General features: G+C 36.5%; 27 protein-coding genes across 38 annotated transcripts in view; 12 read left to right on the top strand and 15 right to left on the bottom strand.

Moving 5' to 3' along the window:
* The window catches only part of LOC131803805 (rootletin-like), a gene marked incomplete at its 5' end in the record, with an annotated part of 13,439 nt that extends 6,119 nt beyond the window's left edge, over positions 1–7,320 (top strand). Inside the window, 5 exons of the mRNA XM_059125520.1 lie at positions 1,384–1,567; positions 1,643–1,818; positions 1,885–4,364; positions 6,389–6,564; positions 6,625–7,320. Coding sequence (XP_058981503.1) covers positions 1,384–1,567; positions 1,643–1,818; positions 1,885–4,364; positions 6,389–6,564; positions 6,625–6,688 — 3,080 coding nt within the window. The remainder of the gene's footprint in view (positions 1–1,383; positions 1,568–1,642; positions 1,819–1,884; positions 4,365–6,388; positions 6,565–6,624) is intronic.
* Positions 7,321–7,340: 20 nt separating this feature from the next.
* On the bottom strand, positions 7,341–9,450 carry LOC131803733 (glutamyl-tRNA(Gln) amidotransferase subunit B, mitochondrial-like). Its single transcript, XM_059125369.1, has 6 exons — positions 9,187–9,450; positions 8,873–9,131; positions 8,068–8,817; positions 7,868–8,004; positions 7,670–7,793; positions 7,341–7,602 (listed from the first exon to the last, which is right to left on the bottom strand). The coding sequence occupies exons 1-6, from the start codon at positions 9,270–9,272 to the stop codon at positions 7,369–7,371; spliced, it is 1,590 nt and encodes a 529-aa protein (XP_058981352.1). The 5' UTR covers positions 9,273–9,450; the 3' UTR covers positions 7,341–7,368.
* A 2,079-nt stretch (positions 9,451–11,529) lies between these two features.
* Positions 11,530–20,098, top strand: LOC101894607 (hamartin). Its single transcript, XM_005187175.4, has 7 exons — positions 11,530–12,114; positions 14,742–15,328; positions 15,384–15,649; positions 15,710–18,299; positions 18,365–18,522; positions 18,595–18,724; positions 18,792–20,098. Exons 2-7 carry the CDS (start codon positions 15,235–15,237, stop codon positions 19,274–19,276), a joined length of 3,723 nt encoding a protein of 1,240 aa, XP_005187232.2. The 5' UTR covers positions 11,530–12,114; positions 14,742–15,234; the 3' UTR covers positions 19,277–20,098.
* A 2,570-nt stretch (positions 20,099–22,668) lies between these two features.
* LOC101894445 (transmembrane protein 179) lies at positions 22,669–24,231 on the bottom strand. Its single transcript, XM_005187174.4, has 3 exons — positions 23,984–24,231; positions 23,484–23,871; positions 22,669–23,409 (listed from the first exon to the last, which is right to left on the bottom strand). The coding sequence occupies exons 1-3, from the start codon at positions 24,091–24,093 to the stop codon at positions 23,206–23,208; spliced, it is 702 nt and encodes a 233-aa protein (XP_005187231.1). The 5' UTR covers positions 24,094–24,231; the 3' UTR covers positions 22,669–23,205.
* Positions 24,232–26,349: 2,118 nt separating this feature from the next.
* On the top strand, positions 26,350–34,700 carry LOC101896087 (exocyst complex component 5). Its single transcript, XM_059125445.1, has 6 exons — positions 26,350–26,523; positions 26,593–27,539; positions 30,005–30,601; positions 30,661–30,850; positions 33,838–34,155; positions 34,356–34,700. Exons 1-6 carry the CDS (start codon positions 26,491–26,493, stop codon positions 34,452–34,454), a joined length of 2,184 nt encoding a protein of 727 aa, XP_058981428.1. The 5' UTR covers positions 26,350–26,490; the 3' UTR covers positions 34,455–34,700.
* Positions 34,701–42,155: 7,455 nt separating this feature from the next.
* LOC101895135 (uncharacterized) lies at positions 42,156–54,229 on the top strand. The gene is made up of 4 exons (XM_005180918.4): positions 42,156–42,716; positions 53,665–53,772; positions 53,842–54,011; positions 54,081–54,229. Exons 1-4 carry the CDS (start codon positions 42,572–42,574, stop codon positions 54,171–54,173), a joined length of 516 nt encoding a protein of 171 aa, XP_005180975.2. The 5' UTR covers positions 42,156–42,571; the 3' UTR covers positions 54,174–54,229.
* Positions 54,230–115,520: 61,291 nt separating this feature from the next.
* On the top strand, positions 115,521–122,569 carry LOC101899440 (anosmin-1). Its single transcript, XM_005190198.4, has 6 exons — positions 115,521–116,360; positions 116,454–116,572; positions 118,020–118,213; positions 118,283–118,776; positions 121,930–121,996; positions 122,312–122,569. The coding sequence occupies exons 1-6, from the start codon at positions 115,651–115,653 to the stop codon at positions 122,474–122,476; spliced, it is 1,749 nt and encodes a 582-aa protein (XP_005190255.2). The 5' UTR covers positions 115,521–115,650; the 3' UTR covers positions 122,477–122,569.
* A 25-nt stretch (positions 122,570–122,594) lies between these two features.
* LOC131803766 (serine--tRNA synthetase-like protein Slimp) lies at positions 122,595–124,193 on the bottom strand. Its single transcript, XM_059125443.1, has one exon. It carries the CDS (start codon positions 124,103–124,105, stop codon positions 122,636–122,638), a length of 1,470 nt encoding a protein of 489 aa, XP_058981426.1. The 5' UTR covers positions 124,106–124,193; the 3' UTR covers positions 122,595–122,635.
* A 1,870-nt stretch (positions 124,194–126,063) lies between these two features.
* On the top strand, positions 126,064–127,785 carry LOC101899890 (evolutionarily conserved signaling intermediate in Toll pathway, mitochondrial). Its single transcript, XM_020039155.2, has 3 exons — positions 126,064–126,198; positions 126,256–127,239; positions 127,387–127,785. Exons 2-3 carry the CDS (start codon positions 126,261–126,263, stop codon positions 127,713–127,715), a joined length of 1,308 nt encoding a protein of 435 aa, XP_019894714.2. The 5' UTR covers positions 126,064–126,198; positions 126,256–126,260; the 3' UTR covers positions 127,716–127,785.
* A 672-nt stretch (positions 127,786–128,457) lies between these two features.
* LOC101899259 (GTP-binding protein 2) lies at positions 128,458–141,390 on the bottom strand. Of its 5 annotated transcripts, none has more exons than XM_005190197.4 (3): positions 141,065–141,390; positions 130,382–131,938; positions 128,458–128,748 (listed from the first exon to the last, which is right to left on the bottom strand). In XM_005190197.4, the coding sequence occupies exons 2-3, from the start codon at positions 131,930–131,932 to the stop codon at positions 128,473–128,475; spliced, it is 1,827 nt and encodes a 608-aa protein (XP_005190254.1). In that variant the 5' UTR covers positions 131,933–131,938; positions 141,065–141,390; the 3' UTR covers positions 128,458–128,472. The 5 variants fall into 5 exon arrangements, with proteins under 5 accessions (XP_005190254.1, XP_011295246.1, XP_011295245.1 ...); XM_011296944.3 differs by lacking the exon at positions 141,065–141,390 and adding an exon at positions 140,894–140,918; XM_011296943.3 differs by lacking the exon at positions 141,065–141,390 and adding an exon at positions 134,971–135,091.
* A 3,101-nt stretch (positions 141,391–144,491) lies between these two features.
* Positions 144,492–147,864, bottom strand: LOC131803775 (protein VAC14 homolog). Its single transcript, XM_059125457.1, has 9 exons — positions 147,635–147,864; positions 146,839–147,562; positions 146,453–146,779; positions 145,992–146,115; positions 145,574–145,682; positions 145,214–145,510; positions 145,073–145,152; positions 144,846–145,008; positions 144,492–144,771 (listed from the first exon to the last, which is right to left on the bottom strand). Exons 1-9 carry the CDS (start codon positions 147,730–147,732, stop codon positions 144,633–144,635), a joined length of 2,061 nt encoding a protein of 686 aa, XP_058981440.1. The 5' UTR covers positions 147,733–147,864; the 3' UTR covers positions 144,492–144,632.
* Positions 147,865–150,303: 2,439 nt separating this feature from the next.
* LOC101900057 (uncharacterized protein DDB_G0284459) lies at positions 150,304–159,387 on the bottom strand. 2 transcript variants are annotated; one of them, XM_005190202.4, is made up of 3 exons: positions 158,516–159,387; positions 153,012–156,223; positions 150,304–151,033 (listed from the first exon to the last, which is right to left on the bottom strand). In XM_005190202.4, exons 1-3 carry the CDS (start codon positions 159,165–159,167, stop codon positions 150,722–150,724), a joined length of 4,176 nt encoding a protein of 1,391 aa, XP_005190259.2. In that variant the 5' UTR covers positions 159,168–159,387; the 3' UTR covers positions 150,304–150,721. The 2 variants fall into 2 exon arrangements, with proteins under 2 accessions (XP_005190259.2, XP_011295241.2); XM_011296939.3 differs by having other exon boundaries at positions 159,101–159,382.
* A 1,063-nt stretch (positions 159,388–160,450) lies between these two features.
* LOC101898908 (protein dispatched) lies at positions 160,451–227,240 on the top strand. Of its 2 annotated transcripts, XM_059125526.1 has the most exons (11): positions 160,451–161,039; positions 161,249–162,082; positions 162,136–162,315; positions 162,383–162,474; positions 163,270–163,547; positions 163,613–163,865; positions 163,929–164,158; positions 164,222–164,376; positions 164,601–164,854; positions 166,612–168,056; positions 227,126–227,240. In XM_059125526.1, exons 1-10 carry the CDS (start codon positions 160,908–160,910, stop codon positions 168,047–168,049), a joined length of 3,846 nt encoding a protein of 1,281 aa, XP_058981509.1. In that variant the 5' UTR covers positions 160,451–160,907; the 3' UTR covers positions 168,050–168,056; positions 227,126–227,240. The 2 variants fall into 2 exon arrangements, with proteins under 2 accessions (XP_058981509.1, XP_005190252.2); XM_005190195.4 differs by lacking the exon at positions 227,126–227,240 and having other exon boundaries at positions 166,612–168,300.
* Positions 162,317–163,254, bottom strand: LOC109613963 (uncharacterized). The gene has a single exon (XM_020039156.2). It carries the CDS (start codon positions 163,160–163,162, stop codon positions 162,497–162,499), a length of 666 nt encoding a protein of 221 aa, XP_019894715.1. The 5' UTR covers positions 163,163–163,254; the 3' UTR covers positions 162,317–162,496.
* Positions 205,846–224,776, bottom strand: LOC101901494 (gamma-aminobutyric acid type B receptor subunit 2). Of its 2 annotated transcripts, none has more exons than XM_059125527.1 (15): positions 224,624–224,776; positions 221,968–222,245; positions 219,790–220,271; positions 219,557–219,737; positions 219,280–219,498; positions 219,077–219,217; positions 217,228–217,382; positions 216,799–217,162; positions 216,627–216,737; positions 216,324–216,560; positions 209,453–209,825; positions 207,953–208,058; positions 207,550–207,895; positions 207,318–207,483; positions 205,846–206,764 (listed from the first exon to the last, which is right to left on the bottom strand). In XM_059125527.1, the coding sequence occupies exons 2-15, from the start codon at positions 222,211–222,213 to the stop codon at positions 206,124–206,126; spliced, it is 3,768 nt and encodes a 1,255-aa protein (XP_058981510.1). In that variant the 5' UTR covers positions 222,214–222,245; positions 224,624–224,776; the 3' UTR covers positions 205,846–206,123. The 2 variants fall into 2 exon arrangements, with proteins under 2 accessions (XP_058981510.1, XP_058981511.1); XM_059125528.1 differs by having other exon boundaries at positions 216,336–216,560.
* LOC101897590 (cyclin-dependent kinase 20) lies at positions 226,618–228,294 on the top strand. Its single transcript, XM_005186932.3, has 6 exons — positions 226,618–226,883; positions 227,126–227,314; positions 227,383–227,622; positions 227,840–227,946; positions 228,004–228,127; positions 228,188–228,294. The coding sequence occupies exons 1-6, from the start codon at positions 226,683–226,685 to the stop codon at positions 228,215–228,217; spliced, it is 891 nt and encodes a 296-aa protein (XP_005186989.1). The 5' UTR covers positions 226,618–226,682; the 3' UTR covers positions 228,218–228,294.
* A 36-nt stretch (positions 228,295–228,330) lies between these two features.
* LOC101897763 (non-structural maintenance of chromosomes element 1 homolog) lies at positions 228,331–229,717 on the bottom strand. The gene is made up of 3 exons (XM_005186933.4): positions 229,087–229,717; positions 228,540–229,024; positions 228,331–228,480 (listed from the first exon to the last, which is right to left on the bottom strand). The coding sequence occupies exons 1-3, from the start codon at positions 229,184–229,186 to the stop codon at positions 228,349–228,351; spliced, it is 717 nt and encodes a 238-aa protein (XP_005186990.2). The 5' UTR covers positions 229,187–229,717; the 3' UTR covers positions 228,331–228,348.
* A 3,662-nt stretch (positions 229,718–233,379) lies between these two features.
* Positions 233,380–233,975, bottom strand: LOC101896359 (DNA-directed RNA polymerase I subunit RPA12). Its single transcript, XM_005186925.4, has 3 exons — positions 233,800–233,975; positions 233,527–233,743; positions 233,380–233,456 (listed from the first exon to the last, which is right to left on the bottom strand). The coding sequence occupies exons 1-3, from the start codon at positions 233,915–233,917 to the stop codon at positions 233,432–233,434; spliced, it is 360 nt and encodes a 119-aa protein (XP_005186982.1). The 5' UTR covers positions 233,918–233,975; the 3' UTR covers positions 233,380–233,431.
* A 926-nt stretch (positions 233,976–234,901) lies between these two features.
* LOC101896183 (zinc finger protein 330 homolog) lies at positions 234,902–236,172 on the bottom strand. Its single transcript, XM_005186924.4, has one exon. It carries the CDS (start codon positions 236,068–236,070, stop codon positions 235,108–235,110), a length of 963 nt encoding a protein of 320 aa, XP_005186981.1. The 5' UTR covers positions 236,071–236,172; the 3' UTR covers positions 234,902–235,107.
* Positions 236,173–237,534: 1,362 nt separating this feature from the next.
* Positions 237,535–238,048, bottom strand: LOC101897925 (protein chibby homolog 1). Its single transcript, XM_005186934.3, has one exon. The coding sequence runs from the start codon at positions 237,948–237,950 to the stop codon at positions 237,621–237,623; it is 330 nt and encodes a 109-aa protein (XP_005186991.1). The 5' UTR covers positions 237,951–238,048; the 3' UTR covers positions 237,535–237,620.
* Positions 238,049–238,131: 83 nt separating this feature from the next.
* Positions 238,132–241,506, top strand: LOC101898093 (cingulin-like protein 1). Its single transcript, XM_005186935.4, has 10 exons — positions 238,132–238,286; positions 238,344–238,416; positions 238,493–238,678; positions 238,748–238,861; positions 239,122–239,278; positions 239,339–239,721; positions 240,472–240,612; positions 240,903–240,970; positions 241,035–241,103; positions 241,225–241,506. Exons 1-10 carry the CDS (start codon positions 238,246–238,248, stop codon positions 241,352–241,354), a joined length of 1,362 nt encoding a protein of 453 aa, XP_005186992.2. The 5' UTR covers positions 238,132–238,245; the 3' UTR covers positions 241,355–241,506.
* LOC101896538 (vacuolar-sorting protein SNF8) lies at positions 241,384–242,806 on the bottom strand. The gene is made up of 4 exons (XM_005186926.4): positions 242,342–242,806; positions 242,147–242,276; positions 241,742–241,888; positions 241,384–241,672 (listed from the first exon to the last, which is right to left on the bottom strand). The coding sequence occupies exons 1-4, from the start codon at positions 242,679–242,681 to the stop codon at positions 241,534–241,536; spliced, it is 756 nt and encodes a 251-aa protein (XP_005186983.1). The 5' UTR covers positions 242,682–242,806; the 3' UTR covers positions 241,384–241,533.
* A 1,006-nt stretch (positions 242,807–243,812) lies between these two features.
* LOC101896719 (serine-arginine protein 55) lies at positions 243,813–251,288 on the bottom strand. Of its 5 annotated transcripts, XM_020038019.2 has the most exons (10): positions 251,131–251,288; positions 250,729–250,902; positions 250,588–250,658; positions 250,414–250,521; positions 249,724–249,823; positions 246,279–246,352; positions 245,912–246,211; positions 245,685–245,846; positions 245,114–245,144; positions 244,310–244,546 (listed from the first exon to the last, which is right to left on the bottom strand). In XM_020038019.2, exons 2-9 carry the CDS (start codon positions 250,852–250,854, stop codon positions 245,138–245,140), a joined length of 948 nt encoding a protein of 315 aa, XP_019893578.1. In that variant the 5' UTR covers positions 250,855–250,902; positions 251,131–251,288; the 3' UTR covers positions 244,310–244,546; positions 245,114–245,137. The 5 variants fall into 5 exon arrangements, with proteins under 5 accessions (XP_011293954.1, XP_011293952.1, XP_011293953.1 ...); XM_011295652.3 differs by lacking the exon at positions 245,114–245,144 and having other exon boundaries at positions 243,813–244,513; XM_011295650.3 differs by lacking the exon at positions 245,114–245,144 and having other exon boundaries at positions 243,813–244,546; positions 251,131–251,287.
* A 2,011-nt stretch (positions 251,289–253,299) lies between these two features.
* LOC101896895 (heterogeneous nuclear ribonucleoprotein 87F) lies at positions 253,300–257,197 on the top strand. Its single transcript, XM_005186928.4, has 4 exons — positions 253,300–253,529; positions 253,961–254,933; positions 255,010–255,131; positions 255,680–257,197. The coding sequence occupies exons 1-3, from the start codon at positions 253,488–253,490 to the stop codon at positions 255,123–255,125; spliced, it is 1,131 nt and encodes a 376-aa protein (XP_005186985.2). The 5' UTR covers positions 253,300–253,487; the 3' UTR covers positions 255,126–255,131; positions 255,680–257,197.
* Positions 257,198–265,739: 8,542 nt separating this feature from the next.
* Positions 265,740–268,418, top strand: LOC101896604 (choline transporter-like 2). The gene has a single exon (XM_005190254.2). It carries the CDS (start codon positions 265,818–265,820, stop codon positions 268,305–268,307), a length of 2,490 nt encoding a protein of 829 aa, XP_005190311.2. The 5' UTR covers positions 265,740–265,817; the 3' UTR covers positions 268,308–268,418.
* An 8,745-nt stretch (positions 268,419–277,163) lies between these two features.
* Positions 277,164–278,144, bottom strand: LOC131803760 (uncharacterized). The gene has a single exon (XM_059125431.1). It carries the CDS (start codon positions 277,953–277,955, stop codon positions 277,251–277,253), a length of 705 nt encoding a protein of 234 aa, XP_058981414.1. The 5' UTR covers positions 277,956–278,144; the 3' UTR covers positions 277,164–277,250.
* A 3,201-nt stretch (positions 278,145–281,345) lies between these two features.
* Positions 281,346–282,488, top strand: LOC105262529 (protein tfg-1). The gene is made up of 2 exons (XM_011297804.3): positions 281,346–281,941; positions 282,000–282,488. The coding sequence occupies exons 1-2, from the start codon at positions 281,437–281,439 to the stop codon at positions 282,419–282,421; spliced, it is 927 nt and encodes a 308-aa protein (XP_011296106.2). The 5' UTR covers positions 281,346–281,436; the 3' UTR covers positions 282,422–282,488.
* The last annotated feature ends 4,213 nt before the right edge of the window (positions 282,489–286,701 follow it).

Raw genomic sequence — 286,701 nt, 5'->3', positions numbered from 1 at the left:
ATTCACCTGTATTGTTTTAAGTTTCGTATTTGAATGACAAAAGTTCCCTACGCAGGTCCATGTCTTCGTATAGACCCCAATATTGCGTCTATTTTCGGTGTTGTTAAGATTTTTACAGAATCTTTAACGGATTTTATTTTTTTAAAAGATTTCCAAATTTGTTCCCAATGTTGGAGATTATTGAAAGTTCGGACCGGCCGAACTTACAGCTTTTTTGCTTGTTTTATTTAGTCCTTGAATATTATTGTCAAGAAGATCGTCAAAAAGAATGTCAGCTACTGTGGGTGAAAGAAGGTTTCCCATTGATGTTCTTCCCCTGGGACGACTTTTCTTATCATGTCTAATAAGGTGTAGCTTCCATCGAGATAGCATGACATACATATTTGTGAACCTATTTCATATAAAGCCGATAAAATGCAATCCAATGTTCGAACATTAACTCTGAGTCATTAACCAGATCCGCGAATGCTTATATAAAATTGAAGCGCATGACGATTGCCGATTTTCCCTATCAATGATATCAAAAAAAAAAAATGCAAAACTAGTAGATTCTTGCCGGCTTTTCAACAGAGCTAACAATAATAATATTTGGCTATTCCCCAATTTACTAAGGTTGACCACCACGGATGCACAATCCCTGGCCAAGCCTTCTATCATCAACGAATTTCCTTTGAAACTATTTTAATTTGCCGTCTATGATTATAGCAGACTTCTTTCTCAGTTGTTAATAAACAACTAAAACTTCTTACCCGTGATGCATCAACTGCATTTCTCTAAGATAGGGGTAATTGATCGTTTCCCAATCGTTTGTTATACTTGTTCCAAGAGCAATATTCTCCAATATATAAATGACACGGACAAGATTTTAAATCAACAGCATAATCTAGCACCAATAATTATTCGCGCTTTTCCTCGGGTAATAATCCAATTATCTTTATTTTACTATGGCTCCGCAAACATGTTATTCGAAAAGAAAGACTTTTTTCTTTTTAACCTATGAAGATTCCTTTATGGTTGCAAAAATGGAATGACACATTTATTTATGTATTTCTCACACTGATGCTTCTTACTATACTGGTTTTTTATCTCAAATTCTATTACTTTTTAAAGTTCATGACTCTCTTTCTCTCTCTCTCTTTTATGGGATTGTTGTTGTTCTTGATCTAATCATATTTATGCTTGTGACAACGGTATTGCTACAAATAACATAACAAGAGAAAGAGAGCAACAAAGGGGGGAAGAATCACAAGTAACAGTGTTTATGTGGGGTATGTTCAGTTAAAGCTACAGTGATGCTGATGTAGCGTTTCTAACATAAATAAATAATATTTTTTACATATTCCTGAAGAGGCGTCCAATCAAAATTCTCCAACTTCTTTACAGCTCATCGTGACAAACAGGCAGTGCAAGAAAAATTGGAAGCCGTGGCACGTGAACTGAAAACCGAACAAGATGCCTTAGAGAGAGCCAAGCGGGAACATAATGCCCGAGATGAGAAGCAACGCAATGCCATTGCCCAACTAAAGGATGAATTGGTGGCATTAAGGACACGAGAAGAAGAACAAAAGTAACCATCACGAAATTTTTCCGCACAAATTCATAAGGTACTTATTGTTTTTCTACTTTTTTCATTTTATTGCAGGATAAAACTTGAAGAATGCATACGCAAACAAGAAATACAAATGAATGCCCTCAAAGAGGAACGCGATAACTTACAACGCCTAAGTGATGAATTGAAAATGGATATCCGCTTGAAAGATGATAAAATGGAATCGTTGAGCAATGAGCTGCAGGATACCATGCGCAAGGCTAAGGAGAGTAAGTCATGTGCTTTGCCTCTCATCTTCCACACACTCTAATTATTCCACTCCATTCCACTTACAGATGAAGGTTATATCGAAAGTATGCGCAAAGATCTAACCGATACCAGACGCCAACTGGCCGACAGCAACATTGAGCGGGACAAGTATTCGACTAGCAACAAAGAACTACGTGATCACGTCAAGCGTGTTGAAGGAGCCAAACGGGAACAAGCCCGTGCCATTGAAGAAGCCCTGCAAAAGATAAGCAATCTGGAAGAGAGTAAAAACACCTTGGAAATTGATCGCACCCGCATCTCGACGATACTCAAGGAGACGGAGAATAACCTGCAAAAGACTAGCCAGGAATTGAATACCACCAAAAATACCTTGCAAAAGACCCAAATGGAATTCGCCCAAAAGGATGAAGGAGGCAAGGAGTTGCAAAATAAATTGGCCGCCGAAACGGAGCTAAAGGAACGTGCCACCCAGGAATTGAATCAGGTGAAAAAACAATTGGCCGATTTGGAGGCCAACTTGTGTGCCACACGTCAAGAGCTGGGACGTGCCCGTTGCCATGCCAATCAGGAGGAACATCGTTTCCATAATCGTGAACAGGAACTGTTGGCACGTTTGGAAGAGGCGAGGGGTCGTGAAAAGCGGCTGGAAGATCAAAAACATAACTTGGAGGTGTGTCTGGCCGATGCCACACAACAGATCCAAGAACACAAAGCCCGGCTGGGTGGCGCTGAGGGACGAATTCGGGCCCTGGATGAACAGTTGGCCTGTGTGGAACAGCACAAACGGGAGAATGAACATAAACTAAGTTCCGTCATCCACACCCTACGTCGCATAGCCGGTATACAAATAGATGGCAGTGTAAATCTCTCACATCGCCTGGTCAGCCCTTCAAGACGTTTCAGTCCGGTGCGCAGTGTCTCGGGCGGGGTGGCGCCCAGTTGCCATGATTTCGATCAACGTAGCACCTCCCATTGTGCTGATGGACCAGCCCTTGATGTCGACCCTGATCTAATACGCAAGGGTGTACGTTGCCTCATGCACCAAGTGGCTCAAATCGAACGCGAGAAAGACGATTTCAAGATGCAATTGATGAGTACCAGGAAACAGCTGCAAGACGCTGCCGATCAACAAATGAAATGCGATGCCAAAGTCTCGAAGCTACAACAAATGATAAGACATCTGCAACAGGAGAAGAGTAATCTGGACACTGAGCGTAGCATGAAAGTTTCTGCTTTGAATGCTCTCGAAGAGAAATTCCAAAAGAAGGCCGATGAATGCCAACAGCTAAGGGAGAAGTTGGCCCAAACAGAAATGCAATTGAATTCCTGCAGCGAGGAGAACTCGCAAAACGAAGAACGTCTGGAGAAGTGTCGGCAACATGGTGCCAAGTTGGAGAACGAAAAACGCCACTTGCAGGAGGAACTGGCCAAGATCGAGGGACGGGCAACTAAATTGGATTTGCAACGTGTGGCCTTGGAGGGAGATATTACACGCCTACAAATGGCCATGCAGGAGAAGGATTGTCACATACGGGCAGCCCAGGAACGTTTGGACAATCAAAATAGGTCCATGGCCCAACTGGAGGATAGATGTGCCTCACTCAAGACCTCGCTGGATCAAATGAAAGAAAGGCTACAAAAGGCCGCCGTTGTTGAGGCTGAGCTAAGGGGAGAACTTAAGACAGCCAGCAAGGAAATTTCCGAACAAGGCCATTGCTCCCAGGCCAATGAAGATAAATTGAAATTACTGCAGAAATCCCTGCAAACAGCTGAAAATGAAAAACGCATTCTGAGCGAGCGTTTGGAAAAGGCCCAGTCATCCATTAACGACTTGCGACGTGGCCAGCAGGCCCAACTCGACAGTGCCCAACGTTTACAGGATCAAGTCAATGATTTGGAGGTGAAAAACTCTGCCCTGGAATCACAACTACGCATAGCTAAATGGAATCAAGAGTCGGGTGATAAGAATTCCAGTTCAAGTAATCACCTCGGCGAAGAGGATGAACTAAGTCGCCAATTGAAGTCTTCACAAAGAGAAAAATCCGAACTGCGCAGCAAATTGCAAGTACTGCAGGATAAGGTGAAACAATTGGAATCGGAACGAAAGAGCAAGTTTGCCGGTGATAGTGTTTTCGATCGGTCGGAAAAATCGGCAATGGGCGGAGGCGGAGGTGGCCAAAGTTCTTATTACGATGGCAACTATGATTCGAACCGCTTGGAGAACAACACGGCCGCCAACAATAATTATCAACGTAAAAGCTCGGCGGCAGCTGGTGGTGGTGGTGGTAGTTTCAACTGTGGCCTAGATCATGCTGTCATTGAGCAAGAAAATCGTGATCTACGTTTGAAGGTGCGCCGTTTGGAAACTCTTTTGGCCGAGAAGGAATCCGAACTGGCCCGTTGCAAGGCACGCATTCATGACAGTGCCAAATGTATGGATGGCATGGATACAGAACGTTATCGCAGCGCCCAAATGCATGCCGAGAAGCTATTGGATGCCCGTGAGCAGAGTCATCGCCAACAAGTTTTGCGGCTGGAGAATCAGGTATGTTGCGAACTTTAAGACTGTGTTTTTGTGTGGGGAGGGGAGGGTAAGAAATGTATTTATTACGACTTCAGGCTTAGTGGGGAAGGCAGTATAATTAATGCATTTATTACGAACGTAACCTTAAGGGCTGTAGATGTTGTATATGCAGCTTAATCATGAATATTCCTCTGCTTTTGGGTAAGCAGGGTTATACATCGTGCCTGATATCTCTGCAGGTCATGTTGAACCACCGTGAGAATATAAAATTTTCAATATACCCGTTGAAACAGCTTTCGACCCTAGGTCTCTTTGGACCAAACCCGTTTCAGGACATTTGGAGTCGATCTAGCGATGTCCGTCCGTCCGTCTGGTTGGCTGGTTCGCACGATAGCTCAATCAATATCGGATAACAAAGGCGATATCGGATTTGATCCAAACTTGGTACATCGAAATATTATTATTAAACATATATCGATTTCAGAGATAGGCAATATCAGCCCACTCCTTCTGGTACCTACTCCACAAAAGGTGAAAATTTTCAAAAAAATATTTTTTTCCGCAGAAGGAGGATGGGTAATCCGATTTTGCTCCAACTTTGCAACTCTTAATATTTGCATTAATACTAGGTCAGGTGCGAAAATGGACAATATCGGTCTACTCCATCAAGTACCTCCTCAAAATTTTGAATAATTATAAGTCTTATAAAATGTGATGTAAGAGTCTGATTTTCTTTAAATTAAACACATCACAATATTTTTATTAACTCAAGGTCTGGTGTGAATATGGAATATATTGGTCCACTCCTTCTGGTACCTCCCCCACAAAGGTTTACAATTATAATTATCCTTGAAGTTCATAAAACGCGAAAGTAACATCCGATTCCATTTAGACTTGACACATCTCAATATTTCTATCAACACAAGATATGTTATAAAGACGGTAGAGGTCGCACCATTCCTTCTGGTACCTCCGCCACAAAGGGTCAAAGTTTTGAATTACAAATGAGATTATAAAATCCGAAATAAGCATCCGGTTCTCTTCATATTTCACATAGCCCATTATTTCTACTAACATAAGATCTGCTGTGAAAAGGGAATATATCAGTCCACTCATTCTGGTACCTTCCCCACAAAGGGTCAAAATTTTGAATATTTATGAAGCTCATAAAACGCGAAATTAACATCGGATTCCGTTCAGACTTGGCACATCTCAATATTTCTATCAACGCAAGATCTGTTATGAAGATGATAGAGATCGGACCATTGCTTCTGGTACCTCCCTCACCAAGAGTCAAAATTTTGAATATCCATGGAGCTCATAAAACGTGAAATAAACATCCGATTCCATTTAGACTAGGCACATCTCAATATTTCTAACAACACAAGATCTTTTATGAAGATGAAGAATATCGGACCATTTCTTCTGATATTTGCCCCACAAAGGGTCAAAGTTTTGAATAACCAATACGAGTACAAAATCCGACGTAAGCACCCAATTCTCTTCATATCTCACATAGCCCATTATTTTTACTAACACAAGATCTGCTGTGAAAATTGAATATATCAGTCCACTCATTCTGGTACCTCCCCCATAAAGGCTACCAACTCCACATAGGGTTCAAGATTTTGAAAAACAAAACGCTCAAAGAAAGCGAAATAAGCATTCAAATATCTTCAAATTTCAAACATACAGACACATTTTCTAACACAAGATCTGTAGTGAAGATAATATATATGTGTGAACCTCTTCTGGTACCACAACCAGAAAGGGTCACAATTTTCAATACTTTTATTTGCCATAACTTGCAAAAGAAATCAGCGATTCTTTACAACTTGCTATATCTAAATATTTCTCTCAACTATTGTGGAATTTATGATTTCGCATAAAATTGTATATAAATGTTCGATTCGGGTGCAAAAAATTGTGTATAGGTCCCTCAATGTTCACTCCAGGGTTCGCTATTGTTGCCAGATTTTATGGAAACATGATACTACGACTTCCATAGACTAAAGCAATATTTGATATTTTGTTTTCTTTTTTAGATCTCCATGTTACGTGAACAATTGGCCCAGGAAGCCAAACGGCGTCAGCAGTACATTTTACGTAGTTCCAAGGCAAATCGAGAAATGCAACATTTACGTAGTACCCTAGGAGACTCATTGCGACATGTTTCACAGCATCCTTTGGATCCTAATCTATTGGAGAGTGAATCCAGGAGGTAAAGATCATAATTTGTTATTAAAATGAAATACTGATCTGTGTTTTCTTTTCCCAACAGATTGGACAATGCCGTATCGATGAGTCTACCGCCATCAACCTGTCGTGATTATGAACGCGATTAAAAGGGGAAAATATGGAACTGTCCTAACAAACACTACCTAATGCATTTATTTTGTTTTTTTAAACCAAAGAAAATTAGAGAAATAATGCCACACACATTTTTTATAGGCATCCTGTGCACTCATACATATCTACATATTTAGAATAAGTTAGATGAATACTACCAATACACCATACAAACACAGAAATCATTTTACATAATCGAAAAGTCAAAAAGATTCAATAAATCCCATAACAAAAAAAAAAATAACACATCAACTCATTAATTTTTTATGGACAACAAGAAGACCAAAAATTGTTGCAGAGAAGTAGCTTATCATTGTCTGCCTAGGAAGACAATTGAATATAGTGTGTTCAATATATGTAGAGAGAGAAAAATCAAGTTTGGACATGATCACTCATTTAGCTGGCAGCAAAAATAAAAAGGATATTTATGTGACACGGTTACTGTTCTCCTGTTTTAAAGAAAGAGAACAGTCAACATACAAAACACTTTTTTTAGTTTAAAAAGCAAAGAGTAAGTAATGGTAGATTAAACATTTTAAATTTCGCATTTACACATTCATCATAACAACCAACCAACCTACAAACAGACTCACTCACACTCAAACATGTTACTAATATTTGATATATGAAAAAAATAATAAAAAAATATTTACCAAATGTTTCTTTTGTATTTCATTTATTTCTTGGGTTTTGCTTCCTTTAACAGGTCTTCTAAACATTTAACAACAATTTTCATATTTGCTTTTTGCTCCGACAATTTGGCTACCTCACCAACAATGGCAAACAGAGCTTTTGTCTTGCCACTTTGGTATTGTTTAACAGCTTTGCTGTGTTTTTCAATTGCTTGTTGGCAATATTCGTTGATGGTTTTAATGTCGGAAATTTGTTCGAGGTTATGGGTTTTTATAAGCTGAAATTGAAAAGGGGATCGGTCATTATTTTTATTAAAAATGTGTTTGTTTTATTTCAACATTCACCTCATTGACCTCGGCAGTGTGGTATTCATGCAGTAATTCAATTAATGTTCTTGCAGCTTGTAAATTGATTTCTTCGGCATGCAAAGCTTTTAATATGTCCTTCAAGTGGTTATAGGTTAAGTGGCTAAAAAATATGGAGAAGGATTAAGAATAATCGCTATTAAGATTTTCAAACCAAAAATGAAAATACTGGCTTACCATTCCTCGATATCGATATTAACTTTATTGCAATAGGTGAGTAGATCATTCATCAGGAAATTTGTAACAGTTTTGGTGGGAATTGCCGGTAAATTACTTATGATTTGTAGAAAATAGTCAAGAAGAATTGGCTCATTCTTGAAATAAAAATTTATAATATTCTATTATTTGCTTAATTTATGCATACGACTTTTACCTACCACCAATATAATGGCTACTTCCTGATTCAGCTTATAATGTTCCTCTAAATGTTTGCGTGTTGCTTCGGGCAACTCTGGCAATTGCTTTGCTATGGCTGGTACTGAAACTAATGATGAGGGATCTGTTTCATCGCACTTATCATCGGACACATTTAAATGTAATGCGGGAAGATTCGGCTCTGGCATAAAACGATAATCTTGTACAACTTCCTTGTCACGCATTGCCACCGTGCATCGTTTCTCAGCATCCCAAGAGCGAGTCTCGTTTATGACGGTACCACCTTGTGATACAACTTCATATTGACGTTGTATTTCATAGCTAACAGCTTGGGATATGCTACGCACGGAACCAATATTTTTCACTTCGGTACGTACGCCATAGGGTTCGCCTTCTTGGTGTATGGAAATATTGGCATCAACACGCAGGGCACCTTCCTCCATTTTACACGAACAGGTCTTTAAACGACGCAGTATAAGGATAAGTTCTTTAATTAAAGAGGCAGCCTCTTCGCCGGTCTCCAAATCGGGGGCAAATACCAATTCCATAAGTGGTAAACCGGCACGATTAAGATCAACTAAACTTCTACGCATTTCATGGTCATGCAATGATTTGCCACTGTCCTGTTCCAATTGGAGTTGCAATAATTGTACAGTCTTGTAATAGATTTTCTTGCCGGGTACAATAACTGGAAATGTCATTCTACCATTATTGGCCAAGGCATTTCTTTGTTGGGTGATTTGATAGCCAGCCTGAAATAAAGAAACACTACTTGCCGCCAATATATATATACTTGATTTCACTTACCGGCATATCAGCGTAAAAATAATGTTTGCGATCAAACATGGAAATCTGATTGACTTGACAGCCCAAAGCCAGAGCTGTTTTTACACCCAACTCAACACATTTGCGATTGAGTACCGGCAAAGTACCCGGTATGGAAGCATCAAAATAGGAAACAGCTGAATTCAATGGTGCCCCAAATCCTGCAGCAGCTCCCGAGAACAATTTCGATTCACTAGATATTTGTGCATGCACTTCCAGGCCTACCACACTTCTCCATTTGCTGCAAATATATTTTATTATTCATTGAAGTTATCGCCATGCTCCTTTATATTTACCCCTTCAAAGGTTTGGGTGCTATGGCCTGTGCAGAATACAGCCTTTTGGACCAACTTCCATTCAGAAAAACGAAGTTTTTTAACATTTTGTTGCAAATGTTATGAAATGCGGGCAACAGGCATAAGGAGGTATAAGGCTAGTTCAGAAATTGCCAATAATATTGGACCATCAAATATTTTGCTTTGGGTTTAATTCACACCAATGACTTCTTCATCTAGTAATATATTAATCAATGGTTTAATTTATTATATTAAAATAATATAATAAATACTCTATAAGTTTTTAAATATTTTGACGTTTCTTTGGTAATTGGGATTTGTAAACACATTATAATCCGTTGGTAGGGATCTATAACTCGTTTGTGGACTATGTAGTTGGGACATAAAAACAATTAATAACGCATTTACATAAGTTTTGCACATTTCGTAAACCAAAGATTTCAAAATATTCACTTCTTTAAACAAAAATGACGCTCTCTTCTACTATTTGTATATTTTTTAGAAAGTTTTATACCAGAAATTTGGGCGAACAAACGTGGAAAATGTACCAGGCAGAGAATTAGACATTTCATTAAATTCATTTTTTTTTCAATTTAGATCGACTAAAAATTTCATGTTCAAATTTTGCTTATTTATTGTTCACCCTTTATTGCATGGTACAATGAAATCAAAGTAACCTCCATGGTACAATAAGGAGGTAGAACAGCTACGTAAAACTATAGAAATACTTCCAGTCAAAATTTACATTTAACAAGTTGATTTCATTTATTCGATATTTTTCCTCATGTTGAAAATGACTTGAATGCCGCGGAAATGATTGAAATGCCTGAATTTTCTTTCTAAAATATGATCTAAACTATTCGATCTTTCGATTATTTTGTTTTTGTTTTTTCAAAACAATAAATATATACATAAAATTGGCAGAAGTCGGACACACTTAGTAAAAATTGTAATCAGGTGGTAGCTCTACCTTAGCTTTTTATTGTACCATGGCAACTTCATTTCAAATAAGCATTCGTCGAATTTAATTGCATAGGTTGTTTTCAAAATGCTTATTGCATCGACAAAATTTACAATTTTTGTAGCACAATAAACTTAATGTGGCGTTTCCACTGCACTTGATTCGCTCTCTATTCGTTGTTTGACCCTTAACTATGAAAAAACTACCTAATTCTTCACACAAAATTTTCTGAGCGAACACTCATATTTGTACGTTGTTCAAATCAAATCACTCTCAGAACAACGAAAAAATATGTCCCATCCCTAACAAATGAGAGCATTTATCGAAAAAATAAATTATGACATTTAAAAATTAAAAATAGAAAAATTTAATGAAATTTTAAAAATTTTTGGGAAGACTGAAAATTATGAATGAAAACTACAATGTTGAATGGCGTATGTACATTCAAACGAAAGTAAATTTTGTTTTCTCTCTCATTCGAGGTACGCATTTGGTCCACGAGTTGAAATTTCAACAGAAAACTGCAAACAAAAGAGGCAATATTTTCAAAATGTTTCTATCGGCAGAAAAAATGTTTCACAAGTGTCTCTCCAGCAGAATTTAAAAATGGAAAAAACACAAAAATATGTTCAAAATGTCAACATTTACAAAAAAAGTTGAAAACGTGAATGAAAATTGTAAAATTAATGATATAATAAATCTTTGGGAGGAAAACAATAATTTCTTCTATTCGTATTAGTGAGAATTTCATGTATTTTCGTATAAATTTCCATTAAAATCAACAAACAAAATTTTTGAGAAAAGGAGTTATTTTACTATGAATTACGAATCGTGCCGTATGAACGGGTTAATTCGTGTACGTAATTCTGAGAGCGAACAACGTTGTTCGGTTTTCAATGGAAACATGCTATAAGAGATATATAGAACATGATTTTGAAACGAAATTGTGCACAGATATATAGAACATGATTTTGAAACGAAATTGTGCACTTTCATTCAGTTTTCGCGGCTTTCAATAATATATTCGAAACCAATAATTCCGACATTACAAGCCAAACAGGTAGATCTCTATACTTGTTATTTTTCCAAAGATAGCCTACCTTGTCCTCATTGTAAAAAAAATAGACAAATGTGTGATATCAAGAATTATACTTCATAAGTAAAATGACAATTTTGACATACACACGGAAATTCACATGGATAATAAAAGTGACAGCATATATGTAAAACCCTTATGGTCAGATAACAACAGGAAATCTTCTAAATCAACTTATGCAGAAGTAGCGAATAACCCGAAAAAGAAAAGAACTAGAATAACCAAGAAGTATAAAATCGTTCCGATAGTTCCTGCCAGTGAATAGTTCCTTTGAACCCTTCCGTTCCAGAACGACACAACTCTAGAAACCAGCAACCAGCAATAAAAGAAATAAAGGAAAAAGCAAAGAAAATGAAAAATATTGGATGTAGTTTTTGATAGTCTTACGGGCAAAAATACGCTTTAAAACAACAACGAAGAGAAGGTCGGTCGGTCTGATGGTCAGTTGGTCGGCCAGGGAACACAAAACTCATTCGCATGCAAGGTATTGTGGATTTCGATGCTAAATGTGCTGTTTTCAACGTCGAAAGATATTTGCTGCTCCCGTGCTGAATTCCACTTCGGCATAAACTTTGTAAAAATTCTGGGCTTGACAGAATTTTGCAATTTTCAATCATCATCACTAGTGCTATCGGAAAAACGGCAGACACCACGTCAAGCTGGCAGCGAGAATTTCGCAAAGAAAAACCAAAACAAGAAAGGATCAAATTTCACACACACAAAATTCACTCTGCACTATTGCTGCTGCTGCTGCTGCTGCCACTACTGTTGAAAGGAAGGAAGGAAGAAGGAGTCCGTTGAAAAGTGAAAGAAAGGCAACCGGCTGGAGGACACGACGAACAATAGAAATAAAACAATGAAACAAGAGAAGGTAGGTGGCGTTGATGACGATGGAAGTTGGCTACGGCAAGAGTTGGGTAGATTCGTTTCGAGTTTTAATGCTTTCGAGATAACCTGGCTATCTTTAGTATGGCTGGCATGCCACCCAACCATATTGATGGTTGCATTTTTAGCTTCTTCTTCAAAATAAACACATATTTTGGAAATGTTTGGTTGCTACACTCATCATCATCATCATAAACACCCTTCTATTTGCATGTTCGACAAACAAGTGTTTTTGCAAAATCTGAGGTTAAATGGTCTGCAAAATAGCATGACAATCTTACACCACTACTTGTTTGTCCATTGTTTACCTATGACGTATGTAGATGAGATGTTTGCTGCCACCTTTATTGATTTAGAATAGAATCGTTTGGAACGAGAATGCCTAAGCTAACAGAGCTGAATTTGTGGCACACAATTTGTAGCTTAGTCATGCTGAGATTCTAACGTGTGTGGAATCTTTTGAACTTTGAACACTTTGAGTTCCGTGTTCCTGGCAGAGATTTCATGACTCGTAACAAACCCCATCAAGAAGGTGTAGCAACCCATAGAGGTGGCTTTATGATTGATAACGATTTATAATAATTAGACCCCAAGATTTCTTGAGTATTTAGTATCTTTTTTAAAGTTGAAAGCCTTTAATAATGGAATCCTGAAGGCTCTAAAGAGATAGATTTTTAAATCTAGATAATGTACTGGGAAAGCCTCCATATTCTGTCAGCGCAATGACGTATTAACGTAGATATGAGTCAGGCCAGTTTGACGATGGCTTATCGCTTCCGAACAATGTCTGAACATAGAACTATAGCAGGTCCATGCAACTTAAGAGCAAAGACTTGCAATCCCAACGATGTTCATTTTTGAAACCGAAGAGGGGATTGAGTAGCGGTTAGGCGGTTAGACCCTCGGTCTCTTGGGACCAAATCCGTCTCAGGACATTTGGAGTCGATCTAGCGATGTCCGTCCGTCTGGCTGGTAGGCAAGATAACTCTCGAAGGGAGTATCCGATTTGATCCAAACTTGGTACATAATAATATTTTTGGCCATATCGGTCCACTCCTTCTGGTAACTCCCCCACAAAATGCCAACGTTTTCAAAGAAAATATTTTACTGCACCCAAAGAGAATAGATGATGAATAGATTTGTGGGGAAGGAACTCGATGGAATGAACCGATATTGTCCATTTTCGTGACCTAGCACTGATGCAAATATTAGGAGCGAAAATGGGCAATATCGGTTCATTCCATTGAGTTCCTCCTCCACAAAAGGTCAAAATTTTGAATAATTAAAACTCTTAAGAAATGTAATATAAGAGTCCAATTGTCTTCAGATTTCACACATCACAATATATTCATTAAACCAAAGTTTTGTTTTGAAAATGGGTTATATCGGTCCACTCCTTCTGGTACCTCCCCCACAAAGGGTAAAAATTTTTAATATTCATGAAACTCATAAAACACGAAATAAACATCCGATTCCATTCAGACTTGGCACATCTCAATATTTCCATCAACACAGTATATATTACAAAGATGCTAGAGATCGGACCATTCCTTCTGGTACCTGGCCCACAAATTGTCTAAGTTTTGAATAACCAACACGTTTATAAAATACGAAATAAGCATCAGGTTCTCTTCAAATTACACACATCACAATTTTTGTATTAACCCAAGGTCTGGTGTGAAGATGGGATATATAGGTCCACTCCTTCTGGTACCTCCCCCACTAAAGGTTCAAAATTGTGAGTTTCCATGAAGCTCATTAAACACGAAATTAACATCCGATTCCATTCAGGCTTGCTACATCTCAATATTTTCAAAAAATAAGATCTGTTATGAAAATGGTAGAGATCGGACCATTCCTTCTTGTACCTGCCCCACAAAGTGTCTAAGTTTTGAATAACCAATATGTTTATAAAATCCGAAATAAGCATCAAGTTCTCTTCAAATTACACACATCACAATTTTTGTGAAGATGGGATATATGGGTCCACTCCTTCTGGCACCTCCCCCACAAAGATTCAACATTTTGAGTACCCATGAAGCTCATAAAACACGGAATTAACATCCGATTCCATTCAGACTTGGCACATCTCAATATTTCTATTAACGCAAGATCTGTTATAAAGGTGGTAGAGATCGGACCATTTCTTCTGCTACCTGCCCACATAGGGGTCAATATTTTGGAAAACAAAAAGCTGAAACAATTAGAAATTACGCCTCCAAATCTCTTCTAATTTTACACACACAAAGGTATTTGCTAACCCAAGATCTGTTGTGAAGATGATATATATCTGCCAACCCCTCCTGGAACCTCACCCAAAAAGTGTTACAATTTCCAATACTTATATCTGTCATAACTTGCGAAACAAATCGGCGATTATCTACAACTTGCTATACCTAAATATTATCTCTTAACCAGAAATCTGATATGAATATGTAATTTATCGAAATTTATGATTTCGCATAAAATTGTAACTCAAGGCAGCGGGGTATACATCTGCCGGCAAAACCGACTGATTCTATTTTACTTCTTTTTAACCTAACTTTTGGGATATTGCTCGGCTTATATTTGCTTTTTTCATTTGTATCGAAATTCTTCTCTTTTCATTTGCAGACTAGAGACCAAACTGAAGCAGAAAAAGACGAAGACGTAGCATTAATAGCAACTATAAAATCTGAAATCAACAACTACAACTTCAAACATTACCCCGCCAATAGCATTCAATTTAAACTGAAACCAACCCATAGAACGGCAGTCGGCAGACGTTACCATAACAAACCCAAACAGCTGGAACAAGCACTAAACGATATACAACAACAAAAGCAACAACAAATCTATAAACATCACAATTGCAATAGACAATACAACTGCAACTCCAACTCCTCCACTACTCTAACTCATAACATTGTTCAATATCAGCACACTTGTCTTCTAACATAGATTCCCTCCTCCCACTTGGCTTGGCTGTATTCTTCGATAACACAAACTATACACACTCTTATACAGACAGACAGAATAACAACAAACACCCAATCAACAACCGACATTGTTTTCTTTTGCTTGTCTTGGGATTTTTTTGAAGTTGTGATAGATTTGAAGGGCAATAATGGATTTGGATAGATTATTCCACGACTTGGAGTCCAATCAAAATTATGAATGTGAAGAAGCCAAAAGGAAACTGGCGGAACATTTTACCCAGAGTGAGTATCTCCAGAATAATGGTTTATCAGTTTCTCACTTCCCTTTTCATTTCAGTCAAGGATCAATGGCTGGTTCATAATTTAATGGAATATTATTTGAAGACTGGTTCCGTCCGTATTATTGAGGTATTGATAAAAGCTCAAGCACCACACGATGGTTATATCTTTGATCGTTTGGCCGACTGGCTGAAGACCCCAGCACAGCGTGTTAATGCCTTGAATCTATTCTGTTTTGTGGTGCGCCGGCATCCGACCTGGTTGTTTAAAGTGGAAAAACATCGTTTGATAAAGGACATGCTGCATTGGTTGAAACAATTGGAGGTAGGCCCCTACTCCATTCCACACAAAGTAGAGCAAACTAACATATTTTTTTTCCTGCAGATTGAAAAAGAAATTGTACCTTTAATGAGTGCTCTATTGGCCATTATTACCCTATTACCGATCATACCCAATTTAGTACCGAATTTCCTCAACGATTTGTTTGCCGTCTTTGCCCACCTGGCCTCGTGGAACAGTCAACATCCTAGTCGTTTGTCCGAAGACAAGCTGGTCCATCTTCAGCTGGGTCTGCAAATGTTATTCCATCGTTTGTATGGCATGTTCCCGTGTAATTTTATGGCATTCCTCACGGATTTTATACGCCGCGAAAAGGGTGCCATATTTCAGCATACCATAAAGCCGCTGCTGGAGACAGTACGTTTACATCCGATGCTGGTGACGGCCACCGTTGATTCGGAAATAAATTCCGAACGATGGAAAGAAATCCAGCCGCATGATGTTGTGGTGGAGTGTATGCGTCTATCGTTGCCTATGAAATTCCAGGATTTAACATCGGATGTGGCCGCCACCACAACAACAGCTGTGCTATCCTCATTGTCAAGCTCCTCAAGTACAACAACAGCAACAAGTACATTTCAACAACTAACCGCCTCGGCAACTACCTCATCAATGGGACGCCATCATTATGCCCTAAAGGATCATCAGCATCGTCTGGGTTCAGTGGGTGGTGGTGGCGCCCAATCTGGTATTTGGAGTCCTTATTATGAAATTGTAAATTCTTCACATACCCCCTTGACACCGACACCATATATGATGGCGCCGTCTACGTTAAATCAAGGCTCTTTGGGTGTTAGTGGCTGTTCTCCACCCGAAGCGGCGGTGGAGGCTACACCGGAAACCACGCCTTTGAAAGACAACCGAGAGTTGAAAAGACCTTCAATTGGCGGTGGCGGTGCCTCCGGTGTGGTTAATCCTCTAGCGGTGAGGGCCATATTTACCAATAGTCAACCCTCATCACCACATCGGGGCAAAGATCAGCATCAGCCTCCAACGCAACACCACTATCAACAGCAACACTTTAATTTCCCTGATGTTAGCTCCTCAGGAGGTACCAGCAGCACCAGTACCACCACCTACGTTGAACAGGAACTCAATACAAGGGTCATTACCCGAGTCACCCGCTACGATCATAAGGTACAACAAATGGTGCACGATCGCAACAAATCCCAAAGCCCCTTTCAGACAATAGAAGCCCAGACGGCAAAAATGGGATTTCAAACCCCAACCGAATTTTGTCGTACGCCGGACGTGGATACTCACAGCACTGGGACGGGTGGTAGTGGTGCCCGTTACTACCAATCGAATTCGATTACACCCCTCTCGGCCCTCAACAATGACCCATGCTGTGCTGTGGCCGTGTCCTCGGCGGCTATGGACATACCCATAACCAAAGTATGTGATGAATGCAATGAAACTGATCAAACCCTGTGTACCGAAGGTGGCCTTCAAATGCCCACTAGTCATTCGATGCATCTACTGGCCAAAGGCATAAAGCGACGCAATCGCATGACTAGCTATTGTTACAATGAGAAGAGTTGTGAAAAAATCGGTGTCAATGGCAACAATTGTTCCGGAGATTCGTACAAAACGCTTCACAAGGTTCGTAGAACCAAATCCCTATCGTCGTTGTATTTGGTTTCATCGAAAACCTCACAGAGTTCCGGTGATCTATCGGATACCAATGAAGATGATGGTCTGCCATCACTGGGAATGGCAACGGCCACAACAATGCCGAATAGCGAAAGACCATTGCAAAAATGTCCCAAGATGTTGGCCATTGATTCGGTGCTGAAAAATTCAATGCAAATGAAGGCGGCGGTGACGGCGTCTGCGACGGCGCCGTGCGAAGATAAGTCGGTGCAAACGTTGGAAGCCGTACCATTGCCCAATCACGAGAATTCCTTGCTGCAAATGCTGATGGAAACCAACGAATTTCGTAACGCCTATGAGGCCAAGCGACAAACACCCAATGAAATTCTCGAACAATTCATTGCTCGCGGTCTGCGCAACAATAGCATGGACAGCTTGGACAAGGAACAATTTCAGTTGCTCTATCTACAGCTGCAGTACGAACGTTATCGTCGTGAAATACACGCTGAGCGTAATCGTCGTTTAATGGGCCGTTCACGCGACAAACGTTCCCTGGAAATGGAACGTGAACGTCTGAAGGAACAGCTGAAGGATTTCGAAATGAAAAACAAAGAGCTTAGCTCGCAATTGGACAAAACGAAAAAGGCCACCAACGAGCGGGAACGGGAATACCAAGAAGAGTTGTCCGCCCTAAAGACAAAGTATCAAAATGAATTGGAGCAGAATCGTTGCCTGCGTCAGGCCAATGAAAATCTCCAAACCAAATTGACCGATGAATTGTCGCAGCGCAAAGACATAAACTACGAAGTGGAAGCTTTACGGGGTCAGGTATTTAGTTTGACAACAGAATTGCAACATGCTCAGCAACAGGCTGAGGTGGGTATGCAGTGTCGCCAGGAATTGGCGCGACTCGAGGCCGATTTCATAGTCATGGGTGAGGTTCAAATCCGGTGTCGCGACAAGCTGGCTGAAATCGATAACTATCGATCGCGCGACGAAGAGCTGCAAGTTCTGCAAGAGGCCTATAATTTGGAGCTGAAGGGTGAGAGAGTGGACAGCCACCACAATGTCGTAATCTAAGCTAATATAATTCCGCTCTCTTTACAGAAATAAAACACAGCCTGGACGATAAAACCTCTCAATTAGATAGCGCCCGTCATAAAATTCAGGAATTACATTCGCAATTGTTAAACAGTGAAAAAGTGATAACTGAACAAAAGCGCCTTTTAAGAGCTGTTAAAGATGAATACCAGGAGAAATTTGAGGTGGGTGGACAGCATTCAAAATTTGCAAATTTTAATTGGAAATTAATTCCGATTCATCTCTCATCATTACAGGCCTTAAATAAAAAATATGAAATACAAAAAACAATCATGATGCAATTGGAAGAACAGTTCAGGATGACCGTGCACAAGCCACCATCCACAGCGCCAGCACCATCTTATTCGCCGGATACAGATAAAACAGGTGGGCAAGATGGGGTTGTGATTCCGTTTAAAATAAATTTTACATTTTATGTTTTGCTTTCTTTTAGACATTGCCTCCTCGGTGGAGCGCAACTCTCCGCTGTCCACATCATTGGCGTCTAGCGAAAGTCTATCGACAAGTCTGCGTTCCTCGGAGTTGCGAAACCTACAACCGCTATTGGAAAATCCCATAGCTGAGGTAACAAGTGGCATCAAAATTGTCGATGGCCAGCGTTTGCCGCCCCAAACCTTAGATTTGGCCTCATCGGCTAACACGGCCACCAGTTTGCTAAACGATCCAAAGGAACTAAATTCACCTGAAATGATGGTGACATCAGGCGTGGGCGGCAGCAGCTCTCACACTCGTTCTATAACCATGACGCACATGCATCCACATCAACATTTGCAGCAGCAACAGTCGTCATCGTCGATGTCTTTGTCAAAAACGATACAAACACAAGCAACGAAAGCAACAACTTCATCAGCATCATCATCAGCCTCAATAGCAGCCGCAGCAGGGAATCAGGAAAAAACACAGCAGCAAAATCGTTGATCATTGCCACACCAATAGTTTTCACACACAAACACACACACGCACTTGGAGAGTGAAATGTGTTGCCTTTTAAGTTCTGTCTTTGTTGTAGACGTACACACACACTCGAAAAAATCACAAGTTAAGCTGCCCTCTGAAGTTTGGCAAACATTATGCTCCCTTTTCTTTGCTTCTTACAAATTTTGTAATAAACGATAATAATGCCAAGCAAAACGCCCATAACGAATCTTCTCTTGTAATAACAAAACAAACAACAAAGTCGAAATGTTAGACACAACAAGGACAACAACGATCTACTGACACTGGTGGTCAAGGTTTTAAAACTCAGCAAACATTTTTTTTACACAACAACACTGCTAGCAGACGAAATGACAGCATCCAAAACGAGAGGGAAAGAGAGAGAAGAAACTCCCCGGCTTCTACACAACCCCCCTTCATCACTACTACTCCCCACCCCCCTGCCCCTATTCACAAATTGCTTTAATTAGTTCTATATACCTCTTATTTAAATTAATATGTGTTTATGTTTCGGTATCTTAGAAATAATAAGCCTAATTTACAATAGTACAGCAACAACAAAAATGTCCCAGAAAACAAATCACACTTCTAAGACAAACTTAAACCCCACAACAACAACTACAAACACCACCACCCACTCACTTATCTATCTACCATAACAATAATAACAAAATGTTATGAAACTAACCCAAAACTAAGAAGGAAGAAGGATCAATAACAGAAATCCATCTACAAACTATTATTATAAATAAACAAACAACAACAACAAAAAAATCGAAAAATATCAACAACAACAAAAGAAAACAATAAAGCAAATCAAAAATCTATTAATGTTGTGTTTTTTTTTTGGCGCTCAATGGTACTCTAGTATCACAAGAAGTAGGAAACCTGAGGAGAGACGTGTTGTAGCTCATTCTCAGCATGGGAGTTTCAAAGAAAGCTCTAAAAACCCTCTACCATATTAAACCTTCACTTGTGGCCAAATCGACTACCCTCAATGGTATTAAATGTTGTTGCAAGGAACTAATTCACCCACAAAGAACCCAGAGTATCAACCCAGCATATGCTGTAGTATCCTTTACGAACTTCAAATACCAAATTTGAAGCAATTCCGGCGAATAATGCAGCATAAATCATCAAAATACCGAAAATAGGGAGTTACCATTATATGGGGGCTATACGAAGACTTGAACCTGCAGCGACAATATTCTCTCATAGGCTGTAGTATCCATTACGACCTTCAAATACGAAATTTGAAACCATTCCCGTGAATAATGTCGTTAAAATCATCAAAACACCGAATATCGGGAGGTACCATTATATGGGGGCTATACGTAGACGTGGACGTGCAGAGACAATTTTCTGTCATAGGCTGTAGTATCCATTATGAATTTCAAATAATGAATAATGTCGCTTAAATCATCAAAATACCGAATATCGGAAGGAACCGTTATATGGGGCCTATACGAAGACGTGGACCTGCAGAGACAATTTTCTGTCTTAGGTAGTATCCATTACGAACTTCAAATACCAAATTTGAAAATTTGAACATTTTATCAATCTACTTCATTTCGTTCGGAAGCTAGAGTGATGTCCACAAGCGGACGGACATCGCTAAATCGACATAGAATTTTATGCTGACCAGGAATATGTATGTACTTTGTGGGGTCTAAAATGTATATTTCGAGGTGTTACAAACGGAATGACAAACTTAATATACCCTTCATACTATGGTGGAGGGTATAAAAATTCCTCCGACTAATTGGCAGAATGTTGTCAGACAAGTTGGAAAAAACTTCAGACATTTAGCCGACGTCCGACAATTGCTTCAGCTTTCAAAATACAGTTATGTTGTTGTAGGATCTCGTACTGTGGTGTTCGTTCTGATATCTCTTCTAATCTGGTCCTGCTTCTAACTCCAAGTTCTAAAAGAAAGCTACCTGTCTTGTTTGGGTCCAAAGGGAGACGGGACTTAGGTGAGTAGTTTTGGCTGGCCAGTTAAATAGGTGCAGCGTGTCATGCGTCAATTCGAGCCCCATATGAATTTAGGCGTTTGCACCATCCAAATCTTCAGCTGCAATGGAAGACGGATAATCTTCGAGTATGGTATTCACTTTGTATTCTGCCATAATTCCTGTGACCGCCGAAGAGTGAATTTTATTCTATCCTGTTTGATAGGCCTGTTGATCTAGAAGTTCTATCTTAAATATCTGTGCATCTCTCTCTCTCTCTTTTATATCTATGTACCTCTCTCACTATAGATCATGAAGTTCTCTCCTTACTTGCCTGGACGAAAGTTGCCTATCCACCAGATGGTGTGTGGGATGGTTGTGTTTATAACACCCAAGCAAGTATTGGATAAGGAGGCATCCTGTTGCGGTTCTTAGGACGGCGTTATGGCGGTACTGAGTGTGTTTCGCGTTGTAAGAGGAGGAGGACAACTCTCCGATCAGGGGCCGTCAACCCTGCAACTACATGACACCGCTATGTGGGGGCTTTATATTTAAAAAAGGGACTAACTTTATATAATTTTTGTTAGGACTAAAACTACTCGCTGAGAACCCGGAATATCTAATTATAGCCAATTCGGTTGGAGATTGTGACCAAAACTTTCGAAATACTGAAAATAAGAAGTTGCTTTATGTGGGAGTTTTGCCAAAACAGTTGATCTACGCTAAGAATTTTTTGGTAGGACATAGACCAATTGGTGACCCAATATGTACCATTTTCAAGGATGTTTATCCCTTCAATGTCCCTGCTACATTTCTTCAGTAGTACGAGCCCTGTCGTTATGTCAAGTTTTAGTTTTCCCCGAAGAACGGACGAAAAAAATTCAATAATCTCTTTATTGTATGGTAGAGGTTGGAGATATTATGGCCTTTAATTTTCTTGTTGCAGATGAGCTTCAGTGGCCTATCAAGAGTAGATTTGGTTGACATTTTATGAGGTAAATTGTTTTTCAGCACCGCTGCTAAAACGCAAGGCGATGAAGTTTGACTCGAAACCTCTAAACTTACATACAAACATGTCAGTTTGCCTCTGATCTAAAAGACATTAAAATATACCAATAAACAGCTGTGGCCGAAAACTGGTTTCAATTAAAATTTGAAGTCGTTCTAAGGTGATGAATTGTCTGGAAAAAATTATTTTTTCGAATGAAAAAGAATTTGACAAATTTGCATGTAAAGGCTCAGAAGCTCTCTGAGAGGGTTTCTCAACTGAAACATTATGTTTCTTACTTCTTGCTTAATAACTATTCACAACTCTTCTATATCAAAATAGCAATGGATCAAAAATCGGTCTACGGATGAAGGGGATTCCATTCATGAATCAGGATTAAAATGCTTATGGAGTTCCCAACCAAAATTCGCATATTTATGTTGTTTCAATTTCTCCTTCGATAACTCCATCTTTATTTAATCATCTTTCGCACATTTTGTGAGTATACATTCCACACTGTTTATTGGGAATTGGCATAATATTTGAATAATATTTTTAAGCCCTACAATTTTTTTCTTGGACAAGAATATTGTCTTTTGCTAGAGATTTTATATAGTTATGAATATTATTGACAATGTTTGGAAAACAGGGGACAAGGATATTTTACTAGATGACTTAATTAAATGAAATTATTTTAAATTATACAATTATGGTGTGTGTGCCAGTAATTACATTCTTATTTGGCAAACATTTATAAATTGATAATTAACTTATATATAACTTGTTCACTGCCTGGAATCAGTTTCAAACATAATAACTACAATAAAATGAGATAATAAAAGTAGTAGAAAACATATGCATACAATAAAAAATATTAATACAATTTCGTCTTCGAGCACGATGCGATCGGTGTGGTGATGTTGCCCAGCACATTGAGAACGCTTACAATGACATTGCTTTGAATAGCTCAACTATTTTGCTTGTTCCGAATCGCTGGAGGACATTGCAGGTGGTGTAGAACGACCGTCTTGCTGTACTTGATGTTGGTTTACTAAACGTTGACGTTCCAAGTACATGGAAACCTTTATGTTGCGCACTTGATGGTTGTTGATCAGTTTAAGGAGGGCAATTACACCAATGCCCACATTAATGGCAAATGCACCCCAGGCACCAAACTATGGAATACAAAAAGGGATAACATTAAGAATTAATGAAGAATATTTTCGGGTACTGTACTTTCTCGCCATACCTGTGCCGTTCCCATTTCAATATAAAACCTGGAATTATCAATATTATCCGTATTGGCATGTATGATATTTTGTCCAGCTGTAATTTCACACGTTGGAAAACGTTCAGTCATGCCATCGCACCAGACAATGAAACCCAATGTTATCATTATCGATGAGATAATGGACATTGCCAGCATCCAAATGCTTAGGACCACATCAACAAACAGAGCCAAAAATGATTCCTCATCCTTCATGCGGGCATAGCGATAGATTTGCGTCGATGATATGATGAACATGAAAATGCCTGTGACCAATGGGAAATTACAGAAATCTGATGAGGCCCATTTGGGATCAAACATGCCGTCCTCTTCACGCCATTTTCCCGTCGTAAAGAGCAAACAATGGCCACTAGTCAAGGAGTAACAACGAATCGTATTAAATTAGTCATTGTTTTTGTTTGTTATCATTTCGATGAATGAATGAATGGAATCGAAATACATATATATGTTTGTGTACTTACCAAAAGTCATGTATATTAAAGCTTAAGGGCACCACCACACAAAGGGCCAAAATCAGAATAATTACATGCCCTGTTATTTGACTTAATAGCAAAACATTGGCAAGAGCCATTTCGTGATTGGGTCTTTAAGATATTTGCCAGGGAAAATTCAACAATTTCTTTAGAAAGTCACAACAAAAACAAACAATTGCTCGAGAAAAATTGCAGTGAAACAACGCAGTTGCATGCAGAGTACAATGTTAATACAATGTTGTGGACGACGCCGTTAAATTTCCTATTCAAAAGTGTTTTTATCGAACAGCTGTTGATTTAGGGTTACCCAATCTATGGGAATGTTAGTGAAATGAACTCTTAAAATCGCTCTGAGACTAATTTACCAGATGTCCACACAAGTCAATTATTGTTAAAATAAATGGTCCGTTCTAGAACCTACAAGAATCTACTAGTTTTGCAATTTTTTCGATATCATAAAGGAGAAGTCGGAATCGTAGTAAACATTTTTAAATTCCTGCTGTTCTAGAACAGACCATTTTTTTTAAATTGAAAAATGAAGCCTTCTGGCTTTTTTCGCGTTTATTGAATAGAATAGTTCTTCGTTTTTTACATAACCATGGCGGGAATAGACTAAAAGAATCTTAGGAGATCACTTTATCGATAACAGATGTGATTCTGCCATCTATTACTTTAATTTATAATTAGATTTTATGGTATAAAGAGCCCATGGTATAATTAAGAAAGTAAAATCATGAAATCATATTTTTGCATTTTTTTTTTAAATTATACATTTGATCACATCTCAGTGTCAAAGTTTATATTTATAAATCCATTGTATAGACAGAAATCAGAGATGGGAACCGGTTTTTTATTCAGTAAAATTTGACAAGGTAAATTACAAAAAATGCAGATGGATAGTCTTATTTGAAATGACTTAACTTTATGCAGATTGATAGTCTTATTTAACTGTATCTTCTTAATTTTACCATGGAAGAGCTCATGGTATAATGAAATAACGGTAACGTTTGCCAGGTCTTCTGTATGCTCTGAACACTTCGACATTGCTCATGTGGTGAAATCTGGAAGAGAATATTATCGCGAAAATATTCTGGAGGGTGTATGGGCTAGCTAACATTTTGGCCGCAGACCTTGGACATTCCCACAGGACTCAGCACCGTAGCACTCACCACGCGCCACTCAAGAATGGTTACATAATGAGGTTCCTCGTTCTATTTCCAGCGCCATCAAATGGCCACCAAAATCTCCGGATACCAATACGTTGGACTATTGTGTCTGGAGTATTTTGGAAAGCAAGGTTGGCACTAAAAAATACCAAAGTGTCGATCACTTCAAGCAAGCGCTTCGCCTAGAATGGACCAAAAATACCGCAGAGCAACATTCGGGCAGCTTATGACGGTTTTATTGGCCGTTTGAAGGCCATAATTCGTGCCAAACCTGATCAATTCTAACAAATCTAAACTTATTCTAAAATTTGATGCTATTTCCGTAATTTTTTGCTTTCATTTAATAAAATTTAAAAAAAAAAAAAATTGGCGATTTGGCTGAGAAAATTTAGATCAAGTTTGTAGATAAGCAGTATTGGTCCAATCCTAAAAAAAGGTCAGCAATTTCAAAGAAAATAATTTACCTAATACGACAAAAACCATAACCAATAACCATATCAGTGTTGGGACGATATCAGTCTGCTCTCTCAAGTACCTCGCTCACTAAGGGTCAACATTTTGAATAATTTTATCTCTCATAAAATGCATAATAATCATGCCTCCCACACAAAAGTAGACATTCTGATACATGACGTTTTCCTTTTGGTTTTGTTTTTCTTTGTTGGCAATTACGAATTTGTCGTGATTATTAGATGTTAGGGCGAAGCAATTTTTAGGCGAAAAACTAAAAACAAAAAATTGACAGAAAAATTTAAAGACAGAGCTGTATTTTTTAACAATTCGCTTCCTGGCCGACCTTATATATGCCTTGGTTTAGACTTTTCACTCACAATAGTTCATTTTAGTTTTACAAATTTTTGGAAATAACTCAAAAAATGTGTTAACGCATCTCTTTCTATAATTATATTTATTATCATGCTTCTATTATGGGCAGTGTCTCTATTTATAAATAATAAATTCACATAAATACTTATTCCAAAACACATTCTGTCTTGTCTTTACAATTTCCAGCATTTATCTTTGTTTAACGCAGGCTTACCGTTATGAAGATCTTGTGTGTAAACACTACGTAAACGCGTGTCCCTGTGGCAATTGACGTACGTCTTCATGTAAAGGTACCACGTTTGCAACAGCTGTTTTTCCCTATGCTTCTGCATTTTCATTCTAAACACCGACGTTTTGCTTTGATCAGGCATTCGTAACAAATGGATTTTTGCTTTCAACACATCTTTATTGGATATTTTTTTCTGTTCTCACTTTCGTATTGAAACGCCTTCAAATTAAGAGATTACTAATATTTTGCTTGTTAGAGTCTAATAAGTTTTCAAAATGCTTTCCCAATATATGGAAGAGTTCGAACAGGTATGGAATCGAAATATGTTGTATATCTTGTATTGAATATCAATTACATTAAAAAAATACGTTTTTCAGGAGCCCTTTGAGGTCAGTGGTTTTATTGAAAGATTAACCTGGCGTACAAACAATGAATGCGACAATACCAGCGGTAAACAGTCCCAATTGGATGGTATTATTGGTGCAGGCATCAAAGATTTCAATCCCACCGCCTTGCATGACACTTTCATACAAACCATCAAAGATTTGAAAATTTTACAGGAGAGACAACAGGCCAAATGCGAACGTCTTGAGGAGGCACTGAAGCAGGAACAGGAGGCCCATGCTAAAAATATTATTAAATTGCAGGAACGCCATCAACTGGCCTCCGATGTATTTTGGCAATTGGATGAGAAAATCAATTCAGTGGCTGGGAAAATAATCCACCTGGGCGAACAATTGGAAAATGTCAATACGCCACGTAGTCGCACAGTGGAAGCCCAAACGCTGCTAAATTATATGACGGAATTTCTTATTTCCGGACCGGTGGTAAATGATATTTTCACTGATGCCACACGTCTGTACGAAGCGGCGGATGTCATACAAAAGTTGTACGCCATTGCCCAGGATTTGCCGCCAGAGAAATTTGTCGATTCAAAGAGAAAAATCGAAAAGAAATACGATGAGGTTGAGCGGCGTCTAATCGAAGATTTCGCCACAGCGCAGAAAAGTGAAGATATTGAAAAAATGAAGCGTTTGGCACAGATCCTATCACAATTTAAGGGCTATGCCCAATGCATAGATGTCTATATTGAGCAGAGTCAAATGACACCATATGGCGGCAAGGATATATTCATTGGCATTGTACCAATGTGTAAACATCATTATGAGATTATCAAGAAGGTTTTCTCCAATCCGCAGCAAGTGATGTCGAAATTTATTCTGAACATATATCAATTGAAGCTACATCAATATGCCATGACCAAGTTAGATGATAAACGTGACGAGGAGAAATATCTGAAGACGCTGTATGAGTTGTACTCTCGGTGAGTTGGAGAGAGGGGGTGATATGGAATGAATGGGGGTGATATGGAATGAATGGGGGTGATATGATATGGTTGTTCTGTGGAATCGAAAGAAAACCAAAGTTTCAATTCAAAGATAGGACTTTTTTAAAGGAGTCATTTGTAAAAGAAAAGCTCAAAATTCAAAGGATATAGTGGAAGAGAAAAAGGGGCGATCGACAAATGTGGAAGGTTCTTGGTAATGAGAGCCTCTAGATCAACAGGCCTATCAAGCAGGGCTGAATAGTATTCACATTGACGCGGTCACAGCAGTTATAGCTGAATGCAGAGTGATTACCATACTCGGATCATCCGTTTCCCATTGCAACTGAAGAACGAGAGTTGCCGCGACAAATCAGAGTAGTTTTTAATAGTTTTGTCTCTATGACTAGAGAGCGTATATATCATTTGGTACGGTCTCTTTGGGACAAATCCGTTTCAGGACATTTGGAGTCGATCTAGCGATGTACGTCCATCCGTCTGCCTGTCTGGCTGGTGCGCACGATAACTCTCTAAGGAAGTATCCGATTTGATCCAAACTTGGAACATCGTGATATTATTGTTAGAACCTAGATAGAGTTCGGAGATTGGCAATGTCGGTCCACTTCTTCTGGTACCTTCCCCACAAAATGTTAATATTTTCCAAGAAAATAATTTACTGCACAGAAAGAGATAGGATAATCCGATTTTGCTCCAACTTTGCAAATTCCAATATTTGACAATGGACAATATTGTTCCAATGAATCAAGTACCTCCCCACAAAAGGTTAAAATTTTGAATAATTATAACTCTTCCATTGTTTCAAATTACACGCATTACAATATTTTTATTAATCCAGAGTCTGGTGTGAAGATGGAATACATCGGGTCACTCCTACTGGTACCTCCCCCACAAAGGATCAACATTTCGAGTATAAATGAAGCTGATAAAACGTGAAATTAACATCCGATTCCATTCAGACTTGGCACATCTCAATATTTTTATCAACTCAAGATCTGTTCTAAAGATAGTAGATATAGGACCATACCTTCTGGTACCTCCCCCACAAAGGGTCAAAGTTCTGAATAGCCAAAACGATCATAAAAACCGAAATAAGCATCCGGATTTCTTCAAATTACACACATCACAATAATTTTATTAACCCAAGGTCTGGTGTGAAGATGGGACATATCGGTGCACTCCTTCTGGTACCTCCCCCATAGAGGGTCAAATTTTTGAATAACCAAAACGATCATAAAATCCGAAATAAGCATTCGGTTCTCTTCAAATTACACACATCACAATATTTTTATTAATCCAAGGTCTGGTGTGAAGATGGGATATATCGGTCTCCTCCTTTTGGTACCTTCCCCCACAAAGGGTCACAATTTCGAGTATCCATGAAGCTCATAAGACGCGAAATTAACAACCAATTCCATTCAGACTTGGTACATCTCAATATTTCCATCAACAAAAGATCTGCTATAAAGATGGTGGAGATCGGATCATTTCTTCTAGTACCTCCCCCACATAGGGTCCGAGGTTTTGAAAAACAAAATTCCCAAAGAAAGCGAAATAAACATCCAATACTCTTCAAATTTCTCACATCCAGATATTTTTGCTAAAGCATGAACGAATTGGTCAATATTGGGCAACTGCTTCGGAACCTCCCCCATAAAAAAGTTAATAGTTTGAATAATCATAACTAATCATAACTCAAGGCTGGGGGTATCCCTCTGTCGGATAACCCGACTGATACCATTTTACTTGTTTAACTTGGAATTAGAAGCAGAGCCAGATTAGAGAATATATCATAACGAACACAGCAGTACAAGTTGCTACAACAACAACAACGACCTAGAGAGAGGTCCAACGCTAGCACAGAGGGGGTAGCTAAATTCTTGAGCTTTGATTTGGAACCACAAACATGTATTTATGTTACAACAAAAAACTTGAAAGGATTAAATTGCAAAACATTGGGCTCGGGCGGAACCGCAGAGGTAATGTAAAAATAAGCTGGAGGAATCTGGAAACTCGCTACCTTACCTAAAACCTCAACTAGTGAAAATAGCAATTCTCTGCTACACTTATTTAACTTCTTTATCGCTTGTATGGGGTCACAGTAACCTGGAAAGCCAGAGCTATCAACGGACAATGTCCTTAATATGACCTTGGGTTGTTCTTTTATAAAAAAATACTTCGGCCGACGAGTGAAAGGTTTTAGATCAAATAGTCAGATAAAGCCTCTTGAAGACCAAGATACCTTGTTGGTCTTTTATAAATCGATATTTCGGACTTAGAGAGAGAGAGAGAGAGAGAGCCTTAAGAAAAACATGTCTTTCAGATTTCTTAGATAGAGATAAGTCTTGTCTCACAGGTCCTATAGATCCAATAAGGTTTCATTTTTTTCTTGCCAATAAAAATCTATTCAATTGTATAATATAATATATTTTTTTTTTTACTTTCAGCACCCTCAAATTATCGACTGACCTTCAACACTATATGTCAGCAATGGATGACGATTTACTCAACAAGCTGACACAGCAGATTTTCCAAAAACATTTGGCCACCTATGTGGAAATTGAATCTCAATTCCTGACAAGGAAGTGTGCCAGCGAATTGGAGAAATTCTATGCCAGTAAAAATCATCAAAAGAAACCGGCCGAACGTTTTCAAGAATTAAAACGTGATATGCAGGAGTTGATACGTACCAAGGCTAACATAAACATTGCCCAAGTTGAAGATTACGGTGGAGAGACATTCCTTTCCGAAGAATTGGCCATTAAGATGTTGCAAGATGCAAATGCCTCACTCAAACGTTGTCGTGTCCTGTCCAATGAAACGGAATTGCCCAGTAATATTATAAAACTAAATGATATTCTGCTCAAGTATCTAATGCATGAACATGCAACCTATGCCTTGGGTTTGGGTCTGAATATCATACCCATTGCCGATACGGGGAGGCAATTTCCACACTTGTACTTTTTCGATGTGGTGCAAAAGACCAATATTATTGTTCACTTGCTGGAGGATCAGTGCAATACCTCGGTGGTGCCATGTGTAGTGTAAGTGTTGTAATATTTCAATGAATTTTTTTATTGGATTTTTTTGTATTTTTCTTTAGCAATACTCCCAAATATTCGGAATATATTTTCAAGAAACGCACATTGATGGAGCAAATCGAAGCCAAACTTGATCAGGGTCTAGATCGTACATTGAATGCGGTTATCGGTTGGGTTAAGCTGTACCTAACCAATGAGCAGAAGAAAACGGATTATAATAAACCAGATTCTGATTTTACCTTAACTTCGGCGGTAAGTAAGAATTTCCTGAATATAGATTTGAAGATTTTTTATTGCCCCTTTTGGGGTAGCTAACTTGTCGAAAAACAAGTAAAATAGCAGCAGTCGGGTTTGCCGACAGATGTATACCCCCCAGCCTTGAGTTATGATTATTCAAACTGTTCACTCTTTATAGAGGAGGTTCCGAAGCAGTTGGCCAATATTGCAAAATTCGTATCTGACCTAAGACTGATACAAATATTACAACGTGCTAGATTTGGACAATATCGGCTACTCCCTATTCTTTATAGGAGATATGTGCAAATTTTTGGAAAATTTCATATCAGATTTCTGGTTAAGACTTGTTTCAAAAGTTATGATAGACATATGTATCGAAAATTGTGATCCTTTCTGGGTGAGGTACCAGAACCGGTCTTGTGTTAGCAAAAATGTTTGCATGCGTGAAAATTGAAGGGAGTTGGATGCTTATTTCGCTTTCTTTGAGCGTTTTGCTTTTCAAAATCTTGAACCCTATGTGGGGGAGGTACCAGAAGTAGTGGTCCGATATATCCGATCTTCACAGCAGATCTTGTGTTAATAAAAATAATGGGGTTTGTAAAATATGAAGAGAATCGACTGCTTATTTCGGATTTTATGATCGTTTTGGTTATTCAAAATTTTGATCCTTCGTGGGGGAGGTGCCAGAAGGAATGGTCCGATCTCTATCAACTTCTTAACAGGTCTTGGGTTGATAGAAATATCGAGATTTTCCTAATCTGAATGGAATCGGATGTTAATTTTGCGTTTTATGAGCTTCTTGGATATTCAAAATTTTGAAACTTTTGTGGGGGAGGAACCAGAAAAAGTGGATCGATATATCCCATTTTCACAGCAGACCTTGGGTTAGTAGAAATATTGGGATGTGTGAAATATGAGGAGAACCGGATGCTTATTTCGGTTTTAATAAGCGTTTAAGTTATTCGAAACATTGACCCTTTGTGGGAGAGGTACCAGAAGGAATGGTCTGATCTCTACCATCTTTATAGCAGATCTTGTGTTGATAGAAATATTGAGATGTACCAAGCCTGAATGGAATCGGACGTTATTTGCGCGTTTTATGAGCTTCATGGTTATTCAAAATTTCGACCCTTTGTGTGGAAGGTACCAGAAGGAGTGGACCGATATATTTCATCTTCGCACCAGACCTTGGGTTAGTAAACATATTGTAATGTATGAAATATGAAGAGAACCGGATGCTTTTTTTCGAATTTTATAATCGATTTGGTTATTCATAACTTTGACGCTTTGTGGGGGAGGTGTCAGAAGAAATGGGCCGATCTCTGCCATCTTTGTAAAAGATCTTATGTTGATAGAAATATTGAGATGTGCCAAGTCTGAATGGAATCGGATGTTAATTTCGTGTTTTATGAGCTTTATGGTTATTCAAAATTTTGACTCTTTGTGGGGGAGGTACCAGAAGGAATGATCCGATATCTACCACATTTTTAACAGATCTTGTGTGTATGGAAATATTAAGATGTGCCAAGTCTGAATGGTATCGGATGTTATTTTGGCGTTTTATGAGCTTAATGGTTATTCAAAATTTTGACCCTTTGTGTGGGAGGTATCAGAAGGAGTGCACCGATATGTCCCATCTTCACACCAGACCTTGGGTTAATAAAAATATTGTGATGTGTGAAATATGAAGAGAACCAGATGCTTATTTCGGATTTTATAAGCGTTTAGGTTATTCGAAACTTTGACTCTTTGTGGGGGAGGTACCAGAAGGAATGGTCCGATCCATACCATCTTTATAACAGATTATGTGTTGATGAAAATACTGAGATGTACCAAGTCTAAATGGAATCGGATGTTAGTTTCGTGTTTTATGAGCTTCATGGATATTCAAAATTTTTAACCCTTTGTGTGGGAGGTACCAGAAGGAGTGGACCGATATATCCTATTTACACATCAGACCTTGGGTTAGTAAAAATATAGTGATGTGAGTAATTTGAAGAGAACCGGATGCTTATTTCGGATTTAATAAACATTTTGATTATTTGAAACTTTAACCCTTTGTGGGGGAGCTACCAGAAAGAATGGTCCGATCTGTGTCATCTTTATAACATACCTTGTGTTTATGGAATTATTGAGATGTGCCAAGTTTGAATGGCATCGGACGTTATTTTCGCGTTTTATGAACTTCATGGGTATCTAAAATTTTAAACATTTTGTGGGGGAGGTACCAGAAGGAGTGTACCGATATATTTCATCTTCACACCAGGCCTTGGGTTAGTAAAAATATAGTGATGTGTGCAATTTGAAGACAATCGGACCCTTACATCTCATTTTATAAGAGCTATAGTTATTCCAAATTTTGATCCTTTGTGGGGGAGTTACTTGATGGAGTGGACCGATATTGTAAATTTTCGCACTTGACATAGCATTGATGCAAATATTAGGATGTGTAAAGTTGGAGTAAAATCGGATTATCCTTTCTCTTTCTGTGCACTAAATTATTTTTTTAAACATTGCGATATTTTGTGGGGGAGGTACCAGAAGAAGTGGACCGATATTGCTCATATCCGAATTCTATCTGAGTTTGACAATAATATTACGATGTCTCAAGTTTGGATCAAATCGGATACTCCCTTCGAGAGTTATCGTGCGCACCAGCCAGACAGACGGACGGACGGAAATCGCAACTTCGACTTCAAATGTCCTGAAACGGATTTGGTCCAAAGAGACCTAGGGACTAAATCCGTTATTTCGACTAGGCACGCTTTGGCCGTGTCATATGATATATACCCTTCACTCTAGCCATATGGCTGATGATATAAAAAAATTCAAAAAATCTTGCAGGTTTTGGAACAGACTCGATATAAATAAATTATATGTCCCGCAAAATTGTAAATATTCAGATATATTTTGCAATTTAATTTTGTTATTTTTTTAATTTAATTTGCGAATTTGTCTAATTAAAAAATCTGTTTTTTTTTCCTCTTCTCCTTTTTTTGCAGGCCTGTTCGCATGTCGTTCAAAACATTCACCCCGTCATCAGGCAAATTAAAAAATGTCTCGACGGTGAAAATCAAAAACAGATACTAAATGAATTCGGTGTACGATTGCATCGTGTCATCTACGATCATTTGCAGACAATGTCATTCAATACGGCGGGAGCAATGTGCGCCATATGTGACGTGAATGAGTATCGTAAGTGTATACGTGAGCTGGATAGTCCGCTGGTAACACAACTCTTCGATATACTCCATGCTTTGTGCAATTTGTTGTTGGTGAAACCGGAGAATTTACTAGAAGTGTGTACGGGCGAAACTTTGGTAAGTAATGGAGTATTTTGAATTATTACGCCTGGGCAAAAAAAAATTTGAATGACTACAAATCACTTGTCCGGTATTAAAGAAATTCCCCTCAAATTTGCCCAGGTGTCCATTTTAACCGTCATAATCTAATTTGCAAGTAATGCTATTAATTGGGATTTTCCATTGTTTTGTTGTTATTGTTATTTTTTTTCTTTCAGAATTATTTGGACAAATCCGTTGTGCGTCAATTCATACAACTACGTTCTGATTTTCGCGACATTAAAAATACCAATAACCTTAAAGGTATTATCGAATAATACCGCAGAAATATCGTCGCTGGCAGACTGACAGGGGTTTAGAACAACACCCATCAATCATCACGTAGGTAACGTGAGCGTTACCCAGCAAAACAAGTGGAAACGATCCTATCTATCTGATAAAGTATTTTATTTATTTAAAATTTTTTCTGATTTGTATTGTGTAGTTTTAAAAACAAAATTTCAGTTTTGAAAATAAAATGCATTCCTAGAACTATGTCATTGTAAATATGTGACTAATGGAAATTATTTTTCTTTTACTATTTAGACAATTTATACAGAAATACCAAGACCCCTACCTACATACGGAAATAGAAGAAGGAGGGTTGTACAATTGTTCCACAAAATAGTTTGCAAACTCTCAGTGAAAGAACTGCCAAAATCTCTCTCCAATCGCTCTCTTTTACAAAAATTTTGTGTTAAAAGACGACTTCCAGTAAAAATTTGCAACAATCATGGCACAACTATAAGGGCCCAATTCACGCCAGCCGACTACCTCAAATTTAATGTCAAAAATGATAACAATGTTTAAGGGTAACCAGACATGCCTACAACCAGCAATTAACAGATGTTTAAGAGGGTGAAATAAAAAAAACTGCAAAAAAGTTTTAAGTTTTTTTTTAAATGTCGGAAATAGCATCAAATTTTAGAATAAGTTTAGATTTATTCGAATTAGTCACCTTTGGCACAAATTATGCCCTTCAAACGGCCAATGAAACCGTCACACTCTGCCCGAATGTTGCTCTGCGGTATTTTGGCCCATTTGGCCCGGCGAAACGCTTGCTTGAGGTGATCGACACTTTGATATTTTTTAGTGCCAAGTGCTTTCCAAAATACTCCAGACACAATAGTTCAACGAATTGGTATCCGGAGATTTTGGTGGCCATTGGGCGCTGAAAATGAAGCGAGGACCCTCAATTTGTAACCAATCTTGCGTGGCGAATGCTGAGGGCGATGGTGCTGAGTCTCGTTGGAATGTCCAAGATCTGCGGCCAAAATGTTTGCGTGCCCTAGGCATTAATATGTACACCCTCCAGAAAATATTCTCGCGATAATATTCAGCATTTATTCTGATACCACAGTCGATTACTACGAGCGGAGAGCGACCATCGGCTGTTATGGCGGCCCACACAATCACCATGGCCGGCGCTTGAGTTCTGATGGCCAACTGAAGGTGCACATTTTCAGATGAGCTCTTTGGCAAGTAAACACGATCATTTTGTTTGTTTAGAAACTGCTGGACAACGAATGTTCTCCTTTTCTCATCGGAGAAAATCAAATTCGGCAGTTAACCACTTTCGGCCAAGCGAAGCAACTCTTTAGCTCTTTTAAGTCACTGCGACGCGTGTTTCGATCAAGTCGCTTCTTTACTTTTCGAACCATTTCTGCTGATGTTGCTGTTTTCTTCCGTCCACTTCTTTGGACCAAATGCGTTTCAGGACATTTGGAGTCTATATAACGATGTCCATCTGTCTGTCTGGCTGGTGCGCACAATAACTCTCGAAGGGAATATTCGATTTGGTCCAAACTTGGTACATCATAATATTATTATCAAATTTATATCGAGTTCGGAGATAGGCAATATCGGTCCACTCCTTCTAGTACCTCCAACAAAAAAGGTAGAAATTTTCAAAAAAAAAAAAAAAATTTTCCCAAACAGAAAGAGAAAGGATAATACGATTTTGCTCCAACTTTGCAAATCCTAATATTTGCATTATTGCTAGGTCAGGTGCGAAAATGGACAATATTGGTTCACTGCATCAAGTACCTTCCCCACAAAGGATCAACATTTTGCATAATTATTAGTCTTATAGAATGTGATGTAAGAGTCCGATTACCTTCAAATTACACACATCACAATATATTTATTAACCGAAGGTCTGGTGTGAAGATGGGATATATCGCTTCACTCCTTCTGACACTTCCCCAATAAGGGTAAAAATTTTGAATAACCATACCGATTATAAAATCCAAAATAAGCACTCGATTCTCTTCATATTTCTCACATCAAATTATTTCTACTTAAAGAAGATCTGCTGTGAATATGGAAGGTATGTCCTCTCCTTCTGGTACCTTCCTCATTTTAAACATTCATAGAGCTCATAAGACTTGAAATTAAAATCCGATTCCATTCAGACTTAGGACATCTGAATATTTCTATCTACACATGATGTGTTATAAAGATGGTAGAGTTTGGACCATTCCTTCTGGTACATCCGCCACATAGGGTTAAATATTTTGAAAAGCTAAACGCTCAAAGAAAACGAAATAAGCATCCAACTCTATTCAAATTTCACACACACAAACATATTGGTAACACAAGATCTGTTGTGAATATCTGCGAACCCCTTCTGGTACTACACCCACATAGGGTCACCGTTTTTCAATACTTTCATCTGTCATAACTTGCGAAACAAGTCAGCGATTCTTTACAACTCGCTGTATCTAAATATTTTTCTCAACCAGAAAACTAACATGAAAGTGTTTATGATTTCGCATAAAATTGAATATAAATGTTCGATTTTCTTGTAATTTTTTCAATACCAATATTTTTTATCTGTATTGGATGAGGTGGGAAAATTTAATATTTCGGTCGACTATATCTGGTATCTGGAAAAAGTAAAGGAATTAGTTGATATAGTCCAAACCTGGCACGTCGCAATATTTATGTCATATTTATTTGAGTCTGATACGAAATGGACAATATTATCCCATTCCTTGGTCATCAATTGGAATAATCAGAACAGAAATCAAAATATATTTAAATAATCGAACATTGGCCTAGGGTATACAACTGTCGGCAAAACCGACTGATACTTTTTAACTTGTTTTAAGTTTTGTTCGAATTATTTGACTATCAACAATTAACAGATGTTTAAAATGCATTGCGATAAAAAATTCTTTTCGATATATGTACCTATCATTTCGGATCACTTACCTCATTTTTTCTCTGTTATTGGTGAACTTTGTTATGTCATAAAGTTCGTGTGGTTATCAGGGATATAAATCGTTAAAATGCATATCCAAGATAAGATCGTTGTTATTTGTTTGCTGTGATTTGCTTTTATCCGCTCGCATATTGACGTATTTATGACGATTATGTGCGGTCATAAACTAATTGTTTATATCCGATATCGTTGTTTTGGTTAACAGCGTGAAGGAGCCTTACCCCTTTTTCACACCAATAAATAGTACAACTATTGGGTGCATTTTCTGGATGTTAAAATTACATTTTTGGCGGTATTGTGAGGGCATTATTGGCAGAAGAAGAACATTTGGTAATAGACATGGTGGAAGAAAACAGGTTTGGTAACATTGATATGTCAAAATTATTAAAATGCTTTGTCAATAATTAGTAGATTTTTATATGTGTTGTTATGCGACGCAAATCGGAGGTTGTTCTTAAAAGCATTTTTCAATCATTTTTACAAATTTCAACATTTTACAATTTCCAAAATCGGGTTGACAGTCATTGTTCTTCTACCATGGTTTAAGCCCAAGAACAGATAAATAAACATGGTCTTTCTGGGATATGGAACGAATAACTGTTCTTACGTGCGAAGAACGCCAAAAATGAGAGATTATTCATTATTTTTATAAAATCTGCCACTCGACATGCGTAAATATTTTAGATACGAAAACAAATTACCAGATCGAGTTTGCCAGAAAAGGGTTGCCATATTATAATTAGCAAATGAGTCTAGCCTCTATTGCTTTGCCATGGTTCTCATTTATCTATTCACAATATTGAATAAATAATTATTTTCATTTACAATAGAAGTCCCTGTTTTGATCCCCGATTTTCCTCACCGCCCAAATCCCCCAAATTTTACTTCCGCCAAATTTTGATAGGGATTTTATTGGTCCAAAAATCGGAAATCTCGTAAATGGATTTTTTCTAACTGCGGTAAATGTCCTAACTTGGAAGAGTGTTGTTTTTATACCCTCCACCATTCTAGGAAGACTGGAGAACCACAAGTGGCTATCGTTAGAGCACTCCAGCATTTAAATGTGAATAAATCTTTTGTGTCTCGTACCATCGCTCGTTACCGTGATACTGGTGGTAGCGTAGCCCGACGTCAAGGAAGTGGGCGGAAGAAAACAGCAACATCAGCAGAAATGTTTCGAAAATGTTTCGCAGAGGCCGAAAATGGCTGCACATATCGCAATATTCCATTCGGCAAATATTGGAAAATGAGGTCGGGGCAAGGCCATTGAAATTCCAAAAAGTGGAAGAACTTACACCGCAACAGAAAGAAAATAGACTCAAAAGAGCTAAAAAGTTGCTTCGCTTGGCCGAAAGTGGTGAACTGCCGAATTTGGTTTTCTCCGCTCCGATGAGAAAACATTCGTTGTCCAGCAGTTTGTAAACACACAAAATGATCGTGTTTTCTTGCCAAAGAGGTAAGCTGGAAATGTGCACCTTGCACGATTGGCCACCAGAACTCAAGCGCCGGCCATAGTGATGGTGTGTGCCGGGCCGCCATAACAGCCGATGGTCGCTCTCCGCTCGTATAAATCGACCGTGGCATCAGAATAAATGCCACGGTGTATTAAAGCCTTGGGCACGCAAACATTTTGGCCGCAGACCTTGGACATTCCAACAGGACTCAGCACAATCGCCCTCAGCATACGCCACCCAAGAATGGTTACAAAATGAGGTTCCCCGCATCATTTCCAGCGCACAATGGCCACCAAAATCTCCGGATACCAATCCGTTGGACTATTGTGTCTGGAGTATTTTGGAAAGTAAGGTTGGCACTAAAAAATACCAAAGTGTCGATCACCTCAAGCAAGCGCTTTGCCGGGAATGGGCCAAAATACCGCAGAGCAACATTCGGGCAGCTTGTGACGGTTTCATTGGCCGTTTGAAGGCCATTTTTCATGCCAAAGATGACCATTTCGAACAAATCTAAACTTATTCTAAAATTTGATGCTATTTCCGACATTTTTATACCTTCCACCACAGTATGGAGGGTATATTAAGTTTGTCCGTCTGTCTATCCGTCCGTGGAAATCACTCTAGCTTCCGAACGAAATGAAGTAGGTTGATAAAATTTTACTCAAATATGTATTATGTCTGCAGGATTTTGTCCACGTCTACGTATAGCCCCCATGTAACGATACCTCCAGATTTTCGGTATTTTGATGATTTAAGCCGCATTATTTACCGGAATTGTTTCAAATTTGGTATTTGAAGTTCGTAATGGATGCTACAGCATGAGGGAGAAAATTGTCTGTACAGGTCCACGTCTTCGTATAGCCCCTATATTCCTCCCGATATTCGGTATTTTGATGATTTTAGCGACATTATTCACCGGAATTATTTCAAATTTGGTATTTGAAGTTCAAAATGGATACTGCAGTCTATGGCAGAAAATTGTATGTGCAGGTTTACGCCTTCCTATAGACCTCATATAACGATACCTCCCCATATTCGGTATTTTGACGATTTTAGCGACATTATTCATCGGAATTGTTTCAAATTTCGTAATCGAAGTTCGTAATTTATACTTCGGCCTAAGACAGAAAATTGTCTATGCAGGTCCACGTCTTCGTGTAGACCCCATATAACGATACCTCCCGATATTCGGTATTTCAATAATTTTAGCGGTATTATCCAACAGAATTGTTTCAAATTTCGTTACTTGAAGTTCGTAATGGATACCTCAGCCTATGACAGAAAATTGTTTGTGCCGGTCCACGTTTTTGTATAGCCCCCATATAACGATGCCTCCCGATATTCGGTATTTTAATCATTTTAGCGGTATTATTCACCGGAATTGTTTCAAAATTGGTAATCGAAGTTCGTAATTGATACTTCAGCTTAAGACAGAAAATTGTCTGTGCAGTTCCACGACTTCGTATAGACCCACGGTACCTCCCGATATTCAGTATTTTGATGATTTTAGCGGTATTATGCACCAGAACTGTTTCAAATTTGGTATTTGAAGTTCGTAATTGATACTTCAGCCTAAGACAGAAAATTGTCTGTGCAGGTCCACGTCTTCGTATAGCCCCCATATAACGATAGTTTCCGATATTCGGTTTTATTCACCAGAGTTGTTTCAAATTTCGCATTTGAAGTTCGTAATGGGCACTACGGCCTATGACAAAAAAGTGACTGTGCAAGTCCCCGTCTTCGTATAGCTCCCATATAACAATATTTCCCGATATTCAGTATTTTGATTATTTTAGCGGAATTATTCACCAGAACTGTTTCAAATTTGGTATTTGTAGCTCGTAATGGGTACTACAGCCTATGACAGAAAATTGTTTATGCAGGTCCTCGTCTTCGTATAGCTCCCATATAACAATATTTCCCGATATTCAGTATTTTGATTATTTTAGCGGAATTATTCACCGGAATTGTTTCAAAATTGGTAATCGAAGTTCGTAATTGATACTTCAGCTTAAGACAGAAAATTGTCTGTACAGGTCCACGTTTTGCTATAGCCCCCATATAGTGGTACCTTCCGATATTAGGTATTTTGATGATTTTAGCGGTATTATTTACCAGAATTGTTTCAAATTTCTTAATCGAAGTTCGTAATTGATACTTCAGCCTAAGACAGAAAATTGTCTGTGCAGGTCCACGTTTTCGTATAGCCCCCATATAACGATACCTCCCGATATTCGGTATTTCGATAATTTTAGCGGTATTATGCACCAGAACTCTTTCAATTTTTCGCAATCGAAGTTCATAATGGGTACTAGAAAGTATGACAAAAAAGTGTCTCTGCAGGTCCTCGTCTTCTTATAGCCCCCATATAATTGTATCTCCTTCCATATAATGGTACCGACATTTTTTCAAGTTTCGCATTTAAATATTGTAATGGCTTATGACAGAAGTTGCCTATGCAGGTCCACGTCGTCGTATAGATCCCAATATAACGGCTACATTGGTTATTTTTAAGATTTTAACAGAATTTTTAACGAATTTTTTTTTTTTTTTTTTTTTGAAAATTCCCAAATTCGTTCCAAATGGTGGAGGATATTCAAAGTTCGGCCCGGCCGATTTTAAAGCTTTTTTACTCATTCTTTTTTCTATTTGCAATTTCTTTTGGCCCACAATTTTTCAGCCCATATTTTATTCGGCATGTTATTGCCGGCGACACATTGACTAAGCACCCAAAATTAGTGGCTACCTGACCGGCGGTATTAGGTGCAAAAATTTTCCAAAATAACACACACCATTTTTTTTTTGTTTTAAATCACGAAGGATAGATGGATGTTTTGCGTGACTTTGGACAACAAATGCAATTTTATAATTGATCATGTCGCTGAGGTTCGGCGGTATCTTTCGGCAGAATGGCGGAGGTACTTAAGTGGCTGTTGGTTATCAATAAAGTCAAATGATGGAAGAGTCAGTTAGAAATAGAGGTGGGAATAGCGACGATAAGACGGCAAGGGGGGGGGGGGTGTTAGGTAAGTAAACAAAAGCTGTGACCGAACTCGAGACATTCCAGGGAAAACAACAAAATCTGCCAATCAGTGTTTGGGGGGCGATTAGGGGGAAATGGTGACGTCGTGTGATACCACGCGACTAAATGACATAGCTTCGTTCGGCAGCAAAACAAAAAAAAAAAAACAAAAACTCTGTACTAAATCTATAAAGGGGTGGGTATGGAGGGTGGGGTATTGGTCCCCTTAGCCCAATAAGCCACCCGAAGCATTTGTTTCTTTTTTGGGCCATATCAGTATTGAATGTTAAGCCAATTGATTCGCGACCATTCTGGTTAAGTAGCGCAGTATTTCTATATTTAAAAAGAAAGAAGAAGAAGAAGCAAACGAAGAACGAAAAAAATACGTTGAACAAAACAAAAAAAGATTGGCATTCAATTATTTGCAAAGTTGTTTAAATACAAGTCCAAAAAAAGAAAAGAAAAATAAAATATTTGAAAAAAAAATAAAAAATAAATACCAGCGGAAATTTAAAGAATTCATAAATCAGCTGTTGCTCTAATCAATTGTTTTGTATAACAAAAAAAAAAAACAAAAAAACAAATAGAAAAAGAGATTCCCCTATAAATTTGAAAACTTCCAACGCCACAGCACGGATTTGCCGGACAAGTCTTTATGAAAGCTAACCATCATCGCCACCAACCCTGACGAGCATGAAAGCCGTTTATTATTTGAACATTTTGTTGTTACTTCTCTGTTGGAGTTTCAACCTGGTATTGGCCGGAACTATAAGCCGATACGCCGATAGCGTCTACAAGAGATATTTAATGTCCCGCTCATTGCCCTTTGAAGATTGTGGTAAGTTGCGAAAGCAAAATATCGAAACTATCAATTTCAAAATAAAAAAGAAAATAAATATTTGTTATTGTTAGTTTTGTAAACATTAAAAAAAAAAAAAAAAATTAAAAAAAAAATCAAAAATCAAATCCCCCTCGGTTTTGATAAGCCGGGAGTTACTGTTTGCTTGCTGGTCGTCTGGTAGCCAAAAGTCATTAAAATTATTAATTGCTTGGCAATAAAAAAATAGCTGCGTTGCTTGCTTTTTTTTATTGACCAAATTGTTATTGTGCTGAAATATTTTCGTGTTCGCTTTTATTGTTGTTTTGTGTTAGTTACGATCACAATCTCGGGAAGGAGTTATTTTTGTATTTAAAAATAAATAATAAATATCAGTGCCGGGTGATTGATTTCTTTTCCCCCTGCCGTGGGAATTTTGTGGATTTTTTTTATCGTAAATTTGGGTAATGATAAAAGGCAGTAATTAAAAAAATACAAAGTGTAGAGTAACAGAATTTTCCGAAATTCTGGTCGCATGTCATGCCGGCTAGGTCGTATTATAACTCATACAAATAAATGAGATATAGAGAACTTTCGGTACAAGTTGCGGAGTATTTTTTTTTTTTTTTTTTTTTGCGAAATTTATTTTATGCTCCTATTGGACCATGGTCCAAAGGGTCCAGTAGGAGTATAAAATAACTTTCGACAAAAAAAAAAATAAATAAATAAAATACTCCGCAACTCGTACCGAAGTTTCTCTATCTGAGAACATCGAATCGACATTTTTAATTAATTCCTTATTATAAAAAAATAACAAGTAAAAAAGCAGTAAGTTCGGCCGGGACGAATTTTGAATATCCTCCACCATTTGGAACGATTTTGGAAATTTTCAAAAAAAAAAAAAAAAAAAAAAAAACTAAAATTTGTTAAAAATTATGTTAAAATAAAAATTCCGAATATAGCCGTTTGGGGTCTATTCGAAGACGTGGACCTGCATAGGCAACTTTTGTCCTAGGTCATTACAATATTCAAATACGAATCATGGAAAAAATCTGGTGAATATGGGACCTAAAATCGTCAAAATACCGAGCATAGGGAGGAACCGTTACATGGGGGCTATGCGAAGATCTGAACCCTAAGCAAGTGCAATATTTTGTCATAGACTGTAGTTCCCATAACGAACTATAAATACGAAATTTCAAACAATTTTGGTAAATGTTGCACCTAAAATCGTCAAAATATCGAATATCGTTAGGTACCGTTATATGAGAACTATACGTGGACCTGCATAGACAATTTTCTTTCACAGGCTTTAGTATCCATTACGAACTTCAAATACCAAATTTGAAACAATTTCGGTGAATAATGTTGTTAACATTAGCAAAATACCGCATATAGGGAGGTATTGTTATATGGGGGCTATGGGAAGACCTGGACCTGCATAGACAATTTTCTGTCACAGGCTGTAGTTCCCGTTAGGAACTTGAAATACGAAATATGAAACCAATCCGGTGAATATTGTACATAATATTAGTCAAAATGCCGAAAACAGGGAGGTAAAGTTATATGGGGGCTATAGGAAGATCTGAACCGGCATAAGCAATTTTCTGTCACAGGTTGTAGTACCTATTATGAAGTTCAAATGCAAAATATCAAACAATTCCGGTGAATATTGTACCTAAAATCAGTCAAAATGTAGAAAATAGGGAGGTAAAGTTATATGGGGGCCATAGGAAGATCTGAACCGACATAAGTAATTTTCTGTCACAGGCTGTAGTGTCCGTTGCGAAGTTCAAATGCGAAATTTGAAAGAATTCCGGTGAAAATGTCGCTTAAATCATCCAAATAGCAAATATAGGGAGGTACTGTTATATGGGGGCTATGCGAAGACCTTAACCTTCAAGGACAATATTTTGTCATAGACTGTAGTTCCCATAACGAACTTTAAATACGAAATATCAAACAATTTTGGTAAATGTTGCACCTAAAATCGACAAAATACCGAATATCGTTAGGTACCGTTATATGAGAACTATACGAAGACGTGGACCTGCATATACAATTTTCTGTCATAGGCTGTAGTATCCATTACAAACTTCAAATACCAAATTTAAAACCATTACGGTGAATAATGTAGCCAAAATCATCAAAATACGAAATATAAGGAGGTACTGATATATGGGGGCTATACGAAGACCAGGACATGCACAAGCAATTTTCTGGCACAGGCTGTAGTGTCCGTTACGAAGTGCAAATACGAAATTTGAAACAAATTTGGTGAAAAATGTCCCTAAAGTAATCAAAATTCCGAATATCGGGAGGTACTGTTATATGGAGGCAATTCGAAGACCTGGACCTACATGGACAATTTTCTGTCATAGGTTGTAATATCCAATACGAACTTCAAATCCCAAATTTGAAACAGTTCCGTACATCGAAAATAGGGAGGTAGAGTTATATGGGGTTTATAGGACGATCTGAACTGGCATAAGCAATTTTCTGTCATAGGCTGTAGTACCCATTACGAAGTGCATATACGAAATTTGAAACAATTCCGGTTAAAAATGTGGCTAAAATCAGAAAAAAAAACCAATGAATGAAAGCAAAAAATATCGGAAATATCAAATTTTAGAATTAGTTTAGATTTGTTCGAATTGGTCACCTTTGGCACGAATTATGGCCTTCAAACGTTCAATGAAACCTTCACACGCTACCCGAATGTTGATCTGCGATATTTTGGCCCATTTCCGGCGAAGCGCTTGCTTGAGGTAATCCATACTTTGGTATTTTTTAGTGCCAACCTTGCTTTCCAAAATACTCCAGACACAATGGTCCAATGGATTGGTATCCGGAGATTTTTGTGACCATTGTGCGCGGAAAAATAAAGCAAAGATTGATTTTTCCTAAAATTTTTGGAAAAATTGAATTTTGTCGCTCAGTGTTATATATCAACAATGTATTTAAATATTCCACTTGGCTTCTTGTTCGTCTTCGTAATATACACTCACAGTCATGTGAATGACGCACCCCATGGCGTATAATTTATGTTCGCCATACCATGAAGTATACGCTCAAACCCCTCCAATAAATTCTGAAAAAAAAACGATAATCAAAAATTGCCTGTAGTCGAATTGAAGACGTTTTCAACAACAATTATTGTTCGTTTCGATGACTAGTAATTCTAAACGAGAAATACAAATAAAATTTAGGAGCGGGACTGAGACTGATAGTATAGAGGAAGAGAAAAAGTGGTAGCAAATCAAACATTTTCTCAAGAAGTAGGGGTAAACTCTCGACTAAAAGAATGAATTTGAAATTTGAAAAAATTCAATCAAATAAAAATAAAAAATAAATATTTTCCTTTTTAATATGAAATGTTCCATTTGAATCTTTATCCTTTGAATTTTTTATTTCCAATATTTGAATCACTCTATTTATCATTCGAAACACTCCATTTCAAAATGTCAAATTCGAAAATTAATCAAATTTATAGTCGATTTATGTTTGACGAAAAAATTGCGATATGAAAATCGGATGATTCCTACAGAAAGTCAGACGAATAGACATGGCTAAATCGACTCCTGATATCGATTCCATCCAAGGAGACACGGTATCTAAAATCGTAGCCCTAAGACTGAGGATATAACAATTATTGTACAGATTTGATCGTTTTCACTGGGGAGTGAAACTTGTTCGCGAGCAGGATTGCTCGAAGAGTGAAAGATTTTTACGGAGTCTACCCGTCACTCTTTAGTTTTGCGCTTCCGAGTCATTGTGTGTGCGTATGTGTAATAGAAAACCGTGTTGCTGTGAACTGCAGAAGATGGGGGGAGTATAGTAGAAGAGCGAAGAGAGGATAAGAAGGGGGGGGGAAGAAGGAAGAAGAGGGGAGAGCAAGGAGGCAGAGAGGGGAGACGAAGGAAGAAAAGGGGAGAAAAATGAAGAAGATAGGGAGAAGAAGAAAGAAGAGAGAGTAGAAGAGGGGGAAGAATAGAGGGTAGAAGAGGGGGAATTATAGATGGGAGAAGAGGGGGAAGAATAGTGGGAAGAGGGGGAAGAATAGTGGGAAGAGGGGGAAGAATAGAGGAAGAAGGGGAAGAATGGATGGGAGAAAAGGGGGAAGAATGGATGGGAGAAAAGGGGGAAGAATGGATGGGAGAAGAGGGGGGAGAATAGATGGGAGAAGAGGGGGAAGAATAGATGGAAGAAAGGATTGAAGAAGAGGTAGAAGAAAGGATTGAAGAAGAGGTAGAAGAAAGGATTGAAGAAAAGGTAGAAGAAAGGATTGAAGAAGAGGCAGAATAAAGGATGGGAGAAGAGGCAGACGAAAGGATTGGAGAAGAGGCAGATGAAAGGATTGGAGAAGAGGCAGATGAAAGGATTGGAGAAGAGGCATATGAAAGGATGGGGGAAGAAATGATGGAGGAAGAGGGGGAAGAAATGATGGGGAAGAGTGGGAAGAAAGGATGGGAGAAGAGGCAGAAGAAAGGATTGGAGAAGAGGCAGATAGAAGGATGGGGGAAGAGGGGGAAGAAAGGATGGGAGAAGAGGGGAAGAAAGGATGGGAGAAGAGGCTAAAGAAAGGATTGGAGAAGAGGCAGAAGAAAGGATGGGAGAAGAGGGGAAGAAAGGATGGAAGAAGAGGCAGAAGAAAGGATGGGAGAAGAGGCAGACGAAAGGATGGGAGAAGAGGCAGACGAAAGGATGGAGGAAGAGGGGGAAGAAAGGATGGGAGAAGAGGCAAAAGAAAGAATTGGAGAAGAGGCAGAAGAAAGGATGGGAGAAGAAGGGGAAGAAAGGATTGAAGAAGAGACAGAAGAGAGGATGGGGAAGAAAGGATGGTAGAAGGGTGAGAAGAGGGGAAAATAGAAGGGTGAAGAAGGGCGAATAAGGGGGAGGAGGGATGTGATCGTGTACAGAAAAAAAGCAGATACATGGAAATACCACAACGACATGGCAACAACTAAAAGAGTGTTTGGCAAGAGGAGAATCTGCTCGATTTCGGACGAATTTTGCTGCCACTCTAAAACGTGAAAAAAAATGCTCACTCCTATTCGAGCTACATCCAAAATTGAGTTTGCTCTATATTTTTCCTGCTCCCAGTGGCGCTCCCACTCGAAACCGAGTGAGTTTCACTGTTTGTAAAAATTCGATCGAATATTTCGGATTCGATCGAATATAAAAACCGTATATCTTATATCGTTTTTGGTTTACATCAAGCAATGATCCATTCTGAAAGATAGACTATTCCTGCCAACTTCTTTTTAACCTTTGTGTCTCTTTTTGGTCCACATTTCGCTCTTCTTTCTTTTCCTATCAAACTGCGATCTAATTTGAAGATAGACTGTATTGGCTACAACGCTACAAAGTTTTGATAACATTTAAACCATATCAAGTTCACCTTTCTGAAAAATGTCCTTGAGCGGATACAATAGCTACTTGCACTTAAAATTGCACTTTTTTTCCAAATTCCTAATCTATTGCTGTTGTTGTCATTGTTTGCTTCTTCTTTTTTTAAGACAAAATTCCCCTCACAATTTGTACGTAAAATAAAACTAGAAGTAGTTGAACTAGAATTTTTATTATCGACTTAGTAGATAAACCGTGACAGTACTCCGCCAAGCCGTGTGACTTTTTTTACGATTGTGGGAAAACTGAACGCTATCTACGCTCGGTAACGTTTGATTAGCCAGCTGTCAATTGAGGATTTAGTCATCGCCGGTTATAAATCAAAGTCACTCCACTCTTGAAAAAAAGAACAGCTATGAAATCACGAAAATACCCACCAATAAAAATCAAAGAGAAAGTGGTGAGGGGGTGTGTGTAATTGGCGTTCCGACAAAATATCCAGATATGATTATTGTTTGTGGACTTCAATGACTATTCGAAAAATGTCCAAGTATTTGGCCCCTTATTTGTGACTTGGTTTATTTTTCTGTGTGAATATTCCACTACTAATCAGAGCAAATATTTCATTTATGTTTAGGGAGTACAAAGAGAGGGAGAGCGAGAGCGAGAGAGAGGGAGTCAATGCTTATCATTTGCCATTTTTGAAATATTTGCAGGGTTTTGTTTTTGTTTGGAATTGATTTAAATTCTCGAAAAAAAACTGAGACGCAACAAATTTTTTTTTCAGGCAACAATAAAAGCCAACTGCTGAATATAAATCACAGCATTTTGGGCGTAGACAGAATGAGAGTTGATTAGTTTTTTATGACTTTTAAAATTAGGCTATAACTATTTTTATTTTGCTACGTAATTTGAGAGGTTTTTTTTTAGAAAGGTCAGTAATTTTTAGATTAAGGGGAACTTTCAAAAAATCGCAAAGTTTTATTTTAAAGATGAATTTGGTGGATAAGTTGAAAAGTGCCTCTTAAGGGATGCTCAATATCGATCTGGTCATATGAAGGAATTACTCATATTATATTTGATGCAAATTTTACAAATTAGTATATTTTAATAAAAGAAGTAAAAAAGCAGCAAGTTCGGCAGGGCCGAACGTTGAGTACCCTCCACCATTTGAAACGATTTTGGCAATTCTCAAAAACAATAAAATCCGTTAAAAAATCTGTTAAAATCTTAAAAATACCGAATGTAGCTATTATATTAGGGTCTATACGACGACATGAACCTGCGTAGGTAACACTTGTCATAAGCCATTACAATATTCAAATACGAAACTTAAAAAATCGGTTATAATGTCGATAAAATCAAAATAACGAATATCGGGAGGTACCGTTCTATGGGGGCTCTACGAAGAGGTGAACCTGCACAGACAATTTTCTGTCGTAGGCTGTAGAATCCATTACGAACTTCAAATATCAAATTTGAAACAATTCCGGGGGAAAATGACCCTAAAATCATTAAAATACCGAATATCGGGAGGTACAGTTATATGGGGGCTATACGAAGACGTGGACCTGCACAGACAATTTTCTCTCGTAGGCTGTAGTATCCATTACGAACTTCAAATACCAAATTTAAAACAATTCGCTAAAATCATCAAATCGCTAAAAAATCAACCGAATATCGGGTGGTACAGTTATATGGGAGCTATACCAAATCGTGGACCTACATGGCCCATTTTCCATACCAAAAGTCCTGCAGACATAAAATACATTTGAGCAAAATTGTATAAATCTACTTCAATTCGTTCGGAAGCTAGAGTGATTTCCACAGACGAACAGACGGATGGACATCGCTAAATCGACATAGAATTTTATGCTGATCAAGAATAAATGCCGAATATTATCGCGAAAATATTCTGGAGAGTGTATAAAAGCCTTGGGCACGCAAACATTTTGGCCGGAGACCTTGGACATTCCAACAGGACTCAGCGACATCGCACTCAGCACTCGCCACCCAGAATGGCTACAAAATGAGGTTCCTCACTTCATTTCCAGTGCCACCAAATGACCACCTAAATCTCCGGATACCAATCCGTTGGACTACTGTGTCTGGAGTATTTTGGAATGCAAGGTTGACACTAAAAAATACCAAAGTGTCGATCACCTCAAGCAAGCGCTTCGCCGGGAATGGGCCAAAAGACCGCAGAGCAGCATTCGGGCAGCGTGTGTCGGTTTCATTGGCCGTTTGAAGGCCATAATTCGTGCCAAAGCTGGCCAATTCGAACAAATCTAAACTTATTCTAAAATGTGATGCTATTTCCGACATTTTTTGGTTTGATTCAATAAAAATTAAAAAAAAAAATGTAAAAATTATGGCGTTTGACTTTGTTGCAGCTTTTTTATCTCACCCTGTATACTTGCCCTTCTTCTGGTTCCCTGTCACAAAGATTCGAAATTTTAATCCCCGGTCCATTTTTTTTTGTAACATCCTCCACAAGGAGATAACATTTCTACAAATCTAGAATTCTATACAAAATGGAACCTTAAGCTTTATCAACTAGAAATTCATTTAGCTATGACCAGACCTCCGCAAAAACTCTCTTGAATTTGTACAAAGAGTGAAACTCACTGAAATTCGAGCGGAAACGCTCTTGTAACTCGGAAAAAAAACGAGTAAACCCAATTTTTCGATGTCACTTGAATGGAAGTGAGCATGTTTTCCTCGTGTTTTGAGTGGGAGCAAGATTCGTACGACATCGAGCAGATTTTACTCTTGCTTTTATTTTTTGTCATACCCTTGTTGTATTATCCCTCTCTCTCCACCTTCAGCGTTTTGGCTCTCTTGCCGAGTACTCTTTTAGTTTTTGTCATACCGTTGTTGAATTATCCCTCTCTCTCCACCTTCAGCGATTTGGCTCTTTTGCCGAGCTCTCTTTTAGTTTTTGTCATACCGTTATTGTATTATCTCTCTCTCTCCACCTTCAGCGATTTGGTTCTCTCTCTCGTAAAGGACTACCACTCTTCGAGCAATCCCTGAGTGAAAACGAGAAAATCTGTGCTATGGCTATGGCTTTAAACCGTGTCCTTTGAGGTTCTAGATACACATATACATATTTCAATTCTTAAATGAAATATTCCACTTATACTTATACCCATACAAATTTGAGGAATTTTGATTTTTTCCGATTTTCTGCAAATTGTCTAAAAATTACACAGTGTTACAGCCAAATTGAGGTGTGGGAGATTTCAAGTGGATTTTATTTACAATACTCGGTTCTGTAGCACTTCAAAAAAAAATCTCTTTGATTTTTCTAAGAGGTTTCAACATTTTTCACACGGCCGATATATTAATTTTATGTCTATCTGCTTGTTTCGAATATTAGAGCTCATATGTCTGTTATGCCTATGTGTTGCTTTACACATTCCAGACGTACACACGCACTTTTTGTATAGGATTCTAAAACTCGTGTTTTGTATTCAATTTCTGTAACCAAAGATATTAATGTTAATTTTTTTTGTGAAAAGTAAATAAATGCCCAAATCTGTACGTGCCAAATATAATTAAAGGAAATTTGGAAAACTTAGAAAACTAAGAGGTCGTATTAAACAAACATCCGTATCCAACGAAAGAAAATGGACAGCATGAAAAATATTTTGGAAATGTAAATTATTGCAAAGTCACAAATTGGGCCAATAGATCAATGACTTGCCGTGGTGATCAGAAAAAATATTAAAATAAAAATAAATTAAATAAAAACTAATCAACATAATGTAAATCTATATGTGATTTGAAATTGAAATAAGGTATTAAATCGTAATTTAATATTTTCAATATTGTCAAGAGTTTATTCACCGATTGTGAGTCACGAAAAATATCTCAAAAAGTTATCTATCTATCTGTCTACCCTGGATTTTAATTTTGTAATTTTTCTTTATCGTAAATATTTGAAATATGTCTGTGACAGTCACAAGTATCAATTAATACCCCGGAGTAATTAATGAGTCTTGTAAATGCCAAAATGTTGAAACGTAAAATTTTCAAGTGGAAAACTTCCGTTGTGTTTTTTGTTTGTTTTAATTTTTGAGGTTATTAGGTGACAAGTGTTACATTTGTCGGAGATAAGATCGTGGGGTTGTGACATTAAAAGTTACAACTCATTGCTTAAAATTTAATAGAGATGATCAATAAAAAGTACTGAAAGGTACTAAATAAGTATAAGTATAAGTACAAGTACAAGTACAAGTACAAGTACAAGTACAAGTACAAGTACAAGTACAAGTACAAGTATAAGTATAAGTATAAGTATAAGTATATATAAGTATAAGTATAAGTATAAGTATAAGTATAAGTATAAGTATAAGTATAAGTATAAGTATAAGTATAAGTATAAGTATAGTATAAGTATAAGTCTAAGTATAAGTATAAGTATAAGTATAAGTATAAGTATAAGTATAAGTATAAGTTAAGTATAAGTATAAGTATAAGTATAAGTATAAGTATAAGTATAAGTATAATATAAGTATAAGTATAAGTATAAGTATAAGTATAAGTATAAGTATAAGTATAAGTATAAGTATAAGTATAAGTATAAGTATAAGTATAAGTATAAGTATAAGTATAAGTATAAGTATAAGTATAAGTATAAGTATAAGTATAAGTATAAGTATAAGTATAAGTATAAGTATAAGTATAAGTATAAGTATAAGTATATAAGTATAAGTATAAGTATAAGTATAAGTATAAGTATAAGTATAAGTATAAGTATAAGTATAAGTATAAGTATAAGTATAAGTATAAGTATAAGTATAAGTATAAGTATAAGTAAGTATAAGTATAAGTATAAGTATAAGTATAAGTATAAGTATAAGTATAAGTATAAGTATAAGTATAAGTATAAGTATAAGTATAAGTAAGTATAAGTATAGTATAAGTATAAGTATAAGTATAAGTATAAGTATAAGTATAAGTATAAGTATAAGTATAAGTATAAGTATAAGTATAAGTATAAGTATAAGTATAAGTATAAGTATAAGTAATAAGTATAAGTATAAGTATAAGTATAAGTATAAGTATAAGTAATAAGTATAAGTATAAGTATAAGATAAGTATAAGTATAAGTATAAGTATAAGTATAAGTATAAGTATAAGTATAAGATAAGTATAAGTATAAGTATAAGTATACGTATAAGTATAAGTATAAGTATAAGTATAAGTATAAGTATAAGTAATAAGTATAAGTATAATGTACTAAGTAAAGTATAAGTATAAGTATAAGATAAGTATAAGTATAAGTATAAGTATAAGTACGTAAGTATAAGTATAAGTATAAGTATAAGTATAAGTATAAGTATAAGTTAAGTATACGTATAAGTAGTAAGTATAAGTATAAGTATAAGTATAAGTATAAGTATAAGTATAAGTATAGTATACGTATAAGTATAAGTATAAGTCTAAGTATAAGATTACGTATAAGTATAAGTATAAGTATAAAGTATAGTATAAGTATAAGTATAAGTATAAGTATAAGTATAAGTATAAGTATAAGTATACGTATAAGTATAAGTATAAGTATAAGTATAAGTATAAATATAAATAAAATAATAATATTTATTTTTTGCAGGTTCCCGTTATTTGATATTGTATTTAAGCATATCCAGCTGCAATACAATACCATGTGTCATGTATCGTGGATCCACGGTGCAGGTGAATGTTCTATTCGATGACGATGGTAAGTGGCTCTCCTCATAAGTGAAATATCTCCATTGACTCCAAATGTTATTTTCTTGTTCTGCTTTAGGAACCAACACCACATATCTGAAACATGAAGTCCATTGGATATTTAATGCCATTAAAACCTACGCCAACATCAGCCCTGACCCTTGCGATGGAGATCATGAATGCATTTCCAATGAAACGGATGGCAAGACGTATTATGCCGTTGTCCATGTCAACAATACCCTACCGATGGTATGTTAAGCACCTTCTTGGTTGGTTACAATTGCTGAAATAATAATTTATTTGTATTTGTTATTGCAGGTCCGCGGTACCATGATGTGGCAGGCTGTCAATGAATACAATCAGGATGTCATCTGTTTCAAAGTCCCCGTTTACATAGAGTTGCCGCAATAAAAGAGAAAAAAAAAAAACTGTTTAAGCATATCAAAATAAAATGGTTATTTTTTCAGAGCGGGATAAAGGGAGGTCTCTATATATGCACATAATACAAAATCTGTAGATCTTTAACTGTCTGTTTTGACAAAGTTTTTACTCCCTCAGGGCTATGGCTACTGAGGGTCTATTTATATGAGAGGGAGTGAAATAACTAACTGACTGGGTGAGAATCAACATCCAGGCGAAACGGCTGAAATTAGAATCTTGAAATTTTGGGTAAAGGTCACTCTTGGTCCGAAGAGGTCAGATAAAGCTGGGTTTTTGTAAATTCGTACTAGAATGGTACGAAAAGTATTGAAAGGTACTATATATGATACCCTTTGTATTTGAGGAAGCAATAGTGCTAGAACTCTTAAATTTGGAATGAAGCTCACTGAGACAGTGCAGGATAGATGTGTCAAAGGGTTTTTAGAAATTCTCACTATAAGTGTACCAAGAGTACTAAATTTTACTATATTTGGTACCATTTCATGTCATTTGAACAGTTAGAGCTAAAAACTTGAAATTCGGAATGGTAATCAAAGTTGAGGAGTAGATTTGATGTAAGGAGGTAGTTTTGGAAGTGTGTACCCATGTATACGAAAAGTACTAAACGGTACTAATTTTTGGTACAATTTGAATTTGAAGGAACGGATGTAGCTGGAATTCTGAAATTTGAAATTACCATTTCTGGTGGAGTGTAAGATTGGGATATTGAGGAAGTTTTCGAAATTTGTACATATGTGCTCAATAAGTACTAAATTGTACTAAATTTGGCGCAATTCGAATTTTGGAGGAACTGTTGGAGCTGGAATCCTGAATTTGAAATTAACACTAGTGACGGAGAGTAGGATTGCGGTATGGAGGTAGTTTTCGAAATTTGTTCTTATGTGACCGAAACGTACAAAATGGTACTAAATTTGGTACAATCTTGATGTGGGTGAACCGATAGAAATTGGATTACTCTGGCATTGTAGGACTGAGATATGTACGAAGTTTTGGAAATTCGTACTAAATGGTACTAAATTTGGTACAATTTAAATTTTGGGAGATCCGGTAAAGTTGGAATCCTGAAATTCGGAAATAAGATTTATATTGTGATACTGGTAGCGTAGCCCGACGCCAAGGAAGTGGACGGAATAAAACAGCAACATCAGCAGAAAATGGTTCGAAAAGTAAACAAGCGACTTGATCGAAACCCGAAAAATGGCTCGTGAGCTGAACATATCGCAATATTCCATTCGGCAAATATTGAAAAATGCCCGAGCTCAAAGCCATTGAAATTCCAAAAAGTGCAAGAACTTACACCGCAACAGAAAGAAAATAGACTCAAAAGAGCTAAATAGTTGCTTCGCTTGGCCGAAAGTGGTGAAAGGCCGAATTTGGTTTTCTCCGATGAGATAACATTCGTTGTCCAGCAGTTTGTAAAAAAAACAAAATGATGCCAAAGAGGTTAGCTGAAAATGTGCACCTTCGGTTGGCCACCAGAACTCAAGCACCGGCCATGGTGATGGTGTGGGCCGCCATAACAGCCAATGGTCGCTCTCCGCACTTATTAATCGACAGTGACATTAGAATAAATACCGACTATTATCGCAAAAATATTCTGGAAGGTGTATTAAAGCCTTGGGCATGCACAAATTTTGGCCGCAGACCTTGGAAATTCTAACAGGACTCAGTACCATCGCACTCAGCACGCGCCACCCAAGAAGGGTTACAAAATAAGGTTCCTCGCTTCATTTCCAGCGCATAATGGCTACCAAAATATCCAGATACCAATCCGTTGGACTATTGTGTCTGGAGTATTTTGGAAAGCAAGATTGACACTACAAATTGCCAAAGTGTCGATCACCTCAAGCAAGCGCTTCGCCCGGAATAGGCCAAAATACCGCAGAGCAACATTCGGTCAGCGTGTGACGGTTTCTTTGACCGTTTGAAGGCCATTATTCGTGCCAAAGATGACCAATTCGAACAAATCTAAACTTATTCTAAAATTTGATGCTAATTCCGACATTTTTGCTTTCGTTCATTAAAATTAGAAAAAAATTAAAAATTATCGCGTTTGACTATGTTGCAGTTTTTTTTATCGCACCCTGTGGTCGAAATCTGGCACGTTGTAATATTTATATCAGCCTTAGGTCAGTTATGAATTGGTCAATATTGGCCTACTGCTTCGGAAGGATTAACAGTTTGAATAATCATAACACAAGGCTGGGGGTATACATCTGTCGAAAATCCCCACAGATACTATTTACTTGTTATCAGTATTAATTCGTGAAACAGCGGCCGAAATGCGTGGTGGCCAATATGAGGAACAGTCGCGGTCAATATTTGCTTCGAATAATTTACAGACATTAAATTTTATGGATGTACCAGCAATTCATTTGATGTGCTTTTTTACTTAACTGTCACCCTTTTAAAAAACCTCCCTTTATTAAATAAAAAATAAATTTTATTTTAAACAATTTCCTTTTTTAAAATTCAATTTGAATTTAAACCGTTTATTTATCGCAGGCACAGCACCACCACTGTAAGTTAACATTTAGCCACAACAATAATTCCCATACATTAACACACACAAGCTCATATACGCACCCACAACACTTCTAAGAGTGGAGTTAAGCACTGCTCTGTTAACATTTTCCCAAAACATAAACACAACAGAAGAAGCGAAGAAGAACCCCCACACAAGACAGCAGTCGGCAATCGAAACGACAGCAGCAACAATCAACGAAGTCAACGACGGCAATGAGAAGCAACAGCAATTCGATAGCAGCAACAACAACAAACCATGTGAGGGCTCCCCAAAAAACGAAAACAAAACACAACAAGAAGGCAAACACACTCAGAGCACACTCATTACACACATGTAAGGCGATGTCGTTAGCAGAGCGCCAACTACTCAGTTGAGTTATGGTGTGTGCGTGTGTGTTTGCTGTGTTGTGTTGTGCTTGCCTTTATATTTTGCCATGCATTGTGTGTTGCTGCGTCGTCTCGGCTTTGCGTCGACGCCAACTGCGAAACTGTTGACAGCAACAGCAATAGTGCTTGTTTTGAAAATTACGATCGATCAGTTTGTTTTCGCAGGAGCAACAAATTGGTCGTGTTTTAACGAACGGGTTGGTTGCATACATAACACAAAAAAGTGAAAAAGGTGGAAGAAGAAGAAGAAAACAGCGGCCACGAAAGTGTACGAAATAAACGGACATCGGGACAACAAGTAGAACACACAAAAACAAAAATAAAAAAGATAAACAAACCGCCTCAAAAAAGAAAAAAAAAAAAGAGTAGCACCACACAATAACAATAAATTAAAGAAGTGGCGATCTAATTGCGGCAAAACCGAAGAAGAACAACAAGAAGAGGTTTCTTATATAGAACACACGCACACACACATTTACCCACTCTCACATCCATTTAACACTCAGTGATTTTGTTCAGGCACGCATTTCAAGCTCTGAAGAAATACGAAGCGAAATCGACCATTGAATTTGCAACAAAACACTTTTGCATTGCTGTAAATCAAAAATAATTCGTAAAGGAACAACAACAACAAATTTGCAACAAAATAAAACGTTTCAGTTTTCAAAAAAAAAAAAAAACAACAACAACAACAGGAACAACAAAACAAATGTGTAATGCCTTTTAACGATTGTTGTTGTTGATGTCGGTGGCGGAGGCGATGATGATGATGCAGTGCCATGAAGTGCGGTTCGTCATGGTGGTGGCGGGAAGGTGCGGTGCGGTGCGGTGCGGTGCGGTGCGTTGCCGTTCAGCGTAGCAGTGTTACGGCGGGTTTTCTTCTTGTCGTAAATTTGCATAGAACACATTTAAATTGAACGCAATTTATTGATTTTTTCTTAAGAGAGAGAGACACACTATCGGGCCATTGAGACCAAAGAAAAGCTCTGAGGGGGTTATACGTGTATCCAACCAAGCAGCAGAAACAACAGCAACATCAACTTACAAACGGACAGACAGACAGACACACTGACAGACATAAACAAACATCATGTGTGACACAGACAGACACCGACACTTAAGTTGTGGGTGCGAATGTTGAGGTCTCTTCGAAGTAGAAGTAGTGCCACACAAAACAACAACAACAAACACAAGAAACTAAAGACCACATCTCTGCCGCCACCCCATTTCTAGTCCCCTGTTCATTCAGTCGTTGATTCATTCTTTCACTAACTACTCCACGTTGCAATTGCAAGGAAGCTCAGAGGTTTGAAGTGTCAAATAATAAAAAAAAAAAACAGAAAAAAAAAAAACACAAACAGAAAACGGAAAACAAAAGTGACAACAAAACAAGCCTAACAGTTTTAATTAAGTGTAATAATCCTTAAAATAACAAATGAAACAAACTCGCACACACACGCATGTATACATGCAGGCACAGACACACACACACACCGGGGGCCTACACAGGCCATATGCTGGCATTGCGAACACTCCAAGCAAGCATTGGCGGCAATACCCCCCAATAAGCAGCTGTGAGTGAGTGCGTGTGTTCACATGACAAACAAGAACAACAATGTCAACGGCTAAAACAAAGCTCTCTAGAGCTATTCAAACAAAAAAAAAAAAAAAAAACATCAGCAACAACAACAAACCTTGCCTTGTCTCCTTGCCTTCTTGTCGTCCTATGCGAGGCGGACAGGCTTTTTGGTTCGTCTATCATTTGTCGGATGGTTGTTTAGTTGCCTGCCTGGTGGCTGCTTCAAACGAATAAATATTTTAAATAACTGAATGTTTCATCATCATGTCGTACATGCATCCACTGCATTTATCTATCAATCCCCAACGAACCAATCATCCATCCAAACATCTACCCATCCAACAAATATCGACACTCATCCGTCTGCCTATAAATGAGGGGATACAGTGGTTTCTAATTTTTGGGTTATTTGGAAATGGAGATAACACTTTTGTGAGAATTTTCAATTTTTTTTCCCAAAATTATAGGGAAACTCGAAAGTGGTTTCAATTTGATATCAGTCGGGACAAATATGTGTATATATATATCCTAGTCTTAATCGATTTCCACTAAATTCGACCAATTTTTTTTACAGTTACAAATAATTTTCTCTCAGGGAATATAGGGTCCAAATTCTAAGTTGGAAATCAATCCGGCGAAAAATGTCGCTAAAATCATAAAAATATCAAATATAGTAAAGTGCAATTATATGGGGGCTATACAAAGACGTGGATCTGTATAGGGAACTTTTTGTCATACCAAATTTTGAACAATTCCGGTGAAAAGTATGCCACTAATAAAAATACAGAATATTCGGAGGTACAGCTATTTCCCTGTGTAAACAGTTCCTTCTTCAAATTCGGACAAGCTTTTAAAGGTCTTCTTAAAATTGTTTTTGATGGCAAATCGTTTCCCTAAGAAATACTGTCGCATAAAGATGCATTCGCGATACCTAAAAATAAGTGCGTTAAATAATTTGTTTCAAAACAAGTTAAAAAGTATCAGCCGACTTTGCCGACATATGTATACCCTCTGCCAATGTTCGATTATTTAAATATATTTTGACTTCTGTTCTGATTATTCAAACTGCTGACCCTCTATGGAGTAGGTTCTAAAGGAATGGTTTTGACTATTTTGGTTACTTCCTTCAATTTGATGCTTATTTCGCTTCCTTGGATCATTTTGTTTTTCGAAACTTGAGCCCTATGTGGGATAGGTACCAGAAGATCTCTATCATTTTTATAACCGATCTTGTGTTGAGATATACCAAGTCAGAATGGGATCGGATGATAATTTCGTTCGTTTTATGAGCTTCATGGTTATTCAAAATTTTGACCCTTTTTGGGGGAGGTACCAGAAGGAGTGGAGCAATATATTTTATATTAACACCAGGCCTTGGGATAATAAAAATATTGTGATATGTGAAATTTGAAGACTGTCGGACTTTTACATTACATTCTATAAGAGTTGTAATTATTCAAAATTTTGCCCCTTTGTGGGGGAGGTACTTGATGGAGAGGACCGATATTGTCCATTTTCACACCAGACCTAGTACTGATTAACAAATTCGGATTATTTTTTCTCTTTCTGTGCAGAAAATTTATTTTTTGAGAATTTTGACATTTTGTGGCGAGGTACCAGAAGGAGTGGGCCGATATTGCCCATCTACGAACTCGATCTAAGTTTGAAAAAAATATTACGATGTACCAATTTTGAACTAAGTACGATACTTCCTTCGAGAGTAATCGTGCGCACCACCCAGCCAGACTGACAAACGGACGGACATTGCTAGATCGACCCCAAATATCCTGAAATGGATTTGGTCCAAAGAGACCTAGGGTCTAAAGCCGTTATTTCTATGAGGCACCTTTTGACCGTGTCAAATGATATATACTCTAGCCATATGGCAGAGGGTATAAAAACAAGGACAGGCAGACGGGTACGCATAAATCGAATCAAAATGTCCTTGTCCAATCCGTAAGTGTGATGTAGGCCCACTGCGTCTTGTATAAAATTTTAAACAATCAGGAATTTTTATCTATCTAATGGATTAATTTTTTAATACTTTTTATTACACTTATTTTGAAAAGCCCAACCTTATCTCACCCCTACACACCAACATTGACCCAAATGTAAAATTTTAAGATTCTAGCTTCATCCGTATCGCCTGGTTGTTGCCACTAGAGTTGTTCTTTATATAGTACCGTGGACTCCGGTCGTTTGTGTGAAAGCTATGCGTATGAGAGATATGAAATGTATGAAATCACTCATACGTTTAATAATTGGTGTACTAAACTAGGAACTACATTGACACAACCCAGCCATATGGCTACAGAGCGTATATATCATTTGATGCGGTCAAAACGTGCCCCATCGAAATAAACGTCTTAGACCCTAGGTTTCTTTGGACCAAATCCGTTTCAGGACATTTGGAGTCGATGTCCGTCCGTCTGTCTGGTCTGGTCCGTCTGTCTGGTGATGCCCGTCCGTCTGTCTGGTGCACACGATAATTCTCGAAGGAAGTATCGGATTTGAAATAAACTTGGTACATCTTAATATTATTGTCAAACTTAGATTGAGTGTGGAGATGGGCAATATCGATCAACTCCTTCTGGTACCTCCCCCACAAAATGTTAGCATTATCATAGACAATAATTTATCTCATATTAAGAGAAAGAATTATTCCATTTTGTTCAAATTTTATAAATCCCAATATTTAGATCAGAGCTAGGTCAGGTGCGAAAACGGACAATATCGGTGCACTCCATCAAGTAGCTCCCCCATAAAGGGTCAAAATTTTGAATAATTATAACTCTTATAAAATGTTATACAAGAATCCGATTGCCTTTAATTTACAGACATCGCAATATTTTTATTATCCCAAGGTCTGGTGTGAATATGGAAAATATCGGTCCCCTCCTTCAGGTACCTCCCCCACAAAAGGGTCAAAAGTTTGAATGCCTATGAAGCTCATAAAACGCGAAATTAACATCCGATTCCATTCAGATTTGGTAAATATCAATATTTCCATCAACATAAAATTTGTTACAGATATGGTAGAGATCGGACTATTCCTTCCGGTACCTTCCCCACAAAGGGTCAACATTTTGAATAACCAAAACGTTCATAACATCTAAAATAAGTATCCGGTTCTCTTCGTATTTCGCAAATCCTTCTACTTCTACTAACACAAGATCTGCTATGAAGATGGGATATATCGGTCTACTTCTTCTGGTACCTCCCCCACAAAGGGTCAACAACAAAGGGTCTATGGAGCTCATAAAACGCGAAATTAACATCCGATTCCATTCAGACTTGGTACATCTCAATATTTCCATCAACACAAGATTTGTTATAAAGATGGGAGAGATCGGACCATTTCTTCTGGTACCTCCCCCACAAAGGGTTAAAGTTCTGAATAACCAAAACGATAATACAATCCGAAATAAGCTTCCGGTTCTCTTCATATTTCGCAAATCCTACTATTTTTATTAATCCAAGGTCTGATATGAAGATGGGATATATCGGACCATTTCTTCTGGTACCTTCCCCACAAACGGTCAAAGATTTGAATGCCTATGAAACTCATAAAATGCGAAACTAACATCCGATTCCATTCAGACTTGGTACATCTCAATATTTCCATCAAAACAAGATCTGTTATAAAGATGTTAGAGATCGGGCTATTCCTTCTGGTACCTCCCCCACAAATGGTTAAAGTTCTGAATAACCAAAACAATCATAAAATCTGAAATAAGCATTCGGTTTTCCTCGTATTTCACACATCCTAATATTTTTATTAACCCAAGGTCTGATATGAAGGTGGGATATATCGGACTATTCCTTCTGGTACCTTCCCCACAAAGGGTCACAATTTTGAATATTCATAAAACTCATAAAAAGCGAAACTAACACCAGATTCCATTTAGATTTGGTACATCTCAATATTTTTATGAACACAAGATCTGTTATAAATATGGTAGAGATCGGACTATTCCTTCTGGCACCTTCCCCACAAACGGACAAAATTTAGAAAAACCAAAACGTTCATAAAATCTGAAATAAAAATCCGGTTGTCTTCAAATTTCACACATCCAAATGATTTTGCTTACGCAAGATTTGCTGTGTATGTCTACCAACCACTTCTGGTACCTCCCCCACAAAGGGTCACAATTTCCAATAATTATATCTGTCATTATTCGGCGATTCTTTGCAATTTGCTATATCTAAACATTTTTCCCAACCAGAAACCTGAGATAAATATGGAATTTAGGTTTTCGTATAAAATGGGATATAAATGTTCGATTTTCTTGTAATTTGTCCCTACCAATATTTTTATCCGTATTAGATGAAGTGAGAAAATGGAATACTTCGGTCGACATATCTAGTACTTCATGCATATTTCCAAATTTTCCAAAAATCTTCACATATATCATATAAAGTATACGAAGTAGTCGATATATTCCAAATCTGGCACGTTGTAATTCGAATTGGTTCAATATTGGCCAACTGCTCCACTGGAACCTCCACATACCTTGTTTTTTTAAATTAAAAAAGTCGTAGTTTATTATTAAACATTTTTAATTCTAAAAATGTTTAAAACCCATCCTCAGAATTAATTTATTTTCTGACATGTATGGTGGTATCATGTATGGGCTCCACTCAAACCATTTTTGGTATGACAAGCGCCCTCCCATACATTGAACATTTAAATTTCCCCGCAACATGTACATCAATGATGTGACAACATATCACTCCAATTTGTTAGACATTTAAAGCCACAATTACCCCGAGTTATAATCACCCATTCCCCTGCCTCTAGGACAACATTGGCAACAACCAAAAACTTATTACCCACACCACTGTGCCGTAACCAAACGTTAACACCGACAATTATCATGAATTGCATCAATGGATTGAATTGGCAATCCATCCCAACCAATCATCCATTCGAACACTTATCCATTCATCCCCAGCAATCATACCTCCATCGAGTTGGGGGGGGGGTGCTGTGGTGTATGACTATTAACCAAAACGCAAGCAGCCACTGGCAATGCAGCCAAAGGTAGTCAGACCCCGAGCAAAAGTGCGTTTGCCCATTGTCTAATTCTAATTCTAATTGAATTCCGTTCCGAATTGGGGTCTATGGGTGATTATTACGCGCTTGGCGGCAATGACTGATCTTTGGGTTAAGTGGGGCGGGCGCTGCAGTGACGAGGTGTAAATGGATGGATGGGTGGTTGGAAGGATGGATGGATGGATGGATGGGTTGGTTCGATGGTTGGCTTGTGTGGTGTTGAGTTGGATTGGATGAATGATTTGTAAAAACAAACCTGGACAACTTAGTGGTTGCCGGTGTCGCCATGGTTTGTGGTTTTTGTGTGAGTGAGTGCGTGAGTGTGTCTGTCTCCCTGTCCGTCCATCCGTCTCTCTGTCTCTTCTATTTGTTATTAAAAGACATCGTGAGCGCTTATTGTTTGTTGAGTGCTCAAGGCGTACGATTATCGGGTCTTAATAACACGCAAATACTGTAATAGTGACAAAATGCCAGCTAAGCTGATTGCATTGCAAACACTGCGTAATAAATACGCACAAATGGATGAACGCACACACATGGACACACACACAGACACCTAGAGACACACAACACGCATTGGGGACCCTTACTCACCGCCAGTGCATTTTGTTTCTTGTTTTTTCTTGCTCACGCACTTTTGCCAGCAACCATAAAAACAACAGCAACAATCACACAAACCAACACACTGGGTCTATGATGTCTGTGTGTGTGTGTGTGTGTTTGTATGTTTAACTCTGCAGGTTCGATTCTGTGTTAGATCCAACCCATCAGACAAAAATGTAAGGCAGTGAGTACAACATTTATTCATTCGTATGCAAATGTGCGAATACTTAGGGGATAACAACTACGACAGCAACAACAACAACAACTCCTCTCATGGTGCGTTGGTGCATTGCGTACACGTTTGGGTCTTGTTGTTGTTGCTGATGTTGTTTTTCTGAAGTGCGTGTGTGGGTGTTCCAATTTCCCCAAATGTAGTGTTTGTTTAGTTTCTTCTGTTGAAGACAATTCAATATCTGTTTTGCTATGTTTGTGTGTGCATGTGATTCATGCCCAGGCAGGCAGCAACAACAACAACAACATCACCATCAACGGCACCAGCAGCAACAGCAATGTAGTTCTTCGACACATTGCAAAGACAACAACATCACACTCATTCATTTCTTTGGTTTGTTCGGAAGTACGTATACGTATGTGGACGTAGGCTGGGTAGGGAATTTTACGTTAAGGGATTGCGGAATTTAAAGATCATTCAATTTAAAGATGAAATGGCTTTAGCTTTAAACTTCAAACCAGTAACAGGCAAATGATGGCTGGCACACGTGCTCTCAGAGAGTGCAATTTTCTCACCACACACAATCTCAGAACCGTTATAAAATAATGTAATCAGAGAGTAAGAACATTGAGAGAAGAAATGCAACTCTCTGCCCGGTCTTGCTTAAATCATAGATGGGCAAAATAAATGGAAGAGGAAAGTTAAAGAAAATTTTAAAATAGCTTTGCTGCGTTGATTTGTTTTTACTGATTTAATAATTTTTAAACAAAAATATAAACAAATGAGGTCAAAAATTATTTTAAAAAAACTATTGCCCAGAATTATTTGTCTAAGTCAGTATGTTTACGTTTTACTCATGATGGAGAATAAGAGATATCAACGCCAGCGGCATACTTACCCATCTATGCTTAAATCCTCAACTGGGTATTAGTAACTCCGTTCTCTAATGGTATGAAATTTTGCAAAACCGATGATTTCATCGTTTTTTTTGGAAGAATGATAGATTTAAATTCATTAATTTTTTATACCCTCGGCCACATGGCGGGTGCACAGAGTGAGATAAAAAAAACTGCATCGAAGTCAAATGCCATAATTTTGACATATTTTTAAATTTTATCGAATGAAAGCAGAAAATGTCGGAAATAGCATCAAATTCTAGAATAAGTTTAGATTTGTTCGAATTGGCACCTTTGGCACGAATTATGGCATAAAAACGGCCAATGAAACCGTCACACACTGCCCGAATGTTGCTCTGCGGTATTTTGGCCCATTCCCAGCGTAACACTTGCTTGAAGTGATCGACACTTTGATATTTTTTAGTGCCAACCTTGCCTTCCAAAATACTCCAGACAAAATAATCCAACGGATTGGTATCCGGAGATTTTGGTGGCAATTGTGCGCTGGAAATGAAGCGAGGACCCTCAATTTGTAACCATTCTTACGTGGCGCATGCTGAGTGCGATGGTGCTGAGTCCTGCGGCCAAAATGTTTGTGTGCCCAAGGCTTTAATACGCCCTCCAGAATATTTTCGCAATAATATTCGGCATTTATTCTGATGCCACGGTCGATTAATACGACTGGGGAGCGACCATCGGCTGTTTTGGCGGCCCACACCATCACCATGGCTTGAGTTCTGGCGCTTAAGTTCTGTTGGCAACCCGAAGGTGCACATTTTCAGCTGACTTCTTTGGCAAACGCGATCAACGAATGTTTTCTAAACGGAGAAAACTAAATTCGGCAGTTCACCAACTCTTTTGCTCTTTTGAGTCTATTTTCTTTCTGTGGCGGTGTAAGTTTTTGTAATTTTAATGGCTTTACTCCAAACTCATTTTTTAATATTTGCCTAATGGAATATTGCGATATGTTCAGCTCACGTTCCTTTTTTCGGCCACTGCGACGCGGCGTCCGATCAAGTCGTTTCTTTACTACTCGAACCATTTCTGCTGATGTTGCTGTTTTCTTCCGTCCAGTTCCTTGACGTCGGGCTACGATACCAGTATCAGGTAATCGGTCACGAGTGATGGTACGAGACACAAAAGATTTATGCAATTTAAATGCTGGTGTGCTCTAACAATAGCCATTCTCATCAAAATGCGTTTGTACGCTTGTAAACAATATAATGAGCTGTCACTGGTATAATTTTAACAGCTGTCAGACGAGTGGCTTAGAAATTACAGCAGTCTGAAGTAGGTTGCAGTTTTTATATCACCCTATAAGTATTGAAAATTGTGACCCTTTGTGGGTGAGGTACCTGAAGGGGTTGGCAGATGTATATTCTTCACAACAGATCCTGCCTTAGCAAAAATATTTGGATGTGTCAAAATTTAAAGAGAGTTGGATGCTTATTCCGCTTTCTTTGGGCGTTTTGTTTTTCAAAATGATGAATTCTTTGTGGCGGATGTATCTGAAGGAATGGTCCGATCTCTACCATCTTTACAACACATCCTGTGTTGATGGAAATATTGAGGTGTACCAAGTGTGAATGGAGTCGGATTTTAATTTCGCGTTTTATGAACTTCATGGATAATAAAAATTTTATCCCTTTGTGGGAGAGGTACCAGAAGGAGTGGACTGATACAATCTATTTTCGCACAATATCTAGCGTTAGAAGAAATAATGGGATATGTGACATTTAAAGACAACCGGGTGCTTATTTTGGATTTTATGATCGTTTTGGTTATTCAAAACTTTGACCCTTTGTGGGGGACGTACCAGAAGGATTGGTGCGATTTCTACCATCTTTATAACAGATCTTGTGTTGATAGAAATACTGAGATGTAACAAATTTGAATGAAATTTGGATGTTTATTTCGCGTTTTCTGAACTTCATGGGTTTTCAGAGTTTTTACCCTTTTTGGGGGAAGTACCAGAAGGAAGGGACCGATATATTCCACAGCAAATCTTGTGTTAGTAGAAATGACGGGATATGTGAAATATGAAGAAAATTGGTTGCTTATTTCGGATTTTATGATCGTTTTGGTTATTCAAAACTTTAACCCCTTTGTGGGAGAGTCGCCAGAAGTAATGGACCGATACTGCCGACCCCCGAACTCGATCTAAGTTTGATAGTAATATTACGATGTACCAAGGTTGTACCAAACCGGATGCTACCTTAGAGAATTGTCGTGTGCACCAGCCCTAAAAACCAAGAGTAACCTCAAAATTAAACATCAGAATTGTAGCTCTGTCCCTACATCCAATAGCGAAATTGATAACATTAAGTACGTATATCCAAAACAATCTTCGTCCCTCCATCCTATATACAAAACAGTGATCCAAAATTAGTATCATTTAGTACATTTAGAACAATTATGATACGCATTTGTAAAACCACCTCCACATCTCAATTCCAGACACCAACAGAGACCTAAATATCAGATTTGACGATTCCAGCCCTATTCCTTCACACACTTAGAACACATTTACCCTCCACCATACTATGGAGGGTATATTAACTTTGCCATTCCATTTGTAACTCCTCGAAATACTCATGTCAGACCCAAAATAGTATATATATTCTTGATCAGCGTAAAATTCTAAGTCGATTTAACGATGTCCGTCTGTCCGTCTGCCCGTCTGTCTGTTGTTATCACGCTATCTTTCGAATGAATTGAGATAGAAGGCTAAAATTTCATGTTCATTTTGACAGTAGCAGGTTAAGTTCGTAAATGGGCCATGTAGGTCCACGTTTTCATATAGCCCCCACATAACGGTACCTCCCGATATTTTGTTTATTGATGATTTTTGCGACATTTTTCAACGGAATTGTTTCAAACTTGGTATTTGAAGTTCGTAATGGGTACTACAGCCTATGATAGAAAATTGTCTGTGCAAGCCAAGCCTTCTTATAGCCACCATATAACGGTACCTCCTAAAATTTGGTATTTTGATGATTTTAGCTTCATTATTCACCGGAGTAGTTTCAATTTGGATATTTAGAGTTCGTAATGGGAACTACAGTCTATGACAGAAAAATGTGTATGCAGGTTCAGGTCTTCGTATAGGCCCCATATACCAGTACCTCCCTATATTCGGTATTTTGACGATTTTAGGTACAATACTCACCGAAATTGTTTGAGATGCCGTAGTGGATGAGATTCGTAATGGATGCTACAGCCTTTGACAGAAAATTGTCCATGCAGTTGCAGGTCTTCGTATAGCTCCGATATAACGGTGCCTCCCTATATAGGATATTTTGATGATTTTAGCTAATTTTTATTCACCGTTTATTTCAAGTTTGGCATTTGAATATGGCAATGGCTTATGACAAACAAGGCCTATGTAGGTTCACGTCGTAAAGACCCCAATATAACGGCTATATTTCGTATTTTTAAGATTTTAACGGATTTTTTTTTTTGAAAATTTTCAAATTCATTCATAATGGTGGAGTGTATTCAAAGTTCGACCCGGCAGAACTTACTGCTTTGTAATTTGTTTTTACTTCTAAAATATTGGCATGCTTTGTGGTCTGTATTAAGAAGCCATCATTCAACTACGATTCATTGATAGCCGCATCACTTTTATGTGGTGAAACTACGGCCTCTTCGAGCCTGCGGCTTTCTCCAAATTTGCAAATTTTAAAACATTTTCTAAACATTTAACTTGGAAAATATCAGATTTGTTGTCATGATATTTTTCCCAAAATTAATTTACGAACTTACGAACTTAATTTATTTAAAAAATTTCCAAAAAATAACTTCCCACCCAGCCCACGATCTCGTGTGTTGGTGGCTTGGTGTGGCGTGCCCGTTGCGTGTCATTTAAAAATTGCATGTTTAATTGAAATCTATTTCTTTCTTTCTTTTTTTGTGATTTTGTTGATGTTGTTGTTGTTATGAAGTTGGCGCTGGTGTTCGATTGTTGTTGTTGGCAGGCAGGCTGGCTGGCTGGCTGCATTTCTGCATCGACATGTTTGTATTTTTACAAGAAAATTCTTATTTCTTCTTTAAAAATGAGACAAACAACAACAACAACAATGATGACAAGCCAAAGCAAAAGCCAAGTATAAACAGATGCATCATGCTTATGTTATTGTTGCTGCTGCTGCTGCTGACACACAGAGAGCATTGATGGTGATGATGATGGCGATGACGATGTTAATGAAGATGAAGATTGTTGCTGTTGCTGGTGTCATTGGTGGTGTTATTGTTGTTATTGGTTTAGTTTCTCAAAAATATTTGCATTTTAAAACAAATTCCGCTCTCTCTCCCTCACCCCCTCTCCCTCTCCCACCCCATCCCTTCTTCAACTACTTCTTCTGGTGAGCCATGGGTACAATGGTGGCGTTGATGATGAGACGCCACATTGCTGGGCAACATTCGGCAACAATAACAAACAATCAATTGACTTTTTTCCTTTCTTTCCAAACGTTGGTGTGTCCATGCCGCGCCATTAACTTCCTCTTCACTGGCTTTACTGTTGCACCACAGGATGATACACCAACGATGATGAATGATTGGAGCCCCCCCTTTTTTTTTGGTGTTGCTGTTGCCATTTTTTGTTTTGTTTGAATCTTTGTGAGCGAAGAAGGGAGTAGCCATAAAGTGAGCGGGCAGTGTTCCGGACGATTGGGTGGTGTTTTAAGTTTGTGCTTACATATGTAACACCTTGAAATATTCTTGGGAAACCTTAGAAATATGCACTCACCAAAAAAACAAAAACACAAACAAACAAACATCTCTTTTTGACTCGCGCCCTCTACTAACTCTCAAACTCTTGCTCTCTCTCTCGCTCTTTCACACTCAATGGCCTCCTGCTCTACGTAATTGCTGTGGGTATAATATTTGAAGTTGATCTAGTAGACATGTCTGTCGCCTGTCTGTGCAAATTATGATAGACTTACAAAACAAACAGACAAACACACACACACACACTCGCACACACATGGGCATGCACTTGGCAGGCCTATTGTCTCAAAGAAACACAGACGTACAAACACACACACCTAGGCTGGCTGGCTGCCTGGCTGTGTGGCAAAGGTGTGTGGAAATGTGTGCTAATGAAAACAATAACAAAACAATCTAAGACCATTTGACATTTTAGACGACAACACAACAACGACTATACTTTTACGCTCGAGTATCACAGAGAACAATCCGCAACATTATCGCTGTCACTTAAGGCTGCCCTCCCTGCAAAGTGATATCTGGTGCGTCGGTCTTTAAAAAATATTTTTTTCTTTTTGATTTTTGTGAAATAAAAAAAAAGAAAAATAAAGGAACCGCAATTTAAATCCAAGGGTGGTAGTGTGAATCGTTTAAAGAAAAAGTGTTTTTTATTTTTTTTTCAATATTTAGTGAAAGTCCTGCAGCCAATTTAACTTCAAAGAAAAGGATAACGGTGAGTAGGAAACAAACAACACTTAAATATTATTAAGTTATTAAGATAATGTTAAGATTTGTGGAAAAATATTTATCAACAAAATAGCAAAAAGGATATGCCAGGATATATTTGAAAAAAAATCCTTGAAAGGCAAACATTTTTGGAAGAGGAAGAAATACATTTTGGAAGTTATGTCCGGATTTGAGGCAGGACATAATTCCCCTAGCTTTTGTATGTTATACCAGACGGTATGAAGCGAATGTCCTTTTGGAAAATTTATAAGTGATATATTGAGAATATATGTCCCTGGACATCTTTGAAAAAATTAACCGCATTTGAGGCAGGACATAATTCCCTTCACTTTTGTTTGTTATAACCGACGGTATAAAGCGAATGTCCTTTTTGAAAATTAATAAGTGATATGTTCAGAATATATGTCCTTGGGCACCTTTAAAAAAACTAACAAGCAATTGGCTCTTCTTATGACACCATAAAACTGAAAACTGAAGTTTAAGCCAAAATCCTGTGGCAGGGATGTTGGAGATTTTTGAAAAAAAAAACTCAGTTAGGTTCGATTAGACTTTAGACTCTTAGAACCATCAGCATGTCCTTAAAATTATAAACTACGGGTACAATGGTTGTTCTCAAAATTTAAGAAACATTTCAAATTGTTATCCAAATAATTTCCTTGTTCTTTGCCAGGATGTTCCCTGTTCAGAAAGTTTCTAAAGCATAAAGGACCTTTTTCTGCATGACGATAAAAAAGCAAAAACTGGTTAAAAAGTAGGGACCGACCATGTAATACCCTACAACACTATAGGGTGAGATAAAAAACTGCAACAAAGTCAAAAGCCACAATTTTTAATTTTTTTTTTTAAATTTTATTGAATGAAAGCAAAAAATGTCGGAAATATAATCAAATGTTGTGAATAAGTTTAGATTCGTTCGAATTGGTCTCCTTTGGCACGAATTGTGGCCTTCAAACGGCTAATGAAACCGTCACACGCTGCCCGAATGTTGCTCTGTGGTAGTTTTTCAAATTCCCCGCGAAGCGCATGCTTGAGGTGATCGTCACTTTGGTATTTTTTAGTGCCAATCTTGCTTTTTAAAATACTCCAGACACAATAGTCCAACGGATTGGTATCCGGAGATTTTGGTGGCCATTGTGCACTGGAAATGAAGCGAGGAACAACATTTTGTAACCATTCTTGGGTGGCGCGCGCTGAGTGCGATGGTGCTGAGTCCTGTTGGTATGTCCAAGGTCTGCGGCCAAAATGTTTGCGTGCCCAAGGCTTTAATACACCCTCCAGAATATTTTCGCAATAATATTCGGCATTTATTCTGATGCCACGGTCGATTAATACGAGCGGAGAGCGAACATCGGCTGTTAGGGCGGCCCGACCCGACCCACACCATCACCATCACCATGGCCGGCGCTTGAGTTCTGGTGGCCAACCGAAGGTGCACATTTTCAGCTGACCTCTTTGGCCATTAAACACGATCATATTGTTTTTTTAAAACCTGCTGGACATCGAATGTTTTCTCATCGAAGAAAACCTAATTCGGCAGTTCAGCACTTTCGGCCAAGCCAAGTAACTCTTTAGCTCTTTTGAGTCTACTTTCTTTCTGTTGCGGTGTAAGTTCTTGCTCTTTTGGTAATTTCAATGGCTTTACCCCGAGCTCATTTTTCAATATTTGCCGAATGGAATATTGCGATATGTTCAGCGGGTTTCGATCAAGTCGCTTCTTTACTTTTCGAATCATTTCTGCTGATGTTGTTGTTTTCTTCCGTCCACTTCCTTGACGTCGGGCTACGCTACCACTATAACGTAATCGGTAATGAGCGATGGTACGAGACACACGAAATTTATTCACAATAAAATGCTGGAGTGCTCTAACCATAGCCACTAGGGGATTTTCCAGCTAAATATAAAGAAATCACACTATCACGCTTGAATTCCATCACGAATAACCTTTTTTTTTGAGAATTCTCACCAAAATGCTTTTGTACGCTTGTTAACAATATAATCATCTGTCACTGGAATAATTCTAACAACTGTCGGACGAGTGGCTTAGAAATGACAGCAGTCTGAAGTTGGCTACAGTTTTTTCATTTCACCTTGTATATATAAAATAAATATTTTTCATTTCACATTTTCATAAACCAAGAATCCAGCCACAGAAATCTGTGACTATTGCATTTTATTGGTATTTAATATCCTAAGCATTTTTATTCGAGAAAAAACATGGTTTTCTTAGATAGACATTTTGAGATAAATCCGCTATTTTTGGAAAATAAATAATAACTAAAGGATAGTCATCGCCAGAAGCACGAACGCACCTTCAAAATTGTTGTTCTGATTCTTTGGTTCTTTGACAGTTAATATGTCAATCGTACTAAATGAAAAAAAAATTGAAATCTGAAATTTTCCTGTTATAAAAAAACAAACACATTCGGGAACAGCCCGTATGTAAAGGCAATATCAGAATACATGCAGTACCCGTTGTCAATAAAATAAGCCAACACAGGAATTTGACTCTGAAGTTCTCTTTGTAGTTGGTGTTTTATCGATGACGCATGACAGGAACATGCCTGGCGCGTTCCTTGTACTATGGGCCTAAAAGTTGCATGGTGGAGGGTTTAAAAAATTTCACAGGGTTCAACATAAGCTTTTTTAAGGTCTTACAATTCGTATATTTGGATTTATATATAATACAACAATTTTAAGAAAAAAAATCTCCAAAATAATGAGAAATCTAAGCTTAACCATTTGGGCGTATGATAAATATTTCGTGAATATACCATTAATTATACGCCACAGCGAACAGTAAAGTTGAAACCAATGGGAGAAGTAATATAAATTACAATTCCCTGCTATTTTATACACATCTTCTCAAAATAGCTCAGCTCTCAAAAATCAAGAATAGAAAATTTATGATTTTTCTGGTATCTCATCCACAAAGGGTCACAGTTTTGAATATTTTTACATTAAATGCATAAAATTGGATATAAATGTTCGATTTTATTGTAATTTTGCCCAAATCAATATTTTTATCTATATTAGATGAAGTATGAAAATGGAATTCCTAGGTCGACTATATCTGCTACCTCATGAACATTTTAACATTTTCTAAAAATTATGACATATCTCGTATAAAGTGAAGGAGGTAACCAGTATAGTCCAAACCCCACACATCGCAATATTTTTATCATATTTATTTAGGTCCGATACGAAATGGACAATATTGTATCATTCCAGATGTCAAAATATATTTAAATAATAAATAATAAAGGACCTTTTTCTGTATGACGATAAAAAAACCAAAAACTGGATAATACAAGTGGTGGCCGACCATGTGATATTCTTGAAAAATGTCGGAAATAGCATCAAATTTTAGAATAAGTTTAGATTTGTTTGAATTGGTCACCTTTAGCACGAATTATGGTCTTCATAACGGCCAATGAAACCGTCACACGCTGCCCGAATGTTGATCGGCGGTATTTTGGCCCATTCCCGGTGAAGCGCTTTCTTGAGGTGATCGATACTTTGGTATTTTTTAATGCCAACCTTGCTTTCTAAAATACTCCAGACACAATAGTCCAACGGATTGGTATGCGGAGATTTTGGTTGAGTTTGGCTGAAGACCCGCAAAACCGACTGATACTTTTTAACTTGTTAAATTTTAAACCAATAAGGCTTTATATCCTCCACCATGGATTGTATGAAGGGAATACATAAATTTTGCCATTCCGTTGGTATCCCCTCGAAATCCTCATGTTAGACCCTACAAAGTATATAAATTCTGCATCGGCGTACAATTACTTCGAATGTTAGCAATTTCCATCTGTCTGTTGTAATCACGCTGTCTTTCGAACGAATGGAGACAAAAGACTGAAAATTGGCACAAATGTGTTTTTCACCACTAGTTAGGTTAAGTTCGTAAATGGGACATGTCGGTTCACGTTTGATATAGTCACCATATAACGGTACCTCCCAATATTCGGTATTTTAATGATTTTAGCGAAATTGTCAACCGGAATTCTTTCAAATATCTTATTTGAAGTTCGGAATCGGTACTACAGTATATGACTGAAAATTGTCTATGCAGGTCCTTCTTCGTATAGCCCACATACAACGGTACCCCCTTTTTTGGGTATTTTAATGATTTTAGCGACTTTATCAAGCGGAATTGTTTCAAATTTCGTATTAGAAGTTCGAAATTTGTCCCACAGCATGTGTCAGATAATTACTTACATAATTATCTTCACATAATGATTTTCATCGAAGAGATATTTTTTGATGGATTTTTTTAATTTTCATGTTCCTTCAAAATGATGGCGAGTATTAATAGTTCGGCCCTGCTGAACTTAGGTTCTTTTTACTTGTTATTTCTCCAGTGATTCAGAAACGTTTTTCTTGGCAAGACGGGATAAGGGTTGACCAGGTAACATCTTTCCTTTAGTTTAAAAAAGTATTAACCAAACCTCACGAAAAGTGATCCTAATGACAAATTGTAGACTTCCAACTAAATCCCGTACCAAATTAAGTAGTTTTTAGTACGTGTATCCAAAACCACCAACAAATCTCCGTACAAACTTCCAAAGCTTCCTACACCCCAACAGTAATGTTAATTCCAAATTTCAGGATTCCAGCTCTATCGGTTCACTTTAATCGAAACTGTAACAAATTTAGTACATACTTAAAGCGTACAAAGGGTACCATATTTAGTACCTTTTAATTTTTTTCGCATTGTTCTAGTACGAATTTCCAAAAACCCAATTTTTTCTTACCCCTTCGGACCAAGGTTGATCCTCACCTAATAGTTTAAGAATATAGCTTCCGTCGAAGCGTTGATGAAAAGTCAATCAGTCAACTATTTTACTCAGCCTGTCTGGAGGATGGGTGGACACCGCTAGATTAACTTCAAATATCCTGCAGCCTAAACCGTTATTTCGATGAGGCACGTTTTGGATCAAATGTATGCCCGTCTATCCGTCTGTAGAAATCACTCTAGCTTCCGAACGAAATGAAGTAGGTTGATTAAATTTTACTCAAATGTGTATTATGTCTGCAGGACTTTTGGTATTGAAAATGGGCCATGTATATCCACATTCTTGTATAGCCCCCATATAACGGTACTCCATATATTCGGTATTTTTATACCCTACACCACATAGTGGTAAGGGTATTATGTCTTTGTGCATTTGTTTGTAACATGGAGAAAGAAGCGAGATATACCCATAGTTAATTTTGAGGATCTGCATAGAATCACTTTCTGAGTTGATTTATGCATGTCAGTCCGTCTGTCCGTCCGTCTGTCCATGTATTCTTGTGAACAAAATGCAGGTCGCATTCATTTTCCGATTGAGATGAAATTTTGCACAAATCATTTGCTTGACCCAAGAACGAACCGTATTGAAATTGGATATAATCGGTAAAAATTTAGATATAGCTCCCATTTATATATCTTCGTCCAATTTGCCTTTTATTGTGCACCAAACGTATAATATCATCCCGAATAGTATGGAATTTTGCACATACAACCAAATTAGGCCTGAAAAGAGGTATGCCAAATTTGATAGAAATCGGTTCAGATATAGCTATAGCTCCCATATATACTGTTCATCGGATTTGTTATATTTGTTACCTACAGCCGTAATATGCACTCGATATTCAGGGAAATATATCAAATACAGCTCAGAAATATCTTTTTCAAATTTTATCAAGATCGGTTCAAATTTGGATATAGCTCCCATATATAACTTCGTGCGATTTACCTTTTATTGTACACCAAACGTCTAATATTTGTCCAAATGGGATGGAATTTGGCGCTTACGACCGAGTTGTGTCTAGAAGGTAGTATGCCAGATTTGGTGAAGATCGGTCCAGATATAGCTATAGCTCCCATATATATTGTTCATCCGATTTGTTATTTTTGTCCTCCGCAGACGTAATATGCACTCTGTAACAACAATATTTGGGGAAATATATCAAATACAGCTCAGAAATACATTTGCTAAATTTTATCGAGATCGGTTCAGATTTGGATATAGCTCCGATATATAACTTCGTCCGATTTACCTTTTATGGTACACCAAACGTCTAATATTTGCTCAAATGGGATGGAATTTGGCACATATGACCGAATTGAATCTAGAAGCTAGTATGTCAAATTTGGTGAAGATCGGTTCAGATATAGCTATAGCTCCCATATATATTGTTCATCCGATTTGTTATTTTTGTCCTCCGCAGCCGTAACAACGACATTCAGGGAAATATATGAAATACAGCTCAGAAAAATCTTTGCCAAATTTTATCAAGATCAGTTCCGATTTGGATATAGCTCCCATATATATCTTTATCCGATTTCAAATTAATTGTGCACCAAATGGGCAATACCTGTCCGAATTTAAAAGATACAAATGCTTCGGAATATTTAGTCCATTGAACTTTAAATTATAATTATAATCATAACGTGTATGATTAAATTCTCCAATAAAAACTTTTAATTGTTATGCGGAGCTCTACTAAATTAGCAAAGTGGTGTAGCGTATCATAAAGTCGACCCCGCCCGACTTTAGGACTTTCTTTACTGGTTTAATTTTAGCGACATTATTTACCGATTTTTTTTTTCAAGTTTCGCATTTGAATATTTTAATGGCTTATGACAAAAGTTGCCTCTGAAGCTCGTATAGACTCTAAAATAACGGCTACATTCGGTATTTTTAAGATTTTAACAGAATTTTCAAAGGATTTTTTTTTAAAAATTGCCAAATTCTTTCCAAATGGTGGATGGTGTTCAAAGTTCGGCCCGGCCGTATAGACCCTAAAATAACGGCTACATTCGGTATTTTTAAGATTATAACAGAATTTTAAGGAATTTTTTATTTTTGAAAATTGTCAAATTTGTTCCAAATGGCAGAGGGTATTGAAAGATCAGCCCGGCAGCTTTTTTGCCTGTTTTAAGATAATGTCTCTAAAAGGTCAACGACAATACCCCACCATGGTAGGTTTATATCACCCTTAAAATCTTAAAACACCCAAATTATCTTAACACGAAAACAGCAACAGAAACTGTCATGGACCACTGTAATTGAATACCCCAACAATGTAAGGAGAGGGGCTCTACATCCCCCGCTGAGTCGACTCAGTCGACGACGACGACGACAACGAGCTAAGGATGTGATAATTTATTTACGCCCAAAATATTCGAAAAATCTTCATTAAAATCGTAATGATTGTCATCATCATTCATATGAAATTACACACGCACACACACACACTCACACACATGCTCTCAAATGAAACGCCTATGCCGCCAGTTAGCCTGAGTTGTGGTAAAGAACAAAAAATAAACACACCACTGCAAGAACAGCAGCAGTAACAACAACAAATAATGCATGACGAGAATGCAAAACAGAGACAAAAAAGAAGAGAAACACACACAAAAACATTCATCGGCAAGAGAATAAAAAAATAAAAATCATCAACCGACAACAACAACAAAATATAGATATTCACAATATTTGGTTCGTGGTCGTGATCGTGACCCGCATTAAAAGACGCGTGCACGCAATTTTATAGCTTGTGGCTGGTGAGGATGCTGATGCTGACGATGCTGCTGCTGTTCAACGGCTTTGTTTCCATTGCCACACTTTGTGCGATCACTTTACGCTCTTCTTAAGCGGGGAGCAGAGAGAGACACACACGCAGTCACATAAAATATGCTCAACCGCAAAATCTACCAATAACAACGGCCACAACAACAGCAACACGAGCAAAAAAAGTGTAAACACAAACAGCAACAAAGCCGGCAAAAGCAACACCAACCATTCATCCAACCAACCAACCAACAACAACACAGCAGCCGGTAATGAGAAGCATATCATCGCATCTCATCGTCATTTATTTTCGGTTGCGTTGTTACTTTTGTTGTTGTTGCCGCTTTTTTGTCATCAGGAACAACATCTTTCTTCGTTTGTGGCTGCGATACATCGTCGTCACAGTCATTGTCAGTTCTTTTTTTTTTTTTTGGTCATCGTTTCGCACAGCACCGAGAATGAGGCATAAAATGGTAGGGTTGCCATGATGTGTGGTTTAGGTGATTTATTTTAAGGTTAAATTGGCCATGCCATCCGTATTAATAAAGGAGTAAAGTAATTGACTGGCTGGCAGTCTTAATGACGAAACGGCTGAAGCTAAAACCTTGAATTGAAGGTTATTTGGAATGAAGGTTATTGATAGAGTGCAGGATAGACGTACCAAAGGGTTCCTGGAAATTCACACTATAAGTGTACGAAAAGTACTAAAACGTACTACATTTTGTACCATTTCGAATCATTGTGAACGATTATAGCAAAAAAATTAAAATTTGGAATAAGAATCAAGGTTTGGAAGTAGAGTCGATATAAGGAGGTAGTTTTGGAAGTGTGTACTCATGTATACGAAAAATACTAAACGGTACTAAATTTAGTACAATTTGAATTTGGAGGAACGGATCGAGCTGGAATTCTGAAATTGGAAATTAACATTACTCGAGGAGTCTAGAATTGGGATATGGAGGTAGTTTTCGATACTGGTTCTTATGTGCACGAAAAGTACTAAATGGTACTAATTTTGGTACCATTACGATTTGGGTGACCTGATAGAGCTGAAATTTTGAAATTTGGAAATAAATTACTATTTTACTCTAAGACTAAGGAATGTAAGTAGTTTTGGAAATTCGTACCTATGTGTATTAAATGGTACTAAATTTAGTACAATTTGAATTTGGAGGAACGGAAGGGTGCCGAAATCCTGAAATTTGAAATTAACACCACTGGCGGAGTGTAGGATTGGAAATTTGTACTTATGTGCAAGAAAAGTACTAAATGGTACTAAATTTGGCGCAATGTCGATCGGATGAACCGATAGTGCTGGAATTTTGAAATATAGAAATAAGATTACTTCTGCATTCTAGGACTAAGGAATGGAGGTAGTTTTCAAAATTCGTACCTATGTGTACTAAATTTGGTACAATTTGAATTTGGAGGAACGGATCGAGCTGGAATTCTGAAATTTGAAATTGAATTTTAATTAAATGGCGGAGTGTAAGGCTGGGTTATGGAGGTAGTTTTCGAAATTTGTACTTATGTGCACTAAAAGTACTAAATGGTACTAAATTGGGTACAATTTAAATTTTTCGGTTAAAATTTAATTTGAATTTCTGGGCTGAAAATTGAAAACAAGAATTATATGTATGATGTAGGTTATTATGGAAAGTTGTGCTTATGTGTACTAAATTGTACTGAACTTGGTACAATTTTGCAATTTAACATAAATTTCACTGTTTGTGTCTGTCGTTAAGATATAGAGGTGGTTTTGGAAATTCGTTCTGTATTTGTACAAAAAGTACAATAAAATATTTTTTAAAAATCCACGATTATTGGTCTGAGGGTCCTTGTAAAAACACATTTTCAAAAACACCTTTTTGTATCAGCAATACATAGTTCCCAAACTTTTATACCAAATCTCAATATTTTATCTTTATCCATATAAATACCAAAATGTACGAAATTTAGTGCTTTTTAGTACTTTTAGTACACTTATAATTCGAATTTTCAAAAACGCCGCCTTATCTCAATCCTACCCACCAATATTGACCCACATGCAAAATTTGAAGATTTCGATCATTTTCATGAACTTCAAAGCCCTAATTAGCAAAGATACTACGTTGTTAATACAAAAAGACCAGCTTGAGCTCATGTTTGAGCCTTCATACCCAAGTCGTTATGCAAAATAAGGTGGAATCGAAGAGAATGAAAATTGGTTCGGAGACTTTTACTTAATAATTTCAATACGTTGACATATCATTACAAGTTTTGAAAAAAAAAAACAAGTAAAAAAACATTAAGTTCGGCCGGGCCAAAATTTTAATACCCTCCACCTTAGTGTAAAGGAAACATTAGAGCCCATTATGACCCACAAACACCAATTTTTAGACATATTCTTGGGAAAATATGCGAAAAATCATCAAAATACCGAATATCGAGAAATATGGCTATATGGGGCTATACAAAAACGTGACCAAAGGAGCTAGAACAATAAAAGCAACTAGAACCCATTAGGACCCACAAATACCAATTTTTAGACAAATCCGCGAAGAAATGTGGCAAAAACCATCAAAATGTCGAATATCGGGAGGTACCGTTATATGGAGGCTATACCAAATCGTGGACCTATACATGCAATATTTCACCACTGGAGCTAGAACCCATTATGACCAACAAATACAAATTTTTAGACTAACTCGGGGGAAAATGTGGCAAAAATGATGAAAATACCGAATATCGGGAGGAACCGTTATATGGGGGCTATACGAAAACGTGGACCGATATATCTCATTTTCAATACCAGCTATCCTAGACACAATACAAATTGTTATGCCAAATTTTGAAGCTCTACGTTAAATACTGTGGGCTGTATCGCGATTTCAACAGACAGACGGACGGACATCGTTAGAATTTTATGTGAGTCATGAATATATATACTTTATGGGGTCTAAGACGAATATTCACGGATGTAACAAACGGAATGACAAATTTTATATACCCTCCTTTTCAAACTCCCCCAATTTGCACACTAGTTACGGCGTATGATTTATATTTTGTCATATAATTGTTATAATAAATCATACGCCATGATTTTATGATAGCTTGTTTAGATTTATTGGACATTATACAAATCAAACGTCATATCAACAAATATTTAAAAAAATATGTGAAAATTCCAATAAATCGGAAGGGTGAAATTAAAAAAAAAATCTTCAATTCTCTCCCACCCATCCATATTTCCTTTTCTTTCCATGCCCCCATATGCGTATATGTATATCCCATTTATTATTTTCTTTAAACCACCAATATTCACTTAAAAGAGTTGGCAACCCTCTCCCAAGAATGTCACATTGTTGCTGTTGTACTCTCATTGCAATGTTTAGCATGTAAGTGCGATTGTCTTTGTTATTGTGATTGTTGTGGTTGTTGCTGTTGTTGCTGTTGTTGTTTTGTGTTGCCAGTGCAAAGAAACAGGCAGGCATATAAATAAGTGGTGACTGAGTAGTGTTTCATTGCCGTTGTCAGTCGGTGAGTGAGTGAGTGTTCGTTTTGGTGCGTTTTGCTGGTTGATAGTGGCGATGTTGTTGCTGCTGTTGTTGATGTTGTTGCTGTTCTTGTCGTTGTTGCTTCTTTATTTTCGTGCTGAAGTGTTAATCGATTCGCATACGTGTAAAGAGACAGATTAATGTTACACAGCAGCTACAACATGGGATAGAGTGGCGACGGCGACAACGGCAGCAGCAGCATCACCACAGGCATTGGCACCGGCACTTGGCTACATAGGCCAATAAATATGTTACGATATTCATCAGTGGGACAGTGGGGTAAAAATAAATGGAAATTTGAAGAATTAAATTAAAAATTTAAGAAGAATTAAAACAGGAATAAATTAAATATTAAAGGGGAAATGAGCAATGATTTGAAGTCAGATGGACTGAAAAACGGTTCTTAGAAAATCCACGTTTATTTTTCTAATAATTCTATGAAATTAGTCGAAGAGAGTATTGAAATAACTGAGAATCAACGCCCAGACGAAATGACAGAAGCTATAATTTTGAAATTTTGCACGTGGGTCAGTCTTAGTGAGAAGACTGTGTTTTTGGAAATTCGTACTAAAGGATACTAAAAATCCACGCTTATTGGTCCGAGGGTCATTGAATAAATGTTCTTCAAATATTCACGATAATTGGTCTGAGGGTCCTTGGAAAAAATATTCTTTAAAAATCCACGCTTATTGGTCTAAGGGTCCTTTGAAAAAATTATTTTTTTTTAAATCCTTGAATAATTTTATTGGTCTGAGGGTCCTTTGGAAAAATATTTTTTTTTTAAATCCTCGATTGTAGGTCTATAGAATAATTTTTCTTCAAAAATCCACGCTTATTGGTCTGAGGGTCCTTGAAAAAATATTCTTTAAAAATCCACAATTATTAGTCCTTGAAAAAATATTCTTTAAAAATCCACGATTATTATTCCTTGAAAAAATATTCTTTAAAAATCCACGATTATTAGTCCTTGAAAAAATATTCTTTAAATATCCACGATTGTTGTTTTGAGGGTCCTTGAGAAAATATTCTTTAAAAATTCACGGTTATTGTTTTGAGGGTCCTTGAAAAAATATTCTTCAATAATCCACGATTGTTGTTTTGAGGGTCCTTGAGAAAATATTCTTTAAAAATTCACGGTTATTGTTTTGAGGGTCCTTGAAAAAATATTCTTCAATAATCCACGATTATTGGTCTGAGCGTCCTTGAAAGAATATTCCTTAAAAATCCACGATTATTGATCTGAAGATCCTTGGAAAAAATATTCTTTAAAAATCCACGCTTATTGGTCTGAGGGTCCTTGGAAAAAATATTCTTTAAAAATCCACGCTTATTGGTCTGAGGGTCCTTGGAAAAAATATTCTTTAAAAATCCACGCTTATTGGTCTGAGGGTCCTTGGAAAAAATATTCTTTAAAAATCCACGCATATTGGTCTGTTGATCCTTGGAAAAAATATTCTTTAAAAATCCACGCTTATTGGTCTGAGGGTCCTTGGAAAAAATATTCTTTAAAAATCCACGCTTATTGGTCTGAGGGTCCTTGGAAAAAATATTCTTTAAAAATCCACGTTTCTTGGTCTGTTGATCCTTGAAAAAATATTCTTTAAAAATCCACGTTTCTTGGTCTGTTGATCCTTGAAAAAATATTCTTTAAAAATCCACGTTTCTTGGTCTGTTGATCCTTGAAAAAATATTCTTTAAAAATCCACGTTTCTTGGTCTGTTGATCCTTGAAAAAATATTCTTTAAAAATCCACGTTTCTTGGTCTGTTGATCCTTGAAAAAATATTCTTTAAAAATCCACGTTTCTTGGTCTGTTGATCCTTGAAAAAATATTCTTTAAAAATCCACGTTTCTTGGTCTGTTGATCCTTGAAAAAATATTCTTTAAAAATCCACGTTTCTTGGTCTGTTGATCCTTGAAAAAATATTCTTTAAAAATCCACGTTTCTTGGTCTGTTGATCCTTGAAAAAATATTCTTTAAAAATCCACGTTTCTTGGTCTGTTGATCCTTGAAAAAATATTCTTTAAAAATCCACGTTTCTTGGTCTGTTGATCCTTGAAAAAATATTCTTTAAAAATCCACGTTTCTTGGTCTGTTGATCCTTGAAAAATATTCTTTAAAAATCCACGTTTCTTGGTCTGTTGATCCTTGAAAAAATATTCTTTAAAAATCCACGTTTCTTGGTCTGTTGATCCTTGAAAAAATATTCTTTAAAAATCCACGTTTCTTGGTCTGTTGATCCTTGAAAAAATATTCTTTAAAAATCCACGTTTCTTGGTCTGTTGATCCTTGAAAAAATATTCTTTAAAAATCCACGTTTCTTGGTCTGTTGATCCTTGAAAAATATTCTTTAAAAATCCACGTTTCTTGGTCTGTTGATCCTTGAAAAAATATTCTTTAAAAATCCACGTTTCTTGGTCTGTTGATCCTTGAAAAATATTCTTTAAAAATCCACGTTTCTTGGTCTGTTGATCCTTGAAAAAATATTCTTTAAAAATCCACGTTTCTTGGTCTGTTGATCCTTGAAAAAATATTCTTTAAAAATCCACGTTTCTTGGTCTGTTGATCCTTGAAAAAATATTCTTTAAAAATCCACGTTTCTTGGTCTGTTGATCCTTGAAAAAATATTCTTTAAAAATCCACGTTTCTTGGTCTGTTGATCCTTGAAAAAATATTCTTTAAAAATCCACGTTTCTTGGTCTGTTGATCCTTGAAAAAATATTCTTTAAAAATCCACGTTTCTTGGTCTGTTGATCCTTGAAAAAATATTCTTTAAAAATCCACGTTTCTTGGTCTGTTGATCCTTGAAAAAATATTCTTTAAAAATCCACGTTTCTTGGTCTGTTGATCCTTGAAAAAATATTCTTTAAAAATCCACGTTTCTTGGTCTGTTGATCCTTGAAAAAATATTCTTTAAAAATCCACGTTTCTTGGTCTGTTGATCCTTGAAAAAATATTCTTTAAAAATCCACGTTTCTTGGTCTGTTGATCCTTGAAAAAATATTCTTTAAAAATCCACGCTTATTGGTCTGAGGGTCCTTGGAAAAAATATTCTTTAAAAATCCACGCTTATTGGTCTGAGGCTCCTTGGAAAAAATATTTTTTAAAAATCCACGTTTCTTGGTTTGTTGATCCTTGTGAAAAATATATTCTTTAAAAATCCACGCTTATTGGTCTGAGGGTCCTTGGAAAAAATATCCTTTAAAAATCCACGCTTATTGGTCTGAGGGTCCTTGGAAAAAATATTCTTTAAAAATCCACGTTTCTTGGTTTGTTGATCCTTGTGAAAAATATATTCTTTAAAAATCCACGTTTCTTGGTTTGTTGATCCTTGTGAAATATATATTCTTTAAAAATCCACGTTTCTTGGTTTGTTGATCCTTGTGAAAAATATATTCTTTAAAAATCCACGTTTCTTGGTTTGTTGATCCTTGTGAAAAATATATTCTTTAAAAATCCACGTTTCTTGGTTTGTTGATCCTTGTGAAAAATATATTCTTTAAAAATCCACGTTTCTTGGTTTGTTGATCCTTGTGAAAAATATATTCTTTAAAAATCCACGTTTCTTGGTTTGTTGATCCTTGTGAAAAAAATATTCTTTAAAAATCCACGTTTCTTGGTCTGTTGATCCTTGAAAAAATATTCTTTAAAAATCCACGTTTCTTGGTTTGTTGATCCTTGTGAAAAAAATATTCTTTAAAAATCCACGTTTCTTGGTTTGTTGATCCTTGTGAAAAAAATATTCTTTAAAAATCCACGTTTCTTGGTCTGTTGATCCTTGAAAAAATATTCTTTAAAAATATATGATAATTGGTCTGAGGGTCCTTGAAAAATATATTCTTTAAAAATCCACGCTTATTGGTCTGAGGGTCCTTGGAAAAAATATTCTTTAAAAATCCACGCTTATTGGTCTGAGGGTCCTTGGAAAACATATTCTTTAAAAATATATGATAATTGGTCTGCGGGTCCTTGGAAAAAATATTCTTTAAAAATCCACGCTTATTGGTCTGAGGGTCCTTGGAAAAAATATTCTTTAAAAATCCACGCTTATTGGTCTGAGGGTCCTTGGAAAAAATATTCTTTAAAAATCCACGCTTATTGGTCTGAGGGTCCTTGGAAAAAATATTCTTTAAAAATCCACGCTTATTGGTCTGAGGCTCCTTGGAAAAAATATTTTTTAAAAATCCACGTTTCTTGGTTTGTTGATCCTTGTGAAAAATATATTCTTTAAAAATCCACGCTTATTGGTCTGAGGGTCCTTGGAAAAAATATCCTTTAAAAATCCACGCTTATTGGTCTGAGGGTCTTTCGAAAAAATATTCTTTAAAAATCCACGCTTATTGGTCTGAGGTTCCTTGGAAAAAATATTCTTTAAAAATCCACGCTTATTGGTCTGAGGTTCCTTGGAAAAAAATATTCTTTAAAAATCCACGCTTATTGGTCTGAGGTTCCTTGAAAAAAATATTCTTTAAAAATCCACGCTTATTGGTCTGAGGGTCCTTGGAAAAAATATTCTTTAAAAATCCACGCTTATTGGTCTGAGGGTCTTTCGAAAAAATATTCTTTAAAAATCCACGCTTATTGGTCTGAGGGTCCTTGGAAAAAATATTCTTTAAAAATCCAATATTGTTGGTCTGAGGGTCCTTGGAAAAAATATTATTTAAAAATCCAATATTGTTGGTCTGAGGGTCCTTGGAAAAAATATTCTTTAAAAATCCACGCTTATTGGTCTGAGGGTCCTTGGAAAAAATATTATTTAAAAATCCACGCTTATTGGTCTGAGGGTCCTTGGAAAAAATATTATTTAAAAATCCAATATTGTTGGTCTGAGGGTCCTTGGAAAAAATATTCTTTAAAAATCCACGCTTATTGGTCTGAGGGTCCTTGGAAAAAATATTCTTTAAAAATCCACGCTTATTGGTCTGAGGGTCCTTGGAAAAAATATTCTTTAAAAATCCACGCTTATTGGTTTGAGGGTCCTTGGAAAAATATTCTTTAAAAATCCACGCTTATTGGTCTGAGGGTCCTTGGAAAAAATATTCTTTAAAAATCCAATATTGTTGGTCTGAGGGTCCTTGGAAAAAATATTCTTTAAAAATCCACGCTTATTGGTCTGAGGGTCCTTGGAAAAAATATTCTTTAAAAATCCACGCTTATTGGTCTGAGGGTCCTTGGAAAAAATATCCTTTAAAAATCCACGCTTATTGGTCTGAGGATCCTTGAAAAAGTATTCATTCAAAATCCACGATTATTGGTTTGAAAAAAATATTCAAAAAAATCCATACGGTACCCACTGTATCAGTATCATAGTCACGCATTTTGCTATTTACTTTAAGTGCTCCACAATTTTTTTCAATATAGAATTACTATAAACGCTCAAAAGTATTTTCACACACACACACACACACGTGCATATTCGACTCAATTTTTTTTCATATATATGTGTCCATATGTATTGCATTTACGCATCTACATCTTGTCATTCATTACAAAGCTCTTTTGACTTACAAGCTCTTAGGAAAACGCATCTCCTACTTGTGTCGAGTACCAGGACGCATTGACACTTAGCAAAAGAAGAATGAACGCCACGCATAAAGATATATACACATATAACTCAGATATATCATATCTACCCACATATCTCAATAAATCGGTTCTGTTTTTTTTTTTTTTTTTTTTTTTTTTTGTGGAACTGAATTGCTTCCCATTATTGAATAGTTACTTTGACACAATGCCTGGTGTTTTTCAGTTACTGTGTGAAGTAAACAACACTTCTCAGTGTTACTTCGCTCTTCTCTTTTCTCCCCCTCTCTCTCGGGTTTGAGCTCTCCCTCTTTTATTATTAATTAGAGAACGCACTTTTTCCCCTTTGATGTTATGAAAAATGGGAAGGAATTGGACTATAAAAAGTGTGATCAATACAAACCACTGACGAATACAATTAATAAAAGGAATGTTTTATTTATTTGCCGCCATTTGCCTGAAGAGGCCACTCTCCCAATCAAACAGAGAATTGGAGTTGCATAGAAATCACATTAATTAACTGGAATCTAAGAGAAGTAAGAGAAGAGCAAATGGAAATGTAAAGAACTGATTATTTATTAAAAATCTTGATTTTGATGAGATGAGCAAAAGTAAAGGGCCTGTGGTTTGTGTTCAGACCGACTCATAATCTCATGCCCAGTCTAATTTTATTGTTTACAAGCGTACAAAGGCATTTTGGTGGGGATTTTTCCAGAAAAAAAGTTATTCGTCATGGAATACAAGCGTGATGGTGCGATTTCTTTATATTTGGCTGGAAAACCACAAATGGCTATCGTTAGAGCACCCCAGCATTTAAATGTGAATAAATCTTTTGCGTCTCGTACCATAGCTCGTTACCATGATACTGGTAGCGTAGCCCGATGTCAAGGAAGTGGACGGAAGAAAACAGCAACATCAGCAGAAATGGTTCGAAAAGTAAAGAAGCGACTTGATCCAAAACCGTGGGTGAAAAATGGCTCGTGAGCCGAACATATCGCAATATTCCATTCGGCAAATATTGAAAAATGAGCTCGGGGTAAAGCCATTGAAATGCCAAAAAGTGCAGGAACTTACACCCCAAGAAAAAGAAAATAGACTCAAAAGAGCTAAAGAGTTGCTTCGCTTGGCCGATTGTGGTGAACTGCCGAATTTGGTTTTCTCCGATGAAAAAAGATTCGTTGTACTGCAGTTTGTAAACAAACAAAATGAAAATGTGCACCTTCGGTTGACCACCAGAACTCAAGCGACTCATAAATTTCCTATTCATCTCAGGTTTCTGATTGAGAGAAAAATTTCGGTGACTTGCTTCGGAAGATATGACAGATAAAAAAGTATTGAAAATGGTTACCCTTTATGGGTGAGGTACCAGAGGGGGTTCGCATATATATATCATTTTTACAACAGATCTTGTGTTTGTGTGTGTGTAAAATTTGAAAAGAGTTGGATGCTTACTTCGCTTTCTTTCATCGTTTTGTTTTGAAAAATCTTGAATCCTCTGTGGGGGTGGTACCAGAAGTAATGGTCGAATCCCTTCCCCAGAAGGAGTGGACCGATATATTCCATCTTCACAGCAGATCTTGTGTTGGTAGAAATAATGGAAGGTGGGAAATGTGAAGATAACCGGATACTTATTTCGGACTTATGACAGTTTTGGTTATTCAAAACTTTGGCACTTAGTGGGGGAGGTGCCAGTAGGAATAGTCCGATCTCTACCATTTTTATGACAGCTCTTGTGTTGATGGAAATATTGAGATGTACCAGGTCTTAATGGAATCGGATGTTAATTTTTTTATTATTCAAAATATTGACCCTTTGTGGGGGAGGTATTGATGGAGTGGACCGATACTTTCCATTTCGCATTTATGCAAATATTAGGATTTGCAAAGTTGGAACAAAATCGGATTATCCTTTCTCTTGCTGTGCAGTAAAACATAATGTTTTGAAAATTTCGACCTTTTGTGGGGGAGGTACAACTTTCATATCTAAATCGGTATTCCAGCTCTATCACTTCACAAAATACCAAATTCAGTATCATTTAGAACTTTTCGTACAAATATAGGCAGCATTTCTAAACCACCGCCAAAACTCAATCACATATACCAACAGTAATTAAAAGATCATATATCCGAACTTTATCTCTATCCCTTCACCAAATACCAAATGTAGTACTTTTCGTAAAAGTTATGGTACACATTTTCTAAATCACTACTATATCTCAATTCCCGATACCTACAGAGACCTCAAAATCAAATTTGAGGACTCCAGCCCTATCTCTTTACCCAATACAAAAATTAGTACTATTTAGCACTTTTCGTACAAATATAGAAAATAAATAAATTATCAAACTATTGCCAAATCTCAAACACCGATACCATCAGTAATTAATATATCAAATTTCAGAATTCTCTATCTATTCCTTCACCCAATACCAAATATAGTATCACTCAGTACTTTTCGAACAGTTGTAGTACACATTTCTGAAACCAGATCCATATGCCCAGGCTACACATAAACAACGACTCTAATATGAAATTTCAGATTTCAAGCACCATAGGTTCATACAAAACCAAATTTTACCAGATGTATTACTATACGTGCACTTGTGGAACACATTTCAAAAACCACTTCTTTATTACAAACCAATGCCCCAACAGGGACCCCAACACAAAATTTCAAAATTCCAGTTTTTGCCGTTCACCCCAAAACAAAACTGTTCCAAATTCAGTACCATTTACTACAGTTCACTCACTTAGTACACAGTTCCGAAACCACATTCTTATATCAAACTTACTTTCCAAGCTTGATGCTCATATCAAATTCTCATACTCTATAAGTTCACATAATATCAATTGTTACCATTTTAGAAGTTAGAAGTACGAATTTTCCAATACCTGCCCAGGCATGAATTATTCAATATTTTAAAATGGCCATAACTTCTTAAATATTAACATTTCGGGGTTTTTAGCTATTATTTGTGATCTCTTTTTGAGACACGAAATTTTCAATATTCTAAAATGGCCATAACTCCTTAAATATTAACATTTCGGGGATTTTAGCTATTATTTGTGATCACTATTTGAGGTCATTACATTTTTCCACTACATAGTATTAATTTTTAAATAAATTTTAGTACTGTTTGTACCCTTTAGTATTCAAAATGTCCAAAACCCCTTTGGTATATCTATCCTGCATTTCATCAGTGACTCTCATTCCAAATATCATAATTTCACTACAAAGTATTAAATTTTTAGTAGATTCGTAGTGGGATTTCTATCTGATTTGAAATAATAATAAGTCTGGAATAAATTTGCAAATATCGATTAAATTAAAACGCAAAATTATGAATGAAAAGTCTCAATTAAAGTTAATAGCACTATTGTCAAGGGAAGAATTTAGCGACCACTTTATTTGGCCGCAAAAAAATTTGGTTTTTTACCGAAATTATAATTATTTGGATTTTACCGATTTTTGTCGGTAACTCGTAAAATGAGTTAGAGAATCTCACTACTGATGTTTCAATCTGCTGTTTGCCACTTTGCGTTACCCTTTACTAGCATTGTTGCCCATTCAATCAACTCTCCTGAAATAATAAACCACCAACAACAATGGTTAGCCATTCAATGGTCTCAATGATTCGATGATACAATGTAAGCAACTTGGAGAAGTTTCATCCATGGGAGTTACTTGAGTTGACATTCCATTCAACTAGACTCTTCATATCTTCATTCATTCAATTCAAAATTGTCATTGAGAATTTTTTTTATTTCCATTTTTTTTTTTTTGTATTATGGCTATGGACATTATTTAATTGAAATGCTTAAATAGATTTATTCCATTGAAGAAAAGAGAGAGGGAGAGAAGAAAAAATACACAAAAATAAGAGAATTTTCTCCAGATGATGTTGATTTGGGTTGTGATGAAGAAAATTTGAGAATTGAGAGCTACACATAACTTTGTTTACTTCCAAACAGGGATAAATCATATTTTTCTATGTTCATAGGAAGAAGAAGAAACATTGCTCTCATTGTGGGACAAAAATGTTGAAAAAACATGAAGCTTTTGAAAAAATTCTCATATATTTACCGAAATGACCATACAAATGAGACGTTGGCATAAAATATTAAAGCTTTCACGAGTCATGCGGAGGCTTTCTTTGAAAAAATGCGGACGTACATCTGGGAATCTCATATTCCAAAAAACGGTTCTTGTCTTCTACCATGACACTGGCTCCAATAAACCCAGCGATATAAGTCCTGTGAGTGAGAGCGAAAGAAGAGCGTCATTTTAACAGTTTTGTTACTCATGAGTTATGAGCATGGCAGAAGAATGCAGTTAGATTCATTAATGCTTGCGAACATTGATATGTCAAAAATATTAATAGTTTTCATAGCCTCCATCATAGTATGGAGTGTATATTATGTTTGTCCTTCCCTTTGTAACACCTGGAAATATACAGTTTAGACCTCACAAAATATATATATATATATTCTTGATCAGCATAAAATTCTATGTCGATTTAGCGATGTCCGTACGTCTGTGGAAATCACTCTAGCTTCCGAACGAAATGAAGTAGGTTGATAAAATTTTACTCAAATGTATATTATGTCTGCAGGACTTTTGGTATTGAAAATGGGCCATGTAGGTCTACGTTTTGGTATAGCCCCCTTATAACGGTACTTCCCTATATTCGGTATTTTGGTGATTTTTGCGACATTATTCACCGGAATTGTTTCAAATTTGGTATTTGAAGTTCGAAATGGGAACTACAGCCTAAGACAGAAAATTTTCTGTGCAGGTCCACGTCTTCGTATAGCCTCCATATAGCGGTACCTCCCGATATTCGATATTTTGACGATTTTAGCGACATTATTCACTGGAATTTTTTCAAATTACGTATTTAGAGTTCGTAATGGGAACTACAGTCTGTGACAGAAAATTTTCTGTACAGGTCCACGTCTTCGTATAGCCTCCATATAACGGTACCTCCCTATATTCGGTATTTTGATGATTTTAGCTACAATATTCACCAAAATTGTTTGAGATGTCGTATTTCAAATTCCTAATATGTACCACATCCTGTGACAGAAAATTATCTAGGTCTTCGTATAGCTCCAATATGACGGTACCTCCATAAATTCTTTATTTTGATGATTTTGAGTACGTTATTCACCGGTTTTTTTTTAATTTATGACAAAAGTTACCTATGCAGGTCCATGTCTTCGTATAGACCCCAATATAACGTCTATATTCGGTATTTTTAAGATTTTAAGAGAATTTTACGAGATTTTATTTATTTATTTTTGAAAATTTTCAAATTCGTTCCAAATGTTTGCTTGCTGTATTTATACCCTACACCACAAGGTGGTCAGGGTATTATGTCTTTGTGCATTTGTTTGTAACAGGCAAAAGGAAACGAGATAGACCCATAGTTCCTTTTGATGATCTGCATAGAATCACATTCTGAGTCGATTTATGCATCTCCGTCCGTCCGTCTGTCCGTCTATCCATGTATTTTTGCAAACAAAGTACAGTTCGCATTTATTGTCCTATCTAGATGAAATTTAGCACAAATCATTTGTTTGGCCTAAGGACGAACCCTATTGAAATTGGAGATAATCGGTAAAAATTTAGATTAAGCTCTCATGTATATCTTCGTCCGATTTACCTTTTATTGGCCACCAAACGTGTAATATCATACCCGAATAGTATGGAATTTTGCACATACAACCAAATTAGGCCTGAAAGCAAGTATCCCAAATTTGATCGAAATCGGTTCAGATATAGCTATAGCTCCCATATATGCTGTTCATCCGATTTGTTATTTTTGTTCTCCGCAGCCGTAATATGCACTCTGTAACAATAATATTTGGGGAAATATATCAAATACAGCTCAGAAATACCTTTGCTAAATTTTATCGAGATCGGTTCAGATTTGGATATACCTTCCATATATAACTTCGTCCGATTTACCTTTTCTTGTGCACCAAACGTCTAATATTTACCCAAATGGGATAACATTTGGCACATACGACCGAATTGAGTCTAGGAGCTAGTATATCAAATTTGATGAAGATCGGTTCTGATATAGCTATAGCTCCCCTATATAATGTTCATCCGATTTGTTATATTTTTTACCCACAGCCGTAATATGCACTCTGTAACAACAATATTTGGGAAAATATATCAAATACAGCTCAGAAATACATTCGCTAAATTTTATCGAGATCGGTTCAGATTTGGATATACCTTCCATATATAACTTCGTCCGATTTACCTTTTCTTGTGCACCAAACGTCTAATATTTACCCAAATGGGATAACATTTGGCACATACGACCGAATTGAGTCTAGGAGCTAGTATATCAAATTTGATGAAGATCGGTTCTGATATAGCTATAGCTCCCCTATATAATGTTCATCCGATTTGTTATATTTTTTACCCACAGCCGTAATATGCACTCTGTAACAACAATATTTGGGAAAATATATCAAATACAGCTCAGAAATACATTCGCTAAATTTTATCGAGATCGGTTCGGATTTGGATGTATCTCCCATATATAACTTGGTCCGATTTACCTTTTATTGTACACCAAACGTCTAATATTTGTCCAAATGGGATGGGATTTTGCACTTACGACCGTATTGAGTCCAAAAGGTAGTATGGTAAATTTGGTGAAAATCGGTTCAGATATAGCTATAGCTCCCATATATATTGTTCATCCGATTTTTTATATTTGTTACCCTCAGCCGTAATATGCACTCCGTGACAACGATTTTCAGGGAAATATATCAAATACAACTCAGAAATATCTTTGCCAAATTTTATCGAGATCGGTTCCGATTTGGATATAGTTCCCATTTATATATCTTTATCCGATTTCATAGCGTGTATGATTGAATTCTCCCATAAAAACTTTTAATTGTTATGCGGAGCTCTACTAAATTAGCAAGGTGGTGGAGGATATCATAAAGTCGGCCCCGCCCGACTTTAAGACTTTTTTTACTGGTTTACATTTTGTGTAACGGTTACATGAATTGGCAGTAATTCCTCATCATTACTTTTTTCATTTATTATTTTTTGTTATTTTTTTAAATTAATTTAAAAAGTATCGAAAAATATGGGTTTCAGAAATATTTCCCTACCATCGGAGTTTTTGGGGGAAGGAAGTATTTTTAAGGGGGAATTTTTTTTATTACCGAAAGATGGCTCTTACTACCTACACACAAATTTGTTTAACATTTTACCCTTTTCATACATATTTTATTTATTTATTTTTATTTATTTATTTTTTTTTTTTGAAAAATATTTTTTTTACTTTAGCTTAATCCAAAAGTTTATGTCATGACCTTCCAAAATGTTGACCATATATTTTTTTACATAAGATCGCAGACTGAAAATTGCCCATTCTGAATTATCTGGGAACTGGATATTCTCCCAAACAAAAAATTAAATAAGGTTTCATGTTGAGAGAAACCCTTTTCTCCCCTTCAGTCAATAAAACTCCTAATCACAATCCACTCTCACATCACAAATAACAAATCAAATTCTCCCCTCCTTCTGAAAGTAATTTACTCCAGCAGATGTCACAGCTTCTGCTTCAATAGCCACGGTTTCATTCCATTTTTTCCTTGGAACTCAATTAATTTGCCTAATGTGCCTTCTCGCTTCCATAAAATGCTCCAAACCTAATAATGAAGTTTAGCTTGGGATGCCATCCAATTGTTGTTATCTCTCTTGCTGTGGTTGTTGTTGTTGCCAGTTTTTATCGCCTCACAGATGTTGAAATTGTCGCCTATCTCTGTTTTAGCCTAGATAAGAAAAAAAAATAATTAATATGTGATCCAAATAGATGGCCAGTGGTTGCCGGGTATGGAGTTGATTCAATATTCCTCTGGCATAGCCATAATTGCATGAATGTGTTCATGGAAGTGTGTGTGTGCGTGCGTGCGTTTATTTTCATTCATTAATTCGAAAAACAAGGCAGGCAGGCAAGAAGAAAAAATTCTATCGAAGGCCAAACATGTGCAGCAATTGTCCGATATATGGATAATAAATGCGTGAATTATAGCAAATTAAATACTTTGTTGCAGAATTGTTTTTTTTTTTTTTTTATTATTTGCGGCTGGAATGTACGTGACAAGAGTACTCTCTCAGAGCTAGATGTCAGTGAAGATGAAATATCTTCTATTGATTTTTTTATACCCTCCACCATAGTGTGGAGGGTATATTAAGTTTGTCATTCCTTTTGTAACACCTCGAAATACATATTTTAGACCCCACAATGTATATATATTCTTGATCAGCATAAAATTCTATGTCGATTTAGTCCATCCGTCTATCCGTCTGTCCGTCTGTGGAAATCACTCTAGCTTCCGAACGAATTGAAGTACATTGATAAAATTTTGCTCAAATGCATTTTATGTCTGCAGGACTTTTGGTATTGAAAATGGGCCATATAGGTCCACGTTTGGGTATAGCACCCACATAACGGTACCTCCCGATATTCGGTATTTTGAGGATTTTAGCGACATTATTCAGCGGAATTGTGTCATATTTGGCATTTGAAGTTCGAAATGGATGCTACAGCCTAAGACAGAAAATTGTCTGTGCAGGTTCACGTCTTCGTATAGCCCCCATATAACGGTATCTCCCGATATTCGGTGTTTTAATGACTTTGTGGACATTTTTCACCAGAATTTTTTCAAATTTGGTATTTGAAGTTCGTAATGGATACTGCAGCCTAAGACAGAAAATTGTCTGTGCAGGTCCACGTCTTCATATAGCCCCCATATAACGGTTTCTTCCGATATTCGGTCTTTTAATGATTTTATGGACATTTTTCACCAGAATTTTTTCAAATTTGGTATTTGAAGTTCGTAATGGATACTGCAGCCTATGACAGAAAATTGTCTGTGCAGGTCCATCTCTTCGTAAACCCCCATACAGCGATACCTCCCGATATTCGGTATTTTAATGATTTTAGGGACATTTTTCACCAGAATTTTTTCAAATTTGGTATTTGAAGTTCGTAATGGACGTCTTCGTATAGCGCCCATATAACGGTACCTCCCTATATTCGGTATATTGATTTTATAGACATTATAACCGATTTTTTTCAAGTTTCGGATTTGAATATTGTAATGGCTTATGACAAATGTTTCCTACGCAGGTTCATGTCGTCGTATAGACCCTAATTATTAACATTCGGTATTTTTAAGATTTTAACAGAATTTATAACGGATTTTATTGTTTTTGAGAATTGCCAAATTCGTTCCAAATGGTGGAGGGTTGTCAAAGTTCGGCCCGGCCGAACTTACAGCTTTTTTACTTTATTTGAGATAGAAGACCCACCATTCCTTCTCATTTTTCAATAGGGCTTGGCATATTTTGTGACATATTATGAAGGAATGCCATCAACTTAAATGCTAAAACAAATCAAATCTTAAATTGTGAAATCGGCGTATGATAGAAGAATATACATAGTCTCATCGACACAGCTGCTGGGACAATGGACTGTCAAATCAATTTTGGAAATGACATTGTTTTATAAAAAAACAAGTAAAAAAGTATCGAAGACGTGGACCTGCACAGGCAATTTTCTGCCTTAGACTGTAGTATCCATTACGAACAGATGTATACCCTCAGCCAGTGTTCGATTATTTGAAGATATTTTGACTTCTCTTGACCCTCTATGGAGTGGTTTTGAAAGAATGAGTCAATATTGTCCATTTCATATCGGACCCTTGATGGAGTTGACCGATATTAACCATTTTCACACCAGATCTGACAATCATAAAGATATTAGGATTTGCAAAGTTGGAGCAATATCGGGGGGAAGGTACCGAAAGGAGTGGACCGATATTGCCCATCTCCGAAGTCGATCTAAATTTGACAAAAATATTACGATCTACCAAGTTTGGACCAAATCGGATACTCCTTTCGAGAGTTATCGTGCGCACCAGCCAGCAAGACAGACGGACAGACGGACGGACATCGCTAGATCGACTACAAATGCTCTGAAACGGATTTGGTCCAAAGAGACCTAGGATCTAAAACCGTTATTTCGACTAGGCACGTTTTGACCGTATCAAATGATATATACCCTCTGTAGCCATATGGCTGAGGGTATAAAAAGTACGATAAAGGAAAAGATGCAACTCTGAGCCAGAACGTCAAAATAGTGTCAAAAATAATGTCACCAACGAACAAAGTTAAATGATTTGATTGTTTACATATTTTTGACACAACTTAATAAGAAAATAAGAGATATTCAATACTTAAACAAAGTAGTTCACTTAAGAACTAATCGGATAGAAAAACAAAAAAAACAAGTTAAAAAGTACCCTCAGCCTACGTTAGATTATTTAAATATATTTTGGCTAGTATTACGATTATTCAAACGTTTGACCCTCTATGCAGCAGGTTCCGAAGAAATGGGTCAATATTGTCCAATTCGTATTTTATGCCAAATCATAAAAACAGATAAAATTATTGAAAAAATGTGTCTCTTTGTGGGTGAGGTACCAGAAGGTGTTCGCAGATATATAGGATCATTTTCAAAACAGATCTGGTGTTAGCAAAAATAATTTGTATGTGTGAAATTTGAAAAGAGTTGAATCCTTATTTCGCTTTCTTTGAGCGTTATGTTTTTCAAAATTAGATTATTGCTTCCTTTCTGTGCAGAAAATATATATCTCAAATTTTCGACCATTTCTGGGGGAGGTACCATAAGATGTGGACCGATATACTTCATCTTAACACCAGAGCTTGGGTTAATATAAATATTGGGATGTGCGCCATTCGAAGACAATCGGACTCATACATCACATTTTATGAGAGTTGTAATTATTCAAAATTTTGACCATTTGTGGGGGAGGTACTTGAAGGAGTGAACCGATATTGTCCATTTGTACACCTAACGTAGAACTGATGCAAATATTAGGATTTGCAAAGTGAGAGCAAAATACGATTATCCTTTCTCTTTTTGTGCTAAAAATATATTTTTTTGCAAATTTCGACCTTTTGGGGAGGTACCAGAAGGAGTGGACCGATATATTCCATCTTAACATCAGATCTTGGGTTAATATAAATATTGGTATGTGTGAATTTCAAGACAATCAGACTCTTACATCACATTTTATCAGAGTTGTGATTATTTAAAGTTTTGACCCTTCGTGGGGGAGGTACCAGAAGGAGTGGACCGATATTCTCCATTTTCGCACCAGACCTAGAAATGATGCAAATATTAGGATTTGCAAAGTAGCAGAATAATCGAATTATTCTTTCTCTTTCTGTGCAAAAAAAAAAAAATATTTTTTTTTTTGAAAATTTCGACCTTTTGTGGGGGAGGTACCAGAAGGAGTGGACCGATATATTCCATCTTAACACCAGACCTTGGGTTAATATAAATATTGGGATGTGTAAAATTTTAAGACAATCGGACACTTACATCACATTTTATGAGAGTTGTAATTATTCAAAATTTTTACCATTTGTGGGGGAGGTACTTGATGGAGTGGGCCGATATTGTCCATTTTCACACTTGACCTAGCACTGACGCAAATATTAAGATTTGCAAAGTTGGAGCAAAATTGGATTATCGTTTCTCTTTCTGTGCAAAAAATAAATTTTTTGAAAATTTCGAACTTTTGTGGGGGAGGTACCAGAAGAAGTGGACCGATATTGCCCATCTCCGAACTCGATCTAAGTTTGACAAAAATATTACGATGTACCAAGTTTGGACCAAATTGGATACTCCCTTCGAGAGTTATCGTGCGCACCAGCCAGCCAGACAGACAGACAGACGGACGGACATCGCTAGATCGACTCCAAATGTTCTGAAACGGATTTGGTCCAAAGAGACCTAGGGTCTAAAACCGTTATTTCCACTAGGCACGTTTTGACCGTATCAAATGATATATACCCTCTGTAGCCATATGGCTGAGGGTATAAAAAAACAAACAAAAGGCGGAACAAAATGGAGAAGAGAAATTCCCCAGCGGGAAACGACTGAAAACTGAGAAGACGAAAGACAAAACAGAGGAGCGACGATACAAAGCGAAGAGAGGAAGAAAATACGAAATCTGTCAACTAAATGTCAAATCGTAATTATAAGCAGTCTCTAAAAAAAGAAGAGATTATCTGCACAAAGAAGTCACGAATACTAAATTTGAAACAATTCCGTTGAATAATGCCGCTAAAATCATTAAAATACCGAATATTGGGAGGTACCGTTATATGGGGGCTATACGAAGACGTGGACCTGCATAGACAATTTTCTGTCTTAGGCTTTGGTAACCATTACGAATTTCAAATACCAAATTTGAAACAATTCCGGTGAATAAGGTAGCTAAAATCATCAAAATACCGAATATTGGGAGGTACCGTTTTACGCGGGTTATACGAAGACGTGGACCTGCACAGATAATTTTCTGTCTTAGGCTGAATTATCTATTTCGAATTTCAAATACCAAATTTGAAATAATTCCGTTAAATAATGTCGCTAAGATCATCAAAATACCGAATTTTGGGAGGTTACGTTATATGGGGGCTATACGAAGACATGGACCTGTACAGACAATTTTCTGTCATAAACTGTAGTATCCATTACGAACTTCAAATGCGAAATTTGAAACAATTCCGGTGAATAATGTCGCTAAGATCATCAAAATACCGAATATCGGGAGGTTGCGTTATATGGGTGCTATACGAAGACGTGGACCTGCACAGACAATTTTCTGTCATAGGCTGCAATATCCATTATGAGCTTCAAATCCCAAATTTGAAACAATTCCAGTAAATTATGTCGCTAAAATCATCAAAATACCAAATATCGAGAGGTACCATTGTATGGGGGCTATACGAAGACCCAGACCTACACAGACAATTTTCTGTCATAGGCTGTAGTATCCATTACGAACTTCAATTCCCTAATTTGAAACATTTGCGGTGAATAAATTCTCTCAAATCATCAAAATACCGAATATAGGGAGGTACCGTTATATGGGAGCTATACGAAGACGTGGACCTGCACAGGCAATTTTCTGCCTTAGGCTGTAGTATCCATTAAGAACTTCAAATACCAAATTTGAAACAATTCCAGTGAAAAATGCCGCTAAAATCATCAAAATACGGAATTTTGGGAGGTTACGTTATATGGGTGCTATACGAAGACGAGGACCTACTTGGCTCATTTTCTGTAATAGGCTGTAGTATCCATTACGAACTTCAAATATCAAATTTGAAACAATTCCAGTGAAAAATGTCGCCAAGATCATCAAAATACCGAATATCGAGAGGTACAGCTATATGAGGGCTGTACGAAGACATGGACCTTCACAGACAATTTTTTATCATAGGCTGCAGAATCCATTACGAACTTCAATTACCAAATTTGAAACGATTCCGGTGAAAAATGTCGCTAAAATCATTAAAATATCGAATATCGGAGGGTACCGTTATATGGGGGTTATACCAAAACGTGGACTTACATGGCCCATTTTCAATACCAAAAGTCCTGCAGGTATAATACACTTTTGAGTAAAGTTTTATCAACCTACTTCATTTCGTTCGGAAGATAAACTGATTTCCACAGACGGACAGGCGGATGGACATCGCTTAATCGACATAGAATTTTATGCTGATCAAGAATATATATATATACTTTGTGGGGTCTAAAATGTATATTTCGAGGTGTTACAAACGGAATAACAAACTTAATATACCTTCCATACTATGGTGGAGGGTGTAACAAGTTATAAAGTATGAGACAGTTTTTGCCGACAGTTGTGTACCCTCAGCCAGTATTCGATTATTTAATTATATTTTGACTTTTGTTATGATTATTCATACAGTTGACCCTGGATTAGGTTCAGAAAGAATGGAGCAAAGTTGCCCATTGAGCCAATAGGTCGACTCCAAATGTCCTAAAACGGATTTGATCGAAAGAGACCTAGGGTCTAAAACCATTATTTCGATGAGACACGTTTTTGGCTGCATCAAATGATATATACCCTCCCTAGCCATATGGCTGAGGGTATAAAAACCAAAACATTGACATTTTATTCAAACCTTTATTCATAATTTTCAAGTGACCACTGTTCAGTGAATACAAAATTGGTCTCCTGCAGTCTTAACCATAAAATATCAAATATATCTTTCATTATTAGATTTGGTTTTTTTATTTCTGCTTTTTTTGTTATCGGTTAAATGATTTATTAAGAAGTGACCACAGAGAGAACACCAAAACGAAACCACTACCTGCACCATTGACATTGAAAAGGGTCTTTAACCTACCTGTGAAACCGTGAAATTTAAGAAACCGCATCCAAAACACAAAACGCTTGAGTACCATTTTTCTGTTTGTGGTGTTTTTGTTGTGTGTTCTTTTTTGTTTCTTTCTCCTTTTTGGATATTTTGGCAATTAAAACGGAATGTGGGCAATGCCAAAGAAATTATGGAGCACATCATTTTGGGTGTTTGGAATATTTCAAATTGAAAATGATGGAGAAGAGTTTAAAAATTATTTTTGTTAAGATACCGCCTTATGTGGCACTGCGGAGGAGATCCAGATAACCCAGAGAGTCACATTCATCCACCCACTATAACATCTTTCTCTCTTTATACCTTTCACAAAATCTATATTTAATTACTCTCACCATCTTGTTTTAATATTCCCCATTAAATTAAAATCTCTTTCGCTTTCTCTCTCTCTCTCTCTCATCTATTACCGAATCTGTTGCTCTTTATTTTCTCCCACTTACTCCCACTTTTTTATGGTAACAATTGTTTTAAGAATCAAAATATTAATTAATATAAGAAGATGTTTGTGAAAAAAAAGTGTAGAGTTGATAAGAAGACCTTGACAGGATCATTCCTTTTTTTATTGAATGAAATTTAATTTTAATTAAAAAAAATATTTTAATTACTATAAAAAAGGAAAAAAATAATAGTGTTATAAATATAAAACATAACTAGAGGGGCTTTGCTCAGGTGGGTCCAAATCCAGACGCCATAAGTCCAAGGGGCCTTAAAATTACAAACGGCACATTAGCAGCCACCAATTCGGTCTTAAGTTCCTGCACTTGATTCTATATATGACACAGCATTTATAGTCACATTCACATCATCCTTAAATTTTAAGTCTCTTTGAACCTGCAAGGCAATCTTTCTGTAGGGCCAACATTAGGGCATCTACAATTATCTTCGAGCTATATTCAAGCTTTATGTTCGTTGCTCGTATTTCCGCTCACTCTTTGCTTCCTCTAATAACGGCCGATATTTATTAGACACTGCTATTTTTATACCCTACACCACAAGTTGGTAAGGGTATTATATCTTTGTGCATTTGTTTGTAATAGGCAAAAGGAAAGGAGATAGACCCATAGTTCCTTTTGATGATCTGCATAGAATCACATTCTGAGTCGATTTATGCATGTCCGTCCGTTCGTCCATCTGTCCATGTATTTTTGTAAACAAAGTACAGTTCGCATTTATTGTCCTATCCAGATGAAATTTTGCACAAATAATTTTTTTGGCCCAAGGACGAACCCTATTGGAGATAATCGTCCAAAATTTTGATATAGCTCCCATATATATCTTCGTCCGATTTACCTTTTATTGTGCACCAAACGTGTAATATCAGCCCGAATAGTATGGAATTTTGCACATACAACCAAATTAGGCCTGAAAATAAGTATGCAAAATTTGATCGAAATCGGTTCAGATATAGTTATAGCTCCCATATTAATTGTTCATCCGATTTATTATTGTTGTCCTCCGCAGCGGTAATATGCACTCTGTAACAACAATATTTGGGGAAATACGTCAAATACAGCTCAGAAATACATTTGCTAAATTTTATCGAGATCGATTCAGATTTGGATATAGCTCCCATATATAACTTCGTCCGATTTGCCTTTTATTGTGCACCAAATGTCTAATATTTGTCCAAATGGGATGGAATTTGCCACTTACGACCGAATTGAGTCTAGAAGCTAGTATGTCAAATTTGGTGAAGATCGGTTCTGATATAGCTATAGCTTCCATATATATTGTTCATCCGATTTGTCATATTTGTTACCCACAGCCGTAATATGCACTCCGTAACAACGATATTCAGGAAAATATATCAAGTATATATCAAGTACGCCCTGGAAGAGTATTGTCTATGTAAGTCCACGTATAGCCCACATGCAACGGTACCTCCCGATATTCGGTATTTTGATGATTCTTCACTGGAATTTGAAGTTCGTAATGGATATTACAACCTATGACAGAAATTTGTCTGTGCAGGTCCACGTCTTCGTACAGCCCTCATATAACTGTGCCTCCCGATATTCGGTCTTGATGATGATTTTAGCGACATAATTTACCGGAATTGTTTCAAATTTGGGATTTGAAGTTCGTAATGGATATTGCAGCCTATGACAGAAAATTGTCTGTGCAGGTCCACGTCTTCGTATAGCCCCTATACAACGGTACCTCTCGATATTCGGTATTTTGATGATTTTAGCGACATTATTCACCGGAATTGTTTCAAATTTGGCATTTGAAATTCATAATGGTTACCAAAGCCTAAGACAGAAAATTGACTGTGCAGGTCTACGTCTTCGTATAGCCCCCATATAACGTAACCTCCCGATATTCGGTATTTTCATGATTTTAGCGACATTATTTACCGGAATTGTTTCAAATTTCGTATTTGAAGTTCCTAATAGGAACTACAGCCTGTGACAAAAAATTGTCTATGCAGGTCCAGGTCTTAGTATAGCTCCGATATAACGTTACCTCCCTATATTCGGTATTTTGATGATTATAGCTACATTATTTATCGGATTTTTCCTTTCAAGTTTCGTATTTGAATATTGTATTGGCTTATGACAAAATGTGCCTATGCAGGTCCATGTCTTCGATTTTTAAGATTTTAAAAGATTTTTTTGCGGATTTTATTTTTTTTTGTTTTGAAAATTTCCAAATTCGTTCCAAATGGTGGAGGGTATTCAATATTCGGCCCGGCCGAACTTTTTAAAGACTTTTTAGCGGATTTTATTTATTTATTTTTTTTTTTTTTGAAAATTTCCAAATTCGTTCCAAATAATGGAGGGTATTCAATATTCGGCCCGGCCGAACTTACCGCTTTTTTCAGCTGTCATCCGTCCAAAAGTTAAAGCATCACCGTCTCCCTCGCTAAAGTCTCGCTGTATGTGCAACAGCTTACTCCGACTTGTTTCGCAAATTATGACAGATAAAAGTATTGGAAATTGTGACCCTCTCTGGGTGAGGTACCAGAAGGAGTGGACCGATATATCGCATCTTTATAGCAGATATTGTGTCACTGGAAATAATGGGATGTGTGAAATATAAAGAGAACAGGATGCTTATTTCGGAATTTATAATCAACACTTTTTTTAACTGGCCGTTGACTTAGGCCGGCTTCTTCGAAAATAAAAAACAAAGGAGCGTAGGGCCAAAATCAAACTAAGTCAACCTAAAACTACTTTGTTCCTCTAGTCAAAAAGCGTTTTATGTACTTTCACCTTAACTCTGACATGTGTCTGAGAATTTGTAACTGGGAGAGTAATCGAACACACCAATTACTCTCTTCAAATAATTCACAGATTTATTTTTTTAACGTTTGCTCATTTCAAAAATTTGAATTTTTCACTAAAATTCAATTTTAAATTTCAAAAAAAAAAAATCCAAAATTTTTTTATTTCCAAAAACAAATCAAATTAAGCAAAAAAATGCCTCCTCACAAACCAACCAATCGCCCCAAAAGGAAAAAGACGAGAACACCACGAAAAATCCAACGCCGTCCCCGCCTCTATAACATGGGCACGCAAGTAACCGAACGAGATATAATCGACAGCTTTGAAGAGAAATGTAATCGACCCCAAACGCCCTATCAAATCCATCAATGTAATCGCATCAAACGTAAGGAGAGAACATATTCGAATATTTTTATGAGTGGCGTACTTATGACAGCTTCGGAGAGTAGTTTACAAGAAACGGTGTCATATGATTTTGGTCCACCTACCATTAATAAGTATGGGCGTATCCTGTAGACTCTGGGCGGGGGTTTTGTGAAATTTTGAAATTCATGTGTAAACTGTAAACTATTAACAAATAAATGAGTCTGCAATGAACCCATTCTTAAGAGGCTCCTAGTTTATTGCGGTGCCAGCTAGACGGGCATTTGATGAATATAAAAAATTAGTAAAGTCCTCTCCGAGAACTTAATATTCAAGTAATGTTTAAAAGAGATCACAAAAAGAGAAATTAAGCAACAGTTTTCTCTTTTCCGTTTTGGTAGCTGCGACAGTAGGCAATGTATGGGAGTTATAGATCCTTTTATGCATGGCGCCCAATTGGACATGTCAAATTATTGGCTAATAAGGTATATTGGTATTGTTCAATCTTATCTCTCCGTTTTTTTTTTTCAGAGAGCAATTGAAAATGTCGTGCAGGTTCTTTTTAGAAAATGATCTGGTGGGTCCCTCCTTTTTAAAGCCTCAGTCATGTGGCTAGAGAGGGTATATATCATTTGATACGCTCAAAACGTGCCTCATCGAAATAACGATTTTAAACCCTAGGTCTCTTTGCACCAAATCCGTTTCAGGACATTTCTAGTCGATCTAGCCTCGAAGAGACTGGCACAACAAAAAATGCTGCCAGGCCCCTTAGTATCTGTTCTGCAGAGAATATTGCTGCTGTAGTCGAGGATGACATGAAAGCCCCGTCGCTGGTGACCTCCATACGCTCTAGCCATCCTTAATCACCACCAAGAAGATGATTTTTCATCAAAAATAATCGTGAGTGATGAGGGTACTTAAATAAGCAACATTTACGTTTCTGGGTCATTGAAACTCCGGCTTTAACCCACGAATATCAATTACACGCGCTCAAAGTCACTGTATGGTGGAGTCACGCTGGAGGAGCCATCGGACGTTTTTTCTTCGAAGACGTCGATGGCCAAACGGTTACTATGAATGGTGAGCACACTGCACGTGCCACAATCGATATACTGAAGGATGCACTTCCCGGGCGCCTAATCTCACGTTTTGGTCTCCCATTTGCACTGGCCAGCAAGATCTCCTCATTTGACCGCTCCAGTTTTCTTTTTGTGGGGCTTTTTGAAGTTGAGGGTTTATGTGAACAAGCCTCAGACTCTTTCACCTCTTAAAGACAATATCCGTCATGAATGCGGGGACCTATCGCCGGAAGTTTTTCCCAAAGCGATGCAAAATGCCCTGAAAAGGCAATAAACGGTGGCGGCGGCCATCATATTCTCGACTTGATGTAAAAAAATTAAAAGGCCAAATAAAAATAATACTCTAAAAGAAAGTTTTTTTTTTAATACAGCCAAAAACATCGGAAGTTTACTTTTGCGCCACCTTGTGTGTATGCTTTTTTTATAGGTTCAAGCATATAGGGCGCCATATCGGTTTATTCCATTTGCATGGAAAGAGAAAGAATAATCCGATTTTGCTCCAACTTTGCAAATCCTAATATTTGGATCAGTTCTAGGTCAGATGCGAAAATGGACAATATCGGTCCACTCCATCAAGTACCTCCTCCACAAAGGTCAAAATTTAGAATAATTATAACTCTTATAATATGGGATGTAAGAGTCCGATTGTCGTCAAGTTACACACATCACAATATTTTTATTAATTCAAGGTCTGGTGTAAAGATGGAATATATCGGTCCTCTCCTTCTGGTACCTCCCCCACAAAGTGCCAAAATTTTGAATATTCATGAAGCTCTTAAAACGCGAAATGGCCATCCGATTCCATTCAGACTTGGCACATCTCAATATTTCTACCAACACAAGATCTGTTATAAAGATGGTAGAGATTGGACAATTTCTTCTGCTACCTCCCCCCACAAAGGGTCAAAATTTTGAATAACCAAAACAATTATTAAATCCGAAATAAGCAACCGGTTCCCTTCAAATTACACACATAACAATATTTTTATAAACCCAATACTTGGTGTAAAGTTGGAAAACATGGGTCCCCTCCTTCTGGTACCTCTCCCACGAAGGGTCAAAATTTTGAATATCCATGAAGCTCCTAAAACGCGAAATGAACATCCGATTCCATTCAGACTTGGCACATCTGAATACTTCTATCAACAAAAGATTTATTTTAAAGATGGTAAAGATCGAACCATTGCTTCTGGTACCTCCCCCTCAAAGGGTCAAAATTTCGAATAACCAAAACGATCATAAAATCCGAAATAAGCACCCGGTTCTGTTCAAATTACACACATCACAATATTTTTATTAACCCAAGGTCTGGTGTAATGATGGAAAATATCGGTTCACTGCCTCTGGTACCTCCCCCACAAAGGGTCAAAATTTTGAATATTTATGAAGCTCATAAAACATGAAATTAACATCCGATTCCATTCAGACTTGTCACATCTCAATATTTCCATAAACGCAAAGTCTGTTGCAAAGGTGGTAGAGATTGGACCATTCCTCCCCCACAAAGGGTCAAAGTTTTGAATAACCAAAATGACCATAAAATCCGAAATAAGCTTCCGGTTCTCTTCAAATTTCACACATGCTATTATTTTTACTAACACAATATCTGCTGTGAAAATTGTATATATCGGTCCACTCCTGCTGGAACCTCTCCCAAAAAGGCTCAGAATTTTAAATATCCATGAAGCTCATAAAACGCGAAACAAGCATCCAACTCTCTTCAAACTTCACACAATCACTTCAATTAGTCTTCTTCTGTATTACCATTTATCTCAAAGGCCCCCGGCCCCATTAAAAACAACCTAATGAGCTGTCCATTATTGTCCTTTTTTTACACTCTTTCCCACACCGACATGGGGCCTCCCTATAAATTATATTTAAATTAACGCTCAAACAACTCAATTCCCAATTTCACTACCAAGTGCACCTACGATCAAGCGAGCGAGGAGGAGCATGGAGAACAAGTTTCGCCAAAGAAATTTGCAAAAAAAACATAAATGAAGCAGAAATCTTTATTAGCCATTAATGTCCACAGTTTGCGATATCCGCAAATCGATGAGATGAGGACCGACCGACTCAGCATATTTTCTGAGATGGTGGTGTCCACACATAATAAGTTATTGGCCCATTGGCCATTCCAAGATTGACAGTTAGCAAGCAGTTGCACTTAGTCGGTAGAAGGTAGATGGTGGAAAAAAAAAACATGGAGAAGATGTCCGTGGGCTGTAATCTCTGTTCGTGGCAAAAGAACAATCATCACACGAAGCAGCGTTTCGTGTTATTGCGCCTCATAAACGACACCAAAACAAAAAAAGAGAGAGAGAGAGAGAGGGAGAGAAATGAAAATCAAATGTGTTGCTTGACATTTTTATTGCATGTCATTTAAAATAGTTGTCGATCTTCGGCGGCTGGACATTTGTAGATTTGTGCCGATGCCGATGCCGCCGCCACTGCCAATGATGACAATAACAACAGCAACATCAATATTTGTCATTTAAGTGGTTATTTGGCTAACTTGTCGTTCCATCTCCGTTTCGGACCTTTTTTATTCGTTGTTGCCTCTTTATGTCATGTGCCGTTTGATGTTTAAAGAGGCTGTGCAGAAAAAAAGGATGCAATTATGCAGTGTCAGGTTATGTTCGTGTGTACCCTACAACTTGAGGATTTTTATGCCGATTTTAAAGAAGTTTGGTGCGTGAAGATATTTGTAATATTTAATCTATATATAATTATACAGCTTTTCTAATTGTGATCTCTTTGATACGGCCAAATCGTACCTCATTGAAATAACGCTTTTAGATCAAAACAAGAACATTTATATCCGATTCCATTTGTATTTGATATCCCAACATTTCCATAAACACAACATCTGTCATAAAGAGGGTAGAGATCGGACCATTTCTTCTGGTAATCCCCCCCCCCCCCCCCCCCCCCTCCTCAAAGGGTCAACATTTTGAATATTCTCGAATCATCAGAATATATCAGTTATAAAAATTTGGGAGTAAATGGGGAGTTGGAAAACACGTTAACATCAGAACAAGAGAAGGTGAGAGCAAGAGAAAAAGAGACAGCATGAATATGGCAGTAAGTTTCTCAGAGAGCAATAGTAAAGAAATTAAGAATTAATGCAGGGATGCTCAAAACTAAAAAAATCAATGTGTATTGGTGCGAGAGAGTGACTCGGTGTCACATCGACGACTGATTTTTATTCTCATTGCCAGTTCGTGTTGGTTTGTTTATACTTTTTCGTTCGAGGATGCCCATAGCTGAATTAAAGAAATTGGATTATAACAGAGATGTTAAAGAAGTTTTGTGAATAAAAATAGTCAGTTCAGTGCAGTGGTGGCAAAAGAATATGGCTCAAGTCGGGTTAGCTATGGTTTCACGCCGGCTACAGAAACTACATCATAGAGGGAATGAAATACAAGAGATAATTGAAAAGATACAGAAGACACATTCACAGATTAGTAAATCGCTATTCATGGACTGCGTCGGCAGTTCCGCATAGGCGATTGTAGATCATGTACCAGATGATTTATCATAGTGAGACAAAAAATTAACAAGTAAAGTTTAAATACGGTCAGTTATTAGAGGAGGCAAAGCATGAAAAGGCGGAACAACGAGCAACGAACGTAATGCTTGAATGAAGCCTGAAGGTAGCTGTAGATGCCAGTGTTGGCCTTACTAAAGGAAGGAAGGTCGAGGTTCAAAGAAACCCACAAATTAAAGGATGATGTGAATGAATATAAATACAAAATCAAGTTCAGGAACTCAAGTTCGAATTGAAGGCTGCTGAGGAGAGATCATATGCTGTAAGAGTTCAAATGAACCCCAACGTAAAGTCAGAGTTTAAACAAGGCTTTTGCTATAGAAATAGCCGTGTCTAATTAATATGTTCAGTTATTATGAAATGGCGGAACTACGTTATGAAATGGCGGAACTACGAGCAACGAAGATTGCTATAAATGCCAATGTTGGCCCTAAAGACAGGTTGCTTTAATGGAATGTCTTGGTTCAAAGAGACTTAAAATTGAAGGATAATGTGAATGAATATAAATGCCATGTCATACAAAATCAAGTGCAGGACATAATAAATAAAGTCCGAATTGGTGGCTGCTGAGGAGAGATTAAATGCTGTAAAGGTGAGAGTACGTAAAAGGGCTTTTGACTGGTTGGCTTCTTCGTAGAGGAACAAAGCAATTTTAGGTTGACTTAGTTCGATTTTGGCACTACGCTCGTTTGTTATTTTCCGAAGAAACCAGTTGATGACTTAAGACAGTCAATAAAGCGTTCTATGTATTTCCACCTTAAGATTTTAAACAAATCTCAACATAAAGTCTTTGGAGGAGGAAGTAAAACTGCTTCGGAGAAGGTCCCTCGAGCAGCTGAGAGAAAATAAGATTTCCGAAAGAGTTTAAATAGGAGACGCCATTACTGAAGTCGAAATACTTAGTGAAGATAGAGAATCAAGTCTCGAGGACTTGAAAAGACAGCGCTCAAGCACTGAAGAATCGAAGTGGAAACATAACTCGACAGAAGTCATAAATGAATGAAGTAATGTGAAGACGAATTAGGATGGCCATTTGCGATACTGGAATAAAAAGAAGCTCGTGTTGTCAAGAAGATGGAGATGTTTAGTGGAGGTGGTGCAGGTCGTAAACGCAGGCCGGATTGATAGGAAATAATGTTCAATTGCAACGTTGGAACGATAAGCTGTCCAAGGACCCCATGATCCCCGAAGACTTGAAAGGACAGGTCGTAAACGCAGGCCGGATTTGATAGGAAATTATGTTCAACTGCAACGCTGGAACGATAAGCTGTCCAAAGACCCCATTATCCCCGAAGACTTGAAAGGACAGCTGTAAAGCGCTGAAGAATCGAAGTGTGAAACAAAGACGTAAAAAGGGTGGCCATCTACGACGCTGGAATAAAAAGAAGCTGAGGGAAGCTCATATTGTCAAGAAAATGATAATGCTTAGTAGAGGTAGAGCAGCTAGAAAAACGCAGGCTAGAGTGACAAAAAATTGGATACAATTACAACAATGGAACATTACGCTCTCCAAGGTCTGTTAGACGACGCTGCCATGGAAGGATGACACCATTGACCTCAGAGAGAAAACGTTCAACGAAGAAGTTCAGTTTGAAAATTGAAGCAAGCCGATAAACGAGGAAGAGGTTCACTGTTTCGTAGAAAGCCCGTCGAGCAGCTGAGAACAAACGTAATAAGTTGCCTGCGAACATAGTGAACATTTTCCGGGTAATACGAAAGAGATGGAGTAGAAGACCCCATTACCTCCGAAGACTTGAAAGGAAAGCTAAAAAACACTGAGGAATCGAAGTGGAATAGAAAGCAAGAGGTTCTATCCACGTGGAAGCGGAACACGGCAGAACTCAAAGATGAACTGTACACCAACGAGATGAAGGCGATAAAAGATGGTAGTGGTGGAAACTGAAGAAAGCTCATGTTGTCATGTCATGTGTGAAGCTACTAGAAGAACGCAGGCTGGAGTGACAGAAAAATATGTATAATTCCAAAGCTAGAGCGGTGCTGACAGGGAAGGATGACAGCATTAGCCTCAGAGGGAAGACGACCCATGAAAAGTGTTCAGCTTGGAAATTGAAGCCGGCAGATAAAGGTGATATGGAGGAGCTTTCTTAGCAAACTTCTGTAATACTATGACCGCTATGTGATAAAAAATATTAAGAACTGTCGCAAATACCGTACGACGGAGTAATTGAAGCCTGCTATATCAGACATTGGAAATCTGAGGATTCTGATGTAGACACTTAGGGCTACTCTTTCCCAATACTTTATTGTGAGATTTGATGAAATAAAAAGAAGGCATCACTCTGTGAATAGCCCGTAAAGAGTTAACACATGGTAGAATTAAGAAGTATGAAAAATCTTCTTAAATAAGTTCGAATTTAGCACTATAAGTGTGTTGCTATGATTCGAACGTAGAGTTCCAGTATTGCCACCTATGTCGACTCTTCTTTTTTACAACTCCTTCTCTCACAGCATGTCGGCAAATATTAACAACTTTAGATGATTGCAGCGGATCGTTCCAAAAGAAATATTTTCTAAATGAGCGAGTGAGTGCGTGAATTTTTATGAAAACAGAAGGAGGTCCATCACCATCTAAAGGAATCTTCTTCTTCTTGCAGAGAGCAGCAGCAGCAGGAGTAACTGGTTTCTGCAGCTAAATAGCAACGTTTAGGCATTAACCGAAATCGCATGGTGAAATTATCAACATTCACAGACAGAAATGTAGTTGAGGGGGGAGGGGGGAGGGGGGTATCAAAATCATTCATTTCATCCAACTGTCTAAGGATTGATCGGTTTGTGGCTGTCTGTCACCAGATAGCAAACGAGCAAATGAGTGAGTAAGCGCGGGTAGTCGCATGAAATGGAATGCAAAAATTGCTATTAAGTACATTAATGTTTGATTGGTAGGAATTTGATGTCGGCCGTTGATTCCACATATGGGCAAAGGAGGAGGAGGGAGGTTGAGAGTGCAAGGGTAGGATAATGTTGAATTTAAAACAATGAAAATTAAAAATAAAATGACTCTCATTCTACAGTCATTTATTGACTGAAGACTTTCGACAGGTCTAAAGGGCTTTTAAGGCGTAGAGATAGAGTGTAGATATCAGTCGAAAAATGATGTAAACTTTAAATCTTTTATTGATTCAGGGGCTTTAGGAGGTCTTCTGGACCAACTACATTCAGTGCCTTTTTCTCTTGTTGGGAAACCTTTGTTAGTGGTGAATTAGCTGGATATCCACCACAGTGCAACATAAGACGCTATCATAACAATATGGCGCCCAATGAAACGCAACCATAATTTCATTATCAAAATCGTTTTAAATGTGCAATATTAGTTTTAAATATAAGAAAATAGGACATACGTTTCCAACTCATATGGGTCAAGTGCAATAGCTCTTGTTCTTCTATTGTAAAAAATACTGTATTGTTTAATGATTTGCACGGTTTACACTTATTCTTTATACCCTCAGCCATATGGCTATATATACCAAAACGTGCCTCATCGAAATAACGGTTTTAGACTCTAGGTCTCTTTGGACCAAATCCGTTTCAGGACATTTGGAGTCGATCTAGCGATGTCCGTCCGTACGTCTACCTGTCTGGCTGGTGCGCACGATAACTCTCGAAGGGAGTATTCGATTTGATCCAAAATTGGTACATCGTAATATTATTGTTAAAATTAGATCGAGTTAGGAGATGGACAATATCGGTCCACTCTTTCTGGTACCTCCCCCACAAAATGTCAATATTTTCAAAGAAAATAATTTACTGCGCAGAAAGAGAAGGGATGATCCGATTTTGCTTCCATCAAGTACCTTCCCCACAAAGGGTCAAAATTTTGAATAATTATAAGGGCCTAAGTACATAAGAAGCTTGAAGTCATGGCTAGGCATATTTTGTGACATTTCATAAGGGGATTACAGAGCCGCACAAAAATCGTGCCGTCGTTTTCCATTATTTCCGATTGTCATTAAATTACACAAATCACAATATTTTTACTGAAGATGGAATATATCGGTCCACTTCTTCTGGTACCTCCCCCACAAAAGGGTAAATTTTTTGAATATTCATGAAGCTCATAAAACACAAAATTAACATCCGATTTCATTAAGACATGGGAAATCTCAATATTTCCATCAGCGCAGGATCGGTTGTAAAGATGGTAGAGATCGGACCATTTCTTCTGGAACCTCCCCCACAAAGGGTCAACGTTTTGAATAACCAAATTGCGAACATAACATTTTTATTAGCCCAAGTTCTGGTGTGAAGATAAGGGTACCTCCCCCACAAAGGGTCAATATTGTGAATATCTTAAGATTTCCATCAACGCAAGATATGTTATAAAGATTGTAGAGATCGGACCATTCCTTCTGGTACCTTCCCCACAATGGGTCAAAATTTTGGATAACCAAAACGCTCGAAGAAAGCGAAATAAGCACCCACCCTCTTCAAATTTCACACTTCCAAATATTTTTGCTAACGAAAGGTCTGTCGTGATGATAATATATATCTGCCAACCCCTTCTGGTACCTCACCCACAAAGGGTCACAATTTCCAATACCTATATCTTGCATAACTTGCGAAACAAATCGCCGATTCTTTACAACTTTCTATATCCAAATATTTCTCTTAACCAGAAATCTGATATGAATATGTAATTAATCGGAATTTATGATTTCGAATAAAATTGGATATAAATGTTCGATTTCCTTCAAATTTTGCACATACAAACGTTTTTGTCTGTATTTAATGAAGTATGAAAACAGAATACTTCGATCCACTATATCTCACGCATATTTCCACATTTTCAAAAAATTTGGACATACCTCATATAAAGTATAGGAAGTAGTCGATATAGTCCAAATCTGGCACGTTGCAATATTTTTATCAGTCTTAGGTCAGATACGAATTGTTTAATATTGGCCAACTGCTTCCGGAAGATCAACAGTCTGAATAATCGTAACTCAAGACGGGGGGTGGAGTATACATCTATCAGCAAAACCGACTGGTATTTTTTAACCTGTTTTTTATTTTTTCGGACAAATTGTTTTGTCTTGACAAATCGTCAAATTGCTTGCAAGTTTATGCAGGAATCCCGTTTGTTTACATTTCACAGTTTTCTTGCAAAAGAGAATAACTTTAGTCTCTCTCAGAGAGAAACTAATGGGCAATTCTTTTTTTCTGATATTTGAATGTGAGAGAGAAAATTCTCTCAGTACACGTTACTCATCGTACACACCTAATGCATAATTTCAATAGAGCCCGGGCCTCCGTGCCTACCCCATGCTTACATCGGTAATGTCTTAAATGAAGACTTGATAGCTTTTCCATAGATAATGGACACTCAGAAAGCCATCTAAAAGACTTTAGAAATAGAGCATCCAATCAAAAAATTGACATAAAAAACCTTTAATCTCTTGTCTCTCATTTCAGCAAAGAATAAAAACAAATCTCTTTTCTCTCATTTCAGTAAAGAATAACAAAAAAATAAAGAAAAGTACATCATGAAGTTGATAAATTAATAGAATCTCTGAAAACTCCATCCGAACGTGAACGCAAAGAAAGGATAAACCAAAGTCGGAACCGTCGACCGGAAGACCATGTTAAATATATTTATGTTAAAAATACTACTCATTACGCTATGGATACTCAATGCTCCCACAAAGGCCCTGTGTCGCCATCATGGTCGTAGTGGTGGTGGTGGTGGCTTGGGAGGCGGCCGTTATCGATCCTCACAAATGCAACACATTGCCAATATCGATGTGCGTGATAAAATCCTCGAACTACAATGCTATGCTAAATGCCAGGACAGCTCGAGCAGCGGCAGCAGCAGCAGTTCCAATGGCGGTGGAACACGCTACCTTGGCGACTGTGAATCATGTCGCAAACAATGTCAAATCGATATGATCAAAGCGCCGCGTCGCGGCTATTGTCCGGTCATGCAGAATGCCATCTTTCAAAACATCAACATCCAGCCGCTGCAGAAACTCTCGTGCCTGGATAACTGCAGCTATGACTTCGATTGTCCCGAAGTGCAGAAATGCTGTAGCTCCGCATGCGGACCCGTTTGCATGCAGCCAATTGGGGTGCGTGACGACAGTCTGCTGCCGCCAATACCAAAGATACTTAAGTGCACGCTGATCGCCCGAGAGCTAAAAGTCGAAATCACATTGCAATCGAATTCGTCATACTATTTTCATGTGGAGATACGTCATCACATCGGGTCGCAGCTATCGCCACGCAAGCTGAGTGCCTGGCAATATCAGCCGGTTGAACTATTGGCTGAGGTATTAGATTTAAATAGAATGTTGTAAGTATGGGATGGGAAGGGGGGAAGGGTAATGAAGATGTAGAAGAAGCTAAATAAATTGTTGTTTTTTTTTCTTTTGCTTTTTTTGCCCAGAACCACTGTAGGATTTTATTTAAGGCCTGGTCGTTGGTATCAGGTGCGTGTGGCAGCCATCAATGCTTATGGTTTTCGTGGCTATTCGGAACCATCGCAGGCATTTACTTTACCAAATCGTAAGTATAATCGTAAAAATAGAGTTTTTTGAAAAGAAGACCAAGTTCTATAGAGCTCCTCAATGTGCAAATAGTCATACAGTTGGTAGAGCTCGGACCATTCCTTTTTGGTACCTCCCCCACAAAGGGTTAACATTTTGAATAACCAAAAACTATCATAAAATCCGAAATAAGCATCCGGTTCTCTTCAAATTACACACATCACAACATTTTTATTTGCCCAAGGTCGGGTATGAAGATGGGATGTACCGGTCCACTCCTTCTGGTTCCTCCCCCACAAAGGGTCAAAATTTTTGAATTGCCATGGAAAAAACGCGAAATTAACATCGGATTCTATTCAAACTTGGTACATCCCAGTATTTTCAACAACACAAGATCTGTTATAAAGATGGTAGAGATCGGACCATTCCTTTTGGTACCTCCCCCACAAAGGGTTAAAATTTTGAATAAATAAAAACAAGCATAAAATCCAAAATAAGCATCCGGTTCTCTTCAAATTACACACATCCCATTATTTCCACTAACATAAAATCTTCTGTGAAGAAGGAATATATAGGGTTAATCCTTCTGGTACCTCCCCCACAAAGGGTCAAAATTTTGAATATTCATGAAGCTCATAAAACACGAAATTAACTTCCGATTCCATTCAAACTTGGCACATCTCAATATTTCCATCAACACAAGATCTGCTACAAAGATGGTAGAGACCAGACCATTCCTTCTGGTACCTCCCCCATAAAGGGTTAAAATTTTGAATAACAAAAACGATCTTAAAATCCGATATAAGCATCCGATTCTCTTCAAATTACACACATCCCAATATTTTTATTAATCCAAGATCTGATGTGAAGATGGAATATATCGGTCCACTCCTTCTGGTACCTCCCCCACAGAGGGTCAACATTTTGAATAACCAAGAAGCTCATAAAACGCGAAATTAACATCCGATTCCATTCAGACTTGGCACATCTCAATATTTCCATCAACACGCGATCTCCTATAAAGATGGTAGAGATCGGAGCATTCCTTCTGGTACCTCCCCCACAAAGGGTCAACATTTTGAATATCCATGAAGATCATAAAACGCGAAATTAACATCCGATTCTATTCAGACTTAGTACATCTCAATATTTCTATCAACACAAGATCCGTTATGAAGATAGGAGGAATCGGAACATTCCTTCTGTTACCACCCAGACATAGGGTTCAAGATTTTTTAAAAGCAAAACGCTCAAACGAAGCGAAATAAGCATCCAACTCTCTTCAAATTTCACACACCAACCCCTTCTGCTACCTCACCCACATAGGGTCAGATTTCTATAAATCTTGGTCCATGGCTCTCTTAGGATTAATTGGTACATGGTTGTTTCGATTTTATTTCTCAAATCGTCGATTTTGTCAATTTTGCATTTTTTTAAATCTAATACTCCCTGTTTTTCCATTTCAGATCCTAAACCACCAAAACCTCCGGCTGATCTAAAGGTTGTCTCCTCACATTACGATGGCCAGCGTGTGACCATCAAAATCGTGTGGTGTGCCTCCAAATCGAATTTGCCCATAGAAAAATATAAAATAATTTGGTCACTTTATGTAAATACATTTCACGAATCCTTTGTATCGAATGAGGCCTATGTCAAGGATGTAAGTAACTTTCCGCCCCCCAGCTCGTTTTTTTTTCAATATAAATCTCGTTTCACTTTTTCTTTGCAGCGTCATCAATATGAAATTACCAAACTTATTCCTGATTCTAGTTACTATATACAAGTGCAAGCCTTGTCTATAAATGGACGTAAACGCCTTAAATCGGAAAAACACTCAATCCTCTACAATACCACAATTGTGCCAACACAAACCTTTGAGCCGCTGAAATGTGGCAGGGATCAGCAGCAGCAGCCGCAACAACAGCAGCAGATATCAACACGTGACAGTGATGGTCTGAGTGCCAATGCCCTGTCTTCCATCGATGAGCGTTACTATACGAAAAAATATTCCCTTAATGATGCCTCTCTTGCCGATACACCATCCACCTCATCGTTGTCAATAAAAAATAGTACTTATTCATCATCATCGGCGACAACTTCATCATCATCATCGTCGTCCTTGTCTTCAACAAAATCAATGGATAAATTTGAAGTTAAATATCGTTTAAATCGCAAACTTGGCATGCTGGTGGTCATATCTGGATTCCATCCCAAGGAGGAAAAGTATGTGTAAAAGGAAATTTTGTTTAATTTATATTTTAATAAATAAAGGTGAGGTTTCTTTTCCAATGAAATTACTCAATAATCCGTACTGAGAGAATTTTCTCTCTCACGGGCAAATATTGCCAAAAGATATCGAAGATCATTAAGTAGAACATAAGAAAAGACCATCGCAATGTATGTATGCATTAAGGTGTGGGTGAAGTCTTCGCATGGCATATTTTATGGCATATCATAAAGGAATGCCAGAGGCGCACTCGAATTCTGCCGTCATTCTTTTTCTTATAATTTGACATTAATATGCCTAGCCATGAGGTCAAGCTGCTTATGTACTCACATCTTTACACCATGAAAATGTAGGGAAAATCGAAGGGAAATAGGGTTTTTTTTTTTTAAATTTGACCCTGTGGGGAAGGTACCGCCTTCGAGAAGCAAAGCTGGGCCGCCTCCCATATCAAGGACTTATCCACAAATTGGGGATAGTGGAAAGCCCCGTAGATATACTGGGTAGCTGCGAATTGAAAAAACAGTCTCGGACAGTCAGCGGGTCTGGGGGGAGAGTTTCGGCTTAAATACCCAAGTGTCAACGACCCTTACACGGACGCCCCTAAAATAGCCAATTCTCTGTGCTGGTTCCCAAACAAAAATGACCCCCCTAACGCTGGGTTATTATGCAACCACATGCCCATCAGTGCTGCAGTTTTGCAGTCAGGGAACCGACTGCATTCTAACGAAGCTTCGTTGATACCTGGATGGCTCAACGAAGTCCTTACCATGGAGGCTATGGCATGGTCGACATTAATCCCTTCACAACACAATGACGTAATCTGACGCTTGACTTTATTAACGACAGTATTAAAAGACAGCAGAAAGCCATTCGACAAATTATTGTGGATATGGATACGTTTAGGCTGAGTCAGGTCAATATCCCTGAAGAGTTTTGGAAAAAGTCTCGTTTCTGACGAGGACGAAGGTACAGATATCACGGCAGTTCATGTGAGGGATTGACTGTCAAGAAAGTCGATCTGAATACTCCCAGCGGCCCAATACCAATTCGTCGATAAACACCGACATTCTCATGCTCTCAAGGCAGAAGGCAATCGAGGTAGACGGAGGACAGAACAGCGTCTACATTGAATAAGTAGAAGTGCCGCTGAGTTCTCCAGACACCAAAAACGTGAAATCCAAGAAGGCGACAGATAAAAAGCCATATGGGGATCCATCAAAACTCACTCACAAGGAATTGCAGCTTATCAGGACGAACCTGACGTTCGTTACAAAGTTCGAGAGGAAATATCTTAACTCAACACTAAGGGAACTCCCGCTAAACAGGGTCCTCTCGTGCAGAACAGTGGTGAAACCAGTCGAAACCGGAAAAGGGCAATCGAGATAGAAAGAGGACAGAGCGGTGTCTCCATTGATAAATTGGAAGTGCCTCTAAATTCTCTCTACACCAAAAGGATAAAAGGCATATCGAGGACCCAAAAACTTCTATAATCTCAAAGCAGAAGGCAATCTTGGTATAAGGAAGTCCGAACGGCGTCTCCATTGACAAAATGGAAGCGCGGCTATGTTCTTCCGACAACAAAAGCGTGAAATCCAAGAAGGCGGGGGATAAAAAGGCATATTGGCGACCAGAAAACTACTATGTCGATAGGGATCCATCGAAATTCACTGATAAGGAGCTGCAGCTTATCAGGACGAACCTAAAGTACGTTAGGAAGTTCGAGAGGAGATATCCTAACGCAGCACTAAGGGATCTCTCGATAAGCAGGATCACCACATGCAGAACAGTGGTGAAACCAGTCGAGACCAGTCAGATGGCAAAACCAGAGTTACCAACCTCTAAAGCAAGAAAAGGCAAGGCTGATGTCAAGTCAACGGAATCGTAGGCCACTAATATTCAAAATGTTGACCCTTTGTGGGGTATTAAAAATACTGTGATGTGTGTAATTTGAAGAGAACCGGATGCTTATTTCGGTTTTAATGATCGTTTTGGTTATTCAAAATTTTACCAGAAGGAATGGTCCGATCTGCACCATATTTATAACACATCTTGTGTTTATGGAAATATTGAGATGTGCCACGACTGAATGGAATCGGATGTTAATTTCGCATTTTATGAGCTTCATGGGTATTCAAAATGTTGACCCTTTTTGGGGGAGGTACTGGAAGGAGTCGCATCGCATTTTCACACCACACCTTGCGTCAATAAAAATATTGTGATGTGTGTAATTTGAAGACAATCGGATGCTTATTTCGGATTTTGTGATCGTCTTGGTCATTCACAACTTTAACTCTTTGTAGGTACCAGAAGGAATGGTCCTATCTCTACCATCTTTACTACAGATCTTGTGTAGATGGAAATATTGAGATGTACCAAGTCTGAATGGAATCGAATCTTAATTTCGTTTTTTATGAGCTTCATGATTATTCAAAATTTTGACCCTTTGTGGGATAGCTACCAGATGGAGTGAAAAAATGTATTCTATTTTCACAGCAGACTCGGGTTAATAAAAAATATTGCGATGTGTGTAATTTGCAGACAATCGGACACTTATATCACCTTTTATAAGAGTTATAATATTTCCAAATTTTGACTCTTTGTGGGGGACGTACTTGATGGAGCGAACCGATTTTGTACATTTTCTCACCTGACCTAGCACTCATAAAGATATGAGGATTTGCAAAGTTGGAACAAAATCGGATAATCCCTTCTCTTTCTGTGCAGTAAATTAGTTTATTTGCAAATGTTGACATTTTGTGGGGGAGGCACCAAAAGGAGTGGATATTGCCCATTTCCGAACTCGATCTAAGTTTGACAATAATATTACGATGTACCAAGTTTGGTTCAAATCGGATACTGCCTTTGAGAGCTTCTAAAGATTCTTTTGATTCTTTTCTTCTATAGAGAGAACAACTTCTATAGATAGAGAAATTTCGATCAGCTACCATACATGAAATATATCTTATCCATACATACCATAAATAGGACTCTTCCAGAACCTGCAAAAATCTCCTTCGATATCATAAAGGGAAAATCGGTTGTCATAGTAAAAACTTTTATATTCTTACAATTCTGGAACAGAACAAATATAAATTAAATGAAATTTATAAATTAATATTGGACTCATATTTCATCTTCCCTCTTTCCAGAATATATGAACTTTGCCCGCAGCAAACAAATTGTGAAGAAGGAGAATACAATGCCATACGTGTTAATGTAAGTATTGGGTTAATGAAACAAGATACGGTCATTGTTCTATTTTTGTTAAGCTGAACTTGAATTCCAAGACAATTAATATTGAAAAAACTATATTGATGAACTTGACACTCAAATTGCAGTAAAAAAGGGAGCAATGGACACGTTTCTTGTAGCTCAAATTGCAAAAAAACTATGCATGTGTCTCAAAATATTTCCAAATGATTTGTAAACTAAAAAGAAACAATATTGGACTTTAGTCTTTTTTAAAAATTTAAATAATTTTTGCTACTCACTAAAATTAATTGATTTCTATTGTTCTGTATCTATTTGCAGAAGGACTCCCTGGTCTTTAGCAAACTAAGCTACAACACCGTCTACACATTTAAGCCACGCAGTAATTCCGTCAACGATATGGATGGCATGAAGGCCATAACATTTACCACACCGAAATGTGAGAATTTTCGCAAAGGATTTCCAAAAGCTAATATTAAGTGTTAATTATATAAAACTAATAACTACAACTAAAAAACTAAACAGGAAAAATAAAAATATTATAAAACAACAGGATTTTTTTAAATACTCAATAGAAAATAAAAGAACAAATAAAAAAACAAACAAAGTTTCCATTTATAAATGCTGCAACAGGTGGTGGTTGTTTTATTTAAATAACGATTTGAATTCTTCAAGTTTTTCTTTACTACTAGCATCTGATGAAGATGGTTGTTGTTGTTGTTGCTGTGGTTTCAGTTTTAAATTCTCCATAAGTTTCTGGTAATCCAAGGGCTCCTGACTCTCCATTAAGGCAGCAATAAGGCGTGTTGTATAGAGTATGGGACCCCCAATTAAATGCAAGAATTTATACTCCTTTTGTTCACGCATTGTGAAGAGTATACGTTTGCTAACAAAATCCTTGTAATTGCTAATACGACCCACACACACATAACGTTTTTCATGCGGTGAATACACCTCAATTTGGGCTCGTAAACTTTCCGAAGGCATTAAATCCGCTGCCTTAACATACACCACACGAAAGTGTAGATTGGCAAAAATTTTATAGAAATCAACACAACGATTAAGAATTGTATCCATATGTTCCTCAGCCTGCTGGGCATTTAGGCAAGCCACAAAAGTCTGCACGGCATTTGTCTGGATGGCTGTGTACAAGGAAGCTGGATGGTTTTCTTCCTCACTCGATCTTTCATACAATCGCCCACTGCAGATATACTTCAAAGGTATAACTGAGGGGTAGACACACAGTTTGGTTACCGCACCCAGGAAACTTTCAAAGGAGCCACCACCCGTAAGATAGGCACCGTTGAGCTTATTTTGTACCTGATGTTCCTCCACTTTGTGATAACGTTCCAGGGGCGTGGCATTTGCCTCAAGCAAAACACAGCGTACAAAATCTGGATTACAGGTTTGTATGAACTGTTCTTTTTGCAGGAAATATTTTACCATAGCATCGGTGCAATACAAATCAAATTTGGCGGCCTGCTTCATCAAATAATACCGGGTGTTGTCAATGTATCTGATCTGGTCCGTTTGCTGCAAATGTGATGGTACCTCCGGCGATTGTGTTTCATTCAACTTACTGCGATATAAAATCCTTTCATGTTCTCCCTCTGGACATTGGCGATCCAATAGATTGGGTAAATGTAAAAATGCCTGGCAAAATTCATCCTCCACTGGATAGAAATCATTTTTCAAGGATTTCAATCGATTTCTCAGCTCTTTGCCTTGCTCCTTTAACCTGTTGATTGTCTCTGTGTTTTGCTGGTCCTTCGATTTGCCCATATCTTTCAGTTGTTTGGCTATCACTTCCCTTTCCTTTTCCACATTTTCAATTTCCTTTGACTTGGCCTTGTAGTTTTCAAACATCCGATACACTTCCTTTAAGTCCATTGTCATTTTCCTTTTCTTAATGGAATTCTCCAGGGACTCCATGTCTGCAAAAGTGCCTTTAAAATCAAGGTACGGTTGCAGGGTCACATAATTCTCACGAGCCTTGTCACCGGTTATGTACAAAGCAGAGACTTGTCGTTGGCAGGAGGTGTGTAATCCATTGCAGTTTAGTAAATTCCTTGAAATATATGTTGTATATGGAATTATCCTTGATAATTTATGCATTTTAGAGGATATTTAAGTCAGGAATTTAAAGAACTTCTCCTGCAATGAAATTCCCACCCGGTTGGAGTTTTTTTGTCGTAATCAAAACAAAAACAGCTGTGAACGCATGGCTCTCTCTTCTCTCTTTCATATTTCTCATTCCCACATACGTATTTATTCAAGAAGTAACGTTTGTCAGTTAAATAAACACAATGCGGCGTCTAGCGTCATGCAATGAAATTACAGTAGCAGGCAATTGTTTTTGTAATCAAAACAAACACAGCAGAGAGTTCTCTCAGCTTCTCTTTTTATTTAAAAAGTCAGTTATTGAATTAGTTACGTCCAGTGTGACCGCTGGAAATTTTCAAAAAGTGTCACAAAAAGTATCATTTCTTGAAAAAAGTGGCACATATAATTTTAAATGGTGGCACAGAAAGTGGCACAATTTATTTCACATTTATTTTAAAAAATAACAGTTTAGAACAAAACAACAAATTCATCTATATGTAATATTATATAGTAATAATATATGTATGTACATATTGCATATTTAACAAGTAAAAAAGCTGTAATTTCGGCCGGCCCGAACTTCGAATACCCTCCACCATATGGAACAAATTTGGCAATTTTCAATCTTAAAAATACCAAATGTAGCCGTATATTAGGGTCAATACGACGACGTGGACCTGCATACGCAACTTTTGTCATAAGCCTGCGCAGGCAATTTTCTAGCATTGGATGTAGTATCCATTACAAACTTCAAATACAAAATTTGAAACTATTCCGGTGAATAATGTCGCTAAAATCATCAAAATACCGAAAATCGGGGGTACCGTTATATGGAGGCTATACGAAGATGTGGACCTATATAGACAATTCTCTTTCAGGGAGTAAAGTGCTCACAGATAACTCCTCGTGTGGATTTTCAGACTATTCCATTGGAAAATGTGGCTAAAGTCATAAAAATACCGGATATCGGGGGGTACCTTTATATGGGGCTATATGATATCGTGGACAGATATAGCCCATCTACGGACTTAACCTGCCTGCAGACAAAAGAGGGATCTCTACAAAATTTTAGCTTGCTGTCTTAATTCGTGTTGACTGTAGCGTGATTACAACAGACGGACAGAGGGATGGACGTGGCTAAATCGTCTAAGAATTTTACGCTGATCAAAAATATATATACTTTGTTGGGACTAAAATGATTATTTCGATGAGTTACAAACGGAATGACGAACTTATATACGTGGAGGGTATAAAAATGTCTCTTAACATCTGTTCCAGGAATAAACAAACACAACAATGTTGACAACTTTGAGCATGCGAAAACCACTTACAAACACCTAATATAAAAGCGTTCGCTCTAAAATTTGCTATCGCTGATTGGAAATGGCAGCGTACGACGCTTTTCAGTATTTTAAATACAGCGTTTAGACTAAAATATATGTAGTTTAAAAAACGTGGCACAATGTACAAAAAAGTGGCACAAAAATTCAAAAAAGTGGCTCATTTAGGATCAAAATAAAAAAGTGGCACAACGGTATCAAAGCCCAAAAAAAGTGGCAAAATTGATACTTTAGTGGCACAACGGTCACGCTGGTTACGTCTGTCAATGGCCACAGCACGATTAAAGCGTCTGGTGTCATGGGATGAAATTACCGGCAATTTTTGGGATTTGAGAGATAGAACGACTTCGGAAATATCGTCAAGATCATTTAACGACTTCCCTTTTATCCATATATCCATTTATACAAGCAATATTATTACAGGATAAATGAATAACAAGTGAAGTAATAGCATTAAAGTCAGACAACGACAACACAATTTTGGCGGCAAATTGCCATGAGTTATTTAGAGAACAAGAGATGGGAGAGGACAGAGAATAGAGCTTTCTCCTTGTTTTTAAAAAAAGAATTTAATAGAATTTCCTGTATATTATGACCCGCAAATTATCAAAAATGTATTTTATATCTTAGCAATGGGAATTGGGAGACTACACGCTACCTCTTAACTAACTAAGACCTTTTTGTTGTTGCGGCAAAACAGCTGTTCATGGAAATTGTTTTGCAACTTATTTTTTTCATGGAGGAGCTGACTTGAGCTTGAATAGGGTAAGATTATGAATTAAAATTGAGAAATAAACGTTAAACTTTTATTATATTCCCTAGAGAAAATGATTAGCCGGTTACAAATTCTAATCAGGAGCAGTTCCCAACAACGATATGCTGTGGTGGCTAATGGTACTTCTGGCGTTGGGTCATTGGTGAACTTGAAAAGTTACTGCACCAAAACAGAGCAGGTGAAAAATGAATTCAATCACGATCAAGACGAGACCGAGCAAGAGAAACCAAACAAAAACGAAGGCCCACAACGAAAAAGACCTCCCATCAAATCATTTGTACCTGCTGTCAAAAATCCCTTTGCCTCGGCATCGGAGAAAACCAAAGATGTTTACTTAAGTATGGTGAATATATTTGCCGAAAGGGATGTTCATCGGCGTAACCATGTCGAGTTCATCTACGCCGCCATGAAGCATATGTCTGAATTTGGGGTGGAACACGATTTGGAAGTCTACAAGGCACTGATAAATGTTATGCCCAAGGGCAAAATGATACCCAAAAATATCTTCCAAGCTGAATTCATGCATTATCCCAAACAACAGCAGTGTATTATAGATTTACTAGAACAAATGGAAGATTTGGGTGTTATGCCGGACTATGAAATGGAGGCAATGTTATTGAATGTGTTTGGCAAACATGGTCATCCATTGCGTAAATATTGGCGTATGATGTATTGGATGCCTAAATTTAAAAATGCCTCACCATGGCCTCTACCCAATCCGGTGCCAGATGATACATTAACGGTGGCCAAATTGGCTGTGGAACGTATGTGTACGGTAGATCCGCGTTCTCAGATTAGTACATTCGATACAAAAGATATTAAGGATGCCCTTGATCAAACGTGGATTGTTAGTGGCATGAGTCCAGATCAAAGCCAGCTGCTCAAGGAACATCCACGCAACAAGGCTGTGTACATAGAAGGGCCATTTATGATTTGGCTAAGAAATAGAACAATTAATTATTTCACATTAAGGGCAGATCCAGATATGGAATTTCTCAACTCGCTGAGAAATCAACAGATCGATGAGGATGGTAAGGGGGACACATATGTGGTCTATTTCAGAACTGCAAGAATATACAATTTTTTACATATCACAAAACTATTAAATTCTTGCTGGTTCTGGAACAGACCAATGTTTATGTTTGAGAACCGCAATTGTATTTTTTCCTGTTTTCCAGATGTTACCCACCTACATGTACCCTTCTTTGGTAAAGTACCCCGAAAACCCCACCAGGTGGGTAAGGTGAGATCGGTACATCAACAAGATGATGGTACGATATTTGCCATTTGTGCCACGGGCACATCAACAAAAGATTCTCTGTTATCATGGATACGTTTATTGGAGGCAAATGGTAATCCGTCGTTGGGTGAAATACCCGTTCTATTCCGTTTCCACTCCAATGTGGGTGAAAAGGCCGTCCAAATTGAGGGCAACTCTGAGGATGATATGCCCATGACAAGGAATGATGATACGACGATGACGACGTCAGAAAAGCCACAAAGATAGTAGCCTCCCCTATAACAATAAGAATAATGTGTTTAAATAAATAAAAAGAAACGAGAATTGTTAAAATTTATGTTATGTTATTTAATTAATTTATTTATTTTCATTTACATACAAGTTTTCTTTTTTTTACTTTTTACTTAGGTTTCCATATTTGTTTTATTTTAAAAAATGAACACAAAGCAAAAATTAAATTCAGAGCAAATAACGTAGTAGCATCGAAAATTGTAAATACAGTTTGTCATACATACATACATATTTGCTATGTAATTAGTTAAACATTAGAAATACACGATTTTCTTAAGTACATTTGTAATGTCTCACTAATGATTTAATAACAAAAAAGTATTCTAAAAAGGGGACAGTGTTAAGGAGGGATAGGAGAGGATGTACATCCTTCTTTTTTGCCCCATTCCCTGGGACTTGAGTATATATACCACAATGAATTCAATTCATTTCACGTCCAAATTTGTTAGCAAATAAACCTAAAAATAACTCCTCTTTCAAATCTTAACTAACTAAAAAAAAATAAACAAAAATCACAGTTGAAACTGAAACTCAAGTCATTATTCTCTAGTTGCTGTTTTCTTTTTTTCTAATTAATATTACAATTAAATTGGTAATAAGTCAAAATGAAGAAAATTATTCCGAAATGTCCTACAATATCATTTGAGGTACAATTTGTGGTTAATAACATTCCTAATTGCTAATAAAACTTATGTAGGTAACGGCAACGGATTTTTAATTCTTCTGTATTGGCTTAACAATTATTTAGCGTCTTATTTAGGGGAAATACTTGTGTCACCACACCTATACCTTTGTTGGAACCCTCACGAAAGAGTACCCTCATGCCGGGCCTTACATATTCCGGATGGCCGACAAATTGAAACATTACCGATGCACTGTCATTGGTGCCAATCTTCTCACCACCCATGATGCCACGTATGATGGCCGTTTGTCTTATGCTACCAATGTGAACGGTTGTCTGAAATCCCACATAGATAGCGGTGGCATGGAATAATACCGATACTTTAGCCTGAAAAGAGAAAAGTAAACACAAAACATTTTATTGAGGGGAATACATTTAAATAAAACAATTGAGGTCTAGTTCAGAAGTCAAGTTCATGGTTTGTCGAAAGCCTTGTTAATTTTATACCCTCAGCCATATGGCTAGAGAGGGTATATATAATTTGATACGGTCAAAACGTGCCTCATGGAAATAACGGTTTTAGACCCTAGGTCTCTTTGGAAATCCGTTTCTGGACATTTGGAGTCGATCTAAGATGTCCGCCCGTCCATATGTCTGGTTGGTGCGCACAATAACTCTCGAAGGAAGTATCCGATTTGATTCAAACTTGGTACATCAGAATATTACTATTAAACTTAGATCGAGTTCGTAGATGGGCAATATCGGTTCACTTCTTCTGATAGCTCCCCCACAAAATATCAAAATTCTCAAAGAAAATAATTTACTGCACAGAAAGAGAAAGGATAATGCGATTTTGCTCCAATTTTGCAAATCCTAATATTTGCATCATTGCTAGGTCAGGTGCGAAAATGGACAATATCGGTCCACTCCATCAAGTACCTCCCCCACAAACGGACAAAATTTGGAATAATTATAACTCTTATAAAATGTAACATAAGAGCTCGATTGTCTTTAAATTTCGCACATCACAATATTTAAATTAATCCAAGGCCTAATGCGAAGATGGATTATTTCGGACCACTCCTTCTAGTACCTCCCCCACAAAAGGTCAAAGTTTTGAATAACCAAAATGATAATAAAACCCAAAAGAAGCATCCGATTCTCTTCACATTTCACACATCTCATTATTTCATCTAACAGAAGATCTGCTGTGATGAATGGAATACATAGGTCCACTCTTTCTGGTACCTCCCCCACAAAGGGTCAAAATTTATAATACTCATGAAGCTCATAAAACTCGTAATTAACTTCCGATTCAATTCAAACTTGGCACATCCATCATCACAAGATCTGTTATAAAGATGGTGGAGATCGGACCATTCCTTCTGGTACCTCCCCCACAAAGGGTGAAAGTTCTGAATAACCAAAACGATCATAAAATCCGAAATAAGCATCCGGTTCTCTTCATATTTCACACTTCCCAATATCATAACACAAGATCTGCTGTGAACATGGGATACATCGCTCCACTCCTTCTGGTACCTCCCCCACAAGGATCGGAATTTTGAGTACTCATAAAACTCTTAAAACGCGAAATTAACATCCGGTTCTCTTAAAATTACACAATATTAATATTAACACAAGGTCTGGTGTGAAGATGGAATATATCGGCACACTCCTTCCGGTACCTCCCCCAGTAAGGGTAAAATTTGGAATATCCATGAAGCTCATCAAACGCGAAATTAACATCTGATTTCATTCAAACTTGGCACATCTCAATATTTCCATCAACACAACAAATCTTGTGTTGATAAAGATGGTAAATATCGGACCATTCCTTTCTTTGCACCTCCCCCACAAAGGGTCAAGATTTTGAAAAACAAAACTTTCAAAGAAAGCGACAAAAGCTTCCAACTCTTTTCAAATTTCTCCCATCCAAAAAATTTCTTTGCTAACGCAAAATCTGTTCTGAAGATGCCTCACGATCTACTTGGTAAAAAATAATTAAATTATTACATACCTGGAAAAACAGAGTACCATATGGCTCATCATCTGGATTGCCTGTGTCTGCCAGCAGAACCATACCACTACGCAAAGCGGGCAACTGTTGATTTGGTGTAAAGGAGAGTGATGCACTTTGCCCTGCTCGCACCACTCGACATGGTGCCTTATTCCGATGTATTGTGTGCACTGTAACGGCATGGAAGCTGCCACTCGGTAGGGGACCAATTTTCATGGGCATATTTTCTGTCAACACACCCTTCACCAAAAGGCCCCCCACAACGGGGCCAACTTCCGATACTCGAAATATCTCGTCTATGTGAAATTCACATGATTCCTGTTCCAAACGTTCCTTCTCTGAGTTGCTGACACTCGGCGACAGGACATAGAGGAAACGTGTGACCAAATTCAAACCAGATCCCGTCACATTCGAGACACAGAAAATGGGTACAATATTTTCGGATAGTTGATTTGAGCCGGCGGAAATAACTTCATCGGTATTGGTCACCACAAATGGTACCTTGCGACAGCCAATGGTGGTGAGTAGATTTTTCAGTTCCTGTATTGTCTGGTCCGGAGATGTTATATCTGTTTTGGTTATCACCACAAAGAAGGGCATATCGAGGGCTCTCACAATGGACAAATGTTCCTGGCTGGTACCATTAAATCCACCACCCGCTGACACCACCAACATTGCATAATGCGGTGAATAGCCTGACAGAGCCTGGACTGTGGTGCGCATATAACGCCTGTGGCCAGCCAAATCCATGAATGTCACCAATTTTGTGGAACGATCACTGATCTCCTCGGCCGTCATCATTTCATTATATTTATAGTTAATTATATTACCTTGGGTATCGAAACCCAATGTTTCGTGGGATATACATGATGTTCGACCCGATTGTATTTCATGCATGTGTCGGAACATATTTAAACGTGCCCGTCCCCGGCCATTGTCAAATTCGCCTTGTGTCAAGACCCCCAGTAGTGTTGATTTACCAGCATCAGCACCACCCAATACCGCCACCCTCACTTCAATGTTATGTTGATCATCGGGTATTTTCCGCACTAAGACCTCGGCCACAGACCGTCGTCCTGCCACATATTTTCGCCTCAACACCGAGGTGCTGGCACCTAATTTATGGGCCATTTGTTTCAGTGTACACAGCGACGCGTTCATATCCTTCTCGTTGAGCCCATGCAAATGACCCGAATCCGAAACACCAATTTCATAGATAGCCTCTCCATGGCCCTCGCGTAAACGCCATTTCATTTGCGTCACCAAATGTTCAAACCTTTGTTTCGAGGGATTTATTAATTTCAGTTTGTATTCGATATTGCCCAGTTGAGGTTCAGGCGGCAGCATTCCTTGATCAAAATCAATTATGATTTTATTTGTTTTCCCATCCAGTTCACTTTCACTGCCACTGCTGGCACTGCCCGAGGAGTGTGGACTTTGTCCGCTGTTCGTATTCGAGTACGAAGAAATGTTATTGTTGCGTATATCTGGTTCCTCGTCGAAACCATCATCTGGTTGATTTGGATCAAAGAGGCTCAAAAATGAATCCATGATGGGCTGTAAATAAAATGAGGGAGAAAAACGAAATTTTGAGAAATTGGAATTTTTAAACGCCCACAATTACAACTAATTGGTTAAAAAAAAGACCAAAACCCTCAAAATACCGAGAATCAGAAAAATGTTGACATTTTGTGGGGGAAGTACCAGAAGGAGTGCACCGATATTGCCCATCTCCGAGCTCGATCTAACTTTTTCAATAATAATACGATGTATTAAGTTTGGGTCAAATCGGATACTCCCTTCGTGAGTTATCGTGCGCCAGTCAGACGGACGAACATCGCTAGATCGACACCAAATGTCCTTGGTCCAGAGAGACCTAGGCTTTAAAACCGTTATTTCGATGAGGCACGTTTTTGCCGTATCAAAAGATAAAGGGTGAGTTGAAAAAAGCGCAACCAATTTCAGACTGCTGTCATTTCTAAACCATTTGTCCGTCAGCTGTTAAAATTGTTCCAGTGACAGCTCATTATATGTTTACAAGCGTACAAAAGTAGTTTGGGAGAATTTTCCAGAAAAAAATTATTGGTGATGGAATTTAAGCGTGATAGTGTGATTTCTTTATATTTGGCTGGAACATCACAAGTGGCTGTCGTTAGAGCACTCCAGCATTTAAATGTGAACAAATCTTTTGTGTCTCGTACCATCGCTTGTTACCGATTTAGTGATACTGGTAGTGTAGCCCGATATCAAGGAAGTGGACGTGGACGTGGACGGAAGAAAACATTTACATCAGCAGAAATGGCTCAAAAAATAAAGAAGCGACTTGATCGAAACCCGCGCCGCAGTGGCCGAAAAATGGCTCGTGAGCTGAACATATCGCAATATTCCATTCCGCAAATATTGAAAAATGAGCTCTTGGTAAAGCCATTGAAATTCCAAAAAGTGCAAGAAATTACACCGCAACAGAAAGAAAATAGACTCAAAGGAGCTAAAGAGTTGCTTCGCTTGGCCGAAAGTGGTGAACTGCCGAATTTGGTTTTCTCCGTCTCCGATGAGAAAACATTCGTTGTTCAGCCGTTTGTAAACAAACAAAATGATCGTGTCAAAGAGGTCAGCTGAAAATGTGCACATTTGGTGATGGTGTGGGCCGCCAAAACAGCCGATGGTCGCTCTCCGCTCGTATTAATCGAATATATGCCGAATATTATCGCGAAATTATTCTGATGGGTATATTAAAGCCTTGGGCACGCAAACATTTTGAGCGCAGACCTTAAACATTCCAACAGGACTCAGCACCATCTCACGCCACCCAAGAATGGTTACAAAATAAGGTTCCTCGCTTCATTTCCAACGCGCAATGGCCACCAAAATCTCCGGATACCAATCCGTTGGACTACTGTGTCTGGAGTATTTTAGTAAGCAAGGTTGACACTAAAAAATACCAAAGTTTCGATCACCTCAAGGAAGCGCTTCACCGGAAATGGGCCAAAATACCGCAGCACAACATTCGGGTAGCGTGTGATGGTTTCATTGGCCGTCTGAAGGTCATAATTCGTGCCAAAGGTGACCAATTCGAACCAATCTAAAGTTATTCTAAAATGTAATGCTATTTCCGAACTTTTTGCTATTATTCAATAAAATTTAAGAAAAAGTGAAAATTATGGCGTTTCACTTTGTTGCAGTTTTTTTATCTCACCCTGTATATTTAAATAATCGGACAATGGCTGAGGGTATACATCTGTCGGCTAAACCGACTGATACTTTTGAACTTGTTTTTTTTTTTTAATATAAACTAAATTCTCCTGGATTCTCGTGGACCTATACATGCAATGTATCGCCACCGGAGCTAGAGTCCATTTTGACCAACAAATACCAATTTTTAGACAAATCTGTGAAAAAAAAATGTGGCAAAAAAACATTAAAATATTAAAAATAGGGAGGTACAGTTATATGGGGGCTATACCAAAGCGTGGACCGATATATCTCATTTTCAATACCTACCATCCTAGAAACAATACAAATTGTTCTGCTAAATTTTGACGCTATACGTCAATTAATGTGGGCTGTATCGTGATTTGAACAGACAGACAGACGGACGTACATCTTTAAATCGACTTAGAATTTTTATGCTGATTATGAATATATACACTTTATGGGGTCTACGACGAATATTTAGGGATGTTACAAACGGAATGACAAAGTTAATATACCCTCCTTTCCAAGGTGGAGGGTATAAAAATAGATTCGATACGCCAAGCAGTATAAAGAGAATTTTTCCCGCTCCCAAAAAGTAATGTTAGTTAAGATATATTTCAATACTAAATATATTCTCTGTGTACTGTAGGATACTAAAAAGTCAGTCCTACTCTCTAACACCAGTTGACACAAGAAGAGTCCGCTCGACGATAATCATATCATGGAAATATGTCGTTAGAAAAGTATTTGTTTTTCCTCAACAAAGACATAAAATTTTCTTCAGAATTACCGCCGCCAGCCTTGTCATCAGCCACCCTACCTGGCCCAAACCAAAACAAAGGAATTGTTGGCGTTTTTTTTTTTTTTGTTTCCCTTGTTTGGCGGCGTAGCATAGAAAAACGAAAACAAGGTGATTTTTTGTTTCTGTTTCGCAATGACCTTGAAAGAGATACACATTTTTATCATTTCTGTTTTGGTCCGAGCATATACTGCTGTTTTGCACAAACATATTGCTGTCAATGGGTACATATGTACATATAATGTATACACAAACATGTTTGGACAAAACTGGCAAATGGACGAAAAACCCCAACATTTATTTGCCATAATTTTTGCACATAGAAAGGAACACCCATCCTTCACTTCAATATCCACTTAGAAATTCGATACAGTTTTTCCTTTTCCTGCCAAAACCCAATCATTTCCATCTCACTAGAATTTTAAGCTCCTGCAAACTCCAACTCACAACTGAATACCACAATTTGTTTTGTTGTTAAGATGTTGATGATAATACAAATTAACACAGAAATTGTTATTGTTTTCCGTTTGTTAAAAACTAATTTTTTGTTTACTTTTTGTTTTTTTTTTTTCACTTCTTATTGTAGTTGCTTTACCACCAGCCAGCTGCTGCGCCAAAACTAAACTGTGCTTATGTTGTTGGTCGAGAACTGCCAGCCAGCCAGCCAGCCCAGCAGCAAAAGTGGCTGGGCAAAATATGTATGAACCAAAAGCGATAACTTGAAAAGAGGCGCAGAGAACAAGAAAACAAAAAACCACAACTAGAAAACAAAACGAAAAGAATAGACCAAACAAAATAAAACACGACAGTTCTTTGATGAAAGAGATATGAGAGACGCCAGAGAGTGAGAGTCGACTAAAAAAAACAAAGGTAAACTAAAGCAAAATTAGTGGTGTAGCACTATAGACTTTAAATTCATTGTTGAAAATCACTGAAAAATTATTAGGGTCGAGCGAAACCGACTATGATATCCTATACGACCCTAGAAACTAAGATTCTGACCAAATAGGATGGATCGTATTATTCCTACAACTCTAGTTTAGTAAAAATTCTTCGATTTTTTCGACATTTTTTCCAGAATTAGGTTTTTTAACCCTTATCCCGGGATAAGACTGGACCCGAATCCACTTACCCGATATAGACAATATAGGCCAAAGGCCGGCTACTTACAACAACTTTTCAATTAAAAAAAAACTTCAGTTCGCGTAGTCGGTTGAACGTACCCAGAAGAAAATATCTCTGGACCCAGGAAAGGTATTAGCACAAATTGTAGCATTTTGTAAAGGTAAGAGTGTCAGCAAAAATTTGGCATCAATTTGGTTGACCCCCATAATGACCCCTCTTTTGACTTTTTGGGGGTTTTATAAAAAATCCGCGCCCAAGAAATTAATAATTTGACTATAACTTCCGAACCGCTTAAATATTTACACATGATGGACCATTTGTTGGATAGGTATTTTCATAAGCTTTCAATATTGTCATATCGGTTAAGTGGATCCGGGTCCAGCCCGGTCTTGAACCCAGAATTTCGGGTCAAAAACTGAGGTCCCGGGTCCGTTAAGCCTTAGATCCTCGGTCTCTTTGGGCCAAATCCGTTTCAGGACATTTGGAGTCGCTCTAGCGATGACCGTCTGGTTGTCTGGCTGTTGTGCACGATAACCCTCGAAGGAAGTATCCGATTTGATCCAAACTTAGTACATCGTAATATTTCTGTCAGGCTTAGATCGAGTTCGGAGATGGGCACTTTCAGTCCACTCCTTCTGGTACCTTCCCCACAAAATGTCAACATTTTCAAATAGAAAAACATACTGCACAGAAAGAGAAAGGATAATCCGATTATGCTCCATCTTTTCAAATCCAAATATTTGCATCAGTGCTAGGATAGGTGCGAAAATGACCAATATCGGTCCACTCCATCAAGTACCTCCCTCACTAAGGCTCAAAATGTTGAATAATTATAACTCTTATAAAATGTGATGCAAGAGCTCGATTGCCTTCAAATTACACACATCACAGTATTTTTATTAACCCAAGGTCTTGTATGAAATTGAGATATATCGGAACACTCCTTCTGATACCTTCCACATAAAGGGTCAAAATTTTGAATATTCATGAAGCTCATAAAACACGAAATTAACACCCGATTCTACTCAGACTTAGCACATCTCAATATTTCCATCAACGCAAGATCTTTTATAAAGATGGTAGAGATCGGACCATTCCTTCTGGTACTTCCCCCACAAAGGGTATAGTTTTGAATAACTAAAACGATCATAAAATCCGAAATAAGCATTCGGCTCTCTTCAAATTACAAAAATTACAATATTTTAAATAGACGCAAGGTCCGGTCCGGTGTGAAAATGAAATATAACGGTTCGCTCCTTCTGGTCCTCCCCTAAAAATGGTCAAAATTTTGAATATTAATAAAGCTCATAAATCACGAAATTAACAACCGATTCCCTTTCAGAATTGGCATTTCTCAATATTTCCATCAACTCAAGATCTGTTATAAATATGGTATAGATCGGACCATTCTTTCTGGTACCTCCCCCACACTTCTATGTCGATCATCAATGTTAACTAAATGTCTGTGTCGCCATGTCATAGGGTACAACTCAATAATATTAATTTCTGAAAGTCCTTGTTATTTATTTGGCAAATCGCCTGTCGAAAATCACGTACATACGTACAGACGAGTACATACCAATATCGTTGGGTACATTCTCCTATTGCCTAACTCAATTCCATTTATTTTTCTTTGTTTTTCGTTTAGCAGCAGCTAGAGGAGAACAAGACTCTTTTTTGTTTTTGGCAAATTGAAATATTTACGTCAGCCCCCCGAAATCGAATCAGGCGAGCAAAGCAATAACTCAAGAAAAGTCAAATAGAAATGAAAACAAATTAAAGTTCAAAACAGAATAACCGATTTGTTTATCAACAAGAAATAAAGAAAAAATAAAAATAATATAATCAAAACACAAAAGCTTAACTGCAAAAGAAAATAAAAACAGTAACTGGTTCAGAATACAAAAACACACACACAGGGTTACATACAAATGTATCTATCCACTATCTACTTTGGGGTTTTCTTATAAATTGCCACGAATTTTTGGGGAAGGGAACCTAAAAACAAAAAATGTTCAATAATTCGTTGGGCTTGAACTATGTTCGAATGTTTGGTGGGCTGTTAAAATAAAATCGACAATTTTTTAACGTTACACAATATACATTTGTATGTACATATTTACTTACTATGTATGCATTTGTGTACATACCACAATAAATATTATATTAAGCCAAACAAAAAACATTGTTTGTGTTTGGCCAGGTTGATTTTTTTTAACGAAACAGTTAGCTAATTCGGTTATGTGCTGTAAATATTAAGGGTTATATCGACTTGTAAAGATCGCTATTAACCAAAAAGTTGTACTTATAATTGGTCTCTTCCGGAATTGCAAGAATTGATCTGTTTCAGATCTTCAAGAATGTAAAAATTTTTACTACGATAACCTACGATAATTTTCCCTTTAAAATATCGAAAAAATAACAAAAATAGTAGATTCTTGGAGGTTCTGGAACAGAGCAAATTTAAACTTTTATACTAACGTAACCGATTTTCCATTTATTATATCAAAACAAGTAAAATAGTATCTGTCGTTTTTGCCGACAGTTGTATACCACCAGCCTTGAGTTATAATTATTCAACTTGTTGACCCTTTATGACATCTAATACAGATAAAAATATTGGTGTGTGCAAAATTTGAAGGAAAACGAACATTTATATCCACTTTTATGCCAAATCGTAAATGCCGATTAATTACATATTCATATCTGGATTTCTGGTTAAGAGAAGTATTTAGACATAGCAAGTTGTAAAGAATCGCCGACCTTTTTCGCAAGTTATGAGAGATATAAGCATTAGAAATTACGACCCTTTGTGGGTAAGGTACCAGAAGGGGTTGGCAGATATATATATATATATATATATATATATATATATATATATATATATATATATATATATATATATATCATATTCACAACAGTTGGATCTGTTGGCAAAAATATTTTGACGTGTGAAATTTGAAGAGAGTTGGATACTCATTTCGCATTCTTTGAGCGTTTTATTTTTTAAAAAATCTTGTACCTTATGTGGGGAAGTACCAGAATACGTGGTCCAATCTCTACCATATTTATAACAGATCTTGTGTTGATGGAAATTTTGAGATGCGCCAAGTCTGAATGGGATCGGATGTTAATTTCGCGTTTTATGCTCAAAATGTTGACCCTCTGTGAGGGAGATGCCAGAAGGGGTATCCCATTTTCACATTAGACATTGGGTTAATAAAAATATTGTGATGTGTGTAATTTGAAGAGAACCGGATGGTTCGGATTTTATGATCGTTTTGGTTATTCAAAGCTCTGACCCTTTGTGGGGGAGGTACCAGAAGAAACGGTCCGATCTGTATCATCTTTATAACAGATCTTGCGTTGATGGAGATATTGAGCTGCACCAAGCTTGAATGGAATCGGATGTTATTTTCGCGGTATATGATCTTCATGGATACTCAAAATTTTGACCCTTTGTGGGGAAGCTACCAGAAGGAGTGGACTGATATATCCTATCTTCACGCCAGACCTTGGTTTAATGAAAATATTGTGATATTTGTAATTTGAAGAGAACCGGATGGTTATTTTGGATTTTATAATCGTTTTGTCTTTTCAAAACTTTGACACTTTGTAGGGGAGGTACTAGAAGGAATGGTATGATCTCTACCATCTTTATAACAGATCTTGTGTTGATGGAAATATTGAGATGCACCAAGTCTGGATGGAATCGGATGTTAATTTCGTGTTTTAAGAGCTTCATGATTATTCAGAATTTTTACCCTTTGTGGGGGAGCTACCAGAAGGATTAAACCGATATATTCCACCTTCACACCAGACTTTGGCAAATAAAAATGTTGTAATATGTGTCATTTGAAGACATTCGGACGCTTACATCACATTTTATAAGAGTTATAATTATTCAAAAATTTGACCTTTTTTGGGGGAGGTACTTGATGGAGCACCAGACCTGGCACTGATGCAAATATTAGGATTTGCAAAGTTGGAGCTAAATCGGATTATCCTTTTTCTTTCTGTGCAGTAAATTATTTTCTTTGAAAATGCTGCCATTTTGTGTGGGAGGTACCAGAAAGAGTGGAACGATATTACCCATCTCCGATACAATCGGATACTCCCTTCGAGAGTTATCGTGCGCATCAGCCAGCCAGACAGACAAACGAATGGACATCGCTGAATCGACTCCAAATGTCCTGAAACGGATTTTGTCTAAAGAGACCTACGGTCTAAAACCGTTATTTCGTATAGGCCCGTTTTGGCCGTATCAAATGATGTATACCCTCCCTAGCCATATGGCTTATGGTATATTTATAGCGGGTTCAAAGACCCGCATCTCTGGATCACAGAAAGATACTAACTTATATTGTAGCTACTATCATCTATAGTTTGGCAAACATTTTGGGGACTTCCAAACAATTATTTTGATACAACTCCCGAGCTGTTTTAAACATCCCCATCATGTGACAACTTAGTTTTTTTTTCCTTTTTATATTTTCAATTAATACCTAGCCCAAAGGGCCATGGACGGTTCCAAAAAAATCTTTACATGACTTCTCTAAAAAAATCATTAGCTTTCATGATACCTACATTGTCCATAACGTTTTAGTAGGTCCGGACTTTTGTCAAAAAATCCGGTTCAACAAAGTGGAATATTCAATTAAATATATTATCGGATGGGAACAATTCTAGTTTAGAAAAAACTCTTCGATTTTTTCGAAATATTTTCCAGAGGAAGGTATTTTACCCTGATTCCGTGAAACTATTTTTTTCTTGGGGGGCAACATAAAAAACAATTTTAATGAACTGGTTGGAATCGGGTTATGCGGATGGAAAGACCCATATCTCTGGTCTCAGTAAAGGTATTAGCACAAATTGTAGCATTTTGGAAAGGTAAGAGTGTCAGCTATAATTTGGTATCAATCCAATTCTGGTCCAAAAATTTGTCTATAACCGTGACCACTTACACCGTCATGTGACCACTAGTTGGATAGGTATTTTCATAAGCTTTCCAATTGTCTATATCGGGTAATTGTATCCGGGTCTAGTCGTGGTCTTGAATCCAAACTTTAGGGTCAAAAATATGGGGGTCCCGGGTCCGTCCCCCAAGAAAAAAATAGTTTACCGGGATCAGGGTAAAATACCTACTACTGGAAAAAAATCAAAAAAAAAATTAAGAGTTTTAACTAAACTAGAGTTAAGCCATCGGATGCATTCAAATAGTGGAGTAGCGTACCATTTATATGTAGTTGACCTGTTCGACAGATTTCACACTGATTTTAATCTACTAGTTTAGGTGGCGATTAATTATGACACTGAACATGTTCACCTCTAACACTGTCTACTAATTTATAATGAAAAATGCAGTAGACAAATGCATGCATTGGCAAGCTTACCAGCAAATAATGTCCGCTAAAAATCTGATATATGCTCTTCGAATAGAAACTAAGACTGAAACGAACTTTAAAAACACTGCCTACATTGGCCTTTCAATATTTCCGATGTGTGTATGAAAAGCCACACTTTATATTTGAGGGAAAATCCAAGTGTCTTGGGTATTTTTTTACCTTTAATTGTGAAATTCCAAATTCTTGTTCCCTGTAATTTTACGTTTACGTTTAGTTGTTGAGTTGTCCTAGTTTGTTTATTTTCAGTTCCACAACCTCTTTTTGGCCACTTTGGTTTTGGGGGGGCTTTGTAAGCCCTTAAATATTTTCACAATTTGTTGTTATTATTTTTGATTTTGTTTGCTTTCTGTTTTCAAAGATAAATTTGGAGCACACACACCACAGCACAGACTAACAACACTTTTAACTCAAAATAAACTGATGCAATGTTTAGAAATTTGTTGTATCTTTAGAGTTTTTTTTTTTGTTGTCGTTGTCAAGTGCTGCTAAAAATGCGGAAAGAGTAATCGAATATTTAGAAACTGTCAACAAAAAGTAATTGTTTATCAGGTATCAATTACTTGCAGTGATGTTGAATAAACATGTTTGGTGGCATAAACAATAACGGATAAGTCAAGACTAGCTGATACCTGTTGTTCGAATTTTAAATTAAAGAAAATTTAATGGAATTCCGACGCAATGGCTCAATTTACTCGATATTACACATGGTCAGCAGAATAGACAGTTCGTTCTTCTGTTACGTACAACGACGGTAATGGTCGCAAATAACGCGGCCAAGCCTGCAAAAAATAACAAATCAATCAAAGAGAATCCTGACAAAACAAGCTGTTTTGAGAAAATGAAGGCGACGTAATTTGACTTTTTTGAATTGTGCCATTTGGAGGAAAATGTTGAACACTTCATTGGCAAAATAGGTCCCTTGAGAGAGCTGCATATCACATCATTCAAAACCCAAGATGCCCGTTGGATTTACCCAGCAGGAGAACGTCCAAATATTGTTTCAAAACTTTAAACACAAAGAAGGTAAGTTCAACTTACATCACTTTAAGAAATTCAGAAGTCAAAAAAGACCTGAATTCCGTCAAATGCTGTAATCAAAATTTACGCACCATTTAAATGAGGACACGAAGTGTCTTCCCTTTTTGTTTCTTGTGTTACCGTGTAGGATTCATCCAATCCATTCAGGAAAGAGGCTTAACTCTAGTTCAGTAAAAACTCTTCAATTTTTTCCGAAACTTTTTCCAGTGGTAGGTATTTTCACCCTGATCCCGGGAAACTATTTTTTTCTTGGGGGACGTACCCGGGACCCCAGATTTTTGACCCGAAAGTCCCGGATCAAGACCCCGCCTGGACCCGGATCCACTTACCCGATATATACAATATGTATGTATGTATCGATTGAAAGCTTATGGAAATACCTATCCAACAAGTGTCACCTAGTCGTGACAGAAAGGACCTGTTTGATCTAGAGATGGAGTGCAGCCATAGTAATCACCGATGTATTCAGCCATTACAGTGTGAATTACGTCCTCCGAGTCCGAAGCAAAATTCCTTGCCTCTGGAGAACGTCTACTCAAATTTCTCCACATGATCTTTGTCTACGGTCTGTCAGAGTGCCTAATTTTTTACCCTTACCACATAGTGGTTAGGATATTATGTCTTTGTGCATTTGTTTGTAACATGGAGAAGGAAGCGAGATGGGCCAATAGTTGCTTTTGAGGATCTTCACAGATTCACTTTCTGAGTCGATTTATGCATGTCAGTCCATCCGTCTGTTCATATATTCTTGTGAACAAAATGCAGGCCGCATTTAGAATCCGCTTGAGACGAAATTTTTCAAACAATATTTGTTTGGCCCAAGGACGAACCCCATTAAAATTAGTGAGATTCGGTTCAAATTTAAATATAGCTTCCATATATATATCTTCAACCGATTTCGGTTTAATTGTGCACTTAATAGACAATATCCGTCCAAATGACCTGAATTTTGGCACATCCGACCGAATTCAGCCTCCAAGCAAGTACATTAAATTTAGTGAAGATCGTTTCAGATATAGCTCAAGCTCCCATATATATGTTTCATCCGATTTGGTGTTTAAGTCCCTCACATTCGTAATATGCTAATATGATATTTGGTACCAGACATCAGATACAGTCCAAAAATACCTCTGCCAAATTTGATCAAAATCGGTTCAGATTTGGATATAGCTACCATATATATCTTCAATCGATTTCGGGTTAATTGTGCACCAAATGGCTAATATCAGCCCAATGGAATGAATTTCAGGACGTACGTTTCCCCTCAGCCACATGGCTAGAGATTGTTTATATCTTTGATACGGCCAATTTGTAGGTCTCTTTGGACCAAATCCGTTTCAGGATATTTGGAGTCGATCTAGCGATGTCCGTCCGTTTGTCTATCTGTCTGGCTGGCTGGTGCGCACAATAACTCTCGAATTATTCAATTTGATCCAAACCTGGTACATCGTAATATTATTGTCAAACTTAGTTCGAGTTCGGTATGGACAGTATCGGTCCTATCCTTCTGGTTCCTCCCCCACAACATGTCAACATTTTCCAAGAAAGTAATTTATTGCACAGAAAGAGAAACGATATTCCGATTTTGCTCCAACTTTGCAAATGGTCAGGTGCGAAAATTGACAATATTGGTCTACTACCTCAAGTACCTCCCCCACAAAGGGTCAAAATGTTGAATAATTATAACTCTTATAAAATGTGATGTAAGGGTCCGATTGTCTTTAAATTACACACATCAGAATATTTTCATTAAACCAAGGTCTGGTGTGAAGACGGGATAAATCGGTTCACTCCTTCTGGTACCTCCCCCACAAAGGTCGAATCTTTGAATATCGATGAAGCTCATAAAACGCGAAATTAACATCCGATTCCATTCCAAACTTGGTACATCTCGATATTTCCATCAACACAAGAACTGTTATAAATATGGTAAAGATACCACCATTCCTTCTGGTACCTCCTCCACAAAGGGTCAACGTTTTGAATAACCAAAACGAGTATAAACTCCGAAATAAGCACCCGGGTATCTTCAAAGTATACACATCACAATACTTTTATTAACCTAAGGTCTGGTGTGAAGATGGGATAATTCGGTTCATTCCTTCTGGTACCTCCAAAGAGTCAAAATTTCGATTATTCACGAAACTCATAAAACATGATTCCATTCAGACTTGGCACATCTCAATATTTCTATCAATATAAGATCATTTATAAAGATGACAGAGATCGGACCATTCCTTCTAGTACCTCCCCAAAAAAGGTCAAAGTTTTGAATAAACAAAACGATCATAAATTCCGTTTCTCCTCAAACTACACAATATTGCTTTAACCCAAGGTCTGGTGGGAAGATGGGATATGTAGGTGCACTCCTTCTGGTACCTATCCCACAAAGGGTCAAAATGTTGATTATTCATGAAGCTCATAAAACACGAAATTAACATCTGATTCCATTCAGACTTAGTACGTCCCAATATTTCCATCAACACAAGATCTGCTATAAATATGGTAGAGATTCGACCATTTCTGACCCAAAAAAGTAACGCTCAAATAATATTTAATTTACCTAGGTAAATAATATACACATAATTGTTTTATTCGCATCACAGCTTAACTTAAAATACAAATGTATAAAAAATACAAATTAAAAACAATTTTAGTTCATAAAACGATACAACTAAACTTAATTTGTTTAAATATCATTAACTAATACACTACGTTTACGCTGTGTCAAACGTTGTTCCCGATGATTACGCTGGACTTTTTTAAAGTGCTGCAGTAGGTCCACAAAGTTTATGTTACTTTTATATTGTAGGGAATGTTTTTCGCTGCTATTAATGCAAAAAAGAAAAACAAAAACTTGATTACAAAGCACAAATTTTTGTGAAGAACATTCTCAACTTACATTGGCTGTTGGCCCCAATAGTTGGGGATGCATTGTAGACGATTTTTTAACATGTTAAAGGCATCGGTCTGAGGTAGCAACATAAGTATGCCGAATAAAGCATGGGCCAAGTACTGGGCATCGGCACAATTGTTGTCCTTGGAGACCAAGGTTAAGCGGAGAGCTGGAAATGCAAAGAAGAAAAAATCCCATATAACATTGCAAAATATATACGGCATATAACTTACAAGCAAATATGGGCGTCTCAATCAATTGCACTAGCTTATCCAATTCGGTCAGCAATTCCAAGGTTATTTCGATTTCCGCACTATAGAAAGCAAGGGACATATTTATCTCATTCTATAACAAATTTATCTAAAGATCCTTACAATAGATTCACCAATTCCGATACATGTTGATAACTCTGTGACAGCAAACAAATGGATATTGTCGACACTGGACAATGGGCCCAGCTTAAATAGAGTGTCTTGAATAAATTTGCCGAATTGGGATTGGATATATCTCTCAAGGTGGTACGCAACTCAAACAATTCCGATGATGTCATGAGAATACTGTTTAACAGGCGCACCAGAAGCGAGGCGAATTTCAAATTGCTAATCTCTTCATTGATGATCTCAGCAAATGTTAGATAAATATATTCGGCATTCAATAAGACACAAAGTTGCCTATTAAATAAAAAAAGAAAATGTTAAATAGAATGGATGTAAAATAGGAATGTTTTTACTTACCTGATAATCAAACTGGCTCTATAATCCAAAATGCTCTTGTCGTCACTGAAAAGGTTCACCAGACTTAAAAGGAATTTCCTATAGTGGGCCTTATTAAAGTCCGTTGTTTCTAGATCAAAAAATGGAAAAATAAAAAAATTGGTTGATGTTTTATAATAGTTAATTATTGGTGTATAATCTCATTCGGTATATGAATAGACTGGGAACTACCTCGAGGTAATTCATTAGCCAAATCAATCCCAACAATGTTGTTATGACCTAGAAGCCAACCTAAACATAAAGTATCGAAGCCAATCTGGCCTGTAGCTTTTGGAAGAATTCTGTACCTAATCTCTACAATGCTTAAGTACTTGGGGATACTCCCCAGGGATATCGTACCAGAGAACAATCGTCATAAAATTATCGTTGCCTTTATTACCTTTGGAGTGTTGCGAGTTGACAATTTCGGCCAAGACTGATATACATCTCAATACGACTTCATCTGAATTGTCCGATAAAATAGTTAGCAAATTATTGCCCAGCTGGCTTGAATGATTTGACATCTAAAAATGAAAAAATTTAAAATTAAATTAAAATCTATTCCAAATACAAATACAGTTTTGTGAAAGCAAATGTTTTTACAATTTAGACACCGACAGAATATTTTATGAAAGAAACCCCGAGGATTTGGGAAAGAGATGCGAAGAAAATCTTTAGGTGAGAGTACATAAGGGGCTTTTTTGACTGGCTTAAGCCATTGTCTGACTTTTTCGGAAATCTCTTTCCCGCATCTCTTTCCCAAATCCTTGGGTTTTTTTCATAAAATATTCGATGGTGTCTGAACTGTATTTTCTTCCAATGTGATATTCATAAAAATAATAGATTTTCTTCATTTCTCACCTCATTGGGAAAATGTATTATCAAATGGTGAATCCATTCCAAAACGGCAACTTTCGTCTGTACCGAATTGTGAGTTAAATACTGTGATAAAACTGCCATAATTGATCGTAAATCTAATTGTTCAATATTTTGAGATTTATGTTCTTTGGATGAGACCAATTTCATCATGGATTTGTTCACCGACACCGCACACTCTTTGATGTTTTTCATATTGTCCACATTGTACTCCAGACAGGGTAGAATTGCGGTAAAGATACCACTGGCATAGGGTAAAACTTTTGAACCGAATATTATGACAAATTCACGGATCCATGTTATGGCAGTGGACTAAAAAAAGAAGAAGAAAAAACAATTAGTCTTAATCTAAAAGCTTGAAAACAAATTACCTTTATCAGTTCATTTGGCGACTGGGCATGTGTTATAAGAATATTAATTGTATCCTCCATGCGCACCGAACTCGAATCATTGCGTATGGATTTCAGAAATTGCGTCAATGTGGTCTCACACATTCTCTGAATCTCCTGCGTATTATCCTCCAACATTGTGAACAGACCATCAATGATGTCCGTCAAATAGGTAACCATATTGATTTCCGGCACTGCATTCAATATTGAAATCCAAGAGATAACATATTGGCGTACATATGAATTCTTAACATAAATGCGTTCCTTCAGCAGAGGAATAAATGCCTCCAGATTGAAATTTTGCGAGGATTCGGTGACAATATCTTTTAACATTCTATCCAAAAGTTCACTGCCATCCTTGACCATTTGATCGGAGTCGGCCACCAGGCGACTTAAGGCGCTAAAGAGATCCGGGAAAAATGGTATTATCGAGGAACGGGCCACTTTCACCACATTATATAGGGATTCACAGGCAAAATAACGCACTCTCAAATCCTGATCACTGAGGCAGTTCAAAATGGGTGTTACCAGTTCACTGACATATTTTGAAGAGTCCTTTCCCAAACCCAGACTAGTGGCAGCCAAGCCAATTAGGCCACCCTTTCTCTTGTTGGCATCCCTTGACGAGGCGAAATCATTGGACAGCACCTCAATTAGTTTGCGTATTTGTGCGGAGTTATTTTTGGCATTGAATTCCGTAACCATTCTGGGGGAAATAAAAAAACAAATTATGTGAATACTTTTCAATTAATTAATTATCTCAACCATTTCCACCCACTTTTCAATTTCCTGCGAGGCCAATTTACGTTTCTCATAAACTTTATCGCCCAGTGCCTTGGCACAGGACTCGCTTAGTGGAGCATAAACACTTTCCATGTTCCTGTTTTTTTTAACAAAATTTAAATTATCTATTACAAAATGTGGAAATATTTGATAAAAAAGAACTGATTTATTTTTTATCAATTATCCATTAATCACAGAGGGATTTTTTTCACTGCTGCTGCTATGCTATTTGGTATTGGTTGGTGTTTAGTCACTGATAACTTGAATGTTTTGTTGTTTTGTCAAGGGGGGTTGCATTTATCAGCTGTTTCGTTGACAGTTGGCGGCCAACCTAATACTTGACGCAAAACGTTTGCGTATTTTACCATGAGAGTCAAAAGTGTCTCATGGTTAGTGTGTGTCTTAAAGAGACTGGAGTGTATGGTTAAAGAGAGCGATTAATAAGGGAAAATAAGTCCATTTCCCGCCCCTTGACTATCAAATGGAAGTGTCAAATCGTCGTAATTATAGTCATATGGCTAGAGAGGGTATGTATCATTTGATAAGCCCAAAACGTGCATCATCGAAATAACGGTTGAAGGGACTATCCAATTTGATCCAAACATCGTAATATTATTATCAAGCTTAGGTCGAGTTCGGAGATCGGAAATATTGGTACACTCCTTCTGGTACACCTCCCCCATAAAATGTCAATGTTTTCAAAGAAAATAATTTACTGCAAAGCACGAGAAAGGATAATCCGATTTTGCTACAACTTACAAATCCTAATATTTCCAACAGTGCTATGTCAAGTGCGAAAATAGACAATATCGGTCCAATATATCAAGTACCTGCCCCACAAAGGGTGAAAATTTTGAATATTTATAACTCTTATAAAATGTGATGTAAGTATCCGATTGTCTTCAAATTACACATCTCACAATATTTTTATTAAGCGAAGGTCTGGTGTAAAGATGGAATGTATCGGTGCACTCCTTGTGGTACCTCCCCCCACAAAGGTTTAAAATTTTGAATATTCATGAAGCTCATTAAACGCGAAATTAACATCCGATTCCATTCAGACTTGACACATCTTAATATTTCCATCAACACAAGATCTGTCATGATGATGGTAGAGATCGGACCATTCCTTCTGGTGCCTCCCCTACAAAAGGTCAGCGTTTTGAATAACCAAAACGATCATAAAATCTGAAATAAGCATCAGGTTCTCTTCAAATTGCACACATCACAATATTTTTATTAAGCGAAGGTCTGGTGTGAAGATGGGACGTATCGACCCACTCCTTCTGGTACCTTCCTCACAAAGGGTCAGAATTTTTAATATTTATAAAGCTCATAAAACACGAAATTAACATCCGATTCCGTTCAGACTTGGCACATCTCAATATTTCCATCAACACAAGATCTGCTATAAAGATGGTGGAGATCGGACAATTCCTTTTGTTACAAAATCCGAAATAATAATCTGGTTCTCTTCAAATTACACACATCACAAAATTTTTATTAAGCGAAGGTCTGGCGTGAAGTTGGAACATATTGGTGCACTCCTAGTACCTCCTCCATATAGGATCAAAATTTTGAATATTTCTGAATCTCATAAAACACGAAATTAACGTCCGATTATATTCAGACTTGGTAAATCTCAATATTTTCATCAGATGGTAGATATCGAACCATTCCTTCTGGCACCTCCCCCACATAGGGTTCAAGATTAAAAAAAAAAAAACAAAACGCTCAAAGAAAGCGAAATAAGCATCCAAATCTCTTCAAATTTCCACCATCCAAATATTTTTGCTAACACAAGATATGTTGTGAAGATTATATATATCTGCCAACCCCTTCTGCTACCTCACCCACAATGGGCCACAATTTACTTATATCTGTCATAACTTGCGAAAAAAGCCGGCGATTTTTTACAGCTTGCTATATCAAATGTTTTTCTCAACCAGAAATCTGATATAAATAGGTTTATTTTATCGGAATTTAAGATTTGATATAAATGTTAAATTTCCTGCAAATTTTGTACATTCCAATATTTTTATCTGTATTAGATGAAGAATGAAATGGTCCGCTATATCTGTTACTCCACGTATATTTCCATATTTTCCAAAAGTTTGCGTATATTTCATATTAAGCATAGGAAGTAGTCGATATAGTCCAAATCTGGTACGTTGTAGGGCAGATACGAATTGGCCATTATTGCTTCGGAGCCTCCCCCATAAAAGATCAATAGTTTGAATCATGGTTTGCATAAACATAGCTCAAGCCTGGGGGTATACATCTGTCAGCAAAACCTATTTTACTAGTTTTTTTTTCTGCACTGGCTACTTCTAACCACAAAATTTGTCACAATTACATGGCATTCCATATTATTGGATCTGGATGGAGGTGATAGCGTGAGTTGTTTGTATTGGGTCTGAAATATTGATGTACTCATCTGAACTAGTGAAATACACTTGTCGGAACACCACTTAACTTCGGACGCCGCTATCTAAGCTGCTATATTTTCGAAGAGACCAGAGTCAAGTCCTTATGTTGTGAAAGCAATTCCCAAAGACGTTTCACCTTTTTTCCTTCTATTAAATAGATTTTCCTCAAGTCTGTAATAAGTGTCTCAATCCCCCGGGCTATGGAATAAGGAAAAGATCTATATTAAACACACAATTGCAAAAAAGAATATTGAATCAATCAATATTTATTTTCTATGAGTTTCATTGTTTTATCTTAGCAACTAATACACATATAGATATGTTGAAAATTGTTACGTTTTTTACTTAATACTAAATTGCATCGAAATACAGAGATTAAGAAATATAAATTTAAATTAGAACGTACAAAAGAAAAACACAGGAATAGGACCCCTTTTAAAGGTAAACGAAAAAAAAACACGCATATAAAATATTGGACTATGATCTCAAAAAGAAAGTACAAATTAAAAAAAAGAAGAAAACAAATTTTACTCTTAAACCTATGGCATTACAATACTATTTCTTCATTTCTATACACCATTTTTTTGAATAACTTATTTACATCACGCTTGCTTGCATTACTTTGCTGCCTCTCTGGAAATTTTGATCTACAATTATGCACTCGTCTCCACAACTAATTCAAAACTTTCCACTTCTTTACACATTTCCTGAAACTCCTCGACAAATGTTTTCAATTCTGGATTCTCCTTACATTGTCGCTTTCTCTTTGCCGGTTTTTGATGTTGTTCGGAACTTGTATCGGTTTCATGGCTATTATGATGTTGTTCACGTTTCTTACGCTTTTGTGGTGACTTGGAGTTGTTACCTTCGTCTCCAGACTCATCACTGTCGAGGACAAAGACCAGTTTATTCTCCCGGAGCCGTCGTTTACGTTTATAGGGTCGTATGTAGGTGCGATGGGCATCCTGTAAAAGAAAAAAAAAAAAACAAGAAATTAGTACACAACAAATAAAATAATATCAGTCGATTTTGCCGACAAATGTATACCACCCCAAGCCAATATTGACCTATTCGTATCTGACCTAAGACTGATATAAATATTACTACGTGTCAGATTTGGACTATATCGACTAATTCCAATACTTTATTTGGGATATATGCAAAATTTTGGGAAAATGTGGAAATATGCGTGAGTTACTTCATCTAATACAGATAAAAATATTGGTATGTGCAAAATTTGAAGGAAATCGAACAATTTCATGAGATTTTTGGGTTAGAGAAATTCTTAGATATGGCAAGTTGTCAAGAATCGCCGACTTGTTTCGTAAACTATGACATATAAAAGTATTGTATTGAAAATTGTAAGCCTTTCTGTGTTAGGACCAACATATCCTAAGGGGGCAACAGAACAATTGATCCGATCTCTATCATCTTTACAACAGATCTTGTGGAAATCCGGCGTTATTTTCGCGTCATATGAGTTTCATGGATATTCAAAATTTTGACCCTTTGTGGGAATGTTACCAGAAGGAATGGTCCGATCTCTACCATCTTTATAACAAATCTAGTGTTAACGGAAATATTGAGATTTACCAATTCTGAATGTAATCCGATGTTAATTTCGTGTTTTATGAGCTTCATGGATATTCACAAATTTTGACTCTTTTGGGGGAGGAGTGGACCGATATATCCCACCTTCATACCAGACCTTGGGTTAATAAAAATATTGCGATGTGTGTAATTTGAAGAGAACAGGATGCTTTTTTCAGGTTTTATTATCGTTTTTGTTATTCAAAATATTGACCCTTTGTGGGGAGATACCAGAAGGAGTGGTCCGGTCTCTCCCAACTTTATAACAAATCTTGTGTTGATGGAATTTTTGAGATGTGCCAAATCCGAATGGAATCGGATGTTAGTTTCGTGTTTTATGAGCTTCAAGAATATTCAAAATGTTGACCATTTGTTGGAAAGGTACCAGAAGGAATGGACCTATCTCTACCTTCTACACACCAGACTTTGGGTAATTGAAAATATTATGATATGTGTAATTTGGAGGCAATCGGACACTTACATCAAATTTTATAAGAGTTGTAACTATTCAAAATGTTGACCCTTTGTGTGGGAGGTACTTGATGGAGTGAACCCATGTTGTCCATTTTTGCACCTGAGCTAGCACTGATGGAAATATTAGGATATGAAAAGTTGGAGCAAACTATGATTATCCTTCCTCTTGCTGTACAGTAAATTATTTTCTTAGCAAATGTTAACATTTTGTCCGGGAGGTACCGGAAGCAGTGGACCGGTTTTGCCCATCTCTAAACTCGATCTACGTTTGACAATAATGTTACGATGTACCAAGTTTGGATATAATCGGGTACTCCCTTCGAGAGTTATTGTGCGCACCAGCCAGACAGACAGACAGATGAACGGACATCGCTAGATCGACTCCAAATCTGCTGAAACGGATTTGGTCCAAAGAGATCTAAAGTCTAATGATGGCACGTTTTGGCCGTATCAATGATATATACCCACATGGCTGAGGTTATAATAATTTTTCAGAAGAATCTATATAAATTGCTTTCCTACGATTGGTAATAGGTCCAGGCTGCGTTGAAACCATTTTTTGCTAATGAAATTTGATTGGCCGCCCCTTTATTCTTGTTACCTCTATGAATTATAGGAATTACGTTGTAGGCTTATTTTGTTTGATTCTTATACTACCAACAAAGATGAGCTAAAATCTTTGAGGCCCTGTTGAATCGGTCATTCATGAAAAATCACCTTAAAACGGATTTTGTCAAGAACAACCATTTTATATTGCGATTTGGTATTAAGATTACCTTAGAAATAATTTATTGCATAAATGGTTTAAAAATACAACAAATTACTTCAAATCGCTTGAAGGTTGGGAAAAGGGTAAAGAATTAAAAAAAGCTAACTTACATCTTCATTGAAGGTTGTCTCTGGTTCGGGATCTTTGAATAATTCACTTATATTGGAATCGAAATTTGTGGCACAATTAAAACCAGCCGCCACCTTGGGCGGTAAATTGCGCTTTTTCAATTCCTCCAAAGCTTTTTTGCTGGTCGATGGCCGTTCATCAATCATTGTCGAGCACAGCATTTGTCTTATGGTTTTTTGGCCATTGAGATTTTTTTCCACTCCTGGATCATTAAAAAGATTGGGCAGTTTTTTCGTCTGTCCATTTGGATGCTGTAAACTTGTCTCCAAACAAGAAGTATCAGGTCGCAATTTCCTTAAATTATTTAACTTATTGTGTATATTCTCCACATATTGTATTGATTTTTCTTTGGCCGATCTCTCATGTACTGAGTGCTGATCTGTATCCGATTCTTGGCTGGACACTTCCGTTTGTGACAGGAATTCCTCAAATCCAAATAAATCTCTTTGCGGTGATGGGGATTTTTTCTTCCGTTTCTTGTCTTTTATTTGTTTTTGTGGTGTCTTGAAAAGGTTGTCATCATCGCGAGCTGTCATGTCTTTGGGATCATGCACTTCCGTCTGAGATTTTTCCAAAATAGATTTTTGAAGAGGTGGTAGATGGACAACCTCTAGAATATTAATGGCTTTGAGGGGACTGCGATAGGTCAATGCACGACGGGGATTTGGAAGCTGCTTTAAATTAAAGATATCTGCATTTTCATTTTGATTTTCCTCAGCTCGGCAGGGAGGTTGATTTTCGGCATTCGAATCATTTGAAGAAAATGAAGAAGGTACGCTAAAATTATTTTGCACAAGGGGTGTTGAGGATGCCGAATTTCGTATTGGTATATGGGGTAGGGGTAGGGGAGAATATGGCTGATCCTGTGGTGGTGGTGGTGCTAAAGGTTCCATTGGCGGTGTCTCTTGCAGCTCCGGCAAACTTGATCTATTTTTTGACGTTTCCTTTCTCGGTGTTGGTGGAATATAATCACTGGAAAAGGATGGTAGATTTCCAGTACAACGTGAAAAATTAAATACCCTTGGAAGATTGGCATCTTCATCAACACGCCAGGGTGAGGCTTTTGTGGCTGGCCTCTTACTGGGCCATGGTATGGGTGAGAAATCGGCTTGTAAGCCGGTCTGCAAGGGGGGTGTTTTTGGATTTTTCGGGGTACTAATTATTTTCTTGGCCATGGCCAACAGACGTTGGGCCTTTATTCTTTGGGCATCGGCAGCAGATGAGCGTCCTGCTTGATTAATTAACACCGATTTGGCTAAATTACTAAATGTACCCTCTTGATGTTCAGCGGACATGGGGGCCTGTCGAATTTCCGATACCTGTGGGTTGGTCTGGTTTAAATTGTAGTCCACATCCACATCAGCAGTAATGGGTAGATCGTCATCATCATCATCATTATCTGCCATAAAATTATGTTCAAAATGATCGTTGTCCAAACCATTTACATCTCCCGGCTGCCTAGGAGCGTTCTTATTGGTTGGCATATTATGACCAGCATTTCTGTCACCAACCCCATTTTTCTTGGCCTTGCTATTTTGTTTAGCTGCCGCCAATTTTTCCTTGGCCTTGAACTTGGCTTTATTTTGCACTGTCTTGGGCCTTCCAGCTCCCTTAATTCTGGGCCTACCTTTACCCTTGGCATTTTTGGCCACCACCACTTTTCCCTCTTCGATTAACTTTTGAATAACATCTTGCATGGGATCAGCTGGTTTCAAAAATCTACCACCAGATCCATCTGAATCGGAGGTTTGTGATTGTGATAGGAATTCATAGACCTGTTCACGCCGAACTTGTGAAGAGCGTACACGTTGAGGTTTTGTGTTTTTTAGAATGCCATTAGCCGCCCTGACATTTGGCAACTTATCAGCTGTTCCATTGTTGTTATTTTTATCCGAATTTGTGCGATGAAAAAATTTATGGGTTTTCGTTGAGTTTTCTTGTTGATTGTTTTCATTTGATGTTGTTGTTGTTGTGGTTTCAATAGATTCAATTGGTGTAGAATTTTCATCAATGGATTTTGCATTTGTTTTCTGGGGTTTTGTGGCCAGTTGTTTTCTTTGCCTACTAAAGATGTTTGGTATAGTTTTTTGTGTTGTTTTTGTTATTTTTCTTCTATTGTTGTTTGATTTGGACTGATCGTGGCTTAGACTGGCTTCGCCAATGCCGGCATTTTCATTTGTTGCCGTAGATTTCTCTTTGCCGTTGAAGGTTATTTGATTTTCCTTAGATTTATTTTGACTTTGGACGGTTTCGATTTCAGTGGCCAAAGTAGAAGTTCCAATTATAACATTATTTTCCTTTTTAGTCTCATCAGATATCTCAATATTATTGGAGGTATTTGGATTTCCTATAAATTTGTTTGATTCATGTGTTTGATCCCCATTCAAATCTTTTGCCAAAATAGATGAAGTTAAATGATCTTTTTCGACATTTCCAATGACATTTTCTTCTGATTCCCCTTCAAGTTGTTTACTTAATCTTTTTGACTTTCTTGTGGATTTCGGTTTTATGGCCGTCGCTTGGGGTTGTTTTTTGCTGGAGGGATTTTTCGTTTGTAAGGCTTCTTCTTTCGTGTTTCTTGTATTTATCCTCCTCTTTGTAGTTCTGGCACTTCTCGTTTCGGCTTGACTTGAAGTTTTGTGACCATCTGCTGAAGCATTCAAAACTTTTTCAACATTTTCCTTATTCATCGAATTGGGATCCTCATGTTTGCCCTTATCATTTTCATTAGCTTCGTTTTCATTATTATTGCGATCCTTTTTATTAGCCTTCATAATTCCATTTCTCTTAAGAGATCTCCCCTCCTTTGGGGTGCTGTCGGTATTCTTCGTTTCAATGAAATGTTCAAAAACCATTGTCGAATTTCTTTGTGGAACAAAGTGAATGTTGCTTATATTGGCCATTGTACGGGTATTTCGAATGGCCACTTTAGCTTTGGAGGATAATTTAAGGTTGTCTGGATTTGTTTTTTCTTTTTCCGAAATTTCGTTTCTATTTTCTTTATCTTGGTCTTTGAACTCATCTTGATTTGAAGAAGTTTCTTTTGATGCTGGATTAAATTGATCCGATTTCCTTTTCGTTAATGAGAGTTTTGTAAAGGCCTGTCGTTTTTCTTGATCCAATGAGGGATTTTCAATCTGTAACAAAGATGTCGCCAATTTGGCATCTTCCAAGGCCGCAACTGCGGTTAATTCTGAAAGAGAAAAGAGGGAATTTTAATGATTTTGAATTTAAAAAAGAAACTTTTTATTCTAAAATGTTGTGGTTTTTCAATACCTATTTTTTCATTGTTTGGAATATCAAAAATGTCTAAGAATACTACAATTGCCCACTCTGAATCTTGAGCCTAATGAATTCTTGGTCTACTCAGCCAAGGATAGTCATCTCAGATCCCCTAAATTTCGACGACAGAAAAAGCGTACAATACAGAATGATACGAGCTTTTTTAGGTGCCATATGGCGTTAAGGGGCTCAGTTTGAATCATTCTTGAAAATATATCTCAAAAAGGCTTTGCTATCCTGTTTTATGCCAATGCACTTACTTCCCGAGATATGACCTTAAAAATAATAAAATAGTGCTGCCTTCCAAAATATTTATACCCTCAGCCATATGGCTAGGCTACGGCCAAAATGTGCCTCATCGAAATAACGGTTTTAGAGCCTGGGTCTCTTTGGACCAAATCAGTTTCAGGACATTTGGAGTCGATCAAGCGATGTCCGTCCGTCTGTCTGGCTGGATGGTGTGCACAATAGCTCTTGAAGGGAGCATCCGATTTGACTCAAACTTGGCACATTTTAATATAAGTATCAAATCTAGATCAAGTTCGGAGATGGGTAATATCGGTTGACTCCAAAGAAAGGATAATCCGATTTTGCTCCATTAATATTTGCATGAGTGCTAGGTCAGGTGCGAAAATGGACATTATCGACCCACTCCATCAAGTACCTACCCCACAAAGGGTCAAAATTTTGAATAATTATAACTCTTATAAAATGTGATATAAGTTCCCGATTGTCTTTTTATTATTCACACCACAATATTTTTATTAACCCATGGTCTGGTGTAAATAAAGGGTCAACATTTTGAATATCCATGAAGCTCCTAAATCGCGAAATTAACATCCGATTCCATTTAGACTTGGCATATCTCAATATTTCCTTCATACAAGATCTGGTAGAGATCGGACCATTCATTCTGGTACCTTCCCCACAAGAGTCTAAATTTTGAACAACCAAAACGATCAAAAAATTCGAAATAAGCATCCGACTCTCTTCATATTTCACACATCTCATTATTTCTACTAACACAAAATCTCTTTAAAGATCGGACCATTCCTACTGGTACTCATAAAGCGCGACATAACATTCGACTCCATTCAGACTGGGTAAATCTCAATATTTTCGTCAACACAAGATATGTTATAAAGATGGTACAGATCAGACTATTTCTTCAGGTACCTCCCCACATAGGGTTCAAGATTTTTGAAAAATAAAACGCTCAGAAAAGTCGGGATAAATATCCAACTCTCTTAAAATTTTATACTTCCAAGGTAAGGTACCTAACCCACAAAGAGTCACAATTTCCATTACTTATATCAGTCATAACCTGTGAAATAATTCGGCAATTCTTTACAGCTTTTTATATCTAAATATTTCTCTTAAACAGAAATCTGATATGAATATGCTTCGGAACCTCCCCCATAAAGGGTCAACACTTTGAATAATCATGATAAAAGGCTGGGGGTATAAATCTGTCGGCAAAACCGACTGATACTATTTTACTTGTTTGTAGAAAAATTTAAAACTGCAACTTAAGTGAGATTAAATTTATGGCCTGGACATGTAAACAAACTGAACTTCAAGGAATGTGTTTTTTCGAATACTAAAGAATTAAAAGATCTAGATTTATAGATGTAAACTTTGTTGCCAAATGAAGTTCAATTGTTTGGCATAATCGAGCCATTCGATTTCAATCTCACCTGCTGCTGCTGCTTCTGTTGGGTTAGACGATCTTTTGTGAACATCGATATGTTGACAATTTTTACAAAACACTCACGCTTCGAAGGGCAACCACTGGTTTTTGATTCATTAAAGGAACTATCGTTGCCATTCAAAGCAGAAGATGCAGAAGATAATTCAAAAATTTCAGATTCACATAGGGAAGTATCAGTTTGATATGTCAATGGTTCTAGTGTGGAGCTTTCAGAAATGCATTCTTGTGATAATTCGAAAATTTCGGATTTATCCTCTGCAGCCACATAACTGTTCTCATCAGGTACACCTCCCAAATTTTCGCGACTTTTATTAACACTCGTGAAGCTTTGACCCTGCACCATCATTCCGGAACAACCATCCCCTATGTCTTGTTTCTTAATCACACAGCCAGCACCAAATTTACCCAATCTTTTGTCGCGTTTTAATTTTACACAACATAATCGAATTCTTGCTGGAATATCATAATATTTATTAAGTTTTTGGGCCTCACCTGCGGCTGCTGGTGCAGATCTTTGGAGCGGCATTGGAGTTTTGGGAATTTTTACACGACATTTTTGTGAAAATTTATTTGAAAACTTTGCAGTAGTGTACACAGTTTGTATTTTACTCATACGTTTTACTCGAACTTTACAACGACGCAATTTTTGCTTCGGAGGTAATGTAATTTCACTGCCTAACGACTGGCAGGATGTTTCTTTGCTTGGTGAGGACAATTCAAAAACTTCCGATTCACCGGGAGATATGTCCAAGATATTTCCCTTCATTTCTCTTGTCCCGACGCAGGGGATGGTCTTATCTATTGCAGTGACGTCATTGACTCGATCTTCTAAAGCCTTGCATACAATTTCATTTGTACACTGAGCCTGGGTTTCACTGCCATTATCATCATCTTTAGTACAGCCATCACCATTGCCACCATCAACACCACCACCACCACGACTTACAGCAGCATTATTTAATCTCTTATCACGTTTTATTTTAACAAAACACAAACGTATTTTCGATTGAATTTCATAATAATCATTTAAATAGGCATATTGTTCATTTTCATTAGCATTACAAGTCGTTGTTTCACCTTTAATATTTTTCTTCGTCGCTGGAGATTTCTTTGATTTTCTGGATGCTGCTTTAACTTTTGCCATTTTTGTATATAAATTATGTTGTTGCTTTATTTAAGCATACTTTTTGTAGCAAGAAATGAAGAGATTCTCTTGGAAATATATGTAAAATATAAAAATTTCTTTTTAAACGATTGAATTTGTATAAAAATTACGATGCTTTTAATTGAACAAGCGCCATATTGTATAGAACATACACACGAACACACACCCTGTGAAAGTACCGATTACTAGCCGTGAAATGTGAATACCAATTTAGATACCAAAAGCAAAAGCGCTCCGTAACGAAGAATGCGTAAAAAGTGATGCCAAATCCACACAATTGAGTCAGAATGGAAAAATAAATTAAGTAATGGAATGTTATGAAAATAGGTGTTGTGTTTCTTCCCACTTTTATTTTTAAATCATTATTTTTCAAAACTGTTATTTTTAAATTTCAATTAATCGCATAATTATGAGTAAGAAAATTGCATGCCTAATTAATGCAAAAAAAGAACCGTATACACAGAGCGGCCGAAAAAAATTGTGAAAGATAGTGCCAAATTTCAGAAAGATTTTTGCAAAACGGTGGGCGTGTGACAAAAATAGAACTCTGTGGGCAATAAAGGTTGGAACACCCAATGAAGATGGACAAATAAATGTCGGAAAATTGTGGTAAAATTTAGGAAAATAGAGAGAACGTTGTATTTATTGGCGATATTTAAGTAGCAATGAAAACTGAAAGCGCCATTATTCATATGTGGTGTGCCAAAGCATAGGGATTAACCCGGCCCTATAACCTGTTTCTCGTAACATTTAAAAATCAGACTTATATTTTGCTATGGCTGTTATATGAGAAGACTGTACTTCGATTTTATTTAAAGGAGTTACTACGTAAGAGCGCTTTTTTCGGCGAGCTTTTAGGAAAAAAAACTACAGGGAATTTATGATGACTTAAGGTGAGAATATAAAACGATTTTTGGATTGGCTTAGCCATTGACTGTCTCCTTCGTAAAAGAAAAGAGGAGTTTAAGGTTGACTTAGTGTAACTTTGGTCCACAATATATATAGAAAAAACTTATTTATGTACCTGCACTTTTAGTTGGAATTACGAAATTTTACTTTTTATACCTTGAAAATGACATAACATATAAGTTAAGGATGGGCAAAATCATCTCCAGTGTACAGCCGTTTTTTTTTATTTGGGAGAAAATTTTACTTCTAAACCCCTTTTTTAATAGACCTTTTCGATCTTCCAGAACCCTGTATATCGACTTCTTCGATCTTCTAGAACCCTTAAATAATCGTTGTTTATGCTTTGATTTTTGTCTTTATCACACGTTTTCGCTTTGTCCCTGGCAGGAAAAATACATATACAACAATTTTGCAGTGAAAATATTTGGAAAAATTGGAAAAATCACCTCACAAGTTTTAAAAATCAAAGAAATACAAACCAATTCAATAAAATATGTGTAGCGTTTTAGTGTATATATAGTTACATACAAACAATATTGCAATCGAAACATGTTTGTGCAAAACTTTGCAAACGAATGCGGAAACAATGATGTGATGCCTCAAATTGTAATTCCTTCAATTTTGTCCTGCAAAACAAGGACCAAGTGGTGGATAACGACGACGACGACGATAAAGACAGCCAGCCAACAAACAAGACAACAAGTTGTTGGCGAATGAAATTTCTTTTTTACACATCCGCTGGTACACCATACCGTTTGCGGTGGCACAGGAATATTTTGTTTGTGGCAGACATAGTTTAAGCATTGCAACATGCAGTGGTATTTTGGTATATTGGCTAGACGGCCCTATCTGATGGTCTTGTTTATCAGTGTATTCTGTACGGCGTGTATTATTGTATCATTGACAACGAACAATTTGCCGGATTTTACTGATCCAACATTGGTAAGTGGTACTAAAGGATAGGAAATGTGTGTGTGTGCGTTGTGTGAACTTGTTGATTGGTGTGTGTCTTGGGAGTGCAAGGGAATTTTTGAAATGCAAAAGAGTCATGCCTAAAAGTATGCAATGATTGTTACAAAACAGTGGAACTGTTATATTTCCCAAACTACTGAGTAAATGGTTATTTTTATTCATTTCTGTTATATTTTCAGGGCTTTGAAACTCGTGGAACAGAAATCGGTAAACGCCTGATAGCTTGGCATAATCTTATCCAGGAAACTGGACCATCAAATCTATTGGTGGAAAATCCCAGCGATTTGCAACCTCCTTCGGAAAGAAATGGCTTTGATTATCAGTCACTGGCCAGGCAAAAGAATCGCCGCAATCGTAAACGCAAAAATCGCAAACCCAAAAAGAATAAACAGCGAAATAAAAATAAAACTGATTTGGCCAATGAAATTATGACATTTAAGAAACGTTTGAGACACAAAAACCACAATGCCAATAGAAATCGAACACAACAAGGTGATCAGCACCATTTAAATTCATCATCAGGATCATCAGCATGGCATGGTGACCATGGTATATTTAGAGACTATGAAATAACCAATGATTCCGCAGCTCTGGCCAATGTGTCGAAAGCCGAAGAGGAGAGCATATATGGCCTGAATAAAACATTTGTCGAAGATGATGAGGCTAGTAAAATTAAAAAGAGTCGTTGGACTTTATTGCAAAAAGCCGAATTGCCCCCAGCACCGGAAAGTGAGGAGAATATTCGCCTGCCCATTGAGGGTTATTTTTGCGACTCGCCTGCCAAAGAATATTCCCACTTTGTTGTTGAACGTATTGGACCGAATGCCACCGATTCCCTTTTCGATCTGAATGGCATTTTGGCCATGTGCCAGTTACAGGAACAAATAACAAAAGTTAAAGATTATGGAGAATATTGTGATCGGGAAATGCTTAGCAATAATTGTTGTCGCCCCTGGTCATTGCCCAACTATGCTGCATTATTGGCCAATAAAAGTTCCTGTTTTGATTTGACGGTGAGTAAATTTTGAGTTATTTACAAATGATTTAAAACACAATTTTTTTCCAGCATGAGGACATTTTATTGCTGCAAAATCTCTTGCTAACCTGTTTCGAATACTTCCATGATTTGAAGCTAAGCAATGATTGCAGTGAAAGACGTTGTTATGCACCCAGTGAGTGCACACGCAAGAATATTGTATTTAACATATTACACTATTTGACTGATATTAATATACTAAAGATAAATGTAAGTTTGAAAAGTGGAATATTTTTCAATTTTATTTTATAATAATTTTGAATTTTTTATTTTCCAGGATACCAACATATTCCTAAAGTACTCCATGATTTTTGTACCGGTATCGCATACAAGACAAATTTTACCATTATTTCATGAGTGGGAAAAAGTGTAAGTATTCATTGGGATGCTGCTACGAACGTCTCAGGGTGTAACGATCAATGGGAGCTGGCCATCGTGTTGGCTTGGCATATATGGCTGCAGGTTTTGCTATGCTATCATTATAGGTGGAACGACCACATTTGTATATACCTCTAAGTTCTTGTTTCAATTCCAATCTCTCTCGATTTGTAATGGTGGCAATTAACAAATCTTTAAATTTCTCCAATTCTTGAATGTCCCGATAAAACGTGCGATATGTAGTTTCTTGATAAGGCATATTAACATCACTGCTATCAACCATTTTAGCCCGGAGGGACTCCTTACGTGGCACATAAACATGTGGCGAATAGATGCATTGATATGTGCTCTTTGATAAATTCCTGAACATGTCTTGTATAACCATTTGCTGAACCGGTGGACTTTTGTAATAGAGATTAAATATTTCTTTACGACTTTTTTCCAAACGTGCCAGAAATGCCTGGTATTCTTCCGATTCTTTTAACATTCCTGGCCAAACTTTGCTGTTTGGTGGCTTGACATGTGGGTATAGATTGTTGCCAATATGCCCACTTATCAACTCCTGATCGAGACCTATTGGCTTGGCATGAATTTTGATGGGTTTCGTTTTCTCCAACTGCTGGTACTGTTCATGGTATGTTGTGGTGGTTTCCACCGGGCAAGAACATTGAGCGGCCATTTCAAAAAGATTTTCCCTTTTTAAAAGAATTGCAAAATTTTATTTTATTTTCAAATTTGACATAAAAAGACCTGAAATTATTTTTAATTTTTCTTTTCTCTTTTTAGTGACTTGAGCAATGAAATCGTCCGTGTTGCTGCCATGGACCTGGGTTTGGAAAATGAACTCTTCAATGAACTGCTGCTAACCGATGTCTGGCTAGTGGCACTGGGCGGCATCTTTGTTATGACATGCATGTGGCTGTATACCACATCACTATTTGTTACTATAATGACTTGTATTGCTGTGATATTTTCATTAGGTTTAGCATATTTTGTTTATACTCTAGTATTTGAAATGTCCTTTTTCCCATACATGAATTTATTGGCTGTTGTAGTTATCATTGGTAAGTAAACAAAATCCATTATAAAATTGTGTTAAATAAAATGCAATAATTTTTTTTTCATTTAGGCATTGGTGCTGATGATGCTTTTATATTTGTCAAAATATGGCAGTGTGTCCTGACGGAACGTTTTACAAAAACCTCAACAGTTACCACAAAATCCCTGGCCAATCCAGAATCCGAACAAACAGAAACATTGCAGAATTTAATGGCTCTAACGCTGAAGCATGCGGCAATTTCAATGTTTGTCACATCCATTACCACCACCGGGGCGTTTTATGCCTCCTATACAAGTTATATAACGGCCATCAAATGTTTTGGGTAAATATTATATTTTTCTTGGAGAAATATTTATTTTTATTCCCTTTGTCTTTGTCTTTTCAGTATCTTTGCCGGCACAGCGGTCATCACAAACTATTTCCTTATGGTTACCTGGCTGCCGGCCTCCATTTCAATAATGGAACGTTTTACATCCATCACGACCTGTAGTAAATTACAAATTCAAAAATTCCTCATCATGATCAATAAGTCAATTAATAGTTTCTGTACAAAACTTGAACTATTTATAACTGCAACAATTTTGAATTATGCCCCCATACTCTTTACCCTGTTTGGTATGTAATTGCAATTAATGTTTAGTGGATATTTTGAAAATTAATATTCCCCATTGCTTGCAGGTATTATTGGCATTTGCTGTGGCCTGGTGGTTCTATACAAACCCGGTTTACAATTACCCGAAAATGCCCACTTTCAATTATTTGTATCAAATCATCCATTTGAAATTTACAATTCAAAATTGAAACATGAATTTTGGTTTGAGAAAACAATGGCGGTACGTATCGATTTCAAGAGTCGTATTTACGGCCTGTTTCTTTATGGCAAAACGAAAATGAATGCGAAAGACAAAATACCATTCAAAATATGATTCTAAAAAAATTTGATTTAATTCGTAAATAACTAATTTCAAATGTTTTTCACATTCATATCGTCACAGAGAAACAAGCCCTTAATTGGACAATCAATTGAATTTAATTTCTTTTCGCATTTCCTTTTTAGAACTCCGAAAACTATAAAATGCCATTGCGTTTTGTTTGGGGTATAAAACCAGTAGATGATGGCGACTATGATAACCCATTTGCCTATGGAAACTTACACTATGACAATAATTTTAATGTGTCTACGAAGGCTGCACAAATTTGGCTCTTACAATTTTGCCAAAACCTAAGGCAACAGCCATTTTATCAGCTAACATTTGGCATGCTGCTGCCGAATTGTTTTATAGAAAATTTTATAACTCTCATGGAAAGGATGTAAGTAATGGAATTAAACGTATTTATATACAGAAGATCTTTTATCTACAAATCACGTTCATTTTTATATCATCAGCCATAGAGAGAGGGTATACATCAGAGGAGGGTATGTAACGTGCCTCATCGAAACAACGGTTTCAGACTTTTGACCGTCCATCTGTCGTCAGGTTGATGCACATGATAACTCTCGAAGAGGGTATTCGATTTGACCCAAACATGATACATCGTAATATTATTATTAAATTTATATCGAGTTCGGAGGTGGACAATATCGGTCCACTCCTTGTGGTACCTCCCCCACAAAATGTCAACATTTTCAAAGAAAATGATTTACTGCACAGAAGGAGAAAGGATAATTCGATTTTGCTCCAACTTTGCAAATCCTAATATTTGCAGCAGTGCTAGGTCAGTTACGAAAATGGACAATATCGGCCCACTGCGTCAAGTACCTTACCCACAGAGGGTCAAAATTTTGAATAATTAAAACTTATAAAAAATGATGAAAGAGTCCGTTTGCCTCCAAATTACACACATCACAATATTTGTATAAATCCAAGGTCGGTCCACTTCTTCTGGTACCTCCCCCACAAAGAGTCAACATTTTGAATATCCATGAAGCATAAAACGCTAAATTGACATCCGATTCCATTCAGACTTGGCACATCTCAATATTTCCATCAACACTATATCTGTTATAAAGATGGGACAAATTTTTCTGGTTCTTTATAAAATCCGAAATATGCACTCGGTTCTCTTCAGATTTCACACATCTCATTATTTCTACTAACACAAGATCTGCTGTGAATATGGAATACATCGGTCCACTTCTTCTGGTACCTCCCCCACAAAGGATCAAAATATTGAGTATCCAGGAAGTTCATAAAACGCGAAGTTAACACTGGACTCCATTCAGACTTAACACATTTCAATATTTCCATCAACACAGGATCTGTTATAAAGAGGGTAGAGATCGTACTATTCCTTCTGGTACCTCCCCCACAAAGGGTCAACGTTTTGAATAACCAAAACAATTATAAAATCGGAAATAAGTATCCAGTATTTCACACATCTAATTATTTATATTAACACAAGATCTGCTGTAAAGATGGGGCATATCGGTCTATTCCTTCTGTTACCTCCCCCACAAAGGGTCAAAATTTTGAATATTCATGGAGCTCATAAAACGCGAAATTAACACCGGATTCCATTCAGACTTGGTACATCTCAATTTCGCCATCAACACAAGATATGTTATAAAGATGGTAGACCTCGAACTATTCCTTTTGGTACCTCCCCCACATAGGATTCAAGATTTTGAAAAACCAAACGCTCAAAGAAAACGAAATAAGCATCCAACTCTCTTCAAATTTCACACATACAAATATTTTTGCTATCACTAGATCTGTTGTGAAGATGATATACATCTGCGAACCCCTTCTGGTACCTCAGCCATAAAGGATCAGAATTTCCAATACTTATGTCTGTCATAACTTGCGAAACAATTCGGCGATTTACAACTTGCTACATCTAAATATTTTACTTAACCAGAAATCTGATATGAATATGTAATTTAGGACAGATACGAATTTGACAATATAGGCCAACTGCTCCGGAACCTCCCCCGTAAAGGGTCAACAGTTTGAATAATCATAACTCAAGGCCTGGGGGTATACCTCTGTCGGTAAAACCGACTGATACTATTTAACTTGTTTACTTATAATTTTTCTTCTAATTCCTTGTATTTCCTCCCATTCCAGGTGTGTCAACAGTATGGACGATACAGATCGCACTCCATGTTGTGACATCTCCAAATTTCCCTATGAACCCGAAGTTTTTGATATATGTTTACCACAGATCATATCATCACTGTATGCCACGCCAAGGGAATATTTTTGGCCTGGAGTGGCTGGTCCCAAATTCATGGCATCACCTAGGACATTAGACATTAACAATACATTGTTGAGTGAGGAAATTTCCCCAAATTCCACATTGGAGTCAACCGTGGCCAATGTAACAACCACCACGCCCCCACCCATTGTCAAAGCTTTGGTTGTGGAATTCGAATCGAATGTTTCATTCTCCACGCACTACGACAAAGTGAAACAATTTGTTGAAGATGTAGAGACTTGGTTTCAAGATGAATTAAAAACAGCTCCGCCTGAAATGCAAGATGGTTGGTTTGTTAGTGATTTAAAGTTTTACGATGTCCAGAAGAGTCTGCCCACCTGTACTCTGGTGGCCATCAGTGTGGCAATGTCAGCCTCGCTGGTGGTACTGCTATTGGTTACGCTGAATATTTTGATAAGCTTGTATGCAGTGATAACGGTGTTGCTTACCATTTTTGTGACCGTGGCCATACTAATTATGTTGGGTTGGAAGCTAAACATTTTGGAGAGTGTTACGGTGAGCACAGCCATTGGTTTGGCAGTGGATTTTAGTCTACACTATGGCATACATTATCGACTGTCGCCCTCATGTGAAAGGCTGGCGGCCACGCAATTTTCTTTGTCACGCATTATTGGGCCCACAGCCATGGCGGCCATAACCACAGGGATTGCTGGGGCCTTAATGTTGTTCTCCAGTGTTTTGCCCTATCGTCAAATTGGCATATTTCTGTTGGTTGTGATGTCCGTCAGCTGGAGTTATTCCACATTTTTCCTAATGAGTCTATTGAAGCTGTTCGGCCCGCAATATGGTTTTATGCAATTTCAATATCCTCGAGTCAAGAAACGCTCTGCCACAAATGGTGGTATTAAGTTTTATGAACGTAAGCCAAATTACATAAAAGCCAGAGAACAATTACTTACCCCCTCCAGTTCAGCGGTGGGGGAACTCATCAATTCCGAATCCCATGAACTCGAATCACTAACCTCAAATTCAATGATTAAAACCATCTCTGGTACAGAATGCTCAGCACAAAGTTTTTCTTTGGATTGTGAACATTTGTTGAACAACAAGAAGTCCAATACGAATTTGGCCTCACCCGTGGCCACCTCTCATCACCATCATCATCAACATCACCCGCCAACACAATATCACAACAACAAGTGTAGAAATGGCACGCCAGCGAATGCAGCTTTGAATTTAAATGCCAGCAGTAGTGGGGGTGTTAATATTTCCATAACCACCCCCATTGATGGCGGGATCGATGACAAATTAGATACGCGCAAGTTTGTAGAGGAGACTTCCAGTTAAGAATAAGGTATGTTTTACGTTTATTATCTTCTCCTACTGTTAAACTAGAACTAAATTTGTAATTGTATTTGAAAAAAAAAAGTATTTTGTAAACTAGTGTATGATATTAGAAAAAAACACAAAAAGATAACAAATTATTTGCATATAATTGACATAAGTTTAGTCCATAAGCGTTGTTAAGTTAGAAAGGAATTGTGAATTCTTTTTAAATTTTAGATTTCAATTAAAAAAAGACAAGAAATTAATAACAAGTTTTATAAGAAAAAAACTCAGTCCATTACAGACACACACAAAAAAGCAGACATAGACATTCATCCATCCTAACCACAAGTGTGTAGATAGTAAAATAATAAGAAATTGTTCCTGTTAGTATTATTGACTAAGAAAAATATATATTAATTGGTAAAGATTACTGGAGTCTGAGAGTCAGTGAAATAAATCCTTTATTTGTATACCCTACACCACACAGAGGTAAGGGTATTATAGGTCTAAGATAGATTGGAATCTATCTAGCAAATACACAAACCATTCTGCTGTTAACAGAGTACTGTTAAAGTTAACAGAGTGCTGTTAAAACGAAAATGCTTTTTTGGCCAAAAAAAAAATATAATTTTAATTGAAAACACATATATTTATGTAAAAATTATAAAACTTTATTAACATTACTATTATTTTCGCCACAAAAATACAACATTAAGTTATTCGATAAAGGCCGGGAGAGTTATTTCTATCGGCTAGGTTCTGCCGGGACAACATAGGTACCATTGGAAAGCTTATCGAGAGTACTCTCCATAGAAATAATAAAAGGTTTCAAAAATATTGCCCGATGCCGCGAATCCACCCATTTCGGAAATTATCCTGGGGGTAAGCATAATTATTCCGGCCATTACTCCTACAAGGAAAAATTCTGCCGGGACGGCTACCGTTGGAAAGCTTATCGAGAATACTATCCATAGAAATAATAAAAAGTTTTAGAAAATATTGACCGATGCCGCCGAATCCACCCATTTTTGAAATTATCCTGGGGTAAGCATAATTATTTCGGCCATTACTCCTACAAGGATAAATTCTGCCGACACAACATGGCAATCGTTGGAAAGCTTATCGAGAGTACTCTCCATAGCAATAATAAAAAGTTTCAAAAATATTGCCCGATGCCGCCGAATCTACCCATTTCTGAAATTATCTTGAGGTATGGATAATTATTCCGGCCATTACTCCTATAAGGATAAATTCTGCCGGGACAACATGGCTGCCGTTGGAAAGCTTAACGAGAGTACTCTCCTTAGAAATAATAAAAAGTTTCAAAAATATTGCCCGATGCAGCCGAATTCACCCATTTTGGAAATTATCCTGGGTTAAGTATAATTATTTCGGGCATTACTCCTACAAGGATAAATTCTGCCTGGACCGTTGGAAAGCTTATCGAGAGTACTCTCGATAGAAATATCAAAAGGTTTCAAAAATATTGCCAGATGCCGCAGAATCCACCCATTTTGGAAATTATCCTGAGGTAAGGATAATTATTTCGGCCATTACTCCTACAATTATAAATTCTGGCGGGACAACATGTCTACCGTTGGAAAGCTTATCGAGAGTACTCTCCATTGGCTTTACGAAATAGATTTCAAGGTATAGAATCGTTTAATGGAAATCTATTAAAAAATAATAATGCACATTATTGTATAGAGGAACAAAATAGACATTCAAAATTAATTTAAAAGAATTTAAAACAACCATCGCAAGACGGTTGATGAGATACACTAATAACCTCATCACAAAACGGTGTAACTAAAAAAAGTAAAAGGAAAACGCCGCGAAATGATGTTTCTCGTTCCGTGACTGGAAGGGAACTCAATTTATTTGCAACATTTTCTTAAGACAATACCTTACATCTAATGCATTTACATATGCATTTTATTTACTAATGCACGCTGTGCGTTAGATACCTAATGCACCCCACGCACACAATACGTTGCGGGAGAAACCGAAACGTACTTTTAAGAAATACATTCAACACACAAACTATTTTTATAACAAGTACATTTTCTACAAGACTTAACATACTCCCGGTCTTAAAAGTTCCTAAATTTTAACAAACTTAGATCGATCGATTCTAATCTTTTAAAAATTATATAAAATAAACATAATTTTCTTAATATTAACAATTGAATAAATCTGTGCTAAAGTTATATCTTATTTTATAATTAATTTCTAACGTAATAATAATCTCCGAATTATGCTACTTGAAACTAGGTAATTGCACCCATGACATCCACCAACCACTTGAAGTCTGGATCTCTCCGTCAGCGATGACCAGATACCTGGGATATTTTTAAATCCTTGCCATATTTCAACGACACATCTTCTTCGTGGATATGTCGTTTACTTATACACATGTTGTTATGTTCACAACAATTTCTGAACAATTTTCCAGCCGGAAATTATCAATCTTCTCTTTATGTCCATTGCTATTAAAATCCTTGACCGGGGTTTCACTTTCTTCTTCGTCAGTAGGAGCAAATACAGGATTCTTGTGTTCCTGCAAATTGGCAACCCTTCTTCAATTTTAATTTTACTCGTTATTTTTCCTTCGACTCGTGGAACATCAAGGCAAACGTTTTGATTTTTTCTTCGATAGCTTCTGAGTCCTCAACTACTTTTTGCTGAGTCCCTAAACTACCATATTCACCTTTGTAGGTGCTATTCATGTAATGTTCCCACTTCTCACTATGCGGTAACAAATTTTCAGAAAATGGTGATGACTTGTGTAGTCATCCTGTTTTCCAACTACATCTAAATACCGCACGTATTGTGACTGTTGTGGTTTTATGGTTTGAAATTAAAGCCAATGTTTGTTAATACTAAAGGTGTAAAGATTTATTGGATGATGAGCGTTCACAGCTACTAATTTAAAAAGAATGAATAAGTTACAATGTAGTGAGTCAGACTCGAGTGACAGACAGAACAAGACTGAGCAAGCTGAAATGGCGGTAGCACGGCGTCTTATTATATGAGCGTTGCCGTTATGTTATTATGTTCACCACGTTGTTATGTTCACCACGACTTCTGAACCATCACGGACATTCCAGGCGAAAAATTATCAATCTTCTCTTTATGTCCATCACTAATACAATCCTTGACCCGGATTTTACTTTCTTCTTCGTCAGGAGGAGCAAATACAGCATTCTTGTGTTCCTGCAAATTCCTTCTTGGCAGCCCTTCTTCAATTTTAATTTTACTCGTTATTTTTCCTTCGACTCGCGGAACATCAAGGCAAACGTTTTGATTTTTCCTTCGATAGCTTCTGAGTCCTCAACTACTTTTTTTGTGAGTCCCTAAACTACCTGAAACATTATCAACATACTTCTGCATGTTCACCTTTGTAGGTGCTATTCATGTAATGTTCCCACTTCTCACTATGCGGTAACAAATTTTCAGAAAATGGTGATGACTTGTGTAGTCATCCTGTTTTCCAACTACATCTAAATACCGCACGTATTGTGACTGTTGTGGTTTTATGGTTTGAAATAAAAGCCAATGTTTGTTAATACTAAATGTGTAAAGATTTATTGGATGATGAGCGTTTACAGCTACTAATTTAAAAATAATGAAGAAGTTACAATGTAGTGAGTCAGACTCGAGTGACAGACAGAACAAGACTGAGCAAGCTGAAATGGCGGTAGCACGGCGTCTTATTATATGAGCGTTGCCGTATAGGATGTTGCAACATGTAGTGCCATATTATTAATGTGGGTTGCCCCAACAGTGACAATAATGTTTGAAAATTCCTATCGATATATTGAGAAAATACCTCTACTAATTTCCTCCCAAAAATCAAATGCTGCATCGATGAGTTTTACCTTCATCTCAATATCTGGCGGCAGTGAATGGAACAGTAAATCATTTTTCCCACACTGTTCCGATGAACTTAGCCTGTTCACCTCAGCTAAACTTGGAATTTCTATGGGCACAAAAGCACCTATCCCGTTTAGAACTCTCTCGATATCTTTAGTTGCATACCGCACTCCCAAGGCGTCTGTGCAAGCCGAGTATGTCAAAATTTTAATATTCTTTTCTTGCTTCTGTAAAGGAACTACCTAATTTGGTACGTTTTTCTCTATCTTCCTTAGTTACACCACACAAAGCAAATTTTTCCACTTCCAAATAAAGCGACACGATATACTCGCCCAACATCCTTTGATGTTGACTGAATTCTACAAAATTCATATTGACGAAATATATGTGCGAACTAGTCACTTTTAACTACACATCTATTGCGTTAGTATATGGAGAGATAGATCGACAGAATCTTTCACTGCTACCTATCATGTCTCCTTTTTCACACCGAAAAGATCTAACACTATCTTTGCTTCAACAGTGCATCTATTACGTCGCTACAACATATAAGCCTAACACAGTTCACTACTACGAAAATGCGCGCCTATAACGTTATTTATTTCGCATAGATTAATAATTTCACGAACACTGAAAATATAGCCTATCGAATCACTTCCTTCACTAACTACTCGCAATACTATCACGTCGGGGTCTTTCAGAATATTTAGGTGGTACCTAATATCATATTTCGCTTTCCCGTAGGGATTTAAATAACAGAATATTTTATTTTCTACATCAATAAAGACCTGTGTGAAGTGTCCCGGTTCGAATATTGGAATAAAAATTAAACTGTATTTTTCTAAAAAAGTTTGACATACGGTATGCTATTAACAAAAATACTTGCATCTTCTTCGCACGTTATTAATGAATAACATTTTTCCCCGATTTCAATATGTTTGTTAGATGTTAAATGGTTGTACTCGTTTATATTCATGGTTGTTAGAAGAATTTGCTTAATGTTTAATTGTTCTCGAATATTTTTAGATCTAAAAATTATGTATTTTTCAATACTTTTTTTTCTTGGTATAATTGCCAAATCTAAAATTTCCACTTTTCTGGGAACACTTTCACCATCCAAATCATTTTATTTGCATACAGTTTGTTTTCTTTTTAAACGGTTTGGAGTGTGTTCCCACTGCTCTATTTTTGCTTTTACTTCTTTTTTTCTCTTGTCTTTTTTTTTCATTGTGGGTAATACTTTCGAAAACTTCCGCTTCTTTTAATTTTGCTTCTAGGTACACAGCGGATTCACGAACATATTTTCCAAATCTAAAATTTCCACTTTTCTGGGAACACTTTTACCATCCAAAGCATTATATTTACGTTTTTTCTCTTTTTATACGGTTTGGAGTGTGCTTCCAATGTTCTATTTTTGCCTTTACTTATTTTTTTCTCTCGTAACTTGTCTCTTTTTTTTCATTGTGGGTAATACTTTCGAAATCTTCCGCTTCTTTTAATTTTGCTTCTAGGTACACAGCGGATTCACGAACTTATTCAGTAGGTCTAACATTCCTTTTGAAATTTAGTGTTACATTTTTATATAAATTAAAATATGACTCTTCTGCGCTATTGGAAATGCGTCTATTGTCCTTATCTTAAAAACATCCCATTATATATGTCCACAGAGGAACAAATGGAAAATATGTTTGTGAGTGCTAGTGCAGCAAATTTCCCATTATAAAATTCATTGTTGGTTCCCACACTAGTTTCTTCATCATAGACATCATTAAATATTGCTATAACATCCTTATAAAATGGACTATTTTTGTATATTACATTGTCGTCTGTAATTACAGGATCTTTACTTTCTTGTTTGAGTCCTTCCTTTAATTCCTTACGCACTGAAGACATTTTGGGTAAACGCTAATATTTAGGCATTTCCACAATTGGATCATAAGAAAGTTGCGTACATCTCACTTTGCAAACATTGCAGATCAATTGTGACGGCATTTTATATATGTGTAACTATGCGCATTAACCAGCAAAACAAAGCAGCAGAAATATTTCGTTGTGGCACTCCAGAAAAGCTGCAATTAACTCGTAACTCCAACAACAGTGAATGGCAGGGAACTCTAAAAATAGTTTTCAAAATACTATTAGCCAATTACTACTGCACAAACTTTGAATTTTAACTATTTTCCTTGGCACAGCAAATAATATATAGACTGTCCATATAGAGATCACTCGATCGATTCTCATTATAAAATTCATTGTTGTTTCCCACACAAGTTTGTTCATCATAGACATCATTAAATATTGCTATAACATCCTTATAAAATGGACTATTTTTGTATATTACATTGTTGTCTGTAATAAAAGGTTCTTTACTTTCTTGTTTGAGCCCTTCCTTTAAGTCTTTCTCTTTTTGCTCCGTCCAACATTATTACTATTAAAATCTTCTTGGAAAAGAATTGATTCTTTAACTTCTTTTTTTTTTTTTTGTGATGACTTAGTAAAATAATAAAGAAGTTCCTTATCCACTGAAGAAATTTTGGGTAAACGCTAATATTTAGGCATTTCCAAAATTGGATCATAAGAAAGTTGCGTACCATCTCACTTTTTACCTATAATTTTATATCTTTATCGCACATCCGAATAAAGTAGGTACAACAAAGTTGTAACGCAACCATTTTTGGGGTTTCGTTGTTAGTACAACAATTGTGGCACATTTGTAAGTACAAATCAATGGTGCATTTATTGATTTCCAACGAATGCCCTTTTCGTTACAAAATTTTTCAATAGCTAATGTGAAACAACCCGAATTATTAGTGTAATGGCTTAATAGAAAAGCATCTGCTATTGGAAGCAATGTGCCCTTACCACCCTTCTTTTTGTTGAAAAAAACGTACAATAAATGAATATAAGTAAACCTTTTTAGTGTTTTCGTTATATTGTTTCACGACACTACCTGTAGAATCAAAATAGAGGGTATTTTGCGATGTATTAAGTATAAGATTATTTTTTAAATGTAAAATACGGATAGGGCGTTTACAAATTAAATAAATTTCTTGTGGAAGAGAAATTTTATAAATATAATCGTGCCAATTTTTGTCGGCTAACATTTTTCATAAATCAATATGAATGTCTCGATCGCGGTCCAAAGAACGCATATCTACGCGTTTTATAACACAAACCGCATTGAGTGTTGGAACGTCTTGGTCATTGCCAAGAATTCTTAACTCCCTGCTTTGAGCAACAAGCTTTTCATCAAATCAATTTGTGGGGTTAACATTCTTTAATTTGTTAACTTCTTGATCGCCTTCACTAGAATGGCGTCTTCTTTATTCTTTCATCATCATTCGTTTTTCGTTACATTTGAATCTTATGATCTAGTTGATAGTCGGTAATCATATTCTTAGTTGTATTTTGACAATGATGTCATTCTAAACAAATCTACTACAGCTCGGCCAACCTGACGGTTGTGACCGACCCGGTCACCTACTAATTATACTACTTACATTCTACTATATACAATATAATACAATACTGGTAAGAGCAGCCCAAGGTGCCCCTACCCGAGTCTTCAGATTTCCAACGCCTTATATTACAGGCTTCAATTACTCCATCATAAGGTATTTGTGTGATCTGGCAGTTTTCAATATCTTTTATTACGTATCGGTCATTCGGAAGTACTTTACTCACTACATAAGGCCCTTTATATTTCGGCACTAACTTCTTATTAGTCCCTATCGTAGTATCCACATTCCGTATCACTACAAAGTCACCTGCTTTAAATGAATTTACCACAGCCCCTTTTGCCTTAGAACGTTGCTCGCTATATGCTTGCGACCTTGCAATTGCAGCCTCTGCCTTGTCTCTTATGTCCTGAATACCCTTCCCCGGGTCCAAAAAGTTCTCCTCTAGGTATTCTGTTAACTTATCTATTACCTCCCCTCTTTGATTTACTCCAAACAAAACCATACTTGGCGTATCTCCAATCGATCTATTCACTGTATTATTAAATGCAAATTCCACCTTGCTTAAATGTTTGACCCAGTCCGCGTGTGTTACCGGTTCACTGAGTTTTGCTAACATTCCCACCAATGTCCTATTCACTCGTTCAACTTGACCGTTTGCCTGAGGTGAATGCACGGCTACCTTGACCTGGTCTATATTTCCTTCTGTCAGATACTCTATAAATTCTTTTGACGTGAAGCAACTTCCCCGATCCGTAATACACCTGACTGGTCTACTATAATAATCAAAATATTTCGACAGTGCCGCCCTGACTTCCTTGGTGCTTGTTTTAAGGACAGGATACAATCTTACAAATTTTGTAAACACATCTATTACAACTAAGATATGTTTACGTTTCGACTGTAATGAAGGTAATGGGCCTAAATGATCCAAATGAAGTGTATGAAAAGGTTTAGGTTCTTTTGGAATACTATGTAGTGTCCTCGCATTGGGTCTCTGGGGAGCAGAATACATAATACACTTCAAACAATTTTTCCGATATCTCTCTATCTTTTTCTTCATGTCAGGGAACCAATAATTGTCTCTCATTTTTAAATAACACTTGTCAACACCCACATGCCCTATCTTCTCGTGAACATTCCTAATTACCTCGGTCTCCATCTCCCTCGGAACGTAAAATCGTAAACCATCATTACCGCTTTTATAAACTACACCATTCACCATATCGTAACCATCCACGGTTCCCTCCTCTAATTTTAGTTTCAATTCACTAATGTCTTTATTTCTACTCTGTGTTGCACAAAGCTGGAAGTCAATGTCTTCAGCCTCAATTGTTGCGACCATATTATTAAAATCGTGATCTACTCTTGATAGGGCGTCCACATGGTTCATTCTCGATCCTGGTCTATGTACAATATTATAACTATAATTCTCAAGTTCTAGTGCCCACCTTGCAATTCGGCTATTAACGTTCCTTTTGGCCAATGTCAGAGTAAGTGAATTGCAATCTGTGACAATTTTGAACTGGATTCCCTCTAAATAGGCCCTAAACCTTCTTAAAGAATATATGATGGCTAATGTTTCTAACTCAAAACTGTGGTAACGTGTCTCGGCTTCTGTTGTCCTTTTTGAAAAATACGCAATTGGGTGAAACAGACCGTCTTCCTGTTTTTGCATTAGGATAGAACCAAAACCCGCAGCGCTTGCATCACAGTGCAGTTCTGTTTCTCTTCGAGGGCTATAAATCGCCAACACAGGGCTAGAAGTCAAATAGCCTTTAAGGATATCGAAAGCTTGCCTACATTGGTTCGAAAACACATATTCCACATTTTCCTTTGTGAGATCATACAATGGCTTTGCTATTAGGGAAAATCCCTTGACAAATTTTCTAAAATAAGAGCAGAGACCTACAAATGCTTGCATTTCCTTCCTATTCCTTTGCTCTGGATATGTCTTAATAGCTTCTATATGTCCTTCCGAAGGTTCAATCCCGTGATTGGATACCTTATAACCTAAGTATTCTATCTCCGAGTACGCAAATTTGCATTTTTGCATCTTTAGTTTCAATCCGTACGTTGCTAGGCGGTCTAAAATTTTTTCTAACAGTATTATGTGCTCTTCTAAGGTTTTCGACGCGACCACTATGTCATCCATGTAAATCACTATATCATTTCTGTCCAAGAAATCTCTAAAAATTCCAGCAATAAATCGCTGAAATATAGCCGGTCCATTTTTTAAGCCAAAAGGCAGTCTTAAAAACTCGTATTGTCCATTCGGAACTACAAATGAAGTGTATTTTACGGAATTCTCTTCCAGTCTGACCTGGTAAAATCCAGACTTCAGGTCCATTATTGAAAACCACGACTTTCCTTCCAAATGCTCCAAACAATCCTCTATTAGTGGAATAGGATAATTCACCAAAATAGATGCCTTGAAATCAGAAGATTCTGTGTTTGCTCCCAATTTTTGAAAATAATTCCTGTAAATTATTGTGCGAATTTTGTCACTCATCTGCAATCCTACCATATGGTTAATGTCCACATCTTCCCTTTCGTCTTGAACCTCAATATTACAAATTGTCTGGAACGCATCATGTATCTCTTTATTTGTCCCCTCATGTAACCCCGAATAAGCATCACACACATTTGTTTCCATTTCATACTTTATTTCTGTCGGTTCTGCGTTTAATTCATTTTTTAGATCCGCACACGAAAATAATGTACAACAATTATTACCGGCATTTTTTATCAATTCATTGGGATCCGGCTTCCCGTTTTTAAAACATAAAACTATTGAAAATAAATCTAAAAAATCTCTGCCTAGCACCAAGTCGCAAGGCGAATTAATCAAAATATTTAAATTCACTTTTTTCATTTGTCCAGCAAATTCAATATAAACAGGCATTCTGCCACAAGTCTTCAAATTCGTCCCGTCCAGCCCTTTATATTCAGAAATTCTTCCCTCAGCAATTCTTACGTTCGGCCACAACGATTGAATAACCGCTCTCTTAACAACGCTACACGGACTGCCAGTATCAAGTAAGGAATTTATAAAACAAAAATTAGACTCAGATAGTTGGGGATCTAGAGCTACTCTTACCTTTAAATTCCAGTTAACAGCTTGATCCGGAACGGCAGCAACTGCTCTCAGGGGGCATTGTGTCCTTAGATGCCCGAACTTTCCACATTTGAAACAGGACCCGTGTTGTCGCTTTTCTCTCGTGCAACTTGATGCATAGTGGCCATACTCCGAACAGTTATAACAGCGCACCGTGGTCAAAGTTGTCGTTTGGTTCTCGCTTGTGGTTTTATTAATTTTCCTGCCATCCAATATTTTTTCATACCTGGGAATTAAATTTTTTAGCTCGGCCACAGTCTTCGCAGGGTAAAAGATAGAAATAGCGGATGTTTTGTCCCTCAGCCCCTCAAGGATACATTCGACCAACTCCGCTTCACTTATTGGGGCGTCATCAGCAATTTGTTGCATTATTAACACATAGCTGTGTAGTTTTTGCAAATTTTTATTCCACACACGATTTTCTAATCTCTTAAAAATTTCCTTTGTGCCGATTACTTTCTTGAACTCATTACACAAATCTTGCTTAAAACTGTCCCAGTTATTTGCGTTTGAGTTGCGCATAAATAGGCATGCACTACCCGCCATCATGCGGCGTGCGAACAAAAACTTTTCTGCAGCAGTGCAGCCTACTATGTTGGTGACGCGCTCAAATTCCTTTACCCATTTTGTAACGGCATAATCGTCATCGCCTGTAAATTTGGGAAGCACACCTTCAACATCTCCAAAATTTGCTGCAGCTTTTAATTTTGGCTCCTCCAGCTCAGCTATCTGCTTTTGCAACTTCAATATTTTTAATTTTGATTCGAGTTGTCTTTCCAGTTGTTGAGTGTCGGTTTCTTCTGCTTCCGTTTGGGTCTCTGCTAGCGCTGTCGACTTACTGGCTTGAGGCGACGGCACGCTTGCCCCAACGACATCACGGAGCAACTCCCTTAGCTGTGATATGGTGGCAGTGTCTGGGAAACTAATTCCCAATTCTTGCAGCTGAGCCATAATTTCCTCCCGTACCATGTTATCTTTTTCGTTTTTTCACAAAGCTTTTCTTTTAGGTTGAATCTGTTTTATTTCCTTAAGCTTGTTTTATTTTCTTAAGTTTGTTTTATTTTCAAGTTATTCTTAAGTTTTAATTAATTTCGTAAGTTTTATTTTCTCAGAAATGGTTTAAGAATTAAACTTTTCTTATTAACCCTTTCAGTGTTTTTGTCAAATATATTTGACATTTAAAAGTACTCTCTTTCTTTGCCATTTTTTGTTTTTCTTACGAACCGTTATTTTTGATATTTTTTAATAACAGACACGTTCGCTATTTAAAAATATTGCAGTTCTATTCTATTAGTTTCGTTTTCGAATTTCTGAGCACATTTTAGTAAATTAGTACGGAATTTCAGATTTTTATCTCGACAAAAATTTTCATTGACACTGAAAGGGTTAAACTTTTGTTGAGCGTCCTTTTCAAAGAGCGTTGTTCGTCCACACCTGAGTTGTTAACTTCTTGATCGCCTTCACTAGAATGGCGTCTTCTTTATTCTTTCATCATCATTCGTTTTTCGTTACATTTGAATCTTATGATCTAGTTGATAGTGGGTAATCATATTCATAGTTGTATTTTGACAATGATGTCATTCTAAACAAATCTACTACAAATTCCAATGGGGCAAGTTCCCTTCTAGTTCCTCGAATGTGGTGAGTTATTTTTTCTTTTTTTGGATGCATTATTTCCAATCCAGTAGAATATATTTTAACGAATGGTGTTGGAATAGAATTTATATCTGCCACATCCATATTCAAAGCATTTGCATCTAGCATAGAACAATAATTTTGATTCTCTATCGTTGAATCTATAAGACATAATTAATTTGACAAACATTGTTAATAACATCAATTTTCACTCTTATAAGCTCTTCTACTTTTTTAAGAAGAAATTGATTTAAACTTATCAATTGTTTATGAAAGAGTTCTTCTTCTTGGGAGAACGATATTACATCATCTTGTTTATAAAATGATTGTTTTATCAATTTTTTGAAGCAATCTTCACTAGTTTGTTTGGGTTTTTATCTATATTCTTTTTTTTTACAATTACAGCAAATTGCATTAATAAAATATCATTACTAATAGTAATGTCAAATGCATTTCCTTTTTTTGGTTTCGGCCTTAAGGCCCATTTGATAGTTGCGACACAGGGGACTTAGGTTAAATTCCTGGTCGGTGCAGTTTTTTACGAACAAATTTTTTTTTATTTATTTATTTTTTTTTTTGCTATAATCTAGTATTTGATTCACTTTCCACTTATACCTGCATTTCTCAGGCAAAATGTTTTTGTCATACTGTATAATTAAATTATGTATTTTAATGGATTTCAATTAAATTATTCTATACCTTGAAATCGGACGAAACTTCCTATCTATTTCGTAAAGCCAATGGAGAGTACTCCCGATAAGCTTTCCAACGGTATGCATGTTGTCCCGACAGAATTTATCCTTGTAGGAGTAATGGCCGAAATAATTATCCTTAACTCAGGATAATTTCAGAAGTTGGTGGATTCGGCGGCATTCATTATTTCTTTGGAGAGTGGATTAGCTTTCCAATGGTACCCATGTTGTACCGGCAGAACCTAGCCAACAGAAATAACTCTCCCGGCTTTTATCGAATAACTTAATGTTGAATTTTTGTTGCGAAAATAATAGCAATGTTGATAATTTTATAAGTTTTACATAAATATATTTTTTTCAATAATTTTTTTGGCTATAAAAACATTTTTGGTAACTTTTACAGTACTCTTTTAACTGCAGAGTGGTTTGTGCATTTGCTAGATAGATTCAAATCGTGAGAATCTTCATAGAATCACTTTCTGAGTCGATTTATGCATGTCAGTCCGTTTGTTCATGTATTCCTGTGAACAAAATGCAGGCCGCATTTATCATTCGATTGAGAAGAAATTTTTCAAAGCATATTTATTTAGCTCAATGACGAACCCTATTGAAATTGCTGAGAATCGGTTCAAATTTATACATACATTCTATCCGCTGAAGAGAAGTTGGCTTGCGTTATTTAAAACACCGTTTTTCCACACATCCGTAGCCATCAGTTCTGTTTTTGGAATTGAGGTTATAATTGCAAAGACTTGACATTGAAGTGTCTTTGTGCCGAGTTAAAGATAATAAATCAACGCCGATTGAAATGTGTTGCCACGTTGCAGCAAAGACGTCGATTCCACATTACTTTGTTCAACATCTTTTCAAATTCTGCTGTTGAGTGACACTTCCCGAAAAAAACAACGAAGTGCCGTTGGGGAATTCAAAAACTTCTCCTTCTTCTAATGCCTGCTTGTGGAAATTTTAAAAATTGGAACATCACTCATAAAATTGTTTACGATTTTTTCATTATCAATGTGAGAGATAGGCCAAACTCCATTTCGATAGGAAATGGGACAGTATTTAAACTTCAAATCCCGCGGGGACTGCTACAATGCAACTGCTCTTGATGTGCATACCAGCCTATGCACGAAAACGAAATTACTTCCACTCCGAAAATAAACGGCAATGTTGACAAAAAGACGCGTTTTCAACAAATCTCTCTCGGGGGACGATGCTCACACTTCGAAAGTAAAGTTAATTTTTGTTTTCCCTACTTAAATCAGACTATAAACAAACTTCCATTTAAAAATAAATAAAAACGCAAAAAAAGAAGATCGATAGTATTATAAAATTCTGCAGTGAAAATTGTGTGAATTTTAAATTAAAAACAAATTTACAAAACAAAAAAAATGGCTAAAAAAATTAAAATAAATAATAATTCGACAAAAAAAAAATAATTAACATGTATGGAATGTGAGTAAAAAATTATAAAAAAAAACTAAACTAATGAAACACGCTCAAAACTCCGAACAGGGACAAGTAGATGTATAATAAAAAGAAATTAAAAAAAATGATAATTCAAAATAGTTGTAAGCGTTGTTTTTAAACTAAATCATGATTCATTTTGCATCGGATCATTGAAAAATATATGTAAACGTTTAATTTGAATCTCTCTGAAAGCGCAATGAATCGTCGTTGCATTGGCATTTCATATTTATAAAATGAATATTGTAATTATAAGAATAACGCAGTGGAATTTATGTTGGGTGGGATTTTTATTTGTTTTTAACTACGAGATTGAAATGAAATCTCAATATGGATGGCATTGCATCGAGAGGGGATATTATTTGCACATCTCAATCTGATCTAAAGCAATTAGTTTTGCTAACACTTTCTGTGGAGCAGCTTATTTTTTTCTTTGCGTAACCTATCTTTATTATAAAATTGTAAATGTTCAAAATCCTTTTTTTTTAAGAAATCAGAATTTTTATCCTCGCCTTATCATTTCCACATCTTTATCGGTTCTAAAGCAATCAATTTCTTCACTTAGTTTGTTTATTATTGTTCTTTATTCAGTTGCGAACTAGATAATAATACGCCATTTGACATTATCATTACTTTGTTCAATACCTTTTTAAAACCTGTTGAACGAATTTTCTCAGAGTATTCCAACGAAGCTCCGTTGCGAGGACTCCAAAAATGTCTCATTTTGATAACACATGCTTGTGGACCAGCTGCATTTTAATTGTTTTTTCTTCTTCTCGTAACTCATTCTTGTTGTTTAGCACATAACGTTGCAGATTCTATGAAATATAAGCATGGGTTTTATTTATTATCGAGTGTCTAGGCATTGAAAGCCTTTTTCCTTTCTCAACGAAAGTTCCATAGACAAACTAATTATATTAAAATTGATTAATGTTTAATCTTATTTAGAAAGAGATGATTTAAAAGAAAAGAAAAGAAATATATAAATGATTAAAACGAGAGTTGCGCCGCGGCACAAAGTTTTCCACACGTCTTCAAGCGTCCACCATTCACACCTATAAACTCCGAAAACTTTTCCTCTTCAATATGTATTTTATGGATTAACGATCGAATCACTGCTTTTGTACAAAATACTTTGTACATACTTTTGAGTGCGATTGAGGCGCTGGGAAAATGTAGAAATAAAAAATAAATGTTCTAAAATTAAATATTTCCCAGCCGCCATAAAATATCACATGTGAAGAATTCGGTGATCTTGTGCGCTGACGCATACGATAATGTGAGAGATAATAAAGGTTATGACCCACACGCACAGATATCGATGCGCTCAGTAGATGCACAAGATCACTTGAATGAAATGTAAAGCAGCCCTGCAATGTTCTCCATTCAATATTAGAATAGATAAGAACAATTGTGTGGCTGCGACTAGGTTAAGTTAGATTAGTTTCAGTAGTACGTAAGGAAAATATTTTTGAAATAAAACTAGAATTGAATCAAAATGTTGAACCACCTGTTAACCTGCCGCTGCGTTCTCTCCTCTAATAACTTTTTATATTTTGGGATTTTGCTCTTAAAATCGGCAATTATTACTGTATTAAAAAATACTGTTGATGCCCAAGTCCTGTCCTTCCACAATGTACTCCACCAGTTCACATTCATTTATGACTGAAGTCTCTTCTGCAATACTTTGCATAATTAAAGCATAGTGGTGTGAGGTTTCTTTTCCTTTATGCCATTTTCTTTTTTCTAATTTTTTTAAAACATTCTTCACACCAATGCTTTTCTTGAACTCTGCACATAGCTCCACTTTGAATTGTTGCCAATTGTTAGCTATTCGTAATCTTTTCAAACTCCTGCACCCATTTAAAAATCTTATATTCACAATCGCCTGTGAATTTCGGCAAAGAGCCCTCAACGTCTGCAAAGCAAGCCACTGATTTCGCTTTGATATTTCTCTGCCCTTCTAACTCATCTATTTGTTGCTGTAACTTCAAAATTTCCAATTTTGCTTGCATTTGTCGTATGAGATTTTCTGCTTCTGGCTCTGTACAGGCCTGTGATGATGAATTTCTTGCCGGCAAAATTGATACGCCATCTTGTTTACTCTGCGTCTGCGTTGAGCTTTCATTTGGCTGCACCATTGCTGCTACGCCATTTTGTGTTTTGACTGGTTGCGTCACTGCTGCTGCGACATCTTGTGTTCCGATTGGTTGTGCCATTGCTTCTGCGACATTTTGGCTTGAGGGTTCACCTTTCTGTACTACCGCGTCTTCTTCAGCTTTTGCAGTTGTCTTACTTGCCTGTGGCAACTGTGCATTCGCTCCTATAATAGATTTCTTAGCTGGCAAATATTGGCCGTTTCGGGAAATTCTATTCCTAACGAGCGTATCTGGTAACCAACATTTCTTTTTTCCATTTTTAGATTTTCCGAATTTGCTCGCACTTAAACTTTTTTTTTGTTTTTCAGGTCTTCCAGATCTCTAGTTCTTTAATTCTATTAACTTTTATCAATCAGTTTTTCTTTTTTCAATTAATTAAATTTAGAGCGGTTCGGTTTGATCACACCTGAGCTGTTAATCTCTTCGCGGTATTCACCAGAATGGCGTCTTTATTCGTTTTATCCTTTGTTCTTTTCTCTATGTATCGTTTACAATTCAGTGTTTGTTGTGTTGAAAGTGGTCGCTTCGAGTAGACTCTGGTGTGGAGTTATTGAAATAGATCTTGCACGCGTTTTTATGTATACTTATTTTATTAGGGAATTCATGTATAACTCTAAACGTGACTTACAGACTAATGAGAATCGAATATGAAAAGGAATAGAAATGACATTTGATTATAGTGTTGCCACTGTATTATAATTACATATAGTTGCCAATATACATTTATACATAATTCGGGATATAACAGTCTCCCACGCTTAATAGAATATTTGAATATATTTTCTAATCTATTTCATCAACGTAATCTCGAAGATAAGCTGGCTTTGCTCGTTGACGCTGTGATCTTCTTACAGTTTGCTGTTGAGGTGCTGGACTTGGTTGAGTAGTTGAGGTTTGAATATCCGGTGTAATGTCTTGTTCAGAATTTGAATTGACAATATTTGAATCTGGAACTGTTGAGGTTGACATATCAGGGTTATTATATTGTTGAGCTGGGTGATAATTTTGAATAATATGTTGATTCTCTTGAGATGATTGAATTGTTGAATTTGATGTTTCTGGAATGGTTGACTGGAATTGATTTTGAAATGCTGATGGTAGAACATAATACTGGTATGCATTGCTAGGCTGTGGTGATGGTTTATTTTGAACTGTTGAATCGAACTTGTTTTTCTTTAATTCTCGAAGATTTTAATTGATCGATGTGCCTTTTAAGAATGTATCCGTCATCGAGTTTAACTAGGTAGTGTAGTTGTCCGTATTTTTCTAAAATTGATCCTGTTTTCCAAATGTTCTTGTTGTTGTGCATGTGTAGAACTGACACCCTTTCTCCCACGCTTAATTTACGCACTCCTGGTATAGGTGTGGTTTTTTGAAATTTAGTTGTTGGTAATATTGTGTCCAATTTAATTCTTATTCGGCGGTTGAAATACAATTCAGCTGGGCTTTTTCCACATAAAAGGGGTGTTGCTCTATATCTTTGTAAAATTTCATTAACCTTGATGTGTAATGTACCTCGTTCTGTCGACATTGCTTTTAATTTCCGTTTCAGGGTTTGAACATTCCGCTCTGCCAAGCCATTGGTGCTCGGATGACCAGGGGCTATTAGCTTTTGAAAAATTCCATTAATTGTACAATATTCTTTAAACTGGTCACTCTTGAAAATACTGGCGTTGTCCGATACCATTATGATTGGAAAACCATGACTTGCGAAAATGTCCGATACTAGGTTTAAGGTAATTTCAGTTGTAGGTGCATCACGTGTAATTTTTATTTCAGCCCATCTCGACTTCGCATTCTCGTACCATTCTTTCAATATCGAGGTCAATTCCTTTCCATGTGCAGTACCTTCGAGCTAGTTGCTTCATTTTTGTAATTCCGGCATGCGTGTGGTGTAGTTCTTTCAATATTTGAGGCTGGAGGGTTTTTGGAATCATAACTCGTTGTCCTTTAAAAATAATGTTGTCATTGATCGTATACATTTCATTGTTTTCATCGCCATTCCGTAATTTTTGTAACATATTGGATAAGTATTGATCTTTTGCAGTTTCTTTAGCAATTAATTCGGCGTTGATGACTTCGCAAGAAATTTGAAAAATTGATGTTAAACAAATCTGATTCACTTCTTCGTTCATAGCTTGATCTGTAGTTGGTTGCTTGAAAATTTGAGTAGCTCTTGGAAGGCAATCTGCGTTTGAATTTTCTGTTCCTTTTTTGAAAACAATTTCGTAATTGAAGTTTGATAAGAATTCTGCGTAACGTAATAATCTGGCTGATGTTATTGCTGGTAATTTATTATTTTGATGGAATATCCGACATAAAGGACGATTGTCTGTGTTTAATTTAAATTTGCGACCGTACAAATACATGAAGAAATAATTTACTGTGAATATTATGGCTAAGGCTTTGCGGTCCAATTGACTATAATTTTTCTCGGCTGCTGTTTACGATCTGGAAGCAAAAGCTACTGGATGTTCTTGGCCATTTAATATATGTGACAGTACTCCTGCTATCCCAGTGGGACTCGCATCGCATGCTACTATTACCGGCAAATCTGGATCAAAAGGCATTAGTACTCGGTCACTGGCTATTATTTCTTTAAGTTTTAAAAATGAGCTTTCACAATCTCTTGACCAGAAAAACCTTTTATTTTTTTCAGCAACGATCGTAATGGCGAAGTAATTGTAGACATTTCTGGTATAAATCTTGAGTAATATGTCACCATGCCTAGCAATCTTCTGACGTCATCTATGTTTGAAGGTCTCGGAATGTTGGCTATTGCTTGAATTTTTGAGGGTGATGTCGAAATTTTATTGTGTTGAATTACATGTCCAAGATATTCTATTTGAGTTTTCATAAATGAACATTTTCTTAAATTTAGATGTAAATCGTATTGTTTTAAACGTTGAAGGCATTCATGTAGATTATGTAGACATTCATTTCCTGTAGCGCCAAATACTACGATGTCGTCAAAATATGACATAGTATTTTTTAAACCAGATAAAATTTGTTCTAAAATACGGTTGAACTCCGAAGGTGCTGTCTTTATTCCAAAAGATAGTCGATTAAATTTATAAGTTCCTCTATGGTTCGATATGGTTTGGATTTGACTGGATTCTTCATCATATTCGTAATATAACATATAATAGGTTTGTTCATGAATAAAATATGAGCTTAAAAACTATTTCTACTACAATATGTAGCTATTATTCCTGTATATCGCTTTTCTACAATTTCTTTCATTGTTATGTTTTTTATTATAGTTATAATTTGCCTATATTGTATCTATATTTCGTGTTTCTCATAATTATAAGGTATTTATGCTCTTTGATAATTCGATTCAATATCTTGAGCTGTTCCTTGTGCATTTGGCAAAGCATTTGGTTACATGTATATATTATATGGTACATTATTACTATATGGTGCATTATTATTATATGGTGCATTCAAGCCTGATACAACTATTTTCAACACTGTTTGTCTATGAAAGTCACTTGTTTTTTTTTGCCATCATGCGGTCGTTTCCATATGTCATTAGTGGCGTTTTTATTGAAAACCGCAATTTTGTATTAAATTTATTTTAATATTCCACAATATTTATTGATCACAAAATATAGCTAAAAACGCAGAAGACTCAATATTTAAGGAGTAATGGCCATTTTAGGATTTCAAATAATTCATACCTTAAAAAGGGATCACAAATAATAGCTAAAAACGCCGAAAACTCAGTATTTAAGAAGTTATGGGCATTTTAGGATTTCAAATAATTTATTCCTTAAAAAGTGATCACAAATAATAGCTTAAAATGCCGAAAACTCAGTATTTATGGAGTTATCGGTGTTTTAAAATATTCAATAATTCATGCTTTAAAAGTTATCAGAAAATATAGCTAATGACACGACGTTTTTCCGTAAAGACAAATCTAGTCTTGCTATTATTATTATCGCCTTGAAGATGAGCGGAGTGTTGGTAATACTAGTAGAATAAGGATGTATGGTTTAAAATACAAAGGATTAGCCAAAAGTCATTAAAATGGTCAAAAACTCATTAAAGTATCAAATTACAGTAAACAAATCGTCTGTGCGTCCGTGTATGTGTGAACACGTGCGCTTTTGTTTATAAATAGTGTGTGTGTGTGTGTGATCCTCCGTTCTGAGTATGGCAAAGTATGTGTTTGTGTGTGTGTGTCTCCGTTCGCAAACTGTGTTGATGTTGAGAACCACAACCACTTCTTTCCTACATAAGTTTTAAGGGTAATCCAATCGCCGTCATTGATATAAGCAATCAAAATGAAGCCGTGAAGAATGGACCGATTGATTTGAAAATACAATTTGAAACCAACACACCAATACCTCAAAACACCTCAGCATATTGTCTAATAATCCATGATCGTCTGGTGGAATACATACCTTTGACTGGAATTGTTCGAAAAGTAGTATAAGATATTTATACTTACATATTATATTAAACATTGAGTTTATTTAAATGAAATAAAACACATTTTTACAATGAAATAATTTACATTGGTTTATTTTTTTATTTACATTATATATATTGTTTATTTACAATGGAAACTTAATTCAAATAAACATTCAATTCATCATTGTCTATAGATGGAAAATCTAAATCCATTGGAATGGAAAAGTTAAAGTTTATATTATTCAAATAGTCTTCATCAATATTTAAATACCTATCTAGCTCATCATCATTAATACTAATACTAGATAAATCTAATTCCATATCCAATGGTATAGAAAAATCAAACTTTATACTATTCAAATATTCATTTTCAATATTCTTATGCCCCCACGCATAAGTATTTATTTTATCAGCTTTGATTTTTCTTTTAGTGTCTTTACAACTTAAAACTATCTCAAACATTTTATTTGTATATACTTGATGCATCTTAGATCTAAAATTAATCATAACATCCCTACTTATTTTCACATTTAGTAAACATTCTTTATAGTCATTTATAGAGTATTTTGAAATAACACACTTTTTAACGCCCTTTGCTTTCTTAACTTCTTCGCCATCTTCTACCTGGAAGGAATACATTTTGGGTCCTAATCCAATAAACATAGTCATAATTTTCCCACAGTTCTCATCCTTCATCATTCCAATTATTTTCTTATTTTTTCTCGGAATTTTATATATGTTGTCTTCTGGATAATCGTACGTATCAAATTGTAAATCAATATCAGATTTTATATCTTCGTACACATCGTCCGTTTCTATATCTAAAATAAATGAATCTGTATCTGTATAGCAAAGAGTAGCACGATTTTAATGTATCCGTAAAAGAAATCATACATTCTATATTTTGAAAGTTCTAAAATACAAAAACCTAAATAAATAGGTTTATTATATGTGATGTTTGTTTTATTCATTTGGATTGCCCATAATTCATCATCAAATTGAGATGCACTATGAAAATTTGGTTTTGATATCAGTTTTTGAGCACCTATTCTACGTCTATCTCTATAATCCCAATGATTGACTAATTTAATGTTCTTCCGTTTATCGACATTTTCCATGGTTTTCCCAAACACAGAATTATTATACAGTTTATATAAATCTTTAAGAAATGAATTAGATGCCTTTTGTCGTTCAGATGTATTTTTATCTATATATGGTGCTAACCATGGCGATTGTCGAAATGAAATTACAAAATGAACTTTTGCCAATTTTAGCCCATTTTCCAAACACTGTTTTAAAACCATGTAATGTATTGCATAGTTTTTCTCAGCAATAAGCTTCTCATATTTTGAATCCCCAACCTTTTTATTTTCTGCACAAAAGGGTAAATCATTGTGTAGATCATGCAATTCTTCCAGATACTCAAGGTCTACTACGTATATGTATCCAATGGTAGAATTATGCATGAATTTAAGAATTTCTTCAACATCTGTTATTGCCTCTTCAGGTTGCAACCATTTAAAATCTCCTTCTGGAAGATACTGTTTCATTGCTCGACCATACAAATTATTGGCATCTAAATATAATAAATAGTGTGATGGTGAATTTTTATCATAGTCCTTCATATACTTGTTATTTGCTTTAGCTAATCTTTTGGTACATTGAACTAATCCTCCCCTGATACCTTTTTTAATAACATTGAACATGTTCAAATCTCTTAGAAGATCAAGTGTTATTTTTGTAAAACGCAGCATCGCATCAAAAGACAATCCTGGTGCAGTATAGTACTGACATGGATCAAGTTTATGAACCCTTTTACAAGATTTTCTAAAATTTTCAAATACATCTGTTAATAGGAGCACATCTGTCTTCAAATATAGCTCCATATAGTCTTTCAATGACTGACAATTAAATGTCTCTCACACACGTTTTGAATGCTCATATAATCATCTATACTACAACTGGTATTATATAAATTACTATAAAATTTTTCAATGGGTGGAAGAATTGTATCATTTAGTTTATCAAAACTGTCTAAATATTCATAGCAAAATATTCCTTTCCGCCTCATTAAATTGAATTGATTATCAATGGGGAAATGTGCTCTAACTGATTTCAAATCCGCATCTTCCAAATTGTTGGCTAAGGTTTCTAAACTTGCCACCATGAATCTGAAAGAATCTAAAAACCTGTATTCAAGTTCCCTACCATTACCCATATCAACAACATGTGATACTGAAATATATAATTCTTTATTTTGTGGAATTATATTAGTTTTCTTACTAGGGATGTATTTAATTAGTTCTTTTATAAAAAGATGGCAATCGTATCCAGAAAAATTGTGGAATAAAATTGGAATGAATGTTGGAACTGTATAATTTATATTGCACTCTTTGTGTGCAGCTCCCCTATACCGACCCGTTATATGACAATGATCATGAACCTTATCACTACCCAATTCTTTGTCGCAAATATGACAAATTTTTGCATTTTCAAATTCTAAAATTTGAGATGGCGTTAATGGCGTCATTGGTTTTTTAACACTCAAATACGTATTAAAAATTTCCCTACACTTAGAATTTAACATTTCAACAAATTTTTCTGCTGCATCCCTACCTGTATATATATATAAATAATTTATCTAAGTTACTATCAAAATTACATTTTACATTAAAACTAAAGGCACAAGGTAAATGCTTATTAACAACCATATCTAAATTGTCTACCTTTTTTAAAACACATTCAAAATCAGCATATATAACAAATGGAACATTCATTTGTTTATGAAAGTTCTTAAATGACAACGTTGATTTACCTTCTTCGGGCATTTTTGCAATAACTTTACTACACAAATCCCGATGACGCTCCATAAGATCATATTTGCTGGTGTAATATAAACACTGATTGCAAATGTGTAAACGCCTTCTGCAATTCGTTAACTGATTATTTACCAACCTAAAATAAAAAAAAATAATTAGTATAATATTTAAATATTTGTTATTTAAATGTAAAACTCACCTAGATAAAGATTTGATTAGAATGTAGTGAGATTTTCCATCGTTTTCTAATAGCAACAAGTTAACATGTTTGTGCTTTTCTTGTTTCGTAATATAATAAGGTCCAACGACTGATTTTGAAGAATACTCATAACCAAAAACGTTTACACTAATGTTAGGATTTTTTTCTTCAAACAATTTTATATACTTTAGTTCCATCGGAAATTCTATTCCTTCAAAGTTTAGTGTTAAACCATTTTGCAACGTAATAATAGATGAATTAATATTATCTATGGCGTATGAAGAACATTTTGACGGATTTAATGGTTGTGAAGTTTCCAATGCCGCTATCAAACACCATTTGAAACAGTAAATGTCTCCATTATAAATATTGATACAGACTCTTTTATTTTTTAGTTCTTTAGGTGTGGGTATATATTGGGAACCTCTTATGGGTGAATGCTTGTTAATGTTGATTTTCAAACTGAAAACCTTTAACAGGGCCCAACCGGAATCCCGTTCTTGGAACTCGGACATCTTCGTTTTTATGTAATCAAAATGATCATTTAATATATTGTCAATGTTATCAGCTCTTTCAAGTTCCATCATTTTTGAGTTGTGGTATATTTTTTTAATTATTATGTTCTCGTTACAAGGTTTAACATATTCTCCACCCAACTCTAAATTAAATTTGATTCTGTAATGACGATTTAGTGCTTCTTGAAGTTGATTAATAAGGGATGCTTTTGCCCCCTGAAATATTAAATCAACTTCTATTGTATCTTCTGTTATTTTATATTGAAAGGTTTGGATTCTATTATTGAATCCACTCCTTACTAGCGTCATATCGCTATTTACACCAGAAGTCGTTCCTTGTTTCATGCCTTCAATTTTATTTTGTTGTTGGTTTGATTGTTGTATCTGTTGGTGTCTCTGCCATGTTCCTGAAGGTTGTTGATTCACAGCTTCATTTTGCAGTTGATAAAAATTTGGGTGATACACTTCATAATGTAATTTTAAAGCCCACTTGTTTGCCAACATTTTCTTACATATTTCATAAACTTTATGTAACATCAAATGCTTTTTAAGTGCAGCTTTAGAACTCAACGCTTTTGAGCAGAAATTGCATTGGAAGCTTTCCATTGTAAATACGTTTCAATGTTTTTCTCACTTTTAGTCTATTTTTATAACTTTATAACTTTCGTTCACTTTTCACTCTGAGTCTCTTTTTAGTTTTGCAGAAAGTATTGAAAATCACTTATACACTGTTTTTGGCGCCCATCAGTCTTTAAAATCATACAAATCCATGCGCCTGTATCTTCATGCCGCTGACCATTTCTATCGCTAACCATGCTGTTGTTGTTATTCCCTATATTTTGTTCCACATATCTGTTCCCCCTTCCCCTTGTAAACATTTCGTTAAGCTCCGCGCATGCCCACATAGTTTACCATCCCTAATATTCTTAAACCGAAAAGACACACACACACGCACACACATTGCCATACTCAAGGTCAAGAGCGCGCCCACACACGTCGATCAACACAGTTTGCGAACGGAGACAAACACAAACACATACTTTGCCATACTCAGAACGGAGGATCACACACGCACACACATTGCCATACTCAAGGTCAAGAGCGCGCCCATACACGTCGATCAACACAGTTTGCGAACGGAGACACACACACACAAACACATACTTTGCCATACTCAGAACGGAGGATCACACGCACATACATAAATTGTCATACAAAGAACGGAGGATCACACACACTATTTGTAAACAAAAGCGCACGTGTTCACACATACACGGACGGACAGACGATTTGTTTACTGTAATTTGATACTTTAATGAGTTTTTGACCATTTTAATGACTTTTGGCTAATCCTTTGTATTTTAAACCATACATCCTTATTCTACTAATATCCACCACATCCCAATTCCTTGACCTCTTCATCCCCCAAAGATAGAAACCTCGATGGCAAGTATAGTATTGCGTCATCCAATTTCAGGACAATCCTTTCTCCATATTTCGTATGTGTCCTGTAGGCTACATTAATTATATATTCCTGGCTGTCATCCATCTCCTTCACCCTCATATTTTTTTTGTAGTTGAAGGAGTTGAACAAGTTTACTAAATTTGTATTTGACATTATTGCTTAAGTATTTATTCCAGACTAATTTTCACTATTTATACAAAAACCTTACCCCATGAATTCAATTTGTATTTTGCTTCCATTTTTACTCTCCCACTCTCTCTGGAAAATAATAGTAATTACATTTATCCCACACCCGTTACTCAATCATCAACTATCAACCAAATTAAAAAGAAAAAACAATAAAACGAATATTTTTTTTATTTTTTTATTTAGTCTTTATTCTTTATAAATGTTAAAAAAATGTTTTAATTTTTTATTATCTTCACAATTATCGAATTTAGAAACTATTCTTAAATATGTTTCTATATTTTCTTCAATATGTTTATCAATATCTCGAATTATTTCTAGTAATTCGGGATTATGTATTACTTCAACAGAAAGTATTGTTGGTTGATCGGGAAAATTTTCCCGAATTCTATTAATCATCATACTATCAAAATTTTCTCCTGTCGTTATAAAAATATCATCGTCGACGTCGTCCAGGAAAAAGTCCATGGTATCGTCCCGTTGAATATGAATTTCCCGGATGCCATCCTTGGCATACCTTTCTTCACTGATAGCAGTAACTTTAAATAAAAATTGATTTTCTCCAGAGCTTTCAAGCTTACTACGTTCCTTTATTAAAGATGACTCCATTTTATTATTTAAAAAGTTTGGCTGAAACTGAATAATTAATTAAATTAATTAAAATCCTTCTGATAAGGAATGTATTAGAGAATACTGCGAGCAATAGGAAAACAAATAAATCTGCTAACTCAACATAAACATTTTAATGGATTTCTTGTATTTAATTTCCCTGAATGCAAAAGTGGGTTTTGCTAGCTCAATATTAAAATTTTCCATTTTAATCCCCACACAATGATATTCATTTACAAAGAAACATTGAAACAGTGAATGGCAACCATATTTAATATGATCATAAATAAACATGACTATGTTTTTATTAACATACAAGTTAAAGGATTTTACACGATCGCGAATAAATAAAACACGGATATTTAATTTTTTAACAATTATAACGATTCACAATTTAATGATACTCAAAATAATTAATTCACACTTTAATGATACTCAAAATAATTAATTACATAGAAGATATTAATATTTAATGAACTGCACTCGAAATAGCCAAAGCCAAAACTGCCGGTTGCCTTCCAAATTTGTTGGCTCAATGGTTCTATTGATTCCGTTCGACCAACACGCGCCAGTATGCAGGTGCTGATACTGCAGAAAGAATCGCTTGCAATATCGAAATTGGATCGGAAGCGCGTGTTGCAATCAAAATGAAATGACCTTAAGTTGCAGAAGCGACAGTGTCGCGTCGTTAACTTACATTTTATTAGTTTTAAATTCCATAATTTCAATCAAAATATTACTAACAATCAAACCATGGGTCGTTGGGATCTAATGTCCATAAGGATTGTCCTTCTGGTATATATGTTGCCAGTACATAATCATCCGCGTATTACCCCGCCTTTAAAATAGCATTATCACCATCCTCATCCATTAAGTAATCCATGTAATTGTCACCTTTCATATTTCTTTCACCTTTGCTATCATCGACCATATCTTCATCATTGATAATAATGTGGCGGATACCATCCTTTAAATATTTCTTTTCTGATATCTTCGTTACTCTCATTAAAAATATATCCGCGGCTGCATCTTCCTCCAGCATACGACATGCTTTCTTTGTTGTTGATTCCATTTTATTCCAAGTCAGGTTTAGTTAAAACTGAATAACTTCTTCAAATCTAACTCCGCTTTTAAATATTTCAGAACAATTTACATTGACAGTGGACTATATATCTCAAATCTTCTTGTAATAATTGAACTTGATTAAGAAAAATAATATTTTCATGTAGTTGTGGAACATTGTTCGCACTCAATCAATATATTCGTTGCATACAAATCATTGAAGCTGTCTTCCATATTCCTCTCCCCCTTTTCCTCTTGTAGCCAAACATTTCGTAAACACATATTTGTTCCTGTATTTACCCTTTTTACTCCTAATCATAATCATAGTTGCATAAGATTGCGAAATTCATTATACTGTTTATCATATTTCTGTCCAATGGTTCTTATCAACAAGTGTTCGCCTCTTTATTTTTGGCGCCCATCAGTCTTTAAAATCATACAAATCCATGCGCCTGTCTCCTAATACCGCTGACCATTTTTACCGATATAATTGATGCATGTATGTTGTTGTTTGTTGATATTCTCAATAGTCCCTATAGTTTGTTTCCCATATTTGTCCCCCTTCCCCTTGTAAACATTTCGGTAAGCTCCGCGCATGCCCAACACTCAACAATGCTCGATTTAACATAAACACATTGGTATTGATATGATCAGATATAAACATCAAACTCAAAGCTAGGGCGTACATATTCCTCTCCCCCAGTTTCCAATTGGATCCACACATTTCGTAAACACATATTTGTTCCTGCCTCTTCCCTTTTCACTCCTAATCATAGTTGCATAAGATTGCGAAATTCATTATACTGTTTATCATATTTCTGTCCAATGGTTCTTATCAACAAGTGTTCACCACTTTATTTTTGGCGCCCATCAGTCTTTAAAATCATACAAATCCATGCGCCTGTATCTTCATGCCGCTGACTATTTCTATCGCTAACCATGCTGTTGTTGTTATTCCCTATATTGTGTTCCTCATATCTGTTCCCCCTTCCCCTTGTAAACATTTCGGTAAGCTCCGCGCATGCCCACATAGTTTGCCATCCCTAATATTCTTAAACCGAACGGACACATACACGCGCACACACATTGTCATACTCAAGGTCAAGAGCGCACCCACACACGTCGATCAACACAGTTTGCGAACGGAGACACACACAAACACATACTTTGCCATACTCAGAACGGAGGATCACACGCGCACACACATTGCCATACTCAAGGTCAAGAGCGCGCCCACACACGTCGATCAACACAGTTTGCAAACGGAGACAAACACACACACACACAAACACATACTTTGCCATACTCAGAACGGAGGATCACACACACACACACTACTTGTAAACAAAAGCGCACGTGTTCACACATACACGGACGGAAAGACGATTTGTTTACTGTAATTTGATACTTTAATGAGTTTTTGACCATTTTAATGACTTTTGGCTAATCCTTTGTATTTTAAACCATACATCCTTATTCTACTAATATCCACCACATCCCAATTCCTTGACCTCTTCATCCCCCAAAGATAGAAACCTCGATGGCAAGTATAGTATTGCGTCATCCAATTTCAGGACAATCCTTTCTCCATATTTCGTATGTGTCCTGTAGGCTCCATTAATTATATATTCCTGGCTGTCATCCATCTCCTTCACCCTCATAATTTTTTTGTAGTTGAAGGAGTTGAACAAGTTTACTAAATTTGTATTTGACATTATTGCTTAAGTATTTATTCCAGACTAATTTTCATATGAAAATTAGTCACTATTTATACAAAAACCTTACCCCATGAATTCAATTTGTATTTTTCTTCCATTTTTACTCTCCCACTCTCTCTGGAAAATAATAGTAATTACATTTATCCCACACCCATTACTCAATCATCAACTATCAACCAAATTAAAAAGAAAAAACAATAAAACGAATATTTTTTTTATTTTTTTATTTAGTCTTTATTCTTTATAAATGTTAAAAAAATGTTTTAATTTTTTATTATCTTCACAATTATCGAATTTAGAAACTATTCTTAAATATGTTTCTATATTTTCTTCAATATGTTTATCAATATCTCGAATTATTTCTAGTAATTCGGGATTATGTATTACTTCAACAGAAAGTATTGTTGGTTGATCGGGAAAATTTTCCCGAATTCTATTAATCATCATACTATCAAAATTTTCTCCTGTCGTTATAAAAATATCATCGTCGATGAATATGAATTTCCCGGATGCCACCCTTGGCATACCTTTCTTCACTGATAGCAGTAACTTTAAATAAAAATTGATTTTCTCCAGAGCTTTCAAGTAAGCTTCCTTTATTCCGTTCCTTTATTAAAGATGACTCCATTTTATTATTTAAAAAGTTTGGCTGAAACTGAATAATTTCTTCAAGCCTCAGCCCGTTTTAAAGCCTTTAAATGTTTACATTAAAATCCTTCTGATAAGGAATGTATTAGAGAATACTGCGAGCAATAGGAAAACAAATAAATCTGCTAACTCAACATAAACATTTTAATGGATTTCTTGTATTTAATTTCCCTGAATGCAAAAGTGGGTTTTGCTAGCTCAATATTAAAATTTTCCATTTTAATCCCCACACAATGATATTCATTTACAAAGAAACATTGAAACAGTGAATGGCAACCATATTTAATATGATCATAAATAAACATGACTATGTTTTTATTAACATACAAGTTAAAGGATTTTACACGATCGCGAATAAATAAAACACGGATATTTAATTTTTTAACAATTATAACGATTCACAATTTAATGATACTCAAAATAATTAATTCACACTTTAATGATACTCAAAATAATTAATTACATAGAAGATATTAATATTTAATGAACTGCACTCGAAATAGCCAAAGCCAAGACTGCCGGTTGCCTTCCAAATTTGTTGGCTCAATGGTTCTATTGATTCCGTTCGACCAACACGCGCCAGTATGCAGGTGCTGATACTGCAGAAAGAATTTCTCATCGCTTGCAATATCGAAATTGGATCGGAAACATGCGCTTCCGATCAAAATGAAATGACCTTAGGTTGCAGAAGCGACAGTGTCGCGTCGTTAACTTACATTTTATTAGTTTTAAATTCCATAATTTCAATCAAAATATTACTAACAATCAAACCATGGGTCGTTGGGATCTAATGTCCATAAGGATTGTCCTTCTGGTATATATGTTGCCAGTACATAATCATCCGCGTATTACCCCGCCTTTAAAATAGCATTATCACCATCCTCATCCATTAAGTAATCCATGTAATTGTCACCTTTCATATTTCTTTCACCTTTGCTATCATCGACCATATCTTCATCATTGATAATAATGTGGCGGATACCATCCTTTACATATTTCTTTTCTGATATCTTCGTTACTCTCACTAAAAATATATCCGCGGCTGCATCTTCCTCCAGCATACGACATGCTTTCTTTGTTGTTGATTCCATTTTATTCCAAGTCAGGTTTAGTTAAAACTGAATAACTTCTTCAAGTCTAACTCCGCTTTTAAACATTTCAGAACAATTTACATTGACAGTGGACTATATATCTCAAATCTTCTTGTAATAATTGAACTTGATTAAGAAAAATAATATTTTCATGTAGTTGTGGAACACTGTTCGCACTCAATCAATATATTCGTTGCATACAAATCATTGAAGCTGTCCTCCATATTCCTCTCCCCCTTTTCCTCTTGTAGCCAAACATTTCGTAAACACATATTTGTTCCTGCCTCTTCCCTTTTCACTCCTAATCATAGTTGCATAAGATTGCGAAATTCATTATGCTGTTTATCATATTTCTGTCCAATGGTTCTTATCAACAAGTGTTCGCCTCTTTATTTTTGGCGCCCATCAGTCTTTAAAATCATACAAATCCATGCGCCTGTCTCCTAATACCACTGACCATTTTTACCGATACAATTGATGCATGTATGTTGTTGTTGTTTGTTGATATTCTCAATAGTCCCTATAGTTTGTTTCCCATATTTGTCCCCCTTCCCCTTGTAAACATTTCGGTAAGCTCCGCGCATGCCCAACACTCAACAATGCTCGATTTAACATAAACACATTGGTATTAATGTGATCAGAAATAAACATAACTGCGTCTGTCTCTTCATGCCGATGACCATTTCTATCGCTAACCATGGTGTTGTTGTTGTTATTCCCTATATTTTGTTCCACATATCTGTTCCCCCTTCCCCTTGTAAACATTTCGGTAAGGTCCGCGCATGCCCACATAGTTTGCCATCCCTAATATTCTTAAACCGAACGGACACATACACGCGCACACACATTGCCATACTCAAGGTCAAGAGCGCGCCCACACACGTCGATCAACACAGTTTGCGAACGGAGACACACACACACACACAAACACATACTTTGCCATACTCAGAACGGAGGATCACACACACACACACACTATTTGTAAACAAAAGCGCACGTGTTCACACATACACGGACGGACAGACGATTTGTTTACTGTAATTTGATACTTTAATGAGTTTTTGACCATTTTAATGACTTTTGGCTAATCCTTTGTATTTTAAACCATACATCCTTATTCTACTAATACTCTTTCATAACCAAAGAAATTTCTCCGGCTTTTCTTACTTCTTCGATGAATTCTTTCCCTCTAGAAACGTGGTCGTAATCATCATATTCGTCTAAAATGTTGGATCCATCTGTGCGCAACGGCTTCTCCTCTTTTTCCACTTTTCGATTATTTTTAAGTAACTTGATAAGTTTTTCCCGGAGATGTTTTTCATGAGTCAGTGCAAGTGCGACACCAGAATTTCCTCTTCTTCCCGTTCCTCAAAATGAGGACTTGCCGGCAGGAATTTATTTAATAATTGATGTGAGGATCTCCATTTCCCAAAATTTTCATCCAAGCATCCAATTGGTTGGAGTTTCACAGAATTATGTTCCTCTTTTACATTTACCAGTTGTTTGGACAGGTCATCTCTCTCAGCTTTCTAGACTTGCCGCGCTCTTTTCGAGCTAGCCAATTTTTCATTGACTTTCTCTAACTTCGTTTTCAGATGTCGCACTTGATCTTTCTGAACACGATGTTTTTCTTCGAATTGTTCATCTTTGGCCCGCAGGTTTTCTTCAGATTTGGCGAGCAGATATTTTTCGTGGGCCTTCGCATTTCTCAATATCATTTCACTTTTTTCCACTTCGATTATTAGTTGAGAACGCAATTCGATTGCTTGTCCCTGCAGAGATTGTAAATTGTTTTCATAGGCTTGCATTTGTTCGTGCAAACCATCTTCTAATTCTCTGTCGTAATCTTCCTTTGTTTCGACATAGTTAAGTTGTCTGTTTTCTTCCACTTGCTCTTCCCAAGTTAAATAGTCACATTTCAGCGAGAGTGTCCATGGTAATGGAGGTTTCATCGAATCTTCGATTTCTTCATCGATTTCCAAGTCTGTGTAATTGCGACTCTGGATTGCTAAAAGCTTCATTGCCGATAACATACACATATCCACATCACAGGGTAATGTCTTCATATGGGTTGAAAGATATTGTTGGTGTACCCTCAATTACCGTCGTAGCTGGTAATATATATTTTCTACCAGTACCTTCCATGCCGCGACCTGTTTCACCTTTTCAAAGGCTGACGTCGACGTTAATAACTGGAAATAATCTGCCAAGGTGGTGATAGATTCTTCCATTTCTTTATACATTTTTAATTTAAATGTTTTTTTGATGGGACTATTCGTCCTCTTTTTCAAAACTTTGTTATATTGCCTTCTTGGCTTTTTTCCATTTTTTTTTCTTTTTTCCAGTTGGGACTTTGATGTCCTCTTTCAAAAATTGTATATTTTTCTATGTGGGACTGTTGTTGTCCTCTTTTTGTTATGTTTTTTTTTTTCTAATTTGCCCCGCGGGTCATTTTTATTTTGTATGTTTTGGTTTACTTTTACGGCGTTTTTTTTTTTTTAATTTTTGCCGTTTGGGTCTTTTTTTTTTTTAAATATATATATTTTTTTAAATTTTGCCTTTATGGCTCTTTATAATTTTATCCCTCTACGTATTTTTATTGGTAGCTATTCTCCTCTTTTTTGAAGAACAGCTACTTCCGCTTGTAGTGAGTCTCTTACCACTGGTGGGGGAAAACTCCTACTATTTTCTTCTAAAAGTCGCAAGATCCTTTCACTTTGACAAAAGTGAAGGCTCGAATGACCAAATGTAAAATGAGAATAGAGTCCAATCTCCCTCTTCGACTCTATTCTGTTCAGATCCTGCTCGGAGGATCAATGTTTAAATGAGAAAAGAAAACCAACCGAATGGTTTGGCTGTTGATTCAATTCTGATTTTATTTAAAAAATATGTTTCTTAAGTGCTACGAAAACTACCGCACTCAAAAGTATGTACAAAGTATTTTGTACAGCCTGTAACTTTGGCTCTTTCGCGTTTTCGAATTTACATTGAATTTTACGCGTTATTTTAATGTTAAATTTTTGCGAAACATCAACGCGAACGTTTTCATTTTTTCTTTCAATAGCTTCTAAGTTCTCAACTACTTTCAACACTTTGCTCTACAGCGGCAATTATTTCTTCGGTGCGCACTGTTCGACGTCTCTGCGTATTATCACATAGAGTAAACGTAGTGCGAGAATGATCCATGGTTAACCGAATTAATTGCTCTGATGGACGATTAGGTCGACCATAAAATAAACGGAGTTTGCGGTGAACTTCGCGAACTGAACCATTACTTTCGAAAAAAAAATTGCACGATTCGCAAGCGTTGTTTTTTGGTCAACCTGTTCACGATGAAATGACAAACCAAACTAAATTAAATATCAATCACTTGACAGCTGACAAAATGGCCGCCAGTTAAAAAAGTGATGCCAACTTAAAGTTCTATAAAAAAAAACACTTTTTATATTTTCATGCTCATGGCGACCTTGCCTTAAGAGATTCTTCTCGGATTTCTTAATTCTGTTAATAGACATTTTTGATTTCTTCTTCCTTTCATCCTTTTTGCAATGCCATTCTTATTTTTTTTTTTTGAAAGAAAATAGAAAATAATAAATAAAATAATAATAAATTAATAAAAAAAAAACCATTGTTTTTATAAAAACAACAATAAAGGGATTTAAGCCTGACCATTTTGCAACAACAAACTAAAATAATAATAGATAAATTATACTTTTTTTGTTATTTCTGTTTATGGGAATATCATTCTTCTTTGTCTAAAAATACATCCTCAATAAATATAACATAAATTCCACTGTCTTAGCGTTATACCAAAAAAAAGTATTAATTAATACATGTTTTATATGTACTTAAGATTAAAACTATTAGTAAAAAAAATAATATTTCTAGAGAGTTTATGTATGTACTTGTATGTATTTTGTAAAATTTACAAAAAAAAAAAAAATAAAATAAAAATAAAACACTACTCAAAATGCTCAAAATCTAGATATAATGCTATCAGATACAAAAACAAAAAAATACAAAATCGTAAAAACAAATTCAAAATCTAACCTAGAAACTGTGATAACGTTATATTAAATAATAATTGAATAAAGCAAACCACAAAAGATAAATACTAAATAAATTAATATTTAATAAATATATGTCTATGGCAATTACAATATCGATTACAAAATATACATAAATATTTATATGTCGATATGTGTATGTATAAACCAAAGTTAAAAAAAATAATAATAAAAAATTAATTTTAATATCTATTAAAAAATAAATTTAAGTAATAGAACAAAAATTAATACTATATTGTGTTAAAATATTTAAAAAAAAAAACTAGTGTTTAAATAAAATTAAAATATATATACCAGAATTAAATAACAGTGTTTGGCATTTTGGAAAAAGATTTTGCGTGGAGCAATGGTGGAATAAAACAAGTTAAACATTCCTCCTTAAATATAGCCGCATGACAAATGAGCGGCTGGATAAAACATTACATTGACATGTTACTTTTGAAATGGCATAGTGTGCATAAACGATGCATACTTTTGGGGGCGGTTGAGACGCGGGGAAATCTAACAATTAAAAATAAATATTCAAAAATTATCCGCTGCCATAAAATTCAACATGTATAAAATTCTGTGGATTTGTGCGCTATCGCATACGATAATGTGTAAGATAATATAGATCATAACCCACACACAGTAACGCTGCTTACAGTGGATAGCCAAGACCTCTTGACCAATTCGTATCTGACCTAAAACTGATAAAAATAATACAACGTGATAGTTTTGGACTCGGATCGGCTACTTCTTATACTTTATATGCGATTTGTGCAAATTTTTGGAAAATGTTGAAATACAGGGTGACATGAAAAAAACTTCAATCAAATTCAGACTTCTGTCATTTCCAAGCCATTCGTTCGACAGCTGTTAAAATTATTCCAGTGACAGCTCATTATATTATTAACAAGCGTACAAAAGCATTTTGGTGAGAATTTTCCAGAAAAAAAAAGTTATTCGTGATGGATTTCAAGCGTGATAGTGTGATTTCTTTATATTTGGCTGGAAAACCACAAGTGGCTATCGTTAGAGCAATCCAGTATTTAAATGTGAATAAATCTTTTTTGTCTCGTATTATCGCTTGTTACCGTGATAATGGTAGCGTAGCCCGACGTCAAGGAAGTGGGCGGCAGAAAACAGCAACATCAGCAGAAATGGTTCGAAAAGTAAAGAAGCGTCTTGATCGAAACCCGCGTCGCTATGGCCGAAAATGGGCTGAACATATCGCAATATTCCATTCGGCAAATATTGAAAAGTTATCTCGGGGTTAAAGCCATTGTAATTCCAAAAAGTGCAAGAACTTGCATCGCAACAGAAAGAAAATAGACTCAAAAGAGCTAAAGAGTTGCTTCGCTTGGCCGAAAGTGGTGAACTGCCGAATTTGGTTTTCTCCGTCTCCGATTAGAAAACATTCGTTGTCGTCCAGCAGTTTGTAAACAAACCAAATGATCGTGTTTACTTGCCAAAGAGGTTAGCGGAAAATGTGCACCTTCGGTTGGCCACCAGAACTCAAGTGTCGGCCATGGTGATGGTGTGGGCCGCCATTACAGCCGATGGTCGCTCTCCGCTCGTATAAATCGACCGTGGCATCAGAATAAATGCCGAATATTATCGCGAAAATATTCTGGATGGTGTATTAAAGCCTAGGGCACGCAAACATTTTGGCCGCAGACCTTGGATATTCGAACAGGACTTAGCACGCGCCACCCAAGAATTGTAACAAAATTAGGCTCCTCGTTTCATTTCCAACGCACAATCTCCGGATACCAATCCGTTGGACTATTGTGTCTGGAGTATTTTAGAAAGCAAGGTTGACACTTAAAAATACCAAAGTGTCGATAAACTCAAACAAGGGCTTCCCCGGAAATGGCCTAAAATACCAAAGAGCAACATTCGGGCAGCTTGTGACGGTTTCATTGGCCGTTTGAAGGCCATAATTCGTGCCAAAGGTGACCAAAACGAACGAATCTAAACTTTTTCTAAAATTTGATGCTATTTTCGACATTTTTTATCTCACTCTGAAGGCCTTAAAGTCTCTTAATTCTGTCACAATGAAATATATGGCTGTTCTGGAACGCAGAAATTCTTTGGAAAAGTTTAAAACGTTGTGTCAAACTTTGTTGGGTCCCTGGTCATTGTAACATATATGGTAATGAGTCAGCAGATGAATTGGCCAGAAGCGGATCTGAATCAGTAGATCTAGAGATCGATAGCTCAGTGAAGCCTCCATTGTGTGACTTTTTCCAAGTACTACATAAGCATTACTTTGAGAGATTCAATCAGAAATGGCTGATTGGAAACGGGATGTCCAAAAAAATATGGCCGTTGATCTCCGAACGGAGACCCACGTCACTCATCTCCTTGACGAAATCTGACCTAAAGCTTATGGTGGGCCTAATTACAGGTCACTGTAACATAAGGGCCAAGGACTTCAAAGTAAAGGGGCAACGACACCAAATACTGCAGGCTCTGTCAGGACGAGGAGGAAACTGAGACGGTGGAGCATTTACTCTGCCACTGTCTAACTCTTTATGAAGCCATACAGAGGCTACTGGGTAAGTAAATTCTGCCTATGAATCGATTTAATTTACAATCCCTGATTAACCTCTAAAAATAAAACTCGAATTTTTATTACTTTATTTAAATCTTCTTTTAAAACATCAAGTTTTGTCTCTAAGCGAACATCTTCTTGCATTCGTGACTTGTTTTATTTTTTTTGGTTTTAGGAAATGGGACTATTTCGTTTCATATTTTTACTTAGTTTATTTTTTTCGTAAGATTGCTCGGTAGCTTGAATTAGATTCGTATGCATTTAGTTGTTAGTGTGTGGGTGTGGTTGTAATTTGAAAAAAAAAAAGAATTGCATGGTATTTCTTTCCTCTGCTGCATAAAATTCAACTACAAATATTCCACAATATCGCATTTAATTGATATATTCGGGCAACTCTGCCCCACCACATTGCGGCCACGATAATTTGGACTTTTCTCGGTAAGCAATTTCCGGAATATCGGCAATATGGCAGTTTCACCATCGAGTAGTTCCGTTTCCGAACTGGCACCATACATCGACGAAGAATCGGCTTTCATGCCACGATGTTTATTGTTGTTATTCGTCGTGCGTTGTTTGTCCGGGGCAATCATGGGCGATGAGTGGTGATGGGCAGCATGCTGAATATTGGTACGATTTGCCTTACGCTGTTGCATACACTGGGTACTGGGTGGTGTCGGTTCACGTTCTCGTTCACTGTCCGTTTCACTCTGGCACACGGTGCCCTTTTGCGGTTTGTGACGATGTTTGTTGCGATTCTTTTCCGAAACAGAACGTTGTATGGGTGAAGTTATTTGATCATAGGTTGTGGGTACGATATGACTGTGTTCGGAGCATCGCTGGGGACTGGCATAGTTACGGGGCGATTGTCGCGAATGTTGTTTGGCATGCGACAATGTATGGGTATCCCATAAATCACTTTGGGACACAACGAAATTCGATTTCAAAGCTGAGCCCATGCTGACACGACGGGAGTCGGATGCTACGGGAGCTGCAATTGAAGAAGAGAGTGGTTATTTTCGATACTTTTTTCTATGTTCATCCCATTGGGTTTAAACTAGTTTATTCACTGGTAAGTGATCATGTTTTTATGATAAATAGGTAATCAGAACCCAAATTTGCTCGATGTTACTCGGGATTGAAAAATACTCGAAATATACTGGAATGCTTGAGAGAGTTCTCCTCAAAAACCGGATATTTCTGTACAATTTTGAACTGTTACTTAAGCTGAAAAAATTGGAAATCAAACTTTACTTTTTTCGAGCACAGATATGTCTCTAACATATGTTAAAGAATTGGAAGAATTGCTTTTCCTGGTATCTTGCAGCCACGTTGTGTCTTTTTTTGGAATATTAAGATCCCCATTTACATATTTCCTGATCGTAATTCTCTATCTAGTACTATATTCCATGGATCGTGAAATTATGTACTCTGTCGCTGATCTTAGTTCAATGAATTCAAATTAACCATATGCAACTAGTTCATAGGTTCTTTTCAGTGAACCATTCACTTGAACTAGTCTTAACCAAGTGGGTGATACTTACTTTTGACGCTGTTATTGTTTTTGCCATGACTGCCGCCGCCGCCGCTATGTGGACAGGTATTATTCAATTCTGTCTGAGATGCTGAAACATTAGTCGAAGAATTTCGATGATTGTTGTTCGAATATTTCGCTCGAGATGTGGGAGTCTGGGTGCCATTGTCATAATGCTATCAAAAAAAAAAAAAAGAAACAAATGAGAACTATTAAATTGAATTTAAAAATCTTCCTCCCACCCTTGATGAAGTGGATTGACGCCTCTCCCGCAATGTTGAATCCTCACGATGAACATTATTACATTCCTGGCGTTTTAGACTAGACATGGACCCAATACTGACATCGGTTTGAGCCGAAACCGAATTACGTTTATCAACATGACGACGTGTGGCATCGTTACATTGTTTCGCCTGTTGTTGTTGTAGCTGTTGTTGCTGAAATTGTGCCTGTTGCTGAAGTTGTTGCTGTAGCTGTTGTTGTATGGGTTGCTGCATAACATGATGGGTTTTTGTCGGTAGCGGTGGCTGCTGTGGGGGTTGATATGGCGTCTGCGGTTGACTATCCTGGCGCTTGACATTCTTTTTGCTGGGAGAAAAATTTAAGTTGGTAACATGAAATTTGAATGAAATGCGAAATACATACGGTGGTAATGATGGTGCCACGGTGGTGGACTGTACCGACATCAAGGAATTATCCATTTCGACATGTGTCGAGGTGACACTATCCACTGATGTTAGCTCGGTAATTTCTGAAAGAGAAAAATGCGAAGAATTCAATGAAAGCTTGAACTAACATTTGCATAGCTCGATCATTCATGTAGGCCAGGTAACATTTTTCCGAAAGCTCTGATAACCGATTTTTTTGGTCGAGATTGTTTACTGTTTCTCCAGAAAAGTTTCCGAGTATTCTGCACACATGATTTCTTTTGTTTCACTTTTATGATTTTACCGACATTATTCACCGGAATTGTTTTAAATTTCGTATTTGAAGTTCCAAATGGGTACTACAGTCTATGACAGAAAATTGCCTTTGCTGGTCCAGGTTTTCGTATAGAACCCATATATCGATACCTCTCTATATTCGATATTTTTATGAGTTTAGCCACAATGTTCACCGGAATCATTTAAAATTTCGTAATAATAGTTCGTAATGGGTACTACAGTCTGTAACACAAAATATTTCCTATGCAGGTCCAGGTCTTCATATAGCCTCCATATATCGGTACATCCCTATATTGGGGTTTTTGATGATTTCAACGACAATATAGACCGGAATCGTTTCGAATCTCGTATTGGAAGATGTTAAAGGGTGCATCAACCTATGACAAAAAATTATTTACGCTGGTCAGCGAATTCGTACTGCCCCTATACAACGGTACCTCCAAATATTCCTTTTTTATGGTATTAGAGACATTATAGAAAGGAATTGTTTCAACTTTCGTATTTGTAGTTCGTTCAACCTATGACAGAAAATTGTATATGCAGGTCGACGTCTTCGTATACCTCACATATAACGGTACCTCCCTTTATTCGGTATTTTGAATTGTTTTAAATTTCGTATTTTAAGGTCCCAATCGGTACAAAAGCTTACTCTCCCACAAGATGTGACTGAGTAGACTTTGATGAAAGTAAAAGGATACAGCTTTCGTCCCAATTTGATACAATGTCAGGCTGATAATATTTCCAAGCCTATTACAAGATTCCCCACGTTGGGCGCCATTTTTTTGTGTTCGTGGGAAAAACGCTACAAGGGCAGCACTAATACTTGCTCTTGAAGGCAATTCCCATGTACGTCGTCTCTCCTTTTTTTCTATGCTGGTAATGCCATAACATTGATTCTGCCTATGATCGATGTTCTCTTGGTCTCAGAGAAAGAGAGAGAGAAAGTGAAACTATAGAGATACCATTGTGCGTTTGATTTGAAGCCAATACCGAAGAACACAACAACTTGCCGTTGTTGCGTCATCCCAGTGATAACAGGTTAGGTTAAGTCATATTATCACAAGTATTCCTTAAGAAATATTTTTATAATAATTTTCTGCCTCTCAACCAAGAACGACACGTTGTCTTTATGCAACTATAGGTCCTCGTTTTTAGTGGACAAAATTAGAAAAATCAAGTTAAAAATTCTCTCAATACATACCCGTTGTGCTTGGCATATCTCGCCTAACAGGTGGTGCCGACAGACGAGCCGTATCATTGATTCCACCACCACCAGTATTGCTGCCCAAAATCGGTTCCGTATCACCGCCAACACTGCCACCGCCACCAGAGCCACAGGTGACACCATCTATCCATTTGCGGGCCTCTGGTCCCAGTTTCTTTATCAAAGCCTGCAGTTCATTCTCCTTTTCCATCAGAGCTTTGCGGAAACGACAATTTGTGTTCTTAACTTCACGCAAACGTTGTTCCAACTCACAGACCGAGGAGTCACGGCGATTCTTCGACATTGGCCTGAGAGTGGCCCGGACACGTTTATCGACCACACCTTGGGGATTACGTTTCAATTCCACCAACTAGACAAGAGATGGTGGTGTATAAAAGAGGATGAATTATTTGAGGTTATATTCTTTAAAAATCTCTTTTTTTTGTTGTTCTATTGTATGTTTATGTGTGTATTGTTATTTAAGATAGTGGTGGGTTGCATGAATAGTTGCTTTTTCTATTTATAACAAAATATTACTAAAAAAAAACGAAAATTGGTTAGTACTTTTTTCATACAGCACAGCAAAGCTATTTTTTGGGTTATTTTTCGGGTTAGTACACATAACAAAGTACAAGGACATATAAAAATGGCAATCAAGCATTTCTTGTCATTGAATTAGAAGTAGAACGGCTTTGAATTCGGCTGGACACCTTCTAAAAAATAATCACTGATAAAAAAAAATGATACTAGAAGATCCTCGCAGTTTCTGGAATAGAGCGTTAATTTCTTACTTCATGGAGTGGACCAACATTATCCATTTTCGCACCTGGCCTAGCACTGATGCAAATATTAGGATTCGTAAAGTTGGACCAAAATCACAATATTATTTCCCTTTCTGTGCAGTAAAAGATTTTTTTTTTTGGAAAATTACGACCTTTTGTGAGCCCCCGTAAACTGGTACCTTCCTATTTTCGGTATTTTGGTGATTTTAGCAGTATTATTCACCGGAATTGTTTCAAATTTAGTATTTGAGGTTCGATATGGATACTACAGCCAGGTTTTCGTATAGTCCCCATATAACAGTTTTCATTTAAGTGGTAGTTTTCGTAATTTTTTCCTTCCAAATGGTGGAGGGTATTAAAAGTTTGGCCGTGCCGAACTTACCTGGTTTTTACTTTTTTTTTTGTTCGCCCAAAGTTTCCAATTTTTTCGGTCAATCCCGAAAATATTAGACTTTTTCCGACAATTTTCCGAAATTCGAAAAAATTAGTTAAATTTTTTTTCGATTTTAGAATTAAACTATCGAAAATATTAATATTTTTCTCAGAATTTTGAGAATTTTAGATCCAACATCCGACACACTTCCGAATGTCTTATCAAACATCCTATTTTTCTGAGATTTTCGAATGAATTAATCGCATTTTTCCCATGTTTCGGATAAAACTATAGAACAAATTCAAATTTTTTTTCTAAATTTCGTATCAAATATACAAACATTTTCCCAATTTTCCTTTTTTCTTTTGCGAATTCTAATCGAATTCATCACAAAACTCTATATTCTTTTCGATTTTTTTTTTCAAAACACGTGGGCAATTGTAAACAATTATGCTCCGTGTTCGTTCGACATCAGTATAAGAAATTTGTGCAGAGTTTTTTCCGAATTTGGAAAAATAATGTTGCCTGGGGAGATTCTAAAACAGTGTGAATGAGAGGAGCTCATTTTTATAATCTCAGAAATTTAATTTTTTTTTGTACTTTTTTCTCTATTTTCGTAAGAAAGATAAAAAAATGTTTCTTACCCTCCGGTAAGATGTAACTGAGAAGATTTTTCATTTTAGAATAATTTTAGAAGATGCCCCACGTTGGGCGCCATATTTTCGGTACGATTATATGAGCTGCTAACATTGTATGTTTACGGATAAGTGAACATATTTTTATAATAAGGAATCGATAAGAATTATTGTGTGTCTGCGATTTGGTTAAGTTAGATTGGTTTATGAAAAAATATTTATAAATAAAAAAATATAAAATAGAACCTAAGCCCGAACAATGCAACCATTTTCCCTTCCAAACAGCAAGAGAAATTATACGTTGTCAGTACACGTAATTTATCCGATCTTTTTTTTTTTTGTCTATTCTCCTCATGATCATCCTTGCCTTAAGCAGCATTCTCTCGTCACGCGAATTGTGACGCCGAGCGATCCAGCCGAACATAGCCATTTTACAATATTTGCAAATGTATATACATACATACATACATATTTTATATTCACATACCGTAAATATTTCAAATGCTATTGTAATTATTAAAATGTAAGTAAATATTGGAAATTATATTGTTATTAAAAGTTTAAAAAAATATATGTATATTCCTTCTCATCGATGTTGTTTTTAACTATTCATGCAAATGTATTGTATATATCATCATCGGGGGGTATATGAGCGATTGCATTGGGATTAGTCATAAGTACACATATAGTCGGGGATGGGACCTAGCAACGCTTCTATGCTACGCTAGAGAAAATTGGGCAATATTTGACAGGGATCCTTTAAAAAATCCACGGCTTCGGGGCTTAAAAGTGCCTTCGAAAATCCTTTAAAAAAATCCACACCTTTGGGGCTTGAAATTGTCCTCGAAAATCATTTAAAAAATCGATGTCTTTCGGGCTTGAAAGTGCCTTTGAAAATCCTTTAAAAAAGCCTTCAAAAGTCCTTTAAAAAATTCCCGCTGTTGGGGCTTGAAATTGCCCTCGAAAATCATTTAAAAAATCGATGTCTTGGGGCTTAAAAGTGCCTTCGAAAATCCTTTAAAAAATCCACGCCTTTCGGGCTTAAAATTGCCCTCGAAAATCATTTAAAAAATCGATGTCTTTCGGGCTTGAAAGTGCCTTCGAAAATCCTTTAAAAAATCCTTGCCTTTGGGACTTGAAAGAGCCTTCAAAAGTCCTTTAAAAAATTCCCGCTGTTGGGACTTGAAATTGCCCTCGAAAATACTTTAAAAAATCCACGTCTTGGGGAATGAAAGTGACTTGAAAATCCTTAAAAAAAATACAGGTCTTGCGGTTTAAAAGTACCCTCGAAAATCCTTTAAAAAATCCAGGTCTTGCGGCTTAAAAGTACCCTCGAAAATCCTTTAAAAAATTCACGTCTTGGGCATGAAAGTGCCCTCGAAAATCCTTTAAAAATTCCACGTCTTGTGGCTTGAAATTGCCCTCGAAAATCCTTTAAAAATTCCACGTCTTGTGGCTTGAAATTGCCCTCGAAAATCCTTTAAAAATTCCACGTCTTGTGGCTTGAAATTGCCCTCGAAAATCCTTTAAAAATTCCACGTCTTGTGGCTTGAAATTGCCCTCGAAAATCCTTTAAAAATTCCACGTCTTGTGGCTTGAAATTGCCCTCGAAAATCCTTTAAAAATTCCACGTCTTGTGGCTTGAAATTGCCCTCGAAAATCCTTTAAAAATTCCACGTCTTGTGGCTTGAAATTGCCCTCGAAAATCCTTTAAAAATTCCACGTCTTGTGGCTTGAAATTGCCCTCGAAAATCCTTTAAAAATTCCACGTCTTGTGGCTTGAAATTGCCCTCGAAAATCCTTTAAAAATTCCACGTCTTGTGGCTTGAAATTGCCCTCGAAAATCCTTTAAAAATTCCACGTCTTGTGGCTTGAAATTGCCCTCGAAAATCCTTTAAAAATTCCACGTCTTGTGGCTTGAAATTGCCCTCGAAAATCCTTTAAAAATTCCACGTCTTGTGGCTTGAAATTGCCCTCGAAAATCCTTTAAAAATTCCACGTCTTGTGGCTTGAAATTGCCCTCGAAAATCCTTTAAAAATTCCACGTCTTGTGGCTTGAAATTGCCCTCGAAAATCCTTTAAAAATTCCACGTCTTGTGGCTTGAAATTGCCCTCGAAAATCCTTTAAAAATTCCACGTCTTGTGGCTTGAAATTGCCCTCGAAAATCCTTTAAAAATTCCACGTCTTGTGGCTTGAAATTGCCCTCGAAAATCCTTTAAAAATTCCACGTCTTGTGGCTTGAAATTGCCCTCGAAAATCCTTTAAAAATTCCACGTCTTGTGGCTTGAAATTGCCCTCGAAAATCCTTTAAAAATTCCACGTCTTGTGGCTTGAAATTGCCCTCGAAAATCCTTTAAAAATTCCACGTCTTGTGGCTTGAAATTGCCCTCGAAAATCCTTTAAAAATTCCACGTCTTGTGGCTTGAAATTGCCCTTGAAAATCCTTTAAAAATTCCACGTCTTGTGGCTTGAAATTGCCCTTGAAAATCCTTTAAAAATTCCACGTCTTGTGGCTTGAAATTGCCCTCGAAAATCCTTTAAAAATTCCACGTCTTGTGGCTTGAAATTGCCCTCGAAAATCCTTTAAAAATTCCACGTCTTGTGGCTTGAAATTGCCCTCGAAAATCCTTTAAAAATTCCACGTCTTGTGGCTTGAAATTGCCCTCGAAAATCCTTTAAAAATTCCACGTCTTGTGGCTTGAAATTGCCCTCGAAAATCCTTTAAAAATTCCACGTCTTGTGGCTTGAAATTGCCCTCGAAAATCCTTTAAAAATTCCACGTCTTGTGGCTTGAAATTGCCCTCGAAAATCCTTTAAAAATTCCACGTCTTGTGGCTTGAAATTGCCCTCGAAAATCCTTTAAAAATTCCACGTGTTGTGGCTTGAAATTGCCCTCGAAAATCCTTTAAAAATTCCACGTCTTGTGGCTTGAAATTGCCCTCGAAAATCCTTTAAAAATTCCACGTCTTGTGGCTTGAAATTGCCCTCGAAAATCCTTTAAAAATTCCACGTCTTGTGGCTTGAAATTGCCCTCGAAAATCCTTTAAAAATTCCACGTCTTGTGGCTTGAAATTGCCCTCGAAAATCCTTTAAAAATTCCACGTCTTGTGGCTTGAAATTGCCCTCGAAAATCCTTTAAAAATTCCACGTCTTGTGGCTTGAAATTGCCCTCGAAAATCCTTTAAAAATTCCACGTCTTGTGGCTTGAAATTGCCCTCGAAAATCCTTTAAAAATTCCACGTCTTGTGGCTTGAAATTGCCCTCGAAAATCCTTTAAAAATTCCACGTCTTGTGGCTTGAAATTGCCCTCGAAAATCCTTTAAAAATTCCACGTCTTGTGGCTTGAAATTGCCCTCGAAAATCCTTTAAAAATTCCACGTCTTGTGGCTTGAAATTGCCCTCGAAAATCCTTTAAAAATTCCACGTCTTGTGGCTTGAAATTGCCCTCGAAAATCCTTTAAAAATTCCACGTCTTGTGGCTTGAAATTGCCCTCGAAAATCCTTTAAAAATTCCACGTCTTGTGGCTTGAAATTGCCCTCGAAAATCCTTTAAAAATTCCACGTCTTGTGGCTTGAAATTGCCCTCGAAAATCCTTTAAAAAATCCACGCATTGTGGCTTTAAAGTGCCCTCGAAAATTCTTTAAGAAATTTACGTCTTGGGGCTTAACATTTCCCTCGAAATGGCTTGAAATTGCCCTCGAAAATCCTTTAAAAATTCCACGTCTTGTGGCTTGAAATTGCCATCGAAAATCCTTTAAAAAATCCCCGCCTTTGGGACTTGTAAGTGCACTTGAATATCCTTTAAAAATCGACGTCTGGGGGCTTGAAAACTTTCTTCCACGTCTTGTGGCTTTATATTGCCGTCGAAAGCTCCTTGAAAAATATACGTCTTGTGGCTTGATATTGCCCTCGAAAGCTCCTTGAAAAATATACGTCTTGTGGCTTGAAATTGTCCTCGAAAGTCCTTTAAAAAATCTACGTCTTGTGGCTTGAAATTGCCCTCGAAAATCCTTTAAAAAATCCACGCCTTCTGGGCTTAAAAGTGCCTTCGAAAATCCTTTTAGAAATCCACGCCTTCTGGGCTTAAAAGTGCCTTCGAAAATCCTTTTAGAAATCCACGCCTTCTGGGCTTAAAAGTGCCTTCGAAAATCCTTTTAAAAAATCCACGTCTTGGGGCTTTAAAGTGCCCTTGAAAATCCTTTAAAAAATCCAGGTCTTGGGGCTTAAAAGCACCCTCGAAAATCCTTTAAAAAATCTATGTCTTGGGGCATGAAAGTGCCCTCGAAAATCCTTTAAAAAATCCAGGTCTCGGGGCTTAAAAGTACCCTCGAAAATCCTTTAAAAAATCCACGCCTTTGGGCTTGAAAGTGCCGAAAATCCTTTAAAAACCATCGCCTTTGGGGCTTGAAATTGCCCTCGAAAATTATGGCCTCAAAAATCCTTTAACAAAACAGGTCTCTCTCTCCACATTTGGGACTTAAAAGTGCCTTCAAAAATACTTTAAAAAACACGTCTTGGTTTCAAAATCTGATATTGTCTTGAAATTATCTAAAATCAACGCCTTTGACTCTGATATTGCCTTAAAATTGTCTAAAATAACCCTTAAAAATAAAAATGTTTTTAAACTGTTTCTAGAAAAAATAAATCAAAAACAGCTAATTGAGTGGCGCAGAAAAAAGGAGAGAGATGTAACTGATTAAGAGAAAACATTTATGCGGCAGACTCTCACTGACAAATATTCTCTTTCAAAGCGCTCTCTTCTGGAAAACTTCTATGTTAACAGACGACTTCCAGTAACTATTTGCAAAAATTGCTACAAATTTTGGAATATTATGTAACTACAGACTAATCCCAATGCATGCATGATCATTTAAATATTTTGCTAAATTTTCTTCTCAACTAGTTTCAAAGGAAAAAAATGCATTCGTATTTAAATCACTAGATAAGCCACGCACGTTTCTTTTCGTCATCATCATCACATCATTCCAATCCAAATCAAAGAAATAATGAAAAAAATACGAAATCAAAATATTGTTATGCATAAATACAAGGACAAAAACTACAAAACTTCCTTACTACCAGTCTTACTTTCGGTACGAACACCAAACACAAAGTGGCTGTCGTACAAAAAATTATAAAAAATGAGAGTAAGACAAAAACTAAATCTTTGCGATCCGACAAGACCAGCGAGATGGCGGCCCCAGCTATGCACGTGATGAACACATTGTAGACGGAGAAGCCAATGTGTTTGGAGTCATTGAGGGCTGGTATGGAAACGTGACGCGTTTCCCAGGCCAAAAAGGCGCCAAAGACCTGAAGGAAATTACAACATTAATCGGAATTTTGAAATATTTTTATTTTCCTGCCCCAAAAACTTACCAGTAACAAGCCTTTGTAGGCATAAATAATGCTAACGAATATTGTCATGTGTTCCGATTGGCAATATTCGTTTTCTGGTATTACCAAGACATCGTCCATGTGCTCGTGATGCTGTAATGGATTATATTACTTTGATTTCAAAATATTCCCTTTTTAAGAGTGATCCACTTACCCTTGGTTCCAATTGCTTTGTGTCACGATAAAATGGATCCGCTATTTGCCATGTCGTTATTATGGCAATATCAATAAACAACAAAATTCCCACAACCATAAACAGCTGATAGTCCTTAATCACCTTCTTGTTCAATTTCAAATCCGTAAATATTGAATGAACACGCCATGTCTTCGAGAACATGGCACCAAATGCCAAACTAAACCCGGCCATCAAAATCCATGCCCTGGCCGTACAAATATAGGGAAAGGCGGCCACACTGCTCAATGTTGTGTCCAGACCCAAAAATATAACACTCATATAGGTCAGCAGGCAGCCGACAATTATTAAATTATTCAAGTGGGGACTTGACATTTTGATGTATCTGAAAAGGGAGGGGGAGAAATATTGAAAATTGCCGCAGGTAAAAATCAAATGAAATTCCCTTACCTTTGATTTCTGTATTTTATGTTGAAGGCCAGAAAGACACAGGCAATAATCATTCCAACAACCGAGGCACTGGCCGATATAATATATATGGTGAGATTCACTTGACTGTGTTCGATATAGATCAAAGTGCGATCCTTGGGCGGGGTTTTGCCAACCTGAATTGAAAAAATAATAAAAATAAATGGAAACCAAAGCAAAAGTTTTCAAAGGGTTATTATTTTCCAGGACCATCAGATCAACAATCGTAAAAATTCTTATGAATATTTTCCGAGGATTCTAAGACCAAGAATTGTGGATTTTTAAGGAATATTTTTTAAAGAACCATTAGAACCATTGTGGATTTTAAGGAATATTTTTTTTTCAAGAACCATCAGACCAATAATTATTTTAAAATATTTTCTTATAGTTCAACAGATCGTGGGGTTTTTTTAAGAATATTTTTTCAAGGACTAATCGAGGATATAATTTTAAGGATAATGATGCCAACAATAATGGATTTTTTAAGAATATTTTTTCTCAAAGACCAATCGAGGATTTATTTTTGGGTTTATTTTTTCAACGATAATGATGCCAATATTCATAAAATTTTGAAAAATACATTTTCAAGGACGTCAAACCAAAAACCTTGGATCTTTTAAATTTTTTTTTCAGTTCCCAACAGACCAATATTCGTGTTTATTTAAGATTATTTTTAAAGAACTCTTCTACATTTATAGAAGTTTCAGGACCATCAGCAATCAATAATGGTGGAATTTTTATGAATATTTTCCAAGGACCAACAATTGTGGATTTTTAGACAGACCTGTAATTCTGGATTTCTTTCGGAATATTTTTTTAAGGACTAATCGAGGATTTTTATACCCTCAGCCATATGGCTGGAGAGGGCAAAAAGGGTGAGATGAAAAAACTGCAACCAATTTCAGACGGCTGTCATTTCTAAGACACTTGTCCGACAGCTGTTAAAATTATTCCAGTGACAGCTCATTATATTGTTTCATTGGCCGTTTGAAGGCCATAATTCGCGCCAAAGGTGACCAAGTCGAAAAAATCCAAACTTATTCTAAAATTTGATGCTATTTCCGATATGGCCTTCAAACGGCCAATGAAACAATATAATGAGCATCAAATCGGAAATAGCATCAAATTTTAGAATAAGTTTAGATTTTTTCGAATTGGTCACCTTTGGCATCATTTAATAAAATTGAAAAAAAAGTAAAAATTATGGCGTTTAACTTTGTTGCAGTTCTTCTTTTTCTCACCCTGTATAGATGGTAGAGATCGGACTATTGCTACTGGTACCTCCCCCACAAAGGTCTTTGGGAGCAATAATCGTAGATTTATAAGAACATTTTTCAATGAGACCACAATAATCGTGGATTAATTAAAAAAAATTTTTTCAATCGTGGGTTTCCTAAATAATTATTTGTTTAAGGACCAATCGTGGGTTTTCTAAAAAAATATTTTTTCAAGGACCAATCGTGGATTTTCTAAAAAAATATTTTTTTAAGGACCAATCGTGGGTTTTCTAAAAAAATATTTTTACAAGGACCAATCGTGGGTTTTCTAAAAAAATATTTTTTCAAGGACCTATCGTGGGTTTTCTAAAAAAATATTTTTTCAAGGACCAATCGTGGGTTTTCTAAAAAAATATTTTTTCAAGGACCAATCGTGGGTTTTCTAAAAAAATATTTTTACAAGGACCAATCGTGGGTTTTCTAAAAAAATATTTTTTTCAAAAATAAGGAATAATCGTGCATTTTTTTAGTAAAATTTTCAAGGACCAATCGTCTATTTTTTAAGCCTAATTTTGCAAACCCTCCATACTCCAAAATTGAAAATTATAACTTACCCATTTCACAGGTTTTCCCAATGTTAAATCCAAATGATTCTGTTGTGAATGAAATTCACCTATCTTCTCTACCTGTCCCAATTGGAATTGATTGATCAAAATGTTGGCTTTGCGTTCATTGTTGTAAAAACGCACTGGACCCTGGAAAGATAACACAGCGTCTTATTTTCAAATATAAACAATTGAAACTCAAATCTTCATACCGTTACACCCTCAAAGGAGGTATTGCGCAAGGCCTCCAGGAAAACATTTTCCCACTCCTTGCCGCGATAATCGAAATGTGTTAGGAAATCTTCGCGTTTCTGGGCCACATATTGAATGGCCAATGCGGCGGCCCAAATTCCATCGTAGGTATAGCCATGGAAACGGGAATATTCATTGCCGCGTAAGCTGTCGTACTCCGAGAGATATTCATCGGCGGTCTGGAAAATGAAGGAATTTTTAAAAAATTTCTAGAAAAATCTTCTTTTTAAGACCTACAATGCCTGCAATTGTTATATCTCCACTTGTGGACAAGGGCAACAAATCCACCATCATTGTGCCCTCCACGGCCTGTATCAATTCCTCCACCGAGCAGTCCATGTCAATGGTGGTATTCCACCATTCCGTGGAGTATGTGGCCATTATCAACCACTGATACGATCTGCCATACATATCAAGTCTGAAAATAAACCAAAATTAGAATTGTTCGTTTTTTTACTTCAATTACTTACTTGTAAGCCTCACAGAAGACCTTGCGGGCAAAATGCTCATTGAAATTACCCAAAATAATACGAACATCCTTTTCCCGTAACTTCTTTAGTGATTCGCTCACATCATTGACAAAACTCTGCGTTTCAACCACCTCCAATTCCATGGAATCTAAATCGGCTACCATGTGATTGTGAGGCAACGAATAGCGTGGCTCATTCTGATACAATGTGCCCACACGCGTCCAATTGAACTCCTTGAGCAGCGCTAAACGTGGTGCATTGAATGCATTCTCGGAGGGTACCACCCGAAAGAAGTTGGGAAAAGCATCTTTGGTAAACATGGGATGGGTGTCGGCATACGAGAGCTGTGTCAAATGCCAATGTTTACTGGCCTTGGCAATGGGATCCGTGACATGAGTACAAGCAGCCCCAAACAGCATTAATTTATTCGGCCCCGAATGCATCATGTCGAAAAATGATTTGACACCAACGGCAGCATTGCACTTGAAGAGAGTGGGAGAGAGAGAAAGAATTAAATATTTGGTGAGTCCAATTACCGTTTTGTTATGGTTACGGCAGAGAGAGAGACAAAGAATTAAATATTTGGTGAGTACGATAACCGTTTTGTTATGATTACGACAGAAAACCAAAATTAAACAGATATCTACGGTAAGGGTTATGGCTATGGCGTTATGGAATCTACGGTAACGGTTACGGCTATGGCATTATGGTGTGTCACAAATTGGTGTGAACAGCTGTTTTTATATGGTTATGCTAATAGGTGTGTCTGGTTACTTTTCCAGCAGGAATTGTCCAGCAACTTCTTTCTGAGAGAGTAAGGTAGTTTTATTCTCTTTTGCAAGGAAAATGCGAAAAGTAAACAGACGGTATTCCTGCAAAAGCTTGCAACTAATCAGCTGATTTTTCAAAACAAAGCAATTTGTCCCCCATAAGGAGAATTAAAACAAAGGAAGCAATACTAATTTTACAAGTTTTTTAAATAAAAATGTTGGAAATAGTCTTTTATTTTCTTATTACATATTAACATTTACGTTTTTCACATTTTGTAAAGTTGTCCTCCAAAAACTATTAGTCTTGCTAATTCCAAAAAAATATTTTCAAATTGAAAGCACAAAAATAAATAAACAAACAATAGAAAACATCTGATTGAATGTCGATGAACGAGAAGAAGAAGAGTTGCAAGTGATTGCAAGAAGAAATTTGTCCAGCAAGAATTTGCAAACTCTCACTGAAAGAACTGTCAAAATTTCTCTCTCCAACCGCTCTCTTTTGCAGAACTTTCGGGTTAACAGACGACTTCCAGTAAAAATTTGTAACAATTGTTACAAATTTTAGGGTAACCAGACACACCTAATGACAAGTCTAATTTAAAAAAAATCAGCTGTTTTGAGAACAATGTGGATATGTTTAAAGTATTTAGGCCATAATCTAATACTTCGTCCGATAATAGGCATTCAACATTTCATTTCGCCATTAAATAACTATTTTCCGGATAAAAATTGAAAAATACTGAATGTTTTTCAATAATTTTTTTCATAATAGACTCTACAAAGTATATATATTCTGGAACAGCGTAAAATTCTAAGACGATCTAGCGATGTCCGTCTGTTGTAATCGCGCTATCTTTCGAACGAATTGAGATAGAAGGCTAAAATTTTGCATACATGCATAGTTTACCAGTAGGCAGGTTAAGTTCGTAAGTGGGCCATGCCGGTCCACGTTTTCGTGTAGCCCCCATATAACGGTACCTCCCGATATTCGGTATTTTGATGATTTTCGTGGCATAATTCACCGGAATTGTTTCGAATTTGGAATTTGATGTTCGTAATGGATGCTACAGCCTATGACAGAAAATTGTCTATGCAGGTCCACGTCTTCGTGTAGCCCCCATATAACGATACCTCCCGATATTCGGTATTTTGATGATTTTAGCGACATTATTTACCGGAATTGTTTCAAATTTGGTATTTGATGTTCGTAATGGATGCTAAAGCCTATGATAGGAGATTGTCTGTTCATGTCCACCTCCCGATATTCGGTATTTCGATGATTTTAGCGACATTATTCACCGGAATTATTACAAGTTACAGTTACAGAATTTTTATCGGATTTTATTGTTTTTCAGAATTGCCAAATTCGTTCCAAATGCTGGAGTTTTTTTTTTTTAATTTAACTTACCTCTGTATCATTCCACCACATGTGCAGGCGATAGTTGGTCAATATCCTGGGATGTTCATTGACATGTGACAATGCCAACTTGACACTGGGCATTACACCGCGCCCAGTATCGGAGTTTTCAACCCCATCGCCATAGGGAAAAAATCCCGCAATATAGACATCAGATCTTTTGGCTGTTCTGGCGTACGTGGTCGTCGTAAATGTCAAGAGTAAGGTAAGGGGAATTATGAATGGCGCCAACTGCATTTTGATGGCTTGTGATTGGACGCGCACGTATTCTGAAATTGGAAATTAAAAAAATAACCATTTTTTATAAAAAGGAAGAAAAAAGGACTGAATGATAACCATTTCCAGTAACCAAAAAGGAGGGGTAACCTGTCCTCTCTTCCACAATTTTTTTTGAAAAATTTGGAGATTAAAATTTCCAACTCCACTATTCAATAGCCTCTTCCACATTTTTATACCCTCCCCTCAGACCCCAACATTATCTTGATCAGGGTAAAATTCTAAGTCGATTTAGTGATGTCCATCTGTCTGTGTGTGTCTGTCTGTTGTAATAACTTAAGAACGAATTGAGATAGAGGGCTGAAATTTGACATACATGTTTATTTTGTAAGTCGGCAGGTTAAATTCGTAAATGGTCCATATAGGTCCCCGTCTTCATAAATCCCCCATATAACGGTACCTCCCAATATTCGGTATTCTAATGATTTTAGCGATATTTTTACCGGAATCATTTAAAATTTCGTATTTTTAGTTCATAATAGGTGCTACAGCCTATGACAAAAAATTGCGAATGCAGGCCCAACTCTTCGTATAGCCCCCATATAAGGATACCTCCCGATATTCGGTATGTTGATGATTTTAACGACATTATTCACCGGAATTGTTTCAAATTCGGTATTTGTAATTGGTACTAAAAAAATACTTGTGTAGGAACACGTCTTCGTATAGCCTCCATATAAGGGATCTCATTTGAGAGGTAATTATTTAGAATTTTTTTTTTCGACATTTTTCATGTTCCTTCAAAATGGTGGAGGATATTTTGAAGGAACTTGAAAAAATTTTACTTTTATTTTTTATTTCTGGAATTCGGATGTGCCAATCTATTACGATCGAACGAAAAAGTTTCTAGTTCCGTGGACTCCGATTGGTATGAGACATATACAATTTATGAAGTCACTCATACGTTCAGGAAGTATACTGAACTATGAACTACGCCTTTTTATACCCCAGCCATATGGCTACAGAGGATAATTGATACGGCCAAAACGTGCCTTATCGAAATAGGGTTTGGGCCCTAGGTCTCTTTGGTCCAAATCCGTTTCAGGACATTTGGAGTCGATCTAGTCCGCCCGAAGTACTGGAACGATATAATCCACCTTCATAGCAGTTCTTGTGTTGGTAAAAATAATGGGATTTGTTAAATATGAAGAGAATCGGATGCTTATTTCGAATTTTATGATCGTTTGCCTAAGGCTTTAATACACCCTCCAGAATATTTTTGCGATAATATTCGTCATTTATTCTGATGCCACGGTCGATTAATACGAGCGACCATCGGCTGTTATGGCGGCCATCACACCATCACCATGGCCGGCGCTTGAGTTCTGGTGGCCAACGGAAGGTGCACATTTTCAGCTGACCTCGTTGCTGGTCAACAAATGTTTTATCATCGGAGAAAACCAAATTTGGCAGTTCACCACTTTTTCGGCCAAGCGAAGCAACTCTTTAGCTCTTTTGAGTCTATTTTCTTTCTGTTGCGGTGTAAATTCTTACACTTTTTGGAATTTTAAAGGCTTTACCCCGAGCTCATTTTTAAATATTTGCCGAATGGAATATTGCGATATGTTAAGCTCGCGGGCCATTTTTCGGCCACTGCGACGCGTGTTTCGATCAAGTCACTTCTTTACTTTTCGGACCATATCTGCTTCTGGTTTTTCAGCCAAATATAAAGAAATCACACTATCACGCTTGAATTCCATCACGAATAACTTTTTTTCCGGAAAATTCTCACCAAAATGCTTTTGTACGCTTGTGAAAAATATAATGAGCTGTCACTGGAATAATTTAAACAGCTGTCGGACGAGTGGCTTAGAAATGACAGCAGTCTGAAGTTGGTTGCAGTTTTCATCTCACTGCAAATATATCCTTTTAAAGTTAAGGATAACCCTTCAAAAAGTTGTAACGTAAACATAGCTTTACTGATGTATGAAATGTTTAATTATGTTTACAATTTTCCTTATTTGAGTAAGTTGAAAATTTAAATAAATTAAATTTTTTTAAATCAATTTAAAAAATTTCTAAAAATTTCCATTCTTTTCTGATATAAAAATAATGTAACACTGGCATCAGGTAAATCTGAAATGGCAGAATATATGAAGGTCTGTACCTGCTTCAAGGCTGATTTTACACTTTTATATATTAGACACTATTATTTTAAATACTCTATTAGTTACTGAAAGAAGAGCTACACCCACAATAAAACAGCTACTTAAAAAATGTTTTGCATTAATTTTTAATTTTGGTTTTCATTAACTTCTTAAATAAACTTTTAGTAAAAAGCCACAGCTTTCAAAACACAATTACTGTTTAAAATATTTCGAAGTTGATCTCAATAAGTCCTTTTTCAAAATTTCATTATCTTTTTATTCACCTTTAAATATTTCGTAAAGACATTTTTAACTATTTCTTATGTTGTTTTCTTAATTATTTTTCACATTAAATTTTAAGACATTAACTGAGAAATTTTCTACCAAAGGAATGTAAGTGAAAATTGTGTATCTCAGTAAAATGACATTTTAGTGACACATCCTTGTAAGGATAGGCTCTGGGCATGCGCTATTTTTTGACACACCAAAATGGTTTATTTATTTACAAAAATAGATGTAAACATTTCAACAGGTTTGTTTGTAAACAAACTGTGAAGAGCGGTTGTTTTTGGAAGATTTTGTTTTGATTCTCAATTCTCAACATTTGCTGTTTTGTTTTGATGCCTGCAAACGTAAACAAATAAAGTTGACAACAACGTTAAGTACTTTTTTGCCTTGAATGAATGGAGGTCAAAAATGGAAATTTGTCATTGACCCCAAAAGAGGGAATGGTAAAATGATTCGTTTCGTTGTGAATACAACAACACAAAAGGGAAAGGGAATGGAAAAGGGATTAAGAAGGGACATGTAACGTATATTAAATGGAAATGGTAGGATTATTGGGTCTTTAAATCGGAAAAAGTAAATATATTTAACCACAATATTATAGTCGTTAAAAAAAACAATCTTTAAATAAAATAGACGTTATAAATTAATTTAATAAACCAGTAAGGAAAAGTCAAAAGTCAAAAAAGTTATTATTGTTATTATTATTATTATTATTATTATTATTATTATTATTATTATTATTATTATTATTATTATTATTATTATTATTATTATTATTATTATTATTATTATTATTATTATTATTATTATTATTATTATTATTATTATTATTATTTTTATTATTATTATTATTATTATTATTATTATTATTATTATTATGAATATGATTATTATTATTATTATTATTATTATTATTATTATTATTATTATTATTATTATTATTATTATTATTATTATTATTATTATTATTATTATTATTGTTATTATTATTATTATTATTATTATTATTATTATTATTATTATTTTTATTATTATTATATTATTATTATTATTATTATTATTATTATTATTATTATTATTATTATTATTATTATTATTATTTTATTTTATTATTATTATTATTATTATTATTATTATTATTATTATTATTATTATTATTATTATTATTATATTATTATTATTATTATTATTATTATTATTATTATTATTATTATTATTATTATTATTATGAATATGATTATTATTATTATTATTATTATTATTATTATTATTATTATTATTATTATTATTTTATTATTATTATTATTATTATTATTATTATTATTATTATTATTATTATTATTATTATTATTATTATTATTATTATTATTATTATTATTGTCATTATTATTGTCATTATTATTTTCATTATTATTGTCATTATTATTTTCATTATTATTATTATTATTATTATTATTATTATTATTATTATTATTATTATTATTATTATTATTATTATTATTATTATTATTATTATTATTATTATTATTATTATTATTATTATGAATATGATTATGATTATGATTATGATTATTATTATTATTATTATTATTATTATTATTATTATTATTATTATTATTATTATTATTATTATTATTATTATTATTATTATTATTATTATTATTATTATTATTATTATTATTATTATTATTATTATTATTATTGTTATTATTATTATTATTGTTTTTATTATTATTATTATTATTATTATTATTATTATTATTATTATTATTATTATTATTATTATGATAGCATTATTTGACGAATGAAAATTTTCTAACTTTAACTGTCGATTTTCCTCGAAAAAAAATTAAAAACATATACCCTCGATAGCCCGATTGGCAAGAACCACCCCTTAATATGGTCAATACTTTTGATATTGGTATCTAACAACACCGCTTTAGAGGACAATATGGTTGTCTATGACAACCATGTTACAACAACAACAATTCATATTGGAACGGGGTGAAAACATAAATTGTATCGTACCTAGTGTTCGATGTAATTCTCAAGACCATGGAAGATTATGCTCCAAGCCGTTATAAAATATTGGAAAAAATCGGAGAAGGTGTCCATGGATGTGTGTTTAAAGCATTGGATTTGCATCGCAAGTGTCCGGTGGCAATTAAAAAAGTCGCTCTGAAAAATAAATTTGGCAATATATCCTTGAATACTTTAAGGGAAATAAAAACATTACAACTATCGAAAAGTGAATATGTAAGAGTGGTTGCAAGTATTGATTCAATGTTGAAATATGCTAATTGAGCCAAAATGGAAATTGTTTAAAATTTTTGATTGTAAATATGAAATGCATAGGCATAAATGCATTTCGAAAAACAACAGAAATAGTGACAGTTTTTTTAGGAATGGTGCTCAAAAAATGTCTCTGTTATCCACCCAATGAACGGAATTGCTTCTTTGTTTTAATTCGACGCAATTGAAAATTTTTGCCCTTCTAGATCATTAACATAATTGATGTGTTTCCCGATGTTATTGGTTTGTCGCTGGTCCTAGAATATATGCCCGAGACTCTATATGGCAAACTGAAAAATGAAGTCAGTCCCTTGAGTAGACAGCAGGTGCGAAAATTCTCTCTAATGATGCTAAAGGGCATTGAATATTTACACAAATTAGATATAATCCACAGAGTAAGTATTCGAATTCAAATATTCAAATATTTGACTCTTAATTATTTTTATAATCTATTTTGCCATAGGATATTAAACCAGCCAACCTTTTGATCAGCGAAAATGAAATCCTCAAAATAGCAGATTTCGGTTTGGCACGTCTGTACTTTCCCGAAGATGAGGGACGGCTGTATTCACCACAGGTTTCCACTCGATGGTATAGGGCTCCGGAAATACTGTGGGGTAGCCAAAAATATGGCCCTCCCGTAGATATGTGGGCATCTGGTTGTGTTATAGCCGAAATGCTGAGAGGCGTTCCATTGTTTGCGGTGTGTTGAATTTCTTTTGTGAAAATTAAAAAAAAAACAACATCAAACTTTGTGGTGAACTCTAAAGAAAAACATATTTTTTATGTTATAAATAAAATAAGATTAGAAATAAGAGACATATAAGGAATATATGTTTTTCTTCGAATGCACTTTCAAATCGTCATACAACAACCGGCCATAAATATATATGCCCAACTAATTAGGTTTTTGTTATTAGGGCACGACTGATATTGAACAGCTGGCTCTTGTGATACGCACTTTGGGTACACCCCGGCTAACCGAATGGCCAGAATTGACTTCTCTACCGGACTATAATAAAATAAGGTAATAAACGAATATAATTTTCATGGGAAGATAAATTAAATATTAATTACATTTTAGATTCCCAAATGCTGTAGGTATGCACTGGGATAATCTTTTTCCAAGCTGTACATATGCTGCTGAAATTAACTTGGTATCCAATCTTGTGGTTTATAATCCAAAAAATCGGCTAACGGCTGAAGAGGTAAATCAGCAAATTTTTAATAATATAATGATTGAATAATAAATAGCATTTATTTTTCAGGCCACAAAACATGAATACTTTCAAAGGTAGATAGAAACGAGTTCAATAAAATTTTATTATTTTACTATGGAAACAATGGTTATATTTAATAAAACATAAATAATTATTTATATAAAAAATATTTTGGCAAATTCATTCTTTAAAGAGTATAAAAATCCCAGCTAATTATTTTGTGGCAAACTTAGGCGTGTGTTCCAAGTTCTCTTACAGCCAGGACATGTTGATTTTTTGATGAGGTATTTTCTAATACATTCTCGGTGCAATTTCACCTGACACTCGGAACATTTTACATCCTGTAATGAAAACAAAAACTTATCAAAAATTCTGGATTTTGATAAGCCACCACACTTACCCAATAAACAATGCGTTGGCATAGAATACAATCTTTTATAAAATCTGGAAAATGCTGTTTCAAATAATTACTATACTCCACCATGGTACGCGGTCCCAAATAGATTTTATCTTCTTTTTGCAAAAAATATCCCTGCGCCGTCCATATGGATTCTAGATCTTGTATACGCTGTTTGGTCAGGGGTCGTTGTACATTGGCCGGTATGAGATTGGCGACACTATATATATCATTCCAAACAAATCCGTAATCATCACTGCTAACCAGCGATTCGAGAAGTTTGTGAAAATAATTGCGTTCTGTATCCGTGTACTGGGGTTGAAATTTACACGCCAAATTAGAAGTAAGCATGCCAAACACCAAATACTCTGTTCCATCCAGTGGATGTTTGACAAACTGTAAGGTTTGATCATATTTTCGCAGCTCTGTATCAATCTCTACAATGACTCCCTTTAAAGCTGTTGGACTATCGGGTACTCGAACATCGTCTAAATACAAATGGGAAAGAGTTAAGAAACTAGATTTTGGATGTCGGGTACGAAGTTCTTACATGCATCGCATAGTTTCGCAATAATTTCTGTTACCATATCCATTGGCATACTGCCATGATTGATGGCTGCCTGAAGCAGTTGCTTTTTAACCTTTTCCATTGATGTGAAAGCGGGAGGAAGATTATTTTACAAAAACGACCGGGAAAAACACAAAAGAGATCTTCTTCTTTCAAACTAACATTCACTGTGAATTGGGAACTCAGTTATTAAGGGAAAATGACAAACTAAATAAATAAATTTGCTGCACACATCCATGACTGATTGATTGAAAAAGTTGTTTTGGAGCAAGTTGAGTTTAGGGGCTATGCTCGGATCATTTTGAAATTTTTACCGCAGGTAGGTATTTGTAACCTGATTACGGCAATGTAATTTTTTTGTGGGGGAAATACCCGGTTACCCGGTTATTCGACCCAAAAGTTCGAATACAACATCCGGTTTGTATCCGGTTCTACGTAACCGATATCAATAAAATGGGTATCATTTGAAAGCTTATGAAAATACCTATCCAACAAGTGGTCATATGACGGGGTTGCTGGAACCGGTTTCGGAGAAATTTAGGAAAATTTGCATTTTTGTATGAGTACTTTTTGAAAAACCTATAAAAACTCGAAAATGGACCCATTATAGGGTCTTAAAATCTATACACTATATTATAGCTAACGCTATTGCCTTTCCAAAATGGTGTCATATGTGTTGATATCTTTTGTGGTTCCGATAGAATTCATTAAATTATATTTTTCTCCAGTCTAGATGCATTTGACTTTGACCTTTATAGCTTTTTTAAGCAACCGGCCTTCGGCCGGGGCTTAAGATTTTCTCCTCTGGGGTATGTCCAACACCGGCTACGCGATCCATAGTTTTTCTAAAAATTGTACATTTTGTAAGTAGCCGGCCTTCGGCCGGGGCTTAAGATTTTCTCCTCTAGGGTATGTCCAACACCGGCTACGCGATCCATAGTTTTTCTAAAAATTGTAATTTTTGTAAGTAGCCGGCCTTCGGCCGGGGCTTAAGATTTTCTCCTCTAGGGTATGTCCAACACCAGCTACGCGATCCATAGTTTTTCTAAAAATTGTAATTTTTGGAAGTAGCCGGCCTTCGGCCGGGGCTTAAGATTTTCTCCTCTGGGGTATGTCCAACACCGGCTACGCGATCAATAGTTTCCTAAAAACTGTAGTTTTCGAAAGTAGCCGGCCTTCGGCCGGGGCTTAAGATTTTCTCCTCTGGGGTATGTCCAACACCGGCTACGCGATCCATAGTTTTTCTAAAAATTGTAATTTTTGTAAGCAGCCGGCCTTCGGCCGGGGCTTAAGATTTTCTCCTCTGGGATATGTCCAACACCGACTACGCGATCCATAATATTCTAACAACACCAAATTAAAAACAAAGCAGATTAACAAGAACGTTAAACCCGACACAAAACTTGGGTTCACTCAAACTGCTTTCATAAGTAACGACTTTAAAAGTCAATATCTTCGGAACTACAAAAGATATCAACACATGTGACACCATTTTGGAAAGGCAATAGTGTTAGCTATAATATTGTGTATAGATTTTAAGACCCTATAATGGGTCCATTTTCGAGTTTTTATGGGTTTTTCAAAAATTACTCATACAAAAATGCACATTTTCCTAAATTTCTCCGAAACCGGTTCCAGCAACCCCGTCATATGACCACTTGTTGGATAGGTATTTTCATAAGCTTTCAAATGATACCCATTTTATTGATATCGGTTACGTAGAACCGGATATAAACCGGATGTTGTATCCGAACTTTTGGGTCGAATAACCGGGTAACCGGGTATTTCCCCCACAAAAAAATTATATTGCCGTAATCAGGTTACAAATACCTACCTGCGGTAAAAATTTCAGGTCAATCCAAGCATAGCCCCTAAACTCAACTTATGCCGTTGTTTTAAACTATTTTTAATAAAATAAAAGGGAAACTGTAGGCGGGCAAATGATTTTTGTACAAAAAACAACAGGGAAAACACAATGTATTCTTCTTCCTCTTTCAGACTAACATTCACGAAGAATTATTAACAAATTTAATAAGGGCCAGGGACTAACTAGGAGTATATTTCCTGAACCACCATCCACTAGCTTCTGAAGAAGTTGCTTAAATCATTCCCAATAAAATAAAAAAGAAAATGAAGTTGGGCATATGATTTTTTTACAGGAACGACCGCGGAAACGCAAATAATGTCATCTTCTTCTTTCAAACTAACATTCACCATAAATTGTGTGCCAATTTATTAAGGGGAAATGACAACTAGGAGTATAATTTCCTTGACCACCATCATCTGGATACTGCTTTTACTGACAGCGGTTTGAAGAGGTTGCCTTAATCCGTTTCCAATAAAATAAAACAAAAATAAGATGGACAAATAAAGGCTTAACTCTAGTTTAGTAAAAACTCTTCAAATTTTTCGAAAATTTTTTCAGTGGTAGGTATTTTAACCATGATCCAGGGAAACTATTTTTTTCTTGGGGGACGGACCCGGGACCCCAGATTTTTGACCCGAAAGTCCGGGATCAAGACCCCGACTAGACCCGGATCCACTTACCCGATATAGACAATATGGGTATCTTTGGAAAGCTTATGAAAATACCTATCCAACAAGTGGTCACATGATGGGGTAAGATGTTACGGTTCGGAAGTTATAGTCAAATTATCGATTTTTTGGACCCGGATTTTTTATAAAACCCCCAAAAAGTCAAAAAAAGGTCCATTATGGGGGACAACAAAATTGATGCCAAATTATAGCTGACACTTCTACCTTTCCAAAAAGGTTCAATTTGTGCTAATACCTTTACTGAGTCCAGAGATATGGGTCTTTCCATCCGCATAACAATAAAAAAGGTATATTTTGCGTAAGAATGAAATTCAAAAATCTTTGGTTCGCGTTAGCCGGTGTAGGACATACCCAAAGGAGAAAATCTCAAGCCCCGGCCGAAGGCCGGCTACTTACAAAAAGTGTCAAATTTAGAAAACTTTGGTTCGCGTTAGCCCGTGTGGGACATACCCAGAGGAGAAAATCTCAAGCCCCGGCCGAAGGCCGGCTATATACAAAAAGTGTCAAACTTAGAAAACTTTGGTTCGCGTTAGCCGGTTTAGGACATACCCAGAGGAGAAAATCTCAAGCCCCGGCCGAAGGCCGGCTACCTAAAAAAAGGTATCCAAATTAGGAAACTTTGGTTCGCGTTATCCGGTGTAGGACATACCAAGAGGAGAAAATCTCAAGCCCCGGCCGAAGGCCGGCTATTTACAAAAAGTGCCAAATTTAGAAAACTTTTGTTATTCCGACGACTGCTACGCGAAATAAACACTTTTTTTTATTAAAAACATCATTTTAATGAACTGGTTAGAATCGGGTTATGCGGATGGAAAGACCCATATCTCTGGAACCGAAAAAGGTATTAGCACAAATTGTAGCATCTTGGAAAGGTAAGAATGTCAGCTATAATTTGGAAGCAATTTTGTTGACCCCCATAATGGGCCCTTTTTTGACTTTTTGGGGGTTTCATAAAAAATTCGGGTCCAAAAAATCGATAATTTGACTATAACTTCCGAACCATGAGAATTTACCCCTTCATGTGACCACTTGTTGGATAGGTATTTCCATAAGCTTTCAATCGATACCCATATTGTCTATATCGGGTAAGTGGATCCGGGTCCAGGCGGGGTCTTGATCCCGGACTTTCGGGTCAAAAATCTGGGGTCCCGGGTCCGTCCCCCAAGAAAAAAATAGTTTCCCGGGATCAGCGTAAAAATACCTACCTCTGGAAAAAATTTCGAAAAAATCTAAGAGTTTTTACTAAACTAGAGTTGTTCCCAAATAAATAATTTTTCTCTTTCCACGAACTGTTTCATTGCTAGCGTTATTGTTCAATGAATGAAAATCGTTCCAGGAATGTTTTTTTTTTTTGGTTCTATAAATAGTGAGAAACCAGTGATCCTTTGGGTAAGAAAAATTCTGTAATTATTGATAACTTCACATTATCATTAGCTTATTCCCAATTCACACAGAAAATACAGTGAAAGGACCTTATTTAAAAAAATAAAGAACCTGTAAGAATGTAACCAAACTACACGAAAACCGATGTTTCCTTTATATCTAAAAATAGTTGAAAGATTTTGACAGGTTCTGGAACAGAACATTTGAATATTTTTGGTGATATCGAATTCAAGTCAACTTTTTAGATGGACGGGGGTTATCCGTTGCAGCAAATGTGCTGTTATTTAAATTCTATGCTCATGGTGCTTATGGTTTTAAATGATTAAATAAAACAAATTTTGTACGTATAGTTCTATTTGCAACTTTATCTAATAACAATAACAATCTTCTACGAATTTTCCGATTCTTTAAACCTGAAAATAAATGAAACAAATATAAGACACAGAGTACATATAAAATAAGACAAAACGTTTCTTTGCATACTTGCACTTGAGACATGTGAAAAACACTGTCTGTCCTTCATCTGCGGAACGTAGCTGAAGAGTGGCATATGACATTTTGTCGTGACCACATTTGGAACATTTCCTCTCGACAACTGGGCCATCTGCTGCCGAACTTTCCTCCTCTTTTGTTTTGACAATCTTGTCAGGATCATAGTTGTTAAAGTGTATCGTATACTCCACTACCTGATCGCCAAACACTGAAAAACGTCGATTTGTTAATGTCAATTTAAATAATTGAATTCTGTTTACTTACCATCTGGTTTATATGTCTGTTTACAGTTGTAACATGTTACATCCTTACTACTGTCTAATGGTGGGAATATGGATCCACAAGATGGACAAAATCCTGGTGTAGATGTAAACAATTCCATTATGTTGATGTTGTATTTGTTTTGAAAATATTTTTAAAAAATATTTGCAATTCGCAAGGCTACCACGAAATTTACTAACACATAACCTATTTTCGGGTGAATAACATAATGGACTTCACGATGTTGAGAAGGTGAACGGGGGATGATGAACATTTGTTGTTGGTGCTAATCATCGTAAAATGATAACCCATATCTTAAACATCTGTTGCTGTGTTGTCGGCCGTTTTGTTTTGATTCCTTTTGTGTTGTCCGCCTTTCCCTTTTGATTCCATCTTTATTTCGATTTTCTCTCTGTGCTGTCTTTCTTTTCAGTGTTGCCATATTGTAGTGTCCTTTGTTCGTTACTTCTTTTTCTTTTCTCGGTGGCGTCGGTTGGTAATTCATTCAATTGATTTTAATTTATTAATTTATTAATTAATTATTTAATTTCGTATAAAAATTTATGTTTCTAAATTTAAAGAAAATTTATACGAATGAGGAAATGGAGTACTGTGAAAAGCGAAAAAGGGTGATTCATGTTTTTCTCACAACAATACACACTGACAATATTGAACACGTGCGTGTGTTGTTGCCAGACCGTTAATAACGTAAGATTATGTGGGGAAAAGCTGACATTATTAGAATATTAACTTATAAAGAAAATTTCCTTTAATAAAAATTAAATTATTAAATTATTTTCATTAGGCGATTATCTCAATATTATTATACTACTAAGCATAATATAGTTGCATTCAAAATGCTTGAAGATTAAAGTTAAAGGACTGCTTTATGTATGTCGGAAGAAAATGAATGTGAAAAACACCAAATTTCATTTTTTTTAAATAATTAAATATTAAGAGTTTGAAAACTCACAAAAAATGGTGTTTTCCTCTTCATTCATTTTCTTCCGTACAAAATTACCAATGATTATTGGTTCCGTGAAAAGTCTTACAGTGAAAAATTGTGAAAGTCCATTTACTTTTAATTTAAACAAGGTCATAATCATAATATATAACATTGACGGGCCTTTAACTCAGACCTCTACTTATAATTCTGAACGTTGTACATGTATTTTTGAATTAAAAATACATTTTTTTATTTTTGCCAGTAGTTGTTTTGCTCATATACAAAACCCATTACTGCCAGGTTCAAAATCGAATATATTTTTTCATCTATGACAAGTGGTAAATTACAAAATATGAACATAAACCCTATTTTGATTTGACTTTATCATCCTTTTTGTCTTCTTCACTACCATCTGTTTCGTTTTCTTCCTCCGATTCCTCATCCGAGTCATCGTCTTCGTAATCATCATCATCGTCGTCATCTTCCTCGTCATCATCATCGTCATAATCTCCGGCACCATAACTAGATGTACCGGCTCCGGCGCCTGAATAACCACCATAATAGCCGCCATAACCACCACCACCATACTCATCATCACTATCCACAGCACCGCCTTGTTGTTGACGACCATATTTATGGGATCGCGTTGACATACTCAAATCCTTGGTAACCGATGTCTCATAATTGCACTTTGGACATGGTATGGCCTTGTTCTTCTCGTACTTAAAGCCCTTGCGTCGGACATGATCCTCACAGTAGCATGTCTTGCAACGCAGGCAAGAGTATTGACCCAGTCGATTGCACGATTGACACTTAAAGTTCTCACTTTCCAAAACCTGACAGGAGGCTTGATGTTCAAATTGGTCATCTTCGCAGAGAAAACCATTGCAATAGGAGCATTTAAAGATGCGACCACCATGATCCCATACACCTCTCTCGCACTCCAAGCAAACGGCATTTTGCAGCGGACAACTGCAGGCGTGTGTCTGCAGACATTTTCGACCATGACACACCCAAGCTTCACAAAAATCACATATGGCTCCGACCATACCCATTCCGGTGGTGTACACACCGGCATGTTTGATTACACAGTCACCGGTCTTCAGCATGCACTTGACTTTGCCACATTGAGCACAAATCGGTAGACGTTGCATACTTTGACAAAAGTAACAAAATGCTCGAGACTTTTGCTTGCGTTCGCATTTGTCACATTCCATGGGAGCATTGCAGGGGAAATCAGCTAAGGGCACTTCGCGGCTACGAATCTCTTTGAGTCGTAGTTTTTGCTTTTCGGCCTTTTTCCTCTGACCAGTCTTTTTCTTGGGCATATTGGATGAATGCTTTTCCTGTCCGTTCCGGTAATATCGTGGATATGATTACGACTCGTAATCAGTGATGTGTAGTTCACAAACGACCTAATCCAATTGAACGATTCACTGAAAGGAGCGGTTGAACTGGGTCGTATACAAACCAGTGATGAGCAGAATGGAGAAAGATACGTTTTTTTGTTTCTTTTTGTCAACATTTTGAAATATAATATCAATGTTCATATCAGTTGAAGAGCAAGGCGAACTTTAAATTTTAATTGTCAATTGAATAGAAGAGCGCAGATAGGGAATTCTTGTTGGTGAACTAGGGTTAGCCAAAATGTAAATAAAATGAAATAGGGGTATATAGGTCGACATTAACAAGTAGAAAAATATTTCAAGTCACACTTCGTTAGATGGATTTTAATGAAAAACATCGCAAAATTTTTGATGACAAACTTATTTCTTATAATTATGCACTTAATTCCCTAAGAATATTTTATATTTAAGGAGTTATGGTCATTTTAAAATATTCAATAATTCACGTTTAAAAAAGTGATCACAAAACGTAGCTAAAAACACCGAAAACGCAATATTTAAGGAATTATGTCAATTTTAAATATAGCAAACATGGTAGAAGAATATAGGTAGACGCGTCGACACAGCTGCTGGGACAATGAACTGTCAAACCAATTTTGGAATTGAAAATATTGAATGAAAAATTATTTAAATTTGTAAAAATTGTTGAAAAAACGCGAATTTTAATAGCCTCCGAATGACGTAGTATAAGAAAACATATAAAAATCTACTTATATTTGAAAAAAACATTAAAATTTTTTTGACATATCAATGCTCCCAAGCGTTGATGCATCTACCTGTATTCTTCTGCCATGATAGCAAAACTCACGATTAAAAAAGTGATAACAAAACACATTACTAAAAATGCTAAAAACTTAATATTAAAGGAGTTATGACCATTTCAAAATATTCAATAATTCACTCTTAAAAAGACTGATCACAAAAGTAGCCAAAATGCTGAAAACTCAATATTTAAGGAGCTGACACTTTGATACACTACAATATAGGTATCAAAGCACCATTTCATTTTAATTTTAATCTTGAAATGTTTCATAGTCCTGCAAAATTTTATTTAAAACAATATTCGGAAATTTAGATTACTCTATGTGCTTTCCTCTATATCACATATTTGGCTTTATTAGTCAACCATGTATTTTCCCATGTATTTTTTGATTTCGTTACTGTTGGTATTTTTTCACACAAAATTGTTGTCCATTTTACCAGCTAAATATTATCCGATCATTATCCCAAATGCTAGGCTAGTGTTCGCCTAAGCTCTAACTTCATAAAAAATTCCATGTCTGTTGGTAGTTAGTTGAGAACTATAGGGCGACTGAAAAATGTACACAATTTTTAGGTTTTTGGTCCATTTTAAAGCGTAAATATTTTTCGAACATCTTCCAAAACTCACATTTGATCAGGGACTTTATTTTTATTCGGTTATTTTACATATATTACATACATATAAAAATGTATTCTATCTATATTTTGCCTCAATTAGATTTATTAGATTTCAAGACATTGATAACGGTTGCATGTTCTGCCAATAAATCCAGTAAAACTTCAATTTTCACATCAGACATGTTGTTCTCCTCTTCCAGTGACTTAATACGGCGATTTAGCCGCACAACTTCATCGACATCTCCCTTTCGAGCAGAATGAATCCATATGCCATCGGCAAAGCGTAGCTCCTTGTTACCCAAATTCAAGGATACATGTTTATAATCGTCCAAATCTTCGTTGACCATGGGAAAACCGGTATTGCAACGGCCGGTGCGTGGTGGAATAATTTTTGATTCAAACTTTTTATTAAACAATGGCATTTTTTAATGTTTATGTTTTTATTCTTTCTCCTTGAATGTGAGTTGTAAATAAATGAAAAATAAATTAGCCAAATAAATGGAAATTTGAAACCATGACAACCATTCACGCACTGAGCGAATGACCGTCACCACTGACAACATGAAATGGTCAATTTTCCATTTTGAACTTTATAAAATGAAAGGGGGTTGTTGTGACCACAATTAATGTGTTCCATGTCAGAGGAAAATGGTGGATTTTTTAAATTTTAATTCCATATTAAAATATGTTGTGTAGGAATTTTATTTGGCACTTAAAATGGATTCACAGCATCCTTTGGGCTTCAGCAGTCATCCTAGGTTTGATTAATACAAATTTGAAGTTAAAGAAACCCTATTAAACTCTATTTTGGATAGTATTCTAGAAGAAATCACAAATGGCTGTGAAAAATTAATCACTCAAACTCAAAGTGATTTGGAAATTTTTCGGGTATATTGTCAATATTGAATTTGGTTTTCAACACATCGCTCCAAAAAAATAAAAATATAACATTTTTCTAATGCAGCAGGAGCAACATGAATTCCTAAAGCAAATACACAAGATCCAAGATGAAAATAACGAGCTAAATTCCAAACTGGATGTGTTGAAAAATGCAACGCAGGTTGGCGAGACGCGAGACGATGCTACAAGGGAGAAATTAACAAGTGATGCTGTCAAAAATGTTATGAGACAAATTGAATATTTACAAACTGTAGGTTTTGTTTTACGAACAGATTCAGTAAGAAAATCGAATTTATATTGTTTTTTTTTTTTTCTACAGGAAAATAAGGATTTGAAATTGTTGAATGCAAATTCTCAGAAGACTATTGACAATCTGGAAAAAGAAATTCAGAATTATCGAAATCAATTATTTAATCCGGCATCAGCGTGTGAGGTGAGTACAGAAGCGCACAAATTACATCCTTGTTGTACACCAATGAGGAAGACTTGGAAATATTGACTCTCAAATAGTTTTAAAATGGCTAAAACTTTTATTAATCATGAGCATCTTTCAAACACAATTTGATGTAAACTCAAGCAATTACAAACTAACATATGTATATGGTAGAACGAGGGTCAATCGACCTTGTATTATTTTGAAAATATACAGGTGAAATGCATACTTTGCGGACACTTCATCATTTATATTTGCAGATAAAACAGAAATATGCCACAGCCCTAAAACTCTTGGAAGGCACGGTTGTAAGTCAAAAAAGAGAGATCAAGGAGCAAAAAGAAATGATCGAAAATCTTTTTGGACAGAAAAAGCATATGACTCTTCATATTGAAAAACTGGAAAAATCTCTTGAAGGTAATAAAATGGAACTTGCAAAACAGTTGGACCTGATATTCTTTTAATTTATATTTATAGAAAAAGAAACCCAACTTTCAAAATATCAAGAACAGACCGAAAATGTTCGTAAGCTGGAGAAACAGTTAAAAGAATATTCGGAGCAAAACAAAGATTTGGAGAAATCGTTGAAAAATGCTAAACTTTCTATTGAGGAAAGATTCCGACGTGAACAAATGGCCTTGCAGAAAGTACAAGAAGCATTGGCCATAGCCGAAGGTGCCGTGGCCGATAAGGAAGAGGCTTTGAAGCGGGAGAAAATTGTTAAAGAAGAATGCGATAATATTGCTTCTACAATAGGTCACATTATGGATGAGGCAGCGCGTAAGGTGGAAAAAGATATGGAGGCAATTCGAAAGAAATATCTGGAAAAGGAACGAGTATTATTAGAAGAAAAAAGTAAGGTAAGACTAAAAAGGAAAAACGCGCTAAGGTCGGCAACTTTTAATATCCTCCACTATGAGGAAAAGAAACATTTAAAACTCAAAGATCGGCAGTAAATATTGGGACCGCTTTCAATTTTGTCATTGAAATCTATTGGTAAAGTTTAAAACAAAAAAAATAAAGTCGATGGTATGGTTTCCTGCTAAGCCTCTATCGTGGGTTTCAAATTCCAAATTAAAAAAATCTCTTAAAAATGTGGGTATAATCAACAAAATACATAGTATTAAAAATGCCTCAGAATGCAGAATCCATTACAAATTCCAAATACCGAATTTTAAACAATTCCCCTAAAAAATGTGGTTAAAGACATTAAAATACCGAATATTGGAAAGTACCGAAACATGGGGGTTTAAAATAGAACGTGAACATATATAGACAATGTTCTGTCACAGGGGTGGAAGCCGTTACAAACGCTAATTACCGAATTTTGAACAATTCTTTAGAAAATTGGATCGACATTTTCAAAAAACCGATTATCAGGATGTATCGTTATATGGGGGACTTATATAGACAAAGTTTTGCCACAAAAGGTAGAACCCATTATGAAATCTATGAATCGTATTTTAAACAATCCTGTGTAAATATGTGGCTTAAATTCCTAAAATACCGAATATGGAAAAAACGTGGAAGGACATGGCCCATTTACTTACTTAACCTGCTAAAAATTCAATTTAAAATCGTATAATGTAACATTTAACACCCTCTTTCAGATGCGCGAAGAAATGCTCAATCAAAACAAACTTTATCAAATACTCAATACCAGATGTAATCGATTTGAACAAAATTACAAAGATGCCCTTAAGGATAATGACAGGTTGACCAAACAATTGGAGCTGGTGGCAAAAACAATTGTACGTATTATTACATTTGACATGCGAGCCAGACATGGAATGTTTCATGAGGAAAACTCTGTGTTGGGAAGAGAGAAGTCAAATAGATTTCCTTTTTTCCATGAGGGTCATACATAAACCCTTTCTTTTATGAAATTTTCAATGTATATCCCCGGCATTAGTGTTAAATTCTTAAATCCACCTTTAAAATAAGGTGAATTCAAGAATTTAACACTTTATTTTTAATATCATATTCTTCAAATCCTTTTCGATGCCCATTCAAATCCACATTTTTCGAAATGCCTCCCTAGAGTGAAATGGAACAAAAATTATTACAACAGGAAACTAATAACACAAAAAACAACAACATGGACAGAAAGTAAGTAATATTTTTAATTATATTAGATTAAAAATCTTGCCAACATATTTTTCCATTCATTCAGAAATTTAAGCGATGAGGCAGAACAGGAAATCAAATACTATATGGAAACTAATAAACAATTACAAGAGAGGTAAGAAATGACTTGCAATTAATATAATTGGAAAATAATATTTTATTGCTTGATTAGATCTAATTATATCTTAAAACAAGAGAATAGGTAGAACGTAATGAAATATTTTCTTATTTTCTAGATATCGCATGACCATACAAGATTTAACCAAATTGTTTGAGGAGCAAATTTATTCGCTGCAAACCGAAGTGGCAAAACTGAGAGCAGAAAACAAGATTTTAAAGTCTCATAGGCAGTGCAGCAAAACTTGAAACCCCGAAACGAGAAAGAAAGAAATATCAACGGTTGTGTGTACATATATTTTCTAGCTATAATTGTTAAATATTCTATACACTGTTTATTTTTTATTTTATTTTGTATGTTAATAAATACGACTTTGGAAAAGAAAACCATAACAAATAGAGATTTAGTTAGGAATATATTATTACTGCTATGCGCTCAATTGGGTCGTTCTACCGGGAAATAAACTAGGAAACCAATAGCTGGGTTCTGTGTCTTGTTCATCTATCCAACATAAGCCTTCCCCAATGACTTTGTCCAGGGATTGACGTGCCCTATAATCTGGCCATCTGTAAACACAAATTACATACAAATTATAGTTTTTTTTTATTAAATAATCTTTTGTTGTATATACTTACCCCAATTGTTCCATAAGCATGTTATGGGTTACACAGCCTTGTTCGGTATCAGAAGCCAATGTTAGAATCGTTGTTTCTTCCATACTCAATTCGCCGGGAATAGATTGGACAATGTATTTGCCCTTGCCCAATTTGTGAACAACAAATCTGAAAATTATAATTGTTAGTAGGGTTTGATAAAATGTTTGCATATTATTAATAGCTTGTTTTAGGTAACATTAGTGTTCAAGATATTAATAAGGATAGTTCCATAAATGGCCCTGTAATAACTCCAAACGGTCAGAATGAATTTTGTGCTTTATGGCCCGTCATATAGTCCAATGGTTGTTATGATGTCTTTTTATTGATTGCTATTTTCGATTTTCCAAATTCTCTGGAGACCACTTGGAGCTGTGCAAAACTTACCCATTACCAAATATGCTCAATTTCTTTGTTGCCATTAGAATGTCCTCATTTGTTATCTCCTGATGAACAGCGCTTTGTCCTCTAGCTGCAATCAGGCGACGTCGTAATTCATTTAATTCCATTAATCCACCTATTCATAAACAAAAGAAAATACATAAAACAAAAAAACGACAAACAAGCATTTTCAACACCCACCTGTTTTATGATTTGATGCCAAACATACCTCCACTACTTGAACACCCAGCTCATAATAGAAATCACCCATACCGAGAACGCTCCAAAATCCTTTGCCCGATGCCAACGGGTCGACTCCAATGGCTGCACACATTTCCTGAAACTGTTTTCGAAATTGGGCATTTTTCTTAATATCCTGTTTATGGCTAATCGAAAACTCTTCCAATTTTTCACGAAACACTTCCATTTGTTTTGTCATCTGTTCCAGTTGGCTTTCCTGTAAGTCGGTGCCCTTGTCTTTTAGTTTTTCGGCAGCAATTTGTTGCTGTTGTATGGCTCCAATGCCGACACGGCGTCTCATTTTGAGATGTATAAATTATTTGTTATGCGTCAATGGTTTTTGGACCGCAATTTCTGGATGGATTATCCCTTCACTCCTTTAGCCTAAGTGGTCCAGAAAAAAAGTTTAAAATTCAAAGCCTTTGCATGACATTTGACGGCGACGCTCTCATATTCTTTGGCGATAGGACGCACAATAAAGAAAAAGGCGCTCCATTAACTATACATTCCATAACTAGACACGCTCCATTAACTCAGAATAACAAATAAATATTAAAATTTCAAATGAATTACAAATTGATTACCCGTATTACAAAATAAACTGTTACTGGCTTCAACATATATATTTCAAATTTCAAAAAGTGTCCAACATGTCCAATTGATTATTAAAATGAATCGTAATTTATAAAAAAATAACCGAGTTTTTGAATACGATCTTTCACAAAATCCACTATCATATACCAAGTTTTAGGATTAGACTTTAATATGTTAACATTACAAAAACTTGCCGGCTGAACCTCCTTGATGAGGGCTTATTTATGATATATGCAACAGTAGGGCAATTTCATTCTATACTTAAAATATCTTGTGGATCCCGTAAAATTAGTCTTAACCTTGCAACCTCAAAAAGCTCATTTCTAGAAAAACTTTAAAGTTCCTTCTCTGGTAGAGCAAAGGTTTAAATTTCACCAGTGGGATATTACATCTCTAACACCGGCTACGTGAAACCATTTTTTCTAAATTTTTAAAGGGTGGACACTTGGCTCTGGTTTGAATCTTTCATATATCAAATATGCCCAACACCGACTTCGCGAATGGTCGGCAGGACATTGTTTCATATTTTCCATTCTGGGGTCCAACAGGGGCCTTAAAACTAGATTTATAACATTAAGCTTCATCAGCACTCTCACCTGTCCGAGTGTGTGATATATATCTGGCCAGAACCTCTAGTTCAATTCAAATAAAAACAAAACAATATTTCGTACATATCCGTTTTTTATTTTCACATAGACTTATATATAGTAGGTGTGTGTGTTTGGGAGTTTGTTTCTCATTATTATTGGTATCATAAATCATAATATTTTGAATGCATGTATTACAGCAGGATGCCAGAAAAACACAAGTTTTTTTATTTCTTGGAGATGGAATAAAATTTGCAGAAATGTCAAATATTTTATTTTTTTCTTTTGTTTGTTTGTTTTGGTTTTTCATTACATTACATCATATTAATTATAAGAATAGCACACATATGCTTTAATGTATATATGTATAGTATATTTTTGGTAGGGCGGGGAGAGTGAGTGATTGTTGGATGGAAAATTAAACATGATTTTTAAGAATTACATAAAAAAGATGTTTTAAAATGTATGCGGCATTAAAGTTTATAATCGTCGCCTGTCTGTTAGTAACAACCATAAGGCAAAAGCAAAAAAAAAAACACTACCAGAGAAGTAGCTACAACATTTTCAGCCTTCTTCAAATGGTCATTACTATTTTCAGGCGACATCAACTTGCTACTGCTAACATTTTCCTCCCTACAGCTAGTTTGTTTTATCTTGTTACTGTTGAATTTCTTTTCTTTGCCTTTTTGTTTTGTTACCACAATTTTAAAGTTAAAAAAATACATAAAGAATAAGGGCTTTTTAAGAGATAAAAAAATAATAATAAAAGAGAAAGGAGAAAAGGAAAGACGAATAATATAATGACGCCTATTTATGTGCGTCAATATGTGAATTCTAATAAGTTTCTACAATCTAATCATCCATACTCTCGTTTGTTCTGTCTGGGGAGGCGTTGCCATTTTTCGGTGATGCTGAGCGTGATCGTGATCTGGAACGAGAACGGGATCGGGATCTAGATTTGTTGTCACGGGATGCAGAGCGATCGCTGGAAAAATAAGATTATGAAAAAAATAGAAAAGAAAAATGTATCAAAATTAGCAAAAGAAACTTCAAGAAAATAAATTAATGTGAAAAATTAACTACAACAATTGATCAAACAAAAAGCTAGGGCAAGGCATTTCGAAATTGGAAGTGCAGCAGCAACCAGTTGAAATATGAATTTCAAATTTTCTTACAGAACGACTTAGCTTTTGGTTGGCAGCTACTTCAAAATTTAAAATGTCTTAGTATTTATTTTATACAAAAAGCATTAGGAAGAGAGAAATACAAATGAAAAGAAATTGAAAATATTCCGCAGCACCATCACAAGCAAAATTGTGTTGTTCTTTTTTTTTTGTAAATATGATGGCCCTTCTTGACTTAAAGTTATATGAAATCTTTAACTAAAGTAATAAGGAGGTGTACGGTCGGAAGAATATTTAAATTATAAAGAAAAATAACGTTGCAAACATCATGAAATATGACCAGAACATAGCCGCTAAAATCAAATTACATTGTGATGGCGCTAACGAAAGACGACATAGACTTATTTGAATTTCGATTCGTCTCTTACTTGCAGTAGTAGGAAGGAACATTTTTAAGAACTGCTTCAGTTTTGGATGATATATTCATAGTTTTTTTTTTTTTTCCAAAAATGATCAAAAAATAAAGAATTTTTATGCAAAATAAATTCAAAATACATAAGAGGAAGAAGAATATAATAATTACGGGGGGAGGTGGGGGAAAGAGAATTTCAAATAAACAACATATTAAAAGGGGGGAAGAAGAAGAACGGGGAATTGGTAGTTTGTTGTATTGAAACAATGTAAACAAGAACGTACTCAACAAAAATCATTGAGACACATACACACAGAGTTAGAGACGAGACCGACCGACATCGCATGGAAATGACAACATCCGCCGTTGTATAAATTTTGTGCATCATGACAAAATAAGAGAATTGTATTTATTATTTTTCAATCAATCAATCAATCAGTATCAGTTGTTGTTGTTTGGGAAAAACACCAATCAAGTGTATGTGTGGTAGTGGTAGCGAAACAGAAAATAAAACAAAAACAGAAAATATTGATTTAATAAAACATGAACAAGTAATTTAATATGGGCTAACACAAACATCAACTTACCGTGAACGAGAGTCTCTGCGCGACTTGGAACGGGAGCGTGAACGCGATTCACGTTTTGAAACGGAACGGGAACGAGAGCGAGAATCATCACGTTTCACTGAACGTGAACGGGAGCGGGAACGAGGTGATTTAGATTTGGATTTGGAAAGTTCACGAGATTTGCTGTAAAATATTAAAAGTGTATTAACACCGTTTCCAACGCCATAGAGAAATATGACAACACTTACTTTGAACGAGAGCGTGAACGTGATTTAACTGGCGACTTGGACTTGGAACGAGCGCCACGGGACTTGGATCGGCTTCGCGACTTTGATCGAGAACGCGAGGAACGACGAGAGCGGGAGCGCGAACGTCTGCGAGAACGTGATCGAGAGCGTGAACTGGATGAGCCCGATTGGCCACGTCCACCACGCCCGCGACCGCTACGACGATCTTCAACCAGACGTATGCGGCGACCGTTCAAATCAGTATCGTCCAATTTCTCGATCGCAGTCTTCATGTCGGACAACGAAGCGAACTCTACCACACTGCAAAAGAAATAAAAAACGTATATAAATTCCACAATAAACTATGATTTGAAAGTATAAAACTTACCCTTCATTACGTCTCTGCTTGTGGGCATCGGCATATGTGACCTCTCCTGCTTGACGCATATAGTCTTTCAGGTCCTTTAATATTTTCGAATAAAGGCATAGAAAAGAAAATAAAAAAAGCAAGAAACAAAAAATATACATTAGAACATTATGTTTCACAGCAATTCCAGAGCAACACTTTATGAATTGAATAGAACTTCTCCAGCATTTTACATAGCTAAGACCTCAAAATCGACACCGGATTATAGCCTGCCTATACAAGTCATCCCTGTCGCTAGAGTACGCCGGTTGAACCGAATTTAGTGCAGGGGGAGAGAGAGAGAAAATGAAACATCAACTACGAAGACCAATAGGTGAGGTGGTGGCAGGACATTTCCCTCCGCCGTGTTGCCCAAAGTCCTGTTGTCCGAAATGGAAGTCTGCTAAAAGTGCCTGCGATGCCTTTCCAAAAGCAGCCATGGAACTATGTAAAAGCTGTGAGAGTCTATTCAATCGCTTGTGTTTCAACTCTTATCATGTAATTATCAAAATATTAATACTATAAGGTAAAAAACCAAAAAATCAACTTTTTTCTTGACTTGTTGAAAGAAGTTCTTACTTAGTACATTTCTGTTTTTTTACTTGTAACGTTTTTGTGTTCGGACCAAATCAACAACCAGAGATTACACGTCGTCGTCGACCAACTGACCAAGTTTACACACACACACGGGGGCACGTGCTGAACACAATGTCTAGTGTTTCGAGTAGTGGGTAGTAGGTAGTAGAATGTTGTAAGTTATACGAAATTTCTCAAAATGCTGTAAATCTGGTCAAGTTGTAGAGAGACGTTCACACATTGCACCTCAGTAACAACGCACATAATAATCATTTTAGTATGGGGGATTTTGTGGGGGCACACACACATCATCATCACCATCCTCATTGATCGTCTTAAGAAAGGGGGATTTTTTCATGGCAATCGAACGTGGCTCATCGTGCGCATATTGTTTTCCACTATACTACTAAACGAAAATACACGTACAAAATAAGGAGGAAAATAGCTGCTCTTCGTTTAAACCACCACAACATGAGATTAGGTATGCAAGCCAGAGAGGATTCACCACAGCTGCCACAATTTAGATCAAGTTATCAAAATATCCCCTAGGTATATTATTGAATTGTATGTGACATCTGGGCTGTCTCATAGAGAGGACGGGCGGGAAGCGACGCAGTAAGACCATAACCAATATTCTGCAAAAATACTGGGGGGCACCACCAAGCACATCCCCCTCATTCCATGTATGGAAATGCTTGATTTCTGTCTGACTCTAGGGATGTATGCGTAGTATTGGACCAAAACCATTTTAGCAACAAAGCATAAGTTCGCCATCCATTTACTGAAAAAGAGAAAAATTGTAAGCATGCCTTTTTGCAACAAAAAGACATGTTTAATTTTGCGTGTTTTGTACATAGGAAACGGGCGCCGCATCAAATCCGGTATGCCTGAAAGGTCCGCTGGTACACAAATAATGTAGCAATTATTTGGCAAGGCTCGAAAACCTGGTATGTCGTCTTCGATCATCATCAACTGTTGTGGTAACGATCGATATTTTGGCAATCGTCTTTCACATTGGTAGGTACCCATTTTTGATATTCAATTAGTCTCGTTTGCTTGGCCTTTGGATATTGAATTCGTTTGTGGGCATAGTCGCTCATCAACCAGAAAGTAAGAAAGGTAGAAGCTTCCAGTAAAAATCAATCGCCCAAAAAAACAAGTAAGAAATGCGCCTTAGGAGCCTTCTCGTCAATTCTATTTGATATCTATGGTGCTTTCTTCGGACATCATAAGATCCCATTGGGTCTCCAAGGTGGTCATCATTCAAATAACCGCGTTCGATTTATGGAACCCTGTGTAGGTGATTTGCCTCAAATCCAAATGTAATTTTTAAAGTGTCTCATTGGTTTTTAAATTCCCATTGGGACGGACATCAGCACACGTCTCATAATGGCGCTTCAATTTAAGATCTTAAATGGCCAACGAATACATGATATAGACACAAAGATAAAGTTCTAAAATTAAATGTTTATATGGCAAAAATATTAATGTTTTAATCGTGTATTCATTTGTTATTTAAAATACCTAAAAAATTCTGTAGCTCATCATTCATTTTAGATCTCAAAGGACTTAGGCAAAAATTCCTACATTATGACAATCATTGCATTTCACTGAAGCAGAGGAGGAATCAAAGGAGAAACTTTGTCATTTTCTCCGTTCCTTCCTTCCATGCTTCCATGACATACAATGTCATACAATAATGATGGAATTTCTGCGATAATATGGAAAGTGCGCACTGGACACAATAAGAAACAGTGTAATGCATTCTTGGGATGGATCTCAACCATTGCACGGTCGTCTTCATCCAGATTGTGGAGGTAGTATATAGTGGTATTATATTGCCTTGTAATGTAGCCTAGCATGTTCGTTGGAATGTACGACGACGAGCAACATCTTCGGGACCAATGTATCCACATTCAGATAGAAATCATCGCTGATCAGTCCTTAGGTTTATTTCGTGGCAGCAAAGTTGTTCATTGTAAGCCTGACTTAAAACTTGCGTCTCATTGACCGGACCTGGCTAGCCCAACGAGATTGTTGTGTGTGAGTTGGGGTACTATTATTATTGTTTCCCTGTCTATTGCCAGTCACCACCATGGCCTCTGGATTTACACAACCAACACAACAAATACATCATAGAGGAAAGATTATTAAAAGAGCGAACATGTTCAACCAGTCACTAAGATAATGTCATCATCTCTTCAAGTGCAACATCTTCTTCATCCTCTCCGGTTTGGCTTATTTGGCCATTGGCACAACATTTTCGATTTAGTCCAACTCTCATTCTTGGTGACCACCTTAGGATGCGAGCTGTTGTATTTTTGAGGTTTGATGATGTACCCATGATTTGTGGCGCATTTTGTAAAAATTTTGGTCGTTTACATTTTACGAAATAGAAATAATAATGAAGGGGTAAAATGATAACAGTAAGTCAGTTTCTTTCGATTCTATGCTATATATGTACATATATATTTTGTAGGTATTTAAAAAAAAATTATATACTAAGTTGTAAAAAAAAACTATTGGGGCAAGTTAAACGGGCATGTTATTATTGTTGTATTATGCAAAAAAGGAGGTGGGAGTAAATTTGAAAAGAAAAAAGATGGATTTGGAGGTGGGATATGTAAAGCATGCATTGGATAACTTGATATTGAATGCAGACAAAATAGAATGTCTTCGGAAATGTATAAAACGAACTCGTGGTAGCAAAAATTATAAGTTCGTTACATTTTTTGCGAGTTTTAGTCTTTACATGTATCGTTTGCTTAATTAAAAAATATATATTTCTTAGTTGGGGAGTATCTATTTTTATCTACAGTAAAACAAAAGAAAAAAACATTCGAATACATACCTGCCAGCTGACACGGCTAGACAAATTCTCAACAATAAGTCGATATTCAGTGCGTAATGGTGGTCCATAACGTGAATTGGATCTGTTGTTATTTTTGTTTCTGTAAAAGAATGAATGAAATGATATATTTAATATATTTGGTTTGATTGTAGAATAGGAGATAACAATGAAGTAGATTCTCGATAAAATGTAATTACAAGGTATTAAGAAGTTTAGAATTATCAAGGTTTTTACTTGAAAGTGGAATAGGAACAAAAAAATTGTATTTAGTAAGGTCAAATATCCCTTTTTTTACTCAAAAAATTATGCATACATTAGTTTCTTTTTGCTTTTTTTTACCTCTAAGCTAAATGTTTTTATCTTAAGGTTATGTTTACATGTATACAGCAAAACACGTTTTTCATTGTTTTGCACATACATGTTTCTCGCTAATTTACTGTAAGCGGGAAATATAAATAAATATGTCAACTAGTTTCTCTAAGTTGCTTGGCAGTAGGATTTTGCGAATTTTCAACTCAGTGAGTCAATTTGGCATAACTCTTGGAAAATAAAAGTCGAACATTGTTTCGGCCTTAAGTATATCGCTTTTCATGCCAAACACCACAATAATGAACCAATGAAATGAGTGACAGCAAAACCTACCCCTAACAACCCGTAAAAAATTAATTGAAAGGGATATATTATACTTACTTGTCGTTGTAGCGACCACCACCACGACGGCCACTGTCATAGCGATCGTATCGGTCTCGATGGCCTCCACCACCTCGAGCTGTTCCACGGGCTGGCTCAACAACAACTCTGAAAGCAAATAATATTAAATTTTTATTAACCAAAACATATTAAAAAGACAAAAGATAATATTACCTTTCCCCCAGTAATTCTTTCCCGTTTAGTTCGTAAACTGCATCGTCGGCATCGCGATAATCTTCAAATTCCTACAAAACAAAACAAACACATGTATTACAAAATACACATTTCATTGCTGCGTCTTTACCACCAACTTACCACAAAACCATAGCCATTTTTAATTAAAATGTCCCTTGTTCTGCCATAACCCTTGAAAAAACGCTCCAAATCGCGTTCTCTGACACCATAGGGCAACCCTCCGACATAAACGCGTGATCCCACCATTTTTCAGAAAGTAGTATTATTTCTTTGCGTATATACTTCCAAATCCTGCTGCAATCAATAAAAGAGGTTTTTTATATAATTTTTCTTTATTCTAATGCAAGAATATAAGCTATTCGTTATCGCAAAAGTCCACATAAAAAATACAGTTCTGCGCAAAACACATTTTTTTTTACCGAAATTGCAATATGGCGTCACCGGGTACAGAATAATTTGTATATCAATCCTTTTCGACTGAATTTAATCAAGTTATTTATTTTGTTTCACACAAATGCTTACCTTCGGTTCGCTAAATAAATTTAGCTTAACAATAAAAATGTGTTTTTCCAAAACAATTTCTACAATTTCTATAAAACCTTCACTTCTTTATTCCAGCACCACAACGATTAATTCACGACGCCACCGAACGGAAATGAACGAATACACTATGCCTTCACGAGTAGGAGAACAAAGCCAAACGCAGTCGTCATCGACGTTGACAATTGCAGCATCGACATCGATGTTTTAGGAATGGTTTCAAACGGCGTGAGGGTAAAGTCTTGACAGGAGTTACAAGAAATATAAATGATGTGCTAAAAAATGTACAGTTACATTAAAAAGGTTGTTTTACAAAAATAATAAATAAAATTAATAAAAAAATTAAGTCTAATTTTTAAGCTATGGCAATTAAAAGAAAATGCAAGTAAATTTTTGGCGCAGTTTACGGCGTTGTTTTTTTTTTCTTGGCGTAGTTTACGACTTTGTTTGCCGACCCATGACGCCGATGAACTTGTAACTGATGGCGGAACTGGAATGGTATGAGTTCTAAACACGTTTGGTAGTTGAGTAAATTTTGAGAAAAGGCGGGAATAATGCAGGAATTTTTTTCTATAGACATTATTTTCTGCAAAGAAGTGTTATGAATCTCCGAAGCCCTATGGAGATGTCTGAAAGAATAAATTTAAAAAAAGTCAAATATCACATGGCTTTCCTAGTTTACATTCATCATAAGTAATGTTCGGTATATTCCCACATAGTTTTCCTCCCAAAATCCGTATGGATTGTTCAGGCATCAATGAATTGTTTTGTTTCATTTCAAATAGTTCCCTAATATGTGGTTGGCAACACTAATATAATTTAATTATCGTTGTTTAAGCATTTTAAAGTCCAGAGCCACATAAGCCAATGGCAATAATACGTTCACATGGAAGTCACTTACTTATAGCATACAACTGCTACATGGTAGGTGATAAAATTTTCTTTTTCCCAAATAACACCTGTCGTTTTCGGAGTCATTTAGTAACCCAAATGCATTTGACAATGTGATGGTGTCAAATAGTTTTGAATAAAAAATATGAATATATGATTGTATCTCATTTATTTGATATTTTTTCACCTTTTTTAATTGAGTTACAAAGGCGAAAGATGAAAAGGCCAATATTTCAATTCCATGGGAAAACTAGTTAGTATTCCTATTGCGCCCTTTTCATTGATCATGATTTAGTCTGTTTGTTTTTTTTTTTTTTGTTTTCAGAACAATAATACAAACTCAAAAATGAAAGAAGTCGAACACTCAAAAAATTTTTTAACTAGCTGCTAGATATACCTAACTTATTCATTGGCCCACTGTTCCTGCCACTGATTTATGTATAAACAATGAATTTATGAATATTCATTACCATAGTAAATTATTATCAAAGGTGTTATTTGGAAAAAAGAAAACTCCATCACCTATCTTGTCTTGTCTTAAATGACTTCCATGTAAACGTACTTTTGCCGTTGCCTTTGAAATGCTTAAACAACGATAATGAATTTAAATTCGTGTTGCCAATCAAATAATTAGGAACTATTTGAAATGAAACAAAGCAATTCATTGATGCCTGAAAAATCAATGCGGATTTTGGGAGGAAACCTATTGGAGAATATACCGAACATTACTTATGATGAATGTAAACTAAGAAAGCTCTGTGGTATTTAACTATTCTTTAAATTTCTTTTGAAGACAATAGATTTATTCTTTCAGACATCTTCACAGGGCTTCTTTGCAGAAAGTAGTGCCTGCTATAGCAAAAAATTCCTGCATTATTCCCGCTTTTCTCAAAGTTTCCTAAACTACCAAACTTGTTTAGAATTCATACCATTCCAGATCCGCCATCAGTTACAAGTTCATCGGCGTCTTGGGTCGGCAAACACAGCCGTAAACTGCGCCAAAATATACTTGCATTTTCTTTTAATTGCCATAGCTTCAAAATTAGACTTAATTTTTTTTCAAGTTTATTTATTATTTTTGTAAAACAAACTTTAAATTTGTAAAGTAAATTTTTTAGTACATCATTTATATTTCTTGTAACTCCTCCAAAGATTTTCCACTGACGCCGTTTGAAACCATTCCTAAAACATCGATGTCAATGTTGCAATTGTCAACGTCGATGACGACTGCGTTTGGCTCTGTTCTCCTACTCGTGAAAGCATAGTGCATTTGTTCATTCGTTCGGTGGACGCCACCCGGTAAACTTGTGCTTCGTATTCGTGTGAAACTTCGGTCAGGTTCTGCCTTGCAATAAAATTAGGGAATTCTTCTAATTTCCACCAAAAGTAAAAAACAACGCGCTTCTTTGTTACTCTTCTAAGTGATTTTAAACTCTTTAACAAATAAAATGTCTGACAAACAAGAAAATGGAAGCTACAACGATGACGAGGTAAGAATTAATTTTATGGTTTTAAAAAGTACATCTGATTTTATCTAGAAAGCCTCTTACCTCTTTTTTTAATTGCCTACTCGGTATTTTATTAGAAAAATGTAACATATTGCAAAAATGTGTGTATGTATACCATGCGTCTTTGACTGAAAATCAAAATGGCTACCGCCTTTAAATGTGGCTGTACTTTCTAAAATTTAGGTTGATTTTCCCACATTTAATGTAAAGAATGCTACTCACAGCTATCTGCCCATGTATGCATACACATACAGTTCTTCCCGCACACAAAGTTCTTCAAGTTATTAACCCCGTTTTTTGGTTAATTTAATTTCGATGTGCTGCGTCATTTTTTGCAGTTTAATGTAGATGTGTGTGCGTTTAAATTTTTTCCTGCCCATACTTAATTTTCTTCATTTCTTCTCCATTTGCAGCCCATCTCCGAGCCCGAGCAACTGCGTAAATTGTTCATTGGCGGCCTTGACTACCGTACCACAGACGAAGGTTTGAAAGCCCATTTCGAAAAATGGGGCAACATTGTCGATGTTGTTGTAATGAAAGATCCCAAAACCAAGCGTTCTCGTGGTTTTGGTTTCATCACCTACTCGCATTCGTACATGATTGATAATGCCCAAAATGCCCGGCCCCACAAAATCGATGGCCGTACCGTTGAACCCAAACGTGCCGTACCACGCCAAGACATTGACAATCCCAATGCCGGTGCCACTGTCAAGAAATTGTTTGTTGGTGGCCTGCGTGAAGATCACGACGAAGAATGCTTGCGTGAATATTTCAAGAGCTACGGCAACATTTTGGGCATCAACATTGTTTCGGACAAGGAGACCGGCAAGAAACGCGGTTTCGCTTTTGTCGAATTTGACGACTATGATCCAGTGGACAAGATCATTTTGCAAAAGTCCCACACCATTAAGAACAAAAACCTTGATGTGAAGAAAGCCATAGCCAAACAAGATATGGACCGTCAAGGCGGCGGCGGTGGTGGCGGCAACCAGGGTGGTGGTCGTGGCGGTCCCCAAGGCGGCCGTGGTGGACGTAGCAATGATCGTGGTGGCAACCAAGGTGGCTGGGGAGGTAATCGCCAAAATGGTGGCAACTGGGGTGGCAATAACTTTGGTAACAGTGGTAACTTTGGCGGTGGTCAAGGTGGCGGCCCCGGAGGCTGGAATAGCCAGCCCGCTCCTTGGAATAACCAAGGAGGAGGTAATAACTGGAATGGCAACGATGCTGGATTTGGTGGACCACAAGCCAATGGTGGTGGCAGTGGCGGCTGGGGTAATAATGGCGGCGGCGGCAACTTTGGAAATGATTACCAACAAAGTTATGGAGGTGGTCCACAACGTAATAACTTTGGAAACAACAGACCGGCGCCATATGGCTTCAACAAGGGTAATATTTAATTTTTTCCCCTAAAAGATTCACAGCGAATCTAATTTCTGCCCTCTGTTTCAATATTTATATTTAGGTGGTAACCAAGGTGGCAATCAGGCTGGTGGTGGTGGTTTTGGTGGCAACAACTACAACAGTGGTGGTGGCCCCGGCGGTAATATGGGTGGCGGCGGTGGAAATAGAAGATACTAAGTTAAGGTAAGTTTTATGGGGGATGGTAATAGGGGATGAGGGTGAAAATCATCGTTGTTGTTTAAATGTGATGTCCAGAAGGCTTATAACAAAGAAATTGAAATGTTTTAAAAGGCAGCCTTTGATGCATGCCTCGGATATAAATAATTAAATTGTTGATAACAAAGAAAATGTATTTTTAGCTCATTCCAAATACGTTTTAAATACATTTTCTTGTTTGGATCAAATATGCTTTGCGCGGAATTGGTAGCGGTTCACTCAGATTCTTTCGAATCGGATTTTATAGAGGAAGGTTGGCCATTGATTTCAAATGAGCAACTTTTTGAGCTTCAAATTAACCCGGCTCTTAGACTTATCATTTCCTTGAACATCACATTTAATTTAAATCGTTTATGTAAACAAAAAAAAACTTTGATCTTTTATACATTATCAGCGCTCTGTTGTACCAGACAAATATTGCAGGTCTGTCTGTCTCCATAACGCTGAAAACCTTTTTAATTTTTGTTTCGTTTTGAAGCTATACTGATGTATAAATATTTTTTCTCTGTAAATAGGTATAATATAGCAAAAACAAAAACTATCAAGCAAAAACAGAAAGAGGCAGGCAGGCAGGAAATACAAGGCAAGGATAAACAAACAAGAACAAGAGGATGAAGGAAGAATTTAAGAAACACTAGGCTCTCAAACATACATGCAAGGCAGACAAACTGACAGGCAGGCAGACAGGCATATATCTAAATTATAGCAGATACTAAGTAAGCCCAAGTTGTTGTAATCATCATCTCCAATGAGATGTGTTACTATAATATATACAAAACTGTGTATGTGGTCAGCCTGTGTAGTATTGAGATTGTTGCAGTTGAGAAAAGAAAGAAAGAAAGAAAACGAAAGCCCTCGTATACTATCTATATATTAACATCTTCCCTTACACGGAGATTGTGATCTCCGGACGTCGCATCTTGTTCCTTTTATTACCCAGCTTTCTGTAGGCTAGCAAGCATTGTCTCTTTACACACATAATAAGAATTATTTATAACAGAAAATAATTGACACTCCTCCTCCTATATATATGCATTAAAACTTGTGTGACAACTAAGATTTAAAGAATTTACTGTTGTGCCCCCAAAAAATGAAAACACCACCACAAGTACATTTATATATAATTCGTAGTTTAGTTGTAGTAATATGTATTATTTTATATTTCAACTTCACAACAACAACAAATATAACTAGCATTCATTTTACAAAAGATAAAGCTAAGAGGTTTCTCTATATTTGAGAAATCCTAGGAAGAATAATGTTTTAACACTTCAAACCACCAATTGTGATATGTTTCTGGATATAAAAATGGCAAAGATACAAGATTAAGATGTGGAAATTAAGTAACATTTCATGCAGCATTAAGCAGTAAGACAGTATATATCGGTCTTGAACAAACATCTGCATTTTAATCTCAAACACATTTTTTATACCCAAAAACTTATCGCAAATTTTTCATCTAGTTCCAATTACCTATTTTTTTTAATTCTACATAAATTGGTATTTGAATAGTCTACTGTCTTTAAGGATTTTTTCATGTGAAAATATAAAAGAAAATCTATACCAAAACTATTTTTAGATTTAAGAATTTTCAATATACTTAACGGAGAAAAAAGGAATGATAAGTGGATGAAGAGTAGAAGACAGCAGCCAACCCCTTTTTGTGTAAAATTTAACAACTTCATAGACTAGTTCTTTTTGACGTATATTTTGGTTGTCCTTAAAGTAAACAACAATGCAGGTCAGCAGCAGCAGTGAAACTTAATTTGAGACTGTCATTTTTTTAGTTTTATTAAAAAAAATCTAAGCAAACAATAACTAGTTGATGATGGACTGATGTGTGATGGTCACATTTTTTTGTGTATTTCGGAAAATGTCAAGAAAGGCTTCTTTCCGTAACTACAAGAGGTAAAGGAGTTTCTTTTATAGCATTTAAGTAAGATCTTTAGCAAATAAGGAGAGAAAACTCAAAATAAAAATTAAAAAAAAAAAACAACAATTCAAGACAAAAATAAAACAAACAACAAAATGTAGGACTTATTTGTTCGATGTGCGTTTTAGTGCATGTATATTTCTAAAAGTAAATAATGTGTAGTTGTGAGTAAACAAGATGAAAATTTTGTATTTCCAAACAAATATTTGGATATATTTTAAAATCTAGAATGTCAGCGTTTACTGAATGCATCAAAAATAGTACGAATTGCAGCTAATATTGAAACAATTGAAGAAAGAAAATGGCTATTGGTGGCAAAATTTAAGATGTGAGATGAAATTCTTAGATGACACCATAGATATACCAAGATGAAGGCAATAATGTCGTCCATAGAAGGTTCTGCATAACAAAAAAAGAAGGAAAGGAGAAAGGACTTAAAAATCTCCCTTCATTTATTAGATTTTAAGAGCAAAATGTTCACTAACCATATTTTTGTAATATCTTTGTTTTGTTGCAAGACCAACGGGCCAACGTTTGCACCATCGACAAATTTGGGAGATGCACGTTGGGGCGGCAGTAATTAAATATTTTTTTTATTTTGTGATGATTTCATCTCATCTATGGCGGCGAACTCTGGAGTGTGGCGTTCTTGGTCGGTCCGTGTTATTCACTCGACAAACACCCAACCTGCCACGGTAAGTTGTGTTATTGTACAATGAGAATAATTTGAAATGTAAACACCTTAAAACAACATCAATAAAAATTTAAATAAAAAAATATATATTGTCTTGTGTTTTTATTTTTTAACCTATTCAATAAGAAGAATCCCAAATGCCGAATTAAAGTCGAATCTTTTGGAAAATATGGCAGAAGCCATACAAAAAGTGAGACCACATTGACAAATGTTTACAACGATTTGTTTCCCTATACGAACTAAGTGCAAGTCCGATTGTTGTCCTATTGTCCTATGCAATCAACGTTTAGCCTCAAGTTATGAAAAATGTCAAATTTCAAGCACTTCAAATAGAAACTTGGAAAAGGCTGCAAAACATCTAAAAAAACTAATGTGATATGCGGCTATACCATAAAGTCGGAGAACGATTTTTGTATAATCAAAAATATGTCCACTCAGAGATGGACGTCATATAGATGTATAAATAACCTTTTCAAACATTGGAAAGTGCTGCATTTAAAACAGCGCAAGTTGTATTTGTTAACCCTCGCCAATAAAGAGTTTATTGCGGAGATAAACTACCGGTATGTACATTTTCAGAATGGGATAAATGTTGTGCGAGAAGATTAAAAAAATAAAAATTTGAATAGAAACAAGTAAAAAAGCTGTAAATTCTGCCGGGGCGAATGGTGAATACCCGTCACCATTTGGAACGAATTCAACCATTAAAAAAAAAAAATAAATAAATAAAATCCGTTAAAAATTCTGTTAAATTCTTAAAAATACCAAATGTAGCCATTGTATTAGGTTCTATACGACGACGTGGACCTGCATAAGCAACTTTTGTCATAAAAAAATCGGTAAATAATGTCGCTAAAATCACGAAAATACCGAATATCGGGAGGTGGCGTTGTTTGGGTGCTATACGGAGGCGTGGACCTGCACGAAAAATTGTTTGTCAATGACTGTATTATCCATTACAAACTTCAAATACCAAATTTGAAACAATTCCTGTGAAAAATGTCGCTAAAATCATCTAAATTCGAATATCAGGAGGAAACGATATATGGGGACTATACGAAGGCGTGGACCTGCACGGATAATTTTTTGTCATAGGCTGTAGTATCCATTACGAACTACAAATACCAAATTTCAAACATTTCCGGTGAGTAATGTCGCTACAATCATCAAAATACCGAATATCGGGAGGCAACGTTATATGGAGGCTATAAGAAGATGTGGACCTACACAGAAAATTTTCTGTCATAGGCTGTAGTATCCATTACGAACTTAAAATACCAAGTTGCGATTTGAATAATATAGCTAAAATCATAAAAATACCGAATATCTGGAGGTGCCGTTATATGGGGGCTATACCAAAACGTGGACCTGCACAGACAATTTTCTGTGTTAGGCTATAGTATTCATTACGAACTTCAAATACCAAATTTAAAACAATTCCAGTGAATAATGTCGCTAAAATCGTCAAAATACCGAATATCAGGATGTGCCTTTATATGGGGACTATGCGAAGACGTGGACCTGCACAGACAATTTTCTGTCACAGGTTGTGGCACCCATTAGGAACTGCAAATACGAAATTTGAAACGGTTCCGGTGAAAAATGTCGCTAAAATTATTAAAATACCGAATATCGGGAGGTACCATTATATGGGGGCTATACCAAAACGCGGACCTGCACAGACACTTTTCTGTGTTAGGTTATAGTTTTCATTACGAACTTCAAATACCTAATTTGAAACAATTCCAGTGAATAATGTCGCTAAAATCGTCAAAATACCGAATATCAGGATGTGCCTTTATATGGGGACTATGCGAAGACGTGGACCTGCACAGACAATTTTCTGTCACAGGTTGTGGCACCCATTAGGAACTGCAAATACGAAATTTGAAACGATTCCGGTGAAAAATGTCGCTAAAATCATTAAAATACGGAATATTGGGAGGTGGCATTTGGGTGCTTTACGAAGACGTGGATCTGCACAATTTTCTGTCATAGGCTAAATTACCGAATATAGGGAGGTGGGGTTATATAGCACTTTCATTTCGTTCAGAAGCTAAAGTGATTTCAACAGATAGACGGACATCGTTAAATCGACATAGAATTTTATGCTGATCAAGTGGGGTCTAAAATGTATATTTCGAGTTGTTACAAACGGAATGACAAAGTTGATATACCCTTCATACTGTGGTGGAGGGTATAAAAATGGAATTTAACTTCATTTATATAGAAAAGTTCAAACTAGTAAAGTTAAATTATGCATAGTTAAATTGACAAGATTTCACAATAGTATCAAAAATATTCGACCGCTTCTCGGGCCAGTGAGGATATCGCCGAGGTACAAATATAAATGTCCGTTCTGACAGACCATCTATGGATTTTATTGATTATTTGAATTACAAATGGTTATTATAGTTTAAAGAGGTAACATTATCTTAAAAGTTCAGTCTTTTTGCATTTTTAGCTTTTTACTGTCCAAAGTTTATGGAGGATATTCGGTGCACTGACTTTTGTTGGTTTAACATATTTCTGCACGGAGGCATCTAATGCCCTTTCGAATGTTTCGGAGAGGTAGTGATGATTGTGAAGACCTATGAGAAGTTGTCCCTCTGACATCAGGTTAAAGCTAGTTTTAAATATTTCTTTCCCACATCTATCTTTTGCATATTTGTAGCATAATTTTAGGCGCTACACAGAACATTAAAACTGAAGAGAAACGTTTGCTAGAGTATGTTTAGCGTCTAAGCCCGTTATTTCTATGTAGCTATATGGCTGTGGTTATAAAAAGTGATAGTTTTATGGTACACATCAAATATACAATTTTTTATATCCTCCATCATAGTATTAAGGGTATATTAAGTTGGTCAGTCCGTTTGTAATACCTCGAAATATAAATTTTAGACCCCTCAAAGTTGATCTAGTCTTGTCCAGCATAAAATTCTATGTCGATATCACGATGACCGTCCGTCTATGGAAATCCCTTTAGCTTCCGAACGAATTGAGTAGGTTGATACAATTTTACTCAAATGTGTGTTTCGTCTGCAGCTCTTTTGGTATCGAAAATAAGGTATATAGGTCCACGTTTTGGTATTTTCCTGTAATTTAAAAAAAGTAATTTTTTTCGCACAGTCTTATAAAAGAAAAATGTCCGCATCTTTGCAAAGAAGACATTCTTAATTCATGGTTATTAAGCTACTGGGTGGGTAAAAAATTTTCCCTCACTTTTGCAAATCTCTTTCATTCACCTGACATTTTCTCACTAACCTGTACTCTGGGAATGGAATACTTTGTATGGAAAACCCAGACCCATTAGCGACTTATCTATGAGGCTGAAGTGGATTTGGTCCTGTAAACCATTTACCTCCTGTTTGTATATGTAAGTATCGATTAACATCATGTCTAGCTTAAATAGAGTTATTTTCAAATAGTTTCAAAATTATTTTTTTTTCAGTTGGTCTATCCCTTTGCGAATGCTGTGTGGCAATGATGGGGTTAGACAGACCTCTCTCTACACCTGTCAATCAAGCGTATGATTTGCTTCTTTAATTTCATCTTTTTTTTTTGGTTGAAATGAAATCAGATAAGTTATTTTCCGTTAACATCAATTAATTCATTTGAGTGTTGTTTAGGGGTTCGCACGTGATCGGAATTGAAATCGTCATATATATGTACAGAAAAAAAGAAGGCAGAACATATCTTATATCTGGTAACAGGAGAGTGAACTATCCAGCCAGTGGTAGTAGTCATCCGATTGAGAACAACAAATAAATTAAGAAGTTTTTTGTTTTCTTTGGAATTTTATGACATTTCTAAACAAAAAAAGAGTCGTAAAAGTTTTGTATAGAACTCTGTGAATCACATCTTAATGCAGAAGAGGAAGAAGAAGAAAAAGCAACACACACATACAGGAATGGTCTTTGCCCAAAGATTTTATGAAGAGGAACAGAGAAGGTGGATATTGAAGAATAACAATAATGTCGTTATTTGGATTAAATAACTTGCCATTTATTTTCCATATAAATAGTATTTTGAAAAGTGAATTCCTCTGAAGTAGTAAATCTTAAGTCGAGCCGTAAAGAAGAACAGCAGATTGAAACCATGAAAGTTTTGAACATCATTTTCGGTTTTGTAATTTTCGCAATGTGCCATGAATTCTGTGTGGGATTTTTAAATTTCGGACGACGTTATGGATTATATAGTGGACGTAGCAGTGGTGACGGCAATGGAAGTGGTGGTGGTGGTGGAAAACGGAAATTCCGCACTTACAATCAAATAGCTAAATATCATAGCGGTAATCCATATGTGAATATCCGCAAAAGACCTTTTCCTGCCCAGCCATTTGCTCCAATTGGTGGATAAAACAATAATAATTATTAGTAAATTTTAGAATCTGTGATGAAATTGATACTGAATAGATTTAAGATTGAAAACTGTATTTTTTTTTTAAATAAAATTATAGAAAATAACTAATAAGCCTTACCCCCTGGTAAACATTACCATCGTTCTCCACTAATAAACAAACGTTGTTTTTATAAAAACAACAATAAAGGGATAAAGCCTGACGATTTTGCAACAACAAAATACTACGGTATCCCGAACAAACAAGCCACACTGTTCTAAAATAACTAATATTCTGCTCTGTAAGGCAAATAAGTTAAGTTCTCGAACATAAAAAATCAAAATTTTTTATACCCTCCTCCATAGTATGGAAGGTATATTAAGTTTGCCATTCCGTTTGTAACACCTCGAAATTTACATTTTAGACCCCGCAAAGTATATATATTCTTGATCAGCATAAAATTCTATATCGATTTAACGATGACCCTCTGTGAAAAATCACTCTAGCTCCCAAATGACATGAAGTAGGTTGGTAAAATTTTACTCAAATGTATATTATGTCTGCAGGAATTTTGGTACCTCCCTATTTTCGTTATTTTAGACATTTAAGCGACATTATTCACCGGAATTGTTTCAAATTTGGTATTTGAAGTTCGAAATGGATGCTACAGCGTAAGACAGAAGATTGTCTTGCAGGTCCACGTCTTCGTATAGCCTCATAAAGGCACCTCCCGATATTCAGTATTTTGATGATTTTAGCGACATTATTCGCCGGAATTGTTTCAAATTTGGTATTCGAAGTTCGTAATGGATACTACAGCCTATGACAGAAAATTGTCTGTGCAGGTCCACGTCTTCGTATAGCCCCCATATAATGGTACCTTCCTATATTCGGTATTTTGATGATTTTAGCGGCATTATTCACCGGAATTGTTTCAAATTTGGTATTTGAAGTTCGCAAAGGATACTACAGCCGAAGACAGAAAGTTGTCTGTGCAGGTCCACGCCTTCGCATAGCCTTCATATAAAGGCAACTCCCGATGTTCCGTTTTTTGATGATTTTAGCTACATTATTCACCGGAATTGTTTCAAATTTGGTATTTGAAGGTCGTAATGGATACTACAGTCTATGACAGAAAATTGTCTGTGGAGATCCACGTCTTCGTATAGCCCCCATATAAAGCCACCTCCTGATATTCGGTATTTTGATGATTTTAGCGATATTATTCACCGGATTTGTTTCAAATTTGGTATTTGAAGTTCGTAATGGATACTACAGACTATGACAGAAAATTGTCTGTGCCTGTCCACGTTTTGGTATAGCCCCCATATAATGGTACCTCCCTATATTCGGTATTTTGATGATTTTAGCGATATTATTCACTGGATTTGTTTCAAATTTGGTATTTGAAGTTCGCAAAGGATACTACAGCCTAAGACAGAGAACTGTTTGTGCAGGTCCACGTCTTCGCATAGCCCCCATATAAAGGCACCTCCCGATTTTCGATATTTTGGATATTTAAGTGACATTATTCATCGGAATTGTTTCAAGTTTCGTATTTGAAGGTCGTAATGGCTACTACAGCCTATGACCTATAGGCAAGATATAGATTCTTAGTGTATTCTGGGACCCATAGTAGAATTTTATGACAAATAATTTGGCTATGATCACGTTTAAAGGCTTGCCCCTTTGATGTGTTAAAATTTTCGACCAAAATAATTTGGCGTGGTTTTTGGTCACAACTTGTGTTCCCAGTATATCGGAATTGTATAGTGCCCATATAAAGGTATCTCCAATATTCGGACGATTTTAGCCACTTTTTTCCACGAAATTGTTTTAAATTTGGGATTTAGAGTTTACAATGGGGTTGTACTTTCTAGGGAATAACAAAGTCCATATAGGTCCACGTTTTCCGGTAGCTTCCATATTATGGCGTCTCCCGATATTCGGTATTTTGATGCTGTAGCCACATTTTTCCACGAAATTGTTTTAAATTTGGGATTTAGAGTCAACAATGAATTCTACTCCCGCTGGCAAAATCATGTCTATATAGGACCATGTTTCCCATAGCTGCCATATAAAAGTATTCGGAACTCCGATAATTTTAACTAATTATACCTTACACCACAAGGTGGTCTGGGTATTATGTCTTTGTACATTTGTTTGTAAAAGGCAAAAGGAAAGGAGATAGAACTATAGTTCCTTTTTGATTATCTGCATAGAATCACATTCTGAGTAGATTTATGCATGTCCTTCCGTCCGTCCGCCTGTCCATGTATTTTTGTAAACAAAGTAAAGGTCGCCTTTATAGCCCGATCCAGATGAAATTTTGCACAAATCATTTGTTTGACCCAAGGACGAACCCCATTGAAATTGGAGATAATCGGTCAAAATTTAGATGCGGCTCCCATATATGTCTTCGTCCGATTTGTCGTTTATGGTGCACTAAACGTGTACTATTAGCCCAAATGGGATGGAATTTTTCACATACGTCCAAATTAAGCCTGGAAATAACTATGCCAAGTTTGGTCGAAATCGGTTTAGGAATAGCTATAGCTCCCAAATATATTGTTCATCCGATTTGTTATATTCGTCCTCTGCAGCAGTTATATGCACTCTGTAACAACGATTTTTGGGGAAATGTATCAAATACAGGTCAGAAATACCTTCGCCAAATTTTATCGTGATCGGTTCAGATTTGGATATAGCTCCAACATATATCTTTGTCCTATTTCAAGTTAACTGTGCACCAAATGGGTAATATTGGCCCAAATGAGATGGAATTCGGCACAAACGACCCAATTAAGCCTGGAAATAAGTGTGTCAAATTTGATCGACATCGGTTCAGATATAGCTATAGCTACCATATATATTGTTCATCCGAATTGGCATTTTAGTCCTCCGCGGCTGTAATATGCACTCTGTAACAACGATATTTGGGAAAATATGTCAAATACAGCTCAGAAATACCTTTTGCTAAATTTTATCAAGATCGGTTCAGATTTGGATATAACTCCCACCTATATCTTCGTCCGATTTGTCTTTTATTGTGTACCAAACATGTACTTTTAGCCCCAATGGGATGGAATGTTGCACTTACGACCGAATTAAGCCTGGAAATAAGTATGTCAAATTTGATCGAAATCGGTTCAGATATAGCTATAGCTCCCATACATATTGTTCATCCGACTTGTTATATTTGTCCTCCGCAACCATAATATGTACTCTATAACAATGATATTTGGCGAAACGTACCAAATACACCTCAGAAAATCCTTTGCCAAATTTTATCGGAATCGGTTCAGATTTGGAGATAGCTCCCATACATATCTTTATCCGATTTCAAGTTAAAAACGGTCCGCCCGACTTTATGTCTTTCCCAATAATTCAAAATATATTATTTATAAGATTTTACATCTTCTCATAACCCCCCATCCCCCATCCATTTTGGAGACTTGTTAAAATTGTAACATGAAGTCATGACTCTTACACATTGGGGTTTCGACCAAGGTATTATAAATAGGCATTGGTCTGCACAACCACAAACAATGATAAAACCAATTAGAAATCATTTTGCGCCGTTAACTATTCTCTTTGTTTCCAATGTCAACTTGACTTCAGTTCAGTTCGGTTCGATAATCGCGAAATAGTCAACAAGTTTGAACGGAGAGAACGGATCCAAAAGCAATGGATAATCTTAGGGGACAACGTATGTCCATGAAAAATGTATGTCCTGAAGAAATGGCAGAAATGGCCGAAATGTGGCGACAATCTCGCCTCATGGAGGAAATGATGGATAAACGGCGCTCACAACACATGGCCATGAGAAACTCGGTGATGATGGACGAAATAAGGCCACTCCAAAGGCAGGTGTCGCGCAAGGAGGCGGCGGCGCCATCACCGATGCCCGAAATAAATCACAAGAAACATAGCTGTACCGATGTCCATTGTCTGATTATATTTGTGTGCTTCATTGTGGCCTGGTTCTATATAGCTCACTTTGCCCTTAGCCAGGGTGATTTGAATCGGGTGGTGCTGCCAACCGATTCGAAAAATCGTAAATGTGGCATCGATTCGGGTGTGGTCAACAAACCGTATTTGTATTTTTTCGACTTGGACAAGTGTTTGGATGTGGAAACAGCTCTGGGGGGCTGTAAAACGAAACAGGTGTGTGTTGAACAGTGTCCTCAGCAGGCGTTTGTGTGGGGCGACCATGTGGCCGATAGCGAACTGGAGAATGCCAAAAACCTACTGATCTGTGATGATGATGTGGACAAAAAAGAATTGCGCACGCGCGCCCAAATTAATTCTGCAGTGGCCCAGGGTCATTGTAGCGCCTTGTATGTGAAAAGTACGGTGGTCTTCAATTACTGTATGCCCTTTTCCAGCCAGGATCTGTGCAACTTTCTGCCCGATTCGTTGAAAAATCGCAAACGGCGAAGTCTTCCGCCCCCATCTGAGGCATTGTCTTTGAATGATGTCTTCGATAGATACGATGAATTCAAGAGACGTACAGCCCAATTTTGTCGTCGCAATGATACCACTCCCGATGTAATGCTCAAGCAAAAAGTGGAACAGACCCATTCGAGTAGCACGAAGCTAATTGCCGCCATTATTGCGAAATTCGGCAGCAATGACAGTGTGGGAAATGAGCGTTTGGCCGAGGACATAAAAAAGGATTTGAAATCATCGTGGAAGGTTATCGCCATGGCATTTATCATTCATGTGACCTTGGCTTTGCTGTTCATTGCCCTGCTGCGCTATGTGGCCAGACCTTTGGTGTGGCTCTCCATTTTTGGAGTTTTCATTGGACTGGCACTTAGCCTGCTCTACAGCGTGAAACAGTACAGTTTCTATAGCCGATATCCCACAGTGCCGCAGCACAGTGTCAACCTAATGGCCAGCCTGGAGAACATTGTGCACAACAAGGATTTTTGGATGTGGGTATCGGTGTTGACGGGAGCGGTTTTCGTGATTATTCTGTTGGTGGTATTGGTGCTGCGCAAACGCATTGCCATTGCCATAGCCTTGATCAAGGAGGCCAGCAAGGCCATAACCTCAACCATAAGCTCCATATTTTTCCCCCTCTTTCCAGGCTTCCTCTATATTTTGGTGAGCATTTTAGCTGGGGTGGTGTTACTCTACCTCAGTTCGATTGGCAACAACTCGTTTCGGGTTTTCATGCAATTGGATGCCAACAACCCCTTGCCGGTGGAGAGCTGTGAATGCGATGGACCTGCCATGTCATATGAGCTAAATGGCAAATGCTTGCCCGATGTTTTTGAAGCCCACTGCCACATTTCCAACACCAACAGAAGCTGTGTGGAGACAGTTTGTCGTTTTGCGGAGATTGAGAAGACGCCCATGGTCCAGTGGTTCACTTATTTTTGTATCTTCACCTATTTTTGGGTGGTGTTTTTCATATCGGCCTATGGGGACATGGTGCTGGCCTGTACCTTTTCCATGTGGTATTGGACCTTTGATAAGAAGAACAATTTGGAAACGATGCCAGTGTTTAAGGCCATGGCCAAGACCACGCTATATCATTTGGGAACGTTGGCCTTTGGTTCGTTGGTTTTGGCCGTGTGTCGTATGATTCGCTACCTCCTGGACTTCCTGGAGAAACGTTTGAAAATGTACAACAACAAGCTGACCCAGGCCCTGTTGTGCTGCATGAAATGTTTCTTCTGGCTTTTGGAGAATTTCCTGCGTTTTCTCAATCGCAATGCTTACATCACATGTGCCATACACAGCACCAGTTTTTGTGCCAGTTCGCAAAAGGCCTTTGGCCTCATAACCCAAAATATCCTGCGAATGTATGCCATAGATAAGGTGTCCGATTTTCTGTTCTTTCTATCGAAAGTCCTGCTGACGGCGTGCACCTGTTTTGCCACCCATTTGGTTCTGACCACCTATCCACAAGTGTTTAATGTCAACTACCCATGGGTGCCGATCTTTTTTATTATCATTCTGGGCTATATAATGGCCGATGTTATATTCAGCACCTATAGCATGGCGGTGGATACGTTGTTCTTCTGCTTCCTGGAGGATAGCAATGAAAATGATGGATCTGCCGAGAAGCCCTACTATATGTCGAAGAATCTAAGCAAATTGCTGAACGAGAAGAATGCCCAGAAGAAGGTGAAGAAAATGAGAGGCGATTTTATAAGGCAATAAAAAAGAGTTATTTTGTTTTTAATCGATACGCATGTATTTAGAGATATGTTATAAATATTCAGAAAATAAAATATTCGGAATATAAATATTCAGAAATATACAAATATTGGATATTTTTCGATTTTCTTTGATTACTTACAAGAGCTTTCTCTTTCAACGTCTCCATATTTAAATCCTAGAAACCGAAAGTGACCTAAGTATCAAATTTCGGGACCATTTCGAGACTTTACGGACAATCATAGCCAAATCCACCTCCTTCTCTCAAAACTATATACCAACCGAGGCTTTGATATCAAGTTTAAGGATTTCAGATCTACCCCTTTGCCCTATACCAAATTTAGTATCGTTTAGTTCTTTTCGTACAGTTAAAGTACGCATTTTCATAACAATCTCCAAATATCTACCAACAGATACCAACAGCGACCTTAATATCAAATTTCAGGATTACGGCTCTTTAATTTCCCCTTTTGCACAATTTTAGTACAACTATAGTACGCATATCCAAAACCATTCCTTTCAACCACAGTGACATCCATATTACATTTCAGGATTTCAGCTCTATTCCTTCACCCAATACCAAATTTTAAACCAAAAACCTTAATATCAAATTTGAGGATTTTCCAACATCAAATGTTGTAACATTTAGTACTTTTCGTATAATTTTGGTAATCTATTGATAGATCGTTTCATATCTCAGTCCTAGACACCACCAGTGACATTTATATACAATTTCTGAATTACGGCTCTATTCCTTCACCTAATATCAAAATTTAGTACTATTTAGTACTTTTCGTACAATTATAGTACACATTTTCAAAACCACCTCTATCTCCCAATTACAGATACTAACACAGACCTAAATATCAAATTTAAGGATTCTAACACGATTCCGTCACCCAAAACCAAATATAGTACCAATCAGTACTTTTAGTACAATTACAGTGTGAGATGAAAAAAAAAACTGCAACCAACTTCAGACTGCTGTAATTTCTAAGCCACTGGTCCGACGGCAGTGACAGCTCATTATATTGTTTACAAGCGTATAAAAGCATTTCTGTAATAATTTTCCAGCATTTAAATGTGAATAAATCTTTTGTGTCTCGTACCATCGCTCGTTAACGTGATACTGGTAGCGTAGCCCGTCTTCAAGGAAGTGGAGAGAAGAAAACTGCCAAATCAGCAGAAATGGTTCGAAAAGTAAACGAGCGACTTGATCGAAATCCGCGTCGCAGTGGTCGAAAAATGGCACGTACGCTGAAATCATGTCGCAAAATTCCATTCGGCAAATATTGAAAAGTGGGCTCGGGGTTAGGGCCATTGTAATTCCAAAAAGTGCAAGAACATACACCGCAACAGAAAGAAAATAGTCTCAAAAGAGTTATAGGGTTGCATCGATTGGCCGAAAGTGGTGAACTGCCGAATTTGGTTTTCTCCGATGAGAAAACATTCGTTGTCCAGCAGTTCGTAAACAACAACAACAAAATGATCGTGTTTACTTGCCAAAGAGGTCAACTGAAAATGTGCACCTTCGGTTGGCCACCAAAACTCAAGTGCCGGCCATGGTGATGGTGTGGGCCGCCATAACAGCCGATGGTCGCACTCCGAATAAATGCCGACTATTATCGCGAAAATATTCTGGAGGGTGTATTAAAACCTTGGGCACGCAAACATTTTGGCCGCAGACCTTGGATATTCCAACAGGACTCAGCACCATCACACTCAGCACGCGCCACCCAAGAATGGTTACAAAATCAGGTTCCTCGCTTCTTTTCCAGCGTACAATGGCCACCAAAATCTCCGGATACCAATCCGTTTGACTATTGTGTCTGGAGTATTTTGGAAAGCAAGGTTGGCACTAAAAGATACAAGTGTCGATCAAGCGCTTCGCCGGGAATGGGTCTAAATATCGCAGAGCAAAATTCGGGCAGCATGTGACGGTTTTATTGGCCGTTTGAAGGTCAAATTCGTGCCAAAGGTGACCAATTCGAACAAATCTAAACTTATTCTAAAATTTGATGCTATTTCCGATATTTTTTGCTTTAATTCAATAAAATTAAAAAAAAAAAATAAATAAAAATTAAGGCGTTTGACTTTGTTATAGTTTTTTTTATCTGATCCTGTACAGTACATATTTCCGAACCACCTTCATATGTCCAGGCTACACATGAGCTCATACCAAATTTCTATTTGTTCAACCAATTTCAGAAATACTTCGAAATTCCAGCTCTATTCAATACCCTCCACCTAATATCAAATTTAGTACATTTCGTACAATTAAAGTACAAATTTGCAAAACCAACTCTCTATCTCAAGACATCGACAGAGACCTCAATATGAAACATCGAGATTTCAGCTTTATCCCATAAGTACGCATACACATAAGTACGTATTTCCAAAAGATCCCACAAAACACAATCATATATGCCAACAGTAATCGTAATTCCAACATTCAGGATTACAGCGCTGTGAACCAATAGCGCTGTATCCAAATTGCACCAATTTAAGTATCATTTACTATACATAAGTACGAATTTCCAAAACATTCTATATACCCCAATCCTACAAATTTCAGTATTCCAGCTCAAATCGAAATTGTATCAAATTTAGTACCATTTAGTTCTTTTCGTGCACTTAAATACAAATTTCGAAAATTTCCTCCATATCCCAATTCCACACTCCGCCAATAATGTTAATTTCAAATTTCAGGATTCTAGCTACATTCGATTCCGCCAAATTCAAATTGTACTAAATTTAGTTCCCTTTAGTATTTTTCGTACATACTTCCAAGACTACTTCTATGATACGAAATGGTACGAAATGTAGTACATGTTAGTACTTTTCGTACACTTATAGTGTAAATTTCCAGAAACCTTTTGGTATGTCTATTATACTTTCCATCAGTGACCCTTATTCCAAATTTAAGAGTTCCAGCTCAACTGCTTCCTCAAATACAAAGGATACCATATTTAGTACATTTTAATACTTTTCGTACCGTTCTAGTACGTATTTTTAAAAACCCTGCTTTGTCTGACCCTTTCGAAACTAGAGTAACCCTCAGCCAAATGTTTATGATTCTAACTTCAGCCGTTTCGTCTGGGCTTTATCGGTTAGGTCCTAGACGATCTTAACAAAGTATACGAGTATGTATTCTTGATCTGCGTAAAATTCTAAGACGATTTAGTCCTGTCCATCCGTCTGTTGTTATCACGGTAGAGTCAAAACGACTAAGGATAGGAAGCTAACATTTTGCATAGATCAGTCTTTTGTTTTCAGACAGGTCGAGTTCGAAGATGGCCTATATCGGTCCACGATATCGTATAGACACCATATAACGGAACCCCTCGGTGTTCGGTGTTTTGAAGCTTGTAGCCAAATTCTTCCATGGAATTGTCTGAGAATCCACACCAGGAGTTGCTTCTGAATACTTTACCCCCTGGAAGAGAATTGTCTATATAGGTCCACGATATCGTATATCCCCCATATAAACGGTACCTCCCTATATCCATGCTAGAAGTCCTTTCAAGGCATTTTACTCCCTGGAAGAGAAATGTTTACCTATAGTAACCGATAATGTATAGCTCACATACAACGGTACCTTCCAATGTTCGATATTTTGACAATTTTAGGGAGTTTATTCAAATTTCGTATTTACAATTCGTAATGGATACTACAGCCTATGACAGAAAATTGTCTATGCAGGTCCACGTCGTCGTATAAGCTCTAATACAACGGTTATCTTCCGATATTCGGTATTTTAATTATTTTAGCGACATTATTAACCGAAATTGTTTCAAATTTGGTTTTTGAAGTTCGTAATAGATGCTACAGCCTATGACAGAAAATTGTCTCTGCAGGTCCACGTCTTCGTATAGTCCCCAACATATAACGGCACCTCGCGATATTCGGTATTTTGACAATTTTAGCTGCAGTTTTCAATGGAATTTTTCTAAAAATCCATGCTAAAAGTTTTTTCTAGGCTCTTTACCCCTTGGAAGAGTAATGTCTATATAGGTCCACGATATCGTAAAGCCCACATACAACGGTACCCCGGATATTTGATATTTGGACGATTTTAGGGACATTATTCACCGGAGTTATTTCAAATATCGTATTTAGAATTCGTAATGGGAGCTACAGTCTATGACAGAAAATTGTCTATGCAGGTCTAGGTCTTCATATAGCCCCCATATAACGATACCTCCCAATATTCGGCATTTTGATGATTTTAGCAGCAGTTTTCAATGGAATTGTCTAGAAATCCATACTAGAAGATCTTTCTAAAAACTTGACCACCTGGAAAAGAAATGTCTAAATACATACAACGGAAAATTGTCTATGGAGGTCCAGGTATTCGTATAGGTCCCACCAGTATCTCCTATATTCGATATACAAACACCGAAATTGTTTGAAATTTCGTATTAGAAGTTCCTAATAGGTACTACAGCCTGTGACAGAAAATTTTCTATGCAGGTCCAGGCTATGGTATAGCCCCCATATAATGATACCTCCCCATATTCGGTATTTCGATGATTTTGGCTAAATTTTTCACCGTTTTTTTTTCAAGTTTCGTGTTTGAATATTGTAATGGATTATGACAAAAGTTGCCTATGCAGGTCTACGTCGTCGTATAGACCCTAATACAAGGGTTACCTCCCGATTTTCGATATTTCGGTTATTTTAGCGACATTATTAATCGAAATTGTTTCAAATTTGGTATTTGAAGTTCGTAATGGATGCTACAGCCTATGACAAAAAATTGTCTCTGCAGGTCCACGTCTTCGTATGGCCTCCAACATATAACGACACCTCCCTATATTCGGCATTTTGACGATTCTAGCAACATTTTTCATTGGAATTGTTTCAAAATTCGTATTTAGGGTTCGTAATGGGAACTACAGTCTATGACGGAAAATTATCTATGTAGGTTCGGGTCTTCGTATAGGCCCCATATATCAGTATATCCTTATATTCGGTATTTTTACGATTTTAGGTACAATATTCACCGGACTTGTTTGAAATTTCGTATTTGAAGGTCCTAATAGCTACTACAGCCTGTGACAAAAAATTGTCTATACAGGTCCAGGTCTTCGTATAGCCCCGATATAACGTTGCCTCTCTATATTCGGTATTTTGACGATTTTAACGACAATATTCACCGATTTTTTTCAATTTTCCTGTTTGAATATTGCAATGGCTTATGACAAAAATTGCCTATGCAGGTCTACGTCTGTACATACCCCATATATTCGGATACCATATATTCGGATTTAGATTTTAACAGAATTTTTAACGGATTTTAATTTTTTGAAAATTTCCAAATTCGTTCCAAATGGTGGAGGGTATTCAAAGCTCGGTCCCGCCGAACTTACTGTTTTTTATTGTTTCTATATAAATATGTCAAAATTGTTGTTAGCACCTAAAGGTATGTTAGAAAATGTTTAATAATAAAATGTAAAAAAAGCCTCTTTGAATATGACTCTCTAACATGATATGTAATCTGGTCTTATATTTCTAGTACCGATTTTAAAAAAACTCATGATAACTTTATAAAATATTTTTTTGTATTTACATCATATGTACTTGAATACATATGTAAATATTTGAACACATTCTTAAAAAATTCTTAATTTGAATTATGCACACAATTCTGTTTAACGCCTCGGATCAATGTCCATTGAAGGTTTCTCCTCTGGTATATGAACATATAGCGATGAATCCGGTGTTATTATTACGCCCTTCCTTAGTTTGCGTCGGAGTTTTGGTGTGGCATCGGGGGTCTTTGGCAGAATTGGTCGATTTGGTGGTAAGCGTAATTCAGTTATGGAAACCAACGGTACCATGGGTCCACTCGGATACATGGGCCTCATGTAGGGATTTTCCATTACTGGCTCTTCTGGCATATTGTGCGATGGTAGCGCCGCCTGAACTGGTGCTGGGGGATAATAGGAAGGTATGCCATAATAACTACCATGCGATGGCAAATATTGATTATTCGGTTGAGAATATGGATAATAGCCACCCATTTGATAGGGCAGTTGATGCTGCTGCCATCCTGGTGCCGGTTGTGGTGGCGGTACATATTGATAATTTTCCGGTGTATAATGATATGTTTGTGCTGGCGGCGTATCGATGCCAATATTCAAGGCAATGGGACCAAATTGTTGTCCATATAATTCATCTTCACATTGGGCGCCACTATTCCTTACATTCAATATTGAACTCAATAGTTGACCAACATCAATGGGTAGATTTATTTTCACATCAGTCGCAGCAACAACGGGCAAATGTAATTTGGAAAAACCATGCTGCGGCCACAGTACTAAAAAGAGGACAAAAATCATCAATTCCGACTTTTTGACACGCATTATCTCGTTTCTAATTGTTTGTATAGGTATTTTTAGTTGTTCTAAAAAAAAAACCCAAAAACAACGAAGAAAACAAATCACGCTACCGAACACTTCTTAAGCGTTTGACATCTCTTTTAGAACTGCATCTTTTCAGCGTGTGAGCATTTTCAGCAGCAGCATCTTAGGAAGTATATGCAAGATAATAATTGTGGGAACCACAACATCAAATATTCAGTTATGAATTCAGCTGAACTGGCTGAATGGATAATGATAAGGTAAAGAAGCCCAGGCAGCCTGCTTTCTCATCAACAACATGAAGAGTGTTGTAGCATAAATCGACAATGGCAAGATGTCTGTATGTCTCTCAGTACATTCTCTCCTCCGGGTATTTCTTTTTTCATGAGTCAAGCTAAGAAAACTGAGTAATAATTAGACTGCCCAACAAGGCAGTGTAATGATATTAGGTGTGTACGTAAACTTTTTCAGTTAAATTTACTCCATATTCTGTAACTTGGGAATATCCTCTCTCACGTACAAATATTGCAAAAAAATCTTATGGGAGAACATTCAGTAACGAAATACAGCAAGACAAGGAAAATAGTCGGTTTGACGACAGATTTATACCTCCCAGCCTTGAGTTACGATTATTAAAACTGTTGACCCTTTATGGGGGAGGTTCCGAAGCAGTTGGCCAATATTGGTCAATTCGTATCTGACCTAAGACTGATATAAATATTACAAAGTGGCAGATTTTGACCATATCGTCTACTTCCTATACTTTATACGAGATTTGCGCACATTTTTGGAAAATGTGGAAATATGCGTGAGGTAACAGCTAACATACTTCATCCAATATATAAAAATATAGCTATTTGCAGAATTTGAAGGAAATCGATTATTTTTATCCAAATTTATGCGAAATCATAATTTCCGATAAATTACATATTAATATCAGATTTCTGGTTAAGAGTAATATTTCGATATAGCAAGTTGTAAAGAATCTCTAACTTGTTTCGCAAGTTATGACACATATAAGTATTGCAAATTTGGACCCTTTGTGGGTGGGGTACCAAAAGGGGTTCACAGATACATATCATCTTCACAACAGATCTGGTGTAAAATTTGAAGCGAGTTGGATGCTTATTTCGCTTTCTTTGAGCGTTTTGTTTTTTTTTTTTAACAATCCTGAACCATTTGTGGGGGAGGTACCAGATGGAATGGTCCGATCTCTGCCATCTTTATAACAGATGTTGTGTTGATGAAAATATTGCGATGTACCAAGTCTGAATGGAATCGGATGTTAATTTCGCAATTTATGTGCTTTTTGGGTATTCAAAATTTTGAACCTATGTGGGGGAGGTACCAGGAGGATCTTCCGATCTTCACACCAGACCTTCTCTTAGTAGAAATAATGGGATGTGTGAAATACGAAGAGAACCGAATGCTTATTTCGGATTTTATAATCGTTTTTGTTATTCAAAACGTTGACCCTTTGTGGGGGAGGTACCAGAAGGAATGGTGAAATCTTTTTTTATAAAAAATCTTGTGTTGATAGAATATTGAGATATAGATATTGAGATGTGCGAAGTCTAAATGGAATCGGAAGTGAATTTCATGTTTTGTGAGCTTCATGAATATTTAAAATGTTGACCCTATGTGGGGCAGGTACCAGAAGGAGTGGACCGATATACTTTATCTTCACAGCAGATCTTGTGTTAGTAGAAATAATGAGACGTGTGAAATATAAAGAGAACCGGATGCTTATTTCGGATTATAAAATCGATTATGTTATTCAAAATTTTGACCCTTTGTGTGGGAGCTACCAGAAGGAGCGCACCGATATATTCCACCTTCACACCAGACCTTGGGTTAATAAAAATATTGTGATGCTTGTAATTTGAAGATAAAGTCGGACACTTACATCACATTTTAAAAGATTTAAAAAATATTGACCCTTTGTGGGGGGGAGGTACTTGATGGAGTGGACCGATATTGTCCATTCTCGCACCTGACCTAGCACTTATGCAAATATTTGGATTTGTAAAGTTGGAACAAAATCGGATTATTTTATCTTCTTCTGTGCAGTAAATTATTTTCTTTGAAAATTTTGACATTTTGTGGGGGAGTTACCAGAAGGAGTGTACCGATATTGCCCATCTTCGAACTCGATCTAAGTTTGACAATAATATTACGATGTACCAAGTTTGTACCAAATCGGATACTCCCTTCGAGAGTTATCATGCGCACCTGCCAGTCAGACAGACGGACATAGCTAGATCGACTTCAAATGTCCCGAAACGGATTTGGTCCAAAGGGACCTAGGGACGAAAACAGTTATTACGATGAGGTACATTTTGGCCACATCAAATGATATATATACTCTGTCTAGCCATACGGCTGAGGGTATAAAATGCCACTCTACATATGACTCTAACATGATATGTAATCGGGCCTTAAGTTTCTATTACCGATTTTTATAAACACGTGATAACTTTATAGCATATTTTTTTTGTATTTACACTTTATGTTCTGAATACATATGTATCTACTTTAACATATAAAAACTCCTTAGCAATTATACATCGCAAAATTCACTTTAACGCCTCGGATCAATGTCCATTGAAGGTTTCTCCTCTGGTATATGAACATATAGCGATGAATCCGGTGTAATTATAGTACCCTTCCTTAGTTTTCGTTTGTGTTTTGGAATGACATCGGGTGTCTTTGGTAGAATTGGCCGATTGGGTAGTAAGGGTAATTCAGTAATGGGAACCAACGGCATCATGGGTCCACTTGGATACATGGGCCTCATGTAGGGATTTTCCATTGCTGGCTGTTGTGGCATATTGTGCGATGGTTGAACTGGTGCTGGGGGATAATAGGATGGCATGCCATAATAACTACCCTGCGATGGCAAATATTGATTATTCGGTTGAGAATATGGATAATAGCCACCCATTTGATAGGGCAGGTGATGCTGCTGCCATCCTGGTGCCGGTTGTGGTGGCGGGACATATTGATAATTTTCCGGTGTATATTGATATGTTTGTGCGGGCGGCGAATCGATTCCAATATTCAAGGCAAAGGGACCAAATTGACGTTTATATAGTTCACCTTGACGTTGGGCGCCACTATTTTTTACATTCAATATTGAACCCAATAGTTGGCCAACACCATTGGGAAGATTCAGTTTCACTTCAGTCGCAGCGATAACGGGTAAATGTAGTTTTGACCAAGCATGCTGTGGCCGCAGTACTAAAAAGAGGACAAAAATCATCAATTCCGACTTTTTGACACGCATTATCTCGTTTTGTAATTGTTTGTATACGTATTTTTAGTTGCTCCAAAACAGCAAAGAAAACAAATCACGCTACCGAACACTTCTTAAGCGTTTGACATCTCTTTTAGAACTGCATCTTTCCAGCGTGTGAGCATTTTCAGCAGCAGCAGCAGCATCTTTGGTGGGAACTCCATCATGAAATAGTTATGAATTGAAGAGGCAAAGCCAAGCAACTGGATGGATGGATGGATGATAAGGTAAAGAACATCAGGCAGCCTACTTTCTCATCAACAACAACAACAAGAACTGGGTGAAGAGATCTTAAAGTGTGGTGTAGCATGAATCGACAATGAAGAGATGTCCGTCTGCCTCTCAGTACATTCTCTCCTGCGGCTATTTCTTTTCTTCATGAGTCAAGCAAAGAAAACTGAATAATAATTGGACTGCCCAACAAGGCAGTGTAATGACATTAGGTGTGTACGTTAACTTTTCCAGTTAAATTTACTCCGTATTCTGTAACTTGGGAATTTTCTCTCCAACAGACAAATGTTGGAAAAAAATCTTATCGGAGGACATTCAGTAACGAAACACAGCAAGACAAGTAAAATAGTATCAGTCGGTTTTGCCAACAGATTTATACCCCCAGCCCTTAGTTATGATTATTCAAACTGTTGACCCTTCATGGGGGAGGTTCCGAAGCAGTAGACCAATACTGACCAATTCGTATCTGACCTAAGACTGAAATAAATATTAAAAAGTGACAGATTTGGACAATATCGTCTACTTCCTATACTTTATAGGAGATATGTGCAAATTTTTAAAAATGTGGAAATATGCGTGAGGTAACAGGTACCATACTTCATCTAATACAGATAAAAATATAGCTATGTGCAGAATTTGAAGGAAATCGATTATTTTTATCCAAATTTATGCGAAATCATAAATTCCGATAAATTACATATTCAGATCAGACTTCTGGTTAAGAGTAATATTTCGATATAGCAAGTTTGTAAAGAAACTCTGACTTGTTTCGCAAGTTATGACACATTTCAGTATTGGAAATTGTGACCCTTTGTGGGTGAGATACCAGAGGGGGTTCGCAAATACATATCACCTTCACAACAGATCTTGTGTAAAATTTGAAGCGAATTGGATGCTTATTTCGCTTTCTTAAGTTTTTTGTTTTTTTCAACAATCTTGAACCCTTCGTGGGGGAGGTACCAGAAGGAATGGTCCGATCTCTACCATCTTTATAACAGATCTTATGTTGATGAAAATATTGCGATGTATCAAGTCTGAATGGAATCGGATGTTACTTTCGTGTTTTATGTGCTTCTTGGATATTCAAAATATTGACCGTTTGTGGGGGAGGTACCAGAAGGAGTGGACCGTTACATCACATCTTCACACCAGACCTTGGGTCAAGAGAAATATTTTGATGTGTGTAATTTAAAGAGAACCGGATGCTTATTTCGGATATTATAATCGTTTTTGTTATTCAAAACTTTGACCCTTTGTGGGGGAGGTTCCATCTTTATAACAGATCTTTTGTTGATCGAAATGCCGATGTGCCAAGTCTGAATGCAATCGGATAAGAATTTCATGTTTTATGAGCTTCATGGATATTCACAATTCTGACCCTTTGTGGGAGAGGTACCAGGAGGAGTGGACCGATATATCCCATCTTCACACCAGACCTTCTCTTAGTAGAAATAATGGAATGTATGAAATATAAAGAGAATCGGATGCTTATTTCGGATTTTATAATCATTTTTGTTATTCAAAACTTTGACACTTTATGGGGGAGGTACCAGAAGGAATGGTCCGATCCCTTCCATCTTTATAGCATATCTTGTGTTGATAGAAATATTGCTTTGCACCAAGTCTGAATGCAATCGGATGTTAATTTCACGTTTTATTAGCTTCATGGATATTCAAAATTTTGACCCTTTGTGGGGGGAGGTACCATAAGCAGTGGACCGATATATACCATCTTCACACCAGACCTTGTCTTAGTAGAAATAATGGGATGTGTGTAATATGAAGAGAAGCGGATGCTTATTTCGCATTTTATAATCAATTTTGTTATTCAAAATTTTGACCCTTTGTGGAGGAGGTACCAGAAGGAATGGTCCGATCCCTTTCATCTTTATAACTGATCTTGTGTTGATAGAAATATTGAGATGTACGAAGTCTAAATGGAATCGGATGTTAATTTCGCGTTTTATGAGCTTCATGGATATTCAAATCTTGACCCTTTGTGGGGGGAGGTACCAGAAGGAGTGCACAAATATATTCCTCCTTCACATCAGACCTTGGGTTAATAAAAATATTGTAATTTTTGTAATTTGAAGAGTATCGGACATTTTCACATTTTATAAGGGTTATAATTAATAAAAATGTTGACCCTTTGTGGGGGAGGTACTCGATAGAGTGGACCGATTTTGTCCATTTTTGCACCTGCCCTAGAACTGATGGAAATATTAGGATGTGCAAAGTTGTAACAAAATCGGATTATCTTTTCTCCTTTTGCGCAGTAAATTATTTTCTTTGAAAATGTTGACATTTTGTGGGGGAGGTACCAGAAGGATTGGAGCGATTATGCCCATCTTCGAACTCCATCTAAGTTTGACAATAATATTACGATGGACTAAGTTTGGACCAAAACGGATACACCCTTCGAGAGTTGTCGTGTGCACAAGTCAGCCAGACAGATAGTTGGACGGACATCGTTAGATCGACACCAAATGTCCTGAAACGGATTTGGTCCAAAGAGACCTAGGGTCTAAAACTGCTATTTTCATGAGGCACGTTTTGGTCGTATCAAATGATATATACCCTCTCTAGCCATTTCGCTGAGGGTATAAAAAAATCATGAAAAAAAATAATGAGAAAAATGGAAATATTTGAAAATCCCATAGTTTCCTTGTAAAAGTAGTTCGGATTTTTTTTTTGGAATTTTCAAACTGGAATTTTACTAAATATAAACCTAGGCTATTTATAATTTGTTTAGATTTTGAATTTAATAGGAAAAATTCAATTATGGTATTACCCACATTACAAAACGCGGATGATGCTGAACTGATTAGAACTTTAACCACATTTCTAAAAAAATAGCAACAATTTAAATACGTTTGTTTTTATTTAAGAGATTAGTGTTCAAAACCCCAAAGAATCGGTGTCATCGCAACAGAATTACATCGAGATTTGAGATGATTAAACTATTTATGGCGCACGATGAAATTGTTGTTGTCGTTGTTCTTGTCACACTGCTTGAAAAGTGAAATTTCGCAATGTCTCTTCCTTGTCATCTTTTTTTGAAATAAATGAGAATTGAATTCTGAGAAATTAAAAAATTGAAAAAAAAAACTCAAATTGATAACCCCCAAGGCAATTTGAATTTTGCGGTTCACAATCAGTTCTCGTATTCGGTTAATAAGTTTTTGTGGAATTAGTAGTATTTTCCTAGTCATTGGGTGAGGGTCAATTGGGAATTTCGGAAATGTGTGGAAAACGTGTTACTCTCTTGTTATTCGTAGTTTTTGCGGGTCTACTATTGAGCTCGGCATATGCGGGGAGCTATACAAGTGAGGAGACCGATGAAAAGACGAAATCATTGTATAGTGCCGTAACCTCGATACTGGGCACCAGCGATACAAGTAAACATCATCATAAACATACCTATGATGGAGGACCCGCGCCCTGCTCTAATGGTGTTGGTTGCCCAGTAAATGTTCCTGGATTTGTACAACCTGGAGCAGCTCTTCCTCCTCCTCCCTGCTCAAATGGTGGGGGTTGTTCTGTAAATGTTCCTGGATTTGTACAACCTGGATCAGCTCCTCCTCCTCCTGCTTCTTCCTGTTCCGCTGCTGGTGGCTGTCCTCCTTTAACGAAAACTACAACATATGGTAATGGCATAGTTTATCCCTCACCAAGTCCAAATGTAATTCATGGTGCAGTCCAACCAGCTACCGGCGTTCCTGCAGCCAATGGCCACTACACTTATGGTAATTATTGTCAAACATCAAGCGCTGACATTGAGATTTAACAAATTTTGAATTACAGGTCATGGTACACCTGCTCAACCCCCAAAACCGGCAGGTGGGGCTGCATATGGAAGCTATGCTTATGGTGGTTATCCACAAGCCACGGGACCTGTTGCTCCAGCCCCAATTGCTGGACCGCCAGCACAACCACAACCAGCTTATGGCTATAGTGGTTATGGCCCAGTGCCAGCCGGTTATGTTGCTCCACCACAAGGTGGTAGTGGTGCTTATGGTTATCACCAACCTGCCGCCGGTCATCCTGGACATTATGGCTATCAGGGAGATCGGGGTTATAGCGTCTACGACCATTCTTTAAAACTGAACTCTGAATACACCGAAGTGGGCACTCATAATGGTCCCCTGCAGCGGGCCAATGGCGGTTATGGTTATGGCAGCGGATTTGGTGGTTACAATGGCTTGTTTAATAGACCAGGATTTTAAAAATAAAAGTTAGTAACTTTCAAAATTTGGGTAATTTAAATAAAGGTTCTGGGTCCTAACATAAGAATTTGGTAGATTTTTATAGAAAGCTTGGTAATGACTTTCCAAAATATTGGCAAAAGATCATCAAAAGAGACCTCATGGAAGAACTCCAAACGATTTTGCGCCACTGACGGGTCAAGAAAGAGGATCGTGTACCACTATATTTGGATTGAAGAGCCAAACAATTGGCGCCCCCAGGTGTTGGATAGGAGGGGAAGGTGAATGGTATAAGGCGATTTTTTAAGTGCATAGCTGAGTTTTCAAACAAAAAAAGTGTGATATATGGAGGTGGTTTTCAAAAAATGTACTAAGCGTGCGAACTGTACTAAATGGTACTAAATTTAAAAAAAGTTTGGTTTAGGGTCGACGGATAAAGCTGGAGTATTTGAAATCTTGTGTTGGAGCTTCTGTTGGTGGTGGGTTTGTGGTAGAGTTGATTTTGGAAATGTGTACTACAAGTGCACGAAAAGTACTTAATAGTACTATATTTGGTACAATTTGGTATTGGGTTAGAGATAGTGCTTGCAATTTGAATTTTGGTATGAGGATCGCTGTTCATGTGTAGCCTGGGCATTTGGAAGCTGTGGCGGAAATGTGTACCATTTTGGATTTGTGTACTACAATTGTACAAAAAGTACTAAATTGTACTAATTTTTGTATTGGGTGAAAGGATAGGGCTGGAATCCCCAAATCTGATATTTATTTCTCTTTCGATATTCGGAGGTAAGTTATGGAGGTGGTTTTAGAAGTGTGTACAAAAATTATACGAAAAGTACTAAATAGTACTAAACTTGGTATGGGGTGAAGGAATAGAGCTGAAATCCCGGAATTTGATATAAATGTTACTGTTGGTGTCTGTGGTTGAGATCTGGATGTGGTTTTGGAATGCTGTACTAAATGGGCTATTGGGTGAAGGAAAGAGCTGGTATTCCGAAATTTGATATTAAGGTCGGTATCTAGAATTGAGATATGGAGTTGGGTTTGGAAATGTTTACTAGAATTCTTCGAAAAGAATTAAGTGGTACCAAATTTGGTATTGGTTGAAGGTATAGGGCTGAAATCTTCAAATTTGATACTGAGGTCTCTGTTGGTGTCTGTGGTTGAGATATGGAGGTGGTTTTGAAAATGTGTACTATAATTGTTAGAAAAGTACCAAATGGTAAACAACTTGGTATAGACTGAAGGGATACGGCTGGAATCTTCAAATTTAATCCTCAAATTTGATATTGAGGCCTCTGTTGGTATCTGCGATTGAAATATTGAGGTGGTTTTAGAAATATGTACTATAATTGTACTAGTATTTAAGTACTAAATTTGGTATTGTTGGTGTCCTTGGTTGAGATATAGAATTGGTTCTGGAAATTTGTCCCATATATGTACGGAAAGAACTAAATGGTACTAAACATAGTATGGAGTGAAGGAATAGAGCTTGAATCCCAAAATTTGATATTGAGGTATCTGTTGGTATCTAAAAGTGATACATGGAGATGGGTTTGGAAATGTGTACCATAATTGTACGAAAAAAGTACCAAATGTTACTAAATATTGTATATTCGTATTGGTGGTATTTGGTGTGGAGATCTGGTGATGGTCTTGCAAATGCCTACTACAATTGTCTGAAAAGTACTAAATTATGCTAATTTTGGATTACTGTTGGTGTCTAGGATGGAGAGATATAGATTGTTTCGGATATGCGCACTAAATGTTACTCAATTTGGTAGTGGATGAAGGCATAGAGCTGAAATCCTGAAATTCCGTATGGATGTCACTGTTGGTTAACATATGGAGACGTTGAAATAATTTTGAACAGAAAAAATGGCTGTTGGTCCATTGTGCAATTGTTTGACTTTTATCCTCCTCGTTAAATTTCGAAATAAAATATTTTTAAGACTTTTTCATGTAAGGGTGAATATTTTCCTATTATTCTTTCTGAAAAAAGAAAAAACTTGAAAGTCTGAATATTCAGTACGGTGTATGAAATTTTCATTTCAAAAGATTTGTCAATTTGAATAAAATTTAGCATTTTGAGTACTAAAAAGGCCTAACACGAACTGTTGGAACGAATTAAAATTTTAAGGTGGACTTTTCACTAACGAAGTTGTTGGCTAGTTGAAACTATTTTGTTTCCAATGGAAATGAAAATCTGACCGAAAATTTTAAAATATGGCGTAAAGTCATGTATCAAAAACTAGAGCTTTTTACTATGGGTATAATATAATTTTGTTCAGAGTAGATACTGGAATTTGATTCAAAATATTTTATTTTTTGAAACTAGCTTCCAGGTCTTTGCTTAGTTAGATCAGGTTGTATCAGACCAGTAGCAAACTAGTTTTAAACATTTATACCAGAAAGAGATCCTTGGATTCGCAGAAAACCCAAGTAATATATTTTCTTAAAACAATTTCCTTTTTTGAAGGAATCAAACTTCTCAATACTTTCAAAAGTTATTCCCTGATGGCACCCCTTTAAGGAAAAACCATAAAAGAATTTACACAAACAACTCCTAGGGTCCATTTTTATATAAAAAATAACTATAGCAGAACACTCCGTGTAGTAAAATACTTTTTATATCCTTTATGAAATACTCCAAATACAAGTAGTTATTTAGCAAAATTACCAAAAAAAACTCGTTTCGTGTTATACTCAATCATCATCAACCTCAAGTGGTTTTTGCTGCACCCAATTGTGCTGCATGGAGGAGAAGTCAATAAGGAAGTAAACTTAAAAAATTAGCCATAAAAACACGTTGACCTAAATTAATGACAGTGACTTCATTCATGGCCTTTATGGGCTGCAATATCAAGACAACGGTTTTTTTCTTGCAAAAAAAAAAAAAATCAATTTAAAAAGAATCAGTCGGTTTAGCCGACAGATGTATACCCTCAGCCAATGTTCGATTATTTAAATGTACAGGGTGAGATAAAAAACGCAACAAAGTCAAACGCCATAATTTTTAATTTTTTTTTTAAATTTTATTGATTGAAAGCAAAAAATGTCGGAAATAGCATCAAATTTTAGAATAAGTTTAGATTTGTTGGAATTGGCCATCTTTGGCACGAATTATGACCTTCAAACGGCCAATGAAACCGTCACACGCTGCCAGAATGTTGCTCTGTGGTATTTTGGCCCATTGAGATGATCGACACTTGCTTGAGATGATCGACACTTTGGTATTTTTTATGGCCCACCTTGCTTTCCAAAATACTCCAGACACAATAGTCTAACGGATTGGTATCCGGAGCATTTGGTGGCCATTGTGCGCTGAAAATGAAGCAAGGAACGTAATTTTGTAACCAGTCTTGGGTGACGCGTGCTGAATCCTGTTGGAATGTCAGAGGTCTGCGGCCAAAAAGTTTGCGTGCCCAAATCTTTAATACACCCCTAGAATATTTTCGCGATAATATTCGGCATTTATTCTGATGCCACGGTCGATTAATACGAGCGGAGAGGGACCATCGGCTGTTATGGCGACCCACACCATCACCATGGCCGGCGCTTGAGTTCTGGTGGCCAATCGAAGATGCACATTTTCAGCTGACCTCTTTGGCAAATAAAAACTATCATTTTGTTTGTTTACAAACTGCTGGACAACGAATCTATTCTCATCGGAGATCAAATTCGGCAGTTCACCACTTTCGGCCAAGCGAAGAAACTCTATTTTCTATTTTTGAATCTATTTTCTTTCTGTTGCAGCTCATTTTTCAATATTTGCCGAATGGGCGATATGTTCAGCTCACGAGACATTTTTCTGCCACTGCGACGCGGGTTTCGATCAAGTCGCTTTTTTCCTTTCCGAACCATTTTTGCTGATGTTGCTGTTTTCTTTCGTCCACTTCCTTGACGTCGAGTTACGCTACCAGTATCACGGGAACGAGCGATGTTACGAGCCACAAAAGATTTATTCACATTTAAATGCTGGAGTGCTCTAACGATAGCCACTTGTGGTTTTCCTGCCAAATATAAAGAAATCACACTATCACGCTTGAATTCCATCACGAATAACTTTTTTTCTGGAAAATTCTCAACAAAATGTTTTTCTTCGCTTGTAAACAATATAATGAGCTGTCACTGGAATAATTTTAACAGCTGTCGGACGGGTGGCTTAGAAATGAGAGCAATCTGAAGCTGGTTGCATTTTTTTATATCACCCTCTATGTATATTTTCGCCCAATACTAAATTGTACCACTTTTATTTTTCGAAACATTTTTGGGACGCATTTCCAAAATCACCTCCAAAT

This window comes from Musca domestica, unplaced genomic scaffold, assembly GCF_030504385.1.
Source record: "Musca domestica strain aabys unplaced genomic scaffold, Musca_domestica.polishedcontigs.V.1.1 33, whole genome shotgun sequence".
Classification (NCBI taxonomy): domain Eukaryota; kingdom Metazoa; phylum Arthropoda; class Insecta; order Diptera; family Muscidae; genus Musca; species Musca domestica.
The sequence above is the reverse complement of the archived record's forward strand: the minus strand, read 5'-3'. Positions and strand labels throughout refer to the sequence as shown.

What these genes read in the sequence shown, in the direction of transcription:
- LOC101894445 (XM_005187174.4), bottom strand. Translation starts at nt 24,093, where the DNA reads ATGGCTCTTGCCAATGTTTTGCTATTAAGTCAAATAACAGGGCATGTA. An exon ending in TTTAATATACATGACTTTTG is followed by an intron (nt 23,872 to 23,983) that starts GTAAGTACACAA and finishes CTCCTTGACTAG; the next exon opens with TGGCCATTGTTTGCTCTTTA. An exon ending in TTGAAATGGGAACGGCACAG is followed by an intron (nt 23,410 to 23,483) that starts GTATGGCGAGAA and finishes TGTATTCCATAG; the next exon opens with TTTGGTGCCTGGGGTGCATT.
- LOC131803775 (XM_059125457.1), bottom strand. Translation starts at nt 147,732, where the DNA reads ATGGAAAGTGTTTATGCTCCACTAAGCGAGTCCTGTGCCAAGGCACTG. An exon ending in TCGGAATTGGTGAATCTATT is followed by an intron (nt 145,153 to 145,213) that starts GTAAGGATCTTT and finishes TGCTTTCTATAG; the next exon opens with TGCGGAAATCGAAATAACCT. An exon ending in TATTGGGGCCAACAGCCAAT is followed by an intron (nt 144,772 to 144,845) that starts GTAAGTTGAGAA and finishes TTGCATTAATAG; the next exon opens with CAGCGAAAAACATTCCCTAC.
- LOC101896538 (XM_005186926.4), bottom strand. Translation starts at nt 242,681, where the DNA reads ATGAGACGCCGTGTCGGCATTGGAGCCATACAACAGCAACAAATTGCT. An exon ending in GGCATCAAATCATAAAACAG is followed by an intron (nt 242,277 to 242,341) that starts GTGGGTGTTGAA and finishes GTTTATGAATAG; the next exon opens with GTGGATTAATGGAATTAAAT. An exon ending in TTGAGCATATTTGGTAATGG is followed by an intron (nt 241,889 to 242,146) that starts GTAAGTTTTGCA and finishes TATAATTTTCAG; the next exon opens with ATTTGTTGTTCACAAATTGG.
- LOC101900057 (XM_005190202.4), bottom strand. Translation starts at nt 159,167, where the DNA reads ATGGCAAAAGTTAAAGCAGCATCCAGAAAATCAAAGAAATCTCCAGCG. An exon ending in ATCTGCACCAGCAGCCGCAG is followed by an intron (nt 156,224 to 158,515) that starts GTGAGGCCCAAA and finishes TTTCTCTTTCAG; the next exon opens with AATTAACCGCAGTTGCGGCC. An exon ending in AGACAACCTTCAATGAAGAT is followed by an intron (nt 151,034 to 153,011) that starts GTAAGTTAGCTT and finishes TTTCTTTTACAG; the next exon opens with GATGCCCATCGCACCTACAT.
- LOC101897590 (XM_005186932.3), top strand. Translation starts at nt 226,683, where the DNA reads ATGGAAGATTATGCTCCAAGCCGTTATAAAATATTGGAAAAAATCGGA. An exon ending in AACTATCGAAAAGTGAATAT is followed by an intron (nt 226,884 to 227,125) that starts GTAAGAGTGGTT and finishes TTGCCCTTCTAG; the next exon opens with ATCATTAACATAATTGATGT. An exon ending in GAGGCGTTCCATTGTTTGCG is followed by an intron (nt 227,623 to 227,839) that starts GTGTGTTGAATT and finishes TTTTGTTATTAG; the next exon opens with GGCACGACTGATATTGAACA.
- LOC101899259 (XM_005190197.4), bottom strand. Translation starts at nt 131,932, where the DNA reads ATGGATTCATTTTTGAGCCTCTTTGATCCAAATCAACCAGATGATGGT. An exon ending in ATGGTACTCTGTTTTTCCAG is followed by an intron (nt 128,749 to 130,381) that starts GTATGTAATAAT and finishes TTCTCTTTTCAG; the next exon opens with GCTAAAGTATCGGTATTATT.
- LOC101901494 (XM_059125527.1), bottom strand. Translation starts at nt 222,213, where the DNA reads ATGCAGTTGGCGCCATTCATAATTCCCCTTACCTTACTCTTGACATTT. An exon ending in CCTACAAAGGCTTGTTACTG is followed by an intron (nt 216,561 to 216,626) that starts GTAAGTTTTTGG and finishes AATTTCCTTCAG; the next exon opens with GTCTTTGGCGCCTTTTTGGC. An exon ending in AAACAATAACAGCGTCAAAA is followed by an intron (nt 206,765 to 207,317) that starts GTAAGTATCACC and finishes CTTCAATTGCAG; the next exon opens with CTCCCGTAGCATCCGACTCC.
- LOC101898908 (XM_059125526.1), top strand. Translation starts at nt 160,908, where the DNA reads ATGCAGTGGTATTTTGGTATATTGGCTAGACGGCCCTATCTGATGGTC. An exon ending in GTTCCTGTTTTGATTTGACG is followed by an intron (nt 162,083 to 162,135) that starts GTGAGTAAATTT and finishes ATTTTTTTCCAG; the next exon opens with CATGAGGACATTTTATTGCT. An exon ending in ACGGCCATCAAATGTTTTGG is followed by an intron (nt 163,866 to 163,928) that starts GTAAATATTATA and finishes TTGTCTTTTCAG; the next exon opens with TATCTTTGCCGGCACAGCGG.
- LOC131803766 (XM_059125443.1), bottom strand. Translation starts at nt 124,105, where the DNA reads ATGCATAAATTATCAAGGATAATTCCATATACAACATATATTTCAAGG.
- LOC101896719 (XM_011295650.3), bottom strand. Translation starts at nt 250,854, where the DNA reads ATGGTGGGATCACGCGTTTATGTCGGAGGGTTGCCCTATGGTGTCAGA. An exon ending in AAGCAGAGACGTAATGAAGG is followed by an intron (nt 246,212 to 246,278) that starts GTAAGTTTTATA and finishes TTTCTTTTGCAG; the next exon opens with TGTGGTAGAGTTCGCTTCGT. An exon ending in CGCAGAGACTCTCGTTCACG is followed by an intron (nt 244,547 to 245,684) that starts GTAAGTTGATGT and finishes TTATTTTTCCAG; the next exon opens with CGATCGCTCTGCATCCCGTG.
- LOC101894607 (XM_005187175.4), top strand. Translation starts at nt 15,235, where the DNA reads ATGGATTTGGATAGATTATTCCACGACTTGGAGTCCAATCAAAATTAT. An exon ending in CTATAATTTGGAGCTGAAGG is followed by an intron (nt 18,300 to 18,364) that starts GTGAGAGAGTGG and finishes CTCTCTTTACAG; the next exon opens with AAATAAAACACAGCCTGGAC. An exon ending in GCCGGATACAGATAAAACAG is followed by an intron (nt 18,725 to 18,791) that starts GTGGGCAAGATG and finishes GCTTTCTTTTAG; the next exon opens with ACATTGCCTCCTCGGTGGAG.
- LOC101896087 (XM_059125445.1), top strand. Translation starts at nt 26,491, where the DNA reads ATGCTTTCCCAATATATGGAAGAGTTCGAACAG. An exon ending in TCGGTGGTGCCATGTGTAGT is followed by an intron (nt 30,602 to 30,660) that starts GTAAGTGTTGTA and finishes ATTTTTCTTTAG; the next exon opens with CAATACTCCCAAATATTCGG. An exon ending in TGTGTACGGGCGAAACTTTG is followed by an intron (nt 34,156 to 34,355) that starts GTAAGTAATGGA and finishes TTTTTCTTTCAG; the next exon opens with AATTATTTGGACAAATCCGT.
- LOC101896183 (XM_005186924.4), bottom strand. Translation starts at nt 236,070, where the DNA reads ATGCCCAAGAAAAAGACTGGTCAGAGGAAAAAGGCCGAAAAGCAAAAA.
- LOC101896895 (XM_005186928.4), top strand. Translation starts at nt 253,488, where the DNA reads ATGTCTGACAAACAAGAAAATGGAAGCTACAACGATGACGAG. An exon ending in GAAGCTACAACGATGACGAG is followed by an intron (nt 253,530 to 253,960) that starts GTAAGAATTAAT and finishes CTCCATTTGCAG; the next exon opens with CCCATCTCCGAGCCCGAGCA. An exon ending in GCCATATGGCTTCAACAAGG is followed by an intron (nt 254,934 to 255,009) that starts GTAATATTTAAT and finishes ATTTATATTTAG; the next exon opens with GTGGTAACCAAGGTGGCAAT.
- LOC109613963 (XM_020039156.2), bottom strand. Translation starts at nt 163,162, where the DNA reads ATGGCCGCTCAATGTTCTTGCCCGGTGGAAACCACCACAACATACCAT.
- LOC101896604 (XM_005190254.2), top strand. Translation starts at nt 265,818, where the DNA reads ATGGATAATCTTAGGGGACAACGTATGTCCATGAAAAATGTATGTCCT.
- LOC101895135 (XM_005180918.4), top strand. Translation starts at nt 42,572, where the DNA reads ATGAAAGCCGTTTATTATTTGAACATTTTGTTGTTACTTCTCTGTTGG. An exon ending in ATTGCCCTTTGAAGATTGTG is followed by an intron (nt 42,717 to 53,664) that starts GTAAGTTGCGAA and finishes TATTTTTTGCAG; the next exon opens with GTTCCCGTTATTTGATATTG. An exon ending in TCAACAATACCCTACCGATG is followed by an intron (nt 54,012 to 54,080) that starts GTATGTTAAGCA and finishes TTGTTATTGCAG; the next exon opens with GTCCGCGGTACCATGATGTG.
- LOC101896359 (XM_005186925.4), bottom strand. Translation starts at nt 233,917, where the DNA reads ATGGAATTGTTTACATCTACACCAGGATTTTGTCCATCTTGTGGATCC. An exon ending in ACAGACATATAAACCAGATG is followed by an intron (nt 233,744 to 233,799) that starts GTAAGTAAACAG and finishes GACGTTTTTCAG; the next exon opens with TGTTTGGCGATCAGGTAGTG. An exon ending in TTCACATGTCTCAAGTGCAA is followed by an intron (nt 233,457 to 233,526) that starts GTATGCAAAGAA and finishes ATTTATTTTCAG; the next exon opens with GTTTAAAGAATCGGAAAATT.
- LOC101897925 (XM_005186934.3), bottom strand. Translation starts at nt 237,950, where the DNA reads ATGCCATTGTTTAATAAAAAGTTTGAATCAAAAATTATTCCACCACGC.
- LOC101898093 (XM_005186935.4), top strand. Translation starts at nt 238,246, where the DNA reads ATGGATTCACAGCATCCTTTGGGCTTCAGCAGTCATCCTAG. An exon ending in AAATTGAATATTTACAAACT is followed by an intron (nt 238,679 to 238,747) that starts GTAGGTTTTGTT and finishes TTTTTTCTACAG; the next exon opens with GAAAATAAGGATTTGAAATT. An exon ending in ACTGGAAAAATCTCTTGAAG is followed by an intron (nt 239,279 to 239,338) that starts GTAATAAAATGG and finishes TTATATTTATAG; the next exon opens with AAAAAGAAACCCAACTTTCA.
- LOC101897763 (XM_005186933.4), bottom strand. Translation starts at nt 229,186, where the DNA reads ATGGAAAAGGTTAAAAAGCAACTGCTTCAGGCAGCCATCAATCATGGC. An exon ending in TGCGAAACTATGCGATGCAT is followed by an intron (nt 229,025 to 229,086) that starts GTAAGAACTTCG and finishes ATTTGTATTTAG; the next exon opens with ACGATGTTCGAGTACCCGAT. An exon ending in GCCAACGCATTGTTTATTGG is followed by an intron (nt 228,481 to 228,539) that starts GTAAGTGTGGTG and finishes TTTTCATTACAG; the next exon opens with GATGTAAAATGTTCCGAGTG.
- LOC131803733 (XM_059125369.1), bottom strand. Translation starts at nt 9,272, where the DNA reads ATGTTAAAAAACTTCGTTTTTCTGAATGGAAGTTGGTCCAAAAGGCTG. An exon ending in GCACCCAAACCTTTGAAGGG is followed by an intron (nt 9,132 to 9,186) that starts GTAAATATAAAG and finishes ATATATTTGCAG; the next exon opens with CAAATGGAGAAGTGTGGTAG. An exon ending in ATTTTTACGCTGATATGCCG is followed by an intron (nt 8,818 to 8,872) that starts GTAAGTGAAATC and finishes TCTTTATTTCAG; the next exon opens with GCTGGCTATCAAATCACCCA.
- LOC101899890 (XM_020039155.2), top strand. Translation starts at nt 126,261, where the DNA reads ATGATTAGCCGGTTACAAATTCTAATCAGGAGCAGTTCCCAACAACGA. An exon ending in TCAACAGATCGATGAGGATG is followed by an intron (nt 127,240 to 127,386) that starts GTAAGGGGGACA and finishes CCTGTTTTCCAG; the next exon opens with ATGTTACCCACCTACATGTA.
- LOC105262529 (XM_011297804.3), top strand. Translation starts at nt 281,437, where the DNA reads ATGTGTGGAAAACGTGTTACTCTCTTGTTATTCGTAGTTTTTGCGGGT. An exon ending in CAATGGCCACTACACTTATG is followed by an intron (nt 281,942 to 281,999) that starts GTAATTATTGTC and finishes TTTGAATTACAG; the next exon opens with GTCATGGTACACCTGCTCAA.
- LOC131803760 (XM_059125431.1), bottom strand. Translation starts at nt 277,955, where the DNA reads ATGCGTGTCAAAAAGTCGGAATTGATGATTTTTGTCCTCTTTTTAGTA.
- LOC101899440 (XM_005190198.4), top strand. Translation starts at nt 115,651, where the DNA reads ATGTTAAATATATTTATGTTAAAAATACTACTCATTACGCTATGGATA. An exon ending in GGCATTTACTTTACCAAATC is followed by an intron (nt 116,573 to 118,019) that starts GTAAGTATAATC and finishes TTTCCATTTCAG; the next exon opens with ATCCTAAACCACCAAAACCT. An exon ending in ATGAGGCCTATGTCAAGGAT is followed by an intron (nt 118,214 to 118,282) that starts GTAAGTAACTTT and finishes TTTTCTTTGCAG; the next exon opens with CGTCATCAATATGAAATTAC.